Genomic DNA, 258,330 nt, shown 5'->3' with positions numbered 1-258,330 from the left:
CCAAATCACGGACGCTGGACAGAGTGGATTTCAGTTGTAACAAAAGACAGTTTTAATGAGTCAGAGATATCTTGTCCCGCAGTTTTACGTGCACGGACCTAGTTCACATAACTCGGCAAGGAGCCAGGTGAAAAAGAGGCCTATACAATGGTTACATACATTTTTATACATAGAATAAAGTAGGTGGAGTCTTGTCGTTTCGGTCTTCTTGACTGGTCGGAGGGTTGGAGGCGGGCCTTGCTCTAGCCAGAGCGGGCCCCATTGGTGCACAGCAAAAGTTCTTTGCTCTTGGGACCGGCCAGTTAGAGGGAGATGAGATGTGTGTTTATATAAGGAAGAGGGGGTCAGTCTTATGGCTGGGTGTATGTGTTCTTACGACGGAATGTCTTTGTTTATATGAGCTATGTGTATGAATATTTATATAACACTCCCCAAACATAAAACATATCCCACCCTTCTCAGCCAGCAACATGTCAACGGCAATGCGATTTTGAAAAGCTATAAGGGAGGTGGCAGCCAGTTGACCATGTACGGCCTCAAAACCTTGTTGAGTCCAGTTACCTAATTTTTGGACATTGAAATGTATATAGTTAATGCGGTCAACATTTTTATTCACAGTGCACCACCAGCAGAGAGATGATTCAAAACCTGCGGCGACCTGGTCCACCAGCTTGTACTCATCAGGGACCCCCCTAGGAACACCTATGGCATCAATATACGTGGGATCCCCAACAGTCAGGGCTGCTTCCCGCTTGGTTCTGGTAGGCAGAAACTGTGGGTCCACAGCCTGTATCCGGGTCACCAAATCCCCCACACCAGTTAAAACTGGAATAGGTCCAGGCAGGTAGCCCCAGACTATTTCGCGCATGACCCAAAAGGCTCCAAGGCAGGTAAGCGGTGGTGGTGGCATTGAAAGGCAAACACAAGGTGGTGCTCTTCAACTCCTGGGGGGTGCACTTAGTGACCCCCACCTCACGCCTAGAAACTGTATGGTCTTGTGGTAGATAAGAGGGAAGAGAGAGAGAGTTAGTTTCACCTGGCAGAGTAGAATTCAGTGTGTGAATCTGTAGTGGGTGCATCTGTTGGTCTATAAGCCATGTGAGTGTGCATACAGTGACTCCTCCTATGAGAAGAAAAATGACAAACAGGGGTCCCGAGATCCCCAAACGTTCCCAGGGGGAAGGGTGTGATTTAGTCAGGGAGTATGGGGCTGAACCTCCCATTTTCCTTGGCTAAATAGATGTAGAATTTGGGACCGAATGTAGACCACTTAGGTCAGTTCTGACTTCCGTCAGTGTGCGGGAAGGGGTTGGAGCTGGTGTACAATGTGTGAGGTGGTGCCAAGGTGCGCCCAATTTACCTTTGACCTGGACTGAGTGTGAAGTAACCTCCTTCACTTCGTACGGACCAGTCCACCTGGGTTCCAGCCACTTTCTCTTGTGGACCTTTACCCTTACCCAGTCTCCAAATTTTACCTTCAGTGGTGCTGGATCTTCCGGCAGTTCTCTCTCCTGGACCTTGCGAACCTGAACAGAGAGAGCTGCAGAAAGTTTTGTTAGTTCTCTTACATAGTCAGACATAGAAATTTGTTGCACATCAAGAGCGGGCATATGACCTCCCTCCCTTGGTGGGCCAGGCATGACTCTACCAGTCATTATCTCATGAGGAGAGAGATGGGTGCCTGACCCTGGTGAGGCTCTCATGGCCATCAACGCCAGGGGCAGGGCTTCGACCCATTTCAACTTCGACCCGGCACATACCTTAGCTATTTTGGTCATCATCTCATTCACATTTCATTTCACTGAGTCATCAAATTCCTCACTGTTACACCTAGTTGATTGCCACATCTACTAGTGCCAGACTATATGAATAAGACTTAACAATGTATCTACATTATGTCATCAAATTCCTCACTGTTACACCTAGTTGATTGCCACATCTACTAGTGCCAGACTATATGAATAAGACTTAACAATGTATCTACATTTCATTTCATTATGTCATCAAATTCCTTACTGTTACACCTAGTTGATTTCCATATCTACTAGTGCCAGACTATATGAATAAGACTTGACAATGTATTTACACAGATATCATTACGCAATGCCTTTGGTTATCGGATAATTTTTTCATAAATTTAACAGCAATTCATACTCACGCCCCTAGTACTCCTGATCATAATTTGGATATTGACTATGATATAATATGCAGATTTTGATTTAACAGGCTCTGCCTACCTTATAGTGTCGAGCTCTTTGATCAGTTTCCTGAGGCGAGTTGAATCCCCGATGGCTCCTGTAGACAGGTCGCCCGTCCTTCTAGAATCTGTCGTCAACTTGTCTTTTCTCTCATCAACTCTCTATGGACCGAATTCATGGGTTTCAACCATCCTCTGCTACCAATTTGTTGATGAATAGATACATGAGAAACGAGACCAAGTTGAGACTCTGGACAAGGCGGATAAGGTATAGTAAAGGCCGTTTATTCAAGAGTAATGATATCTGGCAAAGCGTGCTGCACGGCCCCGTTCGTCTAGCTCTTAGGGAACTATCGGAAGAAGAGACCTGAAACATGATGTGCAGTTCATTTTATACATTGAAATGACGTAGGTAGATTCTGGTAGTCCTGGCTTCTGGTAGGTTGCTTGTAGGTGATAGACAGTCCCCTCCAGCCTGGTGTCAGTATCCCATTGGTTCTCGACAGAGTTCTTTGTCTTTGGAGCCCATCCCGAAGGGGGTTTGAGTGTGTGTGTTTATAAGTTTCAGTGTGTATGTTATCTTAGTCAGCCACCTGTGCGGGGGGGTTTCCAGTGCGGTTAGTATCTACTGGAAAACAGGGAGTGGGGGAGGTTATGACACAGAGTGCAAGCTATAATTGCATGGTTAGGCCACAGGCAGACAACAGTCAGTGAATGCGTTATTACATGTGTTAAATGTTATTACAGGCTACGGCTTTACGGTGTCCCCTAGGACCAGGATGAGAATGTGAAGCGCTTAGTAAGAGACATCTGTAACCGTGTGGCACAGGACTTCTCCGATGGATATATGGATATGGCTGTGGATGTCTCTCATCGTATTGGGAAGAAAAAACCTTCTGTTACGAATCCCTTTTGGCCCGACAGTCTAGGGGGGATGGTAATGAGACGCGTAACATAACTCATGTAAATATAATTGTGACAAAGTAAAAGTGTGAACGTAATAACCAGGACAACTGAAATCTACCGTCAAACTCAAGGTTTATTTGATAAACACACGGTAATGGGGGGAGCAGGAAAAGGGGCTGAGCTGGACCCAAGGAAAGAAACAAATATGCAAAAACACCCCTAAGCTAGACTAGCCTAGTTTAACAACAGCTAACTAACTAACCAAAAATACAGTGGGTGGTCCGCCCAGTTCTAACTAGTGTGTTTAACAAAGTTTACCTACGGGTAGTGTATGCCCATGGGCGACTTGTCTTGGTTTCCCCTTTTCCCACCAGCAACAAACACCATAACCAAAACAATACTCACAGGAGATGACAAAGTGCTATGGAGGTGCTCAAACAAAAGAGAGGTTTAAGACACAACGAGAGAGTGAAACACAGAGATCTACATACATGGCATTTACTAAGAGATTGAGCTCTTGAAATCTATGAAAAACAGAGATCTACCAACATGGCATTTACAAAGAGATTGAGCTCTAGAGCAAACAAATGATGGGGTTTTTAAACCATGTGGAAGGAACTGTGATAGGGTAGGAAACAGGAGGTGTGTCTTCTGATTGATTGTTGACTGATTGGGGAGTGATGATTTTCACCTGTGAGGGGAGACGGAGAGAAAAGAAACACACTCCCACCCTTAAAAGAGCAACCCTAGGGGGGATTGCGATCACAGTATAACCATGAATACTCACAACAAAGCAACAACCTTGCAAAACATACAAAAATCATTAGACACAAGACAAAAACGCATAATTGCTTACTCACTACTGGGGCTGTAATCCTTCGCAGAGGAATAGCCTCGGGGTATCTTGTAGCCATACACATTATCGTTAACAAAAACTGGTTGCCCGATTTTGTCTTCGGTAACGGTCCGACACAATCAACCACCACATGCTCGAATGGTTCACCCATGACAGGTATGGGACAAAGAGGAGCGGGAGGAATAACCTGATTTGGTTTTCCTGTTATCTGACAGGTGTGGCATGTCCGACAGAACTGAGCCACATCTTGTTTTAAACCTGGCCAAAAGAAATGTCGAAGGATCCGATCATACGTCTTTGTAATTCCTAAATGACCAGACCACTGGTGATCATGAGCAAGGGATAACACATTTTGTCGAAAGGCTGTAGGAATCACTATTTGGTAAACAGCATTCCAATCTCCACCCGCGTCAACATGGGATTTCCATTTACGCATGAGGAGATTACCATCAATGAAGTAAGCCACATTCTTCTTCTTCACCTCTTCCAATGAGACAACACTAGTAAAACATTTAGCAAGTTTGTCGTCAACCTTTTGGTTAGCAATCAGCTGCTCACGAGTGACTGGGAACTGTATTGCATCAGCAATAAGTTCAACGTTCTTTAATTCTTTCCTGGGCTGTTTGTCAGAGGTGATCAACTTCTCAGAGGTATCACACAATCCATCCTCTTGATCATCCTCTTTGAACAGAACAGTGTTCGACAAATCTATCACGTCACCCTCTTGTAGTGCCTGAGCACGAGTGACAGCACAAGCGGGGAACACATGTGGATAACTCTGTGCCAACTCATTCGAGAGAGAGTGGTCACTTTTATCCAATACTTCCAATACGGGTACTACCTTTCCTCCGGCAATATCGTTACCCATTATAAAGGTCACACCTTTCACTGGCAACTTAGGACGTACCCCCACTCTGAATATTCCACTGATTAACTCAGAGTGTACTTTCACAAAGTGCAATGGCACTGGGACAAAACCCATTTCAATACCCTGCACTAACACACTGGAACCACAGTATGTATCGTCAGATAAGGGCAACACATCAGACAATATAAACGACTGCGCCGCACCAGTATCTCTAAGGATTTTAACCGGACGCTGAGACGCTTCGTCATTCGTTAGGGACACAAACCCCTTGAAAATGAATGGTTCATAACTGCGGTCGGGGACTGAGACTTTCAAACTGCAGTTACTCTGAGGCACCTGTTTTGTTGCAGACCTCACAACCGTACGAATTAGAGCAACACCTGTTGGTGGCTTGGCACGAAGAGGCATCCCTTGTTTGCGTTTAAGCATGAAGCAATCATTAATCATATGTCCCACTTTATGACAATAGAAACAGGAACGCTCATTCTTCTGGCGTGCTTGATATACCACTGCTGGCCGACTAGGGCTAAAGGTAGGAAACTCAGTGGTTCTACTCTCAGTTTGAGCCGAAAACACTCTTGTGCGTCAACACAAACTCGTCTGCCAACACAGACGCTTCTGCCAGGGAGGATACTTTCTGTTCGTTTAGGTAAACTACAATGCGTTCGGGTAAGCAATTTTTAAACTCTTCCAACAAGATGAACTCCCGGAGAGAGTTGAAATCAGTTACCTTACTAGCAGCATGCCATTTATCAAACAGATTTCCCTTGTCTCTAGCAAATTCCACATAAGTCTTACTAGAAGACTTTCTATGAGACCTAAATCTCTGTCGGTATGCCTCAGGCACAAGCTCATAGGCACGAAGAACAGTAGCTTTGACCACTTCATAATTCAAACTGTCCTCTAGAGGTAGCGCTGACAAAACCTCTTGGGCTTTACCAGTTAATTTACACTGAAGTAATAGGCACCATACCTCTTCAGGCCACGGCTATACGCTCAAATACACAAAAATAGGAGTCAACCTCCGACTCTCTGAACAAAGGTACTAAGGCTATCTGCCTACTAATGTCAAACGTGTTTGAGGACACAGCAGGTGAGGACGGCTCACAAACAGGCACAGTAGGAACGAAGGCTAGCCTTGCTGTCTCTGCCTCCAGTTCCATCTGGCGCATTTTGAACTCCAACTGCCTTTGTTCTCTATCTGCCTCAATTTTACACATCTCCAAATGCCGTTGTTCTCTTTCTTTTTCTGCCTCAATTTTACACATCTCCAACTGGAGAGTCTCTCGCCTAATTTGGGCTCTCTCTTCCACCTCCAGTTGTAACTGTGCTAAACGGACATCCCTCCTGGCATCACCATTTGACAGTGGGGAGAGTGGATCAAAACGGGACAATGTGGCTGGTGTTTTAGCCTCGCCCTCATTCTCAGACACCAATGGGCTTACAGGAGCAGCAACATCCCCTAAAGGGGTAGTATGCTCAGGCAGCGGTAACACAAGCACTTGCTCTTCCAACAATACATTTAACACCAGCTTTTTAACCTCCGACTTAACTACATTCTGTGGAATCGATACTGAATAATGGTCAGCCAAGGTCATTAAATCAACTCTACGACATTTATCAAAAACCTCCCACGAAGGATTATCCAAAAAGGACTTCAAATCAAAAGTAGCCATCCTACACTACTTCACAAGAGCCAACGAAAATAGCAAACACTAATGCTACTTCAGCTATGACGCTCAACACTGAACTATACCACTATCAACAATCTACATGAGCGGCATGGGTGTCAGTAAAGACATATCCCGGATGAGCCCCCACTTATGTTACGAATCCCTTTTGGCCCGACAGTCTAGGGGGGATGGTAATGAGACGCGTAACATAACTCATGTAAATATAATTGTGACAAAGTAAAAGTGTGAACGTAATAACCAGGACAACTGAAATCTACCGTCAAACTCAAGGTTTAGTTGATAAACACACGGTAATGGGGGGAGCAGGAAAAGGGGCTGAGCTGGACCCAAGGAAAGAAACAAATATGCAAAAACACCCCTAAGCTAGACTAGCCTAGTTTAACAACAGCTAACTAACTAACCAAAAATACAGTGGGTGGTCCGCCCAGTTCTAACTAGTGTGTTTAACAAAGTTTACCTACGGGTAGTGTATGCCCATGGGCGACTTGTCTTGGTTTCCCCTTTTCCCACCAGCAAACACCATAAGCAAAAACAATACTCACAGGAGATGACAAAGTGCTATGGAGGTGCTCAAACAAAAGAGAGGTTTAAGACACAACGAGAGAGTGAAACACAGAGATCTACATACATGGCATTTACTAAGAGATTGAGCTCTTGAAATCTATGAAAAACAGAGATCTACCAACATGGCATTTACAAAGAGATTGAGCTCTAGAGCAAACAAATGATGGGGTTTTTAAACCATGGGGAAGGAACTGTGATAGGGTAGGAAACAGAAGGAGGTGTGTCTTCTGATTGATGGGTTGATTGTTGACTGATTGGGGAGTGATGATTTTCACCTGTGAGGGGAGACGGAGAGAAAAGAAACACACACACACAGGATACACACACAGGATACTTGTATCCGTAACACCTTCTCTGAAGAAATAGCACACTTTTTACTTGAAGCCTTTAGGAGGAGGCTATAAAGAAGGGAGAACTACCTGCCTCTCCGAAGCAAGGGGTTATTACTCTTATACCTAAACCACACAAGGATCTCTTAAATATTGATAATTGGCATCCAATCACACTCCTAAATAACAACTACAAAATTATAGCCATAATCTTTGCAAAAAGGTTGAAGTCTTGCTTGAATGATCTGATTGATGAATGTCAATCAGGGTTTATGAAAGGGCGCCATATATCTAATGACTTCCCTGTTATCCTATTTTTGGATTTTCAGAAAGCATTTGATACAGTAAGTCACAATTTTATCTTTGATTGTCTTAAGCATTTGGAATTTGGTCGTTTTTTACTGTTGATGCTATTAGAACTCTATTTAATGGTGAAAATAGTTGTATCAAACTCTGTCATGGAACATCCTCAAGATTTAACATTTACAAAGGAATATGACAAGGTTGTCCAACTTCACCTTTTTTATTTTTGTTAGTATCTCAAATTGTATGCTCATTCGTTCATAAAAGTCCATTTGAAGGCATTACATTCCTGGCCAGAGAGATCAAGATATCCCAACTGGCGGATGACACCATTTAAAATAAAATAAAATGTGTCACAAACTAGATTAGCATTGGATATCGTGAAGCAGTTCTCCAAAATCTCAGGTTTGTTATGAAAGGAGCTGTCAATCCATCAGATTGTAACATCTCTGAAAAAGATACTGTAACCTACCTCGGTGTAAAGATCATTCACAGCCGTAAGATTTTTGGTGATCTTAATTTGAACCCTGTAACTGAATCTGTCACAAAAAAAAGTCTTCAAGGAAGGGTGCTTTTATCCGAAGCTGAGGGGCTATATCGTGCATCCTATCTTTTTTCATCTATTGACATTCCCAAATCCACTTGCTGTACCTTAGGCTTTTGTACAACTTAATATGGAAAAACAAGCCACATAAGATAAAAAGAGAGATCACCACCAGGGTTTGTGATGGCGGTCTAAATGTCTTAGACTTCACTCTCTTCAATCAGATATCAAAGGTCAACTGGATTAAAAGGTACATAACAAATCCTCATAGTTTCTGGAATGTTATACCTCGTTTTGTTTTCAGAAGTTCAGAGTAGAGGTCGACCGATTATGATTTTTCAACGCCGATACCGATTTATTGGAGGACCAAAAAAGCCGCTGCCGATTAATCAGCAGATTTCAAAAAATATTTTATTTATTTATTTATTTGTAATAATGACAATTACAACATTACTGAATTAACACTTATTTTAACTTAATATAATACATCAATAAAATACATTTAGCCTCAAGTATATAATGAAACATGTTAAATTTGGTTTAAATAATGCCAAAACAAAGTGTTGGAGAAGAACGTAAAAGTGCAATATGTGCTATGTAAGAAAGCTAACGTTTCAGTTCCTTGCTCAGAACATGAGGACATATGAAAGCTGGTGGTTCCTTTTAACATGAGTCTTCAATATTCCCAGGTAAGAAGTTTTAGGTTGTAGTTATTATAGGACTATTTCCCTCTATACCATTTGTATTTCATTAACCTTTGACTAGTGGATGTTCTTATAGGCACTTTAGTATTGCCAGTGTAACAGTATAGCTTCCGTCCCTCTCCTCGCACCTCCCTGGGCTCGAACCAGCAACACAACAACAACAACAGCCACCACATCGAAGCAGCATTACCCATGCAGAGCAAGGGAAACAACCACCCCAGGGCTCAGAGCGAGTGAAGTTTGAAACGCTATTAGCGTGCGCTAACTAGCCAGCCATTTCACTTCGGTCACACCAGCCTCATCTCGGGAGTTGATAGGTTTGAAGTCATAAACAGTGCAATGCTTGATGCACAACGAAGAGGTGCTGGCAAAACGCACGAAAGTGCTGTTTGAATGAATATTTACGCGCCTGCTGCTGCCTACCACCGCTCAGTCAGATACTTAGATACTTGTATGCTCAGTCAGATTATATGCAACACAGGACACGCTAGATAATATCTAGTAATATCATCAACCATGTGTAGTTAACTAGTGATTATGATTCATTGTTTTTTATAAGATAAGTTTAATGCTAGCTAGCAACTTACCTTGGTTTACTGCATTTGCGTAACAGTCTCCTTGTGGAGTGCAACGAGAGAGAGGCAAGTCGTTATTGCGTTGGACTAGTTAACTGTAAGGTTGCAAGATTAGTTCCCCGGGTTTACAAGGTGACAATCTGTCTTTCTGCCCCTGAATGAGGCAGTTAACCCACCGTTCTGAGGCCGTCATTGAAAATAAGAATGTGTTCTTAACTGATTTGCCTAATTAAATAAAGGTGTAAAAAAAAAAACGTCAAATCGGCGCACAAAAATACCGATTTCCGGTTGTTATGAAAACTTGAAATCGGCCCTAATTAATCGGCCATTCCGATTAATCGGTCGACCTCTAGTTCAGAGGGCTTAATTTTTTTACTACAATGTCCATATATTGTGGGTAAACTTCCTGGTTCTCGAAAAACATTGTCCTTGTCAGCCAATTAGTTAATATTAGTGGGAATCTATTTACACGGAGAGAATTTATGGAAAGATAAAGGTTGAGGTTTCAAGCAAGGAATATGACACAGTTATTAAAGCTATACCTAGTGGGATAAAAACTTTACTTCAGAATAATGCATATTTTGGAACATCTCCGATTGTAAGCGATATCCAGGTGAATGGCATTGGTCTACTAGATACGAAATTCAACTATCGTTTATTAAGGGATATTTTCTACAGGAAGTCTATTCCCTCTGCAATATTTTGTTGGGCTTCAGTGTTTGATGTAAACTGGCGCCATGCTTGGCTCACTCCACACATATCACATATGGTGACCAATAAAGTAAAGGAGATCTCCTTTAAGATTATCCATAGATTCTATCCGTGTAATAGCTTGATTTCTAAATCTATACCTGATGTTACGAGTGAATGCAGTTTTTGTGAACTAGAAACAATCTATTGAACACTTCTGTCATTGTTTATATAGTGAAGTGTTCTGGACTGATGTAAAACTATATCTTGGCCTCAAAATGTATGAAGAAAAATCCCCTTAATTTTTAAATCTGATTTGGAAAACTATTTAGAGTCGTTAAAACGTATACAAAACAAAATGTTTAAAAAATGTATTCGCTACATGTCTGTATTTGAATTGATATAATGATATAATTGATATAATGTGGATAATTTTTATTTTTTTCTCATTTCTTTGTGGAAGCCCTCTGGCTGTTATGTTTGGCATGTTACTGTTAATAAAATAAAAACATTGCGAGACTTCCGGGCACGCTTGCAAAACTTCCAGACACGTTTTTCTCGGAAAGCTGTGAGTACTATTATATGATACAGTATCAGTACTTGTTGCATTTACACAGGGGTGGAAAGTACCAAATTGTTGTACTTGAGGATAGGCAAAGATACCTTAATAGAAAGTGACTCAAGTAAAAGTGACAGTCACCCAGTAAAATACTATTAGAGTAAAAGTCAAAGTATTTGGTTTTAAATATACTTAAGTATCAAAAGTAAAAGTATAAATATTTTCTAATTCCTTATGTTAGGCAAACCAGATGGCATTATTATTTAATTTTTTAAATTTACAGATAGGTAGGGGCACACCCCAACACTCACATAATTTACAAAAAAAAGCATTTGGGTTTAGTGAGACCGCCAGATCAGAGACAGTAGGGATGACCAGGGATGTTCTCTTGATAAGTGCAAAAATGTGATAATTTTCTTGTCCTGCTAAGCATTCAAAATGTAACGAGTACTTTTGGGTGTTGTAGCGAGACTATATAAAGGGGGTACCGGTACAGAGTCAATGTGTGGGGACACAGGTTAATCATCCTACCTGTAGCCTACCTGCCTCTGGTTCAATGCATTTCCACCTCTCACTATTAGTCTTGATTGTCCATCTTCTGGAATTAAAATGAGATATTCTAAAAGATCGATCTTGCTGGCAAAACATCATTAAATATTGCTATGTTATTTAGCTATAGTTAGTGTGTATATAATGAGCACCCAGATGCTGTGTAGGCATCACAATAATATCAGACAGAGACAAGCTGGCTCTGTGAAAAACTTTACGGGCCGCCTTGGCGTTGGTTACTACACTGAACAAAAATATGAATGCAACATGCAACAATTTCAAAGATTTGACTGAGTTACAGTTCATATAAGAAAATCAGTCAATTGAAATAAATTCATTAGGGCCTAATCTATGGATTTCACATGACTGGGAATACAGATATGCATCTGTTGGTCACAGATACCCTTAAAAAAAGTAGGGGGGGGGGCAGTCAGTATCTGGTGTGATCACCATTTGCTTCATGCAGATTGATCTCCTTCGCAAAGAGTTGATCAGGCTGTTGATTGTGACCTGTGAAATATTGTCCCACTCCTCTTCAATAGCTGTGCAACGATTATGGATATTGGCGGGAACTGGAACACGCTGTCGTACACTTCAATCCAGAGCATCCAAAACATGCTCAATGGGTGACATGTCTGGTGAGTATGCAGGCCATGGTAGAATTGGGACATTTTCAGCTTCCAGGAATTGTGTACAGATCCTTGTGACATTGGACTGTGCATTATCATGCTGAAACATGAGGTGATGGCGGCGGATAAATGTCACGACAATGGGCCTCATGATCTCGTCACGTGCATTCAAATTGCCATTGATAATATTACCATTGTGTTCGTTGTCCGTAGCTTATATCTGCCCATATCGAAACCCCACCACCACCATGGGGCACTCTGTTCACAACGTTGACATCAGCAAACCATCTGCCATCACGTTGTCTGCCATAGTTGAGACCGGGATTCATCCGTAGAGAGCACACTTCTCCAGAGTTCCAGAGTGCCAGTGGCCAGCATTTGCCCACTGAAGTTGGGTACAATGCCAAACTGCAGTCAAGTCAAGACCCTGGTGAGGACGGCAAGCACGCAGATGAGCTTCCCTGAGATGGTTTTTGACAGTTTGTGCTGAAATTCTTCAGTTGCACAAACCCACAGTTTCATCAGCTGTCTGGGTGGCTGGTCTCAGACGATCCCTCAGGGAAGAAGCCAGATGTGGATGTCCTGGGTTGGTATGGATACACGTGGTCTGTGGTTGTGATGCCGGTTGGACGTACTGCCACGTTCTCTAAAACGACATTAGAGGCGGCTTACACTAGAGAAATTAACATGTTATCTGGCAATTATCTAGAGCATGGCATCATAAATAACTACATTACCATTTTTAGAACAGTCAGTCAATTTACCCATTATACATTACGGTTTTGATCCTCTCGAAGACGGCTAGGGTATTAGTTGAGAAATCTGCCTATTTTCCTCAAAGGTATGCAATGTCACGATTTCAATGCTATACAATATTACAGAGAACAAGTTAATTATCTCACATTGCTGAAAATATTTGTAATGTTGTACTTGTTCACGTAATTCATGCTAATGTTGGGTTATTGAGCTAGCGTCCAATTGACTCACATTCACTTCTTGAAGGAGTGAACTCCTTGTCCCAGAATCGCCCAGAATGAACCGCACGGCCCATTGACAACGAATGGGTAAGGTTCACAATGACCGTTAATACGATTCCAATGGAGTTTCCCATCTCCTCAAAAGTATCTTTGGCCCAGGGAGACTGCATATGAATGATGACAGTATAGCGAGTCAAGCCATCGTGGTTTCATCTCGATGTGATATTCTTAGCCGGACTTAGAGCTTTCCACATGAACAAATACTAAATAATTTCATAGAATTGAAAGAAGACCAGTTTCTCTTGGTCACAGATGGACGAAATCACTTCATGCTTAAAGAAAAGGTTCACCCATTTTGAACGTTAAAATGTTTTTGTGCATCTGAGTGATGTTCTATCGATTCCCTGGGTCATTTTATGTTTTCATGTGTATCTGAGTTATTGGCGTTCAAGCATGGATAAATGCTTGAGGGATCACCATGATAAAGTCTCTCACTACACTGGAAGTTAATAGGAATACGACTTTTAGTTTGCGAAAATGTCTATCATCAGTGACGATTTTAGCATGTAAATCTTGGTGGGGCAAACAGGAAAACAAATCTATGCATGCCAGCAAAGCCACTACACAACACTAAACAATACATTCATTGCACTATAACGGTGACAAACGGTGCCCACAAACTGTTAGGGCCAACATAAAGCTGTCCCAACAGCAGTACCAACACTACAAGACCTGGCTATCAGCTGAGCCTTGACTGGTAGCAAAACAGTTAATTCAGCCTCATTTGCTGCCTTTAAAAAAAACATAGCTGATATGACTGACTTGCTTAAACAAATGTGGTTTCTACTGACAATTGAGATGTACAAACTATGGCATAAGGTGACGACGAGCGCATAAGAGGCAATCCGTAATTTCAATTAAGAAATTGAGGAGCGAGCTAGGACGGGCGTAGTCAATATAACGGTTTGTTCAGCACTTTTGAAATTCAGAACATGGGTCGTTCTTACAGTATTCTCCCTGTACACCAAGTTAGAACCGTAGGATAAATAAAAGGGGCACATAAGCAGACAATGAAAGCTCTTACAATATTAGATAATTACATTTCTTAATAAAAGGCTATAGGCTACATGTGCTCCACCAAGTCAGAACAGTAGGTTAAATTATGTGGGGAAAAGGGACCAAATTATTAGGGTGAGGCACATGGGCTAACTGCTTACTACAGAACATACACTTAGTATTACTTTCTTAGCTACAGTATACATATCTCCCTGGCATATTACATCATTTATGCAGCAGCATAGAATACTTTTTTGAACCTTGTTGTTCTGTGCTCACTTGAACAGGAAGGTGGCACGGAACTCTGAAAAAACAAAGTCGAATCACGATGACGTCAGTGATCTTCAGGTCGGAGCTCTAGAAAGATGCAGAGTTCCCGACTTGCAATTCCGAGTTGGATGACCGTTCAAAACGTATTTTCCCAGTCAGAGCTATTTTCTTTTTCCAGTTCCCAGTTGTCTTGATCTCATTGAAGTCTGAAATGTCCCAGTTCCGAGTTTCCAGTTGTTTTGAGCACGGCAGAAGTCATGCTGGATTGACAGCAAGGCCAATGTCGAATGTTTATCCTTTTAAGCTTGGAAAAGAGACCCATAACCTCAGGCTTGGACCACACACCCACTCCACTGAATAGCAGGCTAGTGATTGCTTTGCAATGCTTGAAGTTAGCCACTGATTCCTTCCAAACCAGTCACTGTTGATTTTGCGATTTCCAACTTGTTGTTGGTAATGTTTATGGCCAATGATTCATTATTTCCCTTCATATGACAAGGATTGAAAAGGATTTGCCAGTAGATTGTTGACTTGATTCATGATGATGACTCCTAGCTAAGATTTGGAAAGTATGACGTTGACGCTGTCCAATCAAAGCTACTGTAGATGTAACGTGATTTGACATAATTTTATCTGTGGCCAATGACCTCGAGCCTTCTTGGATGGGCACTCGTAATATAACTGTATGGCAGCACCCAAGGGGCTTGAATTTTCGAGCTCTACCCATAGATTCTGCGTTGACATAGGGTCCCCATGAGTGACAACACCAAGCCAGTCACGGAGCAACTAGAGAACATTACTAACCCCTACACTCCGTATTTTTCACTTGCTGCCCCACAACCACAGAAAGCACTGAGCTAGGCTGAAACACCTGCATTTTGGAGCTGCCTTACACAAGAAAGCAAAAAAGATAATGTTTGTATGGGACTTTATTAACTGAATGATATACAGTACCAGTCAGAAGTTTTGACACACCTGCTCATTCAAGGGTTCAAACAAAAAAGTGTTAAACAAATCATATTCATATCAAATAAAAATATATTTTATATTTGAGATTCTTCAAAGTAGCCACCCTTTACCTTGATGACAGCTTTGCACACTATTGGCATTCTCTCAACCAGCTTCATGAGGTAATCACCTGGAATGTATTTCAATTAACAGGTGTGCCTTGTTAAAAGTTAATGGAATTTCTTTCCTTCTTAATGGCTGTGCTGCTCCTCCAGTTTCAACTGTTCTGCCTGCGGCTATGGGATCCTGACCTGTTCACCGGACATGCTACCTGTCCCAGACTTGCTGTTTTCAACTCTCTAGAGACAGCAGGAGCAGTAGATATACTCTGAATAGCCAACTGACATTTACTCCTGAGGTGCTGACCTGTTGCACCCTCGACAAAAACGGATTATTATTATTTGACCCTACTGGTCATTTATGAACATTTTAACATCTTGGCCATGTTCTGTTATAATCTCCACCGGGCACAGCCAGAAGAGCCACTCCTCATAGCCTGGTTCTTCTCTAGGTTTCTTCCTAGGTTCTGGCCTTTCTAGGGAGTTTTTCCTAGCCAACGTGCTTCTACACCTGCATTGCTTGCTGTTTGGGGTTTTAGGCTGGGTTTCTGTCCAGCACTTTGTGACATCAGCTGATGTAAGAAGGGCTTTATAAATACATTTGATTGATTGATTAATGTGTTTGAGCCAATCAGTTGTGTTGTTACTTGGTAGGGGTAGTGTACAGAAGATAGCCCTATTTGGTAAAATACCAAGGCCATATTATGTCAAGAACAGCTCAAATAAGCAAAGAGAAACGACAGTCCATAATTACTTTAAGAAATGAAGGTCAGTCAATGTGGAAAATTTGAAAACCTTTTAAAGTTTCTTCAAGTGCAGTCGAAAAACCATCAAGCGCTATGATGAAACTGGCTCTCATCAGGACCGCCAAAGGAAAGGAAAACCCAAAGTTACAGTTGAAGTCGGAAGTTTACACACACTTAGGTTGGAGTCATTAAAACTCTGTTTTTCAACAACTCCACAAATTTCTTGTTAGCAAACTATAGTTTTGGCAAGTCGGTTAGGACATATACTTTGTGCATGACAAGTCATTTTTCCAATAATTGTTTACAGACAGATCATTTCACTTATAATTCACTGTATCACAATTCCAGTGGGTCAGAAGATAACTTAGTGTATGTGAACTGTGCCTTTAAACAGCTTGGAAAATTCCAGAAAATTATGTCATGACTTTAGAAGCATCTGATAAGCTAATTGACATCATTTGAGTCAATTGGAGGTGTACCTGTGGATGTATTTCAAGGCCTACCTTCAAACTCAGTGCCTCTATGCTTGACATCATTGGAAAATCAAAAAAAATCAGCCAAGACCTCAGAAAATAAATTGTAGACCTCCACAAGTCTGGTTCATCCTTGGGAGGAATTTCCAAACGCCTGGAGGTACCACGATCATCTGTACAAACAATAGTACGCAAGTATAAACACCATAGGACCATAAGAAGGAGACGCGTTCTGTCTCCTAGAGAAGAACATACTTTGGCGCGAAAAGTACAAATCAATCCCACAACAACAACAAATGACCTTGTGAAGTAGCTGGAGGAAACAGGTACAAGAGTATCTATATCCACAGTAAAACAAGTTCTATATCGACATAACCTGAAAGGCAGCTCAGCAAGGAAGAAGCCACTGCTCCAAACCGCCATAAGAAAAGCCAGACTACGGTTTGCAACTGCACATGGGGACAAAGATTGTACTTTTTGGAGAAATGTCCTCTGGTCTGATGAAACACAATTGGAACTGTTTGGCCATAATGACCATCGTTATGTTTGGAGGAAAAAGGGTGAGACTTGCAAGCCGAAGAAAACCATTCCAACCGTGAAGCACGGGGGTGGCAGCAGCATGCTGTGGGGTGCTTTGCTGCAGGAGGGACTGGTTTAATTCACAAAATAGATGGCATCATGAGGCAGAAAATTATGTGGAAATATCTCAAGACATCAGTCAGGAAGTTAAAGCTTGGTCGCAAATGGGTCTTCAAAAAGGACAATGACCCCAAGCATACTTCCAAAGTTGTGGCAAAATGGCTTAAGGACAACAAAGTCAAGGTATTGGAGTGGCCATCACAAAGCCCTGACCTCAATCCCATAGGAAATTTGTGGGCAGAACTGAAAAAGCGTGTGCGAGCAAGGAGGCCTACAGATCTGACTGAATTACACCAGCTCTGTCAGGAGGAATGGGCCAAAACTCACCCAACTTATTGTGGGAAGCTTGTGGAAGGCGACAAAAAATGCTTGACCCAAGTTAAAAAATGTAAAGGCAATGCTACCAAATACTAATTGAGTGTATGTCAACTTCTGACCCACTGGGAATGTGATGAAAAAATAAAACTTGAAATAAATCATTCTCTCTACTCTTATTCTGAGATTTCACATTCTTAAAATAAAGTGGTGATCCTAACTTGCCTAAAACAGGGAATTATTACGAGGATTAAATGTCAGGAATTGTGAAAAACTGAGTTTAAATGTATTTGGCCAAGGTGTATGTAAATTTCTGACTTCAACTGTACCTCAGCTGCAGAGGATAAGTTAATTTGAGTTACCAGCCTCAGAAATTGCAGCACAAATAAATGCTTCACGGAGTTCAAGTAACAGACACATCTCAACATTAACTCTTCAGAGGAGACAGTGTGAATCAAGCCTTCATGGTCCAATTGCTGCAAAGAAACCACTACTAAAGGAGCAATGGACATTAGACTGGTGTAAATCTGTCCTTTGATCTGAAAAGTCCAAATTTGAGATTTTTGAATCCAACTGTTGTGTCCTTGTGAGACTTACAGTAGGTAAACGGATATCTCTGCATGTGTGGTTCCCACCGTGAAGCATGGAGAAGGTGTGATGGTGAGGGGTGCTTTGCTGGTGACACTGTCAGTGATTTATTTAGAATTCAAGGCACACTTAACCAGCATGGCTACCACAGCATTCTGCAGCGATACGCCATCCCATCTGGTTTGCGCTTAGTGGGACTATCATTTGCTTTTCAACAGGACAATGACCCAACACGCCTCCAGGCTGTGTAAGGCCTATTTGACGAAGAAGGAGGGTGATGGAGTGCTGCATCAGATGTCCTGGCCTCCACAATCACCTGACCTCAACCCAATTGTGATGGTTTGGGATGAGTTGGAACGCAGAGTGAAGGAAAAGCAGCCAAAAAGTGCTCAGCATCTGTGGGAACTCCTTCAAGACTGTTGGAAAAGCATTCCTCATGAAGTTAGTCGAGAGAATGCCAAGAGTGTGCAAAGCTGTCATAAAGGCAAAGTGTGGCTATTTTCAAAATATCTTTTGATTTGTTTAACACTTTTTTGGTTACTTCATGATTCCATGTTTTATTTAATAGTTTTGATGTCTTCACTATTATTCTACAATGTAGAAAATAGTAAATATAAAGAAAAACCTTGAATGAGTAGGTGTTTCCAAACTTTTGACTGGTACTTGTATATATACCGTTCAAAAGTTTGGGGTCACTTAGAAATTTCCTTGTTTTTGAAAGAAAAGCACATTTTTTGCCCATTAAAATAACATCAAATTGATCCGAAATAAAGTGTAGACATTGTTAATGTTGTAAATGACTATTGTAGCTGGAAACAGCTGATTTTGTATGGAATATCTACATAGGCATACAGAGGCCCATTATCAGCAACCATCACTCCTGTGTTCCAATGGCACGTTGTGTTAGCTAATCCAAGTTTCTCATTTTAAAAGGCTGAATGATTATTAGAAACCCTTTTGCAATTATGTTAGCACAGCTGAAAACTGTAGTTCTGATTAAAGAAGCAATAAAACTGGCCTTCTTTGGACTAGTTGAGTATTTTGAGCATCAGCATTTGGGGTTTCGATTACAGGCTCAAAATGGCCAGAAACAAATAACTTTCTTCTGAAACTCGTCTATACTTGTTCTGAAAAATGAAGGCTATTCCATGCGAGAAATTGCCAAGAAACTCTGGCCTTCTTTGGACTAGTTGAGTATTTTGAGCATCAGCATTTGGGGTTTCGATTACAGGCTCAAAATGGCCAGAAACAAATAACTTTCTTCTGAAACTCGTCTATACTTGTTCTGAGAAATGAAGGCTATTCCATGCGAGAAATTGCCAAGAAACTCAAGATCTCGTACAACGCTGTGTACTACTCCCTTCATAGAACAGTGCAAACTGTCTAACCAGAATAGAAAGAGGAGTGGGATGCCCCGGTGCACAACTGAGCAAGAGGACAAGTACATTAGAGTATCTAGTTTGAAAAACAGACACCTCACAAGTCCTCAACTGGCAGCTTCATTAAATAGTACCCGCAAAACACCAGTCTCAATGTCAACAGTGAAGAGGCCACTCCGGGATGCTGGCCTTCTAGGCAGTGTTGCAAAGAAAAAAACATATCTCAGACTGGCCAATAAAAATAAAAGATTAAGATGGGCAAAATAACACAGACATTAGACAGAGGAAGATTGGAAAAACGTGTTATGGACAGACAAATCTAAGTCTGAGGTGTTCGGATATGTCTGTTGGTCAAAATGAATTAAATTTAATCAGAAAGAAAAACGTTTGTGAGATGCATAAAAAATGAAAAGATGCTGGAGTAGTGCTTGACACCATCTTTCAAGCACGGTGGAGGAAATGTGATGGTCTGGGAGTGCTTTGGTGGTGGTAAAGTGGGAAATTTGTACAGGGTAAAAGGGATCTTGAAGAAGGAAAGCAATCACTCCATTTTGCAACGCCTTGCCATACCCTGTGGACGGAGCTTAATTGGAGCCAATTTCCTCCTACAACAGGACAATGACCCAAAGCACAGCTCCAAACTATGCAATACCTATTTAGGGAAGAAGCCGTCAGCTGGTATTCTGTCTATAATGGAGTGGCCAGCACAGTCACCGGATCTCAAACCTATTGAGCTGTTGTGGGAACAGCTTGACCGTATGGTACGTAAGAAGTGCCCTTCAAGTCAATCCAATTTTGTTGGAGGTGCTTCAGGAAGCATGGGGTGAAATCTCTTCAGATTACCTCAACAAATTGACAACTAGAATGCCAAAGGTCAACAAGGCTGTAATTGCTGCAAATGGAGGATTCTTTGACGAAAGCAAAGTTTGAAGGACACAATTATTATTTAATTGAAAAATCATTATTTATAACCTTGTCAACATCTTGACTATATTTTCTATCATTTTGCAACTCATTTCATGTATGTTTTCATGGAAAATGTATTAGGGTAGCTAGAACTTTTGAATGGTAATGTGTATATATTTTACATTGTTTGCAAACTGATATGTGACACATATTGCCAAAATAATATACAAAACCAATTATTTTTTTGCTAAACAAGTGGGGCTCATCTGCCCTGAATGACGGATCGCCACTGCCTATCATAAAACATTTAACGCTTTTTAACTAGGCAAGTCAGTTAAGAACTAATTCTTAATTACAATGATGGCCTACTTGTAAAGCCCCCGGCCAAACCCTCCCCTAACCCAGACGACACAGGGCCAATTGTGTGCCGCCCTATGGGACTCCAGTCCATGGCCGGTTGTGATAAAGCCCAGGATCGAACCCGGGTCTGTAGTGATGCCTCTAGCACTGTGACTGCTGCGCCATTCCGGAGGCTGTATTCTCTCGAATGAGCCATTGATCATATTTATGCTATATTTCTACCTCGAGAATTTGATTTAACGCTAGCACATTTTTCCTATTTGTCTGCCTCTTTAGATCAGGGTGCATTGCATGGTACCGTTGCCAGAGATATAGAAAGTTGCTAGAAATCAAATTAATGAAGGAACGTATAACGTCCCACCCGGCAGACTGCTGCGTCACGCGATTGCTAAATGTATGCCGCATTCAGATCAATTGGGAACTCGGAGAAATACGAGGTAAAATCATATCAGTACTCTAAAAGGAGGCTTGAGTTCAAGGTTGCAATTCCGAGTTGGATCACCGTTCAAATCGATTTTTCTAAGTCGGAGCTCGTTTTTTCCCCCGATTCCCAGTTGTTTTCAATTTACTGAACACGGAAGGCCGAGAATTCCGATTTACCAGTTGTTATGAACGCGGCATATGTCGAGAAACTGGCCTATTTTCATAGAAAGTACGTAATGTCACTATTCCAACGCTATACGATACTATGTATAGCAAGTTATTTATCTCACATCTCAGAAAATATTTATGTTGTACTTTTGTTGACAAATTCGTGCTAATTCTTAGAACCCCCAGAATGCACTTCCTCAAAGGTATATACCGTTGCGAATGGGGACTGCGCTGAGGCACATTGATCAGCAGGTTGAACATGGTGAGATTGTAGACTCCTAAATTGATAGTTGTAAAATCTCCTAAAAGAAATGCACTAACTAGCCACATTACATGCTGATATTGTATTCGGTATTTCAAGTACAAATAATGTTCATATTATTTGTACTTGAGCTTGTGTCCTCAAAAGTGAGGACAACTCAGCATTTTTATTTTTACAAGGTCAGTTCTAGACCTTTCGAAAACTAGGCAACATTAACAGTAATTGTTTATGGCCAGCTCATGAAAAAATAAATACGTTTGAGTATGTCTATTTCGGCAGAAACCTACATTTTCCTCTACCATTGAGGTAAAAATACTAGTGCAAGAGTCTTTATTACACCTGTAAATCTTGTAGTTTGAGGATAATCACCACCATCCTTTCATTGTTCAAGTGACAAACATTCAATATCTTGTTAGAATTTTAAATCAAACAACTATCCTTCACATATCAACCACTAAAACTGCTTAAAAATATTAATATTTAGCGTAACGTCATCCAAACGGCAATGTGCTTGAATTTATTTACAAGATTAAAAAGAAACAAAATTTATCACAATAGGTGGCCCAAGCATGAAGGCAAGTGGCAAAAAAAAGCCATTTCATTCTCCTGCTACTGGAACTTGAGTTTTTCTCCAAACAGGGCAACTTAAGAGTCCGTAGAGAAATCCTCCTGTAAGGATGAGTAGTGTGCTGGACATGGGGCCGAGTGAGAACAGTGCCCCAAACAGGTAAAGCAGTAGAAGCATCAGCAGGGTTCTGTAGCTCGCCAGCATGCGCAGGCTTAGCCGCGGCCGTCGGTACCTCTCTGCTGTTAGTCGTGTCTCTGGGCTCCTGCGCCTGCCATCCGCCGCGGCCTCGGGGCTGGCCAGGTAGTGCCGTCCCAACTGGCCCAGGAAGTCCGGCCGCGAGCACAGAGCATCCATGTGACCTCCGAACTTTGGATGGGAGAGGCAACAATTATGACAGGCCAAAACAGACAGAATTCTGACTTCTATGGAAACCCATTTTCTCTTAGTTCAGCTTTTGGGTGTATACAACAGATGTACATATTTCAGAATAGATCATGATAGTTTACAGCACTGCTGAGGTCTCACAGTCAAATAGATATGACAGGTTCAGGGTATTTAGTTTTGCAAATTGCAAAGAATTGCCATGTCACATACCCTCTCATTCACCAGAGATGAGATCTTGAAGAACAGTCTGACCAGGATGGCGTTCTCATAGCTCCTGATGGGCTGAAGCTCTGGGTCCCCTTGGTACTCTATCTCAAATCTACGCAGTCCATTGATGACCTGAAAAAACATCACATATTTAACAGTGTGTGGAGATATCATAAGGGATGTATGTGTGTTGTTGGGGTTTGGTTATTAAAGTTGAATAAGTAGTCTGACCTGCATCCGGCCCAGGTCTGTGAGGATGAGTCCGTTCTCCCCTTGAACACAGTCTGGTAGCTGCTTGGAGTTCCCATTGTCCTGACCAGAGCCTAGGGTAGCCATCAGCTGAGACAGTTGTCCTGCATTCAGCTGTAGACGACAAAACATAGCATGAGTTGAGGAATTAAGTCTGCATTAGCTCATGCTAAATGTTCAGGAAAAGTGATATGTAAACCTACCCGAAATATCTGACAGAGGTAGTCCAGTGACCTCTCCAGAAACTCATGGGTCTTCTTAACACACGCCCCGGTGTCATCCACCTCTCCTCCATTGAAGGTGTAGTTGAGGTCAGGGGAGCCCATTCCAAACCAGGACATGAAGGAGTTGTTGGCCGCCACCTCAGCTGACTGATCTGATATCTTCTTGGCGGTCTGCCTCGCCTGGTCGATGATCTGAATGAGCTTCAAGACCTACACCAAAGGAGGATGACAACTGACCACTTTTATAGTTGGTCCATCTAAGCAAAAGGGCAGGCCTAGGCGGTTGGGTCTTGTGATAAACAAGAAGAACGTAGTCTTACCAAGACAGTCAGCAAGCAACAGCAACACAGAGTGCAGTTCAGAGAGATCTAATCTTGCAGAATATAGCTAGCTCATTTTACTAGCACTGGGAATTTCCAGGGACCTCGCAATACTTAGGTGGAGATGCGATTTGATACTGCAAGTTTGTGATTCGCTTAGAAATCTCAGATCTTTTCTCCCAAAGTTGGGCTCAATTTCAGAATTGGAATTTGCAAACTGTCTGGAATTGAAATTAACTCGATCGCTAGTATGGTCCCCTCCGCTCCACTCACCGTGCCCCTCAGCTCCGTGCCGAACATCTGTTTATACTGACAGTCCTGGCCCTCCAGACCATACACGTGGCTCTTCACCCTGAACACCCTGTCTGTCACCACAGGCTGCCGGGCCGATAAAAAGCTGCCACCGTGGCCCGGCGAGAGGAAGCACCGGTGCTGCCGGTGGTGGAGGACATGCTCCGGCTCCAGAAACAGCTGCTCTCCTGGAGAGGGACAGAAAGTGGAAGGACAGGAGAATTACATTAGGACAGGGCAGTAACAGCTCAAACTGCTGTAGCTGGACCATTACATGACTATTAGTGCATATACATCACACAAGTATCATAAGGCTGGGTGACTGTTTTTGTCCTTACCTTTCTGAATCATCTCCGATAGATTTGGCTGAGCGAAGACTTTGGCCACCCTGAAGACCATTAGTGCATTTTTGACGTTGACCAGGTCTGTGCGTACCACCCTGTTAAGGAAGCCCTGAAAGAGCTTGGTGTACATGAGCAGGTTCTCCTGAACAAACAAGCCCCTGAATTTTTTGTTGAGAAAAACTGGTTAGGAAGATTAATGTAAAAATGTGAGGAAGCAATAAGACAAATATCTAATTCCTTGTCAGTACTGCAGAGTCAAAGACTTGAAGGAAGCACTACAAACACATTTATTCAGCCTGACCCATCTGGTGATCCAACAAATAACTCACCATTTCTCAGGTACACCTTTGTTCTGGTCTGTCTGAGGATTGGTCTTCTCTCCTGTGTACCTCCATGGCTGGATGTAGCTAAGCCACGTCTCCAACACCTAAACGTAGAGATACAGTGGTGCTTTAGAGATAAGAGCACACAAACATTTTTATCTCCATTATAGAGGTGGTGAGTTGTATTGGTTGGACCCAATGAAAATTTGTGATTGACACCAACACTTCACCCAAGCTGAGAAGGTTGAGGATTGAGCTGTGATACCTACCACTCTGAAAGAAGCATCTAAAGGCCAGTGGCCAAAGCAGTGCTGGAGGAACACATATAGCTTCTGCTGGACAAAACGATGTACCACCACCCTAGAGACAGACCAACAGTGAATTAGAGGCCAAACTAGATCCAGACCATTTAAAGTTACAATAAAGTTGAGAATGTCGACCCTAATGTCTGACCCTGGTGGTGCTCACTGCTCAACTCACCTCTTCAACTCCTCCAGGGGGCTGGTGTGGGAGTGAGCCGAGGAGGAGACCTGCTCAGGTTTCAGGCTGCAGGAGAAGGCATGGAGGTGCTTCACTAGGAGACGAACCACCAGAACGTGCTCCTCTGTTGGGGTGAATGGCTCCTGAAACAGCCAGTCATACACAAATCCACAGGGACAGCAGCCAATCATAAGAAGCTCCTCGGATAACAATAACCAATCACACAGCGGGCTTGGAACATAACCCCTATTCCTGGTACTGTTTCGCAAATGACCCTGTTGTTGAAAAAGTCTATCTGGAAAAGGCATTCAATGTGTCTAGCTCAGAAACAGGCACATATTTTAAATTGAGATTCAGGCCCATTATTCTTAGAGAATGAGGTAGACAATTTGATGATGAATTCATTGATTTAGGGCAATGTGGTTTTTGAGGTTTTGAATACTGTAGTATTGTTTGCGCAGAATGGAAAAATGTGAAATGAGAAAGAAATGGTACACACATTAACCACATAGTAACATAGCAAGACATGCTTTAAAAGAAGAAGGGTGCGTGCACATGCGCACAAAATAAAATGTCAAATTCTCCTTTCAAGGATATTTCTCTATGGGCCATATTCTACTGTGAGATGTTGGTCTGACATTATGTCAAAATGGTGTGCTGTCAAAATGGGGCCCATCCAAGGATAGGTCTTCGACTGGTTGTGTTCAGGCAGTTGGTTTTATAGAATGCACTGTAACAGCATTCAAATGCTTTCTTGAAGAGAAGTACCCTTGACCTTCCTGTCCTAACCTTAGCGCTACTCTGTCTTCAGGGCCTAGGTTTACCTCCAGCAAGCCTAGTGGGATTGAATGAAAAGGGAAAAGTACTTGGTACGTGTGGAGGGTTCCAGAGCCAGGAGGGGTCAGGGGTTGGCACAGCATGCTGGACATACTGAGGCGATACTGCAGCAGCGCCAGCTGTACGACCCATCACAACCAGGGGAGGAAGAGGAGGGAAACAACATTACAGTGGGGGGGAAATAGGAGAGAGAGAAGAGGGAGGTGAACATGAATAGAAAGGATAGGGTGCATCCAAAGAAAAAGAGGTGAAGACCAAAAAGGGGAGAAAATGAGTAGAAACAAAACAAAGGATAAAGACAAACAGAAATATATTGACCACATGAACACAATGCTATGGCAGCTAGAGTGATGTAGTAGCCCTTTCACACCAAACACAGGAAAGATAAAACCATTCATCTCTACAATGAGGGACACAAAACATGGTTAAAAACAGATTTCTTAGAAGTTTTTGGGAAGAACGGTTCAAAGGTAAAAGGATTGTTTCGGTCCAATGGCCATGACCGGTAGTTTTTTTTAGGGGGGAGAGGGAGTACTGCATCTCTTACACTATGGACAACCACATACTTTAACTATACATTCTAAACAGAAGATGGTATATGTACTAGGCTACTAGGTGATAGCAGGGATAGGAAGAATATGGCTTTTACGCCTTTGGGGATTTGAGAGGTGTATGGATAATGAAAAATATTTGGCTAGATTATATTGAATGGATGTAGAGATGGCAAACAGCTGAACAGCCAAATAAACTACACAAGGGTACTGAAACAGTGAATGGAGCCACAGACAGCATGCACAGGTCTGAGAGAAGCAAACGCACTACTACCAGATACACATACAAAAATAAGTGCAGTAAATTTGCACTGCAGTTGCCCATATGCCAATAATTCAGCAACAAAAGAAAATCCTCCAAACAAAAAGCCTGCCTTTCATATAAAATTAGAAATGCCTGATCCCATGCCCTTTTTTGATTGGTTTGACATTGAATTTTGATAATTTTGACAGTATTCATGTTTCATAATCTATGCAAATAAAGACAGTCAAGACAAACTAAAGCCAGACCTCCCTCTGTCTGATTTTCCAGTTACCCTGAAAGATGTATTAGAAATTGAAAAAAAAAAAGAAAAAAAACTCATATACAGTGAAAAAGGAGATGGATACAAATCACATTTCTATAGCCCAGATGAGAGTGCACATCTTATTCAGATAGAAATATTCCCCTCTAGTTAAAGAGTACAGCGGGACCCGTTTTGAGTCCCAGTTGTGAAAGCCAGGGGACAGGTTGATTTGATGCAGATCACCATGTGAGGCAAATGGTACTCAATGGGGTGAGCCCTGCTGTGGTTCAAGTGTGTGTGTGTGTGTGTGTGTGTGTGTGTGTGTGTGTGTGGAGGGGGGGGGAGTAGTGATCAGCCAGTCAGCCGTGCGGTATTGCAGTGCAGGTGAAGGGGTTGAGCCTGGTAGTGGGAAGGGCCATGTGTGACATGCTCTTACCTTCACCTGGGGGGACTGCAGCTTCTGATACATCTCCAGGGAGTAGTGATGCAGCCACATCTCCACAAACACCTGGGGATAACACCCACGTCTCATTCCCGATACCCTAAACACCTGACTGACAGTTCACACCAAATCTATTCATGGCTGACAAATGATGAAGGCGGCTCACCTGTAGTAATGCCTCTGACCTCCAGATCTCCTGGGCTGCAGGGTCAGCAGTGACTGAGGGCTGATGGGATATGTGGCGCTTAAGGAGGCTGGTGCTGTGGATGCCATACCCTGCAAAAGGCACGCTGGGAGCCCTGGACACCAAAGACATGACAGTGCGCAGTGAGTTTCCTAGCATTAGGAAGGAAAGAGAAACTAAAAGGAGGCAAAGGAAGTATGTGCTCTTATTGGACAAGTTCAGGTAGCATCCTTCAAATGTTATCACCCCACTGATCACAACCCTGTTAGCGCTCAGTCACACCTGACTTTGGAGTTCTATCCCCACTGTAGAGTACCTGGGAGCAGGTGGAGACACAGAGCCTCTTTTGTAGGTGAATGGAGAAGGGGGAACACTGCCCTCTGTAGGAAGGAAATACTTGAGGTAGGTGTCCACTAGCACAAAGTATGCACTATCCAGGCTGCTCACATGCTGTCCTAGAGAGTAGTTCTGAGAACACAACATCAAAACACTTGTGTGAGGTCAAATAATATAGTCTGATTCACGTATCACAAACTACCAAAATAAGATATTGTTAAGACAGTTGAGCATCGTTACCTTTGGTGTTATGAGACTGGAGGCAAACATAAACATGTAATATTCAAAGGGATCTGAAGAGGGTTAAGGACATACCACCAGACTTTAAAATACACCAAAATCACAAACATACATTGTCAACAATGTTTTTGAGAAAGCGAGGGCCGAGTGAGTTTGAGCGTCAAGGATACTGAGTGCCAGGCTGAGTGTCTGCAGACCAGACAGAGGAAAATGCAGCTTGTTGTTTAAAAGTGGGCAATCTGGGAGAACACCTTCCTGTATGGACACCTTTACAGGACCCTGCAAGAGGGGAGGAGAAATAATAAAGTGGTTAGTGTAAAAAAAAAAATTGTGGAAGACCTTGCTATGTATCAAATAAAAAAGTTATGTTTAAAAAGAGATGCGACTTACAGGCAGGAAGCTGACTGGTATTTCATATTTGTACTCCTCTGCTTGAAGCTTGTACACAAGCTTCATCATTGGACCACTGAAAATCACACGATCATAATTAAAATCAGTAAATTACTGCTTTTCTAAAATTCAACGTCATAAAGGTAGACAGTGGACAGAAAGACACGGGAACACAAAGAAAGACATAGGATGACAGACTACCTGGGATTGAGAAAGTCCATAACGATGTTGTACTGATTGCTGCACGCCTGCAGAAATCCCAAGTTCCAGCCCACGATGACACCATCAAGACTGCCAAAAACGCTCTCTACCAGCCAGGGGAAAATCAGGTGCAGCTCCTGCAGAGAGATAATAACAGAGGAGGAATGTTTTTAGGTAACATGGTTGAGTTGAACCAGGTTCAGGTACAAAGCTGACATGCTGACTGACTAAACATTGACATAGGTCAGATCATCAATATCCAACTATTGACAGAAACATGCTTCCCCCCCGTATAAACAACACTGGCTTATACAGACAAACTGTACCTTTGCAGGGTAGTCATCAATGACCTTCACCAGCTCCTGGCAACACTGGAGAAAAGGCTTGGTGGTCGAGTCCATTTTCAGGTTGGCCTGTAAAGAAAAGACAACATCATTACTGCTGACAACAGTTACTGCTGCCACGGTACTATGCTAGCGATTATGTGACAATGACTTGGCATTGTCACAAATTCAAGTAGTCAACAAGAAGTTCACATGTTGCTCATGACGAGCAGCAACACAATATACTAACCAGAAGGTAACTGGGCTGTTGCATGGCTGGGGCAGCCATAGAAAATTCTAGTTAGACGAGACGCGGTCAGACGCGATTCAGAATCCAATTGACACCTGGATAGACAAAGCAGAAATTGTTCAGAGGGGCTTTGTTGATATTGTGATTATCTATATCAAACAAATTAGGAGCATAGCTAACTACAGTTAGCTGGCTAGCTACCCAGTGAGGGGCACATATGACTACAAAACGCTTAAACACCGGAAGCAAGATAGCCAATAAGCCAATCAAATTTAAACGTGGCTGAAACTATAACCACCAGTAATTACATAGCTTTGCGTTGGATAACTAACGTTACCTAACATCAGCAAACTAGCACTATCGTTTGCTTGCTAGCTAGCCAGCCTGTGGTTAGCTAGCTTTCTGTACTGCCATCAGCTTGTGAGCTACCGTTAGCTGGCTTAGTTTAGCGGCTAAATGTGGCAGGCAGCAGCTAACAATGCTACAAAGCAATTTGTTTTCAAAATAGCCTCATCTCAACATGCACTGGGTTAACTTAATGTTTCTTACCTCCCTCGACAAAAAATGGCCAGACTTTCCAGTTCATCAAATATATGTATCCTAGTCCTATCTATGTATATGTATCCTCGTCCTATCTATGGGTTCCAATCTACCGCGTTTCTATCAGAAACAGCATAGCGAAGCGAAATTATGTCATTTCGCTGAAGGATGTGGCACGCGAACGCGCGCTCCCGTGTGGATCGTGCCTGAAGGAAGGAAGAGCTAGGTACAATATTGTAGGTAGATGGCAGTGTTGCCACCTCCAAAAAGTTTTAGTAGACCTAGGCCATAGAGATAGATAGAGGACTCATCTTTGTATCTGTGCCATTATAGCTTCTGTGAGCCTCAATGGCGCTGCCCATGCGATCTCCATTTTAAAGTAGTACATTTTCTTCTTCACAATAGGCTGATCCCTCCTGATGACCCGGTTGGACATGACTCCAACAGGGTCACCCGGAGGCATCAGCTAATGAAGTTGGAAGTCCCACCCAGTTGACTACGTTAGAAACCCTCAATTATGCTGCCCATGCTAGTACAACCTTTTGGCTACTAGAGGTCTCTATCCTTCTCTATGTCAGGGTTAGGCAACCCTGGTCCTGGAGTGCTGCAGGCACTTCATGTTTTTGATTTAACCAACCTGGAAGACCAGGTGTGTTGAATTTAGGCAATCACTGAACTGATCAATTAGCTCAGTTGTCTGGTGTGGTGTATAGTTGGGACAAAATCCTGCGGCACTCCTGGAACCTAGGTCGATGATGAAAGCTGGTTCATAGACTACATGGAATTGTGATAAAGTAATATTACTTACTGCAGGGTGGGATTACCGAATGGTTGTGGGCCCCCAGGAGGTTGGGGGCACCCCCAGATAGCCAAATGTGTAGAATTGCAGAAAATTAGCTTTAAAAGCTCAAAATTCTCTCTCAGCCTCATGGCAAAATGTGAACAATAGCACGAGATGAGCTATTAAACAGCACACTTTTTCTCTGACCCATGGAAAAAAGTGTAGAATGGCTGGAAATTAGCTTTAAAATTGCTACATTTTCTCATAGCCTCATTACAAGATGTGTAGAATAGCATTATAAAACGGCACATTTCTTCTACACACAATGTGTTTAAATGCACAAAGTTAGCTGTCTCCCCCCCCAATTAAAAAAAAATATGTTTTCCTAAAAAAGGCCCCTGGGCCCCAAATGCAGTCCAGCCTTGACTTACGGTTAAATATTGTTACATTTACATAAACTTTCTAACAATCAATCAGGTGAATCAATCATGGATGGTAGATTTTTTCAAACCCCTTGACTGAAAGAAACTAACTCAAGATAGGTGCAAAGTATGCTTTTTGCAAGTGCAAAGTTAAGTGTGCTTAGTGTAGCCTAGTATGTGGCATAACTATTGGTTTGTGTGTATCTTTATGATGTGTTTTAATTTTACAGTGACATGCCCCTGTGTTAATGGAGTATTAAATCCCAGCGGAACAGCCTTACAAATCGTATTACATCCTGTTTTGATTTAAGTGCGCGCATCCCTCACAAATACCCTTTGGAGTCCCCTGTCCTGCAGGGAAATTAGGCAGTGTGTCAAAATGATTAATCAATGGCTGATTAATAATTCTAATTTCATCACTTTAAACTGCAGAGCGTTATTGCAGTAGCATCCCGGTCTAGGCATTCAATAAGCTCCTATCTTTCTCTGTGGATGCCGATGTGGGCTTATCTGATCTGATAATACCTCTGATTAAAAGGGACTCTTTACATTTAATGATTATATTTTTTCATAAGGATAATGCAACAACAAACAGGATTACAGAACAATAACCAGATTTATCAGGATAATACAACATTTAAGCACCAAATATCCCCTAAAAAGAGATCACCTATAGTATTTATGCTCACAAAAAGTTGAATGAGGTACTGTATGCATCTCATGGTCCAATGACTCTGTCCTTTTGGAGCATATTTTAAATACTATATAACCCGATTAGGAAAAGAAAAGGCCCATGATCAGTGATAATACATATGGCAGTGGAGGGCAAGCACATGAATATAATAATAATAATAATCAGATTTCCATCAACTCCAAACTCCCCTCCAGCCATTTACATAATACCACTAATGTGGGTTTTTACTGGATGGCATACAGCTTTTGTCAGATTTTACTTTTTATAGCAGTTGGAATTTACACAGCAGGTGAGGGAAATTAACGTATCAGGTTAGGATAATTAGGTTAAGGTTAGGAAAAGGATTAGCTAAAATGCTAAATAAATGTAACTTCTTAGTTAATTTGACAAAAGCTTTATCCCTTCAAGCCATGACCACTAATGTGTGACCAAGTCCCCATTAACCTATGGCATCCCGGAGAGAACAATTTCAGGCTACAAAGACCCCGTGTGGCATTGTGAGCAACACCTTTTCAATAAAACATTTTAACGGGTTCCTTAGCAACAGTGTTGAGAAACAAAGACCTTGCCCTGGTTCCTCTATGACAGAAATGCTAATTGGCCTCATGGAAGGCACCACTTAAATGTGAAATGAAAGCAGATGAATAAAGCTGTATGTATGCATGGTATTCATGAATAAAGTGAACCAATTCTGTGAACTTTGATTGCATAGGTTTAGTTGCATAGGTTTGAAAAAGATTTTTGGGAATGAGAATCAAGGAGGAGGCGCCACACACAAAGACAGTGATTTTCATTGAGACATTCCAAATATGGCATTATTGTATTCTGCATATGAATACTAACCTGATAATTTCAATGTTGTTTTTAGACACACACCACATACACACACTGCAGTTCATGTTGTGTATGCATTTGTTAAGATAGAAGACCCAACAGCCTAGTTAGTTGGATTTTGTAGCACACAGTTGGACAGCAGGCTGAGCAGTGTTACCAAATATATATATATATATATATATTTTAAAATAATAATTTCCAGTGCTGTAGGTCCACAGTGCAAATGACGACTAACAAGAAAAAGAAAATGGCTGAACAAGGAAATGGTATTTTTATTGTATTTTTTAGCTAGGATAGGTCTATACCAGCAACAGGTGAATCCACACATGAATCAAAAATATATCCCAAAACAACTCTTATTTTTAAAATTTTACATAAAAAAAAGATGTGGAAATAGTATAATGCATTTTAATAAGCACAAAACATAATATTGTGTCACTGACGCTTCAGAATGGATTATCCCAACTCTGCGTGCACTACACAGGAAAAGTAATGGATGAGACAGGCGTGCTAGTACGCTCCCCAGAAGAACACTCAATGTAAAACTCAAGATAGTGAGTTGCGGTAGAAATGTTACAAAGAAACAGATAATTCTTTGCAAAATAAGCAACGTAATGACATGGTCTAAGCATGAATGTAAAGAACCACCATTTCTGACACATACTGAGCATGAATAAATGGGAAACTGTAATTAAACCACACTGGGCACAGATGTTGATTCAACATCTATTCCACGTTGGGTCAATGTCATTTCATATAAATAACGTGGAAACAACCTTGATTCAACCAGTGTGTGCCCAGTAGGATGTGACAGCACACAATATTAAATAGGCCTAGTCTACTACTAGCCCAGCAAAAAAAGTTATTCCAGTGTCATGTGAAAAATCTAACATCTAGGCTAGCCTAAGTACCGGTCTGTTTAGCTAACATTCCACTCTCTGTTACATGACAACGATGTTTAGCATGACAGGAGGGGCAAGGAGTGGAATAATAGTCAAACAGACTTGTACATAGGCTGCATTTTACAGTAACCTCATTAGGATTGACAGAACAACATATGTTTGTGTTGACTGGGAAGTTAACTCACCTGTAGTTAGCTAGCTTTCTGTACTGCCATCAGTTTGTGAGCTACCGTTAGCTAGCTTAGTGGCTAACCCAGTTGACAATGTGGCAGGCAGCAGCTAACAATGCTACGGGCTGACAAAGCCATTTGTTTTCAAAATAGCCTCATCTCAACATGCACTGGGTTAATTTACAATGTTTCTTACCTCCCTCGACAAAAAATGGCCAGACTTTAATCCAATAACAAAAATATCCAGTTTCCCCCCTCCTCTTTTGTTAAAGTAACTGTCAAGTGAAAATCTTATTCATATTCTGTTAACTCGTACCCAAATAATGTTGTTGACTGATCCTAAATTGGAGAACAAAATAAACAAAAAACCACCTCAAACTTGTATCTCAAATAAGACAGTTCTTCTTCTATGGTGTATTGGTGATCGCACAATTTAATGTGCATCCCGCCACCTACTGTCAGGATTTTTTTTAAATGAACAAACTAAATCAAACAACTTTTCTGTAAAAATGTTTACAGATCGGACCCCTACACAGGCTCAAAGGGGTTTCAGATGTAAAATCCTTATGTCCCAAAACCTTTTCTGCTGCAGCTACAATAATGTACAGTTTCTTAGACTTCTTTGAGACTTTTTTACAGTTTTTAACTATGGCAATCAAAGCCACAAAATACACATTTTTAACACACATGTTATCTTTTGACTGGCAGCAAACAACAGACTGTGGCGCATCCACTACCATATATTCACTAGCATCACTTGTTTTCTCATTTCTTATAATCGCCTCCGCATAAGAGATTTGATTGATCACTCTGTACCCAATGACTATTGAAAACTTGCTATGTCCTCATTGTGATTTTAGAGACGTGTTTCATACGTCTTATTTATACACTTTTGTAATATTTATGAAACGCATATTGATATTATTGATATATTTGGTGGCACTTATTTGTTTTTCCCTTTGCCTTCAACCCCATTCGATGTGTAGAACGGATGTGGGAGGGGCTAGGTCTACATAGGGGTGCAAAGGTAAAAACAAATCACAAAAGATCTGACGAAGGCCGTGAGGCCGATACGTAAGCTTATTAAATATCAGTGGTACTATCAAGAGCAGTGTGCGGTTTCCTTTTTCCTTCATCTTGTTCAATTGTTGCCATGCACCTGCAAATTAGATTGCTCAGATGTGCCAGTGCCTTTTGAATTTTTTAACATATACTTAATAAAAAAATGTTTGTAAGGAAAATGTTTTCACTCATATTGTAATTAATTATAGGTAATATTTCATAGAAATCTGGAAACACTGGACAGTTATTTTAAAGTCATAAAAAGAGACAACAAACCTGTGGTCTGGGGGTGGGGGCTTTGTCTCTGGAACAGATAATAAGAGAGCTATATTGCAATCAACCTGCTTGGGTCTGTGCATAGTTTTTTTCAAACCTGTTTTACTTGGGATTGAGAGGAGGACAAAATAAAGGTGACCCCTTTAATTCCATCCGTATTGCCCTGTGGCAAATCAACCCTTTGTCAACCCGTGCTTCTACACCTGCATTGCTTGCTGTTTGGGGTTTTAGGCTGGGTTTCTGTACAGCACTTTGAGATATCAGCTGATGTACGAAGGGCTATATAAATACATTTGATTTGATTTGATTTGTCAAACGGGGCCTCATCTATCAGTGCAAAGACGGGTATTGAAATTACTCTGCCGGCCACAAATCAGACCAATGGATCGGCCTTTATTTGAGACAAGGCTATCATCACTGTTGCTGCTGTGATGGGAGGAGTCAGGCATTTAGGGGTGTTTTTTTTCTGTTGCCATTGATGGATGTCACCTTCTTGACCACTCTGTGACCAAGATCACCTGGAGAGGAGCCAAACCATCGGTTATTTTTCTCTCTAGCTCCATATTGTACCCCAAGATGAAATCAGGGAGGGGACTGTGGATCTGTCTCTGTCCGTTCATCACACGCAATATCTCAGACGGCACTGGCCCAATTTTGACAAAACTTGGGTGAATGAGTTGTCTTTGCCATAGAAATACGGCATTTACAAAATGATCTCAATTGGCCCAAGGGAGGGGGCTGCATCATTTGTGGGGGGTGACATGTTTACTGTTGCCTTGCTTTCATATGTCAATCAATATGAATGGAAAAAGACAGACCATAATAAAGGACATGGATAAATGAACTCTGTATCGTCAACAATACCACCCCTGTCCTTAATTTGCTGCTCGTTTTATGATTGAAGATTCTATGCTTGACCTGAATTCTACTATGCTATACTATGTTTTCAGCATCATCTTTGATGATAAGTTGTCATAAAAATGTAAAGTAGTCATGAAATGTACACGTTATTTATTAGACCATTTGAATTAATTGCTTATGTGACCTGATTGGTTGCAGGTGTGAATCTGGAGAATGCAAAGCCACCTGTTTCCTCAAAATGGTGGTGCATTTCCTGCTTGAGCTGCTTTTGTCTCCAAGTCCCACACCAGACTTGATAAACTGGAGAGGGGCCAAATCATTTGGCCTTTCTCTCTTTACATGTATTTTTTTTGTCAATCAATAAAAAAGGAAGACCATAAATGAACTCTCTATCATCAACAATACTACCCTAGTCCTTAATTAGCTGTCCGTTTATTAATGAAGGTCGTCCTCTGATGCTTGACCTTTATTGTACTCTGCTATACGTTTTTAGCTACCCATAGCAATATCTTTGCACTTAAATGTCTTTCCTGTATAACATTAGAGCAGGTCCAATCACTGTAGATGTAGAAATTATGGTCTCCAGTATGATCTCAATGACGTGATGATCGATTTGCCCGTAGGTCAAAAGCGAAGCACCGCCGCAATGCGTTACAATTTAGAGCGAAGCTGCAGCAGAAGCAAACTCCTTTGTCCGCGACTCTTTTGTCCGCGCGCCCCCCTGCGTGTGCATGATTGGCTGAGGAACAACGCCTGTGCGTGGTTGGCTGGCGAACGACCGCTTGATGGTGGCTCGGTGGGGAAACCTTTCTGAAGTCTCTCATATATTGGTTCACTTATGCCCTAAAATAAGATTGTTTATACGGGCAGAATATTGTATATACATTTGTTAATATGGGCAGAATATTGTATATAAAAAAATAATATATAGTTCTTTCATTTAGACAGAATAAATAAATCCGGGTTGGGTGAACGTCTTGAAAAACAAGCCTACTAACACATTCATTAATTAATTAATAAAAAACGTGCACGGTATACAGCTTTCAACCCTGTTATAGTAAATGTTCTTTCAATTTGATCTATATCATCTAATTATCAATATAATAAAACTAGGCCTATGATTTACTTGAATAGGCCTATAGCCTACTCAAACATCATAATTGGCTTTAGCAAAGAGTGCCGATTCATTCATTTCAAGCACATTATGATTAATGTTTTTAGAATAGGTTAATTATTAGAGCTTCTGCACGCTGTTTGTCAGCAGCACACTAAATCTTTCCATCGATTAGATTATTAGGCTATAGTGATCGGCACCGAAAGCCTATGTAAAGTCATATCAGTATGCTACCAGATGCATTTTGTTGATATGAAAAGGCAGTGTTGGAAAAAGTACCCAATTGTCATACTTGAGTAAAAGTAAAGATACCTTAATAGAAAATGACTCAAGTAAAAGTTAAAGTCACCCAGTAAAATACTACTTGAGTAAAAGTCTAAAAGTATTTGGTTTTAAATATACTTAAGTATCAAAAGTACATGTAATTGCTAAAATATACTTAAGTATCAAAAGTAAAAGTACAAATAATTTCAAATTCCTTATATTAAGCAAACCAGATGGCGCCATTTTATTGTTGTTGTTTTATTTACAGAAAGCCTTTGGCACACTCCAACACTCAGACATAATTTACTAATGAAGCATGTGTGTTTAGTGAGTCTGCTAGACCAGAGGCTGTAGGCATAACTAGGGGTGTTCTTTTGATAATTGTGTGAATTGCACCCTTTTCCTGTCCTGCTAATCATTCAAAATGTAACGAGTACTTTTGGGTGTCAGGGAAAATGTAAGGAGTAAAAAGTACATTATTTTCTTTAGGAATGTAAATGAAGTAAAAGTAAAAGGTGTCTTAAAATATAAATAGTAAAGTAAAGTACAGATACCCCCAAAAATGACTTAAGTAGTACTTTTTTGAAGTATTTTTACCTAAGCACTTTACACCACTGTGAAAAGGAGACGGGAATATGACTGACCTGCACTGCACATAAGAAAGTGTCCAGACGACTGTGAGCTGGGCTAGGTGTTCTGAAAGCTTAATCATCTGAACAACCCCTTTTGGCCCATCAGCGGAACAAGTCTTGCTGAGTCCATGAGATGGTGTGCTATCAACGGCAGCACCAATTTATCAAATGTTCATATTGATATTTCAGGCTACCCTGTGAAAAAAGTTTTCATGGGCACCCAAATTCGAAGTGATGTATGCGCTTGCAAAATCTGATGCTTCTAACCGAGTTAGAACTTGCGTTGTTCCTCAATAGGCAATGCCTAGGCTAATATATCTACTTGTTGGATGCACGTATCCAGTTGTTTGTTATGCATGGTGATATTGTCAACCATCATCAGCTGATTACAGTCAAGTGATAAACAGCTGTTGTGATATAGCACTTGATGTAAAAGAATCCAGTCCGGAAAACAGTGTTCAGAAAGCATATCCAGAATATGTTAATGTCTTGTTTGTTGCACCAGTGAAGACCGTTTTGATCCACGTTACATCCAATCCAATACCCCTACATTTATGTTGATTATCTGCTATTGTCTACAGATTTACAGTAGGGTCTTAAATATTTAACAGAGAAACCACCAGAGTCTTAAAGATTTAACAGAGAAACCACCAGGGTATTAAATATTTAACAGAGAAACCACCAGGGTCTCAAATATTTAACAGAGAAACCACCAGGATCTTAAAAATTTAACAGAGAAACCACTAGGGTCTTAAATATTTAACAGAGAATCCACCAGGGTCTTAAAGATTTGACAGAGAAACCACCAGGGTATTAAATATTTAACAGAGAAACTAACAGGGTCTTAAATATTTAACAGAGAAACCACCAGGGTCTTAAATATTTAACAGAGAAACCACCAGGGTATTAAAGATTTAACAGAGAAACCACCAGGGTCTTAAAGATTTAACAGAGAAACCACCAGGGTATTAAAGATTTAACAGAGAATCCACCCGGGTCTAAAGTATTTAACAGAGAAACCACCAGAGTCTTAAAGATTTAACAGAGAAACCACCAGGGTATTAAATATTTAACAGAGAAACCACCAGGGTCTTAAATATTTAACAGAGAAACCACCAGGATCTTAAATATTTAACAGAGAAACCACCAGGGTCTTAAATATTTAACAGAGAATCCACCAGGGTCTTAAATATTTAACAGAGAAACCACCAGGGTATTAAAGATTTAACAGAGAAACTACCAGGGTATTAAATATTTAACAGAGAAACCACCAGGGTCTTAAATATTTAACAGAGAATCCACCAGGGTCTTAAATATATAACAGAGAAACCACCAGGGTCTAAAGTATTTAACAGAGAAACCACCAGGGTATTAAAGATTTAACAGAGAAACCACCAGGGTATTAAATATTTAACAGAGAAACCACCAGGGTATTACAGATTTAGCAGAGAAGGCATCAAGGCAATGAGTTAATGTTTTCATATGTTTCTGTGCATGGGATTAGACACTGAGGTCGGCTACTTTGCGTGACTGTGTAGGATAGCCTAGGCTGTTGTAGGAACACCCAAAGGTATTTCCTTTCTATTATCCAGGACATTTAATGACAACAAGTTAGTAGCCTAGTGGGCTTCTAAATACATTATTTGGTGATTTTGAATGATATAAATCATGATAATGATGATGGTAACAGACGGACTCTGGTCCCTTTAATCAGAAACTATTGTTACCTTGTGTCTCTGAAATCACATTTCTAATGTCACGTAACAGTCTTGAAAGGACCAAATGTCGTTGGCCTTTCACCAGATGTAATATTTTCATAAAAACAGAAGCCTATGCTACAAAGTATAACATTCTGACCATATGAATTAATTTATTTTAGGCCATAGCCTAAGGAACAGCAGTTTGCACTTTAACCTCATAGTCAATGTATCATTTCAAATCCTTTGCTGGAGTACGGAGTGTAAAATAAATAAATAAATGTGTCACTGTCCCAATACTTCTGGAGCTCAGATTTAGATGGGGATCTTTTTATTTCTACCAATTAAATTGACACACCGGTGTGTCAGTAGACTATTATATTCCCAAAAAGTTTTTGACAAGTCTTGATCCCAGATGTGCATACATGTACAGTACGACAGTGACCAGATCCCTCTGATCAATGATCTTTCATTCATTGGCATCGTTGCCTGGGAGCTTGCTTCCACACATCTCAAATGATCAATTCCCTGAGTTATGGTTCCGACCAAAAGTCCATCTACAATCCAATCCTCATCTTAATTATGTTTTAACTACTCTGCTTTGATTGCATTACATTCAATAACAGCGCAATTAACCCACTGCCATTTGATTAGTCCATTCACATCTAATCAGAGACTGTGTCTTATTTGATTTTACATCCATTACAGAGCGATGGAAATTAGAATGTATTTGACAAATGTATGTAGATGCAGTGATCACACTCATAGTATAGATTGCACGTGTGTTGGCATTTAACCCGTATCGGTGCAAATTCAAGTACCCATCTTATCACACCCCAGCATAAAACGATCCAGACATACTGTACGTAGAACGCAGCAGAGAACAACGAGGCTGTGGCCTGCCCCCATAATACTCAGAGATGAGTAGAGGTGGTGAAATGCTAATCAAGTTTAGGAAAGCAATTTGGGAAGCCCTGTCCCCTATCCCCATACTGCATCTCTGCATGTGTGACGTGTTATCAGTCCCCTGGGGGGCAGAGGGGAACTTGGTAAAACGTCAGTGGGGGGGGGGGGGGGTTAACTCCCACACACATTGTGAATGCCTGCAGGAAGTTAAACAGGTCAAGACTCCCGTGAGCTGATAAGGGAGAAGACTCATGAATTTAAAAGTGAAGAGGAAATATGACATTTTTCTTTTCCATTCTGTCTATTGGGATTACTTGGTTGCCAGAAAAATTACCTGGAGAGAAGCCTGCCTGATAATGGACTGAGATTCACTCCAGTAGTTTCTCTCTCCCTACACAGTAAGGGCAGATTGGCATTGAAAATGGGAAACAATTTAGGGTGCCAAGTTGGTTATGTATGGCAGTGGAGGTTACATTATCATGGTAGAGCATTAGTATTTATCGTATAATACGCTTTTTCCCATCTCTATTATGAAATTACATTAGTAGTACTTGCCTTGCCCCTAGCGTCCCTTTTCAGTAAACTTTATATTTGGCAACAATGCATGACATCCATGCTGTTCTGCATGTGTTATAAGTCCTTGGTCAAACATGTTCCACAAAGTTTAATTCCAAGTCACATAGATTAGAAGTGATTACCCTTGGGGAAACTCAGTGAATTGCCTCCTCTTATTTTGAGGAAAAGGAAGATCTTTGTTATTTTCTGTTCTTCCTCTTGAGAAGCGGGTGATTAATACCAGAGCTCTAATGGCAGGGCATGGGGCAGGGATAGACAAGATTGTATGTCTTCTGTCTCTAATAATTGTTTTAACTGTGCCAGGGTCAGTGATTTACGGGGTCTTTGCCCATCGCCAGGGCATAGAAACAGGCTAGAGGCTACAGAGGAGCACAAAGGGGCAGGGCGTCCCTCTGCTCCAATCACCCACAAACTGAGTATTACTGTCCAGTACAGAAAGTATTACTGTCCAGTACAGGAATTTCTCCGTCCACGCCCGCAAGGCCCTTGGTGCTCTCAGCCATCTAGGACATCTACTCTAAACAGTGCCTGAGGAAGGCACGCAGCATCAGCAAGGACCCCACACACCCCAGCCACGAGCTGTTCACTCCCTTACCGTCGGGCAGATGGTATTGGAGCATGAGGTCTGATACCAACAGGCTCAGAGACAGTTTCTATCTACAAGCCATCAGACTGCAGAACACTGGACTGACCACCTGCACTGATTCTCTGCACCTTAGCACACATGCACTCACAAGCACACACACACATACACACACACACGCATTCACGCTACACACACATCGCAACTGCTGCTACCAGACTCTTATTGTGATTGCCAAATACTGCACAATTTAAAATACTTGTCCCCCCAATCCCCCTTCCCCAAAACACATGTAAATATTGGACTATAAATTGTGCCTTCCTGTATTATACTTATGGTAAAAAATTTATTCTATTCTACTGAACCATTTATGTTCGTATTATTCTATTTTATTATTTCTTATTGTTGTTGCATTGTCAAGCAGGAACCTGGAAGTAAGCTTTTTGTTGGATGCTGTATACTATGTGTATCCCGTAAATCCAAGATGGCGTAGCAGTGAAGACGTGTTTGTTTTGTCCTCTCGTGTACTTTTGTATTTTTTGTATATATATTTCAATATATTTTCAATCTCTTCTCGATTTTTTATTCGATTATACCTTCCGGTAAACTGCCTCACCCAATGTGATACGGAATCGCTATTATTTTCAATTTTTGAACACATTCAGGAATCACCAGAAGCTAACCAGCTAATTAGCTACAAGCTATTTAGTCATTGTTAGCCACTGCTAGCGGCTTTTACCTTCTGCACAGATACCAGCCCTGTTTTTAGCCTGGACAATACTCGCCTGTCTACCAATATCGGAATGTCTCTCCACAACAACGCCGGATTCCTGCCGTAATCCCTGGACCACTACTTCTGATCTTCACAGCTAGCTTGCAGCTAGCTAGCTAGCTAGCTCACAGCTTGCAGCTAGCTAGCTCACAGCTTGCAAGCTCACAGCTAGCTTTCACTCACCGTGGCACCTAGTACCGAAGCTATTCCCTGAGGCCCACCTCCCGGCCTACTCAGCTGTTCACCCGAACCCCACTCATACACGGCTAGAGCCCAAAACTCCACCGGATCCTTGCTGTAAACTCTGGACCTTGGCACCGGATCACCGCTGCTACCGATTGGATATAGTGGCTAATGCCACTGCCACGAAGCTAGCACCAGTTAGCCGTGAGCCAGGCACATCTCCCGGCTAGCAAACTAAATTCCACAATACCTCTTTCGCCATCTGGCTTGGATTCTCTGTCGACATGGTGCCCCGTCGGACCACCATGACTGGTCTGCCGACGAATACTCTATCCGCTGTGCCTACATCCGGCCTCCGTCGGAGCAGACGCTACTAACTTTAAACGCTGTGTCGCTAGCGTAGTGGGGTTCCCCTGTTCCATCTACTGCTGCCCCCTGGACACTATGATCACTTGGCTACATAGCTGATGCATACTGGACTGTCCATTAATCACAGTACTCCATTCTGTTTATTTATTTTGTATCTGTCGGCCCCAGCCGTGAACTCAGGCTCTGTGTGTAGTTAATGCGACCCTCTCTGACTAGTCATCACAATTTTACCTGCTGTTGTTGTGTTCGCTGATTAGCTGTTGTTGTCTCACCTGTTGTTTTAGCTAGCTCTCCCAATCAACACCTGTGATTACGTTATGCCTCGCTGTATGTCTCTCTCAAATGTCAATATGCCTTGTATACTGTTGTTCAGGTTAGTTATCATTGTTTTAGTTTACAATGGACCCCTAGTTCCACTCTTCATACCTCTGACACCTCCTTTGTCCCACCTCCCACACATGCGGTGACCTCACCCATTACAACCAGCATGTCCAGAGATACAACCTCTCTTATCATCACCCAGTGCCTGGGCTTACCTCCACTGTACTCGCACCCCACCATACCCCTGTCTGCGCATTATGCCCTGAATATATTCTACCACGCCCAGAAATCTGCTCCTTTTATTCTTTGTCCCCCTACGCTCTAGGGGCGTGGGGGGCAGGGTAGCCTAGTGGTTAGAGCGTTGGACTAGTAACCGGAAGGTTGCAAGTTCAAATCCCCGAGCTGACAAGGTACTAATCTGTCATTCTGCCCCTCAACAGGCAGTTAACCCACTGTTCCTAGGCCATCATTGAAAATAAGAATTTGTTCTTAACTGACTTGCCTAGTTAAATAAAGGTAAAATAAAAATAAAAACGCTCTAGGCGACCAGTTTTGATAGCCTTTAGCCGCACCCTCATTCTACTCCTCCTCTGTTCCGCGGGTGATGTGGAGGTAAACCCAGGCCCTGCATGTCCCCAGGCACCCTCATTTGTTGACTTCTGTGATCGAAAAAGCCTTCGTTTCATGCATGTCAACATCAGAAGCCTCCTCCCTAAGTTTGTTTTACTTACTGCTTTAGCACACTCTGCCAACCCTGATGTCTTTGCTGTGTCTGAATCCTGGTTTAGGAAGGCCACCAAAAATTCTGAGATGTCCATACCCAACTATAACATTTTCCGTCAAGATAGAACTGCCAAAGGGGGAGGAGTTGCAATCTACTGCAGAGATAGCCTGCAAAGTAATGTCATACTTTCCAGGTCCATACACAAACAGTTTGAACTTCCAATTTTAAAAATTAATCTCTCCAGAAATAAGTCTCTCACTGTTGCCGCCTGCTACCGACCCCCCTCAGCTCCCACCTGTGCCCTGGACACCATTTGTGAATTGATCGCCCCCCATCTAGCTTCAGAGATTGTTCTGTTAGGTGACCTAAACTGGGATATGCCTACAATCTAAGCTAGATGCCCTCAATCTCACACAAATCATCAAGGAACCCACCAGGTACAACACTAAATCTGTAAACAAGGGCACCCTCATAGACGTTATCCTGACCAACTGGCCCTCCAAATACACCTCTGCTGTCTTCAATCAGGATCTCAGCGATCACTGCCTCATTGCCTGTATACGCTACGGGTCCGCAGTCAAACGACCACCCCTAATCACTGTCAAACGCTCCATAAAACACTTCTGCGAGTAGGCCTTTCTAATCGACCTGGCCCGGGTATCCTGGAAGGATATTGACCTCATCCTGTCAGTTGAGGATGCCTGGTCATTCTTTAAAAGTAACTTCCTCACCATCTTAGATAAGCATGCTCCGTTCAAAAAATGCAGAACTAAGAACAGATTTAGCCCCTGGTTCACTCCAGACCTGACTGCCCACGACCAGCACAAAAACATTCTGTGGCGGACTGCAGTAGCATCGAATAGTCCCCGCGATATGCAACTGTTCAGGGAAGTCAAGAACCAATACACGCAGTCAGAAAGCAAAGGCCAGCTTTTTCAAGCAGAAATTTGCATCCTGTAGCTATAACTCCAAAAAGTTATGGGACACTGTAAAATCCATGGAGAACAAGAGCACCTCCTCCCAGCTGCCCACTGCACTGAGGCTAGGTAACACGGTCACTACCGATAAATCCATGATAATCGAAAACTTCAACAAGCATTTCTCCACGGCTGGCCATGCCTTCCTCCTGGCTACTCCAACCTCGGCCAACAGCTCCAGTTGTCCGGTCCTCTGGCAGTCTCTATGGGGGTGCCACAGGGTTCAATTCTCGGGCCGACTCTTTTCTCTGTATATATCAATGATGTTGCTCTTACTGTGGGAGATTCCCTGATCCACCTCTACGCAGGCGACACCATTCTGTATACGTCTGGCCCTTCCTTGGACACTGTGCTATCTAACCTCCAAACGAGCTTCAATGCTATACAACACTCCTCCCGTGGCCTCCAACTGCTCTTAAACGCTAGTAAAACCAAATGCATGCTTTTCAACCGTTCGCTGCCTGCACCCACATGCCCGACTAGCATCACCACCTTGGATGGTTCCGATCTAGAATATGTGGACATCTATAAGTACCTAGGTGTCTGGCTAGACTGTAAACTCTCCTTCCAGACTCACATCAAACATCTCCAATCCAAAATCAAATCTAGAATCGGCTTTCTATTTCGCAACAAAGCATCCTTCACTCACGCTGAAGTTGGAGACTTTTATCTCCCTCATCAACTTTAAACATCTGCTATCTGAGCAGCTAACCAATCGCTGCAGCTGTACATATTCCATCGGTAAATAGCCCACCCAATTTACCTACCTCATCCCCATACTGTTTTTATTTATTTACTTTTCTGCTCTTTTGCACACCAGTATCTCTACCTGCACATGACCATCTGATCATTTATCACTCCAGTGTTAATCTGCTAAATTGTAATTATTATTATTATTATTATTACCTCCTCATGCCTTTTGCACACAATGTATATAGACTCTTTTTAAAAATTATTATTATTATTCTACTGTGTTATTGACTTGTTTATTGTTTACTCCATGTGTAACTCTGTGTTGCTGTCTGTTCACACTGCTATGCTTTATCTTGGCCAGGTCACAGTTGTAAATGAGAACTTGTTCTCAACTAGCCTACCTGGTTAAATAAAGGTGAAATAAATAAAAAATAAACATACTACTAATAAAACCTTAAACAGTGTCCACCACAGTTCAGTGAAATGTGGTCTAGAATACAATAGGGATGGAGGCAACAGGAGATGAGTGGCCTGTATCCTTGCTTAACCTTTCAGTGTGTGTAACTGTAGAGGGGTCTACACATGCATGATGCTTAAGCATTCATAAATAGTAAAAAGTTGTTTGCATAGAAAAAACAAAAGTTGTGTGATGTAGAATCACCCAAGGTGCTATTAAAAAATACATCTCATCAGCTAATGAAAACATTTTGTCAAACAATTATTATTATACATTTGTTTGTACCACTTTTTCAGGATATCGAATTGGTAGTTACAGTCTTGTCCCATCGCTGCAACACCCGTACAGACTCGGGAGAGGTAAAGGTCAAGAGCCACCCGTCCTCCGAAACACAACCCTGCGCAAGCTGCACTGCCCACTTAACCTGGAAGACAGCTGCACCAATGTTTAGGAGGAAACACTGTATAACTGGTGACCAAAGTCAGCATAGATGCGCCCAGCCCGCCCCAGCCGGCCAAACCCTCCCCTAACCCGGACACTGGGACAATTGTGCGCCAGCTCATGCATCTCCCTGGGATCAAACCTGGGTCTGTATGGATGCCTCTAGCGCTGCGGTGCAGTGCCTTAGACCGCTGCGCCACTCTGGAGGCTTGTTAAAAAATTTAACTGATACATAAATAACATTAATTTCCAACTTGACCAAAAGGTCACTGTGGACTCCACAGGGTCTTTTGATAGGCAAACAAACAGTGACTGTGACAGTCCCTGGGGGAGAGTGTGGGTAAAAACCCTCTCTAATGGGGTCCTAATCGGAGAAGGCAATCTGTAGAGGGTTGCCTCTGGCTGTGCTGGTTGGGCCAGTGAGACGGAGGTGACAGTGTGGAGGTTATTATTAGCACTATCAGGAGCAGCAGCGGCCTCCTGGGTGGCACAGTGGTTAAGGGCGCTGTACTGCAGCACCAGCTGTGCCACCAGAGACACGTGCCCAGGCTCTGTCATAACCGGCCGCGACCGGGAGGTCCGTGGGGCGACGCACAAATGGCCTAGCGTCGTCCGGGTTAGGGAGGGGTTGGCTGGAAGGGATATCCTTGTCTCATCACGCACAAGTGACTCCTGTGGCAGGCTGGGCGCAGTGCGCACTAACCAAGGTTGCCAGGTGCACAGTGTTTCCTCCGACACATTGGTGCGGCTGGCTTCCGGGTTGGATGCGCGCTGTGTTAAGAAGCAGTGTGGCTTGGTTGGGTTGTGTATCGGAGGACGCATGACTTTCAACCTTCGTCTCTCCCGAGCCCGTACGGGAGTTGTAGCGATGAAACAAGATAGTAGCTACTAAAACAATTGGATAACACGAAATTGGGGAGAAAACGGGGTAAACATTTTTTTTTTAAGAAAGCAGGAGCAGCGGGGATGGAGCTGGATGATGGATCTCATGGCTCCAGCCCAGCCATGGCAGATGTCAACAGAGGCATCATGCCCACAGGGGTTACAGGGGCACTTGCCCCCTCAGATTTATCCTGTTTTATAAAAACAAAAAAATAAACAAATGGTAAAACATTTTGTTGTTGTTTCTCTGTAATACTGCTAGACACCTAGCAATTTTATGAAATGTATAACTTGCTACCTCATAACTAGCTATCAAGAAGCCATTTCAGGCTCTCAATTAAATTAGAGTAGTTAGCTTGTCTAACTATCTTAGCTGGCATGCCTGCTGGCAAGGTTGATAGACTAGAAAATAAAACAATTACCAAATGTACTGAATAAGACTCACATGTCTTTCAATCTTTTACCCAGATTTGAGCAGAGATGCAGAGAAGAATATTTAGTTTCTTTAAAAAAACGATCCCTCAGTCAGGAGGATACAGACAACTCAAGAGGTGTGCTTACTATGCAGAAAAATAAACATATTTTTGTCATCGAATTATGCATAATGATTATGGCTCTAGATTGCAGGAAGAATTTTGGGGTGCATGATGCACCTGGCTGTCCAGGCCAAGGCAGGGGGATGTGGAGGAGGGAATGAGGAGTGAGTTGGGGTGGGTGATGATGGTCCAGAGATGATAGAGAAGGCATCCAACAGTTGTGGGAGATAGCTTGGCAATATTATTGTTGGTGCCTCTGTGTTTGCAGTTGTAGGAGAATGGGCTGTTGTGGTGGGTTTACTCCAAGTTTGGGGCTTCTGAAAAACAGAGAAACAATCTATTTAGTCTGATATAAGCTGTGGCTTGATCTATTCACTTTTTGACCCATGTTCGTTTTTCCTTTCTCTCAGTCTGAGGATAGGATGTGTGGATGGCTCCACTCCAACAGTGACTTTCCCCCTCACAGCTCTTTGAAAGACAGGATAGACATGTGGAATTAAGGTTTGTTGGGATGGCTGTCTGTTATCAGCACCACTGACTTCTCCTATCACTCCAGTCCTGTCTCTCACTCCCAGAGTCTCCTTAATATTACTCTCAAACCTTCTCCAGTAGAAATGAACAGAGAGTCTGTGTCCCAAATGGCAACCTATTCCTGTAGGGCTCTGGGGAAAGTCATGCACTAAATAGGGTATATGGTGCCATTTCAGACGCACAGCTCTGACAATGGAGGGAGTGCTTAAAGCAGAATGCAGAGCCAATTGTATTTCATTAAACAAGAGCCATCCATGGTTAGCAGCATGCATTCAGGTGCTTTCATTCTGTTCAATTTATTTGCACATTCTTGAGCAACGACATACAGTAGGATATTTTTATTCTCACAGAGAGGGTTATTCAAGCTCAACCTCAAAACATAATGAAGCTCAGAACATACAATTTTGTCAAGGGATACAACGTTGTTGTTTTTTTGTCCTAACTGATTAATCTGGTTCATTTTACTCACAGGCATATTTGTTCATTTTACGTTTGGTGGTGTTTGTCAGGGTGTGTCTCAGTACCTTGGTAGAAAACAATAAATTATTTTTAAATCGCATGTCGTAGACAATCATTATTTATTTATTCAGTGGTCGTTTTTAATTTGTCTTGCATGAGAATTAGAAAAACAAAACTTGAAATGTATACACTGCAAAATTGAAAATATGCTATTAATGGCTCAGGGATTTTGTCTACAGCAGTTTTATTGATTCCGATCAACTATAACACTACGTTTTTAACTCTGAACAACTTCAGCTGTCAACTTTTCAACTCCTGAGCTCTTCATGACCTCAAACCTTTCTACCAATCTGTAAAAAAAAATACATTGTTCATCCCAGACCCGCTATTCAGCTCATTGGAAAGTACATAAAAAATGCATCATACATAACACTCACTCTGCTGCTTACCCAGAATTCCACTCAGCAGGTGGGGATGGTGGAAATGGGGTCTTGTCCATGAAATATTCCTGACTGGAGACGCTAGGCACTCCACAAAAAAATCATAGGAAATGACATCAATTAATTTCAGCAGTACGGCAGAGCGGACCAGTCTGTCTTCCATGACCCCTCTCAGCAAGGAGTCACCAGGAAATGCCAGAAACCTTCTCTCTGACATAGAAACACAAACCCTTTGATTGAACAGCTCTTACATTAACACCCGAGAGTGTCTTTCTTGAAAAATGTTTGGCTAAACATTTCTGCCATATGTTCATATGCAGGATGTGTACAGTACATCCTTCCATTTCGACATATACCTATCATGAGAAATGGTTTGAGAGACCAAAGTCAGTGGTATTGATATTGAATGACTATGGATAGGGCTATATGTAGACTGTTTTTGAGCAGATGGTCTTTAGGCTGTGATTTTATGTATTTCTTAATTTATTGAATCCGTCCTCCCCCAATTTTACATGCATCAAAGGGTAAACAAAAATGACATTTACCATAACGTCCAACAGGATTGGAGCAGAGATTAAAGTACTTGATTATGGCCATGTTTGCTCAATTTTTAAGGACTCCATTTTATTCTGCTCCCTAAGGGCCTCCACTTGTCATTCAGAGGGACGCACCTCATAATGAATTCAACTCTTAATGACCTGAATCCTCCAGAGCTAAATTAATCACACGCAAGGGTGTCATTAGGTGTTACCGACAGGGCGGTTGAACTAAGTGGTGGATTGCACCTCGTATTTGTCATGGTGATAAGGCTGTGGGTGCATGTAAACATGCAAAGGATGAGCTCATAGTGTGAGAGAAGTGGTCTCTGTAAACACAACACTACAGCCACACTCCAGTGTTATAGGCCAGGCTGGATTTCAGATGAGCATTACAATAAGCTCCTCGGGGATAGGCTGGTATTATAGACTACAATGGAAATGTTTTAATGACATGTTAATACAAAAGCTACAGTATATCTCACTCTGCACATCACGTCATTTCAACGTGGATAATATTTGGTTGAGATGTTCGTCAATGATTGCAACTGATATTCACCTACTCAAAAAGACTGCCAGTTAGTTGAATTTCCAATGTTTTATCACTTTCAACCATCTAAAAGCACAACCAAATTCCAATGTAAAAACTGTCTGATTTTTGGTTTAGATGTCACCCAAATGTCTATCGCTGCGCTTTCAACCACTTAAAAGCACAATAAAGTTAAAATGGGAACACAATGTCAAATATTTTGTTTATTTATACAACAGATTAATGTGTTCTCCCTGTCCTTTCTCTAATAGCAGAACCAAATTACTTACATTGCAGTTAAAATTACATTAATTGTACATGGTGCAAGTGTTCAATGCTGTTTGTGATTCTGTGCAGATTACAGCACAGGTGAAGATCTCCGCAGACCTGCTACAACCTATGCATGCTATCTTGAACATGCACGCGCTATATGATTACATAAGAAGAAATGCATAGGTACAGTAAACTCAAGATGTGGCCATGGATGTGTTACTCATTTTAAGGTTAAATGTTACATTAGTTTGTAAAATAGCTTTAACTTTAGGCTCTTTACTGTATTTCAAAAGTAATATTGAATTGTGTTTGCATCAGGTATGAAGGTAAGACCCAAATGCAGACCACGTTGAATAAACAATAGTTTAACATTCCAACAGGGGCAGGCAATAGATAGGTCAAGACAGGCAGGGGTCAGTAAACCAGAGGAGGGGCAACGGGAACGGGCGGCAGGCAGGGTTAGGGTAAGTCAGAGGTCGGTAATCCAGAAGGGGGAAAAGGTACAGGTCGGCAGGCAGGCTCAAGGGCAGACAGGTGGGCTTGGAGTCAGGACAGGCAAGGGTCAAAACCAGGAGGGCGAGAAAAGAGAGCAAGCAGGAACTGAGACAAAAACGCTGGTTGACTTGAACAAACAAGACGAACTGCCAACAGGCAAACAGAGAACACAGGTATAAATACACAGGGGATAATAGGGAAGATGGGTGACACCTGGAGGGGAGTGGAGACAATCACAAAGACAAATGAAACAGATCAGGGAGTGACAGTTTGGTTGACAACACAACCAAATCATCATTTAAAAGAGATCCATCTGAGCCACTGACTTAATCCCATTATTTAACTTTTAATTTTTGGTTGATAACTTAGATTTTTGATTGAGTTGGCAACATCATTTGTTAACCTGCAGTGGTGTAAAGTACTTAAGTTAACATTCTTTAATGTAATACTTAAGTAGTTGTTGGAGGTATCTGTGCTATACTTTACTATATATATGTTTGCCAACTTCTACTTTTACTCCATTACGTTCCTAAAGAAAATAATATACTTTTTACTCCATACAATTTCCCTGACACCCAAAAGTACTAGTTACATTTTGAATGCTTTGCCAGAAATGAAAATGATCCAATTCACACACTTATCAAGAGAACATTCTTGGTCATCCCTACCGCCTCTGATCTGGCGGATGTCTGGGTGGTAGAGTGTGTCCCTGGATGTCCGTAAATTTAAAAAACAAAAATATATTGTGCCGTCTGCTTTGCTTAATATAACTAATGTCAAATGATTTATACTTTTACTTTAACTTTTGATACTTAAGTATATTTAAAACCAAATACTTTTAGACGTTTACTCAAGTAATATTTTACTTGATGACTTTCACTTTGATTTTAGAAATGTTCTATTAAGATTATCTTTATTTTTACTCAAGTCAGAAAATTGGATCATTTTTCTATGGCTGCACAGATCTGGTGAAAGGTACCAACACATTTCTGCAGCATTGAAGGTCCCCAAGAACACAGTGGCCTCCATCATTCTTAAATGGAAGAAGTTTGGAAACACCAAGACTCTTCCTAGGACTGGCCGCCTGGCCAAACTGAGCAACTGGCAGAGAAGGGCTTTGGTCAGGTAGGTGACCAAGAACCAGATGGTACCTCTGACAGAGCTCCAGAGTTTCTCTGTGGAGATAGGAGAGCCTTCCAAAAGGACAACCATCTCTACAGAACTCCACCAATACGGCCTTGATGGTAGAGTGGCCTGACGGAAGACACTACTCAGTAAAAGGCACATGACAGCATGATTGGAGTTTGCCAAAATAACTCAGACCAAGAGAAACAACATTCTCTGGTCTGATGAAACCAAGATTGAACTCTTTGGCATGAATGCCAACCATCACATGTATAGGAAACCTTGCACCATTCCTACGGTGAAGCATGGTGGTGGCAGAATCATGCTGTGGGGATGTTTTTCAGCGGCAGGGACTGGGAGACTAGTCAGGATCGAGGGAAAGATGAACGGAGCAAAGTATAAAGATGATGAAAACCTGCTCCAGAGCACTCAGATCCTCAGACTGGGGTGAAGTTTCACCTTTCAACAGGACAACGAACTTAAGCACACAGCCAAGACAATGCAAGAGTGGCTTTGGGACAAGTCTCTGAATCTCTAGAGAGACCAAACAATAGCTGTGCAGCGATGTTCAACTGAACAGAGCTTGAGAGGATCTGCAGGGAAAAACTCCCCAAATACACGTGTGCCAAGCTTGTAACGTCATACCCAAGAAGACTCAAGGCTGCAATCGCTGCCAAAGGTGCTTCAACAAGGTACTGAGTAAAGGGTCTGAATACTTGTAAATGTGATATTTCAATATTGTGTGTAGATTGACGAGGTAAAAAAACAATTTAATACATTTTAGAATACGGCTGTAACATAACAAAATGTGGAAAAAGTCAAGGGGTCTGAATACTTTCCAAATGCACTGTATTTAATACAAGGTTTGTGTAACGGTTTTCCTCCTCTTCTGAGGAGGAGTAGGAACGATCGGACCAATATGCAGCGTGGTAAGTGTTCGTCATTTTATTAAACTGAACAGAACACTACAATACAAAGTAAACAAAAGAACAACGGAAACAGTTCCGTCTGGTAACAAAACAAAGACAGAAAACAACTACCCACAACCCATAGTGGGAAAACAGGCTGCCTAAGTATGGTTCTCAATCAGAGACAACGATTGACAGCTGCCTCTGATTGGGAACCATACCAGGCCAAAACCAGAAATACAAAACATAGAACAAAAACATAGAATGCCCACACCAACTCACGCCCTGACCAAACTAAAATTGAGACATAAAAAAGGAACTAAGGTCAGGACGTGACAGTACCCTCCCCGGCCGCAAAACCTAAACCCATAGGGGAGGGTCTGGGTGGGCTTCTGTCTGCGGTGGCGGCTCTGGCGCGGGACGTGGACCACACTTTGTGGTGGAGTGGGGTCCACCACAAACTAAAATAGAGACATAAAAAAGGAACTAAGGTCAGGACGTGACAGTTTGTTTATGTTGGAATTTGGTTACCATTTCGACATAATTCTGTGGATGAAATGTCACCCCTCAAACAACAGTTTACGTTTTTTCAAATCCGATGTATTTTCCACGTAGACTCCACATCACAATACGTTGACAAATGACCTTGAAACAACATTGATTCAACCAGTTTGTGCACAGTGGGATGACTTTGCCGTGATCAATAATATGACCTGTTTTAATGCTCCAAATACCACTCAGACACCCAAAGCTAATCCCTATCCCCCCACCCCTTAACATCTGAGAACTACCCCTACTACATCAAGGGAAGATGTATTCACATTTTAGCAGATCAAGCAGGCCTACCTCCAAAACTCAATTACACTCATATTTAAACCATGACGAGAGACACAATTTCAGATAACGGGTGCTGTGGTTGTGATAATCGCCCCTCATAAGGAGAAAAGATAATCTGCTTTAGAGGAAAACAACTCTCTTACTGGTCGTGGTCACTGCTGGAGGGATGGTGTTTTCTCTGTGAATTTGATTTACCAGGAGGGTCTTTATTACCTGTGGTAAAACATTCAGACCTTAATGTGCGATAGTCTCTTTTTCTTTATATACTGCTGCAGTGTGGTGTTCCCCTCATTATAAACATGCTGTGCCTGCAGTTCGACACCACTCTGCTCTCCTGTGTATCCCCTTCTCCCCCTGCCTCACTCTCCTCCCCGTGCATCCCCCTCCTCCCCCTGCTTTCCCCTGCTCTCCTAGATACGGGAGATAAGCGCCTTCATATGTCACCCTGACAGATACAGCCACTAGTGGGTAAACACTTCAGCCGGACTCACGGCTGCACTCTGGGCCTCTGCACCGAAAAGGTCTGACCATATTGGTTTGATATCTCCGTTGGGGTGAGGTGAGATCAAACTGAAAGAGAGCAAACTGACCCCATAAAAAGACATGGCTGACAAGTTTGTGTAAGAGTTTATGTTTATTTTTCATATTAGGTTAACTATATTCTCACTTTTAAATAGTGGTTTCTCTTTGATTATACAGTGCCTTCAGAATGTATTCCGCCCCCTTTACTTTTTTCACATTTTGTTGTGTTACAGCCAGAACTAAAAATTGCTACAATTTAGTTTTTTTGGTCACTGGCCTACACACAATGACCCATACTGTCAAAGGGGAATTCTGTTTTTTGAAATGTTCACAAATTAATAAAAAATGAAAAGCTGAAATGTATTGACTCAATAAGTATTCAACCACTTTGTTATGGCAAGCCTAAATAAGTTCAGGAGTAAGAATTTGCTTATCAAGTCACATAATAAGTTGCACGGACTCACTCTGCGTGCAATAATAATGTTTAACATAATTTTTGAATGACTACCTTATCTCTGTACCCCACACATACGATTGATTATCTGTAACGTCGATCAGTCGAGCAGTGAATTTCAAACACAGATTTAACCACAAAGACCAGGGAGGTTTTCCAATGCCTCACAAAGAAAGGCATCTACTGGTAGATTGGTAAAAATATTGGATTTTATTGGATAGGATGGAAACCGCTCAGGGATTTCACCATGAGGCCAATGGTGACTTTAAAACAGTTACCGAGTTTAATGGCTGTGATAGGAGAAACCTGAGGATGAATCAACAATGTAGTTACTCCACAATGCTACTTTAATTGACAGAGTGAAAAGAAGGAAGCCTGTAGATAATACAAATATTCCAAAAAATGACTGTTTGCAAACAGGATGCAAGTTTTGGATTATTTGTATTCACCTAGTATGAAAAGAAACAAACTCTCACATAATACAAACTTGTCAGCCATGTCGGTTTGTTCCCTTTTGGTTTGATCTCACCTCACCCCAATGGAGATATTAAACCAATTATGGTCATACCAGAGGCCCATAACACTTTGTATTCAGGATGTTGAAGAAAACTCTTTCATGGAATCAGGCAGAACTCATTTATCAGTAATAAGAGGTTTATTCAAGCAATTGCAAGGAAGATCACTCTCTCAAGATGGACCCGGAGAGGATATTGTTAATTTACAAATGACATAGTCTTTATATACCTTATCTACCTACACAAAGAGCTATACCACATTCTTGGTGAGGTAAGCTTAGAAAAAAGATGGGGTAATTGGCTTCTCTTCTTTAGAAAAATAACACAAATGAGAACACGTTCTAACCAGTTCTCACAGCATATTAATGTCCAAGATAGATGAGTGATAAAATCTTTAAACCAGAGGAAACTAGATGTCCGCCTGGCTTTTAGAGCCCTATAGATAATGACCCAGTAATAACTTACTCCTCTGTGTGTTGTATGTAAAGAGGTTACTGGACAGCTGTGGAAAATTACCAGTGACTGTGGAAAATTACCAGTAACTAGTACTATTCAACTCAAGCATTTACATAGCATTGGACTGTAACAAAACCATTTTGCACCCACAAGAACAAAAAGTTAATTGCTTTGCAAAATTTGTAGCAGTATAACTGTAGTGCCTTGTTGCAACAAGGCACTAAAGTAAAACTGCAAAAAAAAGTAATACACTTTTTCTCCTGAATCCAAAGTGTTATATTTGGGGCAAATATTTTCAAGCATTGTGGTGGCTGCATCATGTTATGGGTATGCTTGTAATCGCCAAGGACTGGGGAGTTTTTCAGGGTAATAAAGAAACGGAATGGAGCTAAGCACAGGCCAAATCCTATGGGAAAACCTGGTCCAGTCTGCTTTCCACCAGACACTGGGAGATTAATTCACCTTTCAGCAGGACAATAATCTAAAGAGCAAGTGGCCGAGTTACAGTTTTGACTTAAATTTGCTTTAAAATCTATGACAAGACTTGAAAATGGTTGTCTAGCAATGATCAACAAACAATTTGACAGAGCTTGAAGAATTTAGAAAATAATAATGGGCAAATATTGTACAATCCAGGTGTGCAAAGTTCTTAGAGACTTACCCAGAAAGACTCACAGATGTAATCACTGCCAAAGGTAATTGTAACATGTATTGACTCAGGAGTGTGAATACTTATGAGATATTTATGTATTTCATTTTGATTTTCAATAAATTAGCAAACATTTCTAAACATGTTTTCACACTGTATATCAAAACACTTCTCAGCTCTGTAGGATATGTTACTCGCTTAAGTATGATGAACAATACATCCAGTTCTCTCTCTATCTCTCTCTTGTTCTCTTTCTCTCTCTTTCTCTCTCCCTCTCTCAATTCAAAAGGGCTTTATTGTCATGGGAAACATATGTTTACATGGCAAAAGCAAGTGAAATGAAACAAAAGTGTGAAGAAACAAAAACGATGTCAATTAACACAATGAAAATCATACACATTTCAAGTGTTATTATCAGCTATCTACAGTGTTTTAGAAATGTGCAATTAGTTATAGTATGAATAGTGGGGTAGGATACATAAACAGATCAATATTGATGGTATTTACAATGTTGTTTGTGCACCACTTGTTGCCCATTTCTCATGGCTACAGGCCACACATCTTGCTGCTATGATTGCACATTATTTTAGCTAAGAGATATGGGAGTTGATCAATGTTTGATTTGTTTTCAAATTCTTTGTGGGTCTGTGTGATCTGTGGGAAATACGTGGGTCAGTCACAGTGGCCAATTAAGTATTCTGAAACTGTGCACTCTGTTTAGGGCCAGATAGCATTCCAATTTGCTCAGTTTTATTTGGTTGATTCTTTCCATTGTGTCATAGTTATCTTTTTGCTTTCTCATAATTTGATTGGGTCTAATTGTGTTGGTCTCCTGGAACCCACTGGTTGAGAGGTCTCGTCTCTAGGTTAATCTCTCTGTAACAGGTCAGGGCTTTGTGGTGGAATGTGTGGGCATCGCTTTCTTTTAGGTGATTGTAGAATTGAACAGCTCTTTTCTGGATTTTGATAACTAGCAGGTATAGTCCTAATTCTGCACTGCATGCATTGTTTGAGATTTTGCATTATACACAAAGTATATTTTTGCAGAATTCTGCATGCAGAGTCTCAATTGGGTCTTGTCCTATTTTGTGAATTCCTGGTTGGTGAGTGGACCCAAAACCTCACAATCATATATGGCACTGGGTTCTATAACTGATTTAAAGTATTTTTTAGACAGATCCTAATTGGTTGTTGAGTTTTATGTTCCTTTGATGGAATAGGAGGCCCTTCTTGCCTTGTCTCTTAGATCATTCACAGCCTTGTGGATGTTACCTGTGGTGTTGAGGTTTAGGCCGAGGTAGGTATAATTATTTTTGTGCTCTAAGGCAATGGTGTCTAGATAGAATTTGTATTTATTGTCCTGGCTACTGGACTTTTTTTGGAACACCATTATTTTTGCCTTACTGAGATTCACTGTCAGGGCCCAAGTCTGACAGAATTCTTGCAGAAGATCTACAGTTGAAGTTGGAAGTTTACATACAACTTAGCCAAATACATTTAAACTCAGTTTTTCACAATTCCTGACATGTAATCCTAGTAAAATTTCCCTGTCTTAGGTCAGTTAGGATCACCACTTTATTTTAAGAATGTGAAATGTCAGAATAATAGTAGAGAGAATGATTTATTTCAGCTTTTATTTATTTCATCACATTACCAGTGGGTCAGAAGTTTACATACACTCAATTAGTATTTGGTAGCATTGCCTATAAATTGTTTAACTTGGGTCAAATGTTTTGGGTAGCCTTCCAAAAGATTCCCACAATCATTTGGGTGAATTTTGGCCCATTCCTCCTGACAGAGCTGGTGTAACTGAGTCAGGTTTGTAGGCTTCCTTGCTCACACATGCTTTTTTCAGTTCTGCCCACAAATGTTCTATAGGATCGAGGTCAGGGCTTTGTGATGGCCACCTCAATACCTTGACTTTGTTGTCCTTAAGCCATTTTGCCGCAACTTTGGAAGTATGCTTGGGGTCATTGTCCGTTTGGAAGACTCATTTGTGACCAAGCTTTAACTGATGGCTTGAGATGTTGCTTCAATATAGCCACATAATTTTCTTCCTCATGATGTCATCTATTTTGTGTAGTTCACCAGTCCCTCCTGCAGCAAAGCACTCCCACAACATGATGCTGCCACCCCTGTGCTTCAAGGTTGGGATGGTGTTCTTCGGCTTGCAAGCCTCCCCCTTTTTCCTCCAAACATAACGATGGTCATTATGGCCAAACAGTTCCATTTCAAAATGATGATAATTTTTGTTTCATCAGACCAGGGGACATTTCTCCAAAAAGTATGACCTTTGTCCCCATGTGCAGTTGGAAACCGTTGTCTGGCTTTATTATGGCGGTTTTGGAGCAGTGGCTTCTTCCTTGCTGAGCGGCCTTTCAGGTTATGTCAATATAGGACTTGTTTTACTGTGGATATAGATACTTTTGTACCTGTTTCCTCCAGTGTCTCCACAAGGTCCTTTGCTGTTGTTCTGGGATTGATTTGCACTTTTCACACCAAAGTATGATAATCTCTAGGAGACAGAACGCGTCTCCTTCCTGAGCGGTATGACGGCTACCTGGTCCCATGGTGTTTATACTTGCGTACTATTGTTTGTACAGATGACCGTGGTACCTTCAGGTGTTTGGAAATTGCTCCCAAGGATGAACCAGACTTGTGGAGGTCTACAATTTATTTTCTGATGTCTTGGCTGATGTCATTTGATTTTCCCATGATGTCAAGCAAAAAGGCACTGAGTTTGAAGGTAGGCCTTGAAATACATCCACAGGTACACCACCTATTGACACAAATAATGTAAATTAGCCTATCAGAAGCTTCTAAAGCCATGACATAATTTTCTGGAATTTTCCAAGCTGTTTAAAGGCACAGTCAGCTTTGTGTATGTAATCTTCTGAACCACTGGAATTGTGATGCAGTGAATTATAAGTGAAATAATCATAATAATGTCTGTAAACAATTGTTGGAAAATATTACTTGTGTCATGCACAAAGTAGATGTCCTATCCGACTTGCCAAAACTATAGTTTGTTAACAAGCAATTTGTGGAGTGGTTGAAAAACGAGTTTTAATGACTCCAACCTAAATGTATGTAAACTTCCGACTTAACTGTAGGTGCTGCTCTAGGCCCTCCTTGGTTGGGGACAGAAGCACCAGATCATCTGAAAACATTAGACATTTGATTTCTGCATCCAGTAGTGCTTGGTGCTGCATACTGTACTCGTGTCTCCAATTCATTGATACAGTGCATTTGTAAAAGTATTCAGACCCCTTGACTTTTTCCACATTTTGTTACGTTACAGCCTTTAAAAAAAATTAATTCAATAGTTTTTCCCCACATCAATCTACTACACACAATACCCATAATGACAATGCAAAAACAGGTTTTATGAATTTTTAGCAAATGTGTAAATCATAAAAAAACGGAAATCTAGTATTTACATAAGTATTCAGTCCCTTTACTCAGTACTTTATTGTTGCACCTTTGGCAGCGATTACAGCCTTGAGTCTTCTTGGGTATGATGCTACAAGCTTGGCACACCTGTATTTGGGGAGTTTCTCCCATTCTTCTCTGCAGATCCTCTCAAGCTCTGTCAGGTTGGATGGGGATCGTTGCTGCACAGCTAATTTTAAGTCTCTCCAGAGATGTTCAATCAGGTTCATGTCCGGGCTCTGGCTGGGCTACTCAAGGACATTCAGAGAATTGTTCCAAAGCCACTTCAGCATTGTCCTGGCTGTGTGCTTAGGGTCATTGTCCTGTTGGAAGGTGAACCTTCACCCCAGTCTGACGTCCTGAGCACTCTGGAGCAGGTTTCCTTCAAGGATCTTTCTGTACTTTGCTCATCTTTCCCTTGATCCATACTAGTCTCCCAGTCCCTGCCGTTGAAAAATATCCCCACAGCATGATGCTGCCACCACCATGCTTCACCGTAGGGATTTAAACATTTTAAAAATAGCAGCTTAATATGGTAAATAGCTATATAGCTATATATATAGCTATAGCTATATAGCTAGTACACTACATAATGAAACAAATCTTAGTCAGCTAGTGTTGGACGGACTGTATTATTTGGCATTGATAGACTGGTTTTACTCATAACTTTCTATCCAAGCTGGGAGAGAGCACAAGGACGTGTCATGTCATGCAAGTTCAGGTAGGTGACCTTGCGGATATCCTCTGGACCATTGGCCATCCCAGCACCTCTTTGCAGTTTTACAAGAACAAAAATGGGCGTCATTGTGGTTGTTATAGCCAATCTAGCCGAAAAAATGTGTCAGGGGTATTAAATGGACTGACAGTTATGGCATTTGTAAGGGTTATCAATTCATATGACAGGTAGCTGTCCACCCCTCACCATTGGAGAGGCTTTGTAACTGTGTGTGTGATGTGATGGGCATGATAATGACTCTCAGATGAATGGCTGGTGATCCTTTATGCCATAAAAGTACTAATGGCAGGGCTTCCTTTAATGACTCAGAGATTGACTTCATGACAATGATTCATCAGCCATTTTTAATTGAAACTGTCTGGCAACGTCTCAGCCTGTAGGGAACAAGTCTGGCCACGTGATTCATCAATGTTAATATTGAGGCTTAAATGACAGTGGTAATTAGTATTTTCTCTCCACTAAAACACACCTTTATAAGTGTTGCTAATGGACCCACCTTCTCTCATTTTGAGAGACAAAGCCAGAGGCCCTACAGGTCAGACACACATTAAACTCTGGATGCAGAGGCACCCTATTGATTAGCTTATGCCACTAAGGTTAGTTATTTTTACATGGCGGCAAATAAAATAAACATATTCCTATGCTTAGAGTCCTGCTGGCCTAAATTAGGTTAGCCCTCTACGTGTGTGTCCAGCAACAGAAGTGAGCAGACTATGACTGCGGGATTGACCTTCTCCCAGGCACCACTCCACCCCGGGGATGACTGTACTCTGTGTCGGGTCCGGAGACCAAGGCTATGGAGACCTACATTGAGAACTGCAGGGTTAATCCGTCCTTCTGCATTCCCTGCCGGCGCAGGGTTCTTCCTTGTGGAGAAGAAGGACAAAACCCTGCGCCCGTGCATCGACCACCGAGGTCTCAACGACATCATGGTGAAGAACCGCTACCCGCTACCTCTCATCTCCTCGACCTTCAAGCCGCCCCAGGGGGCTACCGTGTTCTCCAAGCTGGATCTATGGAATGCCTACCACCTGGTGTGGATAATGGAAGGGGACGAGTGGAAGATTGCCTTCAACACGGCCAGCGGTCACTAGTATCTGGTCATGCTATTTGGCCTTACCAACGACCCTGACGTGTCCCAGGCTCTGGTTAATGATGTTCTCTGCGACATGTTGTAACAGTTCATCTTCGTCTACCTTGATGACATCCTAGTTTTCTCTCGTTCCACCCAAGAACACGTGCTTCACGTCCGACAGGTTCTCCAACGCCTCCTGGAGAACCAACTTTTTGTGAAAGCAGTGAAGTGCGAATTCCATCGCTCCACCATCTCCTTTCTGGTTATCATTGCTGCAGGGCGTGTAAAGATGGATCCCGGGAAGATGAGAATGGTGGTTTATTGGCCCCAGCCTATGTCCAGAATACAACTGCAATGTTTCCTGGGGTTCGCCAATGTTTATCGCTGCTTTATCTGGGGCTACAGCACCCTGGCCTCCCCCCTGTCTGCACTCAAAAGTTCTGTTTACGTGGTCCTCAGCTGCTGACCGTGCGATCCGGGATCTCAAACACCGCTTCAGCAGACCTCCCATCTCACTTCATCCTGACCCGTCCCGCCAGGTCATGATGGAGGCATATGCTTCGGATGTCGGAGTGGGGGCTGTCCTGTCCCAGTGGTCTGCCCTGGACCTCAAGTTGCATCCCAGCGCTTTATTCTCCCACTGTCTCAATGGGAATCGTGAGTTTCTTGATCCAAGAATGTCAAGCCGGATGCGATGTCACGCCGCTATAGCCCCACGGTTACTACCCCAGAACCTGAGACCATCCTACTTCCCTCGTGTCTGGCGACAGCACACTTAGCTGGGGTATAGGGAAGCATGTTCGTGAGGCGCAGCGTTCCCAGCCACATGGTCTCACATCGGACCCTGGCTTTTGTACGACAACGCTTTTGGTGGCCTACCATGGCTCCTGACATCTCCGCATTCATTGTCGCTTGCACGGTCTGAGCACAGATCAAGACTCCTCGGCAAGCTCCAGCTGGTCTCCTCCAACCTCTGCCTGTCCCTCATCATCCCTGGTCTCACATCTCCCTGGACTTTGTCACGGCTCGGACAGCCTGTCCTCCGGGTTCCACCCCCAGTACAACAGCCAGTCGGAGCGAGCCAACCAAGACCTAGAGACTACTCTGCACCGCCAACCCCACCACCTGCAGCCAGCAGCATGTGTGTGTCGAATGCGCCCGCAACACCCTTCCCTGCTCTGCCATGGGCCTATCACCCTTTGAGTGTTCCCTGGGGTATCAGCCCCCGCTCTTCCCTGAGCAAGAAGATGAGGTCAGCATACCTTCGGCCCAGATGTTTGTCCGCCGCTGTCGTCATACATGGAGGAGAGCCCGGTCGGCCCTCCTCAAGACCACCCTCAGGTATAGACGACAAGCGGATTTCCACCGGACCCCGGTTCCCTGGTATCGTCTCAGGCAGAAGGTATGGCTGTCCACCCGGGATCTGCCCCTCTCCGGGTGAAATCCCACAAACTCTCCCCCCGGTTTATCGGCCCTTTTCCCATCTCCACGGTCATTAGCCCCTCTGCTGTTCGTCTTCTGTTGTCCGGTACACTCCGTATACATCCAGAGCTAAACCCATGTCTCACAGCCCTTTGTCTCCTGTTTCCAGGAAGGTTCGACCTCGGGCAGGGGGTTCCAGTACCTGGTTGACTGGGAGGGTTTTGTCTCGGAGGAGAGGTGCTGGGTCCCCACTAGGGACATCCTGAACCCAGGCCTCACTGTGGATTTCCAACGCTGGCACCCTGGTCAACCAGGTATGCGCCCCTGGGGAGGGGTCTTTCACACCCTGATCTGTCTCGATCGTGATTGATCTTGTCTCCACCCCCCTCCAGGTGTCACCCATCTTCCCCATTATCCCTTGTATTTTTACCAGTGTTCTCTGTCTGTTTGTTGCCAGTTTTTTTTCTTGTGAAACCTACCAGCTTTTGTTCCCTTGCTCCTGTCTGTTCTTGCTCCTGTTTTCTAGTCCTTCCCAGTTTTGACCTTTCTTCCTGCCCTGACCCTGAACCTGCCTGCCGTTCTATACCTTGCCCCACCTCACTGGATGATTGACCTCTTCCTGCCCTGACCCTGAGACTGCCTGCCGCTCTGGACCTTTTGCACCTTCCCTGGATAACTGACTACTGCCTGCCTTTGACCTGTCGTTTGCCTGCCCCTGTACTAGAAATACACTTTTGTTTCTTCAACACTGTCTGCATCTGGGTCATACCTGAAACCTGATACCCTGGGATGATGGTGAAATGGGCAAAACAACAAATGGACATTATTACTGTCCTTCCTGATTCCACACTGATGATCATTTGCATGATTATGCTATGTCATGGTTAAGGTGCGTCTTTGGGTATAAACGTTAATATGGCTCAAACTAATGAACGTTTGCATTGTCTCTAGTCTTAGATTGTGCCTCTAACTCAGATATATTCTACCGGTTCAAAAAGCAGTCTGCCCATCCTGGCATACTGTTCCTTTTCCCGGTAAAGAGCTATTTGGCATGAACAAAATGAAGTGATTTATATTCATAATGCAGGAACACTATCATATCAGTAATATCAGCTTTGGTTCTTTCAGCCTCTGATGGCATAATGTGTCCTTGTGACTTATCAATCCATCAGTACTGCTCTTTAACCCACAGTAGTTGGCCACTCTACGGGTAGCCTATCAATGTGCTTATGATCCCTGCATCCCTCTGCCAAAGCTAATGCCCTTCAATGGGAGACTGTATGGGAGTCTCAAGGTGTTACATCAAGGACGTAATAAGATGTCCGTCAACTTAAATTAAACATATTTACCCATTGCCAACAAGGTCTTACCACTCAGCGTTTTCCAGACCCAGATGCGGGAATAAAATCACATTGATGAGGAGGGGGATCTCACCCGGTCCTACTTTTTATTTGTATTATTTTCATGTTTACACCCACACATTAGATGTAATGGATGTGGGGTTTACACCATATAGTCATTGTTACCTGTCTTACAGTAGATAATGACTGCAGGTGGCAGTTTAGTCTTGATCTGAGCTCTCCCTCTGACTGCCTGCCATTATAATGACTATAGTGTGAGAACATAGTGCGGTGGAGGGAAAAGAGCAGTTCAGGTAAGACATCACTCTCCCCTCGCGGGGAAAGGTCTTACTCAGAGACTGATAAATGTTAATTACTGGACCTGACATTAGCAGGCAGAGGCCAGAGTACAGACACGCAGGCAGCAGAGTGCATTGGCCTCTAAGGGAATTATTGTGTGTTTTTCCCTCCCTCTCTCCCTCCCTCGCTCTCTCTCTCTCTCTCTCTCTCTCTCTGTCTCTCTCTCTCTCTCTCTCTCTCTCTCTCTGTCTGTCTGTCTCTCTCTCTCTCTCTCTCTCTCACTCTCTCTCTCTCTCTGTCTCTCTCTCTCTGTCTCTCTCTGTATGTAATATTTTTTGACTATGCTTGCAAGATGAGTAACCTTGCCTTACATGTAAAGATTTGTCAGTGGTGTACTTGAGTCCAAATACTTTAAAATACTATTTAAGTAGTTTTGGGGGGTATTTGTACTTTACTATTTCTATTTTTACATTCCTAATGAAAATAATCAAATGTTTACTCCATACATTTTCTCTGAATACCAAAAGTACTCGTTACATTTTGAATGCTGAGTTGTACAGGAAAATGGTTCAATTCACACACTTATCAAGAGAACATCCCTGGTCATACCTACTGCCTCTGATCTGGCAGACTCACTAAACACAAATGCTTCATTTGTAAATTATGTCTGAGTGTTGGAGTGTGCTCCTGGCTATCTGTAAATTAAAAAAACAAGAAAATCTGGTTTGCTTTTGATACTTAAGTATATTTGAGCAATTATATTTACTTTTCATTCTTAAGTATATTTAAAACCAAATACTTTAAAACTTTTGCTCAAGTAGTATTTTACTGGGTGACTTTCACTTTTACTTGAGTCATTTTCTATTAAGGTATCTTTACTTTTACTCAAGTATGACAATTGGGTAATTTTTTCATCACTGAGAATTGTGTTAGCTTCCTAAGGTAATACCTAGGCTTTAGCTCAATGGGCCAACTTGGTGTGTGCAGACAACCCGCATACCCAGTCAACACCTGGTCTGGTCACGCTGATTGTAGAGTTATAAGACGCCATGAGGACCTCATGCCCTGAAGTTTTCTCATCAAATGTCTTCCTGTCCAGTCATCCAAAGACATGGGCATGGTTGTTGAGTTCCTGCATACCCTCCATTACCCCGATCCATTTAGTAATTGATACAGATGGGCTAACAGTCTCACATGGATTCAGATCAATGCAGCAGCACCCGTCTTATGCAACTCATCAATTATTTAGTGATTTTGTCTCTGTGTGAACACTGACTCTGTGAACCAGAGGGTAGCAGGGCTACTAAACACATCCAAGTGTTCTCAGTAGGTGGGGATGTACTTGCTCCCCAGGTCCCAGATACTCAAAGAGCCACTCTGACGCTGCAGTGAGTCAGTCAATCCTCTGAGTCAGACAGACAATTAAACTCAGCCAACATAATCAAGATGTCTGTCCTCTTTATTCAGTCAGTTATCTTACCTGCAAAGAGACATCTGGGAAGTATGTACTGAGGAGCACTATGTAAAATAAGACATGATGAGGATTAGGACTAATGCTGAGGAGTTGTGTTTGTGGATTTGTTCTCTTCATCCTATTTTGGGATGTGATTTCACAGTCAACAACCATTTTCCACTACAAAACCATTTATGTTTTTCAGATCAAGAGTTCTCTTGATGCGAGGTGACCATTACAGTTATGGACGACGTGTATCTCTCAAAGCGCTATGACAGAGGACACCAAACAATGGAAGGTAACCACTCAGTTGTTCGTGCAAACAATGAATGAAAGCCCCGTTTTTTTTTCTCCCACCATTTCAAGTTTACTTACGTAAATGCCCCTGGGCAGATGGAAGGGATGAGAGGGGAGGGAGAGCAGAGGAAAGAAAATAAAAGTTCCCTCCTCAAATTCACACACGTCATTCCTCCTGTGACGGTCAGTAATATGCCAGTTAGCGTTGAGACTGGAGAGGCTTCAGCTGTGAATTGCTGCTCCTCTGCCTTCCTTCCCTTTGTGTCAACAGTTAGGCTTTCCATTATGCATCATTCACTGTGGCTTTGGAACATGGGGAGTGTGTGAACATGGCGAGAGCCTCTCTTCCAGGGTCACAGAGAGACACTCAGCCCACTGACATGTTATCTGTTTCATGCTTAGTAAAACCACTTACACTCCAGTTAGCCTACTGAGAGATATACTATGTGATGTAGGCCCTTTGCTAAACCACTGGTTGGAATTGTCATGGGGTTTGTTCATCAAATTGACCAGACAATCTTTATTTTCTCTTGTATGGAATTTAATTGTAATACAATATGTGCTAGTTTGTTTTTCACTCTTTCATTCCAGTCTCTTTAGCAGTCATGATTCAACTATGCTCTTTAACATATGCCACTGTTGCCACATAAGCTGTATTACAATAAACAAAAAGAAGACTTCTGTTACTGATCTAAGTGAAAAGACAGCTACCAGTGGTTGATGTCAGTGCCTGTACAATGATATATCCTATAGGGGGCACTGTTGATTCTTATGAAGGTCCCATACTGTAAACTGTGAGACCAACCCAACAGGTTGTATGCAACTGTACAAGGACTTATGTTGTGTATGCATGTCATAGCTGCTCTGCATTGAATTTATGAGAGAATAGCCTCTAAATAATGTAGGAGGAAAAATAGAGGGTTGTCATGACGATTTATAATTATTCAAAATTACCAGAGAGGTGAGGTGAAGGGAACCATTATCATTCTGGGTGTGAAACACATGCTTTTCCTATTGCAGGACCTTAGCAAATGACAGGCAGGTGTTTCTGCTGGAAGCTTATCATCATAACCCTATAACATTTTACAGCCTACTAATTCATATGAATGCAATCATTTCAAGGATGTTGGCAATTAGCCTACATATGGTAGGTGTCGGTGAAATTTGCCTGCACGTGATGCCTCACTAAGAAGTTGCCAATCCATCCCATTCGGTTTCTCTGCGCGCGCGCTGATCATGACTCACTCACTGCCATTGCTGCAGAGTGGTGAGAGGAGCACGATATTAATTAAACTCTTTCTTAAATTATTTTACACACAAAAAGTATAACTATTAAAAGAATGATGGAATCTTATGATAGCCCAATCTTCATATTGATTAATCTCAGAGAGCGAAATAAACGAATTTCTCTATCAGAATGTAGCTGGACACAATAGCCGGATAAAACATCTTAGCTTATACTGTGACAAGAGCATTTTCCCGCTGAACATCTGATGAAAACGTGGAGGAAGTAATTATTTTGTAAAAATTATGTGCATTGTTTGTGACCCTCGCCGTATTCTATAGACAGTAGCCTAACACGCGCAAAAGAACAATGGACCATGTGATATCCAGCAGACAACTAGGTCTACTGAGGAAATTGTTATAAAACGAAAATTATATTTGAGTAATTCTAAATTGAAGATAGTTTTCATGAGGTGTTTTTACAATAAAGGTGGCCAATAAATATAACGTGGTGCAGCGCGCTTAGGGTCTGATGTGGAGACCACTGATGCACCCTCCGGTAAAAAATGTGGGCGCACGGTTTCTCGTGTTATGTCAAAGACCTGCGTCAAGAGGTTCAACTGGTGATGTCGGAATCATAGTCTGCGCAATGGACACAAATGTGAACAACGGTCAATACAATTTACACTCGGTAACTCTCTAAACCGGGCCATTAAAATCTTAAATTAATTAAATAAACAGTTAAATTAAGGATACATTCTAGTTTATTGCATAAGGGTTGGATACTGGCACGGACCGTTATTCCCCTGGAGTTGCTCAGTTCCCTCCTCAGCACCAAGACATTTCGCACTGTTTGGGTACCTGTCGTGCCAGGGACGGCTGTTGACTGTCGGACTTTCGTCAGCTTTCAGCGCTTGTACTGAGGAGATTCATCAATTGTGTAATTCATGGAAAACGTGTATCCTGTTAATTTTTGAAAGAGACAAGAGAAAAGTTGTGCGCAAAGTTCTGGCACCTTCCCTCCGGAGCGTCGTTAGGGACCAGAGTCGTCCCGCCTTTTTTCATTTTTTTGTACGTGTGGAAGTTTCTGAATCACCGGAAGGAAAGATGACTCTACTTTGCACAGTGGGGTTTGCGGTGGTCGTTCTTTGCGGAGGTGAGAAATTCTCCTAATCCCACTTTTGTTAATATGAATAACAGGCTATACTGCAATTTTAGCCTGTGCTCGTCATACGCTATCATTTTCTTTCATTGAGATGTGATGCCCTCTGCACACACAATTCACATCATATTTAAATCAGGATATTTCTGGGAATCTCCAATGTGTTCTGTGATGAGTATCCAATCATATCCAGTATAGCCACAATTGAATTGTTATTTAATAGACACTATTTAAATTGCTATTTAGTAGCAATCATATCAACTTTCTCTCAATTATCTCTCTGAATGATCTCTCAAAATAAAATAAAATTTGATTTGATTTGATTTTACATCCTTTTCTAATGTATCATCTTAATGTTAGTCATCATCATGAACAAGGCAAATAATAGGCATGGGTTAACATAAATGTGAGAATCTCTAGCTCTTTCTCCTGGAAAGTGGAGGACTAAATTGTAATATGAAATACCACTAGGAGTGGTGAGATGTTATAAAATAAATGGGAATTACTATATTCAAGGCAGGGATATAGAGAGAAGAATAATATGTTATGGTAGTGACTAAACTCTATGTGTAATATTCTAGCCTATGGGTCAAGGACAGGTTGGTTTGGATTATTGGCATTGTGAATAGAACTAGATATAGTTTTAGCATAGTTGCAGGTGTGTCCCACCACGGTTTTGAACCTCAGTCATGTTCTATAAACCTGATGCTGGGCTGAGAGAGGGAGTCTGGTAATGTACTCAGCATGGCTGCTTGCCAAAGCCTTCCATTGGCAAGCAAGTGTGTGTGCGAGTACACAGCATTTGTGTGTGGGGAAAGAGAATGTTGTGTTTTAGGGATCTTCTCAGCATGTACTCTTGTGGTTGTACCTGTTTGTTTGTGTGTGTGTGTTGCATATGTGTGCAGGTGGGAGAGGTCAAGGAACAAAACATCATTGGACCGTTAACTTAAACGTAAAAGGCTGAATGGATTATGTCCTGCTCGTTGTCTGCCTCCTGGTGTGTGGAGCCTTAGGGGATGTCGTGGCCCAGTTCAGTCCCACAGACGGCTCTCCCTTGAGGGAGACACACACACACACACACACACACACACACACACACACACACACACACACACACACACACACACACACACACACACACACACAAACACACACACACACACACGCACACACACACACACACACCATTTCACTGCAGAAGACCAGAGGTCGGCACTATAAGCCTGGCTGAGCAGTAGAGTAAAACAAGCGATATATGTTATAGGACTCCATGGTTAAGGAGCAGCAGTGTAAAGAGCTGCAGTAGGGAGGAATGGTGTATAAAAACATCAGGAAGAGTGCAGTAGTGGGCAAAGCTGGGGTATTCACTTCACCAGCATAATGTATATAGGAACAGTATGCTATAGAGCAGTCTATAAGAATCGTAACATGGAAACACAGGTCATCTTGAGGAGGGTTGAGTACATTAATCTGATTTCTCCTCTTCAAATCAATGCTGATTCCACAGCCTGTTTTTTCTGCTGCTGTTTGTATTATTTGGTTCTGCTGATTACTGTAAACCGTAAAAATGACATCAGATTTGAAAGGACAATTGATTTTTATTTAATTAATGCGATGGACCTTTTAGATATAGCAGTCACCTGTTGGGGAGGTAGAGATAACGAGGAGGAGAGGGAGTCCAGAGAAATAATGGAAAGTGAGACAAAGAGACAGCTGCAAATGCCAGCATCATTACACACGCGCGCGCACGCACGCACGCACGCACGCTCGCACGCACGCACACACACACACACACACACACACACACACACACACACACACACACACACACACACACACACACACACACACACTATTACAAGTGATTTTTAGGGATGTCTGTTTCTGTCTGAGTGACCTGGTTAGAGTGAAGAGGGCTGCTATCACCTATTTCATAATGTGGGGCTTCTGACAACATTGTGTTTACTGCTCAATGTTAGTAACAGCAACACAGAGTGCTGTTTATTTGGACACATCATGAGTAGATTCATAGAATAAAGGTCATTGCCAAAAATGTAAAACCCTGCCTTCACTACAGTAATATGTACTACGGTAAAATTACATGACCAAGGGCCTAGCTACAGTTTGGGATTTACTTTGTGTATAGCTGTGTGTCGTTATTTGTGTAAACTGTGTCATTCACTTTACTAGAAACACCAATGAATAAACACAGAGGAGAAAAAAAGTCCTCATTGTTTCTCATGAATGGGATCAGAGGTACATCTGAACAAAGTACAGGTTCCAATCCAAGTGCCAAAACCCCAACTCCAGGTGTTTACTAATGTTGGATGACATGCAAATAGAGCTCTTTGACCATGCACACCAGTGGCGGGTTTGGCGTCGAAATTAGAATGCATGAGCAGAAAATAATCCCATACCTACTGTAAAATATGGCGGTGGATCTTTGATGTTATGGGGCTATTTTACTTCCACTGGAAGTTCATCACTTCCACATGAACTTTACCCAGTACCAGGATATTTTAGCCCAAAACATGGTTGCCTCTAACAGGAGGTTGAAACTTGGCCGCAATTGGATATTCCAGTAAAACAGTAACCGCAAGCACACATCAAAATCCACAAAGAAAGGGCTAATTGGCCACAAAATCAACATTTTGTATTGGCCATCTCAGTCTACAGACTTGAAACACATTGAAAACATGGTTTGAATTGAAGAGGGCAGTTGATAAGTGCAGACAAAGAATATCAAGGATATGGAAGGATTCTCTCGAACATCCTTCCCAATGTGGTTCCCAGCTCATACAACACTTTAGAAAAGTCTGAGTGCTGTTATCCTTGCAAGATGAGGTATTGAACGTATTGAAAACAGTGGTGTCAATACTGTCATTTTGATCCCTACCTTTTTGAGCAAAAAATATTACTTGTTAAAAGCAACTGTATTAGTATAAACGGTGCCTCACTATTTTAATTATTTATTTTATACAGTCATTTCTGCTCATCTTTATAAATGACCCCACTGTATGTGGGAATGGAGAGGGGTTAGATGAATGTAGGCAGTAAGATGAAATAGAACATTTGTTGATTCCTGTGTGACATCTGGGAGTCGGGGAGGGAGGGGGGAGCATTGGGAATATGGTACACGCCTTCTCCGGATGGGGCTGGGAGCTCGGAAGCTCCACGCTGCTCTCCACGCACTCATCTCAGTGGGCAAACAACATCAGAGCCTGCCAAGCGGGAGAACGCATCACAGGAGGTCTGGAGACATTAACATAGTTAACAGAGCATTAGTTAAAAGACTTACCACACATCCCCACACATCTACCCAATCAGGAGTCATAGACAGGGAGACATTAGCCAATCTCTCCTCCCCTGGCAGCTCTAATCCCTGAGGGGGCCAATCTTTTCCATCTTCTGTCTTTCCTTGTTTTAATTCCCTGTTGAGTTGGACTAACACTTTGACTTTATGTGAAATGTATGGGTTTTAGAGGAACACATCAGAATACGTTTTTATTTTGAAGGAGACAGATTTCTGTTATTTTCCAAGTAGAAGTAGTACAATCAACCAGGATTGTACGTACACAGATCCTGTAGTGAGCTGGTATGTCAGCCGTTCCATAACAACTAGGCATGGCTGTTTTTCAATGCTATCCATCCCCACAGAGCAGGGTGTTATTGGGCTTCTGGCATCAAACAACATGACCTTGTTATTGATAATGGCTTGAATGATTTTGATAGCTGGCATGAAATTATGGTCTGTTCCTCTGGAACACCAGTGATGAGATACTCTTTCTTTCTGATTGTCTTGTTCCCGGAATGGGGTAACTCCGAGCTATTTCCCATTGATCAATTTCCCAACTGGTTCATCAAATGTAAGGGAACAAAAATGAAAAACACCTTGAAAAGTTCAACCTAACACAACAAAATTGAGCACACGTTCTTATACCCAGGAGGAAAATGTAGACAGGTGAATTTTAATTTCAAACTTAACAGAGGCTCAGGAATTGAACCGGGGACCCAAGGGAGGTTATTCCACAATTCAAAATAATGTGATTTCCAAACCAAGAATCAATTCCCTAACCACATTTTCAGCAACACTGCCTCGATAGGTGCAGTAAACATTGCTGAAAGCTCCACCAATACAAACAATATTAGAAATAGGAATTACTCCATAAACCTACATTCCTATGGGTTAACCAACTGAACCGTATATATGGGTAAATTAATTGGAATTCTTGAAGCATTTATTTGCTGAATAACATACTCTCTGACCATCTGACAAACCTTTCCCTATAATGAATATATATTAGGGTGTGCCATGTGATCTGTGATGAATAATGCTTTCTTAAATCTGGGAAGGATTCAAAACAGCTCTTTCTTCAATTGACTTATGTTGAAACCTATAACTCCTGGCAATAAAACCATACCCATTAAGGTTAGTTTTGTGCTAGGCCTTTTTAGTTTGGTATAGCCTATGTTGTTTGTGTGTACTGTGTTTACTGCTCAGCAGAGTACATTGGATATGAGAATGAGAGATGGATGCTGATCGATGTGCATGCTAAAGGCCAGTCTGGGCTCAAGAAAATGTGTACCTCTCTTGGAAAACTCATATTGGTCTATTTCTAGTTTGCATTGTATGTGTTGGAGGCCAGTCGCTACTCCCTATTTCATCAGAAAAATTGAAATAGGTTTCATCAGGGAATGAGAAATGTTTTCAGGCTTTGACAATATTATTATGGGAATGTGTGTGTGTGTGTGTGCATGTGAGTGTATTAGTTTTTGTGCCGATTAATTTGAACAGGGAGGAAGTCAACAGTTTTAGCAAGACTTTTACCTCTTCAATGTGACACTGTGTGTTGAGCAAAGGAAATCGGGCCTTAGTTCAGTACATAATCTAACACTGGAATCAAGAGCTTCACCTCCAGGTCCTTACTTTCAACCTACCTCTCATCTCAACTTCTTCCATTCTCCTTCTCTTCTGAAGTACTTGCTGTAGTTGGCTGCTCTGTGGGCAGAGAGTGGCGAGTGGAAAACCCTGCTGACACATGCATCATTTACATGATTCCTTTCTGCAGACGAAGTCTGTGATCCCTGATAAGGTTGTATTTCAACCCCCCGCACCCTTTCTCCTCACCTGCCCTCCACTTCTTCACTCCCTGGCCCCTCCCCTCCCCTGTCCAGAGTGGAGCTCCAGCAGAACGAATGGAAATCTAAAAGGAATAGGCAATCCTCTCCTTCCCAGGCTGACTCCACTGACGCGAAGGACAAAGCGAGGGAGGCAGTTCTCGTCTCGCTGAGCACCGACCCAACAATTTCCTCTTCCAGCTGCTCCCTTGTCTCGTCTTCATTTGCTCCGTACTGGCTGTCGAACCACTGTGGCTTGACCACACACCATACTTCACCATATAACATGTGTAGATTTAAATTAAATTTTTTAGTCCTTTTCCACAATCAGGGAAGGTTAGATGTCCACGCAACATTTTGTCAACATGACAAGAGCATATGGCATTGGCAAGGCAGGTCCCCAGATTGACCCCAAACCGATCACTCCTGATCTATGTGTTTTCTGTGATCTGGTCCATGCTTACGGTGTTCCTGTCTCTCATCCAGGACAATTATAGTGGTTTCCAATGTATCTCATTGAGCTGTTCTTTCACTGGCCGATGTCCTGCCGGATCCTCACTAAGCACTGAAGTAGCTTTGGTGCTGTAGACCTGCCCGGAGCCAGCCCTGCCCGGACCAGCCCTGCCTGGAGCCAACCCTGCCTGGACCAGCCCTGCCCGGAGCCAATCCTGCCTGGAGCCAGCCCTGCCTGGACCAGCCCTGCCCGGAGCCAACCCTGCCTGGACCAGCCCTGCCCGGAGCCAGCCCTGCCCGGAGCCAGCCCTGCCCAGAGCCAACCCTGCCTGGACCAGCCCTGCCCGGAGCAAACCCTGCCTGGACCAGCCCTGCCTGGAGCCAACCCTGCCTGGACTAGCCCTGCCCGGAGCCAACCCTGCCTGGACCACCCCTGCCCGGAACCAGCCCTGCCTGGACCACCCCTCCCCGGAGCCAGTCCTGCCTGGACCAGCCCTGCCTGGACCACCCCTGCCCGGAACCAGCCCTGCCCGGAGCCAACCCTCCCCGGAGCCAGTCCTGCCTGGACCAGCCCTGCCTGGACCACCCCTGCCCGGAACCAGCCCTGCCCGGAGCCAACCCTGCCCGGAGCCAACGCTGCCTGGACCAGCCCTGCCCGGAACCAACCCTGCCTGGACCAGCCCTGCCCGGAACCAGCCCTGCCCGGAGCCAACCCTCCCCGGAGCCAGTCCTGCCTGGACCAGCCCAGAGCTTAGTAATGGAGGATAAATCAGCTCTTAAAAGGCCCACATAGGGGGAGCTGAGATGCAGCCAAAGCCTGTGGATTTAAAAATAATATTGAGACTGAAAACATGGGTATAATTCCCCAGCGAGTTGAGATGTACCCAGAGTTTTACCTAGTGAGGTTAGCCTACCAGATCAGGAAAAACTTGAGACGTGATCATTTCGCAAGTTTACACAACAGTATTGTCTCTCAAAAATGTCCCTTTGCTATTGTCAATGTGAAAACGGTTTAAGTTGTAATAGACTAATGACAAAGAGTTCCAAACCTCTTTGTCAATAACCTCTCTCCCATTAGGCCCCTCCAGTGCATTGATGGCCATCGCCTCCCCACTCAGACTGCTCCCAGACAGTCCTAGCAAAATTGTTGATTGAGAAATATTTTTTTTGCTAAAAAGCATTTTTTTTTTTAGATACTTAAATGTTACCCTGAAATGATTTGATTTTGAAGTAAAAACGGCTGCATTGGGCTTTAAGTGTTTCTTTGTAGATGTATTACCAAGGCTCTGTGTGTCTGGTTTCAGGCTACAATAGCAGGGCCAATCTCTGTCCAGGCACAGCTTTCTATATGACCTGGCTTTGGAAGGAAGGCAGTGAAAGAACGCAGCACAGCGTCCTGCTATAGAAAGAAACACAGATAGGCATCAAACAAACCCATCACACAGAGAACACACACTGGAAAAGTATTTTGCCGTGCACTACACAGAAGAAACATTTGAAATAATGTTTAGATGAACACAGAGAGACCGTATTGATGACATGCCATGATATACACAACAGAACGAACTCTAAAGACCTCATATTTTTACTCCAACATGTTTGCTCCCAGCCCTTCATGAGATTACTCCCAATGTTATTTCACACACTATCTCCTGTGCTCTTTACATCCAGTTTGTAATTAGGTTTCCCAGGGTGCGCTGGTAAACGCTGCTTTGTTTTATTTAAATCCACACCTTGCCTTCACCGAGGTATGTATTAGTGCACGCTGAGAAACTCTATCACCCCTGTACGGCTAATTAGCACTATTTTCATTCTGTTGTCGAACAACTGTAACCTCTTTCATATGTAAATCTGATGAATTTACTCTGTGGTGAGCTCATCAGTTTGGAATTACATTTAGAGCTGATGTTTTGCGCTCCCTCAATTTGAGTGTGTGTGGAGCAGGGAGTGAGGAATCTGATGACCTGACATTTCCTGGCTCAGCTCCAACCACCACAACACACAGCTCCCACCACCACAACATACAGCTCCCTGACACTGCTGCTAATCAAAGCTAGAAAATGGCTCCCTGTGGCTCAACTGAAATTATGTCTCAATTTGTTATTCAACATCAGATGGTGGATGGAGGGGTGCTGTGTAATTTTGTGGGCTGGAAGGGGTGGGTCAAAGACTTATGCTGAATAGATGAGCCTGCTCTAGAACGCTCCACTGGTTGTGGTTTTGTCCTGTATGGTGGATGGATGTAGGATGTGTTTGTGGTAGAATGTTGAAGGGACTTCTGCCATGTTATTTAGCTAAGGGACTATGGGAGCCCGGTGGTAGAACTGGGCTACTTGAAGAAATCCGTGAACAACTTGCTGGGGAATACATTAGTAAAAGGGTATTCTCGTTCACCAGCTGTGTTTGACTGTAGGACTAGGACTGCTATAGGTCTGGAAAGCACAGCTCCACTACTAAACGGCTAGTGGAATAGGAGGAGACTGAAGACTTGTTTATTCAGCCCTCCAGGTCTAGTATTGCGTGGTGCTCAGTAGGACTCAGACGTGTTCTGAAGTAGACACTCTGCACAATGTATTCTAGAGATGATCCGAGCAGTACTTTCCCACGGCTTGGTGCTTGGGGTTCGGGGCTTGGTGCTTGGGGTTCGGGGCTTGGGGTTCGGGGCTCGGGGCTCGGGGCTCGGGGTTCGGGGCTCGGGGTTCGGGGCTTGGGGCTTGGGGTTCGGGGCTTGGGGCGTGGGGCTTGGGGCGTGGGGCTTGGGGCTTGGGGCTTGGTGCTTGGGGTTCGGGGCTGGCACAGGGAGATGGTCTGCATGGCTTGTGGTATGATACTGACAGGTCGAACACTGACACGGGATCTGACCGTATTTTCTGCTTTGTGCTGCTGTGACATTTTGCTGGTTTTAAGCAGGGAGAAAGCCTTTTTAGCTCAGTCAGACAAAGCCTGCTTTTCATTAGAGTCCACTAAATAACAGATAACAGGATAAAAGAGAACGAATAACACCTTTAAAAAGAGACTCAAATGCAGCTACACTAGAGAGACTTTCACCGTGGCTGAAACTTAGATACGGATAAATGTGGAATTAGAATTAATTTAGTGCATTATCTATCATTGTCACTGTAATTTCTTTAATGTAGCAAGATGAATTACAGTCAGATGTCGGGTGAATGTGAACAGGGCCTTGTACTTTGCTGATCATCCAGCAACAAAAACTTACATTATTTTCTCATCTATTTTCATTGTCCCAGGACAATGTCCCAGGAATCATGTGATGTATCTGGAGTGCTGAATGCTGAATATTCAATGAGTCTTTGTAGACTAATTATAATGTGCATCTTCATAAACTAGGGCTGCATGCAGTGACTCAATAACGCACAGTCAAAAATAAATTGATTTCTGCTTTGATGCAGCTGTGTTATGTGGAAAAAAAAAGTTGGAGAATACATTTCTTTATTCCTCTTTATATGATAATTTAGGCCAGCAACAACTCATTGTACTGCTTCCCTGGCTCAACAAGATGATTGCAAGCATGCTATTATTAGTTTTGATGAAATGAATGAAACATTTTATTGAGTGCAGGTCTTGCTCCTGGCATCGCAGCTTTCTGATGAAGTAATGTTGAGGCAGGTTGAGTTGGCTCTTCAAGAGGAAGTAAGTCCATCGTGGGCAGAAGCTGTCCGCTCTAAGCAGGCAATGATTAATGTTTGTTTGAATGTGTTTGTGCATGCATGTGAATTGATTGAGTGTGTCCCTATTCCTCACAACCAGATGTAAATACACTGCAAAAACACACACGCAGAAGCACACACACAGACACACATGTTTGACTTGCAGAGTGTGGTTTAGTGGCGGGTGGTGGACCCAGCTGTGGGTAATTTTACACCTAGAGATGGGTAAATACCATCTGGGAGCCAGGTGAACAAAGGTCGCCTTCACATCTGTTTGAGTGAACTAGTGTTTAGCATGGAAATGACCAGCGTGATGCTGAGTGCAAAATGTTAAGCTGCTGTTGAATGAGCCATATATCGATAAGACAATGTAGTAACAATCTTCTCTGTCTACTGACTATCATACAGAAGTATGCCATGTGTCCAGGCTAATCCTTAAAAGCAGGAGAGAAGAGGGACCAGCCTATAAAGACGTTTGAAACATGGTCGGAGCATTCAGTTGTTTGATAATATTGTGAGAGGTCTGTCAAATAAGACAGCAATTGTAAATGTTTGAGCCTCACTACCTTGTTTGAAATGATTCTGACCAGATTAACTATTTTCTTCTGACTCAAAGTTATCTTGACACGTTCCCTGACCTTGAGGCGTATCCTCAAAGATTGATTTCAGAAATATTCATTTCAGGAGAAAAAAAGAACCTATCTCGACCATAGAAAAAACTGGAGGCAAAATGAAAACAATTGTAATAGCAAACACAACAGAACTATGTTTTCAGCACACTATAATTATATTTAAATTATGCAAATGAGTTGGTTTTGGTAGTTAGGGGGCTGTTGGGGTGTGTAATTGAAAAAGTGGAATATTGTCTCGCATCAAAATGTATTGGAACGCGCTGCCTCGACTGCTAATCAGAGCGGTCTCCCCGTGCAGCATGTGTCCAATCGCTGCTCAATCTCACCAGAATTGAATAGTTTCATCTTAATTAACTATGCAGAGTCCAACCAGGTTTGTAAGCACGCCAATTTCAGCCTCCTGCATACGCACACAAAGAAATGTTTCTTCCTCCTTCCTTTAATAAATATTTCTGGCTCCCCTGTGATATCAACTCGAGGAGTAGTGATCGACTGATGGAATGTGACCCACTGGTAGATTGCGTCTGAAACAGCCCCAGCACGACCCCAGCACATAAGAGCACCACATGTCCCCACATGACCCCCTGTAGACAGCCTAAACTGAGATAGAAGAGAAGGGGGTGGGAGTGATATATAGACAGGTTGACGTCTATTGCCCTGGAGGTAGAACTGAGGGATATCTGCTAGATGGGCCAGCTGCAAAGTCAAAATTGGTTACATTGTTTAAATTCATGAAAACAAAAAGGAGCTTTTTGGTCTTACTTTAAGGTTATGGTTAGCCATTAGGGTTAGGTTTAAAATCAGATTGTATTGCTTTTTGGCTTGGCTAGCTAGTGACCACTCTGCAGAGTTGCCTCCAGGGCAACATTCTTCCTGCCTTGTGTGTATCACTGTGAGGGTATAGTCCTATATGAGTTGGATGTTTTTTATTAAGATATACTTCAGCCTCTCTCACAGTGTTAACAAGTCTCTGTCCAGTCAGCACAGAATACAACAGAATATTATATTATGGTTATGGGGCACACTGAAAAATACTTAGGAAAATGATTGAATTTGTTGTTTTTCCATTCCACTGCGTATTGCGCCGCACTTCCTCTTCCCCTCTCCTTCGCTCAGTGCACAAAATCCCCTTGAGGCCCGGAATTATTTCCCCGATAATAAGAAGCAATTATTTTAAATCATGTTCCCAGTGTGATCTCGCCGTCCACTGCTGTTTAGACATGCAATTTCACAGCTTTAATTGGTCTGAGCAATTTACCGCCTCTCCTATTGCTCCATTACTGACACATGCTAATTGAATAATGAGGTTTTTAATTGATATACCTTAATGTCAGATTCTATACCTGTGATAGTCAGTATGAAATTATTGAATTTAAAAGGTCATTTTGATAGGGGCCAATTGGTCCTAAGGCATACCGAGTGCTTTAAATGTCTAATATTGGTAATTCTAGATAAAGTATTCGTGGAACTGTATATTTAAAGTGGAAATACATTATGTTATGCTACAAAATGAATATGGGTTGGGGGCATGTAGTAAAGTGTATGTTGTGCACACAGGTTTGAAACACTATATGAGACTGGCAATGTACAAAAGCACCATGATATTGGCATCCGTCCACTCATCCAATAGAATGTGCACTCAGCTCCCATTCAGTCTAACTGAATCCTGGCTAGTACCTCCATCAGACCATTCCTGGCCACTCAACAGACCTGTCCACTTAAGATATCAGCCACCCAACACTGCTGGCGATGATGTACCCATGGCAAGCACAGTAAAGTGCTGGTTTTTGGCCATATTGAGGGAGACCAATCATCCAGCCCATCTTTCTCTCCTCAATGACTCACTCTTCAATCAATCATCTCACTTCCTCCAGATCTGCCTCTTTTCCTCCAATATTCTTAGAGCGACCAACAAGAAGTACACAAGAAAAGTCCTTTTCACTCCATATCTTGAGCGGCAGAGCCAGCTGTAGAACTTTTTCTATTATTTTGGACGGCACTCAGTAAACTTGTGCTAAGATGGAAGCTGTGTGCTTTTGGAGCTATTCCTGCACTTCAATCCAGTGCTAAATGAAAGACAAATGTGCCCAATTAGTGAGGCAGTGGGCGCACGCAAATGGTTGGTTTTGGCTGTAGGGCTCACTCGCTTTCTCACTCCACTGGCGTGCTGTAAATATTGACTATGGCAGATTTGGCGGAGAGCAGCAAGAAATGTGCATGTGTGCATATGTGTATGCGTGTGTGTGTGACAGGAGCTGTGACAGCTGCCGAACACTGAGAACACAATCTAAAAAACTGGACCTTGCCTTTCCTTGGTTCTATTGGTGTGTGCACTGGCATGAGACTGTGAGAGAGAGTGTGTCTATGTGTGTGTGTGCGTTCCTGCATATGTGTGTGTTTCATCAATTCATGCCTGTACGTGTGAGAGTGAGTGTGATCTGTGAATCACCAACTGCCAGACTAGGTGATAGGAGCCGTGTCTGAGGTGTGTGTCTGTGATGCAGCACTGATGGGGAACTGGGGGACAAGCGGGCCCATTTCCCTGGGGCGTGGCCAGGGGGCAGAGGGAGGGAGGGGGGAGCCACGGGTTACTCCTTCAGAATGCAGGTGGAAGGGGGTCCTTGTGTGACACTGGTACCCCCTCTTCCCCCATCACCTCCTCCCCATCTCCCTCTGAGACCCAGTACTCATTATACAGATAATGTGTTTTGTGTGTGGGAATGAGGTAAGGATAGAAAAGAGAAAGATAGGGGCAGAAGGATAGAAAGGGGGTGAGTGAGGGGTGGGGAGGAGAGAGAGGGGTGGGTGGTGGGGAGGAGAGAGAGAGGTGGGGGTGGGGAGGAGAGAGAGGGGGTGGGTGGTGGGGAGGAGAGAGAGGGGGTGGGTGGTGGGGAGGAGAGAGAGGGGGTGGGTGGTGGGGAGGAGAGAGAGGGGTGGGGTTTGGGGAGGAAAAGAGGGCTGGGTGGTGGGGAGGAGCGAGGGGGGGGTGGGGGGAGGGGAGGAGAGAGGATAGAGAGGGGTGGGGTGGGGAGGAGAGAGAGGGGTGGGTGGTGGGGAGGAGAGAGAGGGGGTGGGGGTTGGGGAGGAGAGTGGGGGTGGGGTGGGGAGGAGCGAGGGGGTGGGGGGTGGGGAGGAGAGAGGAGAGAGAGGGGTGGGGGTGGGGAGGAGAGAGAGGGGTGGGGAGGAGAGAGACGGGGTGGGGGGTAGGGAGGAGAGAGAGGGGTGGGGGGTGGGGAGGAGAGAGGAGAGAGAGGGGTGGGGGGTGGGGAGGAGAGAGGAGAGAGAGGGGTGGGGAGGAGAGAGAGGGGGTGGGGGGTGGGGAGGAGAGAGAGGGGTAGGGAGGAGCGAGGGGGGTGGGGGGTGGGGAGGAGAGAGGAGAGAGAGGGGTGGAGGTGGGGAGGAGAGAGAGGGGTGGGGAGGAGAGAGGGGGTGGGGGGTAGGGAGGAGAGAAAGGGGTGGGGGTGGGCAGGAATAGTGAGGGAGATGGATAAGAGAGAGTTTCAAGTCTATAGTTCTGTGAAATAAAGTCCATAGTCAAGTCAACCAATGCTTTCAGTAACAGCAAGTAAAAATGGAACCCCTATTGCCTGTCCATCAGCCCTGCACACTTCTCTCCCTAGCTTTTCCATAGAATCTGGACTGCTTTTTACAATCCCTCTTCTATTCTATCACTCTCTATCTATCCCTCTCCACAGTAAATGTGGTATTAAGGCTGTGCTACACATAACTAGTAATGAATAGAGCGGCATCAGATGACATGACTGAATAGGCGTGGGGCTCACAATCACAAAGAATTGTCTATAGAGTCTATCGAGAGTCACAATACAGTACAGGCAATCATACATGTACTACTGTCTATATATATGTACAGTATGTATGTGCACATAAAGTAAACACACACTCCCTCACTCAGCTTGAACACTGTGTTATCATAGTGTGATGACTGTGTGTGTGTGTGTGTGTGAGTGTGCATGTCTGTGTGTGGTGTTGAAAGACCACCCAGAATATGTCCTATACTATTCTCATATCCAGACCAGTGAACAGTGAGGACTGTCAGCTCTCTAGCAGCAGCAGCAGCTACTGTACAGTATAACAGCTACAACAGAAACAGTGGTGCTAGTGGAGAGGGGGAGTCTCTTGTACAATCCCACAGCTCACAGTATGGGTTATGTTCGTAGATCTGGATTCATGCGACACACACTTTTCTTAACATGCGACCCTGGCGAGAGCACAGTGTGACCCGAAAGCCATCTCAACTTTGGCTGAACGAGGGGGATGACCTGGGAGGCACGGAAATGGGTTTGCACACACTCTGCATTGGGAAAGAGAGCCCTTGGGAGAAAGAAAAACAATGGGCTGAGTGGCTGTTGAGCTCTGGGTTGGAGTGCTGAGGTGTGGTGCTGTGGACTTGTGGGTGGTTTCATAGCCTACAGTTGAGAACGTGCAGCAAATCTGTCAGTGAACAGCATGCAGACAAAACAGGCCTTTCACAATATATCAAATACAGTTGCGGGAAAACACAGGTTAGAAAGCAAATGGCTCCTGCTGAATAGAGAAGACTCTAATCTGTCTGCTGTGGGCTACCAAAATATTTGATCAACTTCCAAATATTGTACAAAGTAAAACAAGAGAGATAGGCTTTTGGCATGAACACATTGGCCATCATCGGCGAGTGAGCTGCCCATTATTGGGTGAGTCAGTGAACCTGGAAGGCAATTTTAGGACAAAAATTACTTCTCATATTGTAGTCTACAATATTTGTCTCCACACACCTATGCCTATGCTATTGATTTATTCAACATAAGGTCGTTTTTATTGATCTCAGATTCTCAGTTTGTCGGTGTCAATAGCCTGTCAATTCGATCATTTGTGCGGTATTAAAAACTATACTGCCAAAGTCTCCAGTCATGGAAAATTATGTAGAATTGCTTGAAATGCATTTATTAAAGGCAGTAGCGGTGTGTGGGTAAAATCACTGTAACCTGTTAAAACCTCTTTATCCTACCCCCTCCATTTTCGAACATTCTGTTAAAAATCGCGCAACTTTTCAGCGTCCTGCTACTCATGCCAGGAATATAGTATATGCATATGATTAGTATGTGTGGATAGAAAACACTCTGAAGTTTCTAAAACTGGTTAAATCACGGCTGTGACTATAACAGAGCGTGTGTTTCATCGAAAAGCGCAAGAAAAACTGGTCACTGAAATCTGAAAAAAGTATCCATGCGCCCCTTTCATGGATTATTTAAAGGAAACCAAATTTAATATGGAGACGGATGCAATTCCTACAGCTTCCACACGATGTCGCCAAAAACGTCATTTTCATTGACAAAAATCCATTGAGACATTATCAATAGATCCGTGATTCCAGCCTACCTCAATCGATTTTGGAAGATTGAAAAATGGACACTGTTTTCTTTTGTAGCTGCTATTGAATACAGATCGCCCAGTGATCAATTTGATCGCTTATTAACGTTTACAAATACCTAAAGTTGGGTTATAAAAGTAGGTCGAAGTGTTTTGTCAAAGAATGTAGGCAACTTATATAATTTTTAAACATGACGTTGCGTGTTGCAAGAGAGCTTTTTTCGTGATGCAGACAGGCTATACAAATGGATATTTTGGGCATTCATTGACGGATTTAATCGGGAAAAATACCAATTTGTGATGTTTATGGGACATATAGGAGTGCCAACAAAGAATATCATCAAAGGTAACGAATGTTTTATATTTTATTTCTGCGTTTTTGTGTAGCGCCGGCTACGCTAATTATTTTGTTTACGTCGCCTTCAGGCATTTTGGGGTGTTGCATGCTATCAGATAATAGCTTCTCATGCTTTCGCCGAAAAGCATTTTAAAAATCTGACTTGTTGGCTAGATTCACAACGAGTGTAGCTTTAATTCAATACCCTACATGTATATTTTAATGAACGTTTGAGTTTTAACGAGTACATTTAGCATTTAGCGTAGCGCATTTGCATTTCCAGGTGCCTACTTGAGACGTCTGCGTCTCAAGTAGGAGCAAGAAGTTAATTCATATGCCTTGTGACCGTAATATATAGAATAAATTCAATCACACCTTTGTTTTATCACAATACCGTATAACAACCTCTGTCCAGTGAAGTCCACAAAGCATATTGTTACATGACCTAATGATATATACAATAAACCAAATAAAACTGTCAGAAAAGGTTTTGATGCTTTTAACTTCTTAGGAACTCTTTCATCATCTTCCTCGTTGGCCCTCCCACTGGCCCCCTCTGCGGTAAGGTACATATTTCAGGCAGGTTTACATCGTCTGTGTCACGAATAACACCGAAGGTGCCTCCCCTTCCTGTTCGGGTGGCGCACGGCGGTCGTCGTCGCCGGTCTACTAGCTGCCACCGATCCCTTTTTCCTTTTCGTTTGTTTTTGTCTAAATGTTTTCACCTGTTCCTAGTTGGGGTTTTGGGATGGGTGTTATTTAAGTTCGTTTAGCCCGCTGGTGTTTGTGCGGGCTAGTGGTTATTTTACGTTAGTGGTGTTCGCTGTCCGGTATCTTGGTAACAGTGGGTTTGGGTTTTCGCTGTCCGGTATTTTGGTAACAGTGGGTTTTCGCTGTCCGGTATTTTGGTAACAGTGGGTTTTCACTGTCCGGTATCTTGGTAACCGTGGGTTTTCGCTGTCCGGTATCGTGGTAACAGTGGGTTTGGGTTTTCGCTGTCCGGTATTTTGGTAACAGTGGGTTGGGGTTTTCGCTGTCCGGTATCTTGGTAACAGTGGGTTTGGGTTTTCGCTGTCCGGTATTTTGGTAACAGTGGGTTGGGGTTTTCGCTGTCCGGTATCTTGGTAACAGTGGGTTTTCGCTGTCCGTATCTTGGTAACAGTGGGTTTGGGTTTTCGCTGTCCGGTATTTTGGTAACAGTGGGTTGGGGTTTTCGCTGTCCGGTATTTTGGTAACAGTGGGTTTTCACTGTCCGGTATCTTGGTAACCGTGGGTTTTCGCTGTCCGGTATCTTGGTAACAGTGGGTTTGGGTTTTCGCTGTCCGGTATCTTGGTAACAGTGGGTTGGGGTTTTCGCTGTCCGGTATCTTGGTAACAGTGGTTTTGGGTTTTCGCTGTCCGGTATCTTGGTAACAGTGGGTTTGGGTTTTCACTGTCCGGTATCTTGGTAACAGTGGGTTTGGGTTTTCGCTGTCCGGTATTTTGGTAACAGTGGGTTTGGGTTTTGTTGCACCTGTGTTTTTGTCATCACCTATGTTTGTCCCTGTTACTGTGCTTGAGGACATTAAGGCGTTTTTTCCCATCTACCTCCTGCTCTCTGCGTCTGACTCCACACCCATCACTATCCCGACGTTACAGTCTGTAGTATTTCTGCCTCTGTAGCCTTTGATTTGTCAAGACTAACACCTGCTGTAAAGGGGGGAAACTAATATTAGCTACAGAAGCTATTCAAATGTCATGTAAAATGTCATGATTTGGACTCTACCCCCCCCCCCCCCTTCCATTCATCGGAAATGTTAGCTAGTTAACATTAGCCTTCTACATCTAGCTACATATTGAACTTCCATCCTATCAGGCCAGGGGCACAACAATGTATGAATTTATGGTTAGATCAGAATCACCGTTAAAACATTGGCCAGTACAGAGAATTAAGTAAAACCACAAGTCCAAATCCCTATCTCCATCCATGGCTAATTTAGGAAAGAGACAATTTTAGCTAGCCACTGAGCGGCAGGTAGCCTAGTGGTTAAAGCGTTGGACTAGTAACTGGAAGGTAGCAAGATTGAATCCCCGAGCTGACAAGATAAAAATCTGTCGTTCTGCCGTAAAGGGGGGAAACTAATATTAGCTACAGAAGTTATTCAAATGTCATGTAAAATGTCATGATTTGGACTCTACCCCCCCTCTCTGGCCAGGACCATTCACAGTTGAGCTCGCTCAGTTTAGTGCCATGCTGATTGGCAAATTTTGTATACTTTTTTTTATCAAGGGAGGCCAAATGCTGTCTGGCTTCCCTTGCCTTCAATGCTACGGGCTGCAACAATGTCATACACATTTGGACCAGATAGTATCAGATAGATAGCCTACACATAGAGAGACAGACGGCAGCTGGTTTGCCCGCACGGATGCTTTCTTCTGTGAGATACATTCAGCCTCTTGCAAATTGAAGGAAAATTATGAAACACAGAGAGACAAAATATGAATTATTTTACGTTATGTTATTTATTTATTTTGTCAATTCTTTGGGGAAGCCTGGCTTCCCCTGACATCCGTGAATACACACAACTGATAAAAGAACACATTTTCCCCAGACCCTAGGCTACTGCTCTATACCACTACGAAAATGCGATGATATGCATTCAATGTTTTATTATAACGGTGATATTTTGCTCTCATGTATTCCGGTACCTCAGAGCTCTACAGATCACCCCCCTCTCGTACTCACTTTTTGTTCCGCCACCTCCCGGTTTACAAATTAAGCACCGGGTGGTTTTGACAACATTGTTTAGTTTAGTTAGAAAATCCTGCAAAACCCTGGACTGGTAGGTCGTGGTGGTTTGTGCCAGGCTGGGCACTGGTGCCAGGACTAACTGCCATTTCTGGGCACAAAGTTGGGTGCTTGTTACATTGGCACCAATGAGCACAGGGTCTACAAGCCAAGCCACAATGTTTAACTGGGAAATAAAGACATCTCTGTATTTGTTTTGTTTCGTTTTAAAAGGAACTGTTGTGCTTGTTTGACTGAATACGCAATGTCTCTTTTTTTCTGACAGAAACAACAAATCAAAGTCAAGGAAATAGTTTGTATTGACAGGCCCAACATGAATCAAATGGATTTGTCCGGGCCATCCACTTGGTGTCAGATCAATATGAACAAACACAAACAAAGAGCCTTTCCCATGGCGTTAGTCAGGAGAAGTCGCTAACTTGGAATGGAGAGATTAATTTTGGGGCCCTTGTTTGGTTTGAAATTATAATAGGGGGCTTAAGTATTGATCTGGTCTCATCAGTGGACTGCCTCATAGATCTCCGCAAGCACAGTCAAGGCAGATACAAGGGCAGTCGGAATGAGTTGCCGACAAGATGCTATGTCACCAGGTCTATAGGCTTATAGCTATTATTGCTGCCCCAATGTCCACTATCCACCCTGGGCGTAACGTCCCCCCATACCACCTTCTAATGTCCGTTCACACATTACTGTAAACAAAAGGGAAATTCTCACTAAATTTCAAAGCGAATTGTTAAGTGAATTTATCACAAGCTATTGCTCTGCATTCATAGCTGCTGTAGTTGTAGTACAAACTGATATACAGACGTCTCCCATCTGTTGCTACCATGTTGCTATGGCACAGTAAGAGCAGGAGAGTGTGTCTGTCCTGTGGGGACCCTTCTCTTACCCTGAGAGAAAGGGAACAACAACAACATATTGTATTGTAGACTGAGTTATTACTTGAAGGAGCTGTCATTTCATAGTTATTTTGAAGTCATTTACAGTGCTCTGAAGATGCTTTTATAGTGCCACTTATACACCCACTCCTTCTTCCCCCTCTTCTCTCCCATGTCACCACGCTGTCTTCGTGTGTTGTGAGGGTGTCATAAGAATACGTTTTATATGCACACATGATGGAACCTATTACTTCCTATGAAAATTATTACAATTATAAAAATACTTTTTGTAACAAAAAATGTGTAGGTTTCTACATTATACATCTACATTATATGTGTTTATATGTGTTTATTTGTTAGTTGTTAGTTAGTATAGGGGAAGTTTGATCTTTGAGTATCCTGCAGCTGAACAGTCATGTGACTGACCCTGGTCGGTGTGGGATCTTGAAGTCTACATTAGTCAACCATGTTGGCTGTCTGGCTGCATTGGAGAGGCGAACGCTAACGGTTTTAAAAGTTATATATGGGATTTATTTGGGCCCACTATGCTTTGAGACTAATAAGTAGCACAGTGTGGGAGATTCACCTCTCCAGGGGGTGTTCGTTTTCTATCCCAGAAAAGGCTGGTGGTGACCACTGTCCTAGAGTGTATCTACAACTCATAATAGCCGCTTACCCATTGTTGTGCTATATCAATGCAAGCTTAATTAAGAGCCCATTATGTCAACATGGACAGTAGTCCTTGCTGCTGCTACTCTCTGTTTAGCATATATACAGTGGGGAGAACAAGTATTTGATACACTGTCGATTTTGCAGGTTTTCCTACTTACAAAGCATGTAGTGGTCTGTCATTTTTATCATAGGTACACTTCAACTGTGAGAGACAGAATCTAAAACAACAATCCAGAAAATCACATTGTATGATTTTTTAAGCAATTAATTAGAATTTTATTGCATGACATAAGTATTTGATCACCTACCAACCAGTAAGAATTCTGGTTCTCACAGACCTGTTAGTTTTTCTTTAAGAAGCCCTCCTGTTCTCCACTCGTTACCTGTATTAACTGCACCTGTTTGAACTCGTTACCTGTATAAAAGACACCTGTCCACACACTCAATCAAACAGACTCCAACCTCTCCACAATGGCCAAGACCAGAGAGCTGTGTAAGGACATCAGGGATAAAAGTGTAGACCTGCACAAGGCTGGGATGGGCTACAGGAAAATAGGCAAGCAACTTGGTGAGAAGGCAACAACTGTTGGCGCAATTATTAGAAAATGGAAGAAGTTCAAGATGACGGTCAATCACCCTCGGTCTGGGGCTCCATGCAAGATCTCACCTCGTGGGGCATCAATGATCATGAGGAAGGTGAGGGATCAGCCCAGAACTACACAGCAGGACCTGGTCAATGACCTGAAGAGAGCTGGGACCACAGTCTCAAAGAAAACCATTAGTAACACACTACGCCGTCATGGATTAAAATCCTGCAGCGCACGCAAGGTCCCCCTGCTCAAGACAGCGCATCTGGATGATCCAGAGAAGGAATGGGAGAAGGTCATGTGGTCTGATGAGACAAAAATAGAGCTTTTTGGTCTAAACTCCACTCGCAGTGTTTGGAGGAAGAAGACGGAATCAGTACAACCCCAAGAACACCATCCCAACCGTGAAGCATTGAGGTGGAAACATCATTCTTTGGGGATGCTTTTCTGCAAAGGGGACAGGACGACTGCACCGTATTGAGGGGAGGATGGATGGGGCCATGTATCGCGAGATCTTGGCCAACAACCTCCTTCCCTCAGTAAAAGCATTGAAGATGGGTCGTGGCTAGGTCTTCCAGCATGACAACGACCCGGAACACACAGCCAGGGCAACTAAGGAGGGCTCCTTAAGAAGCATCTCAAGGTCCTGGAGTGGCCTAGCCAGTCTCCAGACCTGAACCCAATAGAAAATCTTTGGAGGGAGCTGTAAGTAGGAAAACCTGCAAAATCGGCAGTGTATCAACTACTTGTTCACCCCACTGTACATAGTCACTTTAACTATACATTCATGTACATACTACCTCAATTAGCCTGACTAACTGGTGCTCCCACACATTGTCTACCCAGACTATCTGCATTGTGTTCCGTCACCTGCCAACACCTCTTTTACACTACTGCTACTCTGTTACCCACCACCCCCTCTTTTACGCTACTGCTACTCTCTGTTTATCATATATGCATAGTTACTTTAACCATACCTACATGTACAAAGTACCTCAATCAACCCGACTAATCGGTGCCTGTTTATAGCCTCTCTACTGTTATAGCCTCACTACTGTACATAGCCTCACTACTGTTATTTTTTATTTCTTTACTTATCGATTGTTCACCTAATAACTTTTTTTATACTTAAAAATTGCACTGTTTGTTAGAGCCTGTTAGTAAACAATTCACTGTAAGGTTGTATTCTGCGCACTTGACTATCAAGGCACAAGTCGAGACCCAGATGCAGACACAGGAGGCAGATGGTTGGAGTCTTACGATGTTTATTAATCCAAAGGGGTAGGCTAGAGAATGGTCGTTGGACAGGCAAAAAAGGTCAAAACCAGTTCAGAGTCCAAAAGGTACCGAAGGGCAGGCAGAATCAAGGTCAGGGCAGGCAGGATGATCAGGCAGGTGGGAAAGTAGTCCATAGTCAGGCAGGGGTCAGAACCGATAGGAATATGAAAAGAGAATAGAAAAGGAGTACTGGAAAAACACGCTGGTTGACTTGACTAAACATACAAGATGACCTGGCACAGAGAAACAGGAAACACAGGGATAAATATACTGGGGAAAATAAGCGACACCTGGAGGGTGTGGAGACAATCACAGGAACAGATGAAACAGATCAGGGCGTGACAGTGACAAATAAACTTTGATTTGAAATGGCACATCTCAGTTCAGTGAGCTCATTAATGCACCACAAAGAGAGTTTGTGGTTGTAAAAAATGAGGACATGGCTAATTCCTAATCAACCAGGTATAGGATTTACTCTCTGCCTATGGACCATGTCACCTTGGACAATGTTGCTCCATAGTTCACCCAAAAGTGATGTTCCATGTAGAGACAGCTTTTTAGAGTGCCATGGAGGTACAGTATTGAGCCATTTTATGATGCGGCTCCTTATTTTATGACTGGCCGTAAAAAGAGGGAAACTCTCTGAAAAGCTTTTTCTCAGCAAAACCTGAGGCAGCTAGTGGTAATTATCTGACCAAACTTTTTTCTTGCTGTTAGTCACAATATCAGTTGACTGGGGGAGGAAGGCCTGAAAGATAGGGCCATGCCTCGGAGTTGAGTGAAAATGACAGTGAGGCGTTTTCTACCCCCCCGAAACAAAGTGAGACTCAAATTCCTTGTGGCACTCTGGGAGAGGATATCGCGTGTGCGCTTTGAATGCAGGGGACCCCGAGTTCATTTCATTTCAGAGTTTCAGAGCTGTACTGAAACACTGCTTTTCATTCCTCCTGGTTGCGCATGTTGAATTCCTCAGGGCCATCCTAGCCCAGGCTCTGTTCCCCTGTGCTGTTTATCACTACGCTGCTGTCAGAAGCAGATTTGCCCACCTCCACTATACTCCTGATGAACGGAACCATGTCTCTCTGCCAGCGGCTGCTTACTACTTACACCTAGACTGTAAACGGATCTGGACAATTCTCACAGATATTAGAGTTCAGGCTTTATCAAATAAAATGTTATTCGTCACATGCGCAAAATACAATGTAGACCTTACAGTGAAATGCTTACTTACAAGCCCTTAACCAACAATGCATTTTTTTTTAAATACCTAAAAAAGGAAAGAAATAAAAGTAACAAATAATTAAAGGGCAGCAGTAAAATAACAATAGCGAGGCTATATACAGAGGGTACTGGTACAGAGTCAATGTGGAGGCTATATACAGGGGGTACCGGTACAGAGTCAATGTGGAGGCTATATACAGGGGTTACCGGTACAGAGTCAATGTGGAGGCTATATACAGGGGGTACCGGTACAGAGTCAATGTGGAGGCTATATACAGGGGGTACTGGTACAGAGTCAATGTGGAGGCTATATACAGAGGGTACTGGTACAGAGTCAATGTGCTGGGGCACCAGTTAGTCAAGGTAATTGAGGTAATATGTACATGTAGGTAGAGTTGTTAAAGTGACTATGCATAGATAATAACAGAGAGTAGCAGGAGCGTAAAAGAGGAGGGTGTGTGTGTGTGTGTGTGGGGGGGGGGGGTAGCCTTGGTAGCCATTTGATTAGATGTTCAGGAGTCTTATGGCTTGGGGGTAGAAGCTGTTTAGAAGCCTTTAGAGGCAAAATCTTTGATCATCCATACGATGGCGCGAGCTGGCTCAATATACATTTCTGTTTACAGAGAGTTTCTGAGGCTGCACAGTGAAAACGCTCACGCACACTCACACACAATATACATTTCTGTTTACAGAGGCTGCACAGTGAAAACGCTCACGCACACTCACACACAATATACATTTCTGTTTACAGAGAGTTTCTGAGGCTGCACAGTGAAAACGCTCACGCACACTCACACACAATATACATTTCTGTTTACAGAGAGTTTCTGAGGCTGCACAGTGAAAACGCTCACGCACACTCACACACAATATACATTTCTGTTTACAGAGAGTTTCTGAGGCTGCACAGTGAAAACGCTCACGCACACTCACACACAATATACATTTCTGTTTACAGAGAGTTTCTGAGGCTGCACAGTGAAAACGCTCACGCACACTCACACACAATATACATTTCTGTTTACAGAGAGTTTCTGAGGCTGCACAGTGAAAACGCTCACGCACACTCACACACAATATACAGTTCTGTTTACAGAGAGTTTCTGAGGCTGCACAGTGAAAACGCTCACGCACACTCACACACAATATACATTTCTGTTTACAGAGAGTTTCTGAGGCTGCACAGTGAAAACGCTCACGCACACTCACACACAATATACATTTCTGTTTACAGAGAGTTTCTGAGGCTGCACAGTGAAAACGCTCACGCACACTCACACACAATATACATTTCTGTTTACAGAGAGTTTCTGAGGCTGCACAGTGAAAACGCTCACACACACTCACACACAATATACATTTCTGTTTACAGAGAGTTTCTGAGGCTGCACAGTGAAAACGCTCATGCACACTCACACACAATATACATTTCTGTTTACAGAGAGTTTCTGAGGCTGCACAGTGAAAACGCTCACGCACACTCACACACAATATACATTTCTGTTTACAGAGAGTTTCTGAGGCTGCACAGTGAAAACGCTCACGCACACTCACACACAATATACATTTCCTCTTTTTCTTCATCTTCCCCCTGTTCAACAGCAGCAGTCACTAAAATAATAACCTTGTCCCCAGGCTATTGCTCACAGCGCATGTAAGCCTGGGATATCAACCACTCAAAGTTGGCCTTACAGGAAGTGACCATAGAATTCTATGGGAGTGAACTACTGAGTAAAGTATTTGTCATCATACATTTTTTACGAATCAAACTGTGCTCGTGGTGTGCTAGTTTATATGGAGGGTTAGGTGTTTGGTTGGTAGGTTAAGCCGAGTAAGCCAATTATATTGGCACCAGGAGATTCTCCCGGCACTCTGTATTGGTTAAGGAAGGCCAAGTTTGATGTATTGGTCCACCAGACTCTTCACGCATTTGGGAGGAAGAGTCTGGGAACGAGATTACTAGAATACTAAAGTTTATCCAATAGTCTAACCTCAAAACAAACTGTATGTTCATTTTACTCAAAGTCACTCAGCTTTCAATTCCCAAAATCACTCCCTTTCAACTAATTTCCTCCCCATTTATGATGAATGTAAAATTCATCATAAAAAAAAAAAAAATGTAAAACAGAGCAATTCGGCTCATACTGTTGCTGTTAGACAAAGCAGCTCCCCCTATGCTGAGTGAAAATTGGGGGGAGGCTTTGGTTTAATTGGTATTGAAATATATTCAGTTCATACTGTACACTCAGCAGCCCAGCATCTTTCTGAACAGCATGGGTATCCTTTGAACACCCCAGAGTTCAGAGAAGTACAGAGACGACTTCTCAGAAGTGCAGTATCCTTCTGAATACAGGGAAATAAACCATTTATAATATCACAAAATCCATAAAGAGACCTTGGTTTTGACAATTAGTTGTCTTTAATTGTATTTTGATAGCAATAGCTATTAAATAAATAGCTTCCTGTTACCATAACCTCCTGCCTTTGACATTAGACTTCCACTTCCTGGGAGAATTTGACAATACGCTCTTCTGAAGGACCTTTTGTTTGTTATGATTTGGGTAAGATGGAATCTGCAAGGTTGTTGTGACAATGCTTTTCAGAGGTCCAACAGTCTGTAGTTTGATTTGAATGCATTACAAAAGGTATGTATTATTTATATTCCACTTGTGCACATTCTGCCTGGCTCCAGTTATAATGGACCTGGTGGAATCTTGGTCAGGCCATATACTGTTGTTGCATCCTTCGAAATCATGGAATCCCTACTTTGTTCTCAAGTACAATTGACTCTCCTTCAACGTAACCTTCCTGTAAATGCAGGTATATTATTCACCCTCCTCACCTGCAACCCATTGCATTATTCCAGCCTTATTCACTGCATCTTATTTCCCAGTTTTGCCAAGAAACATCATGCCGGGGTCTACACCTGAAATGGATTTACTTGGATGTGATTACCATGTGTCAACAGACACTGTTATTTATGACACAGGGACTGGCTCGTGTCTGAGCAAAGCACCACGTAATCTGTCATTGTCATCACCACATTTATTTCGCTCACTTTGAATGCTGGCAGCTTGCTACAAGAGAACAGCGAAATCTGATGATAATTTCACATTGACATGGGAAATAGGAAGAAGACTGGCTCCCTGGCTCTCTCCACAATCTGTGGCCCTAAACGACACAATCCGAACCATCCAGTTAAAGTTGAACTCTTTGGATTGCTGTTCTGTTGCCCTTATAGGAAGGGAAACTGCTGCATTGCTCAGATCAGAATATTTCTCCCACTTCACTTTGAGTCAGTCCTCCCTAGTTCATCTCGGCTAAACGGTGGCTGACTACAGGCAGTGTCGATGCCTCCACTGCAATTCCCTTCCCTGGATCCCTCGATACAATGCACAGCATCAGGTTTACAGGCAATGGACAGGTTTGAAGTGTCATAAAAAGTCCATTCAGGTCCCCAATGTGTCTTAAAACGGACAGCTTCTGTTTTTTCCTCTGCCACGACTGCCAGAGCACTGTTCATTGCTCAGTAACCCCACCCGGGAGAGATGTCTCCCTGCAAACTTTAGTGCAGAAAATTGCTTCCTCGTAGATAAAGAGAAGCTAGGAAGATGCTGAAAGACTTTTACCCAGCCATGCGTGACTAATGCCCAACTTGGTATTTTTTTTCCATTAGCGTTTCTTAAAGATTCCTATAGCATTGAAAAGCATAATGTCCAACCAGGGAAGCAGGAATTGAAGCATCCTGCTTTAGAGCAATTACCTCTGTGCTCTAATTGGGGCTGCTTGTGGTGTGGTGAATTTACTGTGGAGAAAACAACAAACAACTTGATTTCAACTCCATTTCATGTAGGCCTAGACTAAAGTTTTTTTCTCAATTCTACACAAATTTGATGAAGGTGAAGCATTTAAGGTGAATACTTCCTTAAGTAATGGCCTTGATACTAAATATATTTTCTAAATCATTCTAAATTAATTTTTCTGCTTTTCCAACTTAACTATCCCCTTGTTCATGTACATTATATGACTTCTGAAATATATTTGACAAACATTCTACAGACAGATTTGATGACTAGAACTAGAATTGTTGCATCTAAATACTTTTAGTAAAGGCCTTGATAAGTCTCTGTTGTAAATTCCTCATCACCTAGATAATGACGATCAGTATGGCAGTAAGGAATGTGTTGTGTTACGATGTAATGGAGGCTCATTCAACTGAGAGAGATGACTGTCTGTGGCTAGCTGTTCCTCTGACGGAAGGTTTATGATTCCTCACACGTCTCCTCTCCCTCACGCCTCACAGACTCATCAGGACCAGAGTGCACATGCTCAGATAGACACCGTCTGGCCAGTGGCGTACCACCGTTTTAAATTATATTTTTAGGAATGCTTTTTTGGGAAGAAAAAAACAAACTTCCTGCCATTTTGCCATGGGGCAAAGAGAAAAATGATTTGCAGTTTTATAGCTAATCTCATGCTATGCTACACATTTTGCAATGAGGCTGAGAGAATATGTTGCCTTTTTAAAGCTATTCAAAAATGGGGGGAAGCATAAGGGAAGATGTATTTCTGATGTCTATAAAATATACACTACATGACCAAAAGTATGTGGACACCTTCTCGTTGAACATCTCATTCCAAAATCATGGGCATTAATATGGAGTTGGTCTCCCTTTGCTGCTATAACAGCATCCACTCTTCTGGGAAGGCTTTCCACTAGACGTTGGAACATAGAGCATAAGTGAGGTCAGGCACTGATGTTGGGCGATTAGGCCTGTCTCGCAGTTGGCATTCCAATTAATCCTAAATGTATTTGAAGGGGTTGAGGTCAGGGCTCTGTACAGGCCAGTCAAGTTCTTCCACACTGATCTCGACAAACCATTTCTGTATGGACCTCGCTTTGTGGACGGGAGTGTTTTTATGCTGAAAGAGGAAAGGGCCTTCCCCAAACTGTTGCTACTAAGTTGGAAGCACAGAATCATCTATAATGTCATTGTATGCTGTAGCGTTAATATTTCCATTCACTGGAACTAAGGGGCCTAGCCTGAACCATGAAAAACAGTCCCGGACCATTATTCCTCCTCCACCAAACTTTACAGTTGGCAATATGAATTGGAGCATGTAGCTTTTTTTTCTTGCCATCCGCCAAACCCAGATTCGTCCATTGGATTGCAAGATGGTGAAACGTGATTCATCACTCCAGAGAACGCGTTTCCACTGCTCCAGAGTCCAATGGCCGGCAAGCTTTACACTACTCCAGCCGATGCTTGGCATTGCACATGGTGATCTTAGGCTTGTGTGTGGTGGCTTGGCCATGGAAACCCATTTCATGACGTTCCTGGCGAACAGTTCTTGTGCTGATGTTGCTTCCAGAGGCAATTCGGAACTTGGTAGAGTGTTGCAACCGAGGACAGACAATTTTTATGCGTTACGTGTTTCAGCACTTGGCTGTCCGGTTCTGTGAGCTTGTGTGGCCTACCACTTCGCGGCTGAGCAGTTGTTGATCCTAGATGTTTCCTCTTCACAATAACAGCACTTACTGGGGCAGTTCTAGCAGGGCATATATTTGACCAACTGACTGGTTGGAAGTCACTGAGCTCTTCAGTAAGGCCATTCTATTGACAATGTTTGTCTATTGAGATTGCATGGCTGTGTGCTCGATTTTATACACCTGTCAGCAATGGCTGTGGCTGAAATAGCCGTATCCTGACCGGTTGCATCACCGGCTGGTATGGCAACTGCTGGTATCGGCATCACCGGCTGGTATCAGCATCTGACCGTAAGGCGCTACAGTGGGTAGAGCGTACGGCCCAGTACATCACTGGGGCCAAGCTTCCTGCCATCCAGGACCTATATACTAGGAGGCATCAGAGGAAGGCCCAAAGACTCCAGTCACCCAAGTCATAGATTGTTCTCTATGCTGCCGCACGGCAATCGGTACCGGAGCACCAAGTCTAGGACCAAAAGTCTCCTTAACACCTTCTACCCCGAAGCCATAAGACTGCTGAACAATTAATCAAGTGGCCACCCAGACTATTTACATTGAACCCCCCCCCCCCCCCCCACACACTTTACAAATTATTTAGACTAACCTATACCCCCACACATTGACTCGGTGCCGGTACCCCCTGTATATAGCCTTGTTATTGTTATGTAATTTTCTTGTGTTACTTTATTTTATTTAGTTTTACTTTAGTTTATTTAGTAAATATTTTCTCAAATCTATTTATTGAACTGCGTTGTTGGTTAAGGGCTTGTAAAGTAAGCATTTCACAGTAAGGTCTACTACAGCTGTTGTATTCGACACGTGACAAATAAAAATGGGTGTCAATGTACTTTTGTACATATATATTGTATATGGCTTACCTCATCCATCTTGGCCCAGTCACTATGCCTTATTTTGCTAAATTTTTCACAAAATAGGGGGGAAATATAATTTAACGTATCAATAGGTTATTAATGTGTTGCAAGGCGATGAAAGATGAAGTGCAGCCCGGCTCTACAAGTGATCCGATTAAACCCCCAGACTTCAGAATGTCCCTCTGCTCTACCCCAGCTCTAGCCCAGCTCTATCCCAGGTCTAGTCTAGCTTTACCCCAGCTCAACCCCAGCTTTACCCCAGCTCTACCCCAGCTGCACTCCAGCTCTAGCCTGGCTTTACCCCAGCTCTACCCCAACTCTATCCCAGCCTTACCACAGCTCTACCCAGCTCTAGCCAGCTTTACACCAGCTCTAGCCCAATTCTACACCGGATCTAGCCCGGCTCTAGCCCAACTCTAGCCTGGCTCTACCCCAGCTCTTCCCCGGTTCTAGCCCAGCTCTACCCCAGCTCTACGCTGGATCTAGCCCATTACTAGCCCATCTCTAACCTGGCTCCTCCACAGCTCTACCTGGATCTAGACCAGCTCTACCCCAGCTCTATCCCAGCTCTACCCCAGCTCTAGCCTAGCTCTACTCTAGCTCTACAGCAGCTCTACATGGGCACTACCCCAGCTCTAGCCCAGCTCTACCACAGCTCTTCACAAGCTCTACCCCTGCTCTAGCCTAGCTCTACACCAGCTCTAGCTCAGCTCTAACCTAGCTCTGCAGAAGCTCTAGCCCAGCTCTAGCCTAGCTCTACCCCAGCTCTAGCCCAGCTTGACCCTAGCTCTACACCAGCTCTACTCTAGATCTACACCAGAACTAGCCCAGCTCTAGCTCAGCTCTACCCCAGGTCTAGCCCAGCTCTACCCCAGCTCTAGCCCAACTCTAGCCCAGCTCTACCCCAGCTCTAGCCCAGCTCTATTCCAGCTTTACCCGAGCTCTACCACGGCTCTAACCCAGCTTTACCCCAGCTTTACCCCAGCTCTAGCCTGGCTTTACCCCAGCTCTACCCCAGCTCTACCCAGCTCTAGCCCAGCTTTATACCCGCTCTAGCCCATTTCTACACCGGATCTAGCCCGGCTCAAGCCACACTCTAGCCTGGTTCTACCCCAGCTCTACCCCGGCTCTAGCCCGGATCTAGCCAGGCACTAGCCCAACTCTAGCCTGGCTCTACCCCAGCTCTAGACCATCTCTACCCCAGCTCTATCCTAGCTCTACTCCAGCTCTACCCCAGCTCTACACGGGCTCTACCCCAGCTCTAGCCCAGCTTTACCCCAGCTCTTCACAAGCTCTACCCCAGCTCTAGCCCAGCTCTACCCTAGCTCTAAACCAGCTCTAGCCCAACTCTAGCCCGGCTCTACCCCAGCTCTAGCCCAACTCTAGCCTGGCTCTACCCCAGGTCTAGCCCAGCTTTTCCCCAACTCTACCCCATATCTACACCGGATCTAGCCCAGATTTACCCCAGCTCTATCCCAGCTTTACCCCAGCTGTACCCCAGCTCTAGCCCGGCTTTACCCCAGCTCTACCCCAGCTCTACCCCAGCATTATCCCAGATTTACCCCAGCTCTACCCCAGCTCTAGCCCAGCTTTAGCCTGGCTTTACCACAGCTCTACCTCAGCTCTACCCCAGCATTATCCCAGCTCTACCCCATATCTACACCGGATCTAGCCCAGCTTTACCCCAGCTCTAGTCCAGCTTTACTCCAGCTCTACATCGGATCTAGCCCAGCTTTACCCCAGCTCTAGTCCAGCTTTACTCCAGCTCTACATCGGATCTAGCCCAGCTCTAGCCAGGCTCTACCCCACCTCTACCCCAGCTCTAGCCCGGATCTAGTCCAGCTCTACCCCAGCTCTATCCCAGCTCTACCCTAGCTCTACACCAGGCTCTAGCCCAGCTCTACAATAGCTCTACACCAGCTCTAGCCCAGCTTTACCCTAGCTTTACTCCAGCTCTAGCCCAGCTCTAGCCTAGCTCTACCCCAGCTCTAGCCCAGCTCTACCCTAGCTCTACACCAGCTTTAGCCCAGCTCTACCCTACCTCTACCCCAGCTCTACCCCAGCTCTACCCCGGATCTAGTCCAGCTCTACCCCAGCTCTAGCCTAGCTTTACTCTAGCTCTACACCAGGCTCTAGCCCAGCTCTACCATAGCTCTACACCAGCTCTAACCCAGCTCTACCCTAGCTTTACTCCAGCTCTAGCCCAGCTCCAGTCCAGCTTTACCCCAACTCTACCCCGGCTGTAGCCTGGCTTTACCGCAGCTCTACCCCAGCTTTACCCCAGCTTTTCCCCAGCTCTAGCCCGGCTTCACCCCAGCTCTAGACTGGCTTTAACCCATCTGTACCCCAACTCTAGCGCGGCTTTACCCCAGCTCTACCCCAGCTCAAGCCTGGCTTTACCCCAGCTGTTCCCCAGCTCTAGCCCGGCTTTACCCCAGCTCTACCCCAGCTCTAGCCCCTCTTTACTCCAGCTCTACCCCAGCTTTACCCCAGCACTACCCCAGATCTACCCCTGCTCTACCCCAGCTCTATCCCAGCTTTACCCTGGTTTTAGCCCAGCTTTACCCCAGAACTACACCGGATCTATCCCGGCTCTAGCCCGGCTCAATCCCAGCTCTACCTCAGCTCTACCCCAGGTCTAGCCCGGCTCTACCCCAGCTCTATCCCAGCTCTACCCCGGATCTAGCCCAGCTTTACCCCAGCTCTAGCCCAACTCTAGTCCAGCTCTACCCCAGCTCTACCCCAGTTATACCCCAGCTCTACCCGGATCTAGGCCAGCTCTATCCCAGCTCTACCCCAGCTCTAGCCTAGCTCTACACAAGCTCTTGCCCAGCTCTACCCTATATGTGTTCCAGCTCTAGCCCAGCTCTAGCCTAGCTCTACCCTAGCTCTAGCCCAGCTCTACCCTAGCTCCACACCAGTTCTAGCCCAGCTCTAGCCCAGCTCTACCCTAGCTCTACACCAGCTCTAGCCCAGCTCTTCCCTAGCTTTACCCCAGCTCTACCCCAGGTCTAGCCCGGCTTTACTCCAGCTCTACCCCCAGCTTTACCCCAGCTCTACCCCAGATCTACCCCTGCTCTACCCCAGCTCTATTCCAGCTTTACCATGGCTCTAGCCCAGCTTTACCCCAGCTCTACACCGGATCTAGCCCGGCTCTAGCCCGGCTCTATCCCAGCTCTAGCCCGGCTCTACCCCAGCATTAGCCCAGCTCTAGCTCAGCTCTATCCCAGCTCTACCCCGGATCTAGCCCAGCTCTCCCCCAGCTCTACCCTGGATCTAGCCCAGCTCTAGCCCAACTCTAGCCGAGCTCTACCCCAGCTATACCCCAGCTCTGCCCAGGATCTAGTCTAGCTCTACACCAGCTCTAGCCCAGCTCTACCCCAGCTCTAGCCTAGCTCTGCTCCAGCTCTAGCCCAGCTCTAGCCTAGCTCTACCCTAGCTCTAGCCCAGCTCTACCCTAGCTCTACACCAGTTATAGCCCAGCTCTAGCCCAGCTCTACCCTAGCTCTACACCAGCTCTAGCCCAGCTCTACCCTAGCTTTACTCCAGCTCTAGCCCAGCTCTAGTCCAGCTTTACCCCAACTCTACCCCGGCTGTAGCCTGGCTTTACCGCAGCTCTACCCCAGCTTTACCCCAGCTTTTCCCCAGCTCTAGACTGGCTTTACCCCAGCTCTAGCCCAGCTCTAGTCCAGCTTTACCCCAACTCTACCCCAGCTCTAGACTGGCTTTACCCCAGCTGTACCCCAACTCTAGCCCGGTTTTACCCCAGCTCTACCCCAGCTCTAGCCTGGCTTTACCCCAGCTGTTCCCAAGCTCTAGCCCGGCTTTACCCCAGCTCTACCCCAGCTCTAGCCTGGCTTTACCCCAGCTGTTCCCAAGTTCTATCCCAGCTTTACCCCAGCTCTACCCCAGATCTACCCCTGCTCTACCCCAGCTCTAGCCCAGCTCTACCCCAGCATTAGCCCAGCTCTATCCCAGCTCTACCCCGGCTCTACCCCAGCTCTAGCCTGGCTCTACCTCAGGTCTACCCCAGCTCTACCCCAGCTCTAGCCCGGCTCTACCTCAGCTCTACCCGGATCTAGCCCGGATCTAGTCCAGCTCTACCCCAGCTCTATCCCAGCTCTACCCTAGCTCTACTCCAGCTCTACTCTGGCTCTACTCCAGCTCTAGCCCAGCTCTAACCTAGCTCTTCACCAGCTCTACCCCAGCTCTTGCCTAGCTCTACTCCAGCTCTACTCCAGCTCTACACTGGCTCTACTCCAGCTCTAGCCCAGCTCTAACCTAGCTCTTCACCAGCTCTACCCCAGCTCTTGCCTAGCTCTACTCCAGCTCTACTCCAGCTCTACTCTGGCTCTACTCCAGCTCTAGCCCAGCTCTAACCTAGCTCTTCACCAGCTCTACCCCAGCTCTTGCCTAGCTCTAGCCTAGCTCTACTCCAGCTCTACTCCAGCTCTACTCTGGCTCTACTCCAGCTCTAGCCCAGCTCTAACCTAGCTCTTCACCAGCTCTACCCCAGCTCTTGCCTAGCTCTACTCCAGCTCTACTCCAGCTCTACACTGGCTCTACTCCAGCTCTACCCCAGCTCTAGCCTAGCTCTAGCCTAGCTCTACTCCAGCTCTACTCCAGCTCTACTCTGGCTCTACTCCAGCTCTAGCCCAGCTCTAACCTAGCTCTTCACCAGCTCTACCCCAGCTCTTGCCTAGCTCTACTCCAGCTCTACTCCAGCTCTACACTGGCTCTACTCCAGCTCTACCCCAGCTCTAGCCTAGCTCTAGCCTAGCTCTACACCAGCTCTACACCAGTAGATAATTGTGAGCTAGCCTAAAGGTACTCTAATTACTGTAGCCCAAACTGCATTCTGACTGGCTGGCTGGCTACCCCTGAGGGCTGGAGACTCAGCTACAGGATCCACTCTCCCTAGGCATATCTCTTATAGTCATCAGTGGCTTTGTCACCTTCATTGGTCTGTGTCTGTCTGTGTCAGCATTTACTGAAGATTATTGTTTGTCCTGACTAAATGACCATAGGTAGCGTCTCGCACGTGTAGAAAGTTACTCTGTAGACGGTCCAAGTTCGTGGTCAGCTATTGCTGTTGTTTGCAGAAACTCTGTGGTCTGGTAACAACTAGTATTATCTTTAGTCTACACCAAGGAAAACTTTGTTTTGCTTGTTTAAAAAAAGCTGAGTCACTTGACATGCTCGATGGGTTTAGATACCCTCAAATATCTGCTGCTGATCCAGTTTCTGCTGTTCTGCCTGTGGCTATGAACCCTGACCTGTTGTTTTCAAATCTCTCTCTCCCCCCCAAATTCCACATTTTAGGTTGAGTTGTCATCTAAATGTGTTATTACTGCACTTTCCAACATTTTAAAGTACAACAAAGTACATACATTGTCAGATATTTCTTATTTATACACCAACTCATGATATCACATTGGTAGTAGTCAGTGACACATATGAAGGCTAAGATGGACGGGGCTTGGTTAAAACCCTGGATGGGAGACCAAAGGGTAGCTGTAGACAGATTCATTTACCAGTAGGAAGTGCTGCCAAGCCTATTGTTATTTTTTTCTGATAGTGGAAACATTGAAGATTTGCCATTGTTTCAAAGGTAAGCACTTTATACACGGTTTGTCTATGTTTGGTTACCATGATGGCATAATCCTGTGGTTTTTCAAATACAATGTATTTTCCACATAGATTCCACATCACAATACATCGACAAATTATGTTGAAATAAGATTGATTCAACCAGTTTGTGCCCAGTGGGATGTTGATATACGGAACATCTTAATTGACCACTTTTGTAAAATGTAATTTTGGATTACAGCAGGTTATCAATAGCACAACAGACTACAATTTCAGGATGGAGGGAGAAATGTCAGGTAGCATTCTGGGTAAATGTACCTTTGAGACCTCCTAGCTGTCTGTCTCTGTTTGTTTTGATTGGGGGCTTAGTGTTAACATGCCTTTAAAGTGTTCCAGAGCACTTATGTGTTCTTTGTGGACCAGTCTCACATCAAGTGATTGCAAAGTGCTTCATGTACCATTTTCAACTGGAAGTGTCAGAGGTTGAATACAAATGTTTTTCTGGGGAAACATATTTTGGGTAAATGGTAAAAAAGGACTAAATGGCTGTAATTTTCCTAATGAGTAGTTTCAAACACACATGAAGCATCTAGGAGCTGCATATTGAATATTCTTGTTTAGACTGAATGAATTTAGTGTTAAAAAAGCAACCCTTTATCTAGCATTTTGCTACACCCGTAATTACATCTGCTAAATATGTGTATGTGACCAATAAAATGTGGTTTGATTTGATGTTGAAAGTGCTTGTTATTCACCCTCAGACAGTAAAGTATGTACAATAATGCTATTCCTCTACTTTGACTCAGAATAATACGTATTTTTGTTTGTGTATATTTCCCTGCATAGTCTCATATTCACTTTGTATTCAGTGGGTGTGTTTCTGGTATACAGCTTGTAAAGCAGGCTTGAGAAAAACACACCCCATGCTGGGCTTTCCAAAGCTCATAGGAAGAGACCCCACCAACTTCATAACCCCTCCCCCCTCCCCAACTTCGAGGAGGATTTTGTTTGATTAATTATTTGTTAGGTCAGGCCATATATAAAACAAATACAACAGATGCTGGGGTTGGGGTCTACTGATCATACGATTACGGCCATGGGTTTGGCTATTCCTGTGTAATTGATTATTGGTTACTATATAAACTAGTCCATGTACTTTCATTTACTGATCCTGAGGGAGATGAGGATGTTCTTTCACAGTCTTTCCCTGTCTACAGCTTGCAATGCATTATGGTCTTTCTCCCTCTCATCCATGCTCCACCTTTCTCCTCACTCTTTTCCACCCCATCCTGCTGTGGCATCTCTCTTTGACTGTGGAGGCGCAGCAGAGGCACAGCTAGATTAGCCACACAGGGAGCAAGGATTACTCTCCTTTATGGTCCTTAAGTCCTGTAGAGCTCAGACACACCAATAGCATTCGCTGGCCCAGGGTACTTAGCATCTCAATGTAATTTGCGAACTGAGCACGCGCTCTTTTTACATGTAGAATCGTGTGAAAAATGTCGGCAGTCAGACGTCTACAGCGGGCGGTCCCTAAAACCCAGTACCGGGCGGTCCCTAAAACCCAGTACGATGAACAATCGTCAGACAAACACGAGATCCACATTCGGTGCCTTTACTCAACCTACGGTAGAATGTAGGCCTCCTGATCAGTCAGACTACACTGAATCATACTTGGGCATGCTAGGGCACTTAGACGGAATTAGCCTATATAACCCACTCACATTTAACCTAACCCACTGACATTTTGCAGTGTTGTGGCAGCTTTTCGCTATGGCGGAAGACACATTTAACTGTTTCTACGTTTGTGTGGTATTAACTGTAATGGTATGATACAGCGGTGAACAACCATGATAATCATGCATAATACTGTATGTTTTCTATAGTAGTGAGATTATAGTGATTGGTAAATTGCTGTTTGAAGCCTACTGTATATACCAACAGTCAGTGAGAATCCCATGGCATATGTACAGTATGGACTCATTATTCATGAGTCACTGAGTCTTGTGGGTTTTGGCTCCTAAATCATGCATGGATAACATCTCCCATATGTCCAGTGCTGGTGAAGCAGAGTTCCCTGTTTAATATGTAAAAAGACTCTTCAGTCCCTTTCCTCTGGGATTAACTTGTATTCATGGATCACTGGGCTGTTTACAGTAGGCAGGATTTGGCAAGAAGGTCAAGTGCCTGCACAAATCATCTCTGTTTTCATTGGAAGAAACTGTATTAAAAAATCTGGAAATGTACGTATGTGCCAACCCAAGGTGAATGGGGAGCTTTTACTTATTGCATTTAGGGACGTCAGCGTTGGAAGATGAAGAAAAACATGCTGACATTTAGGAAGTGATTACAGCACTTTGATTGTAAAGTAGATTCTCTGTCTCTATCACGGGACTTCTGTATGTGAAAACTAGAACAGTAAGCCAACTCTCCCTGAGAGAGACAGATACACCTCTCTATCTCTCTGTGAGGCATGCTTCATCACGGCTAAGCATTTGCCTGCTCTCCCTCTATACTCAGCCTTTGTGTAACATCACACAGTAGTCGTAGCCTACTTTTATGTACTGAAACTCGAGTATCAACCATCATTCATATCCCTGTAGTCTCTCTGTTCCACTCTGACATACAGACAGACAGACAGACAGACAGACAGACAGACAGACAGACAGACAGACAGACAGACAGACATTGTGCTTTATGGCCCTCAGTATTCCGACCACAGCTTGTGGTGCCCGGTCCTCCAGGCTGGAGGACTGGGCTGTCACAAATCACTGCCGTGTCTCCCAGCTCCCACCGCACGGCTCGGCTACAACGGGAAATCAATGGCCTCTCTCAGAATCTTCCACCAGACCAAATATCTGGAGCTTGATGGTGAAGGGAGAGACCAAGGGTCCAGGTTTCCGGTCTGGGGGCCAGGGTTCCGGTCTGGAAGCCAATTTTCGACTGGTCCTACAGTCTTGCTTCGGTACTGCAGTTTACTAATGCCCGGCCCAGAAAGACAATTTCCATAGACGGCCACAAAGAGAAGTCCGATTAGAGAATTCCTAATAAGACACTTTAGTCATTACCTTTATGCACAAAACATTCATTGAATTATTAAAAATAATTATCGCCCAATTTTATATTCATCCAGTCTTTTGGATGACGTGATAAAGTAGTCGCCGCTAGCGCTGCTCCCTGTGCACACTGAGTGCTATTGTGCATGTGATGTTGGTCTGTTTAAACAGGATGTGACCCGGATATAGACGGTCCATGAATCGGCATATGTGAACGTGAGCAGATTACCTTGAAAACAACGGTTTTCAGTCTTAGCAGTCTCCAGCTCTTCATACATCAGTGGGAGAGACAGAAGTGGGAAGGTGTAGATGAGGTGGAGGAGTTGGGGTGGTGGGGGGGTTGAGGCCCTGCTGGGTGTGTCGGGGTTGATAACAGGGTCTGGTTCAGACTCCAGACAGGAGTAGTGTGTGGAGAATGTGAACCAAGCTGTTCAGATAGAGGAGAGTGAGTGACTGACTGAATGACTGAGTGACTGAGTTGACTGACTAAGTGAGTGAGTAAGTAGGATTAAACAAGGAACCGTGTCTATCAGTAGAAACAGTCTATCAATGTAGATCAGATTTGATTCCTAATCCATGGTCTTTTAGTCTCTCTGTTTAACTGCAAGTTCTTTTACATGCACCTCCATAAAATGAGCGCAATAATGCATGAAGGAGATGTCATATGAACATGTTGTAGCAAATCATTTGTTATTAAGACATTGGAATAGCAATGTGTATGACCAGAAAAGCATAGCGATAAAGAGACTGTATGTTCACAATGTTCAGTGTTTAGTACGCTGTCCATGGTCCTGAATTGCTACTCCCATTAAAAAATCCCCCTTTTCATTCACTTTCCCGTCTCTCTGCTTTGCCCTTTGTTATAGAGGTTAACAGGTAGATAGCTAACCTCTCCCCTTTCCTCTCCTCTCTCCTTCAGTGGCAGACAGCAGGGTGATTCTTGATGGTCTACAGAGGTACGGCCCCATGCCCGGCTACCTGCCTGTCAGCTACCAGGTACTCAATGCCAAGGCAGCCTTCTTCCTAAAGGAAGCCAACCAGGACCTAATGAGGAACTCCAGCCTGCAGGCCAGGACTGAGCCCTTCTTCATCCAGGAGGCCCGCCAGATGCCCTTCATCAACGCCAGCTACGGACCCATGTCTGCCCAGCAACCCATCCCCCTGGAGCTCCTACAGAGCCCCGGACCCTTCAACGGACCCTCTTTTACCTCCCTGTCATCCTCCTCCTCCTCTTCTCCATCCCTTTTCACCTACAACTGGAAGGTCCATACCTTCATCATCAGTGAGAGGATTCACCCCAGTTGGCCAAAGGTGCAAGTGTTGTTCTATGTGGGAGGCAGGGACTGGGATGACTATACCACCATCCACAGGCTGCCCTGTGTCAGGATGTTTGCCTTCCACGAGACCCAGGAGGTGCGGGGCACGTGTCGTCTGAAGGGGGAGCTGGGGATGTGTGTGGCAGAACTGGAGCCCCTGGCTAGCTGGTTCAGTCCCCCCACCGTGAGGCCAGGGAGGCAGAGATCTCCGGAGCAGCCCCAGGGCACCCCCGTGGAGCTCTACTACATGGTACAGTCCACGGAGACTGGGGAGTGCAGCTCAGAGGACTCAAGGAAAGGCAGTTCCATGCGCACAGAGCACCAGGGGCCCATTGGGTACTTCTCGGGTCCCACACCCATGCAGCGCATTGGGAGCGTGCGTCTGTTCCAGCCCATGCCGGAGCTGAGGCTGGACAGTAACTTTGTGGTGATGGTGCCCTCTAGACCAATCAGACAGAGGGAGATAGTCTCCACCTTCCTGGCTCTCTCCATCCTGTCACCTGTACAGATCTTCACCCTCAGGTGAGTGGGCCTCCTTAAGTCACAGTGAGGCATTTTGATTTAACCTTTATCCAGGAAGTACCATTAAAAACCTCTTAAGGATCGGCCCCTTTTTAAAAAAAATGTTTGCCCAAACTGCCTGTAGCTCAGGCCCTGAAGGAAGGATATGCATTTTCTTGGTACCATTTGAAAGGAAACACTTTGAACTTTGTGGAAATGTGAAATTAATGTAGGAGAATTTAACACATTAGATCTGGTAAAAGATCATGCAAAGAAAAAACCAACCCAAATGTGCCTAATTTGTTTATTAATAACTTTCATGTTCAAAACTGTACACTCTCCTCAAACAATAGCATGATATTATTAGCCACTGTAAAATAGCTACTGTAAATTCGACAGTGCAGTTAAAATGGCAAGAATTTAAGCTTTCTGCTAATATCAGATATATCTATGTCCTGGGAAATGTTCTTGTTACTTACAACCTCATGCTAATCGCATTAGCCTACATTAGCTCAAACGTCCCGCAGGGGACCCGCCAATCCTTTGAGGTCAGAAGACTTCTTTTCCATTCAATTCAAAAAAAATATTTTTCTCCATTACAATTACAAGGACATTTTATCAGAATCAGACTTTTACTCGCCAAGGACATTTACACAAACCCAGAATTTGCCTTAGTGAGAAGGTGCTGTCAGCAATAGAAAATATACAAACAGAATACAGACACAAGTCCACATAGACATCACACAGAATATACAATATTGGAACAATATTATATATGCTGTCTTCACTTTGGGTTTGCTTGGAAACCAGAAGGCTCAGAGAGCTGTGTCTCGTCTGTCGTCTCCATGGAGTTTCATGGTGATTCATCAAATATGTTCACAGTTCACACTCTTTGGTTTTTAAATGTCAAGCTTGTGCAAGATATTCACTGGCTGATAATTTTACAGAGGTTCTTTACTCCCAACTAATCTGCTTTGTGATTGGAAATAGTCGAACATACTGCAACACAGCTGCTGAAATCATTGCTCCTTCTCATATCAAGTATTTTAAATAAATTTGATAATCTGAGAATGTACAGTGTCTTGCGAAAGTATTCGGCCCCCTTGAACTTTGCGACCTTTTGCCACATTTCAGGCTTCAAACATAAAGATATAAAACTGTATTTTTTTGTGAAGAATCAACAACAAGTGGGACACAATCATGAAGTGGAACGACATTTATTGGATATTTCAAACTTTTTTAACATATCAAAAACTGAAAAATTGGGCGTGCAAAATTATTCAGCCCCCTTAAGTTAATACTTTGTAGCACCACCTTTTGCTGCGATTACAGCTGTAAGTCGCTTGGGGTATGTCTCTATCAGTTTTGCACATCGAGAGACTGAATTTTTTCCCATTCCTCCTTGCAAAACAGCTCGAGCTCAGTGAGGTTGGATGGAGAGCATTTGTGAACAGCAGTTTTCAGTTCTTTCCACAGATTCTCGATTGGATTCAGACCTGGACTTTGACTTGGCCATTCTAACACCTGGATATGTTTATTTTTGAACCATTCCATTGTAGATTTTGCTTTATGTTTTGGATCATTGTGATGTTGGAAGACAAATCTCCGTCCCAGTATCAGGTCTTTTGCAGACTCCATCAGGTTTTCTTCCAGAATGGTCCTGTATTTGGCTCCATCCATCTTTCCATCGATTTTAACCATCTTCCCTGTCCCTGCTGAAGAAAAGCAGGCCCAAACCATGATGCTGCCACCACCATGTTTGACAGTGGGGATGGTGTGTTCAGCTGTGTTGCTTTTACGCCAAACATAACGTTTTGCATTGTTGCCAAAAAGTTCAATTTTGGTTTCATCTGACCAGAGCACCTTCTTCCACATGTTTGGTGTGTCTCCCAGGTGGCTTGTGGCAAACTATTAACGACACTTTTTATGGATATCTTTAAGAAATGGCTTTCTTCTTGCCACTCTTCCATAAAGGCCAGATTTGTGCAATATACGACTGATTGTTGTCCTATGGACAGAGTCTCCCACCTCAGCTGTAGATCTCTGCAGTTCATCCAGAGTGATCATGGGCCTCTTGGCTGCATCTCTGATCAGTCTTCTCCTTGTATGAGCTGAAAGTTTAGAGGGACGGCCAGGTCTTGGTAGATTTGCAGTGGTCTGATACTCCTTCCATTTCAATATTATCGCTTGCACAGTGCTCCTTGGGATGTTTAAAGCTTGGGAAATCTTTTTGTATCCAAATCCGGCTTTAAACTTCTTCACAACAGTATCTCGGACCTGCCTGGTGTGTTCCTTGTTCTTCATGATGCTCTCTGCGCTTTTAACTGACCTCTGAGACTATCACAGTGCAGGTGCATTTATACGGAGACTTGATTACACACAGGTGGATTGTATTTATCATCATTAGTCATTTAGGTCAACATTGGATCATTCAGAGATCCTCACTGAACTTCTGGAGAGAGTTTGCTGCACTGAAAGTAAAGGGGCTGAATAATTTTGCACGCCCAATTTTTCAGTTTTTGATTTGTCAAGTTTGAAATATCCAATAAATGTCGTTCCACTTCATGATTGTATCCCACTTGTTGTTGATTCTTCACAAAAAAATACAGTTTTATATCTTTATGTTTGAAGCCTGAAATGTGGCAAAAGGTCGCAAAGTTCAAGGGGGCCGAATACTTTCGCAAGACACTGTATGTGCTTTATATGCATACAGCTAGATACTAGTCATTCTTATAATTACAACATGTTTAAACATTAAGAATTGTACAACAAATATACACTGAGTGTACAAAACATTAATACTGATTGCACCCCCTTTTGCCCTCAGAACAGCCTAAATTTGTCGGGTATGAACTATAAGGTGTCAAAAGCGTTCCACAGGAATGCTGGCCTATGTTGAATCCAATGCTTCCCATAGTTGTGTCAAGTTGGCTGGAAGTCCTTCAGGTGGTGGATCATTCTTGATACACACCGGAAACTGTTGAGCCTGAAAAACCCAGCAGCATTGTGGTTCTTGACACACTCAAACCGGTGCGCCTAGCACTACTAACATACCCTGTTCAAAGACACGTAAATCTGTTGTCTCACCCATTCACCCTCTGAATGCCACACATACACAATCCATGTCTCAATTGTCTCAAGGCGTAAAAATCCTTCTTTAACGTGTCTCTCCCCTGGATTTAACAGGTGACATTGATAAGGGATTATAGCTTTCACCTGGATTCAGCTGGTCAGTCTACGTCATGGAAAAGCAGGTGTTTGTAATGTTTTGTACACTCAGTGTAAATAGATTAGATTAGATTGTACAAATAAATATATTGAACAATTCACATCCATTTATAGCAGTGTTCATTAAGACATGTTTTATGTGCCTAACATCAAAACAGTTCAATGCTGAGGAATAGTTCATTTGAACTGAGTGTGCTGCAGTAGAGGGAAGCTCGTTATTGATTCATTGGGCTTTGAGCGTTAATTAGAAAGTGACAAAGCGACTGAAGACATCCCACGGGCCATGCAAATAGAGATTTAAGAAAATATGCATTTCCAATAGTGTACTTTCATGCCTGAAATTGTAATCACAGCAGAAAAAAATCGCTAGTGAGCTCAAGGTGGAGCTCTGACAAAAGGCCCATACCAATTTGTCAACCTGGGTGAACAGGAAATCTGCCAAGAAGCCTCATTGCTTTTCCTCACCCAACATATAATGAACTTCCAGAGTATTTGCTCTGTGTGTGTTTTAATACAGGGGTTCTCAAACCCTTTGGGGCCAAGTTCCTCTTTTCTTATAGCAAATTCATCAGGGACCCCCTCATAATCAGAACACAACTGGAGTTTGGCAGTGCATGTTCGGACGAACCAAGTCTCAGGCCCTGGGAAGGCTCGCATCTTAGCATCGGAGAGAAAATGTTTCAGTTTTCCATCTAATATCCTGAAATTTTACCAATTTTGCCATGAGGCAGAGAGAAAACTTTGCAGTTGTATCATAAATTACATTGCACTTATGTAAAAAAAACAAGTTAAAATTGAAAAATTGATAATTGTTGGAGTACTGTAAATACCAATATCCCTGTAAGCATGCCAAGCCCATGTTGTCCAGGGTTAAGAACAAACATTGTAGATTAATAATATTACATTGTATTGTATTACATAAACCCTTTAAACTTATTCCACGGATCCCTTGGCCAAAATTTGTTTAATCTGCTGTTAGTAATATTTATAAAAAATATTGAAATATTTTTAGATCTGGCCACTGGCCCCCTCAGTACCCCACTTTGAGAATCCCTGTTTTAATACACTTGTCGAATGTGAATCATGTATTTCCTTAAACTTTTTTACAGTCATACTGCTCATATTTTCCAAGGTTATATGTTTTGAATAATGATTCCCACAGGGAGTTTGCTATAAATGAACTTAAGTCCAAAGCTCACTAATCAGCAGTTCAGTTGGTGCTGTCAGTGTTCCATTTAGCCTACTACACAGTGAGTTCCTCTCAGCCAGTGTATGGTGTGTGTGTCAGCCAGTGTACGGTGTGTGTGTCAGCCAGTGTACGGTGTGTCTAGGCAGGTTCTTTGGACATGTGTTTCTCAGCCAGGGCTTATCTGCTCCTCAAATTCAGACTAACAGGATTAAACTGTTTATGATCGGCGTGATCGGACCACACAATCATCAATGTGCAGGCGATGGGGTTAGAGAGCAGGCAAGAGGGAAGGGTTGCTAGGGGAGGACTCCTGTTATCAGAGGATTCTGGGATTATTGGACACGACAAGGATCCCATCCTACATACACACATGGTTTTGGCACACATACACATACACACTGCACACATGCACACACACACACACATAACATGTGCAAATGCACATGAACAAATATGCATACACACACCCCTTGGCAGATCAAGGCTTAGCCACCCAGGGGCAGCTGCTCCAGAAGCTGACGTGGGCTTCCCTCCAAACCATACGCTTATCATAGCAGATCAATGTCTGACCACCAATCAGGCTGGACCACACTGACCAGCTCAGACCTCAGAGACACACAGGCCAGGGCTAAAGATGGAGAACTACCTGAATAATACAGTGAATATTGTAGTGCTTTTATTCCAGGATAGTGAAAAGTGTTGATTTTAAAATATGTCATTTACCATATAAACTCCTCTTCCATTGTCCTCCAAGTGTTGTAGAACATTTTCCTAATCTTCCGTGTGCACCTCCGCTCATGCTGTTCAGTGTTGCAAAGGGAGATAGCGACGGGATGAGGTTTCCTTTTCAATGAGTCTTTGGCCGGTTGTTTCTGGTAGACAATATTGTTGGTTTCTGGTTCAGACTATATTGTTGTGCATTTTATTTATGGATTTTATTGATTTATTTCACCTTTATTTAACCAGGTAGGCAAGTTGAGAGAGAACAAGTTCTCATTTACAGTTGCGATCTGGCCAAGATAAAGCAAAGCAGTTCGACACATACAACAAGACAGAGTTACACATGGAGTAAAACAAACATACAGTCAATAATACAGTAGAAAAATAAGTCTATATACAATGTGAGCAAATGAGGTGAGATAAGAGAATTACAGGCAAAAAAAGGCCATGGTGACGAAGTAAATACAATATAGCAAGTAAAACACTGGAATGGTAGATTTGCAGTGGAAGAATGTGCAAAGTAGTGATAGAAATAATGGGGTACAAAGGAGCAAAATAAATAAATACAGTAGGGGAAGAGGTAGTTGTTTGGGCTAAATTATAGATGGGCTATGTACAGATGCAGTAATCTGTGAGCTGCTCTGACAGCTGGTGCTTAAAGCTAGTGAGGGAGATAAGTGTTTCCAGTTTCAGAGATTTTTGTAGTTTGTTCCAGTCATTGGCAGCAGAGACCTGGAAGGACAGGCGGCCAAATGAGGAATTGGTTTTGGGGGTGACCAGAGAGATATACCTGCTGGAGCGCGTGCTACAGGTGGGTGCTGCTATGGTGACCAGTGAGCTGAGATAAGGGGCGACTTTACCTAGGAGGGTCTTGTAGATGACAACGAGAGCGTACAGGTCGCAGTGGTGGGTAGTATATGGGGCTTTGGTGACAAAACGGATGGCACTGTGATAGACTGCATCCAATTTATTGAGTAGGGTATTGGAGGCTATTTTGTAAATGACATCGCTGAAGTCGAGGATCGGTAGGATGGTCATTTTTACGAGGGTATGTTTGGCAGCATGAGTGAAGGATGCTTTGTTGCGAAATAGGAAGCCAATTCTAGATTTAACTTTGGATTGGAGATGTGTGAGTCTGGAAGGAGAGTTTACAGTCTAACCATACACCTAGGTATTTGTAGTTCTCCACATATTCTAAGTCAGAACCGTCCAGAGTAGTGATGCTGGACGGGCGGGCAGGTGCAGGCAGTGATCGGTTGAAGAGCATGCATTTAGTTTTATTTGTATTTAAGAGCAGTTGGAGGCCACGGAAGGAGAGTTGTATGGTATTGAAGCTCGTCTGGAGGGTTGTTAACACAGTGTCCAAAGAAGGGCCAGAAGTATGCAGAATGGTGTCATCTGCGTAGAGGTGGATCAGAGACTCACCAGCAGCAAGAGCGACATCATTGATGTATACAGAGAAGAGAGTCGGCCCAAGAATTGAACCCTGTGGCACCCCCATAGAGACTGCCAGAGGCCCGGACAACAGGCCCTCCGATTTGACACACGGAACTCTATCAGAGAAGTAGTTGGTGAACCAGGCGATGCAATCATTTGAGAAACCAAGGATATTGAGTGTGCCGATGAAGACTGAACCCTGAAATGTGCATAATGACTGTTTCTTGTTAACTGCATAACAGTCTACCGTACAACCAGTCTCTTAGAAAAACACATTATTAAATACAAAACCTAACACACCAGAGAAAGTCAGATCTAGGAAGCAGATATGAATTCAGCACCCAACACCAACTCTTCACTGAGACCAGAGGGTTTCAAAGTCTGGGGAACGTCAAACTTGGTTCTTCAACTCTGTGTCTCAGTAGCCTCCAAGCCAAGTCTGCAAGGCAATTCACAAGTTTAAAGGGCCTGGTGAAAAGAGTCTGACCCTTGCATGTGACTGGTACTGTAGCCTAAGAGGCACTTGTCTCTGTGTCATCATCACACTATCACACTAGATGGACCCTCTATGGAGTGTGGGCTCAACAATGCCCTTGAACCACATCACAGTAGGAGTGTTCACAGAAGAGAAGTGGTGGAGTGGGAGTAAACAGGAAGTCTTCACGAAAGAGGAGAGGGAGGCAGGAAGTGACACACAGTGGATAAACTGTTATTTCAGGCTCTTGTATTCATCAGCTCCAGAGGAAGAATGGAGTAAACTGAGATGGCAGCTTATCAGGTTTAGGGGTCTATAATGCCTCCATCACATGGTCCCACTTCATTTCAATACATGGAGGGAGATATGCACAACAGAAAGGGAAGAGGGAGGGAGGGAAGGAGAGAAGGGGAGAGAGAGGGGGAGAGGGAGAGTAAAAAAAAGACCTAGATACAATAAGTATGAAAAATGGAGGCAAAGCCTATCTTAGTGACCTTTAACAATAATACACGGAGGATAAAACATATTTACTCCAACCTTTTCTCTCCTCTGTGATCTCTCAGCCATCCGCTGGCCTATATCCAACAGTACAGACACATTACGTGTTACTCTGACCAGTGTTAAAGATCAGCCTAACACCTGATATTAATTGTTATGGATAGCATAACATGTCTTGTTGAATTGAAAACTGCCTGATAGAATATTCTTTGCCAGCAAAATATACATATTTAACTATAAAACAACACACTATCTGGATCCGATGCCCCGGTGTGTAAGAATTTCCTAGTTACCTTTGATATACTAATGCATGCTCATTAGCATGCATTAGTATATGTCCCTTGGGGAACCTGTGGAAATGAATATGATTGTTTAGTAAAAATTATAAAACAGCTGGGGCTATTTATCTTTTGAAAATGGTGTTAATTTGTTCGCGAGGAAATTGTTTTTCATTTGCATTATGAATAGGATGCAAATCCTATTTCAATGGCAGCCACTCTAGATTGCTAATGAGGCAATGAGTCGATTCCACTGGGAAGCTTTAGCCTGACAAGCAGATCATGAATTTACAGTAGTCTTAAATGATCTGTATGGTCTTAATGATTAGCAAACATAGGAGTGTGAGTGTGTGTGCGTGTGTGTGTGTGTGTGTGTGTGTGTGTGCATGGGCACCTGACTTTGTCTGGAAGTAGGGGCACATTTTTAAAAAATGATTAAACATTTACAAATGATTTTAAAACCATTTGCTGCAATTCCATTTGCTGCAAGTCTCTTCACAGGGGATTTCAATATTTATCAATAGAACACATATTTTTCTTAGATTCTGCCACAATAAATTATATTGAACTTGAGTACACAAGGACCAGAAAAATATGTGCACATTTATCTAGGACTATAAGCCAACTGTGTGCAACAATGCCTCATTTATCATAACCATTACAGATAACTTCTAAATTGCCCCATATACTGTATATTCAGTAAATGAATTGTGCCATTTAAGATTTATTTTTTGAAACCGTAATATCAACTGGTTATTTTATATTGTGGAGCACAATCTTTAAAAAGGCTGTAACCACAGCAGTGGCGCTTGCTTGTAAAAGCCCATGGCTGTGCAGTGGCAAAGCCTTGTTTTAATTTAACAGACAGGACGCTCTTTTTTTCCGAGACCTTATCACAGTCAAGTAAAATAAAAGAAAAGGTGATAGAACAGAGTAAAAACAAAAGTTTGCTGGTGAAACCTCCAACCAGGAAATGGCCAGATAACCCTCTTCAATAAACGAGGAATACAAGGTAATCGTTTACATTTCTTTTGATCTACTTTCACATTGTACTTGTTCACATTATACATGTAACTTGTGGTCATTCTGAATGCATGCACAGAAAACACAGCTAACTACACATAAATACAATGAATAACTGCTTTCAGAAAAGGTTACATAACCAATGTGTTATTTTCCTGCAATTCTACACATTTTGTCATGGGGCGCAGAGACATTTTTGCAATTTTAAAGCAAGTTTTCTGCAATTCTACACATTTTGGGGCAGAGAGAATATTTTGCATAGATAGCTGGCTAGAATATTTTTCCAATCTGACATGGCTAATTGAGTGACTGTCAGTGACTGACATAACAAGAGAAAAACTGCTGATGCACAACTAAAGTTCTACTATTCTAACCCCCTCTTCACAAAAAAAATATATAGACAATACATTTTTGTTTTGTTTTGGAAATTGATATGCGGGCCTACAAAAGGGGGGCCGTGGGCCGCTGTCCATAGGACAATCGTCACATCCACATTTAATCTATTTAATGATATGAGAGTCTTTCAAGTCAAGTATGAAATACAGTATATCATAGTTTAAATAATGACTAGAACATGAATTACTATCCAGGATGCTGCTGCATTACCACACGCCCATGGATCAAGTCCAGTCCCCCAGATGCATTTCGACGGGAGCATATGCAGTAAAAGCAGCTGCCCTAAGAGGCCTGACTGTAGAGGAGGAGAGGGTTGAGAGTTGCCCCTGGGCCCATGAATAGATGATTAAGTGTTACCCACTATACACAGGATCCCTTAACCCAGATCCTGTTTGTCAACAACACTGTACATAAATACACACACACACACACACACACACACACACACACACACACACACACACACACACACACACACACACACACATATATGCATATAACACACAAGACACACGTGAACAAACACAATCACATTGTAAACGTGCACATTGCGCACAAACACACACACACGACCAGAAACTTCAGAAAGCAGCCCTCGTATAGCCCTCTCAAACTCCTTTATCACACACACCAGCCCCCCAATCCAGGGATAATGCCAAGAACTTGGCATGGTCACACACACAGTCACCCGTTGGGTACCCGTGAGGGAGAAAAATCTAATATTCCCTTTCTGAAACCTTATCATCAAACAGAACTAACTACAGGAGTAGCTGCTTAGAACTACACAGAGCATCCCAGGACTGAGTTACTACATAAGAGCTACACACACTACAAACTACACCCAACACACTCCAGCCATCTACCCACTACCCAACTCCATATTGGGCCTTTCAGGCGTATAACCAGGCGTTTCTCTAGAGTGGATACACTGGAAGGCAGGTTTTATAATTGGGCAATTCCATGGTAACAGAATTATGCATATTTTTCACTTTAAAAGTATGCCAAATAAAAGACATTGATTGCAAAGTTAAACAAACCGTACAACTCTATGCACATGGACTACTTTGAACAATTTCCACAGAAACATTAACAAAAACACGTTTACTCGATGAACAGTGCAGATGTAAAGTTTGGTAAAAGAATGTCGGTAAAATCTCCCTGACCACATTTTTCAAAAACCTTGTTAAATATCTATGAATTAAGATTCAAAGATGTCTGTAGAAAAAAATGAGCTATCAGCTATGATATGGCACCTTTAGTTAGAAAAAAATCTCATTTGGTTATTGAACTGGAGTAAATGGATTTACACTCGGTAACAGAATGATGGTAACAGAATGACATCATGAGTCCCTGATCTGTACTACAGAGAAATGCATAATTATGAATGTCATTCTCTTCATGGTGATATATGCTGAATAGGCACACAAAGACAGAACATTTGATATCCTCCTTTGCATGTTTGGGTATTATTCTGCACACTGGCTATTATTCTAATGAGCTCCGCCCCAAACAAGACTAAATTTGGTTGGTGTGGACCGGAAATGGAAATAGGGGCCTCATGGGTATGTTTCAGTAATCGCTGGGAGAGGTGACACTAACTGAAGAGTAAGAAGAGAGATGGGGAGAGAGAGGGCTCGTCCAGAGTGTTTTCACACTCTTGCGTTGACTACCACGTGAGAGAAAGAGAACATTGAGCTGAACATAACAGCATGCCAGTGGAAGGGAGAACAGTAGCATGTGAACCAACTGTGATTTGTGACTACTATGAATTCCTGTTATAGATGTTCTATGCTGAATGTTTTCTTAGACCCCTTTTATGTCTGTCATTGCCTTTGCATTTTTAGGGTGGAAAATGGTTGAAACATTTATAAATGCCTTAAATTCAAAAAAATATACACTTTCATTTGACACCAAATTTGATGTGCTCCTATGAACTTCATATGTTAGTGCTCATGGGGCTTTTTACAGGGAAATGCCAAAACGGAGTCTTTGTAGTGGTTCTCATGTCTAGGAACTCTAGGAACACTGTCTGTTTCTCTGACAGTGTCTCCCCTGGGTTCTACTCAGACACCTAGCTCTGTAGTTGTGAGGCCCTCCTGTGAGCACACCTCTCAAACTGAGCAGGGCTTATGACACAGTGTGTGTCTGTGTGTGTGTGTGTGTGCGCGCACACGCATGCAAGGTACCTGTGTGTGTATTCATTGAGGACTTGTCTGTGGGTGTTTGTGTGCGTGTGTGTGCGTTCTCACTATTCTTACTCCCAACTCCCTCAGTCCAAACATTGCGAGGAGAGTGTTTGATTCTGGACCATAGGGATTAGACATAGCAAGGCCTGTCCCAGTGCTCCTGTATTATGGCCCCAGGGGACCTGGAATGTAAACGTAGGGATCAGTGTAAATATCCAGTGGCAGAGGTGGATAACCTGTGAAGTGTAAGCTGTGCTCAGGGCCGCATGGCCATAGTAGCTGATAGATAACTGTTACATGGGAGGGAATAAAGTGGGCTGCAGCCTCGTTAAAACATTCAGCCCATTCGCCCCCAGGATGCCATATTTCTGCCACCTAATCCACTGTAGAGAGTTAAGGACCTGCATGGAGATGGGTGAGCTGGGGTCTTGAGCTGTCTGTGTGTGTGTGTGTATGTTTGTGTGTGTATACAGAACTGGGTCGATCCACAAAATGAGTGCCTTTTGCATCCCTATAATATTTTATGTACAATTGGGCACCAATATTGCATTTTAAAAGTATATTCAATTAAGTGCTCTTTAATATAGACCACATGGAAAATTCAATAAATCAGATTTTTTTATATGAATAAAGACTTACTAAAATAGCAAAATTCATAATTTTGACATGTCCCTCTGTGACTTCTAGGAAAATGTTAACCCACTTAACATTTCTCCAGGTTTTCACCATCATTGTAAAGCCCTAGTTATTATGTTGCTTTGACAAAGTCATTTCTGAAGATTATTGTTTATTTAATGTAATTAGTGATTCATTTTTGTCCCTAATTTTAATGTCAACCCTGTTGTGTGACCTGAACTCTCACTTTACTATAATAACATATTATGCTGAAACTTTTCCATTTTAAATATTTGTTTTCAAATTAAACATTGAACATCTTAGTCAAACTAGTGTAAAAGCTGTTGAGCCACTTCTAATCTTTTTGGCCATTTTCTGGTGTTTTGTGGTGGAAGACTGAGTGGGTCAAGTAGAACACGTCAACCCTGTTTCCCATGTATAGACAGAAATGTTTAATAATTAAAAAATGTGTTTTCAAAATGACTTTCAATTGCCCCTCCCTGTTGTACACAACAAGCTTCCATTCCCCCTGTCACAAGGGGATCTATGGCTGATTTATGATGAATCATCAACCCTGTTACAGTCAACCATGTTACTTTGTTTGGCACTTTATGTAGTATTTTTTAAGATGGGAAAGCATTTTTTATTTTATTAAGTTGAACATGTGCTCATTATGATAGAATGTTAAAATGAGGTGTAACTACTTAAAAAAAAAAAAATAGTAGATGCTCTTGTCTAGAGCAACATACTGGAACAATTAGGGTTAAGTGCCTTGCTCAATGGGCATTGAATTATTTTTCACCTAGTAAGCTCGGGGATTCGAACCAGCAACCTTTCAGTTACTGGCCCAACACTCTTAACCGCCAGGCTACTTGCCTCCCCTTCTACCAAGTTGGACTACTCAAAAAGTACCCAATAGGTGGAATTACACAACTAACCTTTGTATTTGTGTGCAATTTGCATGTACAGCATGTGTTTGTCAATGTACCTTTAGCAATAACTCAAACTCACACCCATACCTCTTCAAGTCAAATTTGATGTTTATTGCTCTAAGCAGATTTACCTCCTAAACATCATCACATTTTTGATACAGTAGGCTATGTATCAAATAGAGATGGTGGTTTATTAACTCAACCGACAGTAAAAGGTGTTGGGTTTATCAAAAGCTTATTAATGAAGTTAACTCACTGTTAGGGATGTTATCATTAAATTCGGTTTTGCTTGGTAGAATCGGGCCTCGGATGAGGAGAGCTGGAGGGAGAGCAGAGGAAGAGAGAGAGAGATGGATGGAAAGTGGCGAGAGAGAGCTAGAGAGAGATGGAGGGAGAGTGGCGAGAAGGAGAGTAAAAATCACAAGCAGAGGGATAGATGGAAGGAACGAGATATACAGCAGGGAAGCAGGGAGCATCTGTAACATTTTGTAGATTGCATGCTCCGCAATGCAATCTGATTTCAGATTTTTTCATAAAAAAAGGTCCCCTTCACAAACTAATCAGAGCAATTTAAGGAACGAACATAAGTGCCATGGGTGCAAAATCCCATGAGCAATTTTGTAGGAAGAAATTATTTAAAAAACCAGAAAGGATGTGTTTGGCAATTTTTTTGTGCTCGTCTCTATTTTTCCAAAGTCAAGCAGATTACCCATCAGAACTCACCCGCAGGTTTCCTTTGGGCCTTTGTCAAAGTAAATTATTCAACCTCTGAATCATCCCTCCGTCTTCCTCCCTCTCCACTCTCTCCCTCTTTCCCTCTCCCCCTACTCTCCCCATTCTCCTCTTTCGCTTGTCCCTGTCCTACAGTACATCTGAACCTGTGTATGTTATGACTGGGACTCTGTCCTGTGCTGTCTGCTGATTGTGAGTGTTCAGCACTGCCCAGCGGTGCACGCAATGAAGTGCAAATAGGGATAATGTGCTCGCTTACGTGTCAGCTTTTAAAGATCAGCCCCCAATTGATTTACCTGACGTCCCACTAAGGCATTAACTAATAACAGAGGAGAGGAGAGCAGAGCAGAAATTATGAACACATGCAGCATGACTAGCCTACCTCAGCAAGTCAGCTTGGTCATTACTCTGTCCCCCAAGGCAGACAGAGAAGAGTAGGGGTGGGTGAATATGGACAGAAGTGGAGAACTTTGAAGTGCGTTGAGTCGGTACTTCCCTGGTTCTGCCATTGTTATCTCCATCTACTTGTTCCTAAACTTTCATCTTCAGCCCTATCAGAAATGGTAAAAAACTAACTAAGATAAAGTTGTGATCATAGCAGCATTAGGAGTTATGCCCATGGAATTCTCACTCACTCACACCCACATAAGACATCGGCGTCACACATCATTTAACTAATGGGCAAAAAACACATTTCCAATTCACATATCCGTATTAATACACACTTGTACATGTGTGAAATGCAACAATGGATCAATAAGATGAATTTCTCTCTATAGAGACCTGGCAGAGGAATACATATCCCCATCTGGCCCTGGTCCCTGTTTGCAATTTAAAAAACTCATATTTAATCGTCATCCGTCCTTAGCTGGCTTTTCTATTTGTCCCCAGCGTGTGATCTTCTTCAAAAGCCTCACCTAGTATATCCATACCATTTATGATCTAATTACCGGACATAATGAATAATCAACCATTTGAAATGATTCTGATTAAACTGTTTCAGTGATTGCCAATGATTAATTGTTGCAAAAATGATTCTTTTTTAATTTTTTTTGCATATGTATGGTAATTCTGATTGTTTTGTTCTTCCTCTTTGACATGTGTGCTGTTCGTTTAGCTCTTGACAGTGTTGTACATTTTCCATTTGACACAAGTTTTCAATTAAAGTTCTGGCAGAAAAATCTGATGTTTCGGTAAAGAATCGATAAAGCAGTGCATTCAGAGTCAGTGTATGACTGATGTTCCTACATAGATGTTTATGTCATGCGGTATGTTTCAATAATGAATGTGCATGTTTGTGTTTGTGTGTGCTTGAGTGCATGCATGCATGTGTGTATGTGTGAACGTGTCATGTACTGTATGTCTAGCATTATCAACAGTAGCGTTATGTCTAAATCAAATATTACATTTGTCAAAGTCAGATCAAAGTGATCCATCACATTATGGTGACTGTTGTAAAACAACTCATTTCACTGCATCCGGTGTATGGGGCAATACATATTTATTTCTTCTTTGTTTTATGTGGCTCTAGTAGAAACATACAACCTCATCCTAATGTTAGTGGAATTTATTCATCTATACTAGGACAGTTAGAAGGATCTAATCTGAGAGTGCATGATGTATCTAATCTATTGTATACAGTAGAGGTGTTATTATTCTCTGTAGTCTAGACTGACTGACCAGCAGTGTTAATCTGTAACCCGTTCTCCATCAGGTTTACGTCCTCTCCCTAATCTGGCCGAGCACATCTTGTGATAATCCCACTAGTCCCCCTCCAGCTCCCGTCCAAATATCGCATCACTCTGGGATGATCCGTCCTAGCCCAGCAGATTCCATATGATCACTAATTCTGGTCCCCCTGGACCCACCGTCAGGTCAGGGAGGACTTATGGGAACAGAGCCGTCTGCATGGTGTGTTTTTCCCCATTCTCTGGTTTAAAAGACGAAGGGGCTGTGCAACTAGCGACCATAGGGATCCTGCATCTGGCTGCCAGGATATGATAGGATGTCCTTAATTTGTGTGATTTGCTGGCCTATAGTCTTTAAAACCCTGTAAGCGCATGAACATGGGAAGTTTTTAGTCCATTGGCATACAGTTGCACAAATATGGTTTGGTGATCCTAAGCGAAAAAATACCACATTGACACACATTTTAAAATCAGTGTTGTTTGTGTATTGATGTACATGTATCCTAACTCTAACTTCAGTGGGGATCAGAATCTTACATGCAGGTTACAAGACTGTTTTTCCTCTAACATACAGACTTAGCTAGTAGCACTCATCCCATGGCTAAGGGGCCTGTTGGGTTATACTGTAGTGGAGAGTCACTGAGCTGTATTGCACTGGCCCAACCCTTAGTGTCATCATCTTATTGACTTTCTTTCATATTTGCAGCCTCTTTTTCTCGCACACACTAGATTTATTTTTTGCCAAAATTATACATTCTCCCAGTCACCTCCCTGTCTGATTTTCTCACCCATGTCTTTGTTGAGAGTTTCCAGTTATTCTAATCTCTCCTTCTCTGTGAACGTCATGCAAAGTTAACCATTAATACCACAGGGTTCCAGTTTAGAAGAACACTTTCCACTGTGCTCAGAGGACACTTTCGGTATTGCAGTTTAGCTGATGTCGAGCCAAAAAAGACAGTTCCCATAGATAGCCCCATAGAGAAGTTCAATTAGAACATTCCTAAAAAGACACTTTGGTTATCACATTTGTGCCAAAAATATCTATTGAATTATTCAAGTAATTTTCTTCAAGGCCACATTTTTCCCCCATCACACAGCAGAAGATATTACAATTTTAGATTAATCCAATATATGTCATGTTACTGGATGATGTGATAATATGATAACATACTACTCAAATTTTGCCTTTATCCATCATAAGGTTGCTACATCCTAGCCTATGAATGAAAGTTTACAAAATAGGTGCACACAGGTCGTAAAAACATTTGAGGTGACAGACAGTGACACATGGATAGACAGTGACACATTCAACACCACCTTAATTGCACACTCTTGCCTGCATCTAGCTGATCTAGGGTGCAATCAGTAGTCCAACAGTTGCAAACGAGAGTTTCTATTGGACAAATTCAGGTATATTTAGCTTCGTTTCGTTCCGTTTGCGTGAACACATGTAAACACAGTTCACTTTCATAGCAGCCACATTGTATTCCTCCTCACACCTACGTGCTCTCCTTCTCTCACCTTTTTCCTTTGTTTGTGGACTTCAATGCACAACACATCAGATGTATGTGACCAGGCGAAAAAAAACACTTTCTAAGCCTAAATAGAATTTACGTGTTACTAAACCCGCTACAATCATGCAGTACAGCGTTTTCAAAACTGTTTAACTATTGTCTTTCTCTCTCTTTGAGTCAACTACTCACCACATTGTATGCACTGCAGTACTAGCTAGCTGTAGTTTATGCTTTCAGTCCTAGATTCATACTCTGGTCCTTTGATTGGTTGGACAACATGTCAGTTTATGCTGCAAGAGCTCTGATAGGTTGGAGGACGCCCTCCAGAAGTTGTCATAATTACTGTTTAAGTCTATGGAAGGGGGTGAAAACCATGAGCCTCCTAGGTTTTGTATTGAAGTTAATGTACCCATAGGATGACAGAAGCTACCTGTCCTCCACCTACACCATGGTGCTACCCTACATAGTGCTGTTGAGGGTACTGTTGACCTTCATTTCTAAACAGTGTGTTTTAATCTAACTATACTGACCCAATAAGCACTTGTCCTAGAGATATCCCTTATTGGGACAGTGGGTAGGGTTCTTGTCATTGGTGCAGATGGCCTAGGTTCACTGCTAGGGGAGTCACCCTACTCTAACATTCTTAGCAATGTGTTTGAAAGCACTGTGAAAGCACCAACCACGTTCTAGATGAGTTTGGCTAGACATTAACGGAATGTTCTCGTAACTTTAACAGCAAAACATGCAAAAAAGGTTATTCAAATGTTTTTGCTAACATAGATAGAATGTTCCCCTAAAGGAGAACTGGACAATCAAACATGAAGGTAACATTGCGGGTAACATAAAAGAAAACCTCTCTCCCTAGAATGGGTCTCCAGTTCATTAATACAGTGGGGCAAAAAAAGTATTTAGTCAGCCACCAATTGTGCAAGTTCTCCCACTTAAAAAGATGAGAGAAGCCACACCTTCGTTGCCCGGGCAGTGTGTTTGGGATCATTGTCATGCTGAAAGACCCAGCCACATTTCATCTTCAATGCCCTTGCTGATGGAAGGAGGTTTTCACTCAAAATCTCACGATACATGACCCCATTCATTCTTTCCTTTACACGAATCAGTCGTCCTGGTCCCTTTGCAGAAAAACAGCCCCAAGGCATGATGTTTCCACCCCCATGCTTCACAGTAGGTATGGTGTTCTTTGGATGCAACTCAACATTCTTGGTCCTCCAAACACGACGAGTTGAGTTTTTACCAAAAAGTTATATTTTGGTTTCAACATTCTCCCAATGCTCTTCTGGATCATCCAAATGCTCTCTAGCAAACTTCAGATGCCTGGACATGTACTGGCTTAAGCAGGGGGACACGTCTGGCACTGCAGGATTTGAGTCCCTGGCGGCGTAGTGTGTTACTGATGGTAGGCTTTGTTACTTTGGTCCCAGCTCTCTGCAGGTCATTCACTAGGTCCCCCCGTGTGGTTCTGGGATTTTTGCTCACCGTTCTTGTGATCATTTTGACCCCACGGGGTGAGATCTTGCGTGCAGCCCCAGATTGAGGGAGATTATCAGTGGTCTTGTATGTCTTGCATTTCCTAATAATTGCTCCCACAGTTGATTTCTTCAAACCAAGCTGCTTACCTATTGCAGATTCAGTCTTCCCAGCCTGGTGCAGGTCTACAATTTTGCTCTTTGGTCTTGGCCATAGTGGAGTTTGGAGTGTGACTGTTTGAGGTTGTGGACAGGTGTCTTTTATACTGATAACAAGTTCAAACAGGTGCCATTAATACAGGTAACGAGTGGAGGACAGAGGAGTCTCTTAAAGAATAAGTTACAGGTCTGTGAGAGCCAGAAATCTTGCTTGTTTGTAGGTGACCAAATACTTATTTTCCACCATAATTTGCAAATAAATTCATTAAAAATCCTACAATGTGATTTTCTGGAATTTCTTTTCTCATTTTGTCTGTCATAGTTGAAGTGTACCTATGATGAAAATTACAAGCCTCTCTCATCTTTTTAAGTGGGAGAACTTGCACAATTGGTGGCTGACAAAATACTTTTTTGCCCCACTGTACGTAGCTCAATGATTACTGCTGACAGAAAGATATTTTTGATTTAGTCTTTGGATGATGATTTGTGTCCAATTGGCTGAGAGACTTAGCATATTTGGATAAAATAATTTATCTGAAAGTTTTCAAGAACATTTTGTCCTCCTGGATCAACAGTTGTGCACTATTTGGTTGGCTCTAACAAACAGGACATGATTCATTACACTTGATGATGGGAAAATCAATTGTTGTTAAAACAGCACAAATAGTTTTTTTCTTCTTTTTTACAATTGCATTTTATAAGCTTACAATGTAGAGTATAGAGGTTAGCCACATGTTTTCATGTTTACAAGAGCAGATGCTCACTCCCCTGTCCTTCAATTAATTACTTACTCCATTTCTATGGAGACAATTTTCTCATAGCCAATCACTTGCTAGTTTCCATTTTTATCAGTGTTTATTGTACTTTCACAAGTGCAGTTTCAGCTAATTTAGTCATGTGAGATGCAACACTGAAGTAGGATGCAGCAAGAGCCCTGCTGTAAGGGGTGCATACTGGCGGCAGAGAAGTCAGACGCAGGAGAGCAAAAACGGTGTTTCCAAACGGCTCAGTTTAATAACAAAAAACCCACTGGAAAACAGAATAACCAAATAATGGGTACAAGCACTTACAATAAACAATCACCGACAAGGACATGAGGGGGAACAGAGGGTTAAATACACAACATGTGATTGATGGGATTGGAACCAGGTGTGATGGAAGACAAGACAAAACCAAAGGAAAATTAAAAGAGGTTCAGCGATGGCTAGAAGGTCGGTGACTTCGACCGCCGAACACCGCCCGAGCAAGGAGAGGGACCAACTTTGGCGGAAGTCGTGACACCTACGCTTGACTTTAAGAACCTCACACGGGTGGTACATTTAAAAACTCAATTTTATTGAATAGCTGACATATACTTTTCATTGTTGTCAGCTCCCCTTGAAGCAGGCAAAATGTCTTGGTTTGTTCACATGTTTTGCTCCACTGAGCTCGAGTCTTTGATCATCCACACCGCTGATCTTTTTAAACCTGCCACCACTTATGACACCGTGGCATTTGATATCCTACCCTGAAATGCCATGATGCTATTCTATCCATGTGATTCATCTTATTGAGATACTATAATTTCCTTTATTTTACCTTTCCTTTTTAGACCTTCTAAAAACACATTGATTTCTCCACCACATTGCTTTCTCCAGGCTTCCGCAGGCGCTAGTGTGTCACATGGCTAATCTACAGTACGTGCCACTCCGAAGTCACAGTTCATTTCTTAGACAACATACAAGGTGAAAATTCAGGCTTCCCAATAACAGACCACAGAGCTCAGTGAAGCTTGTCAGTCCATCCTGTCTGTCTTTCATTGACTGTCCAGACAGTTGTCTCCTTCATTGGCCTTCAAGCTCTGAGCTCCAGCTTGTACGACTACTCTTGATCTGCAGTAAGGTTGTGAGGCCATGGACTGTTCCCAGTTTGAGCCTCCTCTCCTCTCATTTGAAGCCCCCCCCCCCCCCCCCAGTGCTCTTCTGAGTTTTTTTTTATGCTGGTGTTCATCTATGGTGCTGCTGCCAATCTCTGTCAGTCTTCAGCCTGCTTTAGAATTTAATAAAGGCAGGGGTGAAAGAAGAAATGAAAAGAAAGAAGTGGAGAGAGAGGGCTGGATAAGAGAACATTGAGATGAGGCAGCTATCTCTCCTGTCTCTGTCTTCTCTGTCTGGATGGAGGGAGAGATGGGCTTCAGGCAATCACAGAAACCCCTCTCATCTCACTTCTTCCCTCTCCTCTCTCCTTCTTCACTTCTGCCCCCTCCCCGCCTTTTACACCCCCATGTAATCAGTATAGCCATCGACATGTTTCCACTACTTTTAGTGCAATACAAACCTGCTTGAAAAAGAGATCAGGATATGTTGTTATTAACAATAACAATAATAATACGCAGGACTTATGGTAGCGCTTTTCAATTACCCAAATTCTCTTGAAGATGTTGCCATCTATAACCAGCATAGGGTTAGGTAGACTATGTTTGTCATAGGCTTACAGTAAAGTACTGTGCAGTAATACAATGCAGTCCCTTGGGTAAGTCAAGCTGATTGTAGGGGGGATTGGGGGGAATTGGTGACACTCAACATCTCCTCCAATAATGACCACTCAATACCATCCACTCAAAGTTAAAATACTAAGTAATACTCAACTTGATCCTCCTCCCCTCAGCAGTAGTAAAATGTTTTTTTTAACCCTCACAACCCTCCATCTCCTAGATATACAGTTCTAACCATATTTAGTGCAGTAGATCAGGTGATCAGTGGAATGAGGAGTTGTCATATTCATGCAGCATGACACTACACACTAATATATACCCAGCTACGCCTGGTCTGTGAAATCTCTTAGTATAGCTTGATTGGCCCAGCTATGGCCTGGGATGGCCTAGTTGGTTTGGATTGAAAGCAATCTCATATCACTTTCTCTCTCAGATCAGCACTGCTCACTGCTCTATGTTTTAGCAGAGATAAAAGTTAAAGGGGAAAGAAAGAGGGAGGAGAGAGAGAGGGAGAGTGGTTGAGGGTGAGAGGGAAGATAAAAAGAGAAATACATTAGGAAGGAAAGAGGTAGAGTAAGAGGCATAAACGAGAGAGACAAAATATAAATAGATTGGAATGAAGGAAGCCTGGCACTGGGAGAGAGTGGGAGAGAGCGAGAGAAAGAACAGAGACAGCAAGAATTACGCTTAGCTGGAGATTATTTTAGTCTGGTGAGGACTGTGAATCTGTGTTAATCTCCTTTCCCAGTTGTCGTGTTGTCATGCCCCAGTACGTTTAACTAGGCTTGTTAATGAAAAGAACAGCATCCAACTCATTAATTAAATTAGCTCCCCTTAACCTAACATCTGACCGTGTCTACTCCTCCACACTCCCTCTACTAGTTAGGTGACTAGCCTATGGCTCTGAGGATTTCATTGACTCTGGACAAGTCAGCACACACACTGTTTCACCTTACTTATTTATCTGAAAAGAGGAGGCTGCGCTCGGCTGTCGTTGGTTATTGTCTAATTCAGTTTTGCCCACGGGTAATGGAGGTTATTCAGTGCTGTGGAGAGCTGCAGAACAGAGGGGTGTGGAGTAGGTAAGGAGGGGAGGGAATTTGCTCCAGCTACAAATGGGAGAAGGAGAGGAGAATCGGTGACAAGGTTTAGCCGGTAATGGGTTTCAGCTGCTAGGTGCTGGGAAATTATGGTGTGTGCCCAAGTTCGCCGGTGTAATGCAATTTCCAAATTTTGCGTAAATTTTATAAAGTGTATCTAGTTTTTTTTTTTATAAATTAAGAGAATATGTTGCTCCTGGAGGCTAGTTGGTTGTGGTATTTCATGTATCCAATATTGAATCAATTTATCATCCGCTTCTATGGAGTAAGTTGAGTTGAATCCTTTGAGGGAGTGTTTGTTGTAGTTCAAATTAGGCTGAAGAATCACCATTGCTAAGATCTCAGGGGTTGATCATTGCGGTTATTCCACAGGAGGGGATCTCTGGAGGCAGGGGTACATCCGTGTTCCAAATGTATCTTTAGGACAGTCCTTTTGCTTTTTTTCTATAGTTTGTGACGTAAGAAGCGTGGCGTCCTTGTACTGACTGATATCAGTAGGAGCTAGGGTTCTCACTTTAATTGATCTTCCCTAAAGGTCAGCCGTGTCCCAGGGCACATTCCCCCAGTATGCTGGCCCTATCAGATAGGCAAGGGTGTGTGAGTGTGTGACTATGTGTGTGTCTCTGTGTGTGCACCCGCGCATGTGCGTGTGTGTGTGGTGCCCCCGCAATCCCAAAGCCACCATTCTTCTCTCCAGAGCAATGATCAGTTTATAGTCCTATAAAGGTCAGTTTTCTCTCCACAATACTTCATACATTCCACTGTGGCCAAGAGGGATTAGCTGTGGTTGTATGAGTGGTCTACTGGCTAGTCCCTCAGTGCCTGTGAATCCCTGTCAATCAGTTACACAGACACTTAGGGATGGTTTGATACAGTAAACTTCATAGATGGCATATAGCTACATTTGAAGTCAGAAGTTTACATACACTTACACAGCAACATCTCAAGACATCAGTCAGGAAGTTAAAGCTTGGTCACAAATGGGTCGTCCAAATGGACAATGACCCCAAGCATAGCAAAGTTGTGGCAAAATGGCTTAAGGACAACAAAGTCAAGGTATTGGAGTGGCCATCACAAAGCGCTGACCTCAATCTTATAGAAAATGTGTGGGCAGAACTGAAAAAGCGTGTGCGAGCAAGGAGGCCTAGAAACCTGACTCAGTTACACCAGCTCTGTCAGGAGGAATGGGCCAAAATTCACCCAACTTATTGTGGGAAGCTTGTAGAAGGCTACCCGAAACGTTTGACCCAAGTTAAACATTTTAAAGGCAATGCTACCAAATACTAATTGAGTGCATGTAAACTTCTAACCCTCTGGGAATGTGATGAAAGAAATAAAGGCTGAAATAAATCATTCTCTCTACTACTATTCTGACATTTCACATTCTTAAAATAAAGTGGTGATCCTAACTGACCTAAGACAGGGAATTTTTACTAGGACTAAATGTGAGGAATTGTGAAAAACTAAGTTTAAATGTATTTGGCTAAGGTGTATGTAAACTTCTGACTTCAACTCTATGTTCTAGATGACACATGTACTTTATATGTTGTTATGTGTGATGGAGTACAGATAGAGGGGCCCTCCAGTAAATCCAGCCAACTGTCTCTGACCTCCCAGGCCCTCACAGTCACTAACACTCTAACCACAGATAGGTCCTGTCTTCACTAGCCTGGTACAGACAGGCCCCGTGCCTTCTCTTCCACTCACACTGCCTTTATATCAAGCCGTCGTCCCTGCCCAGCCCTCACCACCAAAATCTTTATACAAGCTTCAAATCAAACCAATTGTTATTGTGTACATGCGCCGAATACAACAGATGTAGACGTAACAGTGAAATGCTTACTTACGAGCCCACTCCCAACAGTGCAGAGTTAAAAAGTAAGAACAATATTTGCTAAATAACAAAGGAAATAGTAACACAATACAATAACAACAATGAGGCGATATACAAGGAGTACCGGTACCGAGTCAATGTGCAGCAGTACGAGGTAATTGAGGTAATTGAGGTAATAGAGTATGTACATGTAGGTAGGGGTAAAAGTGACTAGGCAATCAGGATATATAATTAACAGAGTAGCAACAGCGTATGTGAAAGTGTGTCTGTGTGTGTGTGTGTGTGTGTGTGTGTGTGTGTGTGTGTGTGTGTGTGTGTGTGTGTGTGTGTGTGTGTGTGTGTGAGCATATGAAGTGTGTGTGTGTATATGTTGGAGTATCAGTGTAGTATGTGTGAGTGTGTGGGTAGCGTCTAGTGAGTGTGCATAGAGTCAGTGCAAGGGAGTCAGTTCAAAACAATTAAGATAAATAAATTATGTAAATTTCTGGGTAGCCATTTGATAAACTGTTCAGTAATCTTATGGCTTGGGGATAGAAGCTGTTCAGGTGCCTTTTGGTCACAGACTTGGCACTCCGGTACTGATTACTGTGTGGTAGCAGAGAGAACAGTCTATGACTTGGGTGGTTGGAGTCTTTTTAGGGCCTTCCTCTGACACAGCCTGGTATAGAGGTTTTGGATGGCAGGGAGTTCGGTCCCAGTGATGTACTGGGCTGTACGCATTACCTTCTGTAGCACCTTGCGGTCAGTTGCCATACCAAGTGGTGATGTAGCCAATCAAGATTATCTTAATGGTGCAGCTGTAAAACATTTTGAGGATCTGGGCACATGCCAAATCTTTTCAGCCTACTGAGGGGGAAAAGGCGTTATTATGTCCTCTTCATGACTGTGTTGGTGTCCATGGTAGGGCCTTAGTGATGTGGCCAACGAGGAAACCTGAAGCTCTTGAGTCCCACCGATGTGAATGGGGGCGTGTTCGGCCCTCCGTTTCCCTCCTTTGTCGTGCCCACGTTGAAGGACATTTTGTAGTCCTGGTAACACACTGCCAGGTCTCTGACCTCCTCCCTATATGCTGCATCATCGTCGCCAGTGATCAGGCCTACCACTGTTGTGTCATCTGCAAACTTAATGATGATGTTGGAGTTGTGCGTGGCCACGTGGTTGTGGGTAAATAGGGAGCACAGGAGGGGACTGAGCACACACCCCTGTGTTGAGGGTCAATGTGGCGGATGTGTTGTTGCCTAACCTATCCACCTGAGGGTGGCCCATCAGGAAGTCCAGGATCCAGAGGGAGGTGTTCAGTCCCAGGGTCCTTAGCTTAGTGATGAGCTTGTAGGGCATTTTGGTGTTGAACACTGAGCTGTAGTCAATGAACAGCATTCTCATGTCAGTGGTCCTTTTGTCCAGGTGGGGAAGGGAAGTGTGGAGTGCAATTAGAGATTGCATCATCTGTGGATATGTTGGGGTGGTATATGAATTGGGTCCAGGGTTTCTGGGATGATGGTGTTGATGTAAGACATGACCAGCCTCTGGCTACAGATGTGAGTGGTAGTCACATAGTCAAGTTTACCTTGGCGTTCTTAGGCACACGAAGCATGGTGGTATGCTGGAAACATGTAGGTATTACAGACTGGGTCAGAGAGCGGTTGAACATGTCAGTGAAGACACTTGTCAGCACAATCCGTCTGGCCCTGTGGACTTTTGAATGTTAACCTGTTTAAAAGTCTCACTCACATCGGCTAAGGAGAGCATGATCATACAGTCGTCCGGAAAAGCTGGTGCTCACACACATGGTTCAGTGTTGCTTGCCTCGAGTTGAGCATATAAGGCATTTAGCATGTCTGGTAGGGTTGCATCAATGGGCAGCTCTCAGCTGGGCTTCCCTTTGTAAAACGTGATAGTTTGCAAGCCCTGCCACATCTGACAAGAGCCAGAGCCAGTGTAGTAGGATTTGATCTTAGTCCTTTATTGCCGCTTTGCATGTTTGATGGTTTGTCGGAGGATGTAGAGGGATTTATTATAAGTGTCCAGATTAGTGTCCGCCTTTAGCTCATTGCGGATGTTGCCTGTAATCCATGGGTTCTGGTTGGGATATGTACGTATGGTCTTATTAATGAAGCAGGTGACTGATGTGGTGAACTCCTCAATGGCATCCAGATGAATCCCAGAACACATTCCAGTCTGTGCTAGGCAAACAGTCCTGCTTCATCGGACCACTTCCATCTTGAGCGTGTCACTGGTACTTCCTGTTTGAGTTTTTGCTTGTAAGCAGGAATCAGGAGGATAAAGTTATGGTCCGATTTGCCAAATGGAGAGTGGGGGAGAGCTTTGTATGTGTTTCTGTGTATGGAGTAAATGTCATCTAGAGTTGTTATCCCTCTAGTTGCACAGGTGACATGCCGAATAGAAATGAGGTAAAACGGATTTCAGTTTTCCTGCATTAAAATCACCGGCCACTAGGAGCGCCGCCTCTGGATGAGCATTTTCTTGTTTGCTTATGGCCCTATACACCTCGTTGAACTCCCAGCTAGGCCAATCACCACCTGCACCGTGCTCTCTGGCCCTCTTACCTCTCAACTGCCAAGTCTTTGTCTCAGCCAGCTCTCCTCTCCACTCATTACCATGGGAACCAAAAGTGTGCTTTTGGAAATCTGGCATAAATATGTATTTTTATGTGTCAGTGTCTATTCATTTGGTAGAACTGTATTATTTGAAGCCAGACCTTGTATGAATGTTATGATGGTAATATAATGTTTCAGTATAATGAAACATGGTGTAATTGTCACCTGAAAAGACTGGTCTGACAGATTTAAGGGATATTTTAGCCCTCTTTTCTCCCATTCATATTGTCCTTTTTTTGTAGATGATTGTGAACTCATACTCTTATATACCCCAGCACAGTATTTTCCACCAATTAAAAGCCATTATGTGAGAGCTGGGGTAATCTGACCCCGTGGCTGGTACTGGTTAATGCAGCTGTATGTTTGTGCATCAGTTTGTGTCTGTGCATGTGCGTGTATGCGTGTGCTGTGTGTATGTGTGTGTATTGAATTTGTAGTGTAGGCTATATCCATGTATGTAGAAGATATACATAGCTTTCCCAAATGATTTATACACAGCAGTGGATCACTCTCACCAGTCCTAACCCTGCTCCTTTCATAGTGCTCATGTTTAAAGGACAATACTGCCACTTTTCAACTTGATATTCCTTATCTCCAGCACCAAACCAGTGTCTACATATGTGAAAACAGCACGTTTCTATGATCTGTGGTTAAAAAGATAGAAGAAAGGTCCGACACAAATGTTTCTCTGTAATATCTGAGTTTCTTACCAGAGGGAGGGTATTTTCTTGCCCCCCACATCAGCATGAATCTCATGTTTGACAAGCACTGTTTTTAAAGTGTTGTAAAGTTTGATGATGTCATCCGGTATACATTTTTCACTTTATATTTTTAAGAAATGCTCCGTTTTCACATACAGTGGGGAGAACAAGTATTTGATACACTGCCGGTTTTGGAGGTTTTCCTACTTACAAAGCAAAGGTCTGTACTTTTTATCATAGGTACACTTCAACTGTCAGAGACGGAATCTAAAACAAAAATCCAGAAAATCACGTTGTATGATTTTTAAGTAATTAATTTGCCTTTTATTGCATGACATAAGTATTTGATACATCAGAAAAGCAGAACTTAATATTTGGTACAGAAACCTTTGTTTGCAATTACAGAGATCATACGTTTCCTGTAGTTCTTGACCAGGTTTGCACACTCCTCCATACAGACCTTCTCCAGATCCTTCAGGTTTCGGGGCTGTCGCTGGGCAATACGGACCTTCAGCTCCCTCCAAAGATTTTCTATTGAGTTTTCCACCTCCATGCTTCACGGTTGGGATGATGTTCTTGGGGTTGTACTCATCCTTCTTCTTCCTCCAAACACGGCGAGTGGAGTTTAGACCAAAAAGCTATATTTTTGTCTCATCAGACCACATGACCTTCTCCCATTCCTCCTCTGGATCATCCAGATGGTCATTGGCAAACTTCAGACGGGCCTGGACATGCGCTGGCTTGAGCAGGGGGACCTTGTGTGCGCTGCAGGATTTTAATCCATGACAGCGTAGTGTGTTACTAATGGTTTTCTTTAGTTTCTGTGGGCCCAGCTCTCTTCAGGTCATTGACCAGGTCATGCTGTGTAGTTCTGGACTGATCCCTCACCTTCCTCATGATCATTGATGCCCACCGAGTTGAGATCTTGCATAGAGTCCCAGACCGAGGGTGATTGACCGTCATCTTGAACTTCTTCCATTTTCTAATAATTGCGGCAACAGTTGTTGCCTTCTCACCAAGCTGCTTGACTATTGTCCTGTAGCCCATCCCAGCCTTGTGCAGGTCTACAATTGTATCCCTGATGTCCTTACACAGCTCTCTGGTCTTGGCCATTGTGGAGAGGTTGGAGTCTGTTTGATTGAGTGTGTGGACAGGTGCCTTTTATACAGGTAACGAGTTCAAACAGGTGCAGTTAATACAGGTCATGAGTGGAGAACAGGAGGGCTTCTTAAAGAAAAACGAACAGCTCTGTGAGAGCCAGAATTCTTACTGGTTGGTAGGTGATCAAATACTTATGTCATGCAATAAAATGATAATTATTTACTTAAAAATCATACAATGTGATTTTCTGGATTTTTGTTTTAGATTCCGTCTCTCACAGTTGTACCTATGATAAAGTGTACCTATGATAAAAATGACAGACCTCTACATGCTTTGTATGTAGGAAAACCTGCAAAATCGACAGTGTATCAAATACTTGTTCTCTCCACTGTATGTAGACACTGGTATTGTGCTGGAGATAATGAGGTAGAGAGAGAGGTAGAGAGAGGTAGAGAGAGAGAGGTAGAGAGAGAGGTAGAGAGAGAGAGGTTGAGAGAGAGAGGTAGAGAGAGAGAGGTAGAGAGAGAGGTAGAGAGAGAGGTAGAGCGAGAGGTAGAGAGAGGTAGAGAGAGGTAGAGAGAGCTTACATTTGCTGTTCAATCTCTGAACACTATGGAGGTGTAACCTACTGTAGATCTGGGCTGTAGGTTTGTATGTAAACCATTTATTATTACCACCTGTATTCAGCATGGAGTCATTACAGTATGAATCTCCACACAGGATGCTTCTTAAATGACATCCTATTCCTTATTTAGTGCACTACTTTTGACCAAATGTAGGGCAGGGAATATTCACTCTTACATTACGAGGTCCGGAGTCTGCAGGTTTTCAGTTCTACCTGATAATGAATTGCATCCACCCAGGTCTAATTGAGTTCCTGACTAGAGCGAAACAATGTAAAAGTGCAGTGGAACTAGCTTCGAGGTCCAGAGTTGAGTTTTAGGGATGTATGGAATAGGCTGCCATTTGGGATGCAGAGAGCTGGGAGCCATCAGTCACCTCCTCAGCCACATAGGCAGCAGTGTTGGCTCTAGCTGGCCTTTATCTGGGCTCGTCAGGAGCTCCACGCTGAACACAGGTCAGCTATTACTGCTAGCTGCAGCTCCCTGATAAGATCAAAGGAGAAGCCGGGCTGAGTTGGGAGATGTGTGCCGCAGCTCTCCCTTTGGCCCGAGCACAGTTTGTCACGTATTCATCTGCCGTAAGTAGGGGGGGGGGGGGGGATTCTCCCATCTACCATGTTTTTTCCCAGTCAACAGTGATTCTTCACTGTTCTTTTTTTGTTGCCTGACTTTCTTCCTACTGTATCTATCCTTCCTATTTTAAAATGTTTTCTTCAAAGACTGATTCTTTAGTGTCACAGGCTTAAAGCAGTGCAATTTTTCATGATAGAAAAAGGTAGGGACAGCCACTTAGGCACATCAGTGCAATATCCTATGACAAGGCAGAGAATGGAGATTAGCATGTGTTAGAATGGAGAATAGGAGCAGGTTAGAGAGTTACTGGCTTCTGTAACCATGAATAATGGCATAGATCAAATTAGAGTGTACAGCTCTTGTCTGAATACTCTTTTAAACCACAGGTGTGGATTAAATAAAATAGAAGACTGCATCACCTGTTTCCAGCTGTAGAGTGAGTCAGCATGGACACAGGCTGTTAACTTCCCGTTGTAGGTTTTATAACCTGTCTTGGATGTAAGTAGTGTTCCTGGCTTGTTGTGAACCTCCTAATTATAGTTCCACAATGTGTTCTTCGAAGGTTAATTCAAAGTCAATCCAACATCCTTATTGTTTTAAACAGCCAACAAGCCATCTGTTGTCTTTATGCCATAATTTGTAGGCTGCAAATCACATGAATTTCATCCTAGACAAGAAAACAGCAGTCTGTGAGGCTTGTTTTTTATTTATTTTTTATAGCCAACTCTCCCATGGTGAACTGCAAACTTTCTGTATGGAAGACTGCGGAAACTTCTGTTCAATATACATTGTATGTAATCTGGATCTGGATCAGAATGGACCTGAATCAATCTACTGTATGTACAACACAGTGCATACACATAGCCAAGTATGCTAGACCAGTGACATCAAATTGAAGCCATGGCACCCTTTTTCCTATATAGTGCACTACTTTTGACCAGGACCATTTAGGATGCAGACATAGTAATCAGTCCCATTTAATGTTGTTGTCTGACATCTTCCCTCTCTCTTCTCCAGAGTGAAGTCGAAGGATGGCGTGGCATTCCTGGGGGCGAGGGCCAGTGACCCAGTCCTGTGGACAGTGAGTCAGGACGTGAGGAGCGAGGGACACAGGGTCATCACCCTTCACTGTCACCGCAAGGAGAACACCTTCGGTCAGAGGTCAGTGGCACCTGGTTCTTTTTGATTACGATTCAACACACTGTAATAGCAGATTTGATGGATTATGGGTAGGGCCAGGAGTTTTCCTGGTCAGGCCATGTGGTCTGGGAAAATGGGCCCTAATGATGTATTATGGGCTAAAGCAACTGTCATGGTGTGCTGCTTACTCAGCAGACTCAGTTCAACGATGTTCATGAATAACAATAATGTTGTTAGAACCCCGAACAACCCCCTCCCAAAGAGACAACTCATTAATAATAACAATAATGTTGTTAGAACCCCGAACAACCCCCTCCCAAAGAGACAACTCATTAATAATAACAATAATGTTGTTAGAACCCCGAACAACCCCCTCCCAAAGAGACAACTCATTAATAATAACAATAATGTTGTTAGAACCCCGAACAACCCCCTCCCAAAGAGACAACTCATTAATAATAACAATAATGTTGTTAGAACCCCGAACAACCCCCTCCCAAAGAGACAACTCATTAATAATAACAATAATGTTGTTAGAACCCCGAACAACCCCCTCCCAAAGAGACAACTCATTAATAATAACAATAATGTTGTTAGAACCCCGAACAACCCCCTCCCAAAGAGACAACTCATTAATAATAACAATAATGTTGTTAGAACCCCGAACAACCCCCTCCCAAAGAGACAACTCATTAATAATAACAATAATGTTGTTAGAACCCCGAACAACCCCCTCCCAAAGAGACAACTCATTAATAATAACAATAATGTTGTTAGAACCCCGAACAACCCCCTCCCAAAGAGACAACTCATTAATAATAACAATAATGTTGTTAGAACCCCGAACAACCCCCCCCCAAAGAGACAACTCATTAATAATAACAATAATGTTGTTAGAACCCCGAACAACCCCCTCCCAAAGAGACAACTCATTAATAATAACAATAATGTTGTTAGAACCCCGAACAACCCCCTCCCAAAGAGACAACTCATTAATAATAACAATAATGTTGTTAGAACCCCGAACAACCCCCTCCCAAAGAGACAACTCATTAATAATAACAATAATGTTGTTAGAACCCCGAACAACCCCCTCCCAAAGAGACAACTCATTAATAATAACAATTTCACTACTGAGCAACTGAAATTCTGAGCTAAACTTTAGTGCACTTGTCTCCCATTGGACTCCGTTTCACTTTATAGAGTGGGGAAGGTTGTCTAACTAATTTGTTTTGCTTTGGGGAGGGTTGTGTGATTTTTTTTTATTGGGTACATGGCTTTTCCCCATTTTACAGGTTTTACTATATAATGTCTTCCATATAGCCAAATATCCTAATCTGGTTGCATGCACCTCCTCTATTAAGGTGCTTTGGTACTTCCTTTATGCACTATACTTTTCTGCGCACATACTCAGTATCCTGTTTATAAACAAAGTTTACTACAGTTATTGTTATTTGTCTTGGTAATCATTATGTTTGAGGGGGGAGGTTGTGCAATTTATTTTACAGTGCAAGGGGAGGGTCATGTGGAAATATTTTAAACGTTGAAGAGGGGGGTGCATTTTTTATGACACCTAGAGTATGGCCAAATTTCGAACTGTCCCTTATGTGTCTCATATTACCAGCCCTCTCCCCTGCAGTGGTGTGGGATTACTGGTCAGCCTAGTGCTGTGATGATTGACAGCCACATTGTCTGCTCCTTAGCATACTCTCTGTCCCTATGGTCTACCCCCTGGTGGCATTTACATAACTTACATTCATCTCATGAATACGTATTAGTATGATTCAGTATGAGTCAGTCCCCAGTTAGTGGCTAAAAACAACGGCAACACTTTCCAATGTTAATTAAGTGGAGTTTATTTGTGATTTTTTTCTATCAAACATTAATTATAGAAATCTGTGTGAGAAACTTCCTCAGCGATGACGTGTCAGTTTAGAGATAAGGAAGCAGTGAGCAGGCTGGCATTTATTGGGATGACTCATGTACTGGAGGCACCTCTGCAGAGTGGTCACTAGCTGGCACAGCCACAAAGTCATGAAATCTGATGTTAAACCCAACCCTTAAAGGCACAATGTGCATAAATCCCTCCACCATTTCCTGGTTGGTAAAATTATAATAGTTTGCCTAATTTCAGTTTATTTATAAACAAAACCACTGTGAAATATATTTTCAATAACCAAAAATATTGTATTTTCAGCTGTTTGAAGCTGGTGTGCAAAACCGAAAGTAGAAGACACAAAAACATTTAAAAACAGGAAGCATAGAAATAGCACATAGAACAGATCCACCGCTTCTTAGAATTCCTTTCAATGAAAATTACAGATCTATAACTCATATTTCTATGTGATTTAGATCGGTCACCCAAAAAGTTACATATTGCAGCTTTAACCTTAACCACACAGCAAACCCTAATGACTAACCCTAGCCTTAAATAAAGATATTTTCATGAATTTCTACGATATAGCCAATTTTGACTTTTCAACTGATAAACATCAACCTGAAAGTAGCGAGGGAGTTGGAGAAGCGTTACGGACGGAGATGTCAAGAATTCATGGTGGTGAGGCTTTCTTGTGCTCGAGGAGAGGAAACATTAACAAACAAATTTTCCCTCCTTTCTTGTGGACCTCTTTACAAATTCTATTCAAGTACTGTACTGTTATTAGATTGCTTTTTCCCTCTCTTCCTTGAAATTCAGGTCGTACAGGGAGATGTCTAAAGAAGATATATATTTGTTGTGTTTACTGTGTTTTCATAGTTACATTTCGTGTCGAGCAACATAAGTGATTCAGTTTGGGCGCTGCCAATTACTCTCAAGTTACAGTCGAATGGGTAAAGAAATGTTTAGACCTGAAGCATATCTCTCTTAGACTTTGTAAAGCTATTAGGTTTTCCAAAGTTCACCAAGAGGATATTATTGTTTATTACAGCCTACCTGAAACCAAACACACAGCAATGTGTATACACACTACACAGTAATGTAGTAATACGTGTGCATGTGTCACATGACCCTGCCTCTCAGAGTATATAAAGACACAGAAAGGTCACATTGTGTCCATAAGCCTCTAACATAATCAGCAATGACATTTATCACAGCGCACTACGCTTTATTACGGGCGACAGGTTCAGTCCACATCACTGCATTGTGTATCAGAAAGTATGTTGGCCCTCTTTGAAGCCTCATAGATCGATGCATTGCTTTCTTTTTGTTTATAAAGCTCTTTTAGGGACAAAATTTACTGGGGCGGATGACTGGTCCAAAAGAGGGGAGGGTTGTCTATCTTTTTTTCAGTGGTTTAAATTCCCTATTTTGCAGGTTTTACTATATAATTTCTTCCATATAGCCAAATTTCCTCATCTTCTTGCATGCGCCTCCCCTATCAAAGTGTTTTGGGATACAGTCAACTTTATCCTGCCCTCTATCCGTAATGACAATAGTGATAGGTGGATCATTTGTCCATATCTGCAATAGGTTAACTAGCAATCATACCACACATTAAACAATTCAAATCTGCAACAACTTTCTATATAAATCCACAAGAACTGTCACGCCCTGACCTTAGAGAGCTTTTTATGTCTTTTTACGTCTCTATTTTGGTTTGGTCAGGGTGTGATTTGGGTGGGCATTCTATGTTCCTTTTTCTAGTTTTGTTATTTCTAGGTTGGCCGGGTATGGTTCTCAATCAGGGACAGCTGACTATCGTTGTCTCTGATTGGGAACCATACTTAGGTAGCTTTTTCCCACCTATGCTTTGTGGGTAGTTATTTTCTGTTTAGTGTTTACTGCACCTGACAGGACTGTTTCGGTTTTGTTTATTCTCTTTGTTATTTTGTTATAGTGTTCAGTTTCAATAGAAAGCATAAACACTTACCATGCTGCACTTTGGTCCAATTCCTCTTCTTCAGACGATGACTCCCGTTACAAGAGCATAGAGGAATAGCTGATAGGCAGCAGAGAGGCTAGGTGCGCCATTGCGCATGAAAGAGTCAAGACACGCAGCTGAACAAGCTCCCTATTGATCTTGTTGAGGCCATAAAAAATGTATTTACTATATAATGGGTGCCCCTCTTCAGATTTCTCAAAATAGTAAAAAAAACAAAAACAATTGTGATTCATTTAATTCATATGAAACTATTATTTTTAATGAACTGAATGATGTGCTTTGCTATTGTAGTAGTTGGTGTTCGGTTAAATCGCGGTGAATCGAATCATGTACATCGCAATAATAATGTATGAATCACAAACAGTAAAGAGTGTAGCTGTAGCCTTCCTTTAGAATTGTGTCGCTTCAAAACTCATTTTGTATATACAGTGCCTTGCGAAAGTATTCGGCCCCCTTGAACTTTGCGACCTTTTGCCACATTTCAGGCTTCAAACATAAAGATATAAAACTGTATTTTTTTGTGAAGAATCAACAACAAGTGGGACACAATCATGAAGTGGAACGACATTTATTGGATATTTCAAACTTTTTTAACAAATCCAAAACTGAAAAATTGGGCGTGCAAAATTATTCAGCCCCCTTAAGTTAATACTTTGTAGCGCCACCTTTTGCTGCGATTACAGCTGTAAGTCGCTTGGGGTATGTCTCTATCAGTTTTGCACATCGAGAGACTGACATTTTTTCCCATTCCTCCTTGCAAAACAGCTCGAGCTCAGTGAGGTTGGATGGAGAGCATTTGTGAACAGCAGTTTTCAGTTCTTTCCACAGATTCTCGATTGGATTCAGGTCTGGACTTTGACTTGGCCATTCTAACACCTGGATATGTTTATTTTTGAACCATTCCATTGTAGATTTTGCTTTATGTTTTGGATCATTGTCTTGTTGGAAGACAAATCTCCGTCCCAGTCTCAGGTCTTTTGCAGACTCCATCAGGTTTTCTTCCAGAATGATCCTGTATTTGGCTCCATCCATCTTCCCATCAATTTTAACCATCTTCCCTGTCCCTGCTGAAGAAAAGCAGGCCCGAACCATGATGCTGCCACCACCATGTTTGACAGTGGGGATGGTGTGTTCAGCTGTGTTGCTTTTACGCCAAACATAACGTTTTGCATTGTTGCCAAAAAGTTCAATTTTGGTTTCATCTGACCAGAGCACCTTCTTCCACATGTTTGGTGTGTCTCCCAGGTGGCTTGTGGCAAACTTTAAACAACACTTTTTATGGATATCTTTAAGAAATGGCTTTCTTGCCACTCTTCCATAAAGGCCAGATTTGTGCAATATACGACTGATTGTTGTCCTATGGACAGAGTCTCCCACCTCAGCTGTAGATCTCTGCAGTTCATCCAGAGTGATCATGGGCCTCTTGGCTGCATCTCTGATCAGTCTTCTCCTTGTATGAGCTGAAAGTTTAGAGGGACGGCCAGGTCTTGGTAGATTTGCAGTGGTCTGATACTCCTTCCATTTCAATATTATCGCTTGCACAGTGCTCCTTGGGATGTTTAAAGCTTGGGAAATCTTTTTGTATCCAAATCCGGCTTTAAACTTCTTCACAACAGTATCTCGGACCTGCCTGGTGTGTTCCTTGTTCTTCATGATGCTCTCTGCGCTTTTAACGGAGCTCTGAGACTATCACAGTGCAGGTGCATTTATACGGAGACTTGATTACACACAGGTGGATTGTATTTATCATCATTAGTCATTTAGGTCAACATTGGATCATTCAGAGATCCTCACTGAACTTCTGGAGAGAGTTTGCTGCACTGAAAGTAAAGGGGCTGAATAATTTTGCACGCCCAATTTTTCAGTTTTTGATTTGTTAAAAAAGTTTGAAATATCCAATAAATGTCGTTCCACTTCATGATTGTGTCCCACTTGTTGTTGATTCTTCACAAAAAAATACAGTTTTATATATTTATGTTTGAAGCCTGAAATGTGGCAAAAGGTCACAACGTTCAAGGGGGCCGAATACTTTCGCAAGGCACTGTACTTTAAATTGATTTGGACATTTAATGTATGGGACACTGCGACTCAATAGATGCTAGTAGCCTGAAGTTAACACTTCTAAAGGTAAGATATGTAGCCTATTGGCTCTATAAAATCAGTTATGCGTGCTGAAACAGTCATTTAACGGTTTTCCCCAAAAACCTTCAAAATGAAATGTTGACTGCAAAATAGGCCTACCAGTCAGAATGCTATCATGATGATTTGTATCAATCGGGTGCACATTTGTTTTGCATACTCTGCCATCACATGAGTAGTACAGAAACCTGACAGTAAAACTAACAAGAATGTAATGTGACTGAAACTCAGCTGGGACATGCTTTCAATGGCGCTCTCCAACACCTGACACCTACAGTTGAAGTTGGAAGTTTACATACACCTTAGCCAAATACATTTAAACTCAGTTATTCCCAATTCCTGACATTTAATCTTAGTAAACATTCCCTGTCTTAGGTCAGTTAGGATCACCACTTATTTTAAGAATGTGAAATGTCAGAACAATAGTAGAGAGAATGATTTATTTCAGCTTTTATTTCTTTCATCACATTCCCAGTGGGTCAGAAGTTTACATACACTCAATTAGTATTTGGTAGCATTGCCTTTAAATTGTTTAACTTGGGTCAAACGTTTCAGGTAGCCTTCCACAAGCTTCCCACAATAAGTTGGGTGAATTTTGGCCCATTCCTCCTGACAGAGCTGGTGTAACTGAATCAGGTTTGTAGGCCTCCTTGCTCACACAAGCTTTATCAGTTCTGCCCACAAATGTTCTATAGAATTGAGGTCAGGGCTTTGTGATGGCCACTCCAATACCTTGACTTTGTTGCCACAACTTAGGACGTATGCTTGGGGTCATTGTCCATTTGGAAGACCCATTTGTGACCACGGTTTAACTTCCTGGTGTCTTGAGATTTTGCTTCAATATTTCTACATAATTTTCCTCCTTCATGATGCCATCTATTATGTGAAGTTCACCAGTCCCTGCTGCGGCAAAGCACCCCCACAACATGATGCTGCCAGCCCGTGCTTCATGGTTGGGATGGTGTTCTTCGGCTTGCAAGCATCTCCCTTTTCCCTCCAAACATAACGATGGTCATTATGGCCAAAGAGTTTTATTTTTGTTTCATCAGACCAGAGGACATTTCTCCAAAAAGTATGATCTTTGTCCCCATTTGCAGTTGGAAACTATAGTCTGGCTTTTTTATGGTGGTTTTGGAGCAGTGGCTTCTTCCTTGCTGAGCGGCCTTTCAGGTTATGTCGAAATAGGACTTGTTTTACTGTGGATATAGATACTTTTGAAATGGCTCCAACGTAAATGTATGTAAACTACCGACTTCAAATGTATATAGTGGATTAGGGTTTGATTCCCTGACTGGGACTCAAACACTGGTCAGTGTGACTGTCATTCCAAAACCATTATACTGTCACATTTCTCGCTATATGAGCCATATTGAGAGCGGCAGAAAGCCTGGAGGCCAGTAACTGAAAGGTCAATGGTTTGAATCCCCATGCCGACTAGGGGAAATATCTGTTGATGTGCCTTTGAGCAAGGCACTTAACCCTAATTGCTCCTGTAAGTCGCTCTGGATAAGAGCGTCTGCTAAATGACTAAAATGTAATAATGCTATTATTACCAAGTCGATTTAGCCTAATGGCACGATGCAAAGGGTGTTTTCCTTTCACGCCAATTACCCGGTTTCACATCCCTGTCTTGCGATTCGCTCATTTGGTGTCAGAAGTGGAATTGGTATTGGTATTTTATTAGGATCCCCATTAGCTGTTGCATAAGCAGCAGCTACTCTTTTGGGGTCCATTCAAAACATTCAACATTACAGAACATTAATAGACAACATCTCAAGGACAGAACTACATAAATAAATACAGTATATACTTTTTAATTGTTTTTATATTTTTTTTTACAAAAGGCGCACATAGCTACATTTCAATACATACACACAAACTATCTAGGTCAAATAGGGGATATAGAGGCGTTGTACAGTAATCGGAACGCATGACTCGGAAGTGCTAGGGGGCTGAGTAGTTGAAGCACAGGGACGTGTCTTCAAGTACAAAGGGGACAGTGTAGCAAACCTTGCTATATGAGCCACATTACAATTCCCAGCAAGTGGATTATCCCTATTGGCACAATGCATAGGATTTGTCTTTCACGCCGTTCGCTACAATACCAAAAGGCTAAAATCTATTGGTGATGTCGCTATATACAGTTGAACTTGGAAGTTTACAAACATTTAGGTTGTAGTCATTAAAACTTGTTTTTCAACCACTCCACACATTTCTTGTTGACAAACTATAGTTTTGGCAAGTCGGTTAGGACATCTACTTTGTGCATGACACAAGTAATTTTTCCAACAATTGTTTACAGACAGATTACTTCACTTATAATTCACTGTATCACAATTCCAGTGGGTCAGAAGTTTACATACACTAATCTTCTGATAGGCTAATTGACATAATTTTAGACAATTGGAGGTGTACCTGTGGATGTGTACCTGTGGATGTATTTCAAGGCCTACCTTCAAACTCAGTGCCTCTTTACTTGACATCATTGGAAAATCAAAAGAAATCAGCCAAGACCTCAGAAAAAGAATTGTAGACCTCCACAAGTCTGGTTCATCCTTGGGAGCAATTTCCAAACGCCTGAAGGTACCACGTTCATCTGTACAAAAAATAGTACGCAAGTATAAACACCATGGGACCAGGCAGCCGTCATACCGCTGAGGAAGGAGACGCATTCTGTCTCCTAGAGGTGAACATACTATCGTGCGAAAAGTGCAAATCAATCCCAGAACAACAGCAAAGGGCCTTGTGAAGATGCTGGAGGAAACGGGTACAAAGTATCTATATCCACAGTAAAACAAGTCCTATATCGACATAACCTGAAAGGCCACTCAGCAAGGAAGAAGCCACTACTAAAAAAATACTAATTGCGTGTATGTAATATTCTGACCACTGGGATGTGATGAAAGAAATAAAAGCTGAAATAAATCATTTTCTCTACTATTATTCTGACATTTCTCATTTGTAAAATAAACTTTTACTAGGACTTAATGTCAGGAATTGTGAAAAAATGAGTTTAAATGTGTTTGGCTAAGGTGTATGTAAACTTCCGACTTCAACTGTATGTACAGTACCAGTCAAACTATTTTTTTTACATTGTAGAATAATAGTGAAGACGTCAAAGCTATGAAATAATACATATGGAATCCTGTAGTAACCAAAAATGTGTTAAACATCTCAAAATATATTTTAGATTTTAGATTTTTCAAAGTAGCCACTCTTTGCCTTGATACATCTTTGTACACTTTTGGCATTCTCTCTACCAGCTTCACCTCAAATGCTTTTCCAACAGTCTTGAAGGAGTTCCCACATATGCTGAGCACTTTTCCTTCACTCTGCGGCCCCACTCATCCGAAACACACCAAGACAGTCGTGAAGAGGGCACGACAAAGCCTATTCGCCCTCAGGAAACTAAAAAGATTTGGCATGGGTCATGAGATCCTCAAAAGGCTCTACAGCAACATCGAGAGCTGACTGGTTGCATCACTGCCTGGTACAGCAATTGCTCGGCCTCTGACCGCAAGGCACTACAGAGGGTAGTGCGTACGGCCCAGTACATCACTGTGGCTAAGCTGCCTGCCATCTAGGACCTCTACATCAGGCGGTGTCAGAGGAAGGCCCTAAACATTGTCAAAGACCCCAGTGTCATGTCTTTACTATTATTAAACTGAAGATTAATCTTTATCAAATGACTCTCTGTAATTATTATTACGCGATTAAACTGATTAATCATGTAACTGTAGTTAACTAGGAAGTCGGGGCACCAAGTTATATATTCAGATTACAAAGTTATAATTTTCCTAATATAACTTTTCAGATATTTTCATATCTGCTCAATAGAATTCTGATTATTGAATTCTTCTTTACCTCACGTTAGTCTCATTCCAAACGTCGTAAATTGTTGGTTATCTGCACAAACCCAGTCTTTACTATGAGTCATCCATACATCAGTTGTCTTAAATCATGTATTTATTAACTAACTAAACAATCACAGAAGTGCACACACAAACAAACAAAGTAAATATGGTTACAAGAAATGATAGGGGAATGTGCCCGGCATGGCGGCTTGGTGTACAAATGGGAAGTGGGGGACGACTGAGATAAGACAACACACAGTTGATAATTCTAACAATTGAAATGCTAATCTTTTGCACATGAACGCTCACTCATTCGGGAACAATTGCAATCAATATATATATTTACGCTCAGTGTGTCGTCGGGGTCTCTGTTGAAAAGTTTGTTTCGCTGGAGAGTTTGTCCGCCCTCTCTGTCGTGGTTAGAATGGATAGTTCAGAGTGACATTCATTCATGTCGTTATGGATAGATGTTTTGGCGGTTGTCTGTCTTCGCGTTCAATGATACCGAATTCCTAGCTGCAGACTAGTAATTAATATCAAAGACTTGATCTTATTCTGTCGGTATCGATATTCTAAGAGTTGAACCACGAGCGATAGTTAAAAGATTCAGCAATCTGGTCTGCAACCTTTGTCCTCTCATAATTGAGAGCAACTGGTGAAGATTGTGCCAGCCTCATGCACCAGGCCTCCTGTGCACCTCCCTAGCCTTGCACGTCCTGTGCCAGCCCTGCTCTCAAGCTCTCCAGTACGCCTTCACGGTCCGGTCCATCCTGTGCCACCTCCACACACCAGTCCTCCGGTGGCAGCTCCCCGCACCAGGCTTCCTGTGCGTGTTCTCGGCCTAGTACCACCAGTGCCAGCACCACGCACCAGGCCTTCAGTGCGCCTCGCCTCTCCAGTGCTGTCGGGGTCTCCCGCCTGTTTAGCGCTGTCAGAGCCTTCCTCTTCTCCAGCGCTGCCGGAGTCTCCCGCCTATTTAGCGCTGCCAGAGCCTTCCTCTCCAGCGCTGCCGGAGTCCCCCGCCTGTTCAGCGCAGTCGGAGCCTTCCTCCTCTCCAGCGCGGCCGGAGTCTCCCGCCTGTTTAGCGCTGCCAGTCTGCAAGGAGCTGCCAGTCTGCAAGGAGCTGCCAGTCTGCAAGGAGCTGCCAGTCTGCAAGGAGCTGCCAGTCTGCAGGATGCTGCCAGAGCCGCCAGTCAGCATGGAGCAGCCAGAGCCGCCAGTCAGCATGGAGCAGCCAGAGCCGCCAGTCAGCATGGAGCCGCCAGTCAGCATGGAGCAGCCAGAGCAGCCAGTCAGCATGGAGCAGCCAGAGCTGCCAGTCAGCCAGGATCTTCCAGATCCACCATTCAGCCAGGATCCGCCATTCAGCCAGGATCCGCCAGATCCGCCAGTCAGCCAGGATCTGCCAGTCAGCCAGGATCTGCCAGAACCACCAGCCAGCCAGGATCTGCCAGAGCCAACTACCTGCCTGAGCGTCCTCTCAGTGCCGAGCGTCCTCTCAGTGCCGAGCTAACCCTCAGTCCCGAGCTACCCCTCAGTCCCGAGCTACCCCTCAGTCCCGAGCTACCCCTCAGTCCCGAGCTACCCCTCAGTCCCGATCTGCCCCTCAGTCCAGTGGGGCCTTTGGTCAGGACTACTAGGCCAAGGTCGGCGGCGAGGGTCGCCTATCTAAGGACGCGAGGAAAATGGACAAAGACTTTGTTAGAGTGGGGTCCACGTCCCGAGCCAGAGCAGCCACCGTGGACAGACGCCCACCCGGACACTCCCCTATGGGTTTAGGTGTGCGGCCGGGAGTCCGCACCTTGGTGGGGGGGGGGTTCTGTCACGCCCTGGTCTTAGTATTTTGTGTTTTCTTTATTATTTTGGTCAGGCCAGGGTGTGACATGGGTTTATTTATTGTGGTGTGTTTTGTCTTGGGGTTTTGTTAGGTATTTGGTTTGTGGCTTAGTGGGGGTATCTAGCATAATGTTTATCGATGTCTCTGATTGGGAACCATATTTAGGCAGCCATACTCTTTGAGTGTTTGGTGGGTGATTGTTCCTGTCTCTGTGTTTGTTTGCACCAGATAGGCTGTATAGGTTTTCACGTTACGTTTGTTGTTTTTGTATTTGTTCGTGTTTCTTTGTTATTAAACATGTATCAAGAATACCACGCTGCATTTTGGTCCGACTCTCCTTCACCGCAAGAAAACCCTAACATATTCTACAATGTAGAAAATAGTAAAATACAGGAAAACCTTTGAATGAGTACGTCTGTCCAAATTTCTGACTGGTACTGTCTATAAATGTTATTAACTTTTCCAAAACAATTATCCATTATACATTTAATTACATGTTTATGGCCTTAGGGACAATAAAATTATCCTACCTAGATTAGTTTACAAAACCACAATGCAATACATATTTGCATTACTATGTTCAAGTGAGTGCAATTGAATACAAATCTACTCTAGGTTGTAAATTGCCGTAAAAATGTAAGTTGAATCATGCTGCAAAAGTCCTGTTATTTGAATGTTTCATTCCATTTGGATCAGTTGTGGATCTACTCTCGACAGATTATACATTTTAGACAGGCATAGTACAGGACAGTCTGACTGTATTTTTACTTGTGATACGGATGCGCTGTCTGTTGCTGTTCATCATTCTCCCAAGTAGCCACATAGGCCTATGCTCCCAGCTAATCAGTAAAGCTTAACGCCATTCTGCCACCAATCCGAATGGCTATTCCTCAACCTAGAACTCTTCAATATAACCTAAATATGTGTCATTTAAATGTTCAAATGTATAACTTTTTATTTGTGGCATAAACACAACCAGTCACAATGTTTTAATCTGATTAGGCTACTTCAAAAGTCTCCTGTAGTCTAAGTCTGCACGTTCATCCACTCCACTCTAATATAATTCCAGCATATAAACTGCACAACGGCCATTCGATGAATGGTAAGAGAAATCTGTTACAAAACACAAACGTTTAATAACATTTCGAGATTGTCAAGACAAGCCTTCGATATTGAGTAGAGAGGGATGTATTTTCTGTTTGTCGAGATTAATATACTCTATTTGCTTGTGGTGTTGAACACACAAACCATGATGAAGTGCTCGAAGTCGGTAATCAGTATGCAGTTGGCATAGATACTTGTTGGAGGAAAATTGTTGCATATATTTTGTATAATTTTGAATATGGCATCAAAATGTGGAAAGTCAGTTTTCCCTCTAGTTGGTCATTGTCTGCAGCTGACTCTGACACCAGTGTAATGAGACAGGCAGGGAGAGTGAGCTTGTCTGTGGTGGTCGCCAACCACTCTGATCCCAGTGTAATGAGACAGGCAGGGAGAGTGAGCTTGTCTGTGGTGGTCGCCAACCACTCTGATCCCAGTGTAATGAGACAGGCAGGGAGAGTGAGCTCGTCCGTGGTGGTCTCCGACCCCTCTGATTCCAGTGTAATGAGACAGGCAGGGAGAGTGAGCTTGTCTGTGGTGGTCGCCAACCACTCTGATCCCAGTGTAATGAGACAGGCAGGGAGAGTGAGCTCGTCCGTGGTGGTCGCCGACCCCTCTGATTCCAGTGTAATGAGACAGGCAGGGAGAGTGAGCTTGTCTGTGGTGGTCGCCAACCACTCTGATCCCAGTGTAATGAGACAGGCAGGGAGAGTGAGCTTGTCTGTGGTGGTCGCCAACCACTCTGATCCCAGTGTAATGAGACAGGCAGGGAGAGTGAGCTTGTCTGTGGTGGTCGCCAACCACTCTGATCCCAGTGTAATGAGACAGGCAGGGAGAGTGAGCTCGTCCGTGGTGGTCTCCGACCCCTCTGATCCCAGTGTAATGAGACAGGCAGGGAGAGTGAGCTCGTCCGTGGTGGTCTCCGACCCCTCTGATCCCAGTGTAATGAGACAGGCAGGGAGAGTGAGCTCGTCCGTGGTGGTCGCCGACCCCTCTGATCCCAGTGTAATGAGACAGGCAGGGAGAGTGAGCTCGTTCGTGGTGGTCGCCCACCCCTCACACTTCTGGCCCGTAGCCATGCGTGGCATCGAATATGACCCAAAACCATGCGGATGTGGTCAAGTCGATATCCACATTTTATAAATACAGGGTTGTTATAGTTATTATTATTTGTGGTGGTAATACTTTTTTTTAGATGTACTTTTATGAGGGGGAGGGTGTGCAAATTTTTTGTACAGTACAAGGGGAGGGTCATGTAGAAATCTTTTTGACAGCTGACTGAGATCCTTTTTTTTAATGAAGAATGTGTTTGTTTTCTATTTTTCATTGATGTGTATATTTTTGTAATTACAGGGCTCATCTGTAAAATAGACCTTGGTCTCATCATGACTCCCTATCAAAATAAACCTGTGAAGAAAATAAAATACAATTCCGACTGGTAAAACCAAGGCCCTGGAATTCATCAGGTGTCTTGTACCTCTAAAATGAAATGGGTAGCCGTGTACTGATGGTCTGCTTGGTGCTGTAGCTTTCCAGGAGAGGAGACAGCCTCTCTAAAAAGTTGCTATCTTTCAGCTGTAATGTCTGTATTTTCACCCACCTGACACTGAGATCCCTAAGAAACCAACATTTGTACTTGTACTGTAGATTACCAGATTTCTCTGCTACCGTACTCCTTTTCCTCCCATGGTCGGTGTTAGAGGTAGTATGGTGGTGATTGGGTTCTACGGTCAGAAGGAGTAAGGTTGTGCCGACGTGTGCCTGTGTGTATGTGAGAGCGGGAGAGATGAGAAAGAGTAGGTCTAATGTTCATTTCAGGTCCGTGGACAGCGTACTGAAGGTTTACTGCTTTATTATACTGATGGAAGTGTGACTGTATAAAACATCTCTCACTTATGATCAGCACTAGATTGTGTCACGAGAAATCCCCCGCATCCTCAATTTGTCTGTTCAACCTGAGCTGAAGCATAATGGATATATTTATGGATCGATAAACATCGACATATAACAGACACATAATGAAAGAGATCATAAAATTAAACCATGTCAGGAGGCAGTTGAAAAGAAGACTAACCAATGTATGTGCTGTAAAGATTTCCCCCAGGAACTATCATCATCTCTGTTAGCGGAGATGTGTCACGGAGGCCTCAAAGACTGAGGAGAAAAAGGACCAGAATATTCCAGTCCACTGTAAATTGCCTTTTTGCTCAGTGTCTCTGTGGGGTCCCCAAAATGCTCCCTCTCCCTCTTGTTTTGTTGCTATATCTACCTGTGTCTCGCTCTACCCCTCTCACCTTCCTCATAGAAGTTTGTCACACCCCCTTCTTCCTTTCCTCTCTCCATTTTCTGTCTTTCTCTCCTGCTGTATCTCATTCTTCTCTGTGGTGTTTTTTCCTATTACTCTCAAACTGTGTGAAATGAAAGAAGGAAGCTACTGTGTCTCCACACAATCCTCCACCAATCACAGGCCTCCCTCTTTACACCACACATCCCACCCACACCCTCATCACACAACCAGTCAATCCATAAAGAGCAGCCAAGGAAAATACTGTTATTTCAGGAAAATACACTGAGTACAAAACATTAGGAACATGTTTTTCCATGACATAGACTGACCAGGTGAATCCAGGTGAAAGCTATGATCCCTTATTGATATCATCTGTTAAATCCACTTCAATCAGTGTACATGACGGGGAGGAGACCGGTTAAATAAATATTTTGTTTTAGACATGGATTGGGTATTTGTGTCATTCAGAGGGTGAATGGACAAGATATAACTAGAATGGTCCAAACACACGAAGACAGTCGTGAAGAGGGCACGACAAAGCCTATTCCCCCTTAGGAAACTAAAAAGATTTGGCATGGGTCCTGAGATCCTCAAAAGGTTCTACAGCTGCAACATCGAGTGATTACATCACTGCCTGGTACGGCAATTGCTCGGCCTCTGACCGCAAGGCACTACAGAGGATAGTGTGTACAGCCCAGTACATCACTGGGGCAACACTGCCTGCCATCCAAGACCTCTACACCAGGCGATGTCAGAGTAAGGCCCTAAAAATTGTCAAAGACCCCAGCCTCCCCAGTCATAGACTTTTCTCTCTACTACCCCATGGCAAGCAGTACCGGAGTGCCAAGTCTAGGACAAAAAGGCTTCTCAACAGTTTTTACCCCCAAGCCATAAGACTCCTGAACAGGTAATCAAATGGCTACCCGGACTATTTGCATTGTGTGCCCCCCCAACCCCATTTTTTTTACGCTGCTGCTACTCTCCACTTTAACTATACATTCATGTACATACTACCTCAATTGGGCCGACCAACCAGTGCTCCTGCACATTGGCTAACCGGGCTATCTGCATTGTGTCCCACCCACCACCCGCCAACCCCTCTTTTACGCTACTGCTACTCTCTGTTCATCATATATGCATAGTCACTTTAACCATATCTACATGTACCTACTACCTCAATCTGCCTGACTAACTGGTGTCTGTATGAAGCCTCGCTACTGTATATAGCTTGTATTTTTACTGTTGTTTTATTTCTTTACCTACCTATTGTTCACCTAATACCTTTTTTACACTGTTGGTTAGAGCTTGTAAGTAAGCATTTCACTGTAAGGTCTACCTACACCTATTGTATCCGGTGCACGTGACAAATGAACTTTGATTTGATGATAAAACATTTAAGTGCCTCAGAACGAGGTATGGTAGTAGGTGCGTACTGGTTTGAGTGTGTCAAGAGCTGCGACGCTGCTCGGTTTTTCCACACTCAACAGTTTCCCATGTGTATCAAGAATGGTCCACCACCCAAAGGACATCCAGCTAACTTGACACAACTGTGGGAAGTATTGGAGTCAACATGGGCCAGCATCCATGTGGAATGCTTTTGACGCCATGTGAAGTCCATGCCCTGACGAATTGAGGCTCTTCTGAGGGCAAAAGTGGATGCAACTCAATGGTAGGAAGGTGTTCCTAATGTTTTGTACACTCAGTATAGATAGAGTAAAGAGTACAGGTCCCTTCTCGTACTTAAATCCCATATTTTGTGGATTATTTGATTCTCATAACCAATTGATTCTCACATGTAAGTATAAGAATGTCAAAGGGATTTTGACAGGATGTGCAAATTATAGTATATCTGTGAGTGCATTTGTCAGAGATATCCTTATCATTTAAACAACATTGAATTTCTCTACCTTAAGCCGCTTTCAATGTCGTTTTAGAGAATTTGGCATTAAATCCAACCGGCCTCACAAACGCAGATAACGTGTACCTTAAATGTCACCTTTAGACATGAGTTTGTCTGGTCTAAAGACAGGTTTGACTTCTATCCTACTGTTTTCCTTTTCTCTCTTGGTCTTTCTTTCTGCCTCTCTTTTTTCCTTCCCTTGTCACTTTCGGATTTTCTGTCTCTCTCTCCTGCAGTCGATCCATCTCCAAATGTTTCATTACCTTGTGGGACCAGAGGAAATGTGCCATGTAATCACCTGTGCCTACCCCATTTCTTCTATTTCTCATAGGCCCCTATACTCTCTTAAAGAAACCGAGCACAATCTCACCAATCCTTTATCCCTATGTGTACATTTCTTATATTTTCTGTGAATTCCCTAAAAGGTCTCTTATAGCACATCACTGTAGTCTTTTAAGCCTATTTAAAGTGTTGGGTTTGGATAGACTACCAGACCCTTTTCAGCCATACTCTGTAGTTAGAAGTGGAACTCTTCTACAGGAGAAAACCTGTAGAATACCTTAAGTTTGTAGTGTATTTGATAGACGGAATGTTTCCATCTTACATCCTGTGGGAATCCTATACTGTCTTTAGAAAACTGAGAGAGACCAATCCTTTATAGCATTCTCAGTCTGTGTCATTCTCAGTCAAGTTCTAGTGTGATGGAACATTTTATTGTTTGTGCTTTTCTAAAAAAACGCATTTCTGTGTTCATGCAAGTGACTGATGGAACGAATCTTCACTATCAGTGAAGATAGGTTTGGCAGTACGCCCGGACCCTTGTTTTGAAAAGGATATCTCAGTGTCAAGGTCTCAGCTTCGAGAGAAGAAGCCTCATGAGGTATTGGTCTGTCACATGAATGAAGCAAATGATAATGATGAATTAATTATGAATGATGAATAAGCTAAATCATGCAAATAACTTGTCTGTATATAAGATAACTAACGGGACTGCCTTGATAGAGCTGCTGAATCGACATGTGTACTCGGTGTATTGAGTTAGTTGGAACCTCTCCAGCATGTTGATACTAAAGAATCATTCATTTAAGATTGAAAGAAAGAAAGGGGGATACCTAGTCGGTTAACTGCCTTGCTCAGAGGCAGAATGACAGATTTTTTACCTTGTCAGCTCGGGTATTCGATCCAGCATCCTTTCGGTAACCACTAGGCTACTTGTGTAGAATTTCCACGACACTAGCATTAACTACAGCTATTCACTATTTACATGCACCGTCACAAAAAAACATTAGCATCAGCACTCCAAATGCTTTTATTTCCACTTGCTTACTCTCTGCTTTTATTTCCACTTGCTTACTCTGAGTACCCCCCCCATGCCATTCCTGTTGGTGTAGTCCATTAAACTGGACTGTCTGGACAGAGTTAATGAGGCAGCTGACCCCTGGGTGACCATGTGGTGACCTGCACTCTTACTTCTGCTTCTCCACCTCATTAATCTGCCAAGGATGCGGGACTCCCCCCCCCCCCCCCCCCTCTCCCGGAACCATTTTTTCAACCCCTCCCCGTCTGTGTCCAAAATGGCACCATATTCCCTATATAGTGCATTACTTTTGACCAGGGCCCATAGGAGCTGGAGTTTTAAGCCAAATAATTAAAAACATGCTTCACTATGTCGGTACATATGGAGGGGAGTGTAAGAAATAGGGTGCCATTTGGGACACTGCCAAGGTCGCCAGTCCAAATAGCTATTAGAGTGCATGTCCTTTCAACATGCAGATATAGGGGAGAGATACAAGTCAAGGCTGTATGTAAGGAGGAGATGCTATCCATGTAGATGATCTACAGATGTAGGACCTTAATTTAATCACTCGGTTGCAGGACAACTTTCCTGCCATTCCCAGGAAATGTAAAACTTGTGTATTTAAGGTTTAAAAAGGCTTCTGAAGTTTGTAATTTCCAGTTTGAAATGTAAATTGACTTTCCCTTACAAAAAATGTATCGATCCTATGAAAATGTCTATTAATCGTAATCGTAGAAAGCCAGTATGACAGTTTACAATCAGGCTAGATTGGAAGGTGTCTAGGATAACATTTTTTCAAAAAGGTACTCAAAACCATGAATAGGAATAAGCCAAGATGCAAAAATATACTTAAAAATCCAAATCTGTCAATTATATGCATATTCTAGCATCTTGTCCTGACAAAATATCCCGTTTAAAACGGGAATGTTTCTTTTCCAAAAATGAAAATACTGTCCCTAGAGTCGCAACAGGTTTTAATTTAATTCATGCTCAAAAAAATACAAAATGTGAAAGTACAAGTTAATATAACATTTAACTAAAACGGAGTATACATTTCAGCCTTATGCCTTCATCAGTGCTGTACGAACAAATTAAGAAGACACATACTTAAAACCGCTAGCGTCCCACCTCGTCAACAGCCAGGGAAACTGCAGGGCGCCAAATTCAAAAACAACAGAAATCCCATAATTAAAATTCCACAAACATACATGTATTTTACACCATTTTAAAGATACACTTGTTGTAAATCCAGCCACAGTGTCCGATTTCAAAAAGGCTTTATGACAAAAGCACACCAAACAATTATGTTAGGTCAGAGCCAAGTCACAGAAAAATACAGCCATTTTTCCAGCCAAAGAGAGGAGTCACAAAAAGCACAAATAGAGATAAAATGAATCACTAACCTTTGATGATCTTCATCAGATGACACTCATAGGACTTCTTGTTACACAACACATGTATGTTTTGTTCGGTAAAGTTCATATTTATATCCAAAAATCAGAGTTTACATTGGCGCGTTATGTTCAGTAGTTCCAAAATATCCGGTGATTTTGCAGAGAGCCACATCAATTTATAGAAATACTCATAATAAACATTGCTAAAAGATACAAGTGTTACGCATGGAATTTTATATCCACTTCTCCTTAATGCAACCACTGTGTCAGATTTCACATTTTTTTTTACGGAAAAAGCAATCCATGCAATAATCTGAGTACAGCGCTCAGACAACAAATCAAGCCAAACAGATATCTGCCATGTTGGAGTCAACAGAAGTCAGAAATAACATTATAAATATTCACTTACCTTTGATGATCTTCATCTGAATGCACTCCCAGGAATCCCTGTTCCACAATAAATGTTTGTTTTGTTCGATAATGTCCATCATTTATGTCCAAATACCGCCTTGTTGTTCGCGCGTTTAGCCCAGTATTCTAAATTCATGACGTGTGATCACTAGGAGCAGACGAAAAGTTAAAAAGTTCCGTTACAGTCTGTAGAAACATGTCAAACGATGTATAGAATCAATCTTTATGGTGTTAACATAAATCATCAATCATGTTCCAACCAGAGAATTCCTTTGTCTTCAGAATTGCAATGGAACGCAAGCTAACTCTCACAACACATGAACGCCTGTCACCAGCTCGTGCCTCTCTGGCAGACCTCTGACTCATTCCCCTCTCATTCGCCCCCACGTCACAGTAGAAGCATCAAACAAGGTTCTAATGACTGTTGACATCTAGTGGAAGCCTTAGGAAGTGCAATATGACCCCATAGACACTGTATTCGATAGGCCAAGAGTTGAAAAACTACAAACCACAGATTTTCCACTTCCTGGTGGATTTTATCTCAGGTTTCTGCCTGCCATATGAGTTCTGTTATACTCAGACATCGTTCAAACAGTTTTTTAAACTTCAGAGTGTTTTCTATCCAAATCTACTAATTATATGCATATTCTAGCAGGCAGTTTAATTTGGGCATGCTTTTCATCCAAAATTCCCAATGCTGTCCCCTACCCTAGAGAGGTGTTAAGGAGACACACCTGCTATGCGTAATAGGTGCAACAGTTGCAAACAGATAGGCGTCCCGTCAATGGGACAGTTGTAAATAATGCAGCGCCTTGTCACGATCACAGATTTTAGAAAAACAACAAATGTCGGTACAAATAAGTGTCTTATATCGGCTGAAAACTTAAATTCTTGTTAATATCACTGCACTATCCAATTTACAGTAAGCCATGCTATTGCTTGAGGAGAGCTCCTAACAACAAAACACTTTCACTGGGATAGGTTTGATAAATTCACCTCTGAAGGTGAATTGTGTACTTACATTCTGAAATCTTGCTCTGATTTATCATCCAAAGGGTCCCAGAGATAACATGAAGCGTCATTTTGTTAGATAAAATCATTTTTCATGTCCTAAAAAGGTCCAAATAGCATGCACGATGGATTTTGTATTTCCACTCGTTCAATTTGCAAAGAAAGGAATCTGTGAAGATCTAACCCGAAACGTTGTTTCAACCAGTCAAATCACTTTCACATGTATTCCTCAGAGATCCTAGAATGTAACCAGACTTCACTATATTATTAGGGGTGTAGTATATCCTATAGGACACCATATTTGCTCAGAGAGCGACGCCTTCATGGCACGCCGATGAAGTGGGCGGTCTACACTTGAACAAATAAGCACAAATCGGGGTCAAACAAAGCTAGTCAATGAGCTGGGCTTTATGAGAGTATCCGGAAACACTGTATCTGTCGTAAAATGTAGCTACTAACCTTGTACAACAGCATGCCTTTTCCTTTTGGACAAGAATATTCAGAGTTAAGTTATGAAAACTGGTTGTTTTGAAAATGCTACTAATACTGAAAATCTAAATCAAAGTCCAAGTATACAGATGTGATGATATTCTTGCAGAAAAATGTAATATGAATGCAAATGTCTCCTTCACGATTTGCCCAAATTTACCTGGGTGACATCACACTAAATGTCATGCAGTTAGCTCATACTTCAAGTTATTCAGCTTTGCATATACAGTGCTGCCATCTTGTTGACACCATCGGAAAAACAACCGGAGTGATGCCTCGAACTGGGACCTTTTTGTAACATTTCAAAGACGGTGGTAGAATTGTTTTGCTTGTTTTTTCTTTGTATTTTCTTCCAACAAATCCATCCTGTTATATTCTACTACATTCAATTCACATTTCCACAAACTTCAAAGTGTTTTCTTTCAAATGGTACCAAGAATATGCATGTCCTTGCTTCAGGGCCTGAGCTACAGGCAGTTAGATTTGGGTACATTATTTTAGGTGAGAAGATTTATTAAGGAGACACACCTGCTGTGCGTAACAGGTGCAACCAGATAGTTGCTTAGATACTGGCAAATAGGAAGAAAAAAACCTGTGAATGGCACATAAGAAAATGTCTAGCACCTGGTGATTTCAGGTCATTTCTTCTGATGCTCGTTGATGCATCACTGTGATGCTCATTGATGCGTAACCGTAGTTGACTGAACGTAATGGGAAAGGGGGATACCTAGTCAGTTGTACAACTGACTGCATTCAACTGAAATGTGTCTTCCGCATTTAACCCAACTCCTCTGAACCAGAGAGGTGCGGGGGGCTGCCATAATCGACATCCACGTTTTCAGGGGGCCTAGGGAACAGTGGGTTAACTGCCTTGCTCAGAGGCAGAACGACAGATTTTTACCTTGTCCGCTCAGGGAATCAATCCAGCAACCTTTCGGTTACTGGCCCACTAGGCTACCTGCAATGCCAGTGTATTGCAAGCAACATGGACAAGACAGTGTATATAGTGATCCACAGGTAATTCATCTGTTGATAGTGTATTCCTTATTTGTGACGAAAGTTCTGAAGGTGTTTCACTTTTCAATACCTGCACAGGCCGCAAAATTGCAACAGGGGAAGAAACCATGGGCATCATCCAGACGTTCCTTAGGAGATTTCGATGCATCATAAGTGTCTATGTGCACCAGCATGTCCCTGAGGCTGCAGGACCTGGAGTGAGTGAACAGGGGAAGATTATGAAAGGCACCAAAGCCCACAGTTTGCAAATACATGCCAGTGTTGTCCAATAATGTTTTAATGTCAGAGCTGTAAGGAGTGTATGCGGTACAGCACACCACAGATTATTATTTTTTTTGTGACGTTTGCCTTGTAATGCGGCACATCTGTCCATAGCCCGGCCTTTATCGGAAGTCCAAACTTTCTGTGGAGTAACCTCTGTGGAAATTCGATTCAATGATAAAATGTGTCTGATGAGTAAGAATTGGCTGTACTGCAAGCACCTCTTCAAAGAGTCAGGGTGGTAGCTTAATGCATGCAGAAGGCCATATTTTTGTCCATTCTTTTGACATCGAGGGTAGTGTAGAATACATTGTAAAAAAAATACATGTCTAGAAAATGTATTTTGGCAGGGTCACATTCCAAACTGAGGTGATTTGGGGTCAACTAAGCCATTGTCATACTGATGGAACGAGCCAAGTTCCATTTTGGTGCTTTTCCATATGATAAAAATGTCATCAATATACAGCAGCATTTGTAAAACACAAAATTATAAGAAAAAATATTTTTAGAATAGATATATTTATCTTCAATGACGCAAATAAAAAAGTTGGTATTATCATGGGCGAAGGTAGTGCCCATCAATGTGCCTCGGGATTATAAATAATAATAACAAAAAATTGTTCTTAGTCAGTACCAACTCAGACAGGATTAGGGTCAGCTACAGAGTCTTAGGTAATGGGAAGCCTGTTGTGGGGAATGTTGGTGTACAACAGTGGAGGTTCCTCAGAGGAGGAAGGGGGGATCATTCTCCTCAGTGAATTTCATAAAAATAAAAATAGTTAAACATTAAAAAAGTGATCCTAGATAAAACTATACTAAAAATAGTCACGTTACCAAATAATTTATAAAAACACACCGTTTTGCAATGAAGGTCTACAGTACCCTCAGCACACTGTAGGTTTGTACCACGTTGTAGCTGGAGGACAGCTAGCTTCTGAGCTCTTCAGAGCTCTTGCAGCATGACATGTTGTCCACCCAATCAAACGATCAGAGAATGGCCTCCCGAGTGGCGCATTGGTCTAAGGCACTCCATTGTAGTGCTTGAGGTGTCACTACAGACCTGGGTTTGATCCCTGGTGACTTCGGTCACCAGTTGTAAAGTGTTTCCTTAGACACATTGGTGCGGCTAGCGTCCAGATTAAGTGAGCAGTGTGTCAAGAAGCAGTGTGGCTTGACAGGGTTGTGTTTCAGAAGACTCATGGCTCTTGACCTTTGCCTCTCCTGAGTCTGTATGGGAGTTGCAGCGATGAGACAAGACTGTAACTACCAATTGGGGAGAAACAAAAGAGAAAAAAAGATCAGTGGATGAATCTAGTATGGAAAGCATCAGCTACAGCTAGCTAGCACTGAAATGTATAAAATAGTAGCTGACTCAGATATTTGGTTGTATTTTTTTTAAACGTTCACTTTCATTTAGCTAGAAAATGCAGCTAGCTAGTTTAGCCTACTCCAACACCCGGCTCAAACAGAAAATAATACTATATTAACTAGCTGGCTATGGCTATCCAACAATGGAACTCTTCCAAGTCAAGGTATGCTTTAGGTTTGATTAATTTATTGCCGTAAGCGTAACTGCTGTAGTGGAAATTCTATAGGAAGAGAGACTGGAGATTCTTCAAACAACAACTTTATAATAGGATTTGCAAAAATGGAGCAATCAACAATCATTCAAATAGTTCAGAGTTGAAAAGCCCAAAGAACAGAGTTGGCTTTCAGCTTTTATCGAAAGTACAACCTCTTGTCTACGTGGCAGTTTAGCAGGTGTGTGGAAACAGGGCCGGGGAACAAAGTTGTAAAAAGTAATTTAGCTCATCTGTGCAGATCAAGATATCAGCTATCGCCACCATTCTCTGTTCCTCCCTGCAATTCCCACATAGCTAAATTCCTGCCGATTGTAAACACAGGAGGGTCCCACCTAAACAGCTCATAAATCTGTACGCTCAGATTTATGACTAAGTCACACAAGACACGTTTGTATAAGTCAAAAATACTAGCATACAGTGGGGCAAAAATGTATTTAGTCAGCCACCAATTGTGCAAGTTCTCCAACTTAAAAAGATGAGAGGCCTGTAATTTTCATCATAGGTACACTTCAACTATGGCAGACAAAATGATATTTTTTTTCCCAGAAAATCACATTGTAGGATTTTTTATTTATTTATTTGCAAATTATGGTAGAAAATAAGTATTTGGTCAATAACAAAAGTTTCTCAATACTTTGTTTTTAACCTTTGTTGGCAATGACAGAGGTCAAACGTTTTCTGTAAGTCTTCAATGTTTTCACACACTGGAGACTGGCTAGGCCAGAAAACGTTTGAAAACGTCATCTCCAAAAGGGAGCCGTTTAGATAGGGAGGTTTTTGGTTTTAGTGAGCCATAGATATACCTTACCATCTCTGTAGTCAACAGTGTCCTTGAATGTTCAGTTTTTTTTCTGAGTTCTTGTAGGTATTCCTCCATTAGGGACTTCAAATCCTCCTTAAATCTTCTTAATGTCAGCTTCAGATAAGGAGGATTTCAGTTTCTGTTCTTGTTCATCAATGTCTGTCTGAATACTAGTGAGTTCATTCTGTTTGAGGTAAATGACGAGGACAGTTAGGTCCAAAGATGCCTTCTTAGGCAAACCTCCTGATTGTATCAGCCCAATGTGTGCTCTGATGTGTTTCATGATCTTCCCCTGTTCACTCACTCCAGGTCCCGCAGCCTCAGGGAAATACTGGTGCGTGCAGACACTTATGACTCATCGAAATCACCCAAGGAATGTCTGGATGATCCCCGTGGTTTCTTCCCTGCCTGTACAGGTGTTCAAAAGTACAATACCTTCAGATCTTTCGTCACAAATAAGGAATACACTATCAATAGATTAATTACCTGTGGATCTACTGTAGCAATGTAATCTATCTACTGTCTTGTCCATGTGTCTTGCAATACACTGGCGTTACACACAGACAACTACAGATACGCATCAATGAGCACCGCATTGCCATCAGAAGAAATGACCTGAAATCAGGGCTTAATGAGTAATTGGACCTTGCATGTTTCTTAATATTGTGTCTACACGCACCAGTAAACCCCCGCCATGCCCCCCTTTTTAGCCTACTTGAGTATTTCATTCATATCTATTGCTTCTGATATTGTTATGTAGCCTAGACCATTGTCTTTTTACATTTTATGTGACATTTGAGAATCGACAATTTCTCATGTTCTACATATTCCTTGTTAACATGCATTGACTCACTATTCGCCAGTATCTAATCAACTGTCTGTTTGCACCTGTTGCGCCTTTTACGCATAGCAGGTGTGTCTCCTTAAGTACATGTCTTAATTAAGGCATGAGGCTGAAATGTATGCTCCATTTTTGTGAAAAAAAATTATAGTACCTTGCACTTTCACTTTTTGTATTCTTTTGAGCATGGATTAAATGAAGTATATTATTTTTGCTTCTCTGCCTCCTTGGGTTATTCCTATTCATGGTTTTGAGTGGGAGTACCTTTTCAACTCTACATTAATTAGAATCCACATAATAAGTCACATTCCCTGTTGCTGCATGATTATTTTCCTACTGTAGCAAACTGGCTCAAATTAAGATCCTACATCTTTAATGTGATATCTTAGATATGATATGAGAGAGGGGTGAAGAGGCAGGGGAGATTCTGAGTGGGAGCTGGCAGTATAAATCACAGAAGGAGATTAAATACATTTAATTACATTCACTTTGGACGGCCATTTTGAGAATTTTCATTATTGATGACAGGTCCCCGTAAATAAATCAGCGTTTTAAAAAAAAATGATGATCCCATCGGCTTAGGCCACCTGCATTATGGGGCCTTTATGATTTCATAACCACGCGAAGCCCACGCGAAGCGACCAGGATTCATACGCCACTCACGCAAATTAAATAATGCGTGATCGATGCCCGGGATCTTTCTAACGATCGCAACGCTCCTCCGCCTGCCTTGCAAATCCCTCTTAATATCAGTAAGTAGAGTGTCACCCATGCATTAGCGCTCACACAGATAAGCATTGGAATGGAAGGATGATAGTTTAAAAGGATTGTGAAATACAGTTAATTCGGAAAGTATCCAGACCCCTTGACTTTTTCCACTTTGTTATGTTATAGCTTTATTCTAAAATGGATTAAATTATTTTTCCCCTCATCAATCTACAGACAATATCCCATAACGATGAAGCAAAAACAGATTTTTAGAATTTTTTGCAAATGTATATAAAAAATGTAAAACTGATCTCTGTACTTTGCATCTTTACCTCGATCCTGACTAGTTTCCCAGTCCCTGCCACTGAAAAACATCCCCACAGCATGATGCTGCCACCACCATGCTTCACCGTAGGGATAGTGGCAGGTTTCCTCCACACGGGTTCTTGGTCACCTCCCTGACCAATGCACTTCTCCCCCAATAGCTCAGTTTGATCGGGCAGCCAGCTCTAGGAAGAGTCTTGGTGGTTCAAAACTTCTTCCATTTATGAATGATGGAGACCACTGTGTTCTTGGAGACCTTCAATGCTGCAGAAATGTTTTGGTACCCTTCCCCAGATCTGTGCCTCGACATAATCCTGTCTTGGAGCTCTACAGACAATTCCTTCAACATCATGGCTTGGTTTTTGCTCTGACATGCACTGTCAACTGTGGACCTTATATAGACTGGTGTGTGCCTTTCCAAATCATGTCCAATCAATTGAATTTACCACAGGTGACCTCCAATCAAGTTGTAGAAACATCTCAAGGATGATCAATGGAAACAAGATGCACCTGAGCTCAATACTTATGTAAATAAGGTATTTTATTTAATACATTTTAGAATAACCCTGTAGCGTAACAAAATGTGGAAAAAGGGAAGAGGTCTGAACACTTTCCGAATGCACTGTATATTCATACGTTTACTGAACTCTTCCTCCACACCCCCTAAACATCCTCATCTCCCTTCTGCATTCAGTGTGACATGGTGCTGGTAGTGTAGAGTGGCTGGGCCTGTGGACTATTGCTACGGAGAGATGACCAAATACCAAGATTACACCTGAGAACTGATCAGAGGTGTCACCCTGCTTAAGGATACAGTGTTACAGTAATTAATGGTGGCCTGGTTCTCCATGCACTCCCACATCCACTCCTATTGGTCATTAACATCCCTGCATTCATCCGCCTGGCTGATGCACAGCACTGCCAGTCATCATTGGAATCTGATTGCATTGTGGGACGTCAGCTCTAATTCAGAGCAGTAAATGTGGCTCCAATGGCCTCAACTCACCATTGATTAGCTGTTTTCCTTGGCGGTGTGCCTTGAACTTTGCGCATTGGCCTCGGCACTGAAAGTCTGAGGGTCTCCTTATAAACTAGAGAGGGCTGGATATCGAACCCCTGCTCCATTCAATCTGCACTCATCATTGTTCTGTCAATGAGGCTTTCCTTGGATGACTCTCCAACACAGCGATCTCTGCCATATCCACATATTGTTGGGTATTCCGAATAGATGTAAATATCAACACATTCATAAACTGCAGATGCAGTAACTGGGAATGAAAAGAGGAAAACATCCTTTATTGAGATTTCATGTGTATATTTATGCCTATAGCTTGGGCTAAATGGACACAGCACAGATCCCAAAATACACACAGGCCCTCATATAGAACGTATTACTCGCCAGCTTCATATGCCTATTTCCCATGGTAACAAATGCACATTGGGAATGATGAATTTCTGCTTCTGCTAATCTAATGCACTGGGGACGGGAGGGAGGGTTCCAGTGCCAGGAACACCACATTGACTGTCTACTCTAGCTGCTCATGTGAGGAGAGAAAGAAAAAAAACTGAAGAGAGGAGAAAGCGAAGGGGAGCTGTCACAATGCACTGGAGGAGGATTGCTTTCCGTAGCGCGGCCCGGGGCCGGTATTACCATATCATGAGAACAATCCATCAAATTGGGGTAAATTGTACATGCTGTTTCAGGGCTATGTATACAGCAGTAATGAGATCATGGATACGATGGAGAGAAGGATGATGCTTCTAGCACGTGCTATGGTTTGATTGTGTGTTAACATGGTACACAGAGAAGAACAGACTCATCCCTCTCATACACTTGTTCATTCATCCGTCCAGAGCTCACTTTTCATCCACTCCGCCCGTTAGCTGGGGGGAAAAACATTGTCTCACTCAGTGATGTAGTGGAGAAAAAAATAGGTGGGTAAACTCATTGCTGATCGAGATGGAAAAATAAACGCTCTCTATACTTTCAAAGCATATTTCCGCAAAAGGTGGGCAAACTGTTGGGCAAAAAACAAGTGAGTAGAATATCTGAAGTTAAAGACAGCTCGTCTGGCATTTCAGTCCGCTCCCTCTCTCTCGCTAGACGTATACAGCAGTCTTGTATTGTTGATGGCTTGTATTATTTGTGTAGGCTGTGTACTAGCTGTCATGTCCTTGTTATAGTGGTGTACAAACATACAGACATCCCAGCAGGAATTATCCAGTGTCTTCGAGAATCTCTCTCTCTCCCTTTTTCTGACTGTGTGTGTATGCGTGTGTGGACAATATTAGGACGATATTGGGGATATAGTAATGTGAAATCCCAGTACTTCCCTGTAACTGTGTTGGTTGGGGGAGAGAGTTGAGTTGTGTGCAGCATCATGTGTGTTGGCCGGGGAATAGAGTTGTGTGTAACACCATGTGTGTTGTCCATTTAGTTGAAGTTCCTTTAATTAGTCCTCCGATGTCATGGACGACTTCCTACAATTACCGATCGAACTTCCATCTTAGCAAACGGGAAGCGGGGAGGGGGCTCTGGGTGGTGCAGGAGTCACTAAACTCACGGTTCCCTTTTTATCAATTCCTCCTCTCAATCATAGAGAGCTCCAAATTGTATTAGGTTCCATTAAAAATAAAGATAGCAGCCAGCATCTGAGTGGCTGACATGCATGATCCCCTATTGTGCCGAATGAGAAGTGGAAGAGAAGAGCTGTGTTGTGACTGTTTTGTTGGAGATTCTATTCTCTCAAACTTGAGCGCCAATTTGCATGTAGTGCCCGTGTGGACATTAGCATGCGCGCCCGGTGTTTGTGAGTGCACGAGCATGTGATTTTGCGTGTGCATTCCCCTGCTTAATTATGCTGATTGGGGATTGTAACTCATTGCCCCTCACAGCACGGGCTGCATTCCAAACACTTCCAGACACACCCTATCCCTCAGCCCTCAAATTAAGTGGACACTTCTGATGACGTATCATGACGTCTGACAAGTATACACTTGCAGGGAGGAAGGAATCATTTTTAAATGGACCGCCCTTGCCCGCAAATTCGTCACTCATTCATCTTTCTGATTGAGAGGGGTTCAGATACTTATTTCCCTCATTAAAATGCAAATCAATATATAACATTTTTGACATGCGTTTTTCTGGATTTTGTTGTTGTTATTCTGTCTCTCACTGTTCAAATAAACCTACCATTAAAATTATAGACTGATCATTTCTTTGTCAGTGGGCAAACGTACAAAATCAGCAGGGGATCAAATACTTTTTTCCCTCACTGTATGTAATATAATATATGCCATTTAGAAGATGCTTTTATCAAAAGCGACTTACAATAATGTTCATATATTTTACAGATTCCAGCGCTAGGATACTATCTGACGTCCACAGCACAACTTCCTCCTCAGTATCAGTCAACTTCATTACAGCCGGAGAATGAGTGTGTTGTGAATGTGTAATGTTCACCGGCCAAGATTGAAAAACCACAATAACCAGGGTTGTGTTCAAGGTTTGTGTTTTTTTTAATGTAATTGTTGCAAGGTTATTATAGTTTTGTGTTTTAAATATTCATTTTTATTTCTATTAGATTTCTATTTGAAATTCAATTTAGTTTCAGTTGGGTTTTCAGATCTGATTTACTTTTATTTTAGTTTTAAGTTTTATAAAAACATTTAGATTTAGTTTTTATTTTATATAGTTTCAGTTTTAGTTTTAGTGTTAGAGGCTACTATAGGAGTGAGTCATTTTTATGTTGCGTAGTTTTGTGTTTTTGGGGGATTTAACTTCTTGCCACTGGTGGGCAGTATTGCATAAATTAATTGGTCAGGTCATAGGTTAGGTTAGGTTTAAAGTCAGACTCAGCGAGATGATGAAGATGCACCAGTTAAACAGTAGTAGAAGGTCAATTTCCTGAACATCCAGAGGCATTGAAGTGCGAGGCTAAACCTCTGCTGTTTTGGTCCCGTAGCTACCGCATTGTAGCAGAGTGAAGTGCACCCGTGCATATACTCAGATACACGGTGTGACTGTGTGAGAGCAAAGGCTTGCTTCGCAATCATCTCATGGGGCGCGATCCTCTGCTCAGACATTGCTGACGCCTGCCAGATCTTACAACACCTGGATAGGTATTTTAAAGTGATGTGCATCTTTTCCTTTCAAGACGATCCGATACATATCTAAGTACATTGGTTCTGATATGATACAGGAATGATATGTTCTAGTTTTAAATTATTTGGTGCGATTCGGTTTGATTAGAGGAACGAATCGATACAATTCAGTTCAATGTGATACGATGCACTAACATTTGTAGCATAAACACATTAATTTTCCATTCTAAATTCTAATCTGCTGCTGATGGATCTCATAAACTGGTTCTCCATGAGCTGGATCTGTCTGAGCTGACTTCTCTCTGAGCTGGATCTGTCTGAGCTGAATTCTCTCTGAGCTCGATCTGTCTGAGCTGACTTCTCTCTGAGCTGGATCTGACTTAGCTGACTTCTCTCTGAGCTGGGTGTGTGTGTCAATTATGTACATGTCTATCTGAGCTGAGCCATAAGGGAAACTGGGAATCTACTACACTACTATGAGATATGGGGGGCAATGTTACATACCTTTTTCTTTTTTTGCAGATTCAAAGTGTTTGAGTTAGTAATGTATTATTATTTTTCTTTAAACATTTGCACAACTTTGGATTTCACCCATGGCTCAAAATCAAATCAAATCGAATTATATTTGTCAAATACATATGGTTAGCAGATGTTAAGGGGTAATCTAACAATTCCCCAACAACTACCTAATACACACAAATCAAATCAAATGGTTTAGACAGTTTGGACGTTGGACTTTTATTCCCCTCCCGCTTCAACTGCATGGGTAGCAAATGTCATTGCTGTCCTCGTTATGAAATTGTCAACTTTACCCTGTATATGTAAAAAAAATACTTTATACACTGCTTGTTAATTTTTAGGGCTCCAATCCCGTTAACGGGATGATATATAAGTTCAGGGCGCCAAATTCAAAACAACAGAATTCTCATAATTAAAATTCCTCAAACATACATGTATCTTATACCGTTTTAAAGGTCATCCTGTTGTTAATCCCACCACAGTGTCCGATTTAAAATAGGCTTTACAGCGAAAGCACCACAAACGATTATGTTAGGTGACCACCAACTCACAGAAAAACCCAGCCATTTTTCCAGCCAAAGAGAGGAGTCACAAAAAGCACAAATAGAGATAAAATGAATCACTAACCTTTGATGATCTTCATCAGATGACACTCATAGGACTTCATGTTACACAATACATGTATGTTTTGTTTGATAAAGTTCATATTTATATAAACAAATCTGAGTTTACATTGGCGCGTTACGTTCACTAGTTCCAAAAATATCCAGTGATTTTGCATAGCCACAACAATTCAACAGAAATACTCATCATAAATGTAGATGAAAATACAAGTTATACACATGGAATTATAGATATACCTCTCCTTAATGCAACCGCTGTGTCAGATTTCAAAATAACTTTACGGAAAAAGCAAACCATGCAATAATCTGAGAACGGCGCTCAGAAAATAAATACAATTATCTGCCATGTTGGAATCAACAGAAATCAGAAATCACATTATAAATATTCCCTTACCTTTGATGATCTTCATCAGAATGCACTCCCAGGAATCCCAGTTCCACAATAAATGCTTGATTTGTTTGATAATGTCCATTATTTATGTCCAAGTAGCTACTTTTGTTAACGCATTTAGTACACAAATCTAGACGCTCATGCAGGTCCATCCGAACGTCGGACGAAAACTTCAAAATGTTATATTACAGGTCGAAGAAACTTGTCAAACTAAGTATAGAATCAAGCTTTAGGGTGTTGTTATCATAAATCTTCATTAAAGTTCAAACCGGATAATTTCTTTGTGTGTAGAGAAGCCATGGAATGCAGGTCGCTATCATGTGAATTGCGCGTGACCAGCCCTGGGCTCTCTGCCAGACACCTGGCTCATTCAGTTCCAATTCAGCCCCACAACACAGTAGAAGCCTCATTCAAATTTCTAAAGACGGTTGACATCTAGTGGAAGCCCTAGGAAGTGCATCCATATCCCACTGTGAATTCAATAGGGGCTGGGTTGAAAATCGACCAACCTCAGATTTCTCCCTTCCTGTTTTGATTTTTTTCAGGTTTTTCCCTGCCATATGGGTTCTGTTATACTCACAGACATCATTCAAACAGTTTTAGAAACTTCAGAGTGTTTTCTATCCAATAATAATAATAATATGCATATATTTGCAACTGGGACTGAGGAGCAGGCCATTTACTCTGGGCACTTCTGGGCACCTTTCATCCAAGCAACTCAATACTGCCCCTGCAGCCATAAGAAGTTAAATAAACAAATAAACACTAATGTAGCCTAAACCAAGATCAGCAGGTATGTTATAGCCAGATGAGAGTTGTGTCTCTGGCGATAGCTTAGGCTACTTTATTCCAGTAAAAATTATTTTCAACGGCGCATTTGATAATAACCTAGCAAATTACATTGGTTGTCACTCAACTAATAAAGCCTAATATTGCGCAAGCCATTATACAAACATTTGAATGCTGAAGGTGAACCCCTCGATGGTCAGCTTGCCAAGCAGTCCGACGGACTAATCTGGGTTTGATCGATGCCAGGAGAACGCTACCTGCTCGAATGCATATTGCCAACTGTAACATTTGGTAGAGGAGGAATAATGATCTGGGGCTGTTTTTCATGGTTCGGGCTTAGCTCCAGTGAAGGAACATCTCAATGCTACAGCATACAAGGACATTCTAGACGATTCTGTGCTTCCAACTTTGTGGCAACAGTTTGGTTAAGGCCCTTTCCTGTTTCAACATGACAATTGCCCTGTGCACAAAGCAAGGTTCATACAGAAATTGTTTGTCGAGATCGGTGTGGAAGAATTTGACTGTCCTTTATAATGCCCCGACATCAACCCCATTGAACACCTTTGGGATGAATTGGTTCCGACAGTGCAGTATTCGAACTCCGACTGCTAGCCATGCCTAATCGCCCAACATCAGTGGCCGACCTCAATGCTCTTGTGGTTAAAAGTAAGCAAGTCCCCACAGCACTGTTCCAACATCTAGTGGAAAGTCTTCCCAGAAGAGTGGAGGCTGTTGTAGAAACGAAGGGGGTAACAACTCCATGTTAATGCCCATGATTTTGGAATGAGATGTTTGACGACCAGATGCCCAGATACTTTTGGTCATGTAGTTTATCTTAAAGATTTGAACCGTGGACCGATGCATATCGGTGAATCGTTACATCCCTAGTATTTTGCGTATCAGCTAACCACATCATGGTTGCATGCCACGTCATTGACTGTGCAGTCGGGCACCACACTGCTATACCATATGATGTGGTTAGCTGATACCTATCTAGGCATTGTAAGATCTGGCATGCATCAACAGAGGAACACGACCAACATTTTATAGCAACCTGGTGACCGACTGCACAGTCGATGATGTGGTATGCAACCATTGGTTGATGCATGTAATGTCTCAGCAGGGGAATGCGACCAATATCTGTGGTGTTGCTCGTGGCAATGTCACCTCTCTGAGTCTTTAAATGAAAGTAAATCTCAATGTCAACCACCAGATTCAGGATCTTGAAAATCCCATAAAAATGTTGCCAAAACATTTACTAAATCTATATAAAACGGAACATAATGAATTTAATTTGAGTTTGTTTTGGAGTTGATGTTAATAGTTTCAGTGTAGTTTTAGTTTACTATAATGACCTTGCATTATTGTCATTTTAGGGTAGCATTAAGGAGGATATATGATGTCTTACTTTTTATGGGTGACAGGTGCTGCTCTAAGGGTGCTCTGGGTGTTGTATGATTACAGATGGCTTTGGGATACACAGCTTGTCAGTGTTTGGTTTCGCTCTCTGACATGATTGAGCACTTTGCCTTTTGTTCCCTTGTACATCAATTACTTCAACACCGTCTGTAGTGGTGTATACCAGTCATTCACTAAGACAGGTGTCCTTGGCATTTTATAATGCAGCCATGATCTGGCTTGGCTTACTGTAGTACCTGCTCCACTAATCTCTATCTATCTGCTCAAGGACAGCCATAGCTCATCAGCTGCCCTGCCCTGGCCTAGCCCCATCATGGAGTTCTCTACTCACAGTCTGTCCAGCTCACTGGGAACATGCCTGAACATAATTATGGACAGTAATGTGGCATGAACACTCTCCTGAGAGTGACACAGACTGGCTGCTGCGGCGTCACTTTATATCCATTACCCTCAATTCAACTAAATTCAAAATACTTAATTTATTCCACAAGGGGCAATTATGCTGGACGAGCCCGGCAAATGAGAAGGTAGGTACATACATCATGCATATATAGACATACAACATGAAACATTGGCATACTAATTAGACCCTTGTGTTTTCCCATATTACTGTAGCAGACCTGAGGGCAAGTCTCACTACACTCTCACTGGAGTCTCACTGGAGTCTCACCACACTCTCACTGGAGTCTCACTGGAGTCTCACCACACTCTCACTGGAGTCTCACTGGAGTCTCACCACACTCTCACTGGAGTCTCACTGGAGTCTCACTGGAGTCTCACCACACTTTCACTGGAGTCTCACTGGAGTCTCACCACACTCTCACTGGAGTCTCACTGGAGTCTCATTACACTCTCACTGGAGTCTCACTAGAGTCTCACAGTTGTTCATAGCCGAGTCACCAACAGGCACTGGAGACACAACCGGATTGGCTTGTTGGTGTTCTGGGGTTGATTGATGTCATTGCGGACCCTCTTCGGACCCTCCATAGCCCACAGCTCATTGGCTCTCCGATTACACCTTCAACCAATAGCCTGATGGGTATTGGCTTCCTTCCGGCTTTGGTGTCCATATTCATGTGATGTCTGGTAACATTTAAACAGTGACTCTTTCTAACAACAACACTCCTCTATGGTATTAGTGTTGTCATGGCTGAGAACTACTGAGAATTTAAGTTCAGTGTCAGAGTAAATATGCTGGGGAGTAATGAATAGTTTAAGTATTAATTCATTGCCTTTTGTAGGACCTTGCTCTGGATAAATTCTGACTCTCTAATAGGCTTCCTCTTCACCTAGGCTGCAAACTGATTCAATTTTACATTTACATATTACAATATGACAATATTAAACACACATAGAACATGTACTGGATGAGAAGATCAGAGGAGCAGGGAATGTAACCCCAGTCCTTTCTCTGAACCACATTGCTGTTAGGACTCAGTTTTTGACACAAGTGGAGGGAGATCACAGCAAACACTCTGACAGGGCAGACATGCAGTGATGTTGGGTGTATTACTCAACAATGACCTTATTGCTATACTGTACTTCATTTGAAAGCATTGAGTAAATAACATCCTGGCCCCGCCGTGTCACTTCCTGTACCCTGCTACTTTGTCTTCTTCTGGGAGCAGTAACTACCACTACACCCTCGGATCCATATGCATGCACACACATTCAATATATGTTCACTCAAGCACACATCGCATACATACAAGATGCAGTTCCAGTCCCATCCTCTTCATTAAAGATGATCAGTATCTGGTAATATTTCCAATATTTGAGATTTCCTCCTTCTGCCCTCTGCGGCCTGTGGGATTATGTTGGTTTCAAATCAAATCAAATCAAATTGCATTGGTTTTATTTTATTGCGGATGTAACAACACGCTTGAGCTTCTAATTCCGAGAGTGCAGCAATATCTAATAAGTAATAGGTAACAATTTCACAACAAATAACTAATACACGCAAATCTAAGTGAAGGAATGGAATTAAGAATATATAAATATATGGATGAGCAATATCAGAGAGGCATAGACTAAGATACAGTAGATAGTATAGAATACAATATATACATATGAGATGAGTAATGCAAGATATGTAAACATTATTTAAGGGACATTATTAAAGTGACTACTGTTCCATTTATTATTAAAGTGGCCAATGATTTCAAGTCTGTGTATGTAGGCAGCAGCCTCTCTGTGCTAGTGATGGCCATTTCACAGTCTGATGAACTGAGATAGAAGCTGTTTTTCACTCTCTCTGTCCAAGCTTTGATGCACATGTACTGACCTCGCCTTCTGGATGGTAGTGGGGTGAACAGGCAGTGGCTCGGGTGGTTGCTGTCCTTGATTAATGATCTTTTTGGCATTCTTGTGACATAGGGTGCTGTAGGTGTCCTGGAGGGCAGGTAGTTTGCCCCTGGTGATGCGCTGTGCAGACCAGACCAGTTTCCATTTCAGGCGGTGATGCAGCCCGACAGGATGCTCTCAATTGTGCATCTTTAAAAGTTTGTGAGGGTTTTAGGTGACAAGCCAAATTTCTTCAGCCTCCTGAGATTGAAGAGGCGCTGTTGCGCTTTCTTCACCACACTATTTGTGTGGGTGGACCATTTCAGTTTGCCAGTGATATGTACACTGAGGAACTTAAATCTTTCCTCGTTCTCCACTGCTGTCCCATCGATGTGGATAGGGGGGTGCTCCCTCTGCTGTTTCCTGAAGTCCACGACCATCTCCTTTGTTTTGCTGACGTTGAGTGAGAGGTTATTTTCCTGACACCACACTCCCAGGGCCCTCTCTGTAGTCTATCAAGTTGTTGTTGGTAATCAAGCCTACTACTGTTGTGTCATCTGCAAACTTGATGATTGAGTTTGAGGCATGCATGGCTAAGCAGTCATTGGTAAATAGGGAGTACAGGAGGGGGCTGCGTTCGCACCCTTGTGGTGCCACAGTGTTGATTATCAGCAAAGTGGAGATGTTGTTTCCTATCTTCACCACCTGGGGGCGGCCCGATCGGGAAGTACAATTGCACAGGGTGGGGTTTAGACCCGGGGGCCTTGAGCTTAACGATGAGCTCAGAGTTTACTATGGTGTTGAATGCTGAGCTATAGTCGATGAACAGCATTCTTACATAGGTGTTCCTTGTCCAGATGGGATAGGGCAGTGATTAGTGTGATGGCGATTGCATAGTCTGTGGACCTATTGGGGTGGTAAGCAAATTCAAGTGGGTCTAGGGTGACAGGTAAGGTGGAGGTGATATGATCCTTATGGGTGTGCGTGTGTGTTTGTGTGTGTGTGTGTGTATGTGTATGTGTGTGCATGCACGTGTGAGTGTGTGCGCATGTTTCAACTGCCCACTTCCATCCTGTAAAGCTCCAGGTCTTGACCCCCATGCTGGCTCTCTGATTGAGTTCCCTGCTCCCCCAGTGGAGGGGCTGAACCTTCCAGAGCTGCCCCAGACAGAAGCACTCTATCTTTGCCACTGTCCTGCTGAGTCTTGGCCTCAGCCAACTTCCAGCTCACCACAGAGCACCAGCCCTTACCTTTGACCTATTGGAATTGAGATTCCTCCAATGATTAGCGCTCATGCCTGCCTAGCTACATCTCATCTGCCTCTACTTCAAAGGCCCTGTTTAATTCCTCCCCACCACAAACACACATACACACTCACAATCCAAACAGGTCCGCAGCGGCACGGCACAAACAGTCTGCTTCACAGCTTGGCGGCTTTGTGTTGGAATTGACTCTGTTCTTTGATGTATCATTGTTGTCACTGCTAACCAAAAATCTGCTCGCCAGAAAGAATCCTCCTAGAGTCTCCAAGGAAAATAGTTTTTTTCCCTGTGTTTTCTCAGCCCCATTCATAAAGGTGTTAGGCTTAAAGAACACACACCGCTGCTACCCAGGCCCTTCCTGTTGAGTAGATTCCATCTTACTATTTAATTTTTGAAGGGCTGTAATTTCAATCTGTCATACTTTCGTTCCTTCCTGGAGTCCTTTGTCACCACAGCTCTCTGATAGAGAAGAATCTCACTAAGCTGAAAAATGAGTTATTGTGTGTATACGTTTTTGCACGCATGCTTTTTTTAAGGGCAACTAGCTCTCACAGTCTCACGTCAGAATTAGACGTTCATCCATGTTTCTCAAACGTCAAATTTCGAAGTTATTCCAAACGTCAAATTTCTAAGTGTTTAAGGTTAAGTTTAGGTATAAACTCCAAATTTTACAGCTAAGGCATTAACTCCAAAATCTTAAGGTTAAGTATTAACTCTGAATGGTTAAGGTAAGGGTTAAGGTTTGTGATAGGCTTAAAACAAAAATATCAAAAACAACTTTCTATCGCTGGATTCGAACATGCACCATTTGCCACCAAAACTCCAAATGTTTAAGCTCAGGGTTAAGTTTAGGCATTAACTCTGAAATTGTAAGGTTCATTATTAGCTCTGAATGGTTAAGGTAAGGGATAAGGTTTGGGATAGGCTTAAAACAAAAATCTCAAAAGCTACTTTTTATTGCTAGATTCAAACATGCTGCTTTTTGCAAACACCCATCCTCCATCCCTGTCCACAATGCCCTAGCAAAACTGAAACCTACTTGTATTTAACTTGTATTTAATAGCGCTCACTGTTGCTCCAGTTCCCAAGTCATCACCCAATGTCCTCAGACATGGACGGACGTCAAATACTGACATGTATCACGGATGACCTGGATGTGTAAGCGTGTGTGTATATTCATCAATGCATGTGTATATTCTTGACTGCTGTTAGCTCGTTGACACACAGGTCGATACAGCCCGACGATCCAGGAAAAGCCTCTTGACACATCACTCTCAAACTCAGGGTCTCCGGAATGGCACACTGGTCTAAGGCACTGCATTGCAGTGCTTGAGATGGCACTACAGACCCTGGTTCAATACCAGGCTGTATCACAACCAGCTGTGATTGGGAGTCCCATAGGGCGGTGCACAATTGGCCCACCGTCATTAGGTTTGGCTGGGGTAGGCAGTCATTGTAAAGAAGAATTTGTTCTTAACTGACTTGTCTAGTTAAATAAACACAGTAACTACACTATTGTGTCACTTATTTTATTGTTTTCAGTGTTTGTCTCAGGCATGCATCTTGAAGAAGCAGCAGCAGAAAACGCAGCTGGTAGCTGACTCTGTGCTTTGTTCAGTTAGACTAGTGTTCTATGGAAATGTTGCTACCTCTCTCCGGATGCATTGAAAGGGCAAAGTATGGTTATGTTTATAATGAGACACAGAGGGAAGCAGGCTTGACCTCTCTGGCCAGCAGACTGCAGCCATTTATAATCCTCAACACATGCTATGGCAATTCCAGCCACCAGTTCACATACTGCCCTCTGCTGGACGCTGCATGGGGAGAGTGTGTGTGTCAAAATGGATTTGAACAGAATAGAAAAGGAACAAGATAAGTACACAGTATCTTTTTATGATTGAGCTTTTCTGTCTTGCCCAAGAAAATATTTTTGCAGTGCTGTTCCCGCATATGTTGCAGTCTGTCCTCCAAAACTCTGCAACCATAAGCTCTCAGTACACATTGATCTCACGACCAGTCCTTGAAGTGTGTGTGTAACTGAAATGCTTAACTAGAACAGCTTCTGGGAGTCTCAAATGGAAAATATACTCTGCTAGAATGTTCGGCTCCAAGACCTTTGATATCAGTGTTCTCGCCTTGTGGATTGTGGCATTGCTCCTGTTGCACAATATGACAATAAGGACACAACTTAGCTGGTACAATATCAAATCAAATCACATGTATTTATATAGCCCTTCGTACATCAGCTGATATCTCAAAGTGCTGTACAGAAACCCAGCCTAAAACCCTAAACAGCAATCAGTGCAGGAGTTGAAGCTCGTTGGCTAGGAAAAACTCCCTAGAAAGGCCAAAACCTAGGAAGAAACCTAGAGAGGAACCAAGCTATGAGGGGTGGCCAGTCCTCTTCTGGCTGTGCCGGGTGGAGATTATAACAGAACATGGCCAAGATGTTCAAATGTTCATAAATGACCAGCATGGTCAGATAATAGGTCTGGGACAGGTCGCACGTCCGGTGAATAGGTCAGGATTCCATAGCCGCAGGCAGAACAGTTGAAACTGGAGCAGCAGCACGGCCAGGTGGACTGGGGACAGCAAGGAGTCATCATGCCAGGTAGTCCTGAGGCATGGACCTAGGGCTCAGGTCCTACGAGAGAGAGAAAGAAAGAAAGAGAGAAAGAGAGAATTAGAGAGAGCATACTTAAATTCACACAGGACACCGGATAAGACAGGATAAGTACTTCAGATATAACAAACTGACCCTAGCCCCCTGACACATAAACTACTGCAGCATAAATACTGGAGGCTGAGACAGGAGGGGTCAGGAGACACCGTGGCCTTATCCGATGATACCCCCGGACAGGGCCAAACAGGAAGGATATAACCACACCCACTTTGCCAAAGCACAGCCCCCACACCACTAGAGGGATATCTTCAACCACCAACTTACCATCCTGAGACAAGGCCCGAGTATAGCTCACAAAGATCTCCGCTACGGCACAACCCAGTACAATACAATACAGCCATCAGTTTCCAACCAACTCATTCTCCTGTAGATTGTGTAATGCCTATCTGTGTCAGTGAGCACTTTCCTTGAACACTAAGAGGCATATCATACTCCACTTAACAAAAACATCAACAGTTACACAAGAGGGTTTGTTTCTAAGTAATACTTGGCATTGACAGCAAGTTTCAGGACCCTGGCGCAAGTTGTAGTTTCAGGATTCCAAATGCACCTTTTTTTGTTTGCCAGGGATGTTTTGTATCTAGTTTTATCTAGATAAAGAATGCCAGGTGAAAGACAGTCATGCAGCCTGATCAAATATAAGGCTCAGCAAATCAAATATGTTTAGGATTTTTGTATTCATTGTTTTTCCGCGTCTTTGTTTGCATCACAATCAGTGGAGAGTCAGTGTTATGCTTTGCCAAGGAGGATCAAAAGTCAATTGCTTTTATCTCCCTCATGCTTCTGGGGGAGTGTGTGGCAGAATTGAACTAAACTCTGGTTGGGTTTTCATTAGATACATGTAACAGCTCTTTTTTTTTGTCTATGTGGCACCTTTTCCCTTCTATATTAGCGTCTCTTTTTGTCTCACTGATGATAATAATGCCAATGCATCATAACACCTTTTCTAAACACCAAAGATCACTTGGCAGACAAATAAAAACCACCTCTGTTTACCTCTTCTCCCTTCTCCCCCAGGCCAGAGACGGGCTACCAGAAGGTCCTCCAGGTGGATCTGGAGGTGAACGGGCTGCTGGTCCCGCAGGGCAGCCGGGTGGTGACGTGGCAGGTGGAGTACCCTCTAACTCGCTCCCTCACTGACGAGGTCCAAACCCTCATCCGCCTGGCACCACAGGACCTGGGTGGCATTGTGCCACTGGCCATGGTGAGTGGAGCCCCAGAGGAACCAGAAAGAGAGTGTGTGTGTGTGTGTGTGTGTGTGTGTGTGTGTGTGTGTGTGTGTGTGTGTGTGTGTGTGTGTGTGTGTGTGTGTGTGTGTGTGTGTGTGTGTGTGTGTGTGTGTGTGTGTGTGTGCAGCTTTACCTCACATGGCTGACTGCACTCTGCAGGAGGCTTTGTCTCTGGTCTCTCCAAGGCTGACACCTGCTGTACCGAGTGTTTTTTACCTATCTTTGCAATTCTAAACACTCATATCATCGATTTCCCCCCGCTCTAATGCTTTGATGTCTTTGTCTCAGTCTACTGCCTGCGTCTGGAAAAAGCAGAGGAAAGTCAAATTGCTCTTACAGGCGTAAATGAGAGGAATTTTTAACCTTTTAATGATATGATCATTTTGTGTTGGCTGTGAAGCTAGGAGGCCATTTTGAAAGTGGTGTGTAGTGAGGTGAACAAGCTGAAATTCCATGCTGAAAGCCCAAACCTCTCTACTTTGTTTTAACACTAAGCTTGCACTTCTTAATTGGCTGTAATTTGGCTAATAGAGCTTTCGGTACTTTCCATGATTGAGAAGGTAATTGAGTTTGGACACAGGATAATCCTTTTAAAAAGCGAATGGATAATGTACATCAGCAAGTGACTCTAGACAACCAAATGTATTACAATAATGCCAATTTTTTTTATGATAAATTGTTTGCAACTGTTTGGCTTTCAGTGTTGCTGTAGATTTTAGTTTTTACACCATGAAAATAAATATATACGCTGCAGGCAGATTTTTTGTACATTTTCCAAACTGCAGATTGTGGCGGGTTATGGGTTATGTGGAAATCAAATACCTTCTAAGCTCTTATTATGGTAATTGGTGAGAAAGCACTTCACCCCCACAAACATTTATGTATTCAGCCCATGACAGCAACACGTAGACTTCTACTGTGTCTTTAACCTTTGGCTGGCTCCATTCTAATAGGTCTGATATTTCCCCTTTTGTCAGAAAATTAGCTTCTACTGCTTCTGTAGCTGCTACCAGGGTCTGTGATGTAACAAAGGAAAGCATAGACTTTAGTTCAATCCTTTTATTAGCTAGTGAGGACAGTAAATATGGATCTCTGTGGAAAACATTTGAGAACATCTTGAGTCTTGTCAAGTAGTAGTGGGAGCCAGGTGTGATTCTGTCTGTAACGGCTGGGGTCCCCATTTGTGCCAATGCCCATACACTGAGAGAGACATGGTCAGCCTACGGTTTTCTACTCTTATTAACTTTCCTCATCACACACACACATATATACACAAACACAGCATGTTGACAGCTTTAGTTCCGAGTGCATGGCCCATCCATTATTACTTTATGACTCATCCCTGGCTTACATCTTACAAGTAGACATGTGAACCCAGTGGATATTACACTCTGAGAACAGGAGATTGAAGATAGAGAGAAAACATGATTACAGTCAGATAATAATGGGAGCTGTCTGTCTTGGCAGGGGAAACCACGAGGTGTAAATCATCACCGCTACTCTGGATATAAAGTGCCACCTGTCCTCACTCACCCATAGACCCGTTGGTCCTTTGCCTCTGTGCCTCTCCACACAGTCACCCTCTTCATTGTCTTTCTGGCAGGAGAGGGGGAGTGTAAGTAATAGAAAGAAATTAGAAAGGAATTCAGGACTACGGACCGCACACTAAACAGTGGACATGCAGAGGGAGGGAGGGAGAGAGAGATAGGGCGAGAGGAAGAGCGAGAGAAAAACATTTGCATGCGAGAGAGACGTGTGAGAGAGCGAGCAGGGAGGGAGAGAGAGATAGAGAGAGAGCGAGCAGGGAGGGAGAGAGAGATAGAGAGAGAGCGAGCAGGGAGGGAGAGAGAGATAGTGAGAGAGAGCGAGCAGGGAGGGAGAGAGAGACGTGTGAGAGAGCGAGCAGGGAGGGAGAGAGAAACCGTCCGTTTCGTTAACAGACTTGAAAGAGTACATTTAATTTAAGGTTAGTCAAGTACAGCACCCTGCATCCTTCCCATGCATAGTTCTTGTTCAATTTATAGTGTTGTTTGTCTCTTTACTCTCATTATAAGAAAGCTCTTTAAATCAGAAACACTATCATTATCATTTCATTAACAACCTCAAAGCTTGCTTTAGGTCAAATGCTAATATTAGCATTATGCTCATAGCTCCATAACACTCTTATCACTACCATAAGCATTTCTCTAACATTGTCCCATGGACTAGTGCTATTATCTGAAATAACCGGGGTTTACCTAAATGTAAGTGTTCCAAGCTGTGCCTACATTGGTGACATGACTGCTAATGACAAAGTGTCGACAGTGAGGACAAACATTCAGTCATCCCAATGTCAAAGTAATGTCCTCTAACGGCGAGGGGAGAGGAAAGGAGATAAGTCCAAAGAGAAAGCTGTCCTGCATCAGTGATTTATACACACAACAATCACAACGCCAGAGATGACAGCCTCCCATCGTTTATGCTGTTTCTCTGCCAGGAACTGTGTTTAGATAATGACATAGAAGTTAGTCAGTGGTAATAGTAGCCTACTGTAGCTAGCTTGCAGATTGGGGCTGTCTGCTAGCATGCTAGCATACTAAGTATCCTCTAAGAAGCATTTCATGAACTGACATAGCAGCCAGTCAGTGGTAACAGTAGCCTAGTTAGCAGAGTGGGGCTGTCCGCTATCATGCTGTGCAAGCTAGTCTCTAGGAAGCATTGGCTGTCTTCATGGGCATTTAATACCCCTCATAACTTAATTAAGTTCTCTTGTGGATATGTTGGATTTTAATTCACTGCTCTATTTTCCTGGTGTGTGTCGACAGCACTAATTCTCTCTCTCACGTAAAAAAAAGCTAATCTCTGTCCTTACTCCCCCCCTCACCACACTCTTAAAGCGGCTGTGAGAAAACATAAATCAAGCAAAGTAACGCATGAAAAGTCAGCTCCCATCAAACGTTCTCCAGATTCTGGTGAGGATTTGTTTTGTTTCTGCTGATAGGGCTTGACGGCTGCACTCTCTCTCTCTCTCTCTCTCTCTCTCTCTCTCTCTCATTCTCTATATCTATCTCTTTCTCGCTTGCTCTTTCACCCTCTCTCTCTCTTTCTGTACCATTCTCTATGAGGCCTCTCTTAAAAAAGCAACTTCTGTTTGTGTCAAGCTTCATTTACAAGACTAGCCCTTTCTGTGTTTGTGTGGTGTGTGTGTTTGTTTATTTTCATGTTAGCTTGTTTTTGCTCTCCTCATGGTGCCAGACTCCTGCCCTCATAGCAGCTCAGAGAACAGGGCAGGGCCTGACTTCAGCACACTGAAGAACCCAAGCTCATTTGAATCAAAAGGCCTTCAGAACCACTAACGGTCTCCTGCAAATAATAACAGGCTTCATCACAGACAAGAAAATAAAATAGCAGCGCTTTAATATTTAGTCCCTAACAGGAATCAGAGCTCAGTGACAAGCTGGTAACAAATACACTATATCCAAATCCCAGAGATTATCAAGCCCACAATTTGTGTAATAAATCAATATGTAATTAATGAGGAGGGTATAAATCACAGTGGGTCCTGATGAAATAATCAATATTGGTAATTATTACTTCTTCAGGTGGCAGAATGCCCTCCAAAATAAATCTTTATTTGCTAATACCCAGGCATGAGAAATCAGCAACTACAAACTCTAATCCAAGTGAACAGTAGAATGAGTCAAGGTACAATCCAGTTGGGAATATGTGAGACATGTAATTTGTGAGAACCACAATAATTTCATAACAGATGATGCCTGCCATTAAATGGTCAAGAATCAGCTGTCCTGGCACCCCAATGGTTTAATGAGCTCCCCCCTGATGCTAGGACAGCAGAGTCCCTGCCCATCTTCCCGAAAAAATCTGGAACCCTACCTTTTCAAAGACTATCTTAAATAATCCCACAGCCTCCCCCATTTCCTAACACCCTTGCATTTTGTGAACTAACTCACACTTGACTTGATCCATCTAGCACTGACTTTGCTGATAGCTTCTTTATTGAGGAAAATTGTATTTACTATGACTAAGGTATGTGGCTGTTTCACCTAGCTATCTTAAAATGAATGCACTAACTGTAAAAAGCTCTGCTAAATGACTAAAATGTAAATGTTATGAAAACTGGTGATTGAACTAGCCTACTCTTTCCTTCCCTTGACCTGTTGGAAATGACTGACATATCTCTGTGAATGATGTCGTTGATGAAATGGCATTTTCCTGCTTTTTCCCTGGCTGCCATCTTCATCTTTACATTCCATTTATCAGCCAATGCATGTTCAGCCTCCTGCATATTGCTGTTTCTGCCGCCCACATCCCTGGCCATAACCATTGAAAATATAACATTCTCATAGTGTATTGGACTTACTGGTTGAAAACAGTTTATTTCTCTGGGGAAAATATGGGTGTGTGGAGATACAGAAAACAGCAATGTTCCTCTCTCCTTAGCTTTCAGTTATTGCCATAGGTTAGAGGTGTGTGAATGTCTAGGTGATGTGAGAATGTCAGTTTGAATGAATGTATGGAGAATGGAAGATTCTTGGTTTGATTATTTGATCCTATTGAATTTGAATTGACTGGAGCACTTGGTTTTGAATTGGTAATTTTAGTGCCCTGACTTTTTCCTTGACATGACCTGACCAGGAAACATTTTTAATTTGAAATGAATTGGAGGAATGATTGGAGGAATTATACATATTCCTCTGGGTGGTGGGCAGTTTATCTTAGCATCCCACCCATCTCAATAGGCGCGTCAATAGAAGCAATGCAGAGCTGCGATGGATTATAGTATCAAGTCAATGAATAATGCAGGATGTTCAGACAGAGTCATGGCCTTGGATAAACTCTATAGCAGGGTTCCCCAACTGGTGGTGATTTTATTATGTCCCCAAAGTTGTCTGAGGAAAAAATATTGTTGTGCATAAAAGACTGTAAAAACACCAGCAAATCAGCTCCAAGTGATTTTAATTTTGGAAATCTGTTTGAGCAAAATATTCCCACGCATAATAGAGAGATATTAAGTGAGAAATGTAAGCAAGGTTTGACATGATTATGTTTTAGTCAAATATTATATCTGTTTGTGCTTGCAGACAACACATTGTTTGTAATTGTAGTTACCACAGATCCAGGATCAGCTTCCCTCAGCCCCCAGTGTTAGATGAACCACAAGGAGATCAGCGTCGTTCCACAGTAGGAGGCCTAACAATAACACAATAACAAAGCAATAACACAAGCCTGACTTGGCCCCCTCAATGTGCTCAACAGCAATTGGGCATTCTTCTCCTCGTCCCCAAGACTCCACCGGTCGATACCCATCTTCCCGTGTGAGCGTTGTTGGTTTGTGTGAGCACTGTGTGTCATCTCCTGCCTGTCAGTGATGCTGCTTGTGAGTTTAGATCATGTCTGCCATCCTTACGGATGCACACACACAGCCTAAAGGGAGCCCAGCGCACTGATCAATACCCTTTTTAATCATCCTGCTGTTTGTGCGTGCATGTGTTTGTGTCTCAGGGTTGACCCTGGGATGGTTCAGGGGTATGAGTGTTTTAAAGCCCCTCTTGCTGGGTCCGTCCTTGAGCTTGAGGTCTACTACATAAATCAGAGCTGTGCTTGGTCCTTACACACAAATCATCCACCTCCCTATCATCCCCCCAACCGCACAGAAGTGTAATGGCCTTTAATCGATTCCCTCCCTCTGTGTGTGAAGTCTTAAGAAAAGAGTGTGTGTGAGAAGGCAATCCTCCCCTGCTGGGTCAGGACACGCTGGATGGTCCGCTCCTCAAGCCAAAAGTGTGTGGGGGGGAATGAGAATGGTGTGTGTGTGTGTGTGAGTTTATCACTGTGTGTGTCTGTCTATGTATGTTGGATTGCTTATCAACCGCTGGGCCAGAGCATCATACCAGGGGCCATTAATAAGGCATGCTCTCCAGCAGTCACTCTTAGCCCTAGGAGGGCCCAGGCACCAGGGAGGAGAGGGGGGATATTGAGAGAGTTGAGGATGAGCCGGCCTGGTTCACGTGCCACCCGCATCACTCCCGCTGTCACAGCACATCTCACACCCCCAAGGCCAGATGGGCAAAGAGATTGAGCCCTTACAGAGGCAGAGCTGAATGCTAAGGGAGTGCCCTGCGAAACACACAGACTAGACCCCGTCATTCACACCTCAGCCGTTTTCAAACACATACATCTCCTGAAGACATATGCACACCCTTACAGCGCTCTAACATAGACGCATGCACACACAGTCACACTAAAGTAGATTTGCAGTTAAAATAGCTCTACACAATAACACACACACACACACACACACACACACACACACACACACACACACACACGATTTTTAGAGGCATCATTGTTTTATTTTTAAGTTAAATTCAGCATGGGTTCCTAAAAGGGACAAGAAAGAGCAGTAAATTATATTTTTATCAACAATATTTCAAAGAAATGAACAATAACAATACTGTCACGGTTTACTTCTGTTGAAGGAAAGGCGGACCAAAACGCGGCGTGGTTTGTGTTCATCTTGATATTTAATTCAAGAAAGTACTGAACACTGAATACAAAAACAATAAACAAATAACGACCGTGAAGCTAAATGAGAACTGTGATGACACAAGCAATCAACATAGACGATCACCCACAAACAAACAGTGCAACCCAGGCTACCTAAGTATGATTCTCAATCAGAGACAACTAACGACACCTGCCTCTGATTGAGAACCATACTAGGCCGAAACATACAAATCCCCAAATCATAGAAAAAAAAAAATAGACTGCCCACCCAACTCACGCCCTGACCATACTAAATAAATACAAAAACGAAGGAAATAAAGGTCAGAACGTGACAGTATCCTCCCCCCCCCAAAGATGCGGACTCCGGCCGCAAAACCTTAACCTATAGGGGAGGGTCTGGGTGGGCGTCTGTCCACGGTGGCGGCTCTGGCGCGGGACGTGGACCCCACTTCACCATAGTCTTGGTCTGCCTAATTGTCCGCCTCCGTGGCTTCCTAACCACGGCGACCCTTCTAAATGACACCACTGGACAGAGGGGCAGCTCGGAACAGAGGGGCGGAGGCTCTGGACAGAGGGGCGGAAGCTCTGGACAGAGGGGCGGAAGCTCTGGACAGAGGGGCAGGGGCTCTGGACAGAGGGGCAGGGGCTCTGGACAGAGGGGCAGGGGCTTTGGACAGAGGGGCAGTGCCTCTGGGCTGAGGGGCTCTGGCGCCTCTGGGCTGAGGGGCTCTGGCGCCTCTGGGCTGAGGGGCTCTGGCGGCTCTGGGCTGAGGGGCTCTGGCGGCTCCTGGCTGACTGGCGGCTCTGGCGACTCCTGGCTGACTGGCGGCACTGGCGGCTCCTGGCTGACTGGCGGCACTGGCGGCTCCTGGCTGACTGGCGGCACTGGCGGCTCCTGGCTGACTGACGGCACTGGCGGCTCCTGGCTGACTGGCGGCACTGGCGGCTCCTTGCAGACTGGCGGCACTGGCGGATCCTTGCAGACTGGCGGCACTGGCGGCTCCTTGTAGACTGGCGGCACTGGCGGCGCTAAGCAGACTGGCGGCACTGGCGGCGCTGGGCAGACGGGTGGCTCAGGCGGCGCTGGGCAGACTGGCGGCACAGGCGGCGCTGGGCAAACTGGTGACTCTGATGGCGCTGGGCAGACGGGTAGCTCAGATGGCGCTGGGCAGACTGGCGACTCTGATGGCGCTGGGCAGACGGGAAGCTCCGGCAACGCTGGAGAGGAAGGCTCTGGCAGCGCTGGACTGAGGAGCTCTGGCGCCTCTGGAATGAGGGGCTCTGGCGCTTCTGGACTGAGGGGCGGGAGCTCTGGCAGCGCCGGAAAGGCGGGAGACTCCGGCTTCGCTGGAGAGGAGGAAGGCTCTAGCAGGACTGGACCGGTGGGACGCACTATAGGCCTGATGCGTGGTGCCGGCACTGGTGGTACTGGGCCGAGGACACGTACCTCAGGGCGAGTGCGGGGAGCTGCCACCGGAGTGCTGATGCGTGGAGGTGGTACCGGATAGACCGGACCGTTCAGGCGCACTGGAGCTCTTGAGCACCGAGCCTGCCCAACCTTACCTGGTTGAATGCTCCCGGTCGACCTGCCAGTGCGGCGAGGTGGAATAGCCCGCACTCGGCTATGCAGGCGAACCGGGGACACCATGCGCAAGGCTGGTGCCATGTAAGCCGGCCCAAGGAGACGCACTGGAGACCAGATGCGTAGAGCCGGCTTCATGGCACTTAGCTTGATGCCCACTCTAGCCCGGCCGATACGCAGAGCTGGTATGTACCGCACCGGGCTATGCACACACACTGGGGACACCGTGCGCTCCACAGCATAACACTGTGCCTGCCCGGTCTCTCTCGCCCTCCGGTAAGCACAGGAAGTTGGCTCAGGTCTCCTACCTGGCTTCGCCATACTTCCTGTGTGCCGCCCCCAAGACATTTTTGGGGCTGCCTCTCGGGCTTCCTTGCCAGCCGTGTTCGCTTCGCCAACCTCATTCTCCTGTAACCTTCCGCGCACTGCTCCATCGAATCCCGGGCGGGCTCCGGCACTCTCCCTGGGTCGACCGCCCACCTGTCTATCTCTTCCCAAGTTGTGTAGTCCAGATTCTGCTCCCATGTCCCGAAATCCTGACATCGCTGTTGCTGTTGCCCGTTACCACGTCGCTTGGTCCTGTTGTGGTGGGTGATTCTGTCACGGTTTACTTCTGTTGAAGGAAAGGCGGACCAAAACGCGGCGTGGTTTGTGTTCATCTTGATATTTAATTCAAGAAAGTACTGAACACTGAATACAAAAACAATAAACAAATAACGACCGTGAAGCTAAATGAGAACTGTGATGACACAAGCAATCAACATAGACAATCACCCACAAACAAACAGTGCAACCCAGGCTACCTAAGTATGATTCTCAATCAGAGACAACTAATGACACCTGCCTCTGATTGAGAAGCATACTAGGCCGAAACATACAAATCCCCAAATCATAGAAAAACAAACATAGACTGCCCACCCAACTCACGCCCTGACCATACTAAATAAATAAAAAAACAAAGGAAATAAAGGTCAGAACGTGACAAATACTCAATGAATTGATCAACATTTTGATAGCAAATATGATCAACTCACACTCACACACCATCCTCATCCCCACCCACACACAAAACAATCAGCACCACACACACTCGGCTTGAGGGGTGGACCATCCAGCAAATATGCATAACTAATATTTTTTACAAAAACAGGACGAATTGTCAGATAAATCCATTTAATTGTCAAAGAAAAATAAAGTTTCTCAGCACAACAAAAGGCTCTTTAAATAGACCAAGTGCATAAAAGAATAATTGCTTATAAATCAAAACAATTAACATCTCAACAATGTTACAACGAAAATATACACAGTACCAGTCAAAGTTTGGCTACACCTACTCATTCAAGGGTTTTTCTATAATTGTAATATTTTCTACATTGTAGAATAATAGTGAAGACATCAAAACTATGAAATAACACAAATGTGTCATGGATCCCCCCGGTACTGATGCTGTAATAGTCCTGCGTGTGTAGCTGGTGTAGAGAGTCAGGCTTAGGACAGCAGAATTGAGTAATCAACGTATTTTACTCAAAATACAAAAAATACACAGCAACATAACGAGCCCACTAAAAGGACCGATATACAAAGAACAATCACTCACAAACAAAACATGGGGAACAGAGGGTTAAATAATAAACAAGTAATTGGTTGAGTGAAGCCAGGTGTGAAACACAAAGACAGAACAAATGGAAATAAAAAATGGATCGGCGGTAGCTAGAAAGCCGGTGACATTGACCGCCGAACGCCGCCCGAACAAGGAGAGGGACCGACTTCGAAGTCATGACAGTACCCCCCCTTGACGCGCGGCTCCAGAAGCGACCACGTGGACCACCCGGAGGATGAGGCGCAGGGCGATCCGGATGGAGACGGTGGAAATCCCTTAGCAACGATGGGTCCAGGACGTCCTCCACCGGCACCCAGCATCTCTCCTCCGGACAGTACCCCTCCCACTCCACGAGGTACTGAAGGCCCCTTGCCCAACGCCTCGAGTCCAGGATGGCTCGAACAGCATAAGCCGGGGCCCCCTCGATGTCCAGAGGGGGCGGAGGAACCTCCCGCACCTCAGCTTCCTGGAGTGGACCAGCCACCACTGGCCTGAGGAGAGACACATGGAACGAGGGATTAATACGATAATCTGGGGGAAGCTGTAACCTGTAGCATACCTCGTTCAGGACTTTAAATGGCCCCACCAACCGCGGGCCCAGCTTCCGGCAGGGCAAGCAAAGGGGTAGGTTCCGGGTTGAGAGCCAGACCCGGTCCCCCGGTGCGAACACCGGGGCCTCGCTGCGGTGGTGGTCGGCGCTCGCTTTTTTCCGCCTCACGGCCTGTTGTAGGTGCACATGGGCGACGTCCCAGGTCTCCTCCGAGCGCTTAAACCATTCATCCACTGCAGGAGCTTCGATCTGGCTCTGATGCCAAGGAGCCAGAACCGGCTGATACCCCAGTACGTACTGGAAAGGAGAGAGGTTAGTGGAGGAGTGGTGGAGTGAGTTTTGGGCCATCTCTGCCCAGGGGATGAACGCCGCCCACTCCCCCGGCCGGTCATGGCAATATGATCACAGAAACCTACCCACACCCTGGTTGACTCTCTCCACCTGCCCGTTACTCTCAGGGTGAAAACCTGAGGTGAGGGTGACCGAGACCCCCAGACGTTCCAGGAATGCTCTCCAGACCCTGGACATGAACTGGGGACCCCGATCAGAAACTATGTCCTCAGGCACCCCATAGTGCCGGAAGACGTGTGTGAACAGGGCCTCCGCAGTCTGTAGGGCCGTAGGGAGACCGAGCAAAGGGAGGAGACGGCAGGACTTAGAAAACCGATCCACTACGACCAGGATCGTGGTGTTGCTCTATGAGGGAGGAAGATCCGTCAGGAAGTCCACCGACAGGTGCGACCACGGCCGTTGTGGAATAGGTAGGGGTTGTAATTTCCCTCTGGGAAGGTGCCTGGGAGCCTTGCACTGGGCGCACACTGAGCAGGAGGAAACATAAACCCTCAAGTCCTTGGGCAAGGTGGGCTACCAGTACTTCCCACTAAGCCAATGCACTGTCCGACCGATGCCAGGATGACCAGAGGAGGGTAACGTATGAGCCCAATAGATCAAACGGTCGCGGACAGCACAGGAACGTACAGGAGCCCAGCTGGACACTGGGGGGGAGTGGGCTTTGTGCGTAATGCCCGCTCGATGTCCGCGTCCAGCTCCCACACCACCGGTACCACCAGGCGAGAGGCCGGAAGTATGGGAGTGTGATCCATGGACCGCTCCTCTGTGTCATACATCCGGGACAGTGCGTCTGCCTTAGCGTTCTATGAACCTGGTCTGTAGGATAGAGTGAAAACAAAACGGGTAAAGAACATAGCCCACCTTGCCTGGTGAGGGTTCAGTCTTCTCGCCGCCCGGATGTACTCCAGATTGCGGTGGTCAGTCCAGATGAGAAAAGGGTGGTTAGCCCCCTCAAGCCAATGTCTCCACGCCTTCAGAGCCTTGAAAAACAGCCAACAGCTCCCGGTCCCCCACATCATAGTTTCGCTCCGCCGGGCTGAGCTTCTTCAAAAAGAAAGCACAGGGGCGGAGCTTTGGTGGTGTGCCCGAGCACTGAGAGAGCAGCCTCGGACACGGATGAGCCAGCACTGGAGCCGAGGTAAACAGAGCCTTCAGGTGACCACTGCAGCCGCACCGGTCCCCCCTTCAGCAGTGAGGTAATAGGAGCTGCTACCTGACCAAAACTCCAGATACACCTCCGGTAGTAGCTGGTAAACCCTAGAAACCGCTGCACTTCCTTTACCGTGGTGGGAGTCGGCCAATTATGCAAGGCTGAAATTTGGTCACTCTCCATCTCCACCCCTGATGTGGAAATGCGGTAACCTAGGAAGGAGACGTACTATTGGAAGAACAGACAATTCTCAGCCTTGACGTACAGATCATGCTCCATCAGTCGACCAAGCACTCTGCACACCAGGGACACATGCTCGGCGCGTGTAGCAGAGTATATCAGAATGTCGTCAGTATACACCACTACACTCTGCCCGTGCAGGTGGCGGAAAATCTCGTCAACAAAGGCCTGGAAGACCGATGGAGCATTCATCAACCCGTAGGCATGACGAGGTACTGCCCGAAGGTGGTACTAAATTCTGTCTTCCACTCGTCCCCCTCCCGGATAAGCATCAGGTTGTAAGCGCTCCTGAAATCCAATTTTGTGAAGAAGTGCATTGACTCGATCGCACTGGTGATGAGAGGCAGCGGGTAGCTGTACCTCACAGTGATCTGATTGATCCCTCGATAGTCAATACACGAGCGCAGACCCCCATCCTTCTTCTTCACAAAAAAGAAACTCGAGGAGGCAGGTGAAGTGGAGGGCCGAATGTATCCCTGCCCCAGGGATTCGGAGACATATGTTTCCATAGCCACCGTCTCCTCCTGTGACAGAGGATACACGTGACTCCTGGGAAGTGCTGCGTCTACCAGGAGATTTATCGCACAATCCCCCCGTTGATGAGGTGGTAATTGAGTCGCCCTCTTCTTACAGAAGGCGAGAGCCAAATCTGCATATTCTGAGTGGATGCGCATGGTGGAGGCCTGGTCTGGACTTTCCACCATAATAGCACAGATGAAAACCCCCGCACACCTACCTCAGCACTCTCGTGACAACCCCTTGAGAGCCCTCTGTTGCGACGAAATAGTTGGCCCACTCCAGGGCTTTGCCTGAGAGGCAGGAGACGAGGGAGGACACGCTCTCACGCCCCGAAGGAGCCGGGTGAACGGTCGTAATGTAGAGCTCCAGCTGGAGTAGAAATCCCTGGCATCCGGCAGCTGTTCCATCATACTCCCTCGGGAGCATGAGTTGAATCCCGCTGGGACTGGGTGAAAGAGGGGTGGACAGTGGAACCTGAGGTAGTGGGGCTGGTGGAGGTGCTAGGAAACCTCCTTCTCTCTCCAAACGATCCATCGTCTGCAGCACGCGATCCATGGCGGTGCCCAGCATGGCTAGCACAGCATTCTGCTGCAATACACCATCCCATCTGATTTGCGCTTAGTGGTACTATCATTTGTTTTTCAACAGGACAATGACCCAACACACCTATAGGCTGTGTAAGGGTTATTTGACCAAGAAGGAGAGTGATGGAGTGCTGTGTCAGATGACCTGGCCTCCACAATCACCCGACCTCAACCCAATTGAGATGGTTTGGGATGAGTTGGACCGCAGATTGAAGGAAAAGCATCCAACAAGTGCTCAACATATGTGGGAACTCCTTCAAGACTGTTGGAAAAGCATTCCTCATGAAGCTGGTTTCGAGAATGCTAAAATCTTAAATATATTTAGATTTGTTTAACCCTTGTTTGGTTACTACATGATTCCGTATGTGTTATTTCATAGTTTTTATTTCTTCACTATTATTTTACAATGTAGAAAATAGTAAAAATAAAGAAAAACCCTTGAATGATTAGGTGTGTCCAAACTTTTGACTAGTACTGTATGTTAAAGCCACTAAATACGGGCTACAATATACAAGAAGGCCAATATCAAACCGCAACATAAAAAATAATCGGGCAGGAGCGAGAATTGTCACCGACCGGCTGCGACCCGGGAGGTCCGTGGGGTGATGCACAATTGGCCTAGCGTCGTCCGGGTTAGGGAGGGCTTGGTCGGTAGGGATGTCCTTGTCTCATCGCGCACCAGCAACTCCTGTGGCGGGCCGGGCGCAGTGCGCGCTAACCAAGGTTGCCAGGTGCACGGCTGGCTTCCGGGTTGGATGCACGCTGTGTTAAGAAGCAGTGCGGCTGGTTGGGTTGTGTATCGGAGGACGCATGTCATTCAACCTTCGTCTCTCCCGTAGCGATGAGACAAGATAGTAGCTACTACAACAATTGGACACCACGAAATTGGGGAGAAAAAGGGGTAATTTATTTTTATTTTTTAAATAAATGAATAAACATTGTGATAGTATGCGTATCTTTCTGCCAAATTAAATAAGTAGGAGATAGGCAGGACCAGCCTTCAGTAGCGGTGGCTATGTAATGTAATCCAACACCAGTCACTTGTTACTACAGCTCATAAACCCACTCACTGAGACTGCGAAAAATCTTGATAAAACAATTAAAATACACAGACAGTCCACGAATTGACCTTTATTGTAATACATAATGACTTGTGTTTAGTTAAATGTCTAGCAGATGGCTATTGCCTTGCCTATCTGTTATAAAAGCCAATCAAATCACTTGTGTTATAACACTGAGTGTACAGTAGGAACTGCTCTTTCCATGACAGACTGACCAGGTGAAAGCTATGATCTCTTATTGATGTCACCTGTTAAATCCACTTAAATCAGTGTAGATGAAGGGGAGGAGACAGGTTAAAGAAGGATTTTTAAGCCTTGAAACAATTGAGACATAGATTGTGGATGTGTGCCATTCAGAGGATGAATGGGAAAGACAACAGATTTAAGTGCCTTTGAACGGGATATGGTAGTAGTTTGATTGTGTCAAGTACTGCAACAGTTTCCCGTGTGTATCAAGAATGGTCCACCAGCCAAAGGACATCCAGCCAACTTGACACAACCTTGGGAAGCATTGGAGTTAACATGGCCCAGCATCCCTGTGGAATGCTTTTAACACTTTGTTGTCCATGCCCGACGAATTAAGGCAGTTATGAGGGCAAAAGGGTTTCCTAATGTTTTGTACACTCAGTGGATATTGCAAGTAGCCTAGTGTCTAAATGTTCCCCCGAATCCCCCTTCCCTAATTATTCTACTATAGTAGGTATAAAAATATATATCATACAATATACAGCCCAAATATTATGCCTAACTGGCAGTAGTAGGCTACATGTTCTGTATCAGTGTGTGTATGTGTGTTCTTCTCTGTTTTCCTCCTACTTCGACTGCAAGACGGCCAATCCGCACATGGGATCTGGATGATTCAACTAAATAGACAATGACTTCAGTTTTTACATTGTGGGCTATTACATACATAAGGGAACATTTCGGCATTTCGTGTATGATCAGTGAGAAAGTCCATATTGCAAATGTACGGTCCCTTACTAGACGTCCGAAATCGTTTGTAAAATTCGCGGTCGGCGTCGGGCCGTGCGGTAGGGCCAGACCTACCGGGAAGTCATCAAATGAACTTTGTCGGACATTCGGTTTCCGTTTTAAAAAATAAACAAGTTTTTGACCGTTTTTCCGCTGTCCCGGAATTTCCCACAAGAGGGCATACGGAATCATATGGCAATTTGGCAAAACATCACGAATCACGACGGGGCCTTATCTCGAAAACGGAAAATATTTCGAAGCCGAAACTCGGTGAGCGTAGGTTTGGCATAATGGGCAGTTGGCCCCGAACAAGATGGCGTCTAGGCCTCGACGGTTTTTGAGTTATGGCCGTTTTTCTGGGATTAAAGGTCCTAAATGGAAATAGAGAAATTATTTTTCCACTTCAGGTCAAAGTCAAGGAGCCTCCGGTGTCAATAAAAAAAAAAACAGCCATTTATCTATCGTCATTTAAGAGAAACGGAACAATGACATCTTGGTGATGGTCACAAATAGGCGTTTTTTTTTTTCAACGGTTACAGATCCAGTTGCAGGGTGTTCATACGAATCTTTTTAAAGTGTGCTGCGGAGCTCTGCGACATTTCTGTGATTTTCTATGATTTTCTGAAATAACACACACATACTAAACCCTCCGTAAATAACTCAGTTCTTAACGTAAAGACTTAAAACTCAGGATTCTGTAAAAGCATACCCCAATGAGGATATGTGGTTAATTATAGCTTCCTGTGCCAACCGGAAGTGCCTTAAATGGTGTCTCAGGGGCTGTTTCGAAGGGTTAAAAAAGTCTGATCTTTCCAAAACTTCATATGTGTGATTAGGCAACCCCCATGAACTGTAAATCAGTCATTTTTCCCAAAAAAATTCAAAGGAAAAAAAAATCACACTAAAACACAAGTTGGATGGAGGGACGTATTGGGGTGCGTAGAGACAGACAGTGGCTGCAATAGTTAGCTTTGTTGGAGCTAAAAAAGAACCGTCGGACCTAGAGTTCCGAAACTTTAGAAACCTGTTCTAGACCTCCGGTCGATGGTGCGTGGTGAGTTACGTGGCTCTAGACGGTTCTCGGACCGAGAAACAGCTTCGTACATTTGCAATACCTTCAATTCATTTTGACCATTACAAAAATGACGACGTTTAGAAAAGTCTCAGAGACGCAAGGCTAGGTGCATTGAAACCGGCTCGGCCCATAGAGACGGACCCCAACGTTTCTGTCCGATAGCTCGTTCAAGGACCCCGTAGCAAGTCATGGAAAATAGTGGATTTTCAGCACCAATTAGGGTTTTTCTCGGACACCAAATGACCTATCGAGCCGAAACTCGGGATTCGGGGTCGCCTCACATAGGACTTCACATAATGTCCGAACTGGACCCGCAGCTAGAACGTAACTATGTGTTTTACCTTTTTATTATGTTTTAAACTGAAGACGCTGTGAATTATGGGCCTGCTCTGACATATGTGATAGTTGGCTACTAAATGAGTAGGAAAAAGTGGGTTTGGTGTCAATTGATATCCGTTTGGTGTCATAATGACATCTAATTGACTGATGGACACTGACTTGCTAGTTGACTTTTGTGCATTTGCAATATGTTTAAACGGAGAGGGACCATCACCAAAATGTCATTCTGAAATCAACACAAAAAATGGCATCACCATAGTCTCCAGACTGTGACGAGTTCAACGAGACGCCCCGCTTGACCGTAGCTCGTTCTGAGTGCAGCAAACTTGAAAAAAAGAAGGCCCAAAATGAAGCCTGCCCCACAATGTCATTTGATTTTGGGTGGCAGTGAGAGAACCGTTAGGGTGAGAAGCACAATTCGACCTCAGGTACGTTCCTGAGGTCCTCCCGATCCGTGCAAGTCTAAGCTTGACCGTGTGGCATTAACCCTTCACAGTAAAAAGAAGGTGTTTACTTGAAACAGCTTGCTTTGACTTCTCTCCCCATAGGAATACATTGCCTGCACCTCTAAATTCAACCTGAAGCCTATGTGGGTTATGAATGCCTTATGAACCTGTCTTCTATGACAGTCCATCAGACCACTATGAGGTCTACCTGTGTCGAATCTAAGCTTCCTGAAGCAACCGGAAGTGGTTAAAATGCCCCTAAAAGTGTTTACCCATACCCTGCCTGCAGTTTGATAGACATAGTGCATTCAACCCTGTGTAGATCAGTCAATTCTTAACGTAAAGACTTAAAACTCAGGATTCTGTAAGTGGCTATGTCATTCAAGATATGTGTTGACTTATAGCTTCCTGTGCCAACCGGAAGTGCCATAATTGGTGTCTCAGGGGCTGTTTCGAGGGGTTAAAAAAGTCTGATCTCTCCAAAATGTCATATGTGTGACTAGGTAACCCTTCTGAACTTTAAATCAGTCATTTCTCCCAACAGATGTCAAAGAAAGCTCCCTCACACACACACAGGAAGGATGGAGTGATAAAGTGCGGTGCTTAAAGACACAGAGAGCAGGAAATGGCATTACCATAGTCTCCAGACTGTGCTGAGTTCAACGAGCTATCCCGCTTGACCGTAGCTCGCTCGGTCTAGGCGCAGCGACCATTAGAATAGTAGGCCCAAAATGAAGCCTGCCCCACAACGTCATTTGATTTTGGGTGAGAGTGAGAGAACCGTTAGGGTGAGAAGAAAAATTCCACCACAGGAATGTTCCTAAGGTCCCCCCGATCCGTGCAAGCCTAAGCTTGACCGTGTGGCGTTAACCCTTCACAGTAAAACAGTGTTTTTTGATCTCACAGAATGCAGTGTCATCTCTCCCCATAGGAATACATTGCCTGCACCCCTAATTTCAACCTGAAGTCTATATGGGTTATGAATGCCGTATGAACCTGTCTTCGGTACCGGTCCATCAGGCCACTATGAGGTCTACCTGTGTTGATTCTGAGCTTCCTGGACCAACCGGAAGTGGTTAAAATGCCCCTAAAAGTGTTTACCCATACCCTGCCTGCAGTTTGATGGACATAGTGCATTCAACCCTGTGTAAATCAGTCAATTCTTAACGTAAGGACTTAAAACTCAGGATTATGTAACAGCATACCCCAATGAGGATATGTGTTGATTTGTAGCTTCCTGTGCCAACCGGAAGTGCCATAATTGGTGTCTCAGGGGCTGTTTCGAAGGGTTAAAAAAGTCAGATCTGTCCAAAACTTCATATATGTGATTAGGCAACCCCCATGAACTGTAAATCAGTCATTTTTCCCCAAAAAATTCAAAGGAAAAAAAAATCACACTAAAACACAAGTTGGAAGGAGGGACGTATTGGGGTACGTAGAGACAGACAGTGGCTGCAATAGTTAGCTTTGTTGGAGCTAAAAAAGAACCGTCGGACCTAGAGTTCCGAAACTTTAGAAACCTGTTCTAGACCTCCGGTCGATGGTGCGTGGTGAGTTACGTGGCTCTAGACGGTTCTCGGACCGAGAAACAGCCTCGTACATTTGCAATACCTTCAATTCATTTTGACCATTACGAAAATGACGACGTTTAGAAAAGTCTCAGAGACGCAAGGCTAGGTGCATTGAAACCGGCTCGGCCCATAGAGACGGACCCCGACGTTTCTGTCCGATAGCTCGTTCAAGGACCCCGTAGGAAGGCATGGAAAATAGTGGATTTTCAGCACCAATTAGGGTTTTTCTCGGACACCAAATGACCTATCGAGCCGAAACTTGGGATTCGGGGTCGCCTCAGCTAGGCCAACACATAACATAAGAAATGGACCCGCAGCTAGAACGTAACTACGTGTTTTATGGTTTTTTTATGGTTTGAACCCAAGGCGTTGTGAATTTTGGGCCAGCTCTGAAGTATGTAATAGTTGGCTACTAAACGAGTTGGAAAAAGTGGGTTTGGTGTCAGTTTGTATCAGTTTGGTGTCATAATGACATCTAATTGACTGATGGACACTGACTTGCTAGTTGACTTTTGTACATTTGCAATATGTTTAAACAGTGAGGTACCATCACCAAAAGCGACATTCTGAAATCTACCCTAACGAGCGATTGAGATGAACCAGAATCACTGCAAAGCCATCCCGAGTTCATCGGGCCAGTCAATTTCACATTCCTGCAGGATTTTTATAGCATGACAAATTCGTGATGGTACCTGCCCATTGAAACATATTGCAAATGCACAGTGACTTTGAAAAAGTAAGGAAACATAAACATTTTTAAAAAAATTTTAGGTGACCAGTTGCACGCGCATTTGCAATATGATTCTATAGTGAAAAAACATATTGCAAATGCACAGTGACTTTGAAAAAGTAAGGAAACATAAACAAATGGACATAATGAAATCATCATTTTTTTTTTCCCGGTTACCAGTTGCACGCGCATTTGCAATATGATTCTATAGTGAAAAAACATATTGCAAATGCACAGTGACTTTGAAAAAGTAAGGAAACATAAACAAAAAAAATCTAAAAAATGTTTTGGGGGGTGAACAGATGCACGTGCATTTGCAATATGATTCTATAGTGAAAAAACATATTGCAAATGCACAGTGACTTTGAAAAAGTAAGGAAACATAAACATTTTATTTTTATTTTTAGGTGACCAGTTGCACGTGCATTTGCAATATGATTCTATAGTGAAAAAACATATTGCAAATGCACAGTGACTTTGAAAAAGTAAGGAAACATAAACAAAAAAAATCAAAATTTTTTTTGGGGGGGTGACCAGATGCACGTGCATTTGCAATATGATTCTATAGTGAAAAAACATATTGCAAATGCACAGTGACTTTGAAAAAGTAAGGAAACATAAACAAAAAAAATCAAATTTTTTGGGGGGGGGGTGACCAGATGCACGTGCATTTGCAATATGATTCTATAGTGAAAAAACATATTGCAAATGCACAGTGACTTTGAAAAAGTAAGAAACAAAAAAAAATACATCTAAAAAATTTTGAGCATGACAAATTCGTGATGGTACCTGCCCATTGAAACATATTGCAAATGCACAGTGACTTTGAAAAAGTAAGGAAACATAAACATTTTATTTTTATTTTTAGGTGACCAGTTGCACGTGCATTTGCAATATGATTCTATAGTGAAAAAACATATTGCAAATGCACAGTGACTTTGAAAAAGTAAGGAAACATAAACAAAAAAAATCAAATTTTTTTTTGGGGGGGTTGACCAGATGCACGTGCATTTGCAATATGATTCTATAGTGAAAAAACATATTGCAAATGCACAGTGACTTTGAAAAAGTAAGAAACAAAAAAAAATACATCTAAAAAATTTTGAGCATGACAAATTCGTGATGGTACCTGCCCATTGAAACATATTGCAAATGCACAGTGACTTTGAAAAAGTAAGGAAACATAAACATTTTATTTTTATTTTTAGGTGACCAGTTGCACGTGCATTTGCAATATGATTCTATAGTGAAAAAACATATTGCAAATGCACAGTGACTTTGAAAAAGTAAGGAAACATAAACAAAAAAAATCAAAAAAATTTTTTGGGGGGGTGACCAGATGCACGTGCATTTGCAATATGATTCTATAGTGAAAAAACATATTGCAAATGCACAGTGACTTTGAAAAAGTAAGAAACAAAAAAAAATACATCTAAAAAATTTTGAGCATGACAAATTCGTGATGGTACCTGCCCATTGAAACATATTGCAAATGCACAGTGACTTTGAAAAAGTAAGGAAACATAAACAAAAAAACATCAACACATTTTTTGGGTAACCAGTTGCATATTTTAGATCACAAGATGACAAAGGTATAGTTTGAGCAAAGTAAAGCTTGAATTTTGAGCATGACAAATTCGTGATGGTACCTGCCCATTAAAACATATTGCAAATGCACAGTGACTTTGAAAAAGTAAGAAACAAAAAAAAATACATCTAAAATTTTTTGAGCATGACAAATTCGTGACGGTACCTGCCCATTGAAACATATTGCAAATGCACAGTGACTTTGAAAAAGTAAGGAAACATAAACAAAAAAACATCAACACATTTTTTGGGTAACCAGTTGCATATTTTAGATCACAAGATGACAAAGGTATAGTTTGAGCAAAGTAAAGCTTGAATTTTGAGCATGACAAATTCGTGATGGTACCTGCCCATTAAAACATATTGCAAATGCACAGTGACTTTGAAAAAGTAAGAAACAAAAAAAAATACATCTAAAAATTTTTGAGCATGACAAATTCGTGACGGTACCTGCCCATTGAAACATATTGCAAATGCACAGTGACTTTGAAAAAGTAAGGAAACATAAACAAAAAAACATCCAAAACATTTTTGGGTAACTTTGACTTTTGACTTCCTATGAAATCATATTGCAAATAGACAAATCATATTCCTTATGCACAAGTAAAAAAAAAAAATTATGATAATAACATTTTACAAAAGTATATTCATACACTTCTTACACATGATTAATTGTCTTAAAATCGAAACAATTTCGAAAAACGGTCCAGAAAGCACTTTTTTTAGTTTTTAAAGTTTAAAAAAAAAATCAAATTTTCGACTTTTGACTTCCTATGAAATCATATTCCAAATGGAGAAAACATATGCCTTATGCACAAGTAAAAAAAAAAAAAAAAAAAATGATAATAAAGTATGACTAAAGTATGTTGATAAAGTTCTTATACATGTGTAATTGACACAAAAATTGAAAGAAATTTGAAAAACGGTCCAGAAAGCACTTTTTTAAGGATGTGTGAAGTTTTTTACCAAATTTTGACATTTTTGACTTTTGACTTTTGACTTCCTATGAAATCATATTCCAAATGGAGAAAACATATGCCTTATGCACAAGTAAAAAAAAATAAAAAATAGGATAATAAAGTATGACTAAAGTATGTTGATAAAGTTCTTATACATGTGTAATTGACATAAAAATTGAAAGAATTTTGAAAAACGGTCCAGAAAGCACTTTTTTAAGGATGTGTGAAGTTTTTTACCAAATTTTGACATTTTTGACTTTTGACTTTTGACTTCCTATGAAATCATATTGCAAATGTACAAAACATATGCCTTATGCGCATGTAATTAAAAAAATAAAAAAATATGATAAAAAAATTGGACAAAAGTATATTCATACAGCTCTTACACATGTGTAATTGACAAAAAAATCGAAAGAATTTCGAAAAAAGGCCCAGAAAGCACTTTTTTAAGGGGTGAAAAGTTTTTGAAAAAAATATCCTTTTTTCAAAAATTTTCTTTTGGATGTTGACTTGGGTTACATTTCCAATATGAAAAACCCCGGTGGAGCGCACTCGCCCCCTGTTGGATTTTTGAGGTGTTACAATTGGCAATTGCCATATGGCATTTGCCATATACTTTACACGAATCAACGCCGCTTTGGGTGGTATTGGACATCGTGTATATGGTTTGTCCAATGCCAATATCTTGCCATTCATTTTTGTACAATTCAGGGGGGTATTCCCTTACTCTAATTCAGTGGTCACCAACCTTTTCTGAGTCAAGATGTCAGGACTTCTGCCAAAGTCGATGCCTCTCCTTGTTAAGGCGATGTTCGGTGGTCGACGTCACCGGTCTTCTAGCCATCGCCAATCCATTTTTCATTTTCCATTTGTTTTGTCTCGTTTTCCCACACACCTGGTTCTCATTTCCCTCATTATGTGTTGTGTATTTAACCCTCTGTTCCCCCCATGTCTTTGTGTGGTATTGTTTATTGTAAGTGCTTGTGCACATTCTGGTTGACTGGTGCGCGTCGGGTTATTGTGCCCATACTTTGTATTTCTTATGCCGTTGGTTTTACTATTAAACTGCTCCGGCTATTATCAAGTTCTGTTCTCCTGCGTCTGACTTCCCTGCCACCAGATATGCACTTCTTACACAAGATCACTTTCTGAGTAAAAATTCAAGCCAAGACCTACCGCTCTGATTTTTTAAACATTACTTAAAACTTCTTATGGTAGATCCCGTTAACGGGATCGATATGACAACAGCCAGTGAAAGTGCAGGGCGCCAAATTCAAAACAACAGAAATCTCATAATTAAAATTCCTCAAACATAGAAGTACTTTACACCATTTTAAAGATCAACTCGTTGTTAATCCAGCCACAGTGTCCGATTTCAAAAAGGCTTTACAGCGAAAGCACACCAAACGATTATGTTAGGTCTGAACCTAATCCCAGAAAAACACAGCCATTTTTCCAGCCAAAGTGAGGAGTCACAAAAAGCAGAAATAGAGATAAATTAATCACTAACCTTTGATGATCTTCATCAGATGACACGCATAGGAATTCATGTTACATGTTTTGTTTTGTTCGATAAAGTCCATATTTATATAAAAAAATCTCAGTTTACATTGGCGCGTTACGTTCAGTAATGTTTTGCTTCCAAAACATCCAGTGATTTTGCAGAGAGCCTCATCAATATACAGAAATAATCATCATAAACTTTAATATAAGATACAAGTGTTATGCACAGAAATAGAGATATACTTCTCCTTAATGTAACCGATGTGTCAGATTTCAAAAAAACTTTACGGAAAAAGCAAACCATGCAATAATCTGACTACGGCGCTCAGACAACAAATCAAGCCATACAGATATCCGCCAGGTTGGAGTCAACAGAAGTCAGAAATAGCGTTATAAATATTCACTTACCTTTGATGATCTTCATCAGAATGCACTCCCAGGAATCCCAGTTCCACAATAAATGTTTTGATTTGTTCGAAAAAGTCCATCAATTATGTCCAAATACCTCCTTTTGTTAGCGCGTTCAGTTCACAAATCCAAACTCACGACGCGCAGGCAAGTGCCTGCGAAAGTTCAGTTGAAAAGTCATATTACAGTTTGTAGAAACATGTCAAACTATATAGAATGAATCTTTAGAATGTTTTTATTATAACTCCTCAATAATGTTCCAACCGGAGAATTCCTTTGTCTTCAGAAATGCCACTCTGGCAGACCACTGACTCATTCAGCTCCCATTCTACCCTCCTTCACAGTTAAAGCAACAAACAAGGTTCTAAAGACTATTGACATCTAGTGGAAGCCTTAGGGAGTGCAAAATGACCCCATAGACACTGTATATTCAATAGGCTATGAGTTGAAAAACTACAAACCTCAGATTTCCCACTTCCTGGTTGGATTTTTTCTCAGGTTTTTGCCTGCCATATGAGTTCTGTTATACTCACAGAAATCATGTAAACAGAAACTGCAGAGTGTTTTCTATCCAAATATACTAATAATATGCATATATTAGCAACTGGGCCTGAGTAGCAGGCAGTTTACTCTGGGCACCTCATTCATCCAAGCTACTCAATACTGCCCCCAGCCACAAGAAGTTAAAAAACGTAAGCCTATGCAACAGTACTGTTCTTCGGACTCTTTTGAGGTAGGCTATATGATAACACCTGTAATAGAACAGCTGTTGAATTCCTTGTGAGGCACATCTGAGTGAGCATAAATGTAAATCATTTGAGTTTTATTTTCTTTTACTGGGCTGATGTTGCCTGCATCTGATGGTCAGGGAGAGAGCAGTTTGGGAGAGAGCAACTTGTCCGCCTCTCAATATCCATCAGCTCTGTCTTTCCTCCATCTTCCAGCTAGCTAATGGTGAAACTTGAGTCGCACCCCATTATTTCTGTCAAATGCACAAATTAATTATGTTACAGAGAAAGTTAAATCGATACAAGCCTATCGATACACTTTCCTACTCATTCATTACAGCTTCATTCATTACAGCTTCAGTGGTTGTAGCACAAGTGGAAAAAGGAAGAATACACATTTTATTCCATATAAAAGTGTTGAATACAAAGTGTTGACAGTGCTGAGTAAGAATTTAGACATGAACTCACTCGTAAAAACAGCAACTCTTTTCTGTATTCATTGACAGTCTCTCTCTAATCATGAAGTTTAAAGTTTTGAAATCTCAGTATCAACTTTGCTGTAGCTTTCTTTTATGCCAGCTACGTTACTGCAGACACGGTCTTCTGAGTCATCCGATTGGTCAGGGTTAGACCTATAGTGCACATGATTTGCTCTCCGGGGCCACCAGGAAGTGTGTACCTTCAGACACCTAAAATGGTTAAAAATGGGAACACTTTGCCTACCTGCCATGCAGGGCAGCTGAATCGGGTCCGCCTACTGCCAACAGCACGAGATTAATAAAAAATAAATAATAGAAACTCAAGACTTTATCGTTGGGTTTTTTACAGAAATGTTTAGCGGTCAACTAGAAATGCCTCAGAGATCAACCAGCCGATCGCGATCGACCTGTTGATGACCAATGTTCTAATTCGTTTCCAATGGAGTTATGGAAAATATAAGGCCTTCTGTACGATAAACATATTATCTCTAGGTTTATGGATGGGTTACATAGATTCTATGATTCACGTCTATGATTATGTCACAGCACAATCAAACCCATTGTGAGGGAGGGCTGATACTGTTGAACATCTTCTGTAGCTGAAAACCTTCAGTGAAGAAGACATTGTTCATTTCAAAATCTCCTGAATGGTTGTTTTGACTGACAGTTCAAAATATTGCCTTTGTCAAAAAGTGGAACTGTTACTTTGAATTAACAACCTTCCCTAGATTTTAATTTAATAGGAGGGAAAGTGGCTCCTCGGTCCAATTTTGCCCAATGTTTATTGGAGCCATTTCCCAGGTCCGGTTAAATGGATATTTTGACAGTAGATGAAACAGTGTGGATAGCTGCTTCTCTGTTTGCACACCCGGCCCTGGCTGCTAATTTGACTTACATTAGCATAATTGTTGAATCGAAGAAAAACAATACGTTCAAGTTATTGTATGTGGAAAGCATAGGAGACTAATGTTTGATCAAAGTAGTAATCAGGTTGAATTCAGAGAAGTGAGCTAATATATCTACTTCCCATTAAAGAACATTAGAGGTGAAATGATAAAGAGGAAAAAAAATCCTTGAGCGAGGAATCAGCAGGCAGGGATAGAGGGAGAGAGTAAGAGAGAGAGAGTAAGAGAGAGAGAGAGAGAGAGAGAGAGAGAGAGAGAGAGAGAGAGAACGAAAGGTAGAGGGAAGAAAGAAGACTGAATTCCATTATCCACAGCAGAGCGTTAAATAATGTTATCTGTTTTGCTCAAAAAGAGAGGGCCAATGGAATTAACAACGCGAACAGAGAGAAGTCTGGTGTAGGGAACAAAGGCTTGTCTGGGGTCCATTTTAACTTTGCCTTTCACAGATGTAGGCCTATTAACTGGTCTTTTATTGAAACTAAGCTGCACTGTGTGTGTGTGTATGTGTGTAAGGGGGGGGGGGGTGCGTGCGGGTGCGTGTGCGTGCGGGTGCGTGTGCGCCTGCGCCTGATGTATGTCTAGTGTTCGTGCATGCTCTTGTCAAAAGTTTGGACACATACTTATTCAAGGGTTTTTCTTCATTTGTACTATTTTCTACATTGTAGAATAGTAGTGAAGACGTCAAAACCATGAAATAACACATATGGAATCATGTAGTAATCAAAAAAGTGTTAAACAAATCAAAATAGATGTAATATTTTAGATTCTTCAAAGTAGACACCCTTTGCCTTGATGACAGCTTTGCAAACTCTTGGTAGCGATTACAGCCACAAGTCTTATTGGCTATGATGCTACAAGCTTGGCACACTTGTATTTGGGGAGTTTCTCCTATTCCTCTCTGCAGATCTCATCAATGTCTGTCAGTTTGAATAGGGAGCTTTGCTCCACAGCTATTTTCAGGTCTCTCCAGAAATGTTTGATCGGGTTCAAGTCCGGGCTCTGGCTGGGCCACTCAAGGACATTCAGAGACTTGTCCTGAAGCCACTCATGCGCTGTCTTGGCTGTGTGCTTAGGGTGATTGTCCTGTTGGAAGGTGAATCTTTGCCCCAGTCTGAGATCATGAGCACTCTGGAGCACGTTTTCATCAAGGATCTCTCTGTAGTTTGCTCTGTTCATCTTTGCCTTGATCCTGACTAGTCTCCCAGTGTCCATGCCACTGAATAACATCCCCACATCATGATGCTGTCGACACCATGCTTCACCATAGGGATGGTGGCAGGTTTCCTCCAAATGTGACACTTGGCATTCAGGACAAAGAGTTCAATCTTGGTTTCATCAGACCAGAGAATCTTGTTTCCTTTTGGTGCCTTTAGGCTAACTCCAAGCAGGTTGTCATTTGCCTTTTACTGAGGAGTGGCTCCCGTCTGGCCACTCTACCATAAAGGCCTGATTGGTGGAGTGCTGCAGAGATGGTTGTCCTTCTCCCATCTCCACAGAGGAACTCTAGTGCTCTGTCAGAGTGACCATTGGGTTCTTTGTCACCTCCCTGACCAAGAGCCTCCTCCCCTGATTGCTTAGTTTGGCTGGGTGGCCAGCTCTAGGAGGAGACTTCGTGGTTTCAAACTTCTTCCATTTTAGAATGATAGAGGCCGCTGTGTTCTTGGGGACCTTCAATGCTGCAGACATTTTTTGGTGCCCTTCCCCAGATCTGTGCCTCGACACAATCCTGTCTCGGCGCTCTACTGACAATTAATTCGACCTCATGGCTTGGTTTTTTCTCTGACATGCACTTTCAACTGTGAGACCTTATATAGACAGGTGTGTGCCTTTCCAAATCATGTACAACCAATTGAATTTACCACAGGTTGACTCCAATCAAGTTATAGAAACATCTCAAGGATGATCAGTGGAAACAGGATGGACCTGAGCTCAATTTCGATTCTCATAGGAAAGGGTCTGAATACTTATGTAAATAATGTATTTATTATTATAATTGTTTTAATCCATTATAGAATAAGTCTATAACGTAACATAATGTGGAAAAAGTCAAGGGGTCTGAATACTTTCCGAAGGCACTAAAAAACTACGGAATATAGCTCTCTCTCCCTCTCTTCTGGTTCTCCTTCATTTTTGAAGAAATTAATTAGTTCAAAACTCTACTATTGTCTTTTTCTCACTTTGGGTCAACTACTCACTACATGTTATGCACTGCAGTGTTAGCTAGATGTAACTTATGCTTTCAGTACTGGATTCATTCTCTGATACTTTGATTGGGTGGACAACATGTCAGTTAATGTTGCAAGAGCTATGATAGGTTGGAGGATGTAATCCTTAAGTTGTCATAATTACTGTGTAAGTCTATGGAAGGAGTTGAGAACCATGAGCCTGCTAGGTTTAGTATTGAAGTCAATGTACCCAGTGGAGGACGGAAACAAACTGTCCTCCGGCTACACCACGGTGCTACCCTAGAGTGTGCTGTTGAGGCTACTGTAAACTTTCATTGCAAAACCGTGTGTTTTAATCAATTATTTGGTGACAGTGTCAGGACCCGGACTTTCGCTGGATGAACTCCAAGGTGCGACCTACGCCCGGGTAACAGGTGAGGCGAGAGGAGTGCCCCCACAGAAGGACCTGAGTCCTCGCTGCCTTGGAGACAAACAACTGATTGGCAGGACCTCCTTTCGGACTCGGTTCGATAGCTTGAGCTCGTCTCACGGTATCCTCAACTTGCTACGAGATCGGGGCCACGATCTTAGTGGCAGGAAGGACAGGCATGTCAGTATTCTCTCGAATGGCAGGAGCGTAGACTTGGGACAAGGTGTCCGGTTTGAGATTCTTCGACCCGGGCCGATAGGTGAGGATAAACTGGAATCGATTGAAGAAAAGAGACCATCGAGCTTGTCTGGAGTTCAACCACTTCGCCTGCTGGATATACTCCAGATTTTTGTGGTCCGTAAGCACTTGAAACTGTTGAGAAGCCCCCTCGAGCCAGTGTCTCCATTCCTTCAATTCCATCTTAACCGCTAGGAGTTCACTATCCCCCACATCGTAGTTCCTCTCGGCCGGGGTAAGCCGGTGTGAGAAGAAGGCACAAGGGTGGAGCTTCTTGTCTTCACCCCTCTGAGACAGGACAGCTCCAACACCAACCTCTGATGCGTCTACCTCCACCACAAAAGGTTCATCCGCAGTCGGTAGAGTCTGGATGGGAGCAGAGAGGATGCGCTGCTTGAGTCCTTGGAAGGACGTCTCAGCTTCTTTTCCCAACAGAAACCTTGCGTTGCCACCCTTGGTTAAAGCTGAGAGAGGAGAGGGGCTGCCACCGAGCTGAAGTTCTAGATGAACCTACGGTAAAAATTTGTGAAGCCCAGGAAACGCTGAACTTCCTTAACGGACTTGGGGGTGGGCCAATCCGCTACCGCCCCTACCTTCCTGGAATCCATTTGGACTTGACCGGGTTCCACTACAAATCCCAGGAATGGTACTCGGGAGGAATGGAATTCACATTTTTCCGGCTTAACATACAAATGGCTGTCTAGGAGGCGTTTGAGTACTTGTCTGACATGCTTTGTGTGTTCTTGAAGGGAGCTCGACAAGATGAGGATGTCATCCAAGTAAACGAACACGAAGATAAGCATATCCCTAAGCACATAATTTATGAGCGCTTGGAACACAGCCGGGGCGTTGGTCAGGCCGATGGGCATCACCAAGTATTCGTAGTGACCAGTAGGCGTGTTGAAAGCGGTCTTCCACTCATCACCGTGTCTGACCCACACAAGATGGTATGTGTTCCGCAGGTCAAGCTTAGTGAATACAACTGCTTCCTGGAGCAGCTGAAATGCTGTGGCCATAAGGGGTAGCGGTTACGGACGGTTATGGCATTGAGTCCCCGGTAGTCGATGCAAGGACGTAATCCACCGTATTTTTTGGCCACAAAGAAAAACCCTGCTCCCGGGGGCGAGGTGGACGGACGAATGAGGCCTGCTGCCAGAGCGTCCTTGATGTAGGTATCCATAGCAGCTTGTTCAGGAGGAGATAGGGAAAAGATCCAACCCCTGGGGGGGCAGGTGCCCGGAAACAGGTCGATGGGGCAATCGTAAGGTCTATGGGGTGGTAGCATGGTGGCCCTCTGTTTGCTAAATACCGGTTTGAGGTCATGGTAACACTCGGGAACTCGGGACAGGTCGATGGATTCTAGAGACTCTGGATGAGAACTCGGGGAACTCGGGAAGATACAAGTGGCTTGGCACGTAGGGCCCCACTGCTTGACAGTGCCCAAAGACCAGTCGATGTGATGGTTATGGCTGTGAAGCCAGAGGTAGCCAAGGCCGAGAGGGAACTCGGAACAGGGGATCAGATGAAAGTTCATCACTTCCTGGTGTTGGGAAACTGAAAGTCGCAAGGGGGTAGTGTCGCGAGTGACAAATCCAGATCCCAGAGGGCTTCCATCCAATGTAGTATCCCGCATGGGGTCCCTTATAGGTTCAGAGGGGACGCCATTCTCCTTCGCCCAGATACCATCCATTTAGTTTCCTGCGGCTCCAGAGTCTACCAAGGCTTGAAGGGGAAGCTCGTGGTTGTCCCAGGAAAGGGTGACTGGAATGAGCAGCCGGGAGTTGGACAGATGGGAAGAGGTTATGTTTCCCGTTACAGTCCCCCCAGGCCTGCACGGGACAGTGCGTTTCCCTGGAGCCCGGGACACGTGGAGCGGAAATGGCCCGGTTTGCCGCAATATAGACAGCATCACTCCCTCATCCGGTGGTCTCTCTCAGCCTGGGAGATGCGTCCAATCTGCATGGGTTCCAGTGGAGCCAGCGAGGATAAAGGTGGGGACTCGGAGCTGGGACCGATAGGAGCTAGGGCGAGAGGTCTACGGTTGAGTTCTCTCTCTCAGACGCTGGTCTATGCGTGAGGCCAACTTGATCAGGGACTCGAGGTTGTCCGGTGGTTCCCGAGTGGCCAGTTCATCTTGGATGGTGTCGGAAAGACCCTTCAGAAAGCACACTGTGAGCGCTTCGTCGTTCCAGCCACTCGTTGCTGCCACCGTGCGGAACTGGATGGCATAGTCCGTCATGCTGCGCCGACCTTGGAGGAGAGTCAGGAGCTGTTTGGCTGAGTCAGGGCCGCTGGTTGGACCTTGAAACACTCGCTTGAATTCCTCAGCAAAGGCAGAGTAGCTGGCACAGCAGGGACTTTGGGCATCCCACACATCAGTAGCCCAGGCCAGGGCTTTTTCCGACAGCAGGGTAATGATATATGCGATCTTGGACCGGTCGGTGGGAAACGACGAGGGTTGCAGCTCGAAGGAGAGAGAACATTGGGTGAAAAACCCCTTACAGGCACTCGGATCACCTGAGAACCGTTGGGGAGGCGGAAGACGGGGTTCAGCCAGGGGTTTAACTGCCACAGGCACTTGAATCTGAGGTACTGGGGTGGGAGCGGTTGCCGGGGGAAGTCGATCAGATATCTGCTTTATGGAAGTCAGCATCTCCGACAGAAGTTGAGAATGTCTAGCCATTAAGGCCTCTTGCTGAACCAGAGCGGCTTCGTGGCGTTGGACAGTCCCCTCGTGGTGGAACAGCGTGGCAAAAAGATCCTGGGAACTGGCTGCCTCTGGGTTCATTTTGGCTCTGTGTTTCTGTCAGGACCCGGTTACGAATTTGGATCTCCGGTGTGAGAAACAGTCACTTAGCAAACTGAGCCACTAATAGTCGGCAGAACCCAGAAGATGAGGCAGACACAGCAGTACTTGAGACAGTGTTTTAATAAAGTAAAAAGGAAAGTACTTCAGGCAAAAATATAAATCCACAACGTCAAAAGTAATTCCAAGAGAAAAAGGTAATCCTCCAAGTGAAAAGGTAAATCCACAACGTGGTAGGTACAGCAGGGGAAAAGCCTCAAAAGATCATCAAAAATAAATAAACCAGAACAAAAAACAGTACCACAAGCGAGTCCAACTGGAGTAACAAATGTTCACAGCATCGCTGGGGCTGTGTGCTAACATTCAAACACAGAGCAAAGAACTGAGGAAAACTAAGGGTTTAAATACATTCAAGGGAAACGAGGCACAGGTGCAAATAATAATCTGGAAACAGGGGAAAACAAATGGGTCAAAAAAGCACAATGGGGGCATCTAGTGGCCAAACCGGAACAATCCTGGCCAAATCCTGACAGAAAGGTGCATTTTTTTAGTTTTTTCAAAAAATGATAACTTTTTAAATGTTTCACTGTTTTTAATTTTTATGAAATTCACTGAGGATGGTCCTCTTCCTCCTCTGAGGAGCCTCCACTGGTATTAATGTCACCTTAACTGCTGTATAGGGGCACAACTGGATCATTGGTGCTCCATTCACAGGGAAATTAGGACGTACAGCAGATGTGCAAGCATTTATTTTACGTACTACTGACTCATTTATTGAAATCTACGACTATTTCCACTGTCAGTTCTAGGCTAATGCCAATTAGTTGACAATGTGAGAGAGAGTAACCTTGCTTTAAAGTACTTGTGATCTTAGGTTATATTGCAATAAGTAAAGTAAACATTGCATCTGTCAGTGTGGTTGCTCTCTTCAGTAGAACTCTTAACTCCTCTTCTCTTCTCCCTCTCAGAACACTGAGATCCTGAATACAGCCGTCCTCACCGGGAGGACGGTTGCTGTGCCGGTAAAAGTGGTCACCGTAGGAACAGACGGCACGGTTACAGATGTAACAGAGTCGGTGGAGTGTCGGTCGACCGATGAAGAGGTGGTCAAGGTGAGTGTACACTATAGAGGATGCAACCTTGAGAGGAAACCTTGAGGAGATAGACTAGGGGGAATCAATCCTTTTCAACCCAACAGTTCAATTACAGTACATAGTATCAGGTTTCAGGTAAGACCTAAGTGCAGACTGTGTTGAAGTAAAAATATTTATCGCAACAACAGGGGCATGCAAATGACAGGTCAAGGCAGGCAGGCCCAGGGGAAGATGGGGGAAGATGAGCGACACCTGGAGGGGGGTGGAGACAGGTGAAACACAAGGACAGGTGAAACAGATCAGGGTGTGACACAGAATATGACAATAATGGGCTGTCTTTACATCTTTTTAGTCTCTCATCCTTCACAGCCTCAAGGCCATATAGACTGACCTTGATGAGTGAATGCTGTGTCCTACAGTACAACACAGAATAAATAGCACGTTTGATACTGTGTACATATACGTATGTACAGTGGGGAGAACAAGTATTTGATAACCTGACAATTTTGCAGGTTTTCTTACAAAGCATGAAGAGGTCTGTAATTTTTATCATAGATACACTTCAACTGTGAGAGACGGAATCTAAAACAAAAATCCAGAAAATCACATTGTATGATTTTTAAGTAATTAATTTACATTTTATTGCATGACATAAGTATTTGATACATCAGAAAAGCAGAACTTAATATTTGGTACAGAAACCTTTGTTTGCAATTACAGAGATCATACGTTTCCTGTAGTTCATGACCAGGTTTGCACACACTGCAGCAGGGATTTTGGCCCTCTCCTCCATACAGACCTTCTCCAGATCCTTCAGGTTTCGGGGCTGTCGCTGGGCAATACGGACTTTCAGCTCCCTCCAAAGATTTTCTATTGGGTTCAGGTCTGGAGAATGGTTAGGCCACTCCAGGACCTTGAGATGCTGTTATTGGGGTTGTACTCATCCTTCTTCTTCCTCCAAACACAGCGAGTGGAATTTAGACCAAAAAGCTCTATCTTTGTCTCATCAGACCACATGACCTTCTCCCATTCCTCCTCTGGATCATCCAGATGGTCATTGGCAAACTTCAGACGGGCCTGGACGTGCGCTGGCTTGAGCAGGGGGACCTTGCGTGCGCTGCAGGATTTTAATCCATGACTGCGCAGTGTTACTAATGGTTTTCTTTGAGACTGTGGTCCCAGCTCTCTTCAGGTCATTGACCAGGTCCTGCCGTGTAGTTCTGGGCTGATCCCTCACCTTCCTCATGATCATTGATGCCCCACGAGGTAAGATCTTGTATGGAGCCCCAGACCGTGGGTGATTGACCGTCATCTTGAACTTCTTCCATTTTCTAATAATTGCGCCTACAGTTGTTGCCTTCTCACCAAGCTGCTTGCCTATTGTCCTGTAGCCCATCCCAGCCTTGTGCAGGTCTACAATTTTATCCCTGATGTCCTTATACAGCTCTCTGGTCTTGGCCATTGTGGAGAGGTTGGAGACTGTTTTATTGAGTGTGTGGACAGGTGTCTTTTATACAGGTAACGAGTTCAAACAGGTGCAGTTAATACAGGTGGATAACAGATAACAGATAATACAGTGGAGAACAGGAGGGCTTCTTAAAGAAAAACTAACAGGTCTGTGAGAGCTGGAATTCTTACTGGTTGGTAGGTGATCAAATACTTATGTCATGCAATAAAATGCAAATGAATTACTTAAAAATCATACAATGTGATTTTCTGGATTTTTGTTTTCACAGTTGAAGTGTACCTATGATATAAATTACAGACCTCTACATGCTTTGTAAGTAGGAAAACCTGCAAAATCGGCAGTGTATCAAATACTTGTTCTCCCCACTGTATAGTGACTAACACAATACTAACCTCGTCAGGCATAATTACCATATGCTGTGGGTTTTTGCTAATTTAATTAATAACTTTTGCCAGCTAGATTGTTGAAGATACACTGTGACTGTGTCTATATCTAATTAGGGTATGCCGTTATTTTTCAGAGCTAATTAAAATGCTGGTAATAATATGTTATTTCTATAGTGCATATCCCAAGCTTGTTGCACAAAACTCAGAGAGGGCATTGGTTTTTATGAAAACCCACAATTGCTGGAGTTTGTGCTTTTTCAGTCTATAATGAATAAGCTTCAACATATGGTGTTGACTATTCAGTGGGGCAAAAAAGTATTTGGTCAGCCACCAATTGTGCAAGTTCTCCCACTTAAAAAGATGAGAGAGGCCTGTAATTTTCATCATAGATACACTTCAACTATGACAGACAAAATGAGAATAAAATCCAGAAAATCACATTGTAGGATTTTTTATGAATTTATTTGCAAATTTTGGTGAAGAATACGTATTTGGTCACCTACAAACAAGCAAGATCTCTGGCTCTCACAGACCTGTAACTTCTTCTTTAAGGGGCTCCTCTGTCCTCCACTCGTTACCTGTATTAATGGCACCTGTTTGAACTTGTTATCCGTATAAAAGACACCTGTTCACAACCTCAAACAGTCACACTCCAAACTCCACTATTGCCAAGACCAAAGAGCTGCCAAAGGACACCAGAAACAAAATTGTAGACCTGCACCAGGCTGGGAAGACTGAATCTGCAATAGGTAAGCAGCTTGGTTTGAAGAAATCAACTGTGGGAGCAATTATTAGGAAATGGAAGACATACAAGACCACTGATAATCTCCCTCGATTTGGGGATCCACGCAAGATCTCACCCCATGGGGTCAAAATGATCACAAGAACGGTGAGCAAAAATCCCAGAACCACATGGGGGGACCTATTGAATGACCTGCAGAGAGCTGGGACCAAAGTAACAAAGCCTACCATCAGTAACACACTACGCCGCCAGGGACTCAAATCCTGCAGTGCCAGACGTGTCCTCCTGCTTAAGCCAGTACATGTCCAGGCCCATCTAAAGTTTGCTAGAGAGCATTTGGATGATCCAGAAGAAGATTGGGAGAATGTCATATGGTCAGATGAAACCAAAATATAACTTTTTGGTAAAAACACAACTCATTGTGTTTGGAGGACAAAGAATGCTGAGTTGCATCGAAAGAACACCATACCTACTGTGAAGCATGTGGGTGGAAACATCATGCTTTGGGGCTGTTTTTCTGCAAAGGGACCAGGACGACTGATCCGTGTAAAGGAAAGAATGAATGGGGCCATGTATCGTGAGATTTTGAGTGAAAACCTCCTTCCATCAGCAATGGCATTGAAGATGAAATGTGGCTGGGTCTTTCAGCATGACAATGATCCCAAACACACCGCCCGGGCAACGAAAGTGTGGCTTCGTAAGAAGCATTTCAAGGTCCTGGAGTGGCCTAGCCAGTCTCCAGATCTCAACCCTATACAACATCTTTGGAGGGAGTTGAAAGTCCGTGTTGCCCAGCAACAGCCCCAAAACATCACTGCTCTAGAGGAGATCTGCATGGAGGAATGGGCCAAAATACCAGCAACAGTGTGTGAAAACCTTGTGAAGACTTACAGAAAACGCTTGACCCCTGTCATTGCCAACAAAGGGTATATAACAAAGTATTGAGATAAACTTTTGTTATTGACCAAATACTTATTTTCCACCATAATTTGCAAATACATTCATTAAAAATCCTACAATGTGATTTTCTGGATTTTTTTTCTACCTATGATGAAAATTACAGGCCTCTCTCATCTTTTTAAGTGGGAGAACTTGCACAATTGGTGGCTGACTAAATACTTTTTTGCCCCACTGTATATACAGTATTAGAAATGATCAAACGGTCTTAAACTTTCCCTTGGTGATATAAATACCCTTGAAATCTTTTGAAGTACTGTATGTAATCTGCTCCTGGTTGTAAATTGTTTGCTGTTTTAACCATTAGAGAGAGAGAGATGACTATTTTGACCTGTTAGGCCAGAGGGTAGAGACACAATCAAATCAAACTGTATTTGTCACATGCGCCGAATACAACAAGTGTAGACCTTACCATGAAATGCTTACTTACAAGCCCTTAACCAACAGTGCAGTTCAAGAAAGAGTTAAGAAAATATTTACCAAATAAACTAAAGTAAAAAATTATTCAAAGTAACATAATAAAATAACAATAATGAGGCAATATACAGGGGGTACCGGTACCGAGTCTATGTGCGGGGTACAGGTTAGTTGAGGTCATTTGTACATGTAGGATGGGGTGAAGTGACTATGCATAGATAATAAACAGCGAGTAGCAGCGGTGTACAAAACAAATGGAGGAGGGGGGGGGGGGGTCAATGTATATAGTCTGGTGACCATTATATTAATTGTTCAGCAGTCTTATGGCTTAGGGGTAGAAGCTGTAAAGGAACCTTTTGGTCCTAGACTTGGTGCTCCGGGTACCGCTTGCCATGCGGTAGCAGAGAAAACAGTCTATGACTTGGGTGACTGGAGTCTCTAACAATTCCTCTGACACCGCTTAGTATATACTTCATGGATGGCAGGAAGCTTGGCCCCAGTGATGTACTGGGCCGTATGCACTACCCTCTGTAGCGCCTTAAGGTCAGAAGCTGAGCAGTTGACTGTCTTTGTGTGTTTGGACCATAATAGTTTGTTGGTGATTTGGACACCAAGGAACTTGAAACTCTCGACCCACTCCACTACAGCCCCATCAATGTTAATGGGGGCCTGCTCTGCCCGCCTTTCACTGTAGTCCACGATCAGCTCCTTTGTCTTGCTCACATTGAGGGAGAGGTTGTTCTTCTGGCACCACACTGCCAGGTCTCTGACCTCCTCCCTATAGGCTGTCTCATCGTTGTCATTGATCAGGCCTATTACCGTTTTGTCGTCAGCAAACTTAATGATGGTGTTGAAGTCGTGTTTGGTCACGCAGTCGTGGGTGAACAGGGAGTACAGGAGGGGAGTAAGTAGACACCCCTGAGGGGCCCAGTGTTGACAATCAGCATGGCAGACATGTTGTTGCCTACCCTTACCACCTGGGGGCGGCCCGCCAGGAAGTACAGGATCCAGTTGCAGAGGGAGGTGTTTAGTCCCAGCATCCTTAGCTTAGTGATGAGCTTCGTGGGCACTACGGTGTTGAACGCTGAGCTGTTGTCAATGAACAGTATTCTCACATAGGTGTTGCTTTTGTCCAGGTAGGAAAGGGCAGTGTGGACTGCGATTGAGATTGCACCATCTGTGGATCTGTTGGGGTAGTATGCGAATTGGAGTGGATCTAGTGTATCCGGGAGGATGCTGTTGATGTGAGCCATGACCAGCCTTTCAAAGCACTTCATGGCTACCAACGTGAGTGCTACGGGGCGGTAATAATTTAGGTAGGTTACCTTCGCATTCTTGGGCACAGGGACTACAGTGGCCTGCTTGAAACATGTTGGTATTACAGACTCTGTCAGGGAGAGGTTGAAAATGTCAGTGAAGACACTTGCCAGTTGGTCCGCGCATGCTTAGTGTACACGTCCTGGTAATCCGTCTGTCCCCGCTGCTTTGTGAATGTTGACCTGTTTAAAAAGGTCTTGCTCACATTGGCTACCGAGATCAATATCACACAGTCGTCCAGAACAGTTGGTACTCTCGTGCATGCTTCAGTGTCGCTTGCCTCAAAGCGAGCATAAAAGGCATTTAGCTTATCTGGTAGGCTCGTGTCACTGGGCAGCTCGCGTCTGGGTTTCTCTTTGTAGTCCATAATAGTTTTCAAGCCCTGCCACATCCAACGAGCGTCAAAGCCTGTGTAGTAGGATTCAATCTTAATCCTTGTATTGACGCTTTGCTTGTTTGATGTTTCGTCTGAGGGCATAGCGGGATTTCTTATAAGCGTCCGGATTATTGTCCTGCTTCTTGAAAGCGGCAGCTCTAGCCCTTAGCTCGATGCTGCCTGTAATCCATGGCTTCTGGTTGGGATATGTATGTACGGTCACTGTAGGGGAGACGTCGATGATGCACTTATTGATAAAGTCGATGACTGGGGTGGTATACTCCTCAATACCATTGAATGAATCCCAGAACATATTCCAGTCTATGCTAGCAAAACAGTCCTGTAGCATAGCATCTGCGTCATCTGACCACGTCCGAATTGAGGGAGTCACGGGCACTTCCTGCTTTAGTTTTTGCTTGTAAGCAGGAATCAGGAGGATATAATTATGTTCAGATTTGCCAAATGGAGGTCGAGGGAGAGCTTTGTATGCATCTCTGTGTGTGGAGTAAATGTGGTCTAGAGTTTGTTTCTCCTCTGCTTTCACATGTGACATGCTGGTAGAAATGAGGTAAAACTGATTTAAGTTTACCTGCATTAAAGTCCCCGGCCACTAGGAGCACCGCTTTTGGATGAGCATTTTCTTGTTTGCTTATGGCCTTATAGAGTTGGTTGAGTGTGGTCTTAGTGCCAGCATCGGTTTGTGGTGGTAATTAGACGGCTCCGAATAATATATTCTATCTAATGTATTCTATTCACCACCAATAGACAGACAGCGCTTCACTCTCAATGTCCCTCCCTGTTTTTTGTCTCAAATAGCACACACTGCTAAATACTTAGGATATGACAATGAGAGAGAGGGGGAAGAGTGTAGCCAAACTCCCCCTCCTCTGAGGGATGAGTGCACATGGGTGTGTTTGTGTGTAAGGGTGTGTGTTTGTGTATATGTGTGTGTATTTACTTTGTGTGTGTTTCTGGTTGTACATTTGAAGTTGTGTGTGTGAGAGTGAGAGCTCACTGTAGGTTTCATAATGTTGATGGTGATTCTAAACCTCATGGGTCTTGGTGTTATTGGAAGATTACACTGTCTAAACCTAATATGATTGTGATAGTCTCTGAGATGAATAAACAAATCAACAGTAATGATTAGGTTTGATCCACTATTTCAGTCATAAGAGGTAGATGTGTGACAACAGTGAGATTAATAATTTCATCCGTTTACTTTTCCACAATAACAAATGCAGTGCCTTAAACTGCTGCGCCACTCAGGAGCCCTAAACATAACTAAGACAACACTAGTGTACTTAAACACAATGTACAGTAGGGGAGAGTGGGGTAAGCCAAAGGGATAAGATGAGCCACCCTTGTTTCTAGGAAACAATATGTATAATTTGACTAAATATTTAGGAAAGAAGAAACCACATGGGAAAATAGGTAGTTTTGTTTTATTATTTAACTCGGCAAGTCAATTAACAAATTATTTTTTTACAATAAAGGCCTACCCTGGCAATCCCTCCCCTAACCCGGACGATGCTGGGCCAATTGTGCACCGCCATATGGGACTCACGATCACAGCCAGTTGTTATACAGCCCGGGATTGAACCATGGCCTGTAGTGACACCTCTAGCACTGAGATGCAGTGCCTTAGACCACTGTGCCACTCAGGAGCAAAGTTAGGGTGTCAGGATAGCAGGTAGCCTAGCAGTTAGAGTGTTGGTCCAGTAACTGAAAGGTTGCTGGTTTGAATACCTGAGCTGACAAAGTGAAAATATGCTGATGTATCCTTGAGCAAGGCACTTAACCCTAATTTGCTCCAGGGCTGTACTATTATGGCTGACACTGTAAAAAAAAACACATTTCACTGCACCTTTCTGACAATATATATATATTTTTTAAGTACAATGTGTTTGTTAGCCTGTATTAAAATATGCTTACATTTATTCAAGAACAAAAAAGTGATTGTGATTGTGTTGAATTGTGTTTGGGAAATAAAGATAGACATGGTTTTAAAAAGCTAGTGGTCCTTTTTCATTCAACACAGATATTTTTTGGCAGCTTAACTTACCATGTCCCGCAACTCAATTTACTCCATGCCCAGGGTACTGCAAGTTGTGCCAAGAGACCACTTTTGTTTGGACAAGCTGTGTTTACCAAACTGTAAAGTTTACATGAATTCTGAGTATTTCAACATCCTGAAATATATGTAGATATCTTTGTTAGAAATAATAGTATATTTCCCTTTACGGAGTGATGCTGAATGTAAGATATTACTCAACTTACCCCACATGTACATGCATGTCTCTTTCCAAGCTACTCTTGGTAATTTCATTCAAACAAAGCATTATGTTCTATAAGCTTGAATAAAGAACGTTATAGTAATTGTCTGTTGCATGCAACGTTATTGAATTATTCTCTTCTAGCCAAAGAACACTGTAAAATAACACATTTTATTCACATATCCACGGCCCGACAATTACAGAGAAAATCAATATGATGGCAATGTCTATATTTGTTACTTGATGTGGAACATTCCGTGTCAAAGTTTCGGAAGCCTCAAATTAACTTTAATTCAACTTTGTAGTTGAATAGTTATTGACAGATGAAGGGACATATACAGTCTTAGAAAAAAAGGGTTCCAAAAGGGTTTCTGGTTTTTGGTTCCAGGTAGAACCCTTTTGGGTTCCACGTAGAACCCTCTATGGAAAGGAACCCAAGAGGTTTCTATTTGGAACCAAAAAGGTTCTTCAAAGGGTTATCCAATAGCGATATGCAAATAACCATTTTAGGTTCTAGATAGCACCTTTTTTTCTAAAACTGTAGATAGTTAAAATAGAATGCAGTGAGAGAGAGAGAGAGAGAGTTAAAATATAATACAGAGAGAAAGAGAGAGAGAGAGAGAGAGATAGATAGATATCACGGAGGCTTAATAAGGAGTGAAGTGGATTGTTTCAGATCGCTTTCTGGTTGGGTGACTTTTTAAAAACCTGCACAGTGTCTGGGAAATGAGAAGAGGGAGGAGAAGGATTGTGCGTGCTTGTGTGTGCATGTAAATATAGCTAGGAATGTTTCATTTGCTATGTCAGATAACACACACACACGTGTTTGTTTTTCTATTATTTTCGCAACCAAACTATTTATTCCCATTCAAACGAGAAAAAGTCTTACAGTCACATACAGATATAGAGGGAATGTGAATCCTTTAAAGTAGCCTACATCAAGTACTTTACAGTACAGTGGTAGTGGATTGAAAGGCAGTGTAGGAAGGAAGGAAGAAAGAAAGGAAAGAAAAGGAAAGGAAAGGAAAGGGCGGAAGGAAGGAAGGAAGGAAGGAAGGAAGGAAGGAAGGAAGGAAGGAAGGAAGGAAGGAAGGAAGGAAGGAAGGAAGGAAGGAAGGAAGGAAGGAGTCAACATAGAGAAGCTATAGAAGCTTCTCCCAGGTTAAAGTAGGTTCTGATACACAGCCTGTTTTAATGACAGTTAATCAAAGATAGAAGACCGGTGAGAAGAGAGGCACAGAGAGCGAGGAAGAGAGAGAGAGAAGGGGATAAAGAGAGAGAGAGAGAGAGAGAGAGAGAGAGAGAGAGAGAGAGAGAGAGAGAGAGATAAAAGGAGAGCGAGAGGAGAGAAGAGAAAGAGAGAACTGACAGAGTGAATCTATTAGGAGTGGATGTTCTGACACATCATTTGTGGAAAAAACTGCCAAGACACTTCCAGCGAAGAGTGATGATAGTCTGCTTTTGACTAGATTTATAAAAGACTAATTGCACACACAAACTGTGGGCATGCTGAGATTAACAGTGATGCCCATCTTCATTATCGCTCCATCCAAAGCTTCAGATGAATGGAAAATGGTTGTGATTATACATGACAGGCTTTGACAAGCCGTTGCATATGGAGAAACTAAAACAAAATCTGTCCTCCCAGTCTTTTGTGAAAGAATACATGCCTGATCGAGTGGTTTAGGTTGTTTGAAGGTAGAAATTCATACATTTCGAAGATGCTCTTCAGAAACCTTGCCATGCCATTGGTCGATCTATATCTGAGAGGCTTTGGAACGGATTGGAGGAGACAGAGCAGATTTAGCCAATCATAAAGAGGGGTGACCTGGAGCCAGGGTTTTGTTTCTTGATTGGCAATTGGAATTTGTGTCTTTCTCTGGTTCATCTGTTGAGATTTGTGGCCCGTTCCTCCACACTGGGCTTCTCTGTGTGCGTGCGCGCACACACACACACACACACACACACACCAGTGGAGGCCAAGGAGGGGAGGACGGCTCATAATATTGGCTGGAAGGGAGTCAATGGAATGGTATCAAACATGTGGTTTCCATTGGTTGAAACCATTCCATTGACTACATTCCAGCCATTACTATGAGCCGTCCTCCCCTCAGTAGCTTCCACTGACACGCGCGCGCGCGCACACACACACACACACACACACACACACACACACACACACACACACACACACACACACACACACACTTGAATAGAGACTTCAAGGGCTTGCTCAAGGAATGCCAAATCTGTCATCTGTATCATTACAGAGCAGAGGGAGCAATGTCAAGTCTTTGAAGGACATAAGAATAACGTTGTTGTCTCCCTCTAGCTGTACAAACTTGTATGACTAATATTTGCATAGAAATAATTTGATGCAACTTCGACCCTGGACTTCCCTTAGACACTTAATATACTGTTGTATCTTATTCTTTCAAAAAGCAGTAGCCTACAATTTGAACTTAAACTGAGTGTACAAAACATTAATAACGCCTTCCTAATATTGAGTTGCACCCCCTGTTGCCCTCAGAGCAGCCTCAATTCATTGGGGCATGGACTGTGCAAGGTTTCAAAAGCAGTCCACAGGGATGCTGGCCAATGTTGACTCCTATGCTTCCTCCAGTTGTGTCAAGTTGGATGGATGCCCTTTGGGTGGTAGACGATTCTTGATACACATGGGAAACAGTTGAGCGTGAAAAACCTAGTAGAGTTGCATTTCTTGACGCAAACTGGTGTGCCTGGCACCTACTACCATACCCCGTTCAAAGGCACTTAAATATTGTGTCTTGCCCATTCACCCTCTGAATGGCACACATACACAATACAGGTCTCATTTGTCTCAAGGCTTACAAATCCTTCTTTAATCTGTCTCCTCCCTTTCATCTATACTGACTGAAGTGGATTTAAGAAGTGGCAATAAGGGATCACCTGGATTCACCTGGTCAGTCTATTTCAAGGAAAGAGCAGGTGTCCTTAATGTTTTGTACACTCAGTGTAGTTTCTTTTGTTTTTCTCTTAATAACACGTTTCCCTATTTCTCCTCTCTCTCATCCTCTTCCTCCCAGGTGTCAGATCGTTGTGACTATGTGTTTGTTAATGGGAAGGAGACGAGGGGGAGGATGAGGATGGTGCTCAACTTCACCTACAGCTACCTGAGTGCCCAACTGGAGATGAGTGTGTGGATGCCCCGCCTCCCCCTGCTTATCGACATAGCCAACCCCGAACTCAGCCAGATCAAGGGCTGGAGAGTCCCCGTGGCCGCCGGCACCAAGAGGTCAGTCGTTTTACCAGATAGTGAGATGTATTACCTGGTTCAAACTGCTTGGGAAATTGACTCAAACAGTGATTGCGATGCAAAGTAAAATACTAACTTTCGAGAATTATCTTCAAGCATCTTGTTAATTTTGATGGTTGTATCACCACCTCCCACATATTTACCACTTATTTTTGAAGTAGTATCTTCATCTGGCAGTTTAGAATAACTGTGAGGATGCTAATGTCTTAATCATGACACCTACACCTTTCCTCTTCCCATCACTCCCCTGTCTATGGCCACTGCTGTGATCAGGATACCCAGGTGACGTTGGTGGCCTCTCTGAGGGAAAAATTTGACTTTCAATTACTGCCATGACTCTGTCTCTCATTTCTGTCGCTGACTCACTTTCTGTCAGCCAGGCGCAAGACTAACATATCTGTTATCACCTCCACAACATTCTGGAAATGTCCTTACACAGCCAGTCTTGTTTCTGTTTGTTGTGAAAGCAAGATTTATTGGTTGCAAAGCCATGTCTGAACAATGAAGAAAGAGAGAGAAGAATAGAGTTTGAGTCTGTCTTTTATTTTCTCTCATTGTTATAGTACGGGCAATTACATTTGGGCAATTAAGCTTGAGTTCTTTAGCTTGAGGCATATGTTCTGTAGATTGTTCAGTTACCTTGCACAATGCATGCTCGAATCCACTTCAACATACATCATTATCCCCAATGCACTGTGCAACCCTTTAACCCTGGGGCCACCAGGTGGCGTTCTAACACATATGCCCCTGCTTTCATGGCCCTCTCTGAGCCCATGATCACTCTAGTCCAGTGGGTAGGAGAGGTGAAAAGGCCAGTCGAGTCGTGGGTCTGAAAGCGAGCTCATTATACGCCCAGACCTTATCTGTCCTGACGGTCATCAGTGAGAACACGGCTTGCATGCTTTTGTCTGCGCCCTGCCGCAAATGTCACCTCGATTAGGCTGACGTGTGTGTCATCCCTCCGGTGAAGAGGTGGAGGGGGGAGGAATGGGGGGCCCGGGCACCTACGCCAGTCAGCTCCAGCATGTTAACCTGTCAGCCTGTTTTTCTGGCTGGATGGCCACGCATCATTAAACCTAATGGAAGTTGTCAGTGTCGCACTTCGCCCAACCACCTGGCCTGGCCCAGAGAACAGAGGGGGATGGGGAGGGGGTTGTTTTTAAAGAAAACAAATTCAGTGGAGAAAGAACGAGAGAGAGGGTGTGAACTGAGTGGAGAGAGAGAAAGAGAGAGATTTGAATGAGAAAACATGTAAGGTAGAGAGAACGAGAGAATGGAGATTGGAGTGGTATCAGGGTAATGGCTGTGGCCTCCATGTTTATGGTTTTTCACATTGCTACACTGTTTACAGGAGTTTAGAGTCTCTGGCCCACGTTCTGTCTGTCATTGGGCTGAAGACAGGTGCCTCTCCCTGGTCTGTACTTTACCTAATCAGCCCTATTGCTGCTGTATGGGGTTCATCACAGTAGATGAAAAAGACCTGGTCTCACATAATTTCATATTATTCTGTATGTAACTCCGAGACACTCCATTTAGTATAAAACTGTATGTTTCCTTTGGTATGGTTACTTAAAACCTCTTAAGGATTACCCCCTTTTTTTCAATTTTTGCCTAAAATTACATACCCAAATCTAACTGCCTGTAGCTCAGGCCCTGAAGCAAGGATATGCATATTCTTGGTACCATTTAAACGGAAACACTTTGAAGTGTATGGAAATGTGAAAGGAATGTAGTAGAATATAACACAATCAATCTGGTAAAAGATAATACAAAGAAAAAACCAATAGTTCTTTAGTATTTTTTTGTACCATCATCTTTGAAATGCAAGAGAAATGCCATAATGTACTATTCCAGCCCAGGTGCAATTTAGATTTTGGCCACTAGATGGCACCAGTGTGTGTGCACAGTTTTAGACTGATCCAATGATCCATTGCATTTCTGTTCAAAATGTTGTATCAAGACTGCCCAAATGTGCCTAATTTGTTTATTAAAACTTCTTAGGGATAGCCCCCTTTGTTTCAATTTTCGCCTAAATGACATACCCAAATCTAACTGCCTGTAGCTCAGGCCTTGAAGCAAGGATATGTATTTTCTTTGTACCATTTGAAAAGAAACACTTTGAAGTTTGTGGAAATGTGAATTGAATGTAGTAGAATATAACACAATAGAAGACCACAATCTGGTAGAAGAAAATACAAAGAAAAAACCAACCAGTGTTTTTTTTACCACCATATTTGAAATGCAAGAGAAAGGTCAATACTTTGGGATCGGTGTCCCTTCCACGGTTGTGTTGCACTAACGTAAGCTAATGCGATTAACACAAGGTTGTAAGTAACAAGAACATTTCCCAGGACATAGATATATCTGATATTGGCCGAAAGCTTAACTTATTGTTAATCTAACTGCACTGTCCAATTTACAGTAGCTATTACAGAGAAAGAATACCATGCTATTGTTTGAGGAGAGAGGACAATTTTGAACATGAAAACGTATTAATGCAAAAACGAAAGGAGGGTGGTTCGTCGGGGTGGATTGTAACGGTTTTCTGTATGTGAAGGAGAGTCGGACCAAAATGCAGCGTGTCGATGGCGATCCATGTTTTAATAAACAAACGTAAAACACGAATCAATACAAACACTACAAAATAAAGAACGTAACGAAAACCTAAACAGCCTATCTGGTGAAAACACATAGACAGGAACAATCACCCACCAACACACAGTGAAACCCAGGCTACCTAAATATGGTTCCCAATCAGAGACAATGACGAACACCTGCCTCTGATTGAGAACCATATCAGGCCGAACATAGAACTAGACAAACTAGACATGTAACATAGAATGCCCACTCAGATCACACCCTGACCAACCAAAACATAGAAACATACAAAGTAAACTATGGTCAGGGTGTGACAGTACCCCCCCCCCCCCCAAGGTGCGGACTCCGGCCGCAAAACCTGAACCTATAGGGGAGGGTCTGGGTGGGCATCTGTCCGCGGTGGCGGCTCTGGTGCTGGACGTGGACCCCACTCCATAATAGTCTTAGTCCACCTCCTTAGCGTCCCTAGATAGGTTACCCTCCTAAATGACAGCTCGGGACAGAGGGGCAGCTCGGAACAGAAGGACAGCTCGGGACAGAGGTAGCTCGGGACTGATGGGTAGCTCAGCACTGAGAGGAAGCTCAGCACTGAGAGGAAGCTCAGCACTGAGAGGAAGCTCAGCACTGAGAGGAAGCTCAGGCAGGTAGTTGGATCCGGCAGATCCTGGCTGGCTGGCGGTTCTGGCAGATCCTGGCTGACTGGCAGATCTGGCAGATCCTGGCTGACTGGCAGATCTGGCAGACCCTGGCTGACTGGCAGATCTGGCAGAGTCTGGCTGACTGGCAGATCTGGCAGAGTCTGGCTGACTGGCAGATCTGTCAGAGTCTGGCTGACTGGCAGATCTGGCAGAGTCTGGCTGACTGGCAGAGTCTGGTCGACTGGCAGATCTGGAAGAGTCTGGTCGACTGGCAGATCTGGAAGAGTCTGGTCGACTGGCAGATCTGGAAGAGTCTGGTCGACTGGCAGATCTGGAAGAGTCTGGTCGACTGGCAGATCTGGAAGAGTCTGGTCGACTGGCAGCTCTGGCTGCTCCATGCTGACTGGCTGCTCCATGCTGACTGGCTGCTCCCTGCTGACTGGCAGCTCTGGCTGCTCCATGCTGACTGGCTGCTCCATGCTGACTGGCAGCTCTGGCTGCTCCATGCTGACTGGCTGCTCCATGCTGACTGGCTGCTCCATGCTGACTGGCTGCTCTGGCTGCTCCATGCTGCCTGGCTGCTCCATGCTGACTGGCGGCCCTGGCTGCTCCATGCTGACTGGCGGCCCTGGCTGCTCCATGCTGACTGGCGGCCCTGGCTGCTCCATGCTGACTGGCAGCTCTGGCTGCTCCATGCTAACTGGCAGCTCTGGCGGCTCCTTGCAGACTGGCAGCTCTGGCGGCTCCTTGCAGACTGGCAGCTCTGGCGGCATCCTGCAGACTGGCAGCTCTGGCGGCTCCTTGCAGACTGGCAGCTCCTTGCAGACTGGCAGGTTTATGCAGACTGGCAGCTCCTTGCAGACTGGCAGCTCTATGCAGACTGGCAGCTCCTTGCAGACTGGCAGGTTTATGCAGACTGGCAGGTTTATGCAGACTGGCAGGTTTATGCTGACTGGCAGCTCCTTGCAGACTGGCAGCTCCTTGCAGACTGGCAGCTCCTTGCAGACTGGCAGCTCCTTGCAGACTGGCAGCTCCTTGCAGACTGGCAGCTCCTTGCAGACTGGCAGCTCCTTGCAGACTGGCAGTTCTGAACAGGCGGGAGACTCCGGCAGCGCTGTAGAGGCGGAAAGCTCTGACAGCGCTAAACAGGCGGGAGACTCCGACAGCGCTGGAGAGGAGGAGGGCTCCGACAGCGCTGGACAGGCGAGGCGCACTGTAGGCCTGATGCGTGGTGCTGGCACTGGTGGTACTGGGCCGAGGACACGCACAGGAAGCCTGGTGCGGGGAGCTGCTACCGGAGGGCTGGGGTGTGGAGGTGGTACTGGAAAGACCGGACCGTGCAGGCGCACTGGAGCTCTTGAGCACCGAGCCTGCCCAACCTTACCTGGTTGAATGCTCACGGTCGCCCTGCCAGTGCGGCGAGGTGGAATAGCCCGCACTGGGCTATGCAGGCGAACCGGAGACACCGAGCGCAAGGCTGGTGCCATGTAAGCCGGCCCAAGGAGACGCACTGGGGACCAGCTGCGTAGAGCCGGCTTCATGGCATTAGGCTCGACGCTCAATCTAGCCCGGCCGACACGCGGAGCTGGAATATACCGCACCGGGCTATGCACCCGCACTGGAGACACGGTGCGCACCACTGCATAACACGGTGCCTGTCCGGTCTCTCTAGCCCCCCGGTAAGCACAGGGAGTCTGCCCAGGTCTCCTACCTGGCGTAGCCATACTCCCTGTTAGCCCCCCCCCAATAAATTTTTGGGGCTGCCTCTCAGGCTTCCATCCGCTACGTCGTGCTGCCTCCTCATATCTGCGCCTCTCAGCTTTCGACGCCTCCAGTTCTTCTTTGGGGCGGCGATATTCTCCTGGCTGAGCCCAGGGTCCTCTTCCTTCTAATTCGTCCTCCCATGTCCATACCTCCTCTTTGGGCTGCTCCTGTTGCCTCTTCTCCTGCTGCACCTTTAGGCGGCTACAATCCCCTGGTTTAGCCCAGGGTCCTCTCCCGTCGAGGATTTCCTCCCATGTCCAGAAATCCTTATTGCGCATCTCCTCGCGCTGCTCCTGCCTGTTGACACGCTGCTTGGTCCTTTTGGGGTGGGTGATTCTGTAACGGTTTTCTGTATGTGAAGGAGAGTCGGACCAAAATGCAGCGTGTCGATGGCGATCCATGTTTTAATAAACAAACGTAAAACACGAATCAATACAAACACTACAAAATAAAGAACGTAACGAAAACCTAAACACCCTATCTGGTGAAAACACATAGACAGGAACAATCACCCACCAACACACAGTGAAACCCAGGCTACCTAAATATGGTTCCCAATCAGAGACAATGCCGAACATAGAACTAGACAAACTAGACATGTAACATAGAATGCCCACTCAGATCACACCCTGACCAACCAAAACATAGAAACATACAAAGTAAACTATGGTCAGGGTGTGACATGGATGGATAGATGGGTGGGTGCATAACAGAAACGGCTAGCAACCGAAAGGCTGCAAGTTTGAATCTCATCACGGACAACTCTAGCATTTTAGATAATTAGCAATTGTTTAACTACTTACTACTTTTTAGCTACTTTGCACCATAACCCTTTAACCTAACTCCTAAACTTAATCTCAACCTTAAATCTAGCCCCTAACATTAGCCACCTAGCCACCTAGCTAGAATTCGTAACCAGCTAAATTTAACTAAATGTAATCGAAGATTTAATCTATGTAATCCCCAAAAGTAGTTATTCATCATGAGAGGGCCATAAACATTATTAACTAGTAATGCTGCATACTCAAAGAAAGGTTCAAATCTCACCTTTCTGGTAAAAATAGTTATAAATTGCTGAGGTGTAGTCATTTTTGAGGATTCAGTATAAAACTGTATGAATTTGGCTTGAAATTACTTATATGCTTTCTAAATATAGCATAATAAAATAATAAAATGGCTAACTATAAGATTTTACCTTCCTTTTATCTGTAAAATACATATTTGTATGTTTAGTGTTAGAGACATTTTACATAATGTAATATGTCATACTAAATGGAGTGTTCAGATTTACATACAGAATAATACAAAATACTCTGAGACCAAGTTGGAAGACTGGGTCCCTATAGGCCAGGCTTTCAATCTCTCTTTCAATTCAAACAATGGCAAATATTATAGGAGAAGATAGAGACAGAGAAGTCAGAGTAATGGAGGAATAGAATAGAGTAGATAATTTTTTATAAAAACTAAAAACACATTGCAAGTAAACATATTTTTACTCTGAAATTTGGTTGCATTGTATTTATTTGATATTTTGCTCCGGAGTAAACAAATACCCACGTTCAAATGTGTCTGTGGTAACTGCAGTAAACTGTGTAAACTTTAATGCTCCTTTTATTCTGCTTCTTAAAAAGCGCTTTTCTTTTTCTTTTCTCCAGGTATGAGAGGGTGAGTGAGGATGATGGTGATGAAGTGGACAGTGAGAGGACAGAGAGTGGCTGTGTCCCTCAGTACCAGAGCACCACGGTGCGGGTCCTCACACACTTTATGGCCCTAGGAGCTGATGGGCTGGGCCAACAGGACTTCCTGCTGGGCAGTGATTGGCAGGTGGACGTGACTGACCTGGTCCAGGATTCGCTGAGGGTGGAGGACCAACGTGTGGCCCGCCTACTGAAGGGACAGGTCCTGATGGGCCTCAGCACCGGCACAGCCAAACTACAGGTGAGAGAGACAGAGCGAGAGAGCGAGAGAGAGAGAGAGAGAGAGAGAGAGAGAGAGAGAGAGAGAGAGAGAGAGAGAGAGAGAGAGAGAGAGAGAGAGAGAGAGAGAGAGAGAGAGGGAGAGGGAGAGGGAGAGAGGGAGAGGGAGAGGGAGGGAGAGGGAGATAGGGAGGGTGTGATCGAAAGGGGGAGAGAGAGATAGTGGGGGAAAGAGTGATAATGAGAGTATTCGTTTGTGAGAGAGAGCAAGGGAGAGAAAGAAACAACATGATTAAGAGAGAGTGAGAGAAAGAAAGAAAGAGAGCACCTGCTTGGACAAAATAATAGAGGATGGGGAGTGGAGGAGGAACGATTGGAAAATACGAAGTAGACCGAGGCTCGTTGCAAGGGAGACTTTAAAAAGGCAACAGAATCGATCTCGGCACAACATAAACACTTAGCCAATCAGGGCCTGACAAAGCAACGTGAGACTGCGGCACGGCCAATAAAGGCTGCTGAGTCTCTGAGGGCATGTAGGCTCACACACCACACTCACATGCCCCATCCCATTTAGATCATTACTGTGTCCACTTACGGTGTAAAACACAATCGATCAAGCTTTTCCCCAACAGCACAACAGCTTTGCCAAGGCCTGAGCCATGGACCTGCATCTCTTCTCCTTATTGATGAGTTTCAGTTGTGTGTGTCGGTGTACAATGCCCTATTACCTTTATGTTGTCCCGGTTGTCAGTTGAGAACCTTTTCTCATTTCCAATGGCGACCTTGGCCCAGAGGCAGAAACAGAAGCGAAATTGATAGAAATCATATCAATGGTTGCACTGTGTTGACCCTCTATTTTTTTTGCGTCCTTTTGGATGGTTTGAGAATGTCTATGACTCAATAAGAGTGGAGAGGCACATTATGAATGTTAACGGCAACCTTGATAACCCTGTAATTATTCACTCTGCTACAAAGCCATCATGTCACTGTCCCTCCCCTACTGTGCTATTATAGGGGGCTTATCTTTATTTAATCAGGTAGGCCAGTTGAGAACAAGTTCTCATTTACAACTGCGACCTGGCTAAGATAAAGCAAAGCACTGCGACAAAAACAACAACACAGAGTTACACATTAACAAACGCACAGTCAATAACACAAAAGAAAAGAAAAATAGAAAAATATATGTATAGTGTGTACAAATGTAGGAGAGTAGGGAGGTAGGCAATAAATAGGCCCTAGAGGCAAAAACTAATTAAAATTTAGCTGTAATGGCTCTCATCGGTGGAAGGAAGAGTGGACCAAAGCGCAGCGTGGAAAGTGTTCATGATATTTATTTTCAAGAAACACTCAAACAAAAATAACCAATCAAAAAAAATGAAAACGAACAGTTCCGTCAGGCACAGACACTAAACAGAAAATAACACCCCACAAAACTCAAACGGAAAATCACAACTTATATATGATCCCCAATCAGAGACAACAATAGACCTCTGATTGGGAACCACACTCGGCAAAACAACAAAGAAATAGAAAACATAGATTTTCCCACCCGAGTCACACCCTGACCTAACCAAACATAGAGAATAAATAAGGATCTCTAAGGTCAGGGCGTGACATTAGCATTAATATTGGAGTGAAAGATGTGCAGATGATGATGCGCAAGTAGAGATACTGGGGTGCAAAAGAGCAAGAGGGTAAGTAATAATATGGGGATGAGAAAGTCGGGTGTGCTATTTACAGATTGGCTGTGTACAGGTACAGTGATCGGTAAGCTGCTCTGACAGCTGATGCTTAAAGTTAGAGAGGGAGGTATAAGACTCCAGCTTCAGAGATTTTTGCAATTAGTTTCAGTCATTGGCAGCAGAGAACTGGGAGGAAAGGCAGACGACACAAAGAGAAGTTGAATAGGCTAGTAATAGGGGTTGCAACAATTTCGGCTGATAATTTTAGAAAGAGAGGGTCCAGATTGTCTAGCCCAGCTGATTTGTAGGGATCCAGATTTTGCAGTTCTTTCAGAACATCAACGGTCTGGGTGAAGGAGGAGTGGGGGTGGGGGTGGGGAGTTGCTGCAGTGGTGCTGAGATGTTGGTCGGCGTAGGGGTAGCCAGGTGGAAAGCATGGCCAGCCGTGGTAAAATGCTTAATAAATGATCAATTATAATAGATTTATCGGTGGTGACAGTGTTTCCTATACTCAGTGCATTGGGCAACTGGGAGGAGGTGCTCTTATTCTCCATGGACTTTAGAGTGTCCCAAAACTTTTTGGAATTAGTGCTACAAGAAGCAAATTTCTGTTTGAAAATGATAGCCTTAGCTTTCCTAATTGACTGAGTAAATTGGTTCCTGACTTCCCTGAAAAGTTGCATATCACGGGGGCTATTCGATGCTAATGCAGAATGCCACAGGATGTTTTTGTGCTGGTCAAGGGCAGTCAAGTCTGGGGTGAACCAAGGGCTATATCTGTTCTTAGTTCAACATTTTTTGAATGGGGTATGCTTATTTAAGATGGAAAGGAAAGCACTTTTGAAGAGCAACCAGGCATCCTTCCAGGATACCAGGGCCAGGTCAATTAGAAAGGCCTGCTCGCTGAAGTGTTTTAGGGAGCGTTTGACAGTGATGTGGGGTGGTCATTTGACTGTGGACCCATTATGCACGCAGGCAATGAGGTGATCGCTGAGATCCTGGTTGAAGACAGCAGAGGTGTATTTGAGGGCAAATTGGTCAGGATGATATCTAAGAGGGTGCTCATGGTTACGGATTTAGGGTTGTACCTGGTAGGTTCCTTGATAATTTGTGTGATATTGAGGGCATCTAGCTTATATTGTAGGACGGCCGGGGTGTTAAGCATGTCCCAGTTTATGTCACCTAACAGTACGAACTCTGAAGATAGATGGGAGGACGATAAATTCACATATGGTGTCCAGGGCACAGCTGGGGGATGAGGGGGGTCTATAACAAGAAGCAACGGTGAGAGACTTGTTTCTGGAATGGTGAATTTTTAAAAGTAGAAGCACAAATTATTTGGCAGTTCTAGCTTGTCGGAAAATTTTATATTTAGGGATGGAAATTTCAGGATTTTTGGTGGCCTTCCTAAGCCAGGATTCAGACACGGCTAGGACATCCGGGAATGCGGAGTGTGCTGAAGCAGTGAAAAAAAAAACTTAGGGAGGAGGCTCCTAATGTTAACATGCATGAAACCAATGCTTTTACGGTTACATTTGTCAACAAATGAGGGCGCCTGGGGAATTGGAGTGATGCTGGGGGCTGCAGGGCCTGGGTTAACCTCTACATCACCAGAGGAACAGAGGGAGGAGTAGGATAAGAACACGGCTAAAGGTTAACTCTTGGAACTACTGTTACAGGAATTAAATTCCTATATGTTTTAATACCCAATTAAAATTAAACACTCTGTCAATTCCTAAGAATTTGTAAGACTCTTATTTGCATAAAATGGACAGAGACCAGTCTCAAAATCAATCAGCAGCATTTATTCTCAAGAGTACTGAACATGATACAGTTTACCACAGGTTATAAACTGAAAATGACGTCATTAGTTTTCGTACCATCCCGTCTCATCTCCACTCCAGTACAATTGCTGTATAGTTCTCAAGCCTTCCCACACCGTCTCAACCTACTTAGATAATTTACGACCAAGCCAAGGTCTGCCTGTGTAGATAAGCATTCTAGCCAGTCTGACTATAAGTTCATTCATTTCTACCAAGGAACAGACAGTTCTTGATTAATTAATTAATTCTTGATTATATTTACACACATTATATTCAGTACTAGGATTAAAAGAAAATTCATACATCTATACTGTAACATAATAGTATTCTGATTAGTCAGTCCTGATTGAAATGTATACATAATTAGTCATTATTAATAAAAAATCCCTTAACAACTACCCATCCCGGATCCGGGAGAATTGTCATCAACTGACACTAAGTAGCATAACACAACGGACAAAAAATCTTATCATGAAATCACAAGTGAAATATATTCAAACACAGCTTAGCCTTTTGTTAATCACCCTGTCATCTCAGATTTTGAAAATATGCTTTACAGCCAAAGCAAGACAAGCATTTGTGTAAGATTATCGATAGCCTAGCATAGCATTATGCCTAGCTAGCAGCAGAAAAATCAGAAAAGCAATCAAATTAAATAATTTACCTTTGATGAGCTTCGGATGTTTTCACTCACGAGACTCCCAGTTAGATAGCAAATGTTCCTTTTCCCCCCAAAAATTAGTTCTTCACGTTTGGCTGAGAAAACGACCGGAAATTGCGGTCACGACAACGCCGAAAAATATTCAAAATTAGCTCCATAATATTGACAGAAACATGGCAAACGTTGTTTATAATCAATCCTCCAGGTGTTTTTCAAATATCTATTCGATAATATATCAACTGCAACAGTGCTTTTTTCAGTAAGACCGGGTGGAAAAATGGCTACCTCTGTCTTTTGCGCGAGAAATACACAAAGAGCCATCAGGTGGACACTGACAGAATGTTGTCGTTCAGGGTCATTTTTCAAAATAAAAGCCTGAAACTATGTCTTGTGATACGAGACACATTAAGGAAGCCATAGAAAAAGGAATCTTGTTGATATCCCATTCACTGCTCAATAGGGAAGCATAGGAAGGGACTCTTATTTAGAAACCGCTGCGTTCCTGATTTGATTTTTCTCATTCTTTTGCCTGCAATATCAGTTCTGTTATACTCACAGACAATATCTTTACAGGTTTGGAAACTTGAGAGTGTTTTCTATCCTAAGCTGTCAATTATATGCATATTCTATTTTCTGGTCCTTAAAAATAGCCCGTTTACTTTGGGAATGTTATTTTTCCCAAAATAAAAAAAATGACCCCTAGTTTCAACAGGTTAAAAGAACTGGTCGTCTAGTGCATTCGGAACAGTGAGTAAAAGGAGCATGTTTCTGAAGAAGAATAGATTCAAAGCATAATGTACACACAAGGGTATGGTAGGATGTGAGTACAGTGGAGGTAAGCCGAGGCATTGAGTGATGATGAGAGAGGTTTAGTCTCTAGAGGCACCATTTAAGCCAGGTGCGGTCACCGCAATGTGTGGGGGGTGAAACATAAGGGCTAGCTAAGGCATATTGAGCAGGGCTGGAGGCTCTATAGTGAAATAAGACAAACAGTCCTAACCAAAACAGCAATAGACAAGGCATATTGACATTAGGGAGAGGCATGTGTAGCCGAGTGATCATAGGATCCAGTGAGTAGCTAGGCGAGCTGGAGGCACGGCGATTCAGACAGCTAGCAGGTCGGGGCTAGCAGTAGGCTAGCAGATGGGCCTCAGGGGGAAGTTGCAATGGGAGAGCCTGTTGAAACCCCCTAGGACGGTTATGTCGGCAGACCAGTCGTGATGGGTAGGCGGGGCGCAGTGTCGGCAGCAAAGGGTTCTTGCCAATTGGCAAAATAGGTAATTGAAGCCCAATAAGTGCTTGATGGATCTCTTCGGCTAGCCAGGAGATGGGCCTAGCTCCAGGCTAGCTCCAGGATAACTGGTGCTTGCTTCGGGACAGAAACCCCCTCGGACGGTTACGTCGGTAGACCAGACGTGATGGATCGGCAGGGCTCCCTGTCAGCAGCATAGGCTCCAGGCCAATTGTCAAAATAGGTAATTGAAGCCCAGGAAGTGCTTGATGGATCTCTTCGGCTAGCCAGGAGATGGGCCTGGTTCGAGGCTAGCTCCAGCCTAACTGGTGCTTGCTTCGGGACAGAGATGTTAGCCAGGAGTAGCCACTCGGATAGCAGTTAGCTAGCTGCGATGATCCGGAGTAAAGGTTCAGAGCTTGCGGTACGAAAATGTGGTAGAGGAAAGCAGTCCGATATGCTCTGTGTTGATTTCGCACTGTGCAGGCTAGCAGGAGTTTACCGGGCTGAGGCTGGCAGATGTCCGACTTAACGGTGATGACCGCTAGCAGTGGCTAACTGACTACTAGCTAGTAGCTGGTTAGCTGGCTAGCTGCTGAAGGGGGTTCCGGTTCTAAAGTGTAAAAAATAGCCGATCCATACCACTTTGGGTGAGGCGGGTTGCAGGAGATTATGTTCAGTCAGAAGATGGAAAATTATATATAAAAATATGTACGAAGAAAAACGATATGTACAAGGGACAATCAAAACAGACATCCCACTGCTACGCCAACACACACACACACACACACACACACACACACACACACACACACACACACACACACACACACACACACACACACACACACACACACACACACACACACACACACAGTAAACAAATCTATAGTTCTGATGCTGATCACTCACATGCAAAGAAACACACAAACGCAAAAAACAGAACACACTATGCTCTCCTCTCTCTTCATTTATTTTTTCCTCTCCTTCCTGAAGCGCGCACACACACACTGGCACTCAGAGAACCCCACATGTGGCAGCCTCAAATGAGTATTGACAGTGTTGTTAGAGAGCCTTTGAAGTTTTATTTGATAGCAAAATTGCCTCTCGCTTCACTGGAGTGATTTTAGATCCAGCTACAAACAAGAGCTTCCTCAATCGTCTGGAATTAAAATCTGATAAAAAGAGCAATCACTGCGATTGTCAAGGAGGGTCTTGTAATCAAACTATCAAAAAGAAATCTGCTGAAAAGGGAGTAGATGGTCCTGGGTCTCCAAGGTTACCAATAATAAAACCCATTTCATGTGTCAGATGCATCTCTCCCTGCCCTGTTGTTTTAGCTGCTGCTAAATTGATTAATCACTTTACCTCATAAAACCGGTTATTAGCTTTTAAAGGCGCAATCACTGCTTTTCCCAAGCTTCAAATACAGCTTCGAATGGTTCATTGTTTTGACAATGCCTCCACAATGTCACCAACAGATGTAATATAAAAAGGCCCTCTTTACTTTTCTAAGTTACTTTTGTTAATGTATTATTTTATTTCACTTAATTCTAGAGTAGATTAAAGGACATTGAATGAAAATGTGGTGGTAGGTGTGCTGCTGGGTTTTAGGATAAAGCTTTGGCTTAATCTGACCAGTGACACAATGTACCCACTTAGATAATAAAATAGTCCTAAATAGACCTAATGCATCAAGTTAACAACAAGGTATCTCTACATATATGCTCATGGTAACACATGTGGGGAGGTCATATCACTTCAAACCACAGACTGCAGATGTGACACCTCATCTCTTTCCGACGATTCCAACATTTTAACAGGTGTTTTTGACATTTGACAGAAGTACAGACTCAGAGCTTCAAAATGGTCTGTCATAAACTGCATTCGGAATAACAATGGCAAAGTAATGCTGCTTTGAACGTTTATAAACTTGTAACCCCACTTAAAAAGAGAAATGGTCCTTGAAAAGTTTTGGTTCAGTTTTTATACCTCTTTGTTCACACCCATTCAGCATCGTTCCCACCCTCTTAAGCCTTAGCCCCACCCATCTCTTTAAGTATTCACTTGTGAGGCCATGTCCTCAACAGAGTGAGTAAGGTAGTGTAGTAAACAGCCAAAGATTTCAAGACTAAAAGTGGTAAAAGTAGTAGCCTTCCTTGATAATGGCACCATTTATACTTATTTGTTCGTTTTTTTTCACATTGTTTGTAACTCATTCTGTACATAAAGTTGCTGCTACAATCTCTTATGACCGAAAAGAGCTTCTGGACATCAAAACAGCAATTCCTCACCTCGAACTGGACAACGATTTTTTCTTTAATGAGTCCAACACGAAGGATATACATTCTTTGTCAAGACAAACCCCAAATCCCAGTCATTCGCGAAAAGAAAATACAGAGAAAAGGGGGGAGGAGGGCAGAGTGTCTTGTAAGAATTCACCAACGAGTAGGTACACCACCACTACCCGCAGTATTATTGGCCAACTTGCAATCATTGGAAAAAACTGGACAATCTACAATTCAGACTATCCTACCAACAAGACATTAAAAACTGTAATATCTTGTGTTTCACCGAGACGTGGCTATACGACGATACAGATAATATAGAGCTGGCTGGCTTCTCTGTGCATCGACAGGACAGAGCAGCTACGTCTGGTAAGACGAGGGGCGGGGATTTGTGTCTATTTGTCAATAATTGCTGGTGCGTGATGTCTAATATTAAAGAGATCTCAAGATATTGCTCACCTGAGGTAGAGTACATCATGATAAGCTGTAGACCACACTATCTACCAAGAGAGTTCTCATCTACAGTACCAGTCAAAAGCTTTGACACACCAACTCGTTCAAGGTTTTTTTGTTGTTGTTGCTATTTTCTACCATGTAGAATAATAGTGAAGACATCAAAACTATAAACATTCCAGGTGAAGCTGGTTGAGAGAATGCCAAGAGTTTGCAAAACTGTCATCAAAGGAAAGGGTGTCTTCTTTGAAGAATCTCAAACACAAAATATATTTTGATTTGTTTAACACTTTTTTGGTTACTACATGATTCTATATGTGTTATTTCATAGTTTTGTTATCTCCACTATTATTCTCCAGTGTAGAAAATAGTAAAAATATAAGACTGCACTCAACTAAGACTGCACTCAATGACCTGTATAAGGCCACCTTTACTCCACACACAGTGACGCATACAAAGCTCTCCCTCGCCCTCCACTTGGCTTACAAGCTAAATCTAAAGCAGGAAGTACCAGTGACTCGCTCAATACGGAATTGGTCAGATGACATGGATGCTAAAATACAGGACTGTTTTTCTAGCACAGGCTGGAATATGTTTAGAGATGCATCCAATGGCATTGAGGAGTATACCACATCAGTCACCGGCTTCATCAATAAGTGCATTGACGACGTGGTTCCCACAGTGACAGTATGTGCATATCCCAACCAGAAGCCATGGATTACAGGCAACATCTGCACTGAGCTAAAGGCTAGAGCTAACACTTTCAATGAGTGGGACACTAACACGGACACTTACAGGAGAACAAGTATTTGATACACTGCCGATTTTGCAGGTTTTCTTACTTACAAAGCATGTAGAGGTCTGTAATTTTTATCATAGGTACACTTCAACTGTGAGAGACAGAATCTAAAACAAAAATCCAGAAAATCACATTGTATGATTTTTAAGTAATTCATTTGCATTTTATTGCATGACATAAGTATTTGATCACCTACCAACCAGTAAGAATTCCGGCTCTCACAGACCTGTTAGTTTTTCTTTAAGAAGCCATCGTGTTCTCCACTCATTACCTGTATTAACTGCACCTGTTTGAACTTGTTACCTGTATAAATGACACCTGTCCACACACTCAATCAAACAGACTCCAACCTCTCCACAATGGCCAAGACCAGAGAGCTGTGTAAGGACATCAGGGATACAATTGTAGACCTGCACAAGGCTGGGATGGGCTACAGGACAATAGGCAAGCAGCTTGGTGAGAAGGCAACAAATGTTGGCGCAATTATTAGAAAATGGAAGAAGTTCAAGATGACGGTCAATCACCCTCGGTCTGGGGCTCCATCCAAGATCTCACCTCGTGGGGCATCAATGATCATGAGGAAGGTGAAGGATCAGCCCAGAACTACACGGCAGGACCTAGTCAATGACCTGAAGAGCGCTGGGACCACAGTCTCAAAGAAAACCATTAGTAACACACTACACCGTCATGGATTAAAATCCTGCAGCGCACGCAAGGTCCCCCTGCTCAAGCCAGCGCATGTCCAGGCCCGTCTGAAGTTTGCCAATGACCATCTGGATGATCCAGAGGAGGAATGGGAGAAGGTCATGTGGTCTGATGAGACAAAAATAGAGCTTTTTGGTCTAAACTCCACTCCCCGTGTTTGGAGGAAGAAGAAGGATGAGTACAACCCCAAGAACACCATCCCAACCGTGAAGCATGGAGGTGGAAACATCATTCTTTGGGGATGATTTTCTGCAAAGGGGACAGGACGACTGCACCGTATTGAGGGGAGGACAGACCTGAACCCAATAGAAAATCTTTGGAGGGAGCTGAAAGTCCGTATTGCCCAGCGACAGCTCCGAAACCTGAAGGATCTGGAGAAGGTCTGTATGGAGGAGTGGGCCAAAATCCCTGCTGCAGTGTGTGCAAACCTGGTCAAGAACTACAGGAAACATATGATCTCTGTAATTGCAAACAAAGTTTTCTGTACCAAATATTAAGTTCTGCTTTTCTGATGTAGCAAATACTTATGTCATGCAATAAAATGCACGTGATTTTCTGGATTTTTGTTTTAGATTCTGTCTCTCACAGTTTAAGTGTACCTATGCTAAAAATGACAGACCTCGACATGCTTTGTAAGTAGGAAAACTTGCAAAATCGGCAGTGTATCAAATACTTCTTCTAACCACTGTATATGAAATCCCTCTATGCCCTCAGACGACCCACCAAACAGGTAAAGATTGATTCCTATATAAACTCAGCAAAAAAAGCAACGCCCCTTTTTCAGGACCCTGTCTTTCAAAGATAATTCCAAAAAATCCAATAACTTCACAGATCTTCATTGTAAAGTTTCCCATGCCTGTTCAATGAACCATAAACAATTAATTAATGAACATGCACTTGTGGAACGGTGGTTAATACACTAACAGCTTACAGACAGGTAGGCAATTAAGGTCACCGTTATGAAAATCTAAGACACTAAAGAAGCCATTCTACTGACTCTGAAAAACACCTGGGTCTCTGCTCATGCTAAGGTCTTCGAAAGCCAAGTTAACAAACAGATTACTGACCATTTCGAATCCCACCATACCTTCTCCGCTATGCAATCTGTTTTCAGAGCTGGTCATGGGTGCACCTCAGCCACGCTCAAGGTTCTAAACGACATCTTAACCGCCATCGATAAGAGACATTACTGTGCAGCCGTATTCATCGACCTGGCCAAGGCTTTCGACTCACAACATTCTTATTGGCAGAATCGAAAGCCTTAGTTTCTCAAATGATTGCCTCGCCTGGTTTGCCAACTACTTCTCTGATAGAGTTCAGTGTGTCAAATCGGAGGGCCTCTGACAGTCTCTATGGGTGTGCCACAGGGTTCAATTCTCGGGCCGACTCTCTTTTCTGTATACATCAATGATGTTGCACTTGCTGCTGGTGATTCTCTGATCCACCTCTACGCAGACGACACCATTCTGTATACTTCTGGCCCCTCCTTGGACACTGTGTTAACAACCCTCCAGACGAGCTTCCATGCCATACAACTCTCCTTCCGTGGCCTCCAACTGCTCTTAAACGCAAGTAAAACTAAATGCATGCTATTCAATCGATCACTGCCCGCACCTGCTCGCCCTTCCAGCATCACTACTCTGGACGGCTCTGACTTAGAATACGTGGACAACTACAAATACCTGGGTGTCTGGTTAGACTGTAAACACTCCTTCCAGACTCACATTAAGCATCTCCAATCCAAAATTAAATTTAGAATCGGCTTCCTATATCGCAACAAAGCATCCTTCACTCATGCTGCCAAACATACCCTCGTAAAACTGACCATCCTACCGATCCTCGACTTTGGTTATGTCATCTATAATATAGCCTCCAACACTCTACTCAACAAACTGGATGCAGTCTATCACAGTGCCATCCGTTTTGTCACCAAAGCCCCATACACTACCCACCATTGCGACCTGTATGCTCTTGTTGGTTGGCCCTCGCTTCATACCCGTCGCCAAACCCAATGGCTACAGGTTATCTATGCTAGGTAAAGCCCCACCTTATCTCAGATCACTGGTCACCATAGCAGCACCCACTCGTAGCACACGCTTCAGCAGGTATATCTCACTGGTCACCCCCAAAGCCAATTCCTCCTTTGGTTGTCTTTCCTTCCAGTTCTCTGCTGCTCCCTCACTAGCTTTAAGCACCAACTGTTAGAGCAGCTTACAGATCACTGCACCTGTACATAGCCCATCTGTAAACAGCCCATCTATCTACCTACCTCATCCCCATACTGGTATTTATTTATTTATTTTGCTCCTTTGCACCCCAGTATCTCTACCTGCACATTCATCTTCTGCCGATCTACCATTCCAGTGTTTAATTGCTATATTGTAATTACTTCGCCACCATGGCCTATTTATTTCCTTAACTTACCTCATTTGCACTCACTGTATATAGACTTTGTTTTCTTTTGTTCTACTGTATTATTGACTGTATGTTTTGTTTATTCCATGTGTTGAATTGCTCCGCTTTATCTTGGCCAAGTCACAGTTGCAAATGAGAACTTGTTCTCAACCAACCTACCTGGTTAAATAAAGGTGAAATAAAATAAATAAATAAAAACACTGAGGCCTGTACTCTGGAGCGGGATCGATTTGGAGGTGGAGGGTCCGTCATGGTCTGGGTCTATGTCTCACAGCATCATCTGACTAAGCTTGTTGTGATTGCAGGCAATCTCAATGCTGTGCATTAAATACAGCTGGTGGCCACACCAGATACTGACTGTTACTTTTGATTTTGACCCCCCGTTTGTTCAGGGACACATTATTCAATTTCCGTTAGTCACATGTCTGTGGAACTTGTTCAGTTTATGTCTCAGTTGTTGAATCTTGTTATGTTCATACAAATATTTACACGTTAAGTCTGCTGAAAACAAATGCAGTTGACAGTGTGAGGACGTTTCTTTTTTTTGTTGAGTTTACTAGGCGGTGTCAGAGGAAGGAACAAAAATTGTCAAAGACTCTAGCCACCCAAGTCGTAGACTGTTCTCTCTGCTACCGCATGGTAAGTCTAGTACCAAAAGGCTCCGTAACAGCTTCTACCCCCAAGCCATAAAACTGCTGAACAATTAATCAAATGTCCACCCAGATTATTTACATTGACCCACCCCCTTTGTTTTTACACTGCATCTACTCTCTGTTAACGATCTATGCATACTGTAGTCACTTTACAAATTACCTCGACTAACCTGTACCCTCGCACATTGACTAGGTACCTCCCCCTGTGTATAGCTTTGTTATTGTTATGTAATCTTTTTCTGTTAGTTTTTGATTTTATTAAAAATATTTTACTTTAGTTCATTTTGTAAACATTTTCTTAAAACTGGTTAAGGGCTTGTAAGTAAGCATTTCTGTCACATTCTGACCTTAGTTCTTTTATTATGTCTTTGTTTTAGTATGGTCAGGGCGTGAGTTGGGTGAGTTGTCTATGTTCCTTTTTCTATGTTTTGGGAGTTCTGTGTTTGGCCTGGTATGGTTCTCAATCAGTGGCAGCTGTGTATCGCTGCCCCTATCGTTGTCCCTGATTGAGAACCATATTTAGGTAGCCTGGTTTCACTTTTGAGTTGTGGATGATTATTTTCCGTGTTAGTTACCACACGGGACCGGTTTGGTTGTGTCACTTTGTTATTTTTGTAGTGTTCAGTTTGTCTTATTAAAATGGGCACTACCACGCTGCAAATTGGTCCGATCTCTCTTACTCCTCAGAAGAGGAAGACGACGAACGTTACAATTTCACAGTAAGGTCTACACCTGTAGTATTCAGCGCGTGTGACAAATAACATTTAATTTGATTTGACTACAATAAGGAAAAACTCCAGGTAAAATTACACTTTATAAAAATGCAAGATCAATAAAAGTAGTTCCAATCACGTTGGTGGTAAATGAAACAATCAGAATGTGTTGTTTATGCTTTACATACCAAGTGTTGTCATCGATTCCTTGTGGAGACGCCCCACCTCTGTTTTTGTCACATGGCAGCAGCCTTCCATCAAAGTTTTTCTGTCCTGTTCATACTATTCATTATCCTTTGCATAGTTGTTGATGTTCACAACTTGCTGCAAGTCCTCATGCTTCAGTTGTAACCAGTGCTTGCTTGGGCTAGCTCTCTTGTTGATGGAAGACATTAGACCATTCTCCTTGTATGACTGGTGGAGGAGAGTCAGGCGTGTTCTGCAGTGGCAAATCATGCAGGCTCTAGTTTTGTCTTATCTTGATTATTGTCCAGTCGTGTGGTCGAGTGCTGCAAGGACCTATTTAAGCTGCAGCTGGCCCAGGCTCTTCATTGTGATCAGAGGGCTAATATAAATAGTATGCATGCCAGTCTCTCTTGGCTAAGAGTTAAGGAGAGATTGACTGCATCACTTTTTCTTCTTATAAGAAACATTAATGTGTTGAAAATTCCAAATAGTTTGCATAGTCAACTTAAACACAGCTCTGACACACACACTTATCCCACCAGACATGCCACCAGGGGTCTTTTCACAGTCCCCATATTCAAGAAAGCATACAGAGTTATAAAGAGCTACCATTGCATATAACTCTGTTCCATCTCTTATAGCTCAAATGAACTGCAAACATAGTTTAAAACAACAGATACAGCAACACCTCACGGCACAACGCCTCTCCCCTATCTGACCTAGATAGTGTGTGTGTGTGTATGTATTGATATGTAGGCTATGTGTGCCTTTTTTTAATTGATGTAGTTCTGTCCTTGAGCTGTTCTTGTCTATGAATGTGCTGTATTATGTTATGTTTCATGTTTTGTGTGGACCCCAGGAAGAGTAGATGCTGCTTTCCTAATAAAATATAACAATACCAAAATGGTGAAAGACCAATTCCAGATACAAATATTTGATCATTATTAGATGAGGCCTACCCAGGAACACACTTGTCTAAATTGATAGGTCATGTGAAAGAGAGGCTATAACCTCTCCCCAATAACATATATCTAAGTGGATGGGTCTCTATTGCCTAGAATCTGTTCGCATAGATGGCCATAATCATGTAACCATCTGGCAAAGTGGAGTCTTTTGTTTAGACATGTAGCTAGCTAGCCTTCTGAACAATAATCCCAACCCATATAGAAGCAATACAAGCAGATTGTCATAGCTAGCCACCATGCATGACATGGTGTAGTATGTATCTGCAGGTAGCTAAAGCTAACCAAATGGATTCAATGTTAGCTAGTTAGCTAACAGTAGGCTACACCTAGAAATGCAAATGGTTTTCTGTGATATTAATAATATTACTACAAAGATCATGCATGTAGTTAGAGAGCCAGCCAGCTAATGCCAGCCAGCTAAGATGTTTTATGTCACATGCACAAGTACAGTGAAATGCCTTTCTTGTAAACTCATAACCCAACAATGCAATAATCAATAACAATGTAATACTATAATTTTTTTTTTGAAGAATACAATAAGTAAGTAAGCAGTATTATATACAGGGTCAGTTCCAATATCATATTCACAATGTGAAGGGACACTACAGTGAGGAAGGTAGATATGTATTGGAGTAAGGTGACTAGGCAGCAGGATATAAGATAAACAGAGTAGAATCAGCTTGTATGTGAGGGAGTGTGTGTGTGTGGAGTCAGTATAAACGTACGTGCATATTATGTGTGAGTGAGTAGGTGATGGATTAAGTGTGTAGGGCCCAGCGAGTGTGCATAGAGACAGTGAAAAAATTAAAATAAAAGGTCAATAAAGTTCAAAGGTTAACTCAGTCCGCGTAGTCATTTTGACAGCTACTTATCAGTTGTACTGCTTGGGGATAGAAGCTGTTCAAGAGCCTGTTGGTGCCAGACTTGATGCACCGGTACTGCTTGCTGTGCGGAAGCAGAGAGAATAGTCTATGGCTTGAGTGGTTGTAGTCTTTAAAACTTCTTAAGACTAGGGACACTATTTTCACGTCCGAATGAAAAGTGTGCCCAAAGTAAACTGCCTGCTACTCAGGCCCAGAAGCTAGAATACGCATAGTACTTATTTGTCAGGCAAAACCCCGAGGACAAACCATCCAGGAATTATTTTTTTGAGGTCACTCTCTTTTCAATGTATTTTCAATGGGAATCTAGAATTCTAAGGCAGTTGCTTGCAGTTCCTATTGCTTCCATTGGATGTCAAACGTCTTTAGAAATTGGTTGATGTTTTTCCTTTGAGAAATTAAGAAGTAGCCCTGTTCAGAGCGAGGGTCGAGTGAAGTGTACTGTTGTGGTTGAGGCGCGTGACCTGAAAGCTCGCTCCAATTTGTTTTCCTCCGGTATTGAACACAGTTTATTCCGTCTTAAATTTGATAAATTATTTACATTTAAAAATACCTAAAGTTGGATTAGGAAAGTTGTTTGAAATGTTTGGATCAAGTTTACAGGTAACTAACTGTATAACTTTTTGACGATTCGACTGTCCATGCCAAACTTTTTCAACCTCCTGAGGGAAAGAGGCGCTGTCGCGTCTTCTTCATGACAGTGTGCGTGTGTTTGGAACATTTGAAGTATTTAGTGATTTGGACTAACTTGAAGCTTGACCTGCTCCACTGCAGCCCTGTCGATGTGGATGGGGGCATGCTTGCGATCAGCTCCTTGGTCTTACTGATGTTGAAGGAGAGGTTGTTGTTCTGGCACCACACTGCCAGGTCACTGACCTCCTCACTGTAGGCTGACTCATCATCATCGGTGATCAGGCCTCCTATGACCATCATGTGGTTGTCAAACTTGATGATGGTGTTGGAGTATTGCGTGGCAACGCAGTCGTGGGTGAACAGGGAGAACAGGAGGGGACTAAGCACACACTCCTGTGGGGCCCATATGTTGAGGGTCAACGAGGCAGAGGTGATGCTGCCTACCCTCACCACCTGGGGTTGGCCCGTCAGGAAGTCCAGGATCCAGTTGCAGAGGGAGGTGCACAGACCTAGAGTCCTAAGCTTGCTGACGAGCTGAAGTCAATGAACAGCATTCTCACATAGGTATTCCTTTTATCTAGGTGGGTGAGGGCAGTGTGGAGAGCAATTGAGATTACGTCATCTATGGATCTGTTGGGGCGGTGCTGAGAGTGGGTCTAGGTTGCTGGGAGGATGGAGTGCATAACCAGCCTCTCAAAGCGCTTCATGATTACAGAAGTGAGTGCTACAGGGCAGTAGTCATTGTGGCATGAAGCCTTAGAGTGGCTAGCTAACAGTAGGCTTCAACTTGCAATGAAAATGTCAAAATTAGAAACGCATAATATCTGAAATGTAGCTAGACTCTTAGCCGTTTACATGGATGATTGCTTCATGGCCATTGTTAGCCTTAGTTTGAATATGTAATCCGGAGACGGGTATTTTATACAACAGCCTTCTGTGTTCTCTTTTCGACTCCCTCTGCATTTGCAATCAAACATCCACATTTTCTCCATCTCCTTCTCATACTCCTTTTCCAGTGGGCAGTCTACTGATTTCACTTCTTCCATGACAACAACACTGTTGTTGATTTCCTCATCGTCTGATTCGTTTTCAAAGTCAAAGCGAGTCAACATGGCACGATCTTTCTCCAGAAAGTACTTTTCTCTTTTCAACTTTTTCCCACTGACCTTTGTCGATAGCGCCTGCTAAATTCATGGCAGCAATGTTGTTGAGAGCAGTAGCAACACTTGTGCAGTTCTCCTTGGCTATATATTTTTTTGTAAATGTGGTCGCAAGGATTATCTGAGCAGCTCATGTTTTAGACAGACGCCTGCGACATAGCAGACCAATCAGAACTCATGTCTCGTCATGTCCAGCCCATCCATTATCTCAGCCAATCATGGCTAGTGGGAAGGTTCCTCCCTTTGTCTGTGGCTAAACCAACTAGGCTTGTAATGTAACAATTTGATTCATATTTAAGGATGACATACAAGTTTGTTATTAACGGACACGAAAGTTCATGTTCAAGAAGGCATTTCTGGAAAAAAACTCATTTTGATGAAAATATATTTTTTATGTTAAATTCCTCTCCTGTAGTGACCTCTGTCATACCACCAGCTTTCTTAAACCGATCGCAAATGACCCCTGGGCCTTATATGTTTGACCTTCGACCCAGCCCTACAGGTGCCATAGTACACATATCTACACAGCTGGCCCGGTGTGTTCCCAGTGTGTTTAGCTATGTAGTTAGCATGCAGCCAGTAGCATGCAGCTTTAATAGTATGGTGCTGTGGAGGAGGAGTGTGTTGGCCATGGTCCTTTTCAGATGAGGCAGTGATCAGTGCTGACAGTTCATTATGGCAGTGTGGAGGGAGTGGAAGCGTGAGTCTGTGTGTGGGCGGGTGGTGGAGCAGAGGAGGATGGTGGAGAGGAGACTCAGACCTAATGGGAGTGGATGGAAGTACTTCCCTTCTCATCACACATCACTCACATTTACATGCTTACATCTCCCGCAGGCCCCGGAGCCGGGGAACTGCCAGTCAGAGAGATGAGGCGGAGTGTGTGTGTGTCTGAGTGTGTCTGAGTGCGAAGCTGGTGATCGCAGACGCCATTGAGTGTACAGTACATGCATCATCTTGTCTTGATTAATATACGCACTGTACATTATGAAAAAGCTTGGGTCATGGTGTTCCTCCATCATTATGTTCTTTCTTCAGTGTTAATATAAACTTGTCATGTTGACGTCTTCGCTCCTCCCTCTGTCCATTATTGATGGTGTTGGCTTCAGTGTGAGTGCTTGTACAGGTGATGTGAAATGATATATTTGAAGTTGAACCAATACAAGTGTGTGTGTGTTTGTCTGTCTGTATACTAATGTGTGTGTATAATGTTGTAGGTGATGTCCCCTCTGTCTGACTCGATCCTGGCTGAGCGGATGGTCAGGGTTCTGGAAGACAAAGTGAGTGTGACAGAGCTGGGAGTGCAGCTGGTCTCTGGCCTCTCTCTGTCCCTCCAGCTCAGCCCAGGGAGCAACAGGGCCATCGTCGCCACGGCTACAACACAGGAAGTCATGCAGAAACTTAAACAGGTAACCACACACACATGACTCAGCAACCTACTGCACCAAACATACAGTATCAAATGTTGACCAATAGATAGAAATTGTATATGGGAATTTTCAATATGTTTATATGAGATATGTGATAAAGGTAAACTGTAACTTTCTCACCTGGAATAGGTGGAGTCACATTGGCTGCCATTTTATCCTTTATAGTGAATATGATCAGATTCTGACATCAAATTATTGATCTAATCTCAATGAAGATGTTTGCTTCTGAAACTAACACATTTTCAGAGGAACAGCTGCAGAGACCTCCTGCTCAGCTGAAATTCTCCTGCGCTTTTAAATCTGGCTAATTAAAACATCTCTGTACATCTGTCGGGGTTCTTTCTCTCCCATTACTTCTACACTCACTCTTTCTTTCTTTTTCTCTCTTGATAAAGATGAAAAGATGTGATTCCTGCAGATACCGGTTGCTTTTGTCTAGTAACAGTAACAGTTTACATTGACAGGGAGCATTCTTTCCTTTTAAGCTGCAGTATGTCCCAAGGGGAGTTGGTGTTCTAGAGTAGAGATGTGGGAAGAGATTGGCTTTGTTGAAGCGCTACTCAGACAGTGTTGTTTAGTTTACCCTTTTGATGGAAAAACAAGACTGGTGACGCACTGATGTCTGTGTGTGTGCGTGTGTGTGTGTGTGTTTGTGTGTATGTATGGTTCCTCAGGAATCTCTTATCAGTGCCTGGCTTCAGTTCAGTGACGGCTCCATGACCCCTCTGGACCACTATGACCCCGCCCACTTTGTGCTCACAGCCACCTCATTGGACGAGCAGGTGGTGTCAGTACAGCGCAGTACCGAGTGGAAGTGGCCGGTTATCGTGGCAAAGGGCGAAGGTCAAGGGTTACTGGTGCGCGTAGAGATGACATCATCAGAGATCTGCCGGAAGACGAAGCGACGCATCATCCTGGCAGCCGGGGTAGGAAACATCAGTGTCAGGTTTGGCAGCGCTGAGGAGCTGTACAGCCGCCCCGGAGGCAGAACCCGACCAGACGCGCCCTACTACGGAGGCTCCATCTCTGACATTGAGGCTGGAATCATGAATCGGGACGCTACCACGGTTAAGGCCCCCATCCCGGTGAGGCCCAACGGGGACAGGCTATTGGCCGACGGAGGAGTCCCTGGAGAGTTCTCTGAGTTCCCTGCCCAGGCGGAGCTGCCGCGGGGCCACAGCACAGAGGAGGACCTGTTGTCGTCCCGCCGTGGCCTCACAGACCTGGAGATCGGTATGTATGCCCTGCTGGGGGTCTTCTGCCTGGCCATCCTAGTCTTCCTCATCAACTGCATCTCCTACGCTCTCAAGTACCGCAGCAAGGAGCTGCCCCTGGAGGCCCCTGAGGCAATGCCTCATGCCCACGACTGGGTGTGGCTTGGCCAGGATGAGGGCCTGTGCCTGCAGCAGCAGCAGCAGGACGAGCTGGGCTCAACCCTGGAGGAGGGCAGCCAGCTGCTGAATGGAGGGGCCCTGAAGAGCAGTGCACAGGGAAGCTGTCCGGGAGGTAGGAACGAGTCACTCAACTCACCCACCACCAAGAGGAAGAGGGTCAAATTCACCACCTTCTCCAACGTCAAGCCCAATAATGGATGCCCAGTTCTGAGCCCACTGGTACTCGGACTGACCAACGACATTAAGTGGGTGTGTCCAGACATCGAGCTCGGGGACTCGCAAGAGCTCCGGAATTACATGGAGAGGTTGAACGAGAACGCTACAAAGAACGTTGTATAGAGACGCTTGTATTTTTGTGGACGAATGAGTAACTCTAACACACCCGAATGCCTTCAGAGTAAGGAGGGAATGAGTGGTGCGTTTATTGAAATTGGTTGGCACTGTACCTCGCTATGACAACAAGATGGAGCGTTCCAGCCATTGTTGTTTCCATTGTTACTATCAGAATGGTCAAGGATCAGAAATGAGGGGAAACTCAAATTGCCATTACACCACATTGGATATGTGGGAATTTTTTAAACTTGAATGACACTTTAATTAGTAGATATATCTGCTCCCTGTCTTTAATTTTAGATAACAAAATTAAATAAGTTTTTCAGGCACAGCTCTCTTTGTTGACTTTTTAAATCATAATTTCCTTATTCTGCTGTGTATTATGTTGTTAAGCAATTACAGTCTGAGAGAAGTGTTCAAAGCTATTAAAATTGTAAATAAGTTGAGCATAGAGACTGGTTTGGAGTATGAGAGAATATTTTGTAACGTCTTTCTTTAGTCTGTCCTCCTTTTTGCATTTCATTTTGTTCTCCAGAGATCAACATGCATGTTACTGAAGACAAAGCCTGTCTTAGTTCCTGTTGATCCATCAGAAATAAATGTGTACATACTGTAGAGTCCTCCCTATAAGACACATGCTTCTCTCACACACATCCCTGTCAAAGACACGACATTCATTGAATAGCTGAGCTCTAGGTTGTGTGTTTTCTTATTATTTTGTCATTTTTTTCTTATCTTTCCTTTTCTCTCTATTATTAGAAGTCAACAGGAGTGTCTCCTACTTGCTGTTTGTGACATTCTTTTGTTATTTTGTTGTCAAGGTAGTTGATATGATTCCTTTGACTGTTTCCAATTTCTAGGTAAAACCTGTAGCCTATATGGAGATTTTTACTCCTTGTGTAATTAGTTTAATTCTGACCTTACCTGTAATTATTGGTGAGCGTAACTGTTGGTGAGCTACATCGTGTTAAATCCACATTTTGTATCTATTTATTCCACTTTCAGATGGACCATAATCACTCCAGATTATTTCACTTAGACTGAGTCATCGAACCCAAACACACAATATAGTACAGGTCTATTACCAGAACCAATGGTTGGTGCAGATCAGTATAGCATACTAGTATAAGGATGCTAGTACATTAAACTAAACTCTAATGACATGAGCTGCTGAGTTCCAGGTGGAATAGTGATCCGCTCTGTGGCAAAAATCCTGACGAGTCCATCCCCATCCCTCCTTCCTCCCCGTCAATCAGATCCATAGATGTCCATCCCTTACTGTTTTCAAAATGGCCTCTGGATTTGATTAAAACTAAAAGGTGAAACCTCTCTCTCCTGTTTCTGTTTGATTCATTTGTCTAGACGTTTAATTCATCCCTCTATCTATCTGTCCAGACTTAGTTACCCACCCAACCTATTCATTTCTACAAACCGACTGCTGCTCTAATGAGATCGGCAATTTGGTGTTTGTGCATTTGTGCATCTGCCAGGCAGATAGTAAGCTGGGGAAATAAGTTATTGTGATGTCTGCATCCCTAAAGTACTACTTCAGACATGGCTGACCGAGAGTTGTCTTACAACACCAGAACTATTACCATATTTTGATCACATATTAGCCTATGGGGACCAGAGTTTTTCCTGGTCAGGTCATGTGGTTAGGAAAAACTCAATGGCCCTAATGATGAGTATCACATGTATTTCCACCATTTACTCTAATGCTACTCATAGTGTATGTCACAGTTCCCTCTCCAACTCTAATGCATTAAAAAGCATTTTGTACCTTTCCTAGACAATTTGTATCTGTCCCATAGAACACAGGTATGGCTCCTCTTTGTGAATGGGAAAGCTAATTAAGGATTACTAAGATGTGGTTTACTACATGTTAATGTCAAACTTGACAGTATATACAGTACATGCCTTCAAGCTAAATTATTGTACCCATTTAACAACCCAGATGTCAATGATATTCTAATGAAGTACAAGCCCCAGCACCTGTGAAGAGGAGAGCGGGAGGGATGCAATCAGTCCCCATTCAAAATGCTGAACTTTTTATGCATTTTCTGTGTGTTTTTAGATAACACACTGTACCAATACAATACCCTAAATGATCTTCTGTTGGAAGGGTTGGTTTTAATTTGAAGCGCAGTAGAGAGTTTTTGGAACCTTGTGCTTTTTATTGAAATGAATTGTTTTGATGAGTAAAACATGAGTTGGTAAATCAGTTTGAAAGCCTGAATGAATAAGTGGCAGAGTTCATATGTTTGTGAACTGAGTATGAGAGAGTATGAGAGAGTATGAGAGAGTGAGGCCTTCTTTACTGTTGTTTGTCCTGTTGTCTCTTTCAGCTGCTCACTGTTCTTTCTCTATTGATCCTGGCCTTAAACAGATTAAACTCGCCCCACTTTCCCACCATATACTTGTGTGCCTGTGTGTGTGCGCGCACATACAGTATGCACGGAACTGGATGGCCACCGTTTTGCAAGCTCTGACTCAATTGAGCTATTTTGTGATTATTTTGAGATTAAGGTGAAGGGAAAACAGGTCACCTCTTCCCTCCATTCTACTGGCCAATGTATAGTCACTTGACAATAAGATGGATGTAACGGTCGTCGTGTGAAGAAGGTGTGGACCAAAGCGCAGCGTGGTAAGTGTTCATGTTTGTTTTTTTTACTTAACACAAAACAAAATAACAAGAGAATGAACGAAAATGAAACAGTCCTGTCAGGTGCAGAAACACAAAACAGAAAACTACCCACAACTCATAAAGGGAAAACAGGCTGCCTAAGTAGGGTTCTCAATCAGAGACAACGACAGACAGCTGTCCCTGATTGAGATCCATACCCGGCCAAAAACAAAGAAATACAAAAACATAGAAAAAAGAACATAGAACGCCCACCCTAGTCACACCCTGGCCTAACCAAAATAGAGAATAAAAAGCCTCTCTATGGCCAGGGCGTGAGAGTACCCCCCCTCCCCCCAAAGGTGCGGACTCCGGCCGCAAAACCTGACTCTAAAGTGGAGGGTCCAGGTGGGCCTTCTTACGGCGGCGGCTCGGGTGCGGGACAGGGACCCCGCTCCACCTCAGTCTTGGCCCACTTAGGGGACCCTCGCAGCGGGCCCCGGACTGAAGACCCTCGTAGAGGGCGCCTCTGGACTGATGGGCGACTCTGGCGGCTCCGGACAGGAGGGAGACTCTGGCGGCTCCGGACAGGAGGGAGACAGTGGCGGCTCCGGACAGGAGGGAGACTCTGGCGGCTCCGGACAGGAGGGAGAACCTGGAGGGAGGAGACGGAGAGACAGCCTGGTGCGTGGGGCTGCCACAGGACCCAACAGGATGGGGAGACCTACAGGAGGCCTGGTGCGTGGAGGAGGCACAAGGACCGGGCTGTGGGGGAGCACTGGAGCTCTGGTGCGCAGCCTTGGCACCACTCCTCTAGGCTGGATGACCACTTTAGCCCGGACCCTCCAGAGTGCAGGCACAGGTTGAACTGGGCTGTGGGGGAGCACTGGAGGTCTGGTGCATACCACTCGCACCTCTCCCTTAGGCTCAATGCCCACATTCACCCGGCATGGAACTGCACCCTCCCAGCGCCCCGGAGACACAGCACGCAGCGCCGGCGCAGGATACCCTGGGCCGAAACGGCGTACCGGAGACCAAACACGCTGAGCCGGCACAATACGCCCTGGCTGGATACCCACTCTCGCATGGCACTTGTGGGTGGGCTGGCCTAGAGCGCACCGGGCTATGAGCACGTACTGGCGACACCGTGCGCTTGACCGCATAACACGGTGCCTGACCAGTACTACGCTTTTTCCGGTAAGCATGGGGAGTTGGCTCAGGTCTATCGCCTGACTCCGCCAATCTACCCGTGTGCCCCGCATCTCTCGTGCCTGTTGCGCTGCCTTACCTCATATCGCCGCCGCTCAGCTTTCGGGGGGGCACACCCCCATCCACAATGACAAAGCTGTAGTGGAGCAGGTAGACAGCTTCAAGTTCCTTGGTGTCCAAATCACAAAAGACTTAAAATGGACCAAACACACACGCACAGTTGTGAAGAAGTGCCTCTTCCCCCTCAGGTTCTACAGCTGTACCATTGAGAGCATTTTGGCTGGCTGCGTCACTGGTTGGTGTGGCAATAGCACCGCCCTCCATCACATAGTGCCACAGGGGGTTGTACGGACAGCCCAGGACATCACTGGGGCTGAGCTCCCTGCCATCCAGGACCTCTTTATCAGGCAGTGTGAAAAGAAGCCCGGAAAAGATTCTAACCACCCAAGCTATAGAACTTTTTCTCTGTTGCCGCACGGCAAGAAGTACCGGAGCATCAAGTCTGACACCATCAGGCTCTAGAACAGCTTCCATCCCCAAGCAATGCGACTGATAAATAGCTAACGAAATAGCTACACAGACTATCTGAGTTAACCTTGTATCTTTAATGACCTTGTATTTGATTTGTGCATACACAGGGCCCTACACACTCACACACACTGTCACTCTAACACACACAAATACTCACTTGATCTTTTGCTCACTCACACATAATATGCACATACTGTACATTTATACTGACTCTACAAACCCGCCCACCCACTCACACCCATGCTGCTACAACTCTGTTACCCTGTTGACTAGTCACCTTACATATCTACCTCCATCACTCCAGTATCCCTGCACACTGACCAAAAAAATCCTGTATATAGTATGCTTACTTACTTACTTACTTTATTGTGTATTTCATATTTCTTATTCTTATTTCTCATTTGTATTTTTCTATTAATACATTATTATTGATTATTGCATTGTTGGGTTTTGAGTTTGCAAGAAAGTAATTTCACTGTACTTGTTCATGTGACATTAAAACTTGAAACTTAATAAATGGTTCTTTCACAAATATTTCTCTATTGGAGTTGGCAGGCCTTATCACACTGCTGGTGTGTGTGCGTATGCATGTGTGTGTGTGTGTGTGTGCACGTGTGCGCGTGTGCGTGTGTGTGTGAGATGATTTATGAGTTAGATCAGTGAAATTAAAGCAGCTGTGACTGTGGTGTTGTTCCCTCCTCCCCTGGCATTGCAGGGTCAACAGGGTCAACGTTCACAATGCTAAGCAGACACTCACTGAAGTGTAGTATAAGAGACTGCCTTC

At 43.3% G+C, this 258,330-nt stretch overlaps 2 protein-coding genes across 2 annotated transcripts; one reads left to right on the top strand and one right to left on the bottom strand.

Annotated features, from left to right (window-relative positions):
* Positions 1-22,082: 22,082 nt before the first annotated feature.
* Positions 22,083-29,957, bottom strand: LOC139408583 (sphingomyelin phosphodiesterase 4-like). Its single transcript, XM_071152648.1, is given in 21 exon segments — positions 22,083-22,241; positions 22,243-22,530; positions 22,759-22,887; positions 22,987-23,118; positions 23,208-23,438; positions 23,822-24,027; positions 24,178-24,341; positions 24,513-24,610; positions 24,776-24,866; positions 24,987-25,129; positions 25,853-25,942; positions 27,317-27,388; positions 27,489-27,621; positions 27,823-27,974; positions 28,083-28,135; positions 28,253-28,361; positions 28,473-28,548; positions 28,674-28,810; positions 29,000-29,086; positions 29,247-29,341; positions 29,796-29,957. Coding segments are annotated over 20 exon segments (2,466 nt in total). The 5' UTR covers positions 29,286-29,341; positions 29,796-29,957; the 3' UTR covers positions 22,083-22,205.
* Positions 29,958-105,532: 75,575 nt separating this feature from the next.
* Positions 105,533-253,192, top strand: LOC139409668 (transmembrane protein 132C-like). Its single transcript, XM_071155083.1, has 9 exons — positions 105,533-105,662; positions 108,009-108,927; positions 139,498-139,641; positions 181,848-182,034; positions 214,512-214,655; positions 225,639-225,847; positions 232,524-232,806; positions 251,247-251,438; positions 252,134-253,192. Exons 1-9 carry the CDS (start codon positions 105,533-105,535, stop codon positions 253,190-253,192), a joined length of 3,267 nt encoding a protein of 1,088 aa, XP_071011184.1.
* Positions 253,193-258,330: the final 5,138 nt, after the last annotated feature.

The sequence above is a fragment of the Oncorhynchus clarkii genome, chromosome 5 (genome assembly GCF_045791955.1).
Source record: "Oncorhynchus clarkii lewisi isolate Uvic-CL-2024 chromosome 5, UVic_Ocla_1.0, whole genome shotgun sequence".
Lineage (NCBI taxonomy): Eukaryota > Metazoa > Chordata > Actinopteri > Salmoniformes > Salmonidae > Oncorhynchus > Oncorhynchus clarkii.
This window is presented reverse-complemented; position numbering and strand designations above follow the sequence as displayed.

Bases quoted from the DNA above. Each gene is read 5' to 3' on its own strand.
- LOC139409668 (XM_071155083.1), top strand. From the start codon at position 105,533: ATGTCGGCAGTCAGACGTCTACAGCGGGCGGTCCCTAAAACCCAGTAC. The intron at 139,642-181,847 runs GTCAGTGGCACC...CTTCTCCCCCAG, and splicing joins GAGAACACCTTCGGTCAGAG to GCCAGAGACGGGCTACCAGA. The intron at 225,848-232,523 runs GTCAGTCGTTTT...TCTTTTCTCCAG, and splicing joins GTGGCCGCCGGCACCAAGAG to GTATGAGAGGGTGAGTGAGG.